Genomic DNA, 213,915 nt, shown 5'->3' with positions numbered 1-213,915 from the left:
TCTGATTGGGGTCGTCTTCACTATTGATCCCATCTTTCTGTCTTTCTCCCCCCCAGCCTTCAGTCTTCTTCCCCTCTCTATCTTCACCATAGCGTACGCCCCACACGTCAAAATCTAACTTTGTCCAAATTACTTCTCGCTCACATTTTGGCCTCTCAGAGTTCAAGCGCTCTCCCCATGCAATCGATTATTAAATAATCACTATATTTATTTTTATTTATTTTTATTTTTATTTATTTATTATGTATATATATTGATTAATTAATTTATTTTTATTTTTATTTTTTTACTTTTTTTTCATTTTTTTTTCAAGGTCCTACCCACTGAAATCTCAGGAAATTAGGTGGCAGGACCTGCCAGAGTAAATACAAACTATTAGGTACCTGGTCTGCCTCCACGCGGCGAAGTGCGGGCAACGTCGGGCCTCAGTAGAGGTCTGGCGGCTAAATGGCCAGAAGAACAAAGGTACATGACAATACACATTCCAAGATCCACACGCTTTTAAATCTCTGGCTTTTACAGCGAACTGTATCACACCACAATGTAAACTACGCGGAGATGGGGCCGTCTGACCCTAAATACACTTTACACTTTACATACCGAAATATGTCGGTACATCAGACAGACCGAAATAATATGCAGCGCGACTTGTCGCTCCACGGTTCTGATGAGCCACATTGTTTCCTGTGATCATTAACGGCTCCAACTTAGATTTTCTAGGTCTTCATTATCAGATATTCTGTAGGCGAGATTGCATTAAGAATTTCCTCAGGAACAGGTGAAAGTGATTCCTGCACGGCTTCTATTGGAACGATCAGCAGGCTGTAAAGCATGGTGTTGAGGAATTCAAGGCCTGCTGAGGTTCTCAAGGAACATGCAAATACATGGACTGTGTTAGGGTAACTAAGAGTAAGAACAGGAGCATGTATACTAAGTTCTCGTGGGTAGCACATTTGATAGAATCGCCGTCCTCCCCACACAGGATCGAAAAAAAGACTTAAGTACAAGTCCCGCCGATGGCGTGAGTAATTTTTATGAGGCTTTTTCACAACCTGGCTGATTTAGTCGGTTCCATGCGACGGTAACATGGTTTTTTTCTCCCGGAAACTCGGGTGTTTCGTCCTGAAAACAGAAAATCGACCACACAACACACGCAATATGACCTTAGTTGCTGATGCTCCTAAAATCCTACTATTGCAACAACGACAACAGCAACTAATCTATTCAATTAAAGAAATACAAACAAAAATAAATAAATAATATTGAGAATTTTTTTTGTTGCCACTACAATACTCCATCTAGCGGTAACAGAATAGTTAATAGTTGAGAGTTCTGGAAAGTATTTTCAACGTGTTCTTTTATATTTTTCCAACCATGGGTCGAATGCATGCGCCTGGGTAGGTATATTAAAAGTATTTTATTTTTCAGTTGAAGCTTCAATTTTAAGTAGCATTGTGGAACTGTTTTGCGCCGAAATATATTTTGATATGTTGGTTCATTTTCTAGCTTGTGTTGCTTAATGCAGTTTAGCTTACTCAAAAGACTTCCTTAATTTAGGCTTAAGTGCATAGCATGTTCCATGTTTCAGTCTGATTTTATTTACATTATCTGTTCAGTGATTTATTTTAATTGTTTGTAATTAATGTTTTCTTTTATTTTAAAAGTCGTTGTGTTATTTTTTCCCCTCAGAAATTCCTTTCAGTGTCATTTCAAGGCTGGGTTTAGAAAGCCGAATGTTGGCTTCGACGTAGAGCACATAATGGAAAGTGCCACAATTGGAATTTAGAAGTTTTGTCGAAATCGTTCCACATTACTAATTTGTTACTAAGTTATATAAATATTTCATTAAATACCGTACAGTGAGATTAAAATTCTCTCTCAATATTCATCTAATTCCTAAAGGGTATCAAGTTAAATTATAATCCGTATTTCCTTTTATTTCCCAATGTGTTTAAAAAATGCTAAGGTTCGCGATAATAAAAAGTTGAAATTTTAAGTAGGTAAGAAAAGTACCAGTTTATATATATATAAACTGGTGTATATATATATATATATGTGTGTGTGTGTGTATATATATATACACACACAATTAAATCTTGTTAATACAAAGTTGAAAGGAACTAAATTTTCCCGTTTTGTAATAACGAGGTTTTTTTTTTTTTTTTATGTAAACCCCAAACACGAGAGGTATTAGAACCTATAGTACTTGGTACCATGCTTGGGTTGAGAGGACGAAAGAAGATGTTTGTTGACATTGGACTTGAACTTCTGTAGACTGTAATTTTCAGGAAAGAAGTATGAAGGAAGGTTGTTCCAGAAAACGGCACTGGAATGAATAAATGAGGAAGATGAACAGTTGGTTCTGTGAGTTTGACGTTGGACAGTAAATGGATGTTGGCGGCACGTGTTCGGACTGTTTTGAAAGAGAGAGCGGGAATTATAGAAGCCAATTCAGAAGAACAGTGCCCATGGAAGTATCTGTAGAAGAGGCATGCAGCAGAAACAGTAAGCCTATGAGACAGCGAGTGGAGAGACTGTTAGAGATGGATCATTAATTAACCTAACTGCCCTCTTCTGAATGGAATCAAGAAGCCTGAGAGAGGTTTTGGGGGCACCACCCCAGATGTGGGAACAATATTACATGGCAGGGCGGATTTGCGATTTATACAGAGTGAGAAGCTGTATGGAAGAAAAGTAACGTCGAAAGAGAAAATCAAGTTTTTTAGATGCAGAAGAAGAAATATTTGTAATGTGCTTGTGCCAAGAGAGATTAGAGGTCAGGGTAATCCCTAAAAGAGATATATCATTTTGCCTAGAAATCGGAGTGTCACCAAAGATAAGCATAGGAGCAGAAGAATCCTTTTTGCGAGATATAAGACAGACTGAGTTTGTCCTGTAAAAGTGTCAGAATTTTTTTTTTTTTTTTGATACATGTTATATATCTAAGAATAATATCAAAAATAAATGAAAAATAAATTTAATTTGAATTAATAATAAAATTTAAAAAATAAAAACAAAATACTAGTAATAGGAATAACATTTTTTTAAAGATGAAAATATTGTACAGTATATATTTTGTTATATTCAATATTTTAGTATTGCAGAAAAAGAATTACAATCTTAATATAAAAGAAGACATTCAAACCATTGCCTTTTTAATTAATGTAATTTAAAGATGTTTGCACAGTTTTTGCCCAATATGCTTTTTAAATACAGCACAAGTTAAAGATTTAGAGATAGGTGCACACCCTCCAAAATGGCAGCCAGAAGAGGGGAAAAACGGTGATTGGCAGGTTGTGACTGCCCACTCACTACATTTCCCCTGTTCTTGATTGCATGGCGGATGTCACATGACATCACAATATGTCGAGTGCTGAAATGAAGAAAAAGAAATGGCCAACTGGAATTTTTTTAGAAACAAATAATAAAAATTAACACCATATGCAACCACTGATTCTTCTCGCCCTTACATTACTAGACGATTTCTCAATCATTAACGAGAATTGCTGTTGCATGCCAATAATAGAAATGTTTTTTTTTTTTTTTTTTTTTTCCTTTCCATTCAGGGCTGCTGTTTTTGTGGCTGTACATTACTAGATGAATTCACATGAAAAAAGTAAATAAATAAAATAAGAGTTCAGAAAAGCACTCACCTAGCCAGTGCGATGTCCTCAATCAATCAATCTTCTGAACTGCCCACTTTTATATCTCTGATGTACCTTTGAGGAATGGAAAAAAGTCACAGCAACAAAACATGAAGGCATTCACATACACACAACAAAGACATACAAAAACACTGTAGAAAATTATGCATTCCTGATCCAGCCAATCAGAAACAAAGAAATAGGAACACCATCAGTGTTCTCCCCAGAAAATTTTGCCAGTTGGGTAGAATGATGAAGTAGCTGGGTGGGAAAGTGTAATACTTTGCAATATTATAAAATGTGACTAATATTTAATTTTATAAAATATTTTATAAAATAAAATATTATAAAAAGTGATCCACAGCAAAAATTAATTGTGTAATTTAACAGTATATGCCCCTGTCGCATTGACATCGATCGCATAGTATGTTTTAATTAATGTTGATTGAGATCAGTACCATACAGTAGTGCAAGAATTGCTTAAATTTTAGCTGGGCGGTCAGTTAAATACACCAGGTGGTGAATTTAATTTGCCTTTTGATAGATCCTGGTGAGAACACTGACTGTGTGACATTAGCAAGGGCCAATGATGCAAGAAAGCAAGTTTATATAGCATCAGCCAAAAAAAAAAAAAAAAACACACACCCCCTTCTCATTTCACCCATTCACTCGCTGCAGATGTTTCTCCAGTTCTGCCTTGAATCTGTTTAAGCCGTCAACTTCTATAACAGATGGAAGTTTGTTCCAACAATCAACCAACCGCTGGCTAAAGGCAAACTTCCACACATCTATCCTACAACTGTCTTTCCTCAATTTCAATTTATGCCCTCTCAGGTGATTATGCTGAGCAAGAGGAAGGATCCCATCTGCATTGAGCATGCTCAAACCATTTAAGGCTTTATACACCTCAATCAGATCACCTTGCAGTTGCCTAGTCTCCAGACTGTAATTTGCAAAATTTAAGCCTTTCTTTGTAAGAGCAACCCTTTGTTCCATTCACTAATCTTGTTGCCCTTCTCTGTACTCATTCCAGTAGCTCTACATCCTTCTTAAAATGAGACCTCCAGACCTGTATGCAGTACTCAAGGTGTGGCCTGACCATTGCATTATACAAGGGGATAATCACGTCCTTATCAATGCTAGAAAAAATTCCTGTATTTCATTGACAAGACACCATGAGCTACTCTTGCAGACTGTCTGCACTGCTCAGAAAACTTCATATCTGCCTGCACAATTGCCTCCAGGTCCTTTTCATTCTCTACCACTGTCTTGTGGTACCATGGAGTTGATACATTACTCTGGGATTATCGCTTCCCATATGTAGTACTTTACATTTGTCAATATTAAGCTTCAGTTGCTACCTCTTAACCCATCTGCTCAACTTTTCTAGATCCTGTTGCAGCAGTGTACTGTCATTATCACTAACAACCCGTAGTGACATCATCTGCAAACTTGGTCATTAAGCCTGATATACCATCATCAATATCATTAATGAGTACAGAAAATAACAGTGGACACAACACTGAACCCTGGGCAACTCCATTAATAACATAGTCCATGAAGAGCAGTATCCATAGATTATCACTCTCTCTTCTCCCACTCAACCATCCCTTTATCCATAGCAGCAATTTGCCTCCAATGCCACACGCCTCCAATTTGGGCAGCAGTCTTCCATGTGCAACGGTATCAAATGCCTTTCTAAGATCCAAATATGTGATACCAAAATTATTCTTTACATCCAGTTCCTTTGTGACTACATCATAGTATCCAATCAAATTGGTTAGACAAGATTTCCCCTTAAGAAACCCATGCTGTGACCGAGCTATAAATGGAGTCTTATCTAGATGATCCTGTAATGCTTCTTTAACGAGTGCCTCCATTAATTTCCCTGGAACAGAAGTTCCAGCGAAATTAATGGAGACACATGTAATTACAGGTCTGTAATTCCTGTCTCCCCCTTTGATCCTCCTTTGTGAATTGGGGTTACATTTGCATATTTCTAGTCTGGGTCTAGAAATATGCAAATTCCCTGAGTCCAAGGAAGCTCTCATAATTATGGCTAAGGGTTTGCTCACTTCCTTTGCTGCCTCCTTTAATATAACTGGATAGATTCCATCCACCCCAGGTGCCTTTCTTATGTTTATCTTCAACAATTTTACTCTGTTATTACAAGATTATCTAGCTTACTGCCAGAGTTTAATACACCACTGGCATTTCCCTCCCTGAATAACTCTTCATGTGTGAATGCAGATGCAAAATATTCATTTAGTTTGTTAGCTACATGAGCAGGATCAAGTGGACCAATCTGATTCATCCACCTTCTTTCTAGAGTTTACATAAGTAAAGAACTCTGCTGTTTTTCTTTGCGTCCTTTGCCAAAGATTTCTCGTAATCTGGCTTTGCCTGCCTAACCTCCTTTGTGACTTGGTTACAGACCAGCTTATATCTACTATAGGCTTCTGTGTCATCTGTTAATTTATATGTATCCCATGCATTTTTCTTCTCTGCCACATGTTTAATTAGTTCATCTGACATCCATTTAGGCCTACATCTTGAACAATATTTCTTAGTTGGTATGAAAATTATAGTAGCTTTCAAGATTATTTCTTTGAATTCTTTCCATTTTAAATTTGCTGTTGGTAACAACATCATTTGGTCCCACTGTATAGAATTTAAATACTGTCTCATCTGCATCATGTGACATTCCGAATATCGAAGTTCATAACCTATGCCTTTTCCTCATGTTCTGGAGATCATGTGACCCTTCCCTGGAATGTATGGCGAGAAGAGGGTGGGAAACTGCGCTGAGTCTCCTGTCAGTCACTGTCGTTTTGCCGACAGTCGGTACACAGTCTGGATGGGACACCCGCACTCATCCAGGGCAAACCAAAAAATACGTCACAAGCAATCGAAAATGCAAATGGTGAAATGATCTCCAGACCATTCCCTGGAATGTATGATGAGAATGGGGGGGAAACAGTGGGCAGTCTCGCCCTGTCAATCACTGCCGTACTGCTAAGAGTGAATGCAGTTGGAATGCTGTACCCTTAACTGAATATAGACTGCAACTTCATCATCCACCTTCACAAACTTCAAATTTGCCAACAAAATCTGTACGCTCCTTCAAATTCCTACATTCCTCGATGTTGCTATCACATTTTTCTGCTGGACTATGTTTTTCGATGATATTCTCTCCAAAGCCACTCGTTCTGAAGCAGTTGATTATTATACTTGAAGCAATACTGTCCCAAGCAGTATTACGGATAGCATCCCAGACATTCCAATTTGGCTGCAATTGTTCCCTCCTGTGTTGAAGATCAAGTACCTCATCAGGCAGGTTTTATATGCTCTCTTAAGGTTATAAATAATGCCTTGATCCAGTGGCTGCATAGGGAGATAATAACAACAACAACAGCTGTATATTTCTAAATCATCAAAATGTTCCTTTTTTTCTGAAGCCATTCTTCTATCAACTTTTGATAACCAAGACTGAAAAATTTAGACCATAAGCCAAACACTTCTATTGGCATCATAATCACGGTGAAGTTGGTTCTTTAAAACATCTTGGCTTGGAAAACATACCAATCACAAGTGGGTGTAGTTTTGTACTGCCATCTGAATTGCAGCGTAACAGAACAGTGACTCTTTGTTTACTTAATTTTCCACAATGACAAGACTCCTTGAACAGCAAATGTTTTGTTTGGCAGCAAATTATAAAATAAGTTTCATCAAGATTAAAAATATCCTTTGCCTCATAATTTTCAGGAATGGACTATACAGAACACAACCAGTCTGTAGTCTTTTCTTTGTCAACTTTGTCCAAACCCACTACAAACATTTTGGCCCCTCCAATTGGCAGGAGCAGCAGTGCGTAGCACACGCTTCTTGATTAGACCAGGGTTCGAACCTGTGACCAACAAATACAGAGGGTGCGGAAAGGTCAGGGAATGACCACCGCATATCCCCAGAGCAATAGGACCTTAGTTGCTAATGCTCCTAAAAACCAAATAACAAACTACAAACATTTTGTAAAACTAAGTTATTCCTGTGTTAAATCTTTGGAGCCAGTAAATGCTGCATTTGAAGTCGCTATTTCCTTTTCTTGCAAAGTTGGACCTGATTGTTGGCAAATTAGATGCACACATTGTTGGTACCACCCAACGTTCTGTTTCAAGCTCCTGTTTTGCATCACAAATTCATTTCCTGTTTTTATCGCTGCTCCGGTATCAAACACTTGTTTTTTTTTTTTTTTAGTATTGTAGATAAAGGGATGTATTCCTTTGGATATTCGTTTTACTTTGATCTATCCTATTGGCTTCTTGTATAAGTTTCAGTTTAATTTACAGGCTTAATTCTGGTGATGGTGAGAAATCACAAATTACTGGAGAGAAACTGTCCGTTTCTCTCCAGTAATTTGTGTAGTTCTTCCTTGAATTTATTCAGACTACCCATTTACACAGCAACCTGCCTTAGAGCCATCCTTTTTTGTTTTATAGCCCTGTTAAGATTATCAAGTGTTTGTCAGGATACTTATTTGTAGTTTGACCTTTCTTTTTAAAAAAAAGTCATGTAATAGTATTTCCCATATAGTGCAATGAAGCCACAGGCTTTTGCTGCACTGGCAAAAAAAACCCAACCAAGTAGATAAGGAAAACAAATTATATGCTTCCCTCCTCACACAGGTAAATATCAAATTATGTGCGGTTGCATTGCCCAGGAACATGGTTATTCCATGAATTCTTTCCTTTCAGTGTATTTGTGAAGTTCTGGGCTCAGAAAAAGTACCAATTGCCAGTAAACTATCATTATGGCAATTATCATAGTGAATGTGAAATGATGAAAACCAGCCCAGAAATAGCCAAATACATTAAAAATAATACAACAAACTCACTAACCTTGTAATTCCTATGTGCTTATATGAGTACTTACCTTTGAAATGCTGGTATCCATGATTATATTCTCTGCTGAGCTTGAAATTTGGTACAGACATTCACCAAGGCACCTTCCTCTATCTACTAATCAAGTGGACCTCTGCAGCATGTCTTTCCTGCTTGATGTCTCGTGCAAACTCCCCATCTTGAAAGTAACAGCGGAACACAGAGGGTCGGCACTCCTCTGCACATTGCATTTTGTCAGACTGCATTTAATCATGTTGTGTGATTTGCAATGGTGCCTTGCAGAGAATCTATTAACATGCATAACTCTTGATTATTTAGAATTGGACCCATGTTTATATGAACTTTTTGTACTCAAAATTGCTGCAGAAATCACATGCTGAAATTATGCCGTATCTTTGGGAAACACCCAGTATTTGGTTGATTTATTTATTTTTTTATGTAAACCCCAAACACGAGAGGTATTAGAACCTATAGTACTTAGTACCGTGCTTGGGTTAGAGGTTAAGAAGACGAAAAAAGATATTTATTTGTTGACATTGGACTTGAACTTCTGTAGACTGTAATTTTCAGGAAATATGTATGAAGGAAGATTATTCCAGGAAAAGCTGTTGAATGAATAAATGAGGAAGATGAAAAGTTGGTTCTGTGAGTTTGAAGTTGGGCAGTAAATGGATGTAGATGGCATGTGTTCATACTGTTTTGAAAGAGAGATCGGGAATTATAGAAGCCAATTCAGAAGAACAGTGCCCATGGAAGTATCTGTAGAAGAGGCATGCAGCAGAAACAGTGTCTATGAGAAAGCGAGTGGAGAGACTCTGTTAGAGATGAATCGTTAATTAACCTAACTGCCCTCTTCTGAATGGAATCAAGAAGCCTGAGAGAGGTTTTGGGGGCACCACCCCAGATGTGGGAACAATATTCCATGGCAGGGTGGATTTGTGATTTATACAGAGTGAGCAGCTGTTTGGAAGAAAAGTAACACTGAGAGCGAAAGAGAAAATCAAGTTTTTTAGATGCAGAGGAAGCAATATTTGTACTGTGCTTGTGCCAAGAGAGATTAGAAGTCAGGGTAATCCCCAAAAGAGATATATCATTTTGCCTAGAAATTGGAGTGTCACCAAAGATAATCCTAGGAGCAGAACAATACTTTTTGCGAGATATAAGACAAGACTGAGTTTTAGTAGGGTTGAAATCAACTAAGTTGTCTTGGACCCACTGGATAATTACCTAAAGATCGGCATTTAAGGAATTGGTAGCAGACTTTCGAGAAGTTGAAGCTGATTGAGCAGGGCAAGGCTTCTCAAAATGGAAAGTGGAATGCAATGTGCCATCATCGGCAAAACCATGGATAAGATTTCCAGTCAATGGAAGAAGGTCATTAATATACAAGAGGAAAAGAGTAGGGGAAAGAACTGAACCTTGGGGGACACCGGCATTAGTGGAGAAGTTAGAAGACAGAGAGAGAGCCATCTACCATCACCCTCAGTGAGCGATTAGAGAGAAAACTGGATAACCAATTACAAAAAACAGTTGGCAAACCATAAGATGGAAGCTTGTTTAGAAGACCTTTATGCCAAACACGATCGAAAGCCTTTGAGATGTGAAGGGCAACTACTTGTGTTTCACCGAACCTTTCCATTGAATTAGTCCACAAATGGGTGGATCGACACTGACGGAATCCATACTGGCGATCATTGATCAGATGGAAGGTTTCTAGGTAGTTTAAGAGTTGGCAGTTAACTGATTTCTCCATTACTTTAGAAAGAGTAGAAGTAATTGCAATGGGACGATATTTCTGTGGGAGGGATTTGTCACCCTTTTTAGGAACTGGCTGCATAGATTTTTGTTATAAAATTAATCTTAATTCTGTTTATAACCTATATTAGGTAGTATCTTTTCTTAAATTATATCATTCTGTGCTCAATTAAAAAAAAAAATTAAATTAAAGCTGTGCAATCAGACTTAGTTTTTTCCTCCCATTTCAGAAAGGGTATTTCCCAGTCAGCACTACCATACAGGCGAAGTGTACCAAATGTAAGTATTTATTTGTTTTCTTTGTGGAATTTTAAAGCTCTTTAAAAATAAATGTATTCTTGTTTTAAATACTAATTTATTCTTATTTTAACTTGATTGGCAGCAGAGTGAATTATTGTCTAAATTCAAATCACGATTCTTTAAAAAAAAAAAAAAAAAACACATTGCTTTTTTGGTACATGTCCTTCACATTTGTTTATTTATTAGGAGTGGAAAATGATGCAAGGAAGCAAGTTTATACAGTATCAGCCAAACAAAAATATACCCACACAGTCACCTCATTTGTTCATACTCTTATCTAATCCTTCCTTAGTAAGCCTCTTTAATAAGTGCTCAGAGATGAGTATCCTTTAGTTCTCCTGACTATCATGTTGCTTTTCACCCATTCCAGTAGCTCTGCATCCTTCCTAAAATGAGGCCTTTAGACTTGTATGCAGTACAGAACCTCATGAGCTATGTATCACTTTTACCACTTAATTTAATTTTATCAACTTGTAGATCAGAAATCTTGGAATCAGTTTTGGTTATGTAAGCTGGAATTGGACATTTGAACATAAGTGGTGCAAACTTTTCCAATTTTAAATGCTGTTTTCTTATTGTTGTGTACAGTAAACCCCCGCTATTCGCGGGGGTTACGTTACTGAGAAATGTCGCAAATACTGAAAACGCGAATACGGAGTTATGTCTCCCATAGTAATAAAGGGGTTCCGTTCCAAAGTATAAAATATATAAGAAAAACTAGTCTAAAATTTTGTCTATGTATGTATTATATGTACCTTCATAATATGACTATGTACATAGTGAAATGCAAGCATATGGCATTGAAATGAAAATAAGAAACAATTTAATATTAAATGTAATATTTATTAGAAATTTCAAACAAATCTTTCAAACCAGCGCCTTTGCTAGCAAAAAAACTTATCCTGCCAGTGTTATCACCAGTTTCGCTAAAGTGTTGATAAAGGAGGTTTGCCTTTTCACGAATGATGAGTGAACTTAACGGAATTTTATTTTGAGTTCGGTCTTCTATCCACAGATTTAAAGCTTTTTCCATTTTTTCTAATTTAACATCACGAGTTAGAGCAAATTTTTGAAGCAATTGGCATGTTTTCACGGACACTACGGCGGATTTTTTCTTCCGTTTTTTTGATTGATCGTACCGTTGACTCATTGATTTTATAATGTTTTGCCACTGAGGAGACACTTCCACCATTAGAAATTTTGTCTAATAACTCAATTTTATTCGCTAATGTCATCACCTTCTTTGATCTTTTCACATTTCCCTTGTTATTTGTAGCCATATTTTTAGCATTAGCATTAGTAGAGGCATTTGATGCAAGAAAGCAAGCTTATGCAGTATCAGCCAAAAAAAAAAAAATATAAATAAATAAATAAAAATAAATAAATAAAAAATAACCACTTCCATTTCACCCCTCTGTTCGTTCGAAATACCTGTCCAGCTGAGCCTTAAACTTATTTAGGCTATCAACTTCCACGACAAGGGATGGAAGTCTATTCCAGCAACCAACCACCCGCTGGCTAAAGGTAAATTTCCTCACGTCTATCCTACATCTGTCTTTCCTCAGTTTGAATTTATGCCCTCTCAGGTGATTATTCTGAGCAAGAGGAAGAATCCCATCAGCATTGAGCATGCTCAAACCATTCAAGGCTTTATACACCTCTATCAGATCACCTCGCCGGTGCCTAGTCTCCAGACACTGTAATTTGCAAAACGTAAGCATTTCTTCGTAAGAGCACCCCTTTGTTCCATTCACTAATCTTGTTGCCCTTCTCTGTACTCGTTCCAGCATCTCTACATCCTTCTTGAAATGAGGCCTCCAGACCTGTATACAGTACTCTAGGTGCGGTCTGACCCTTGCCTTATACAAGGGAATAATCACCTCCTTATCCCTGCTAGAAAAATTCCTATATATCATTGACAATACACCATGAGCTACTCTTGCTGCCCGTCTGCACTGCTCAGAAAACTTCATATCTGCCTGCACAACCACCCCCAGGTCCCTTTCATTCTCTACCACTGTCAGTGTAGTACCACAGAGTTGATACGTTGCTCTGGGGTTGCTGTTTCCCATATGTAGTACTTTACATTTGTCAATGTTAAACTTCATTTGCCACCTCTCAGCCCATCTGCTCAACCTTTCCGGATCCTGTTGCAGTAGCATAGTGTCAGTAGTGTCCTTGACAACCCTGCCAACCTTCGTATCATCTGCAATACGAATATTGTAGGGGTTAGAAAGAACTTGTCCGCAATAAAGTTTCTTTCTTCCGTTAACACACTCGAAAAAGTCTGTTTTACACTGCAAAACTGTAGATTTATCATTTTTGTAAGCATATAAATTTATAAACTTATAAATTAAAAGCAAACGACGAAACCTTCCATGACAAATGCATAACACATACTGAACAAGGATTAGCGAGAAAAATCCACGCTCGCGAGTTTGTCACCCCTCTCTCCTCACCCACTGAGCGCTGTTTTGACCGGGAAAGATAATTTTAGCCACGCCCATGTTTTTTATGGCGGAAAATATTCACGGTGCGTTAAAATTCACATTTTTTTTTAGGTTTCATTTTATATTAAATCGGCGACCGCGAATAGCGGGAGTTTACTGTATTATAAATCTTCAATTACTTGTAGATTTCTAGACAGTTCATAAATAAATGGACACATTATTTGAAATGATTTTTAAAACATATGTACAGGCAACCTCTGTATATCACGGTACTTCTACAACACAGTTTCGCTCTAACGCAGATTGAGAGTTGCGACAATCCTCGCAAAACACGATACTTATATAATATGGTTTTGCTCTAACATGGTTTGAGAATTGTGAGAAATCTTGCATAACACGGTATTTTTGTGCTGAGAAAACCCTGCTATTATGTTAGATGTCATTTTCTACATTTCCATTCCTTTTTGTGAATCCCTGCTGTTGACTTGCTAGTCGTTATCACGTTCGTGATATTTTTCTCAAGCACATTTCCGGATGTCACTAGCATAAAACAATAAAAACAGTTTACAGTTTATTGTAATCAATTATAAAGGTAGTCAACTCAATCTTCTTGTATTTGCTATAGTACTGATAGCTGGAATTCTGTTGGTTTTCACATTATTATGGTGAAATGTGATTCCCCTACCATGAAATATTCAATCATGTAAAAAACAAATTTTCAGAAACCCATTACTCCTCATCTCACTTGCACATATTGTGTTTGTTACAACTTGTGCAAGCCATGTTCTTTGTTATTTAATTGCTTATTGTTTTTACTGTTTTAAAGTTTACAACAACAACAAAAAAAAAAAATCAGTGAACAGAAATATGAATTAGTATGTACATATTACAGTATGTATTAATTAAGCTATATACATAAGCGTAAATTTATTTTGCTAACTGGAAAATATTCTTCCGATTTTCAGATATCATTTAACTTTGTTAATTGGTAAGGTAATAAGGTTAAATTTCTGCTTTATATCTTTAAAGTGGGGGTCCACTGTATTTTGTTAGGAGATCCCTGGATTAGGTATTGTGCTATTGAACTTGTGCTTATTTGAGACCATGAAAAATTGACTTTGAAGTGTGTAGATCGTGACTTAAAGAGAGCAGGTGGTACACGAAATCTAGATGCTGCAGAAGAGATTGTGCTTAGCAGCGATTAAGAGGAAGAAAACTAAATGAACATACATTATCTCTGACCTATAAGTATCACAGTTTGTAAGGTAAGACGTTTGTTTAGTTATTATTATTTAAGTTACTCCTATTATAAAAATAAAGTTAAAATATTAAGTTATTACTACTATAAAAATTAAGTTTCTGATAGTTATAAAAAAAAAAATGGTATATTTTTGTTAGCTTTTGGAACGTAACATCCCTTTTTGTTCTGGTTCTAAGGCTGTATAACACAATTTCACATTATGCGAGATTTTGTAGGAACCAAACTACCGTGTTATACGAGGATTACTTGTATATGTATATTACATCAGGAGCCCACGCATAATTGTATCCTGTCTAAATGCCTTATCTATCTTTCTCTCTTAAGGTCACATTTTTGGGGCTGCAGAATATTATATTATCTGTATAGTAGTATGAAAACTAGTTTGTTTGTCTGATTTGTGTAAGGTTAAGTTATGTTAATTTTTATTGAGTTCGTTTTTTATACATATTAATCAAAAGAAATAAGCCAATTCATAATTAGCAAAATGTACTCAGCCATCTTTTATATAAGTGCATATTTGAAACATCTGGCTATGCACACATTCTGAGTGACATATAAGTTGTTTTTAGGCAGTATCTATAGTTCTACTGCTATGATGGTGAACCGAAGGCCACCAAAGGTGCAGTCTATGAGGTGATTAGAGCACTTTGATTTTTAGATTAATTTTAAACAAGGGTAATCATATAAATGTATATAATCAATTTCCATCTTGTCTAAAATATATAGTTCACTAATTACTCCATATCTTAATAGGCTACTGTAGTTCACTAATTCCTCCATTTCTTAATAGACTGTAGTAGGAGTGTGTGTGTTCCACAGAGTCCACACATGAAAAACACATATATACACGTGTGTTAATAATTATATATTATACTATTAACTGTAATTTTTAAAAATACTTAATTTTATTATTTATACTTAATGCTAAGCAGTCTTTTTTTAAAGCAAACTTTGATTGGAATTTTTGATACCCAGAAATCAATTTCATTTGCACTTTTACTCTGTTGCTTCATCATGTGAGAGTTCCTCTTCACTTATTTGTAACTAGATGACAGCATGGGTTTAAGGGGAAGTCTTGCCTGACCAATTTGATTGGTTACTATGATGTGGTTGCAAAGGAACTGGATGCAAAAAATTTTGATATCATATACTTGGATCTTGGGAAGGCTTTTGATACTGTTACACATGGAAGACTGCTGTACAAATTGCAGCAGTGTGGCATTGGGAGCAAATTGCTGCTGTGGATAAAGGGATGGTTGAGTGGGAGAAAACAGAGTGGTAATCAAAGGACACTGCTCTTTGTGGACTAATGTTATTAGTGGAGTCCCTCAGGGTTCAATGTTGGATCGATTGTTGTTTTCTGTATTTATTAATATTGATGATGGTATATCAGGCTTAATGTTTGCAGACGATTCGAAGGTTGGCAGGGTTGTTAATGGCACTAATGACAGTACACTGCTGCACCAGGATCTAGAAAAGTTGAGCAGATGGGCTGAGAGGTGGCAAATGAAGTTTAACATTGACAAATGTAAAGTACTACATATGAGAAGCAGTAATCCCAGAGTAATGTATCAACTTTGTGGTACCACACTGACAATGGTAGAGGATGAAAAGGACCTGGGGGTAATTGTGCAGGCAGATATGAAGTTTTCTGAGCAGTGCAGACAGTCTGCAAGAGTAGCTCATGGTGTCTTGTCAATGATATACAGGAATTTTTCTAGCAGGGATAAGGATGTAGTTATCCCCTTGTATAAGGAGAGTGGCCAGGCCCCACCTTGAGTACTGTGTACAGGTCTGGAGGCTTCATTTTAGGAAGGATGTAGAGCTGCTGGAATGAGTACAGAGAAGGGCAACAAGATTAGTGAATGGAACAAAGGGTTAGTCTTACGAAAAGGCGCCTCCGTAGCCAGGTGGGAAGGAGCAGCAGTGCATAGTACGCGCTTCTTGATTAGACTGGGATTCGAGCCCGTCACCACCAAATACGGAGGATGCGGAAAGGTCAAGGAATGACCACCACATTTCCCGGAGCAATATGGCCTTAGTTGCTAATGCTCTTTAAAAAAAAAAAAAAAAACCAAATAACAAAATAACTCTTACGAAAAAAGGCTTAAGTTATGCAAATTAGTGTTGAGAGACTAGGCACCTGCAAGGTGATCTTATTGAGTTATATAAGGCCTTGAATGGTTTGAGCAAGCTCAATGCAGATGGGATTCTTCCTCTTGCCCAGATTAATGGCCTGAGGGAGACAGTTGTAGAATGGATGTGCGAAATTTGCATTTAGCCAGCGTGTGATTGATTTCTGGAACAAACTTCCATCTGTCATTGTAGTAGACAGCTTAAATAAATTCAAAGCAGACTAGACAAACATTTGGAGAAAATAGATGGTGAAATGGGAAGGGTTTTTTTTTTTTTTTTTTTTTTGGCTGATGCTGTATCAGACTCATTCCGAGAACTGTAAATTTACTGCCTATGTATAGTTAAACTTTGCATTAAATGTATTTGTTTGTATCTGAAATATATTGTTTGTGTCTATCAATTTTACAGTTTAATCAAATATTAAAAATGATTGTTTGGTTATTGAACTTTACTGTGAGTGTTGAAATATTGTTACACTGAAATGTTTGCTTCCACATTTCATGTATGTAATATTGTGATATACACTGATGAGCCAAAGCATAACCAGCAAGTTGTTATGCAAATTGAAGCAACTGCAGGTGAAGTACGGCACGTGCGCTGTTTGGGACACACTATAAAAAAACACCTGATACTGAGCTCTGTTAATCAGTATTACTCTTGTTCTTCAGATGGGAAAGGCAGCAGACTTAAGCGTGTTTTTGACAAAGGCCAAATTGTAATTGCCAGACAACTGGGTCAGAGCATATCCGAAATGGCATGGCTGGTGGGATGCTCACGGTCAGCCGTGGTTATAGACCTACTGAAAGTGGTCCAGGGAGGGGTCACCCACGGACTGCCTGTGAAGTGTTGGATGACCATGGCTCATCGATGATCGAGGTGAGCGAAGGCTCTCCTTGAGCATCCAAGGATGGTACATGGCAACAGAAGGGTGACAGTGGCGCAACTTGCCAATAATTGGAATGCTGGTGATGGGAGTATTTGTGTCACAACACACACACAGTACATCGAACCCTGCTGAAAATGGAGCTGCGTAGCAGCAGGCCAGTCCGAGTGCCCCTGCTAACCACGGTTCACTGGCGACAGCACCTACAATGGGCACTCGAGCATCGAAACTGGACCTTGAATGATTGGGAAAAGGTCGTCTGGTTCGATGAATCATGTGGACAGCCAGGTGTGTGTGCGTCGTTTACTACCTCGGGAAGTGATGATGCCTGGATGCACTGTGGGTCGAAAACAAGCCTACTGCAGCAGTGTCATGCTTTGGGCAATGTTCTGCTGGGATACCCTGGGTCCAGTCATTCATGTGCCATGTAGTCTGATGTCTACCACCTACTTAAACATCATTGCTCACCAGGTACGCCCTCTCATGGCAACGGTCTTCCCCTCTGGTGGTGCTGTCTTTCAGCAGGATAATGCCCCATGCCACAATGCCCGGATTGTTTGAGACTGGTTCGCAGAACATGAGGAAGACTTCCAGGTATTGCTCGACCACCAAATTCCCCAGACATCAGTCCGATTGAGCATCTCTGGTTTGTGTTGGAACAGCAACTCTGAACTGTGGCATCCCGACCACGGATCCTATAGGAGTTAAAGGATCTGCTGGTTATGTGTTGGTACCACTAGATCAGATACCACAAGACACGTTTAGAAATCTTGTAGCGTCCTTGCCTCAGGGCGTCTCTGTAGCCAGGTGGGAAGGAGCAGCAGTGCGTAGCACACGCTTCTTGATTAGACCGGTGTTCGAGCCCGTCACCACCAAATACGGAGTATGTGGAAAGGTCAGGAAATGACCACCGCATATCCCAGAGCAATATGGCCTTAGTTGCTAATGCTCCTAAAACAACCAAATAACAACAGCATCCATGCCTCGCAGGGTGGTCCTTGCACGTGGAGGACCAACATCATATTAGGTAGGTGGTCATAATGTTTTGGCTAATCGGTGTGCATGCGAGAGAGAGAGAGAGAGAGAGAGAGAGAGAGAGAGAGAGAGAGAGAGAGAGAGAGAGAGAGAGAGAGAGCGACTATGTGTAGGGGTTTTTGAGAGAGAAGTTTTAGAATATGAATATTGTAATTTTATTGTTAAGGAAAGGAAAATTTGCACAGAATAATTTTGGTATATTTTTATATCTGCAACTGATGTTAAACATTTTAAGCAGGAACAAAGAAATTTCTCAGCTTAAGACATGGATATCTTCCAGGCTTGTCAGTTATTTATTATTTATTTGCAAATTAATTTGTAATACATTCGAAATGAACTGCCATTCTTTTTCTTCGTCAGACGACATTTAAAATGGCCCAGAGATTATTAAAATTCTCTTTCAAGTCAACTTAATTTGAAGCTAGTTATCAGATATTAACAGAAGAAATTATATGTAGGGAGGATGTTAATATTTTTAATCTAAAAAAAAATTGCCAGAACAGATTGGAACAAAGTGCAAAGAGCAATGGCCTTTAAAAGAGATAAAGGTGAAGACTGTTAATGCCCCTTCCTTTAGTTACTTGATTTATTCAAGCTGTGTAATGCTTGTAGGATTAAGAATGCTTTGAATGCAAATATAGTCGGACCTCTCCTTAACAAACTTCCATATAGCGAAATTTTCTATGTAGCGCACTTTTTTGATTTCCCCTTGGTCATTACATTGAAAATATTTTCCTTTAACAAAGAATTTCCATATAACGAACTAATTTCGAGAGACCTGGGTATGCATTGTTCGCACCTCTGGCTTTTAGGCAATAATGCTGATATTGTAGAAAGCACGAATTAAGAGCTAAAAGGATTAAGCATTATTCTCTTTAGCTTTTAATAGCTAAAGGCTTTAATTCCATGAATTAAGAACTAAAACATTTTATGATTTAATGGTGCCCGCAAAACCCTGCAGGTATAAACTGGCCAACCACGTGTGGGATGGAAAAAGATGGAAGTTTGGGAGAGCCTTTGCCCAGCAGTGAGTCAGCAATGGCTAAAAATGAGTAAAACCCATAAAGCTTATACACCGAGAAGTCCCGCTCGCTAGTCAGCTCTCCACAGCCATTGGAAAAGATTAAGGCATATTCCTGACACGGGCGTTGGCTCTGGTCAACCTATATTTTCCCGTAAGCATCCTATTAGAGAATTAGGAGAGAGATTTTTCTTTATCTCGGAAATTCATCTGTTGTTTCGAAGAAATTAGTTATCCACACTTTCACTAAATTTCATCTGTTTCTGTTTACATGGTAGCTACAAGCGGTCCCTAATTTCAGCTTTGTTTTAACTGCTGCACAAGTAACCTTACAGTGTCTTAAGAGGAAATCCTTGAGTGTAGTGTGAAAAGGTAGAAGTGCTTAATAGTGTAGATCGTGGCGTTAAAAAAAAAACTCTTTAAAATTTGATGTTCCTGCCAGTAGTTTATCAACCATTCTGAAAAATCCTGTTTCGATTCTCTAACTGTTTGAGGAAACGGGACCCAGTCAGAAGTGTGAAATTATTATGCCTTTGGCAAGGTATAGATGAAGCAGTTTTTAAGTAGATGAAGTTGATTCGAGATCAAAACATACCAATAAAAAAATAAATAATAAGAGAGAAGGATATGGACAACCTATGCGTTTCCATCCACCTGCAGGTAGTTACCCAGCTGACCTTTGAATTTCAACTGTCAGCCTCTACCACCCATGTAGGTGACTTATTCCAGTAATTTATAACTCACTGGTTAAAATAAAACTTCCTGCAATTCAGTCTAAACATCTCCCTCCCATAACTTGAAATTATGTGCCCTAGTTCTAGAATCATTTATAACCGTGAAAATTTCGTCCTCATTCGTTTTACTTATGACTCTCAGAGCCTTAAATGTTTCAATGAAGTCTCCTCTAAGGTGCCTAGTTTCCAACCCACACATTCGGTGCCTAGTTTGCAACCCACACATTCGAAATCTTTCCTTATATGGATGCCCTTTTGCCGATCTCGCCAGGCAAGTCACTCATTTGGACCCTTTAAAGAAGCAAAATGTTTCTTTATGTGTGGTCTGCATACTTGAACACAGTATTCCAAGTGTGGTCTAACAATAGCCTTATATTGGAATTATGGTGTCCTTATCTCTACTAGCAATTGTTTGATAAATCATTGATAGGACACCATGGGCCTTTCCTTTGAACAATCCTTGGAGGACTTCCTGTCTGACTTTATCATAACACCCCAAGTCCCTTTCCTCCACTACCTGCTTTAGTTAAGAATGGAATTTCCACCAAATGTATTAAGTTATTTTGGGGTTACTTTCCACAGGTGTAATACTTACACTTTGCTGTGATCATTAACTACTCTACCAATCTCATATTTAACCTCAATGAAGTATGATAGTTATAGCATAATTATAGTAAAAATATTGTCTGTTATAAGTACCATTATTGATGTACCAGCAGACCATAATGTTTAATTGTAGGGAAATTTTCGATTCCAACGAGTTTACATATGAATTTTTCGCTATAATGCTTTAAGCCATTATACGCATACACTGGCCAAAAAAATAAGAACCTTTATCCAGTATCGGGTTGTCTTTATTTCAAATAAAGCAAGTGCACGGCGCATCATGGATTCTGTAAGTTGTTATAGTGTATTTTTTCCAGTTATAATCATTCTTTCACCAAAATATCACATAGCTGTGACAGGGTTGAAGGAAGAGGACTTCATTTCCAAATAGCTCTTTCTCTCTCTCTCTCTTTCTGGCATATTCCACACATTCTGAATAGGATTAAGGTCAGATGAATTTGGTGGAGGGGAGAGAGGGAAGACGTTAGAAATCCGTGTCATATTCTCCGAACCATTCTAGCACAATGCGCTGTTGAGTTGTCATTGATAAAGGGGACATTATTTTGGGATAAAGGTTGCAAGGTGCAGTGGATCTGATACCAAATTCAGGTACTCCCTGGATGACACTTGTATCAAAGTAGCCCATGCAAACAAAACATTCTCCATACAATGATACCAGCAAATGCTTGAGTTATCTTAACAAGCAGCAGGGTCCATCGCTTGGTGAGTTTCTCGCCACACTCTCTGCATACCATCAGTTTGAAATGAAGTATATCGTGATTCGTATGACCACATGACTTTCTTCCAGTGTTTCACTGTCCAATCACGATGTTCTCGGAACCACAGCAAGTGCAGTTTTCTGCGTTTCTCTGAAACAAGTATCTTCCTAACAGGTAGGTGACTGCTAATACCCAATTTCGTAAAATTCCATGCGCATGTTTGGTTAAACCTGTATAGTATTTAACCTGTATATGTAAGGCGGCTCTCAAACACTACTTCAACTCTGCTGTGGTACACTGGATGTTACAAAACGTCTGCAGAAAGGCCAGAAATGTGTGTAATGCTATATTTGTGCCATGTATGTGCTTGTTATGTTGTTTAGTTGTTTCTGGCCACTTTGCTATCAGGAAGCAACAAGCACCAGGGTGGTGCATCCTGATAACCACTCCCTTAAGATTACATGGTATTAAGGGAGCCGTACTGGCCTGTAGCCTCAAGTGTTTTTTCATTAAATAAACGTGTGATTTCAACATCATTAATTACATTTTTTCAACTTCACTCCCATAAATTCTCATTTACGTAAAGGGTTTTTCTTCTGTAATTATCGATGCAAAATAACTGTTGAGTTCATCTGCAACTTCAGCTGGGGTATCTAATACAATCCCATGCCAAATACATAATGGTCCGATCTGGTTTTGTCCTTCTCTTCTTTGCATTTTTATATATGAAGAATTCCTTATCCCCACTCTTTGCCAGCAATTTCTCATAATATGCCTTTGTCAGCCTAACCTTTTCTGTGGCATTGTTACAGATCAATTTGTAGCTTATATAGGCTTCAGCACTTTTTATTGCTCTGTAACTTTTCCATGCTGTCTTTTTCTGCTCAAGTAATCTAGCAACTTCCTTCTTCATCCAACTTGGAATATTCCTTGTGTAGTATTTTTTTTAATGGTGTATAAGCATTCAAGGCTTGTGTAATTAATGTTTTAAAGGTATACCATAATTCAATTGTATCACTCTCCTCCCAGTTAATAGAGGCCATGTAGCATTCTAAGGCATTGTAATTTCATTTCCTGGAAAAAAAAAAAAAAAAAAACATTTCTTTGTCTTTAATTACTGCTACCTCTCTTTATTGTCCAGTGTAGAACTCTGTGAACGCTGGTTTCTGTACTGTCAGCCCTATTATGTCATCTAGTTCGTGTGTGATGATGTCTAGAATATTCTTTTCCCTAGTAATTTCCCTGACACGTTGATACAAATAACAACTATCTAGTTGATTTAAAAATTTTGTCCCCCATGTCGAGTTTCCTTCCCATTTGCTCCAACCAATTAGAGGGAAATTAGTATCACCCATAATAAGACATTATGATGCTTACTTGCCCATTCCATTTGCATGTAGAGGCTCTCATCATAATCTTCACAATTAACTGGCCTGTAGATTACTCCCACTCTCTCATTATACCTTTGCTTCCAACTATACAGATTCTGTACTTGGGTGTGAAACATCTGAATCCAGGAAAACTTTTGTTGCACTCAGGCTGCTTTTGATGATTAGCATGATCCCACCACCCCTTCTATCTTCCCTATCCTTGCTAAATACATTATATATACCCTGAAACTCATTATCCCCTATCTTCTGATGGCCCCACGTTTCCATAAGCCCTATTATGTCAGCATTACTTGTCCTAACCAGCAGTTCGAATTCACTCATTTTATTAATGGCATTTCTGACATTACTGTATAAATCTTAAGACTTAGTGTTCTTGTTTAGTTAGCTACCCCCTCATTTGAAACGTTTTTGCCCTCGGAACATCTTGCTAATATGTTCTGTTGTGGTAACAAACAAGAACTCTTGAGGTATGTGCAAGCATTACTTTTACTAGTACAGTGGATTCTGCTTATTTGGGCCACCAGTTAATTGGGGCAAATCTTAAAAAAACAGAAACCAATCGAGAAAATAGCCAGGGTTTACTTCGCTTAATTGGGACAGCATGCCGTTTAATCGGGGCAGGAGACCGCAGCACTGGAGATTACCCTACGATTGTCTCAGATGGTACCACGTGGTTTGGTCGAAATTCTGGAGGTCACAACCATAAAACAATAACAATTAGCAGTCACCTGTTTATTGGGCTGTTCTGTTAGTAAAATCTATCATAAACCGACAGTAAACTCGATCTTACTGAATTTGCTTATCTGTTTGCTGTTTTAAATTTTACCCCCCCCCCACTCACAAATGTCAGTGAACAGAAATGTCAACTAGTTCGTATGTAAATATTACAGTACGTATTAATTATTCCGATTATCATGTATATTCTTCCGAATTTCACGTATCATTTAATTTTTTGATTGGTAAGGTAATAAAGGGTAAATTTGTACTTAATATATCTTTACTTTTATAGCTTATGGATAACATTCCTCATGTTTTTTGCTAATTAGAATCACTGTGTTTAATAGAATTAAAATTCAATTCACAAACGTGATCACAATGACCAGCGCTTATTACACATCATATAGTGAATGGTACTTTACAATGGTGACTTCATCGTAACGTGATTTGATTGAACAGTGAACCAATTGTAAAGGGGGGTGGGAGTACATTGTATTTTTAACTATTTACGTGAAACTTCAGATAATTGGGGCAGCCGCTTAATCGGGCCAAAATGCACTAGTCCCGATGTGTCCCAAATAACTGGAATCGATTGTATTTTATGTGGGCTGATGAAGTGCTGTATTTCTCATTTAATATCATTTAATTTTTTAATTGATAAGGTGATAAAGGGTAAATTTTTGCTTAATATACTTTGCTTTTATAGCCTGTGGGTAATATTCCTCATATTTTTGCTAATTAGAATTGCTGTTTAATAGAATTAAAATTCAATTCGCAAACGTAGTCACAATGACCGGCACTTACTGCACATCGTATAGTGAATGGTACTTTACTACGTTGAGTTCGTCGTAGGGTGATTTGATTGTACAGTGAACCAATTGTAAAGGGGGGTGCATTGTATTTTTAACTATTTACGCGAAACTTCGGATAATTGGGGCAGCTGCTTAATCGGGCCAAAATGCACTAGTCCCGATGTGTCCCAAATAACCGGAATCGCCTGTATTATCAGATAAACGTGTATCTATATTACCCTTGTCCTTCCAAACTAACAGTTTCTCTTAACCTTTAAGATATCCTCAATAATACTGGCAAAAAACTCTTGCACCACCTTTGTTTAAATGTATCCAGTCTCCACAAAACAGATTCCTTCTGCCTACAAGTGCGGGCCAAGCTGATAGAAATTTCACCCCAAAACCCTTTCAGAATTCTTCAAGTTAATTAACAAGGCTTACAGCATATATCCCTCCTGTTGTGCCTGGGCAAAATTGCAGACACATAGACATTGTGACCTAACTTAATCAACAAGGCTTTCAGCATATAATCCCTCCTGTTGTGCCTGGGCAGAGCGCCTCCATAGCCAGGTGGGAAGGAGCAGCAGTGCATAGCACACGCTTCTTGATTAGACCAGGGTTCGAGCCCGTCACCACCAAATATGGAGGATGCGGAAAGGTCAGGGAATGACCACCGCATGTCCGGGAGCAATATGGCCTTAGTTGCTAATGCTCCTAAAAACCAAACAAACAACAGCAGCCTGGGCAGAATTGCAGACACAGACATTGTGACCTAACTTGTGGCATTTCTTCAGCATGGTACTATATTTGTCTAACAAATCATCAGATCATGTATGCTTAATGTCATTAGTCCCCACATGAATAATAATATTCTCTTTACCCCCCTTAAAATCTGACAGTCCGTTGGTGACATCATTAATAGTAATAGCACTAATGTAATATTACAAGACATTTCCTTCACGTCAGTTTTTGTCTGCAAATCTTGTCTATTTCGTCTGCAATAAAACATCAGGTTATCTATCTTTAACTTATTTTTGGAATAATTTGTATCCTTTTGAAAGTTAGAAAAAGAATGTACTTGTCATTCCATAAATTTTGTACTGAAGTTAATGTTTATAAATTAGACTAAAAGTAATATTTAAGTTAAAATAAGACATTTTCTTACAGTGGCTTAAACTCACTCCTGATGATGTGAAGGAACAAATATACAAATTAGCAAAGAAGGGTCTTACACCATCTCAGATAGGTAAGTGGTATAATTTATTCGTTTTTTTATTTTTATTTTTTTTATTTGATCACCTCTGTGTATATTTGAATATTATGGCAATATATAAAAATCTGTTGACTAGTAAATAAATATGAGAATTAGTTGACACTGCAGAATTCATTTCCAGTTACTTGAGTAAACCTGTAACAGAGGAAGTGTGAAGAAATAATTTCTCAATAATCCTTAATTTAGTAATCTTAATTTAATTAAACTAAGTAAATTAAAATAAAAACTAAATAAAAAATAATACAAATAAAAATTAAATTAAATTAAATTAATTTAATTTAATAATCCTTAATTAGTTTGATTTTTATTTCTCATTAATATAAAACATGTGAGACTGCATTTGGTTCTGTCTTTTCAGAGATCATTTTCATGATCTTTCAAGCTGCTGGGCATAAGGAGTCATAATATGTACGATGTGTAAGAAACATGATATACCAGAACTTCACTGTTTGCATTTGGTGTCCCTGTAGCCAGGTGGGCAGGAGTAGCAGTGCGTAGCACACGCTTTTTGATTAGACCGGGGTGCGAGCCCATAACCACCAAATACGGAGGATGCGGAAAGGTCAGGGAATGACCACCGCATATGTCCGGAGCAATATGGCCTTATTTGCTAATGCTCCTAAAAACCAAAACAACAACAACTGTTTGTACTTAGTTTTTTTTTTTTTTTTCTTTTTTCAAAAGAAACTTTGAGATAATACCTGGCATGTTATGAAATAGGTGCTTTGATCATGTATGAATGATAACACACTATGGAAAAGCAAAATAAGCTGCTAATTGTTCTTCAGGGTTTTAGTCCTTATAGCTAGCTTTTAACTTGAATATGCATTTAAAGAAGAGTCATCATATTCAATATCTCTTAACTTTTCACTACCCCTTTTCCCATTCTGTTGTCAAGCATTTTCACATTCCCTTGGTGATAGTGGTATAGAATAAGAATCTAATCAATCAGAAGTAGGTCTCTGGTTAAAGGATATAAGTAGAGTCACTCCTCAATTTACGACGGAGTTCCGTTCCAACCGACTTCTTTGTAAGTCTGATGCAAGTCCATTTTATGTATATAAACACATTTATTATTTCTTTTTATTATTATTATTTAATTGTTTATTTATTAAACTATTTTATAGTTTATTAGTTTAGTCATAAATCTCTAAAATCCATTTCTTTACAGCACGTATAATTTCCAACCTCACTGCAAATTAGATGTGTCAGTGTTGTCATCTGATCAATTATTTCATGTTATATGCATTAAATAAGTTGCTAGAAGTCTCCTTGATATTAATACACTTGTAATTTGTATTTTGTCTCGTCTGTCTTTTAGGCTTCAAAGTGGAATGATGTTTCTCTGGAGTTCCCCCCCCCCCCCTCTGTAGGCATGATTTATGTACATAGATAGATGGGTTTTTGAATGCAGATACATAGAATTAACTGTTAGGGGAAAAAATGCATCTTACTCAAAATTGATGATTTTGGGCAATTTCATGGGCTTTATCTGCACAGGTAGCTGAGGTAGTCATGTTAGCATCACAGCTATATAAAATATTTTAAATTTTGTTCTGGGAACAGTCATCAGAAGTCCTGATTGTTGTTGTAATTTGTATTAGACTGTATTACATAATAATTCTAATTGTTTTGTTAAGTTTGAATGAATAAACCATGTGGCATATGTATCAAGAAACTTGGTATAGGATATATTACAGGGCAGATCACATGGATAACAACCAATATGTTATAATAAAGGTAAGTTATTACTTAATAAAAATCCAGGGCAAAAACATCAGACTGCGGGAAAATTTACAAGGAAATGTATCATGTCTGTGTGCAGTAAATTGACCGAAGTTGTAGTGGCATCACTTTGTTACATCTCATATTGTGAATGTTTGCCTTCGCGAGTTGCCTGTTTGGTTATACGTTGTGAATAAGTAAAGCTTCCCTAGTACAGAAGATTGCTGTTTACATATTCTCAGTGGATACCACCACCACCACCACCAACCAGATGAGTGTTTCAGTACAATTTAGCTCTTCATCGGTGGATAGATACCCTGATTGTATAACAGCTGACAACCAAGTTGTGAAATGAAGTTCACAGTATGAGAGATGCCAAATGGTGTTTAGTAGTTTAATGTTTAATAAAAATTCAGGCCAAAAGCCTCAAACTGTGGGAAAATTAACAGGCATACAAGTTAGTTTATTGCGTATGGACTGATCATGCAGGTTGTTAAGAAATGTTTCCTTATAGCAAAATACAGTTTATTCTTGATATTGGACAATTTAAAATATGTATTTTGAAGTTTCTACAGCTCTCTGACCACATTGGACTGTTTTATATGCATTTTATTATGGATTTTTTATAATACATCTACAATGAAATTCTAAATTTGAATTGGATCAAGCAACTTGTGAATAGCTTTTATAATTTTAAAGCACTGTAGAATCTACAGGCACACATCATTAAAATGAAAATTTACTAGTGTCTTGCTAAATTTTGTATCATTATATTGGTACCCTTTATATTTTTATTTACTTTTCTAAGTACTGTACACGAAATCATGGAGAATTTACATATCTGTAACTCACATTACAGGGGCACATGTAATCTAGTGTGTGAATGTACTTCAGATTAAAAAGAAAAAACAGACCTATCTTTTTAAATGCCATTGGAAGCATTTAAAAAGATAGGTCTGATGAGGTTTTTATTTTTTTATGAAAACCCCAAACGAGAGGTATTAGAACCTATAGTATTTAGTACTGTGCTTGAGTTGGAGGTTGAGAAGATGAAAGAAGATATTTATTGACATTGGACTTGAACTTCTGTAGACTGCATTTTCAGGAAATATGTATGAAGGAAGGTTGTTCCAGAAAACGACAGTTGAATGAATAAACGAGGAAGATGAAAAGTTAGTTCTGTGAGTTTGAAGTTGGACAGCAAATGGATGTTGGCAGCAAGTTTTCTGACTGTTTTGAAAGACAGCAGGAATTACAGAAGCCAATTCAGAAGAACAGTGCTCATGGAAGTATCTGTAGAAAAGGCATGCAGCAGAAACAATACATCTATGAGACACTGAGTGGAGAGACTCTGTTACAGATGAGTCATTAATTAACATAACTGCCCTCTTCTGAATGGAATCTAGAAGCCTGAGAGAGACTTTGGGGGCACCATCCCAGATGTGGGAACAATATTCCATGGCAGGGCAGATTTGTGATTTGTACAGAGTTGTACACTCTGTACAAATCGTATTTGTGCAGAGCTGTTTGGAAGAAAAGTAATGCCGAGAGCGAAAGAGGAAACCAAGTTTTTAGATGCACAGGAAGCAATATTTGTAATGTGCTTGTGCCAAGAGAAATTAGAAGTCAGGATAATCCCCAAAAGAGATATATCATCTTGCCTAGAAATCGGAGTGTGACCAAAGATAAGCATTGGAGCAGAAGAATCCAAGGCACCTCCGTAGCCAGGTGGGAAGGAGCAGCAGTGCGTTGCACACGCTTCTTGATTAGACTGGGGTTCGAGCCCGTCACCACCAAATACGGAGGATGCGGAAAGGTCAGGGAATGACCACCGCATATCCCGGAGCAATATGGCCTTAGTTGCTAATGCTCCTGAAAACCAAACAAAACAAAACAGCAGAAGAATCCTTTTTGCGAGATATAAGACAAGACTGAGTTTTAGAACGATTGAAATCAACTAAGTTGTCTTTGCCACACTGGAGAATTACCTGGAGATCGGCATTTCAGGAATTGGTAGCAGATGTTCGAGAAGTTGAAGCTGATTGAGCACGGCAAGGTTTCTCAAACTGGAAAGGTGGAATGCAATGTGCTATCATTGGCAAAACTATGGATAGGATTTCCAATCAATAGAAGGTCATTAATATACAATAGGAAAAGAGTGGGGGGAAAGAACTGAACCTTGGGGGACACCAGAATTTGTGGAGAAGTTAGAAGACAGAGTGCCATCTACCAATACCCTCAGTGAGCGATCAGAGAGAAAATTGGATAATCAGTTACAAAAAACAGTTAGCAAACCATAAGATGGAAGCTTGTTTAGAAGACCTTAATGCCAAATACGATCGAAAGCCTTTGAGGCGTCAAGAGCAAATGCTTGTGTTTCAGCGAACTTTTCCATTTATCACCAGTGGATCAACACTGCTGGAATCCATACAGGTGATTGTTGATCAGACAGAAGGTTTCTAGGTAGTTTAAGAGTTGACGGTTAATTGATTTCTCCATTACTTTAGAAAGTGTAGAAGTAATTTGTAATGGAACGATAATTGAATGAGAGGGATTTGTCACCCTTTTTAGGAACTGGCTGGATATGAACAAATTTCCAAGCAGAAGGAAAAACACCTTTGGAATAAGAAAGTGAAAAAAGGCAGCACAGGTTTTGAGAACAAGTGGAGAGATACCATCAGGACCTGGAGCTTTCTTACCATCAAGATTCGTCAAAATCCTTCTGACGTCCTTTTGACGGAAGACCACAGGAGGCATTGAATGGAGCATGGTGGAGGTGTTTTTCCAAGATCATTAATACATGAGTTGGAAGAAAAATGGGATGCTAGCAGGTCAGCTTTATCCTTGGCTGAAGTGACAACAGAACCATCTGGTTTTGACAGAGGTGGTAGCAGAGATGGGCAAAAGTTGTGGCCAGTAGCTTTGCAAGAGACCAGAATGCTCGGCTACAATTAGGGCAAGAAGCAAGTTTTCTACTCTTAGCCTGTTCAAACTCTAGTTTGGACTGATAAATAACTGCCTTACAATTGTTGCGAGCTTTGGTGTAGGCAGAAAATGAAACTGAAGAATTAGAAACATGCCAATTACGATATGCAACGTTCTTCTCTTGAACAGCCTGAACACATTTATTGGAAAACCAAGGTTTAGATAAAGGACAAGATTTTAAAGTGCAGTGTGGTATAAAGGATTCCATTCCTACAAGAATAATTTTACTGATACGATCAGAGCAAACGTTGACATCAGAAGTTTTGAAACAGTAATCCGACCAAGGAAAAGAAGAAAAGAAATCTCGCAGGTCATCCCATTTTGCATTCTTGTAATGCCAAACAATACGAGGTTGGGAATAGCCATGAGATAAAGGTTCCATTAGAGAAGAGACAATCACCAAGTTGTGATCTGAGGTGCCTAAAGGACCTCTCACTTCGACCGCGTACTTAGAAAGGTTGTTTGTAAGAAAAAGATTGTGTGTTGGCTGTATCGTTAGGATTATCCGGTATTCTGGAAGGCAAAATGAACAATCAGTGCGAGTTCATTAGTAATTGCAAAAGCCGCAGCATCTCGTCCAGCTGAGTCGGTGTGACTAGAAAACAGAACCCTGCTGGAGTTGTGAACATTAAAATCACCAAGGAAAATTACCTTACTGTTAGGAAAGTTAGACCTGAGAATGTGGCGCCTCCGTGGGCAGGAGCAGCAGTGCATAGCACCTGTTTCTTGATTAGACCGGGTTCGAGCCCATGACCACCGCATATCTCTGGAGCAATATGGCCTTAGTTGCTAACGCTCCTAAAAACCAAATAACTGGAGAAGGTCAAGTTGCAAAAAGAGGAAGTCAAAGAGCTCCAAGTGATTAGTGGAGTTGGGAGAACGGTAGCGACAACAGATGAATTTGACAGAATGAGGTAGAGAGACTTTAAGCTAGAGAAGTTCGAAAAGAGGAGATTCCAAATTACCAAGTGTCTGACAGGGAATATCGGAATGGACATATGCACAAGTATGACCTTTGAGGCGAAGAGAATCATACAGTGAATAATTTGGGCAATTGAGATGAACAGTAGTTGAATCAACCGATAACTGAGATTCTGTCAGAAAAAGTACATGGGGTTTGGCAGACTGCAAGTGGAAATGGACATTGTTGATATTAGAACTGAGACCATTTGTGAAATGAACTAGGAAGTGTATCGTCTTTTCGGAGATAAGCTTACTCTATTAGTTTGACAATTCGTGGTGTATTCAATAGTAAGAAAATGTGGGGGGGGGACAAGATGTATGAAGTAAAGAAATTTTTGGATATGGTGTACACGTAGTAAGAATATACCCAGATTCTTGACTTAACGTGGCCTCGACAGTCTCCCCCCCCCGAAGACACTACTCAGACTCCCTCCAGTCACTATCTGGCAGAGTAGACATAGCAAGATTATACACTAGCTGATCCGGAAGCCTTCTAAAGAGTTACCAATAGGTTCGGTCCGGTGTACTAACTAGTGGGTGGTCTGTAAACACCATTTTAGAGCTGTACCCTTGAAATGTAAGGAAGATTGGATCTCGCCATGATGTCCATCACAACCTCAAAAGTCATCAGTCATACTGCATGATGGAAGTGATGGGGAAGGGTTGACCGGAAACTTAGCTCTAGAGAAGAAACATGGGTTCCACCACTTCAAACCTCCAATAAGCAAAGTGGTGGTATTGTACTGGTTGATGAGTCATCTACATCACGTCCCTCTGTGTTACCACTTGCGTATGGGGATTCCACCCGGGATTACTAACAATAGCACCATCATGAAGATGCAAGCAGAGGATTTGGTTGTCACAGACCGTTCGGACTTTGCCGAAATTGGGTCCACTTGACTTGGGTGTCACCCAAATATCAGTTCAATCAGCGTTTTAGACTCCCGGGTAGCAAATACAGCTTGTCTGACATATCTGAGAGAATGTCTGCAACAACCTTAAGGACCAAATGTATCAGTGTCCTTGTTTTTTTATGCACTAGATCGGATTTGAAAATACGATTTATAGTTTTAGTTATTCCTATGTAATTATTTATTTTTTGCTCAATATCTTTTTCATAGTATAAGTTTGTATCCTAGGTGTTTGAAAAATACAATAGTATTATCAATGTAGATCTTGCTTCTTATTCCTTTAGATGATCTTTCTTTAAATGTCATCACTTTTGTGTTTGAAGTTTCAATTTTCATATTAATGATTTTGTTATTTTGTTTAATGAGAAAATGGTTCTCTGCAATGAGTTCTCATTTTCTTCTATTAGAACCTGGTCATCGGCAGCATGTCCATTCGTGGTTTTAGATTTAACTTGCAGCACTTAAATCGATTTTGTGTGTGTGAAAATTAAGTTGCTATAAACTTCCATGTTCGGATTTGAAGTGTTTATTGTCCTGAAAATTAGTTTTTTTTTTTCTGTTAATGCATTATTTGTTTTAGTATATAGTTGCATGTAATACCGTATTTCCCCATGTATAAGACGCACCTTAATTTTGGGGCCCGAAATTTCAAAAAAAATGTATTACATAAAGTTATTGAACTCAAGTTTTATTCGTCATAAAATTCATACAACTCATCACTGTCAAAACTCCCATCCATTAGCTTGTCCTCATCTGTGTCTGATGACGAATCACTGTCTTCATATATTGCCTCGTCCTTTGTTCCATCTATGGCATTTGAAATGCCACACTTCTTAAATGACTTGACAATGATCTCAACCTTGATATTATCCCAGGATCTTTTCACCCAAGTACAAACCTTTCCTATAGTTGGTTTCTTCACTCTTCCTGCTGGTGTCAAATTGTCCCCAGAAGACTTCATCCATTGGTTCCATTCGTCTCTCATGGCAGCTTTGAAGGGTTTGTTAATGCTGACATCAAGTGGTTGGAGCTGGGATGGCAAGTTTTGTTTTTTGCTCTGCAGCAATCTTCTTTGTATTTTTTGTTATGTGTGCCCTGAACTGATCAAGCACTAATAGGGCAGGTTTGCATAAGAGCCCACCTGGTCTCTTGCTCCAAACTTTCTCAAACCAGATCTTCATCCCATCCTGATCCATCCAACCCTTGTCATGAATGTGGACAATCACTCCTCGAGGAATGTCTTCTTTTGGCATTGTTTTGCTTTTGAAAATCAGCATAGGAGGCAGCTTGGTTCCATCGGCACAAGCTAGAACAACTGTTTAATGGCTCTTTTTGCCCACTTGTCTTCACAGTTACAGTTTTTACCCCCTTCTTATCAACAGTTCTGTTACTTGGGACATAAAATTGAAGGGAGGCTTCATCCATATTTTGCAATCTGTCCTAACTCAAACTGATGTGTCTTCTGACATTGAATGACAAAACGATGAAATTCGAGGACCTTCTGCTCATAGCTTTCAGTCATCTTTTGGGCAAGTCTGGTGCGTGTACGCATGCTTAGTCCATTCCGTTTCATGAACCTGAAGTACCAATTGTGTCTTCCTTTGAAATCAGTAACTTCTTTTTCATCAGCAGTTCTTTTTGCCTCATGCTGAACCATCTTTGTGGACACAGGAATTCCAATTGCCCTTTGCTCCTCAATCCATATGTTCAGTTCCCTCTCTAAATCAGGCCATTTTGCTGACTTGCCTCTAATGGCCTTCTTCTGCCGTGGCATTTTCAGTAGGGTTTCTTCTTCCCATAGCCAGTCTCGGATTGTTTTCTCAGTTGGAGGAGGACCAAACTTACGTTCAGTAGCACGATTTCCATTTACTTTTGCAAACTGGATCACTTTTAACTTGAATTCAGCACTGTATGAAAATCTTTTCTGAGCCATTTCTGGCCAGAACATGGCAAAACGTAACCTAATATACCAGTAATAAGTGTGAAACAATGAGCGCAAAGACAACAAGCGCGAAAAAGCAGGAAATGCAAGTAAAAAAAATCTACAACCATAAGATGCACCCAGTTTTTAGACCCAAAAATTTTCAAAAAACGGTGCGTCTTATACATGGGGAAATACGGTATTTTTCTTTCATGTAGCTTTCTTGGGTAATTTTTATTTATTTATTATTTATTATTTATTTTTTGGTAAAAGATTAAGACATTTATTGTAGAGAGAGTGAGAGAGAGTGTATTGGAAATGTATGTTGTGATGAATTGGAATTGGAATTTGATCTTGAATAAATACCATTGATGAACTTGCACATATAAAAAGTCTTGAAGATTGGATCCTGATGCATATATTCTATTAGTAATAGTGGCACCTCCGTAGCCAGGTGGGAAGGAGCAGCAGCAGCAGTGCGTAGCACACGCTTCTTGATTAGACCAGGGTTCGAGCCCGTCACCACCAAATACAGAGGATGCAGAAAGGTCAGGAATGACCACCGCATATTCCCGGAGCAATATGGCCTTAGTTGCTAATGCTCCTAAAAACCAAATAACAATCTATTAGTAATAGAATATATGCATCAGGAACAGGCATTCTGTGTGTTATCAGACACTTAGTGTAAAACACTGATGGATCCAATATCTTTCAATTTCAGAAGATTTAGGAAAAGTCCGGTTGGCCCCGGTGCTAGGCGGGCAGGAGCAGCAGTGTGTAGCACACGCTTCTTGATTAGGCCGGGGTTCGAGTGCGTGATCACCAAATACTGAGAGTGCAGAAAGGTCAGGGAATGACCACCGCATTATCAACGGAGCAATATGGCCTTAGTTGCTAATGCTCCTAAAAACCAAATGACAAACAACAGGTTGGCCCACCTCCCTAAAATCCACTCATGCACACCTCAATGGTAAGCCCTGTTGTGTCACTTAGGTGGCAACGAATGTGTAGATTGGTTCTCTTCAAGACGCATGAAGAGGAAAAGACCAAACCCTCCAGTACAATGAAACAAATGGCCCTCGGTCCCCAGCGGCTTCCACTCCCCCTCTTACATCAGCGAGAGGATCAAAGTGAAAGCAGAGTGTGATAAGAATCTCTAGGTACGACCAGGCTGCCATGCACAGAAACTGAACTTGGCCTGTTACAATGCAAGATCACTTATTTGTGAAGACAGGATATTAGAGCTGGAAAAGGGATAATAGAGCTGGATTAGATCTAGAAAATGTGAATTGGAATATCATTGATAGAAGAAATGAATCACTTATAAGTTTATCAAGTGGAAATTTGCTGTACACCAATGGAAACAGTGAAAAGAGCAAAGGTGGAGTTGGCTTTCTGGTTCATAAAGATAAAAAAAAACATTTTGAAATTCAAAAGTACATCACCAAGGGTGTCAAGACTGCTTCTGAGGATTTCTAAGAGATACAAGCTAATGGTTATAATGATTTATACACCAGCTTAGCCATGATGATGAAGAGGTTGAAGAAATGTACAACGAAATTGTCTTCTAGATGAGCAGAAACCCATTACACCATCATTATGGGAGACTTCAATGCTAAGTTTGGGAAGAGACAAAACAGTGCAGAAAGGGGAACTCTAGGAAATATTGGAATTGTTGAAAGAAATGAAAGAGGTGGAAAATTTTTGGAATTTGCAGAAGCTCGAGCAATGTCAGTAGTGAACACATTTTTTCAAGAAAACTGTGAGCAGAAAGTGGACATGGAAGAGCCCAAATGGATTAACAACTAATGAAATCGACTTCATCCTCAATAACAGAAGATAACATATCATGAATGATGTTGTCGTCCTGAACAAGGTAAATGCTGGAAATAATCACAGAGCGGTAAGATGCACATTTGATATAGATGTACGTAAAGAAAGGAAAAAACTGACTCGAGTAAAAAATGCAAAGGTCTTTTTTTTTTTTTTTTCAGAAGAGGAGAAAAAACAGTATGTACTGGAACTTAAGAACAAGTTTGAGCTTCTGCAGACTGCTCAGGACCAAGGTATCGACGAGGAATATTACAACTTTCTGAAAATGATAAAGCCCAGGAAACCTATAGGGAAAAAGAAATCCAAAGTAGAAAAAAATTAGTTAAACACTTGTCATGATGAATGACAAGGAGAAAATTGAGTATACTGAGTTATGCAAAGCCATTAGAAAGATATTCAGGACATAAGAAGATTTAACACAAGAAAAGTAGAACAAGCATTAAGGGAAAACAAAGGATTTAAATCAGCAGCCATGAGCAGTAATACAGAAAGACAAATGATACTGAAACTGAAGAATAGTGGTGGGGTACTTATAAATAGCAGAGAAGGCATGATTCAAATAGTAGAAGACAACTATAGAGAATTATACAACGAGCGGGGGAATGGTGCCACCAGTGGGGAAGATGGATCTTAAATTAGTAACACATACGACATGCCTGATATCCTTCCTGATGAGGTAGAACATGCGTTGAAGAATCGGTAATTCCCGAGGGAAGATGAAGTTACTGTAGAGTTGTTAAAATTGGGAGGAAAAGACATGACACAAAAACTGGCAAGACTTCACAAAAATGGGCGCCTCCGTAGCCAGGTGGGAAGGAGCAGCAGTACGTAGCACACGCTTCTTGATTAGACCGGGGTTCGAGCCCGTCACCACCAAATACGGAGGATGCGGGGAGGTCAGGGAATGACCACCACATATCCTGGAGCAATATGGCCTTAGTTGCTAATGCTCCTAAAAACCAAATAACAACAAAAACTTCACAAAATGCATTAGAAAAGTTGTGCTGCCTAAGGAGTGGAATAATGCATTCATAGTTTTGCTGCATAAGAAAGGAGATAAATCAGAAATTGGAAATTATAGACCAATTAGCTTGTTAAGACACCTCTACAAGTTGTTCACAAGGGTCATTACTAACAGATTAAAAAGAATACTTGATGAAAATCAACCGAAAGAGCAAGCTGGGTTTAGGACAGGATTCTCAACTGTGGATCAGCTTCGCGTAATATCACAGCTAATGGAGAAAGCAAATGAATATAAAACACCATTCTGCCTCGCATTTGTGGATTATGAAAAGGCTTTGACTCCATACAGCATAAGGCAATGTTTCGGGCAGTGGAAAGACAAGGCATAGATACCCCCATATATTATGATTTTGAAGAAAAAATATGACAACGGTACCTCCTTTATTAGAATAGACAAAGACAGTAATAAATTTAAAATTGAGAAAGGAGTTTGACAAAGAGACACAATATCTCCGAAGCTGTTTTCTGCTGCCCTTGAGGAAGCTTTCAGAAGATTAGGCTGGTCATAGAAAGGAATCAATGTGAATGGAGAGTACCTGAAGTATTTACAATATGCAGATGACATTGTGGTCATAAGTTATGATCCCAAAGAATTAAAGGAAAATCTTAATCAGTTATGCAGAGTTAGTAAGGATTTTGGACTTAAAATGAATATGGCTAAAATAAAAGTAATGATGAACAAGTATGCCACAGAAAGGGATATAATGATTGACGGAGCAGTAATTGAAAAGGTGGAGTCATATACTCATTTGGGACAAATCATTAGCTGTAATAATGATAAATGGCTGGAAGTCATCAGAAGGATAAATTTTGGATGGATAGCATTCAGGAAATATAGTCACATAACGAGGAGCAATATCCCAATTTGTCTGAAACTTAAAATAATGAACCAGTGTATACCCCCACCATCATTTATGGAAGTTAAACTCGGGTACTCACTAAAAGAATGGAAGAGAAGCTGAGTACTACACAGCAAAGGATGGATCGAATTATATTGGGAATCAGGCTGTTAGATAAGAAGAGAAATGCATGGATTAGGCAGCAAACTCAAGTAATGGACATTTCATATCAAAACTAAAGATAGTTTTGAATAAATGGCTGGAAGTCATCAGAAGGATAAATTTTGGATGGATAGCATTCAGGAAATATAGTCACATAACGAGGAGCAATATCCCAATTTGTCTGAAACTTAAAATAATGAACCAGTGTATACCCCCACCATCATTTATGGAAGTTAAACTCGGGTACTCACTAAAAGAATGGAAGAGAAGCTGAGTACTACACAGCAAAGGATGGATCGAATTATATTGGGAATCAGGCTGTTAGATAAGAAGAGAAATGCATGGATTAGGCAGCAAACTCAAGTAATGGACATTTCATATCAAAACTAAAGAACTAAAATGGTCTTGTGCAGAACATATAGCTTGAAGACATGATGACAGGTGTACTAAGAAAATAACAGAATGGTACCCAAGAGGAGCCAGAAGAAAACCTGGAAGACAACGACGGAGATGGACAGATGAAATTCAAGAGTTTGTGGTGGGCAGTAAATGGATGGCTATTTCACAAAACAGAAGGAACTGGAAAGTTGCTGGAGAGGCCTTCATCCTGCCGTGGATTGAAAATGGCTAATTATGATATACTTCAGTAGAATAACTTGCTCCAAGGATAACTGACTTGTTTTAACTGCATTCTGTAAAATTTTGTTGTGTAATATGTGTGTAAAGATAGCATTTACAGTATGGCTGTTCTGCATTCTGATCAGCAAGACTATTGGATGCTTATTTATTTTTATTTTGTGCCAGGTGTTATTCTGAGGGACTCCCATGGTGTGGCTCAAGTACGATGGGTAACAGGTAATAAAATCCTTAGGATTCTTAAGGCTAAGGGTCTTGCTCCAACTCTCCCTGAAGATTTGTATCATCTTATTAAGAAGGCAGTGGCCATACGTAAACATCTGGAGAGAAATCGTAAGGTCAGTATTTATTTTAATGATGTGATTGAAATAAATTGATAATTGAAGTTAAATTGAATAGTAAAGTTTAATGCATAAATCTTGTTTTCTTTTCGACTTAACTGAGTGAACATATTTAACCCTTTCTGAAGTGAATTCTCTGAGTAGTGCCTTGAGTAGTGAAATATTTCACTAGGGATATGCCCTGGGAGTGAATTTCCTCATGACATCTTGTTTGTATAAATTCTTTTAAACATTCATTTGTTCTTGTTTTGACTTGGTTGCCTAACGTTATGAAATTAAATTTTAAAAAACGAAATTTACGTCTTTGGAAGAGCAAAAACAACAGGCATTGCTAGTGCAAATACATGCATAGTAAAAGAAGAGGTGGTGACAGCCGTGCAAAATGGGCCATTTTCGATGCTACATATGGCAGTAATCAAAGTGATTCCAAGCTATATCCCATTGTAATCACCTTTTGTTTAAAAAAAAGGAAAAAATTCAATTCAAAAGCAGCTTGCTCTTGGTGCCAGAAGTGGAGGATGACTCCACTTCTGTGGAGTCATCTGGGGGTGTCATGAAAATTTAGAGAAACTGTCAAAATTAGAAATACAGTAAATCCCCACTATTCGCGGGGGTTACGTTCCTGAGAAATGCCGCGAATACCGAAAACATGAATACTGATTTATGGCACCCATAGTAATAAAGGGGTTCTGTTCCAAAGTATGAAATATATAAGAAAAACTAGTCTAAAATTTTGTCTTTGTATATATTATATGTATCTTCATAATATGACTATGTACATAGATAGTACATAGTGAAATACAAGCATATGGCATCGAAATGAAAATAAGAAACAATTTAATATTAAATGTAATATTTATCAGAACTTTCAAACAAATCTTTCAAACCAGCGTAAAAAACTTATCCCGCCAGTGCTATCACCAGATTCGCTAAAGTGTTGATAAAGAAGTTTTGCTTTTTCACGAATGATGAGTGAATTTAACGGAATTTTATTTTGAGTTCAGTCTTCTATCCACAGATTTAAAGCTTTTTTCCATTTTTTCTAATTTAACATCACGAGTTACAGGGCAAATTTTTGAAGCAATTAGCGCGTTTTCACGGAAACTATGGCAGATTTTTTCTTCCGATTTCTTGATTGATCGTACCATTGACTCATTGATTTTATAATGTTTTGCCACTGAGAAGACACTTTCATTGTTAGAAATTTTTTCTAATAACTCAGGTTTTATTCGCTAATGTCATCACCTTCTTTGATCTTTTCACATTTCCCTTGTTATTCATAGCCATATTTTTGTACGGGTTAGAAAGAACTTGCCCACAATAAAGTCACTTTCTTCCGTTAACACACTCGAAAAAGTCTGTTTTACGCTGCAAAACGGTAGATTTATCACTTTTGTAAGCATATCAGTTTATAAATTTAAACAGTTTATAAGCATATAAATTAAAAGCAAATGACGAAACCTTCCATGACAAGCGCATAACACATACTGAACAAGGATTTGCGAGAAACATCCACGCTCGCGATTTTGTCACCCCTCTCTTCCCCACCTACTGAGCACTGTTTTGACCGGGAAAGATAATTTTAGCCACGCCCATGTTTTTTATGGCGGAAAATGTTCACGGCACTTTAAAATTCACATTTTTTCAGGTTTCATTTTATATTAAATCAGCAACCGCGAATAGCGGGTGGTTTACTGTAATTGAAATACAGAAGATATGAAAGTGTTTTTTATGGCTACTCATGAGTCTGTTTTGGGGGCAATGATAGCAGGTAAATTTGTAGGACTGAAATCCATGCATGTTCCAGGGAGGCATAAAAGAAAGGTATTATATGATGGGTGGCCTTTTAGCATGTCAGTAGCATGATCTTTGATCTCTCGAAAAAAATTGTTGCTTTGAGGACTGGATTTTCATTCATTTCTCACACAACTGTTTTCAAACCCTTCTTTTTCTCTTATTTTGCATTTGCGATGTACATTATCTGCATGTGTTATAATTATTGCCATCTCCACACCTGATGGAAAAAGCCTACATAAAAATCCTGGAATGATGCAAGGAACTTTAATGGGTTTTTTTTCTTTTTTTCTCTCTCTTTGTGGCTGAGATAATCAGTCTTGGGCATGGATAGCAAGGTTTTTCACTCAGAAACTAAGTTTTTCATTTGACAAAACAGGCAAGTTGACCAGAGAACAAACAAGCACACACACAATTTATGGACATATTATGCATGGGTAAATGAGTTGGTTCTTGGGTGGCCTTAATACAACACTTTACTTCTGTGACAGAACAAGATGAGGTTGTGGGCATCAGTTTCAATGCATCCACCATTGCAAAAACATCACACAAGTCATCTCAGTCTTTTGCTGTTTGTTAAGCTTAAGGATGAGTAATTCTAAAATGCATATGCACAGAGAGACCCAATATCAAGCACAAGGACACTGCTTCTGTCATGGTTTGCCATATTTCAGCATTCTTTGTTGAGCAGGAACAAAAACATTTTGGAATTCAAAAGTACATCACCAAGGGTGTCAAGACTGCTTCTCAGGATTTCTAAGAGGTGCAAACTAAGGGTTATAATGATTTATGCACCAACATCGAGTCATGGTGATGGAGAGGTTGAAGAAATATACACTGAAATTGAGACTTCTAGATGAACAGAAAACTCGCTACACCATTATTATGGGGGATGTCAATGCTAAGGTTGGAAAGAGACAAAACGGCGCAAAGGGAACCTATAGGAAATTTTGGAATTGGTGAAAGAGGTGAAAAACTTGTGGAATTTGCAGAAGCTCGAGGAATGTCAGTAATGAACACTTTTTTTTTTCTTTCAAGAAAACAGTGATCAGAAAGTGGATATGGAAGAGCCCAAATGGATTAACAACTAATGAAATAGACTTCATCCTCACTAACATAAGATATATGGCAAATTATGTTATTGTCCTGAAGAAGGTAAATGTTGGAAGTGATCACAGAATGGTATGATGTAGATGTAAGGAAAGAACTGACTCGTAAATAATACGAAGGGCATTGAGATAACAGAAGAGGAGAAAAGGCAGTATGTACTGGAACTTAAGAACAAGCTTGAGCTTCTGCAGACCTTTCAGGACCACGATATCAACAAGGAATACAAGTTTCTGAAAGTGCCTGAGAAACCTATAGTTAAAAAGAAATCCAAAGAAGAAAAAATTAGTCATACACTTCTCATGATGAACCGAAGACGACACGTGAAGAGCAAGATAAACACTGACAAGGGGAAAATAGAGTATACTGAGTTATGCAAAGCCATTAGAAAGAGACTCTGGGCTCTGGGAATAATTGAAATCGTCGACTATTCACGTGTACATAATTCTGCTTTACCGACACCAGACTCGTGATGCATGATCATGCCCAGCTGACTTGTGCTATTGTAACCATCAATATATACTGAAGTAGACCATTCAGACTAGCTGATGAAGAGGCACTTTGCTTCGAAAGCTACTATGTATTTTAATGCTTTTATCTTATTTTATTTCTGTTTTATCTTATGTATATATCATTTTTATTTTAATAAATTTATTTTAACCAGTTAGTCGGTTGTCCCCAGAAACTTTGATATAATGGAACCCGACGCACAAGGCCTGTTTTCTGAAGATTTTTCTGCTTATTTCAGCGATGACATTTGGTGCTCAAAACTAGCACTTCTGGCCAGTGTATTCAAACAGATGAATTACTAACTTAAATTTGAGCATGCAAGGTGAACAAGAAAATATTTTGAATTCATCTGATAAGTTGTGTATGTTTAAGGACAATTAATATGTGGAAAATATGAATTATTGAAAACAGTTTAGATGTGTCCCCTTTAACTGCAAAAACAAATAGCTATAGGATTAATAACTGATACAGTGAAATTTTTTTGTTTTAAAGGGGCTAGCGATCTTTTTCTAAAAGTCAGAAACATCATTTGTATTTTGAAAAGGAGGAAGAGCTTATGGAATTGAGGGATGAACTGACTCTTCAAATTAAGTTCAGTAGTAAGGTTGAATTGAGCAATTTTTGGATAACTATACCTAAAGTGTTTGTAGCTTTGCCAAAAAAAATAGAGAAGTAATAGTGCCTTTTCCCACAATTTATCTTTACGAGTTGGCATTTTCAGAGAAAGGGTTTCTTTCTTTAGAAGAGGAGCTGAAGGTGGTTCTGTCATATTTCCCCACAAATTATGAAGTCATGCAGCCAATACCAGGCTCAAATTTAATTGTTTTTTAAATGCTGGTTTGATAGACTTATCTTTCATTTAGCTTATTTTGTTAAGTAATTATGTATACATACATGTATACATTTCATTTCACTTACTCTGAAATGACTTCAGTCATACCTGTTCTAATTTGATGTTAATGAACAATTTTTTTTAAAAAATGTTTTGCCATACTTATTGATGTATTATTGTTAAATAAAGAATTTTTGGACAACTTCTGAACAACTTGAAAGCATGTGGGATTCATTCAAAACCTAGAACATAGTATTAGTAATGTGTCTGTTATGGTAGGTCTAAAAACTGGAGTAGCAAGGGTATTAAAAGAGGAGTTTGAGCACTCAGTAGCAGTAGGCTGGCCTTTTCATTTATGAAAGATTATGATTACCTGGTGGGAGTTTACTATCTAGAGAGAAGTGCTAAAAAATGTTTAAAAAATTTCAATTTTATGCATGCTGCTTAAAGTAAAAAGAGAATTTGAAGCATGTGTGTACATGACTATCTGAATGTGTAACTAGAGTAGTAGAACAGTGGCAATCTTTGGCAGGTTGCCACTATTCTACCATTGAATAGAAGCTGCTAGGCTTTTCATACCAACTAAGAGATACTGTTCAAGGCAGACCTAAATGGATGTCATATTAACTGACAAGACTGTGGCAGAGAAGAAAAATGCATTTAATGCATATAAATTGGAGATGCCTGTAGTTGATATAAACTAGTCTGCAGTCAAGTCACAAAGGAGGTTAGGGAAGCTGAGGCAGATTACGAAAAGCCTCTGGCAGAGAAAAGCAACAGAGACTTCTTTAATTATGTAAAGAGTAGATAGGTGGGGGGGGGGAATCGCAATTGTCCACTAGGTGACTTAACAATGATCCTTTTCGAGTTGCTGATTTTACCTCTACACACACAATTTTCAAAAAAATAAAACATATTTTTAAAGATAAGGATACCGGAAGTGTGTTAAGGACCAAACGATTTTGTAGTGACTGAGAGGAAACTAGAAGAAAAAATTGTTGAGGTTAAACATTAAAAATGCACCTGGGGTGGATGGGATATATCCAGTTATGTTAAAGGAGGAAAACAAACTTTTAGCTGTGATTATGAGAGCATCTTTGGATTAAGGGAGGCTTCTGTGGACTGGAGATGTGCGAATGTATCTCCAATTCGCAAAGGGTTATATAAGTTATTGCAAACCTTTTAGTTTGACTTTCCAGGGAAAATAATGGAGTCGCTAATTTAAGAAGTAATGATGAATCATCTGGACAGTAACCTAGATATATATCGGTCGGGGGCACCTCCGTAGCCAGGTGGGAAGGAGCAGCAGTGCATAGCACACGCTTCTTGATTAGACCAGGGTTCGAGCCTTTCACCACCAAATACGTAGGATGCGGAAAGGTCAGGGAATGACCACCACATATCCCGGAGCAATATGGCCTTAGTTGCTAATGCTCCTAAAAACCAAATAACAAACAAACAACAAACATATATCAGTCACAGAATGGATTTGTTAAGACCAGACCAATCTGATTGGACACTATGCACAATAACAAAGGAACTGGATTCAAAAAAAATAATTTTGACATATACATAGCTTTCAGAAAAGCTTTTGATACTGTTGATAAAGGGATGATTGAGTGGAAGAAGACAGTTATCAGTGGGCACTGTTGTACTAATGCAGTGGTTTTCAACCTTTTTTTTAATAACGGCACTCCTCAGTAATTTATTTTATTTTGCAGCACCCCTACTCAATTTTTTGCTTGTTAGATCCAATTGTGTGTGTGTGTGTGTGTGTGTGTGTGTGTGTGTGTGTGTGTGTGTGTGTGTGTGTGTGTGTGTGTGTGTGTGTGTGTGTGTGTGTAAAATATTAAAAAATATATATGTTATGAGTTATTACAATAATATAATTATAAAAATTACATTTCATAATACAAATTATATATATACAGTATATAATAATTTTATTCTTTATATAGAGGTACTAAGTAAACATCAATTATAGATCACCACAAAGTACACCTTTTTATAATGAAATAAACATATAAATTTTAAAAAATAATAAGTTTAAGTAACTTACATCCAAATTATGTGGCACCCCTGGAATGTTGTTGCAGCACCCAGGTTGGAAACCACTGTACTAATGTTATTAGTACAATCTCCCAGGTCCCATTATTGCTTTTAGTATTTATTAATGAAGGCATATCAGGGTTATTTCTAATTTTACAGATGAAAAAGTGACTGACAGAGTGGTTAATGATGAAAATCAGGGTAAGCAACAGAAATAAGGCCAATGGGCTGAAAAGTGATAATTGAAGTTTGACATTGACAAACACATTGTACTGCATATGGGTAGCAGTAATTTATGAATAACATACCACCTGTATAGCAAAAAACTGAAGTGGAGAATGAAAAAACACCTGGGACAGCTCATGGGGTTTTGTTAATGATATACAGGAATTATGTTAGCAGGGATAAATGATGTGATGCCATTGTATAAAGCAGTGATTAGGCCACATCTTGAGTACTGCATACAAGTCTGGAAGCCTGATTTTAGAAGAATGTTAAATGTGGATGCAGAGAAGAGCACTGAAATGATAGGGCAGAAAGGGGTATTCTTACCAAGAAAGGCTGCAATTTTGCAGATAGCAGCATTTGGATCCTCGCTCTGATTGAGATGAGATAGATGTGCAGAAATTTCCTTTCTGTGAGCAAGTAGTTGATTGTTGGAGCAAACAGATCAGATGCTGTGGAAGCAGGTAGTTGCTTTTGACTTTCAGATGTTTTGATGTGTAGGTAACTATCCAGCTGAGACTTTTAAATATCCTAAAACTGTCAGTCTCAACTATCCATGGAAGCAACTTATTCCAGTAACCAACAACTTGTAAGCTAAAGAAAGCATCCTACAGCCCAGCCTAAATGTCTTTCCCTGTAATTTGGATATATAGGGCTCTTAGTTCTGCTCTTCTCTTTTGATTTCACTATCCTATTTAGATCTAAAGGGCTACTATTCTAACCTTTTAGAGACCTCCTCTGAGGTGCTTGGTTTCCAAGCACTGTAGCTCACGTATTTGAAGTCTCTCCTTTTATGGGCACCCTTCTGCAGATCTTGCCTAGTGCGTTTGCCTGTCTTTTGACACTGTTAAGAATCTTTTTTAATTGTGGTTTCAGTATTCCAAGTGTGGTCTTACAAAAAGTTTTATATATGAGAGATGTAGTAATATAAAGTTCCTGGACTGATATAATAAAAAGAATAAAAAAAGGTTTTATTTTTATTCAAAGTAATCACAACCTGGCTGAATGTACTTATTACATGCAGTCAAATCTTGTTAATAAAGTTCAAGGGACTTAAATTTTCCGCATTTTGTAATAATAGGCTTTGTAGTAACGAGGTCCCCCAAAAGTGTCAACATTTTACCTTTTTTTTTTTTTTTTTGTCACATACCTAAGAATAATAATTATATCAAAAATAAATATAATAATAAAAACAAAGCCTTGTTAAACAATACAGTAATAGGAATAACACACCTTTTAAAGATTTTATTTGTAAGATAAACTAGGAGAAAAGCGATTAATGTAAATGAATATACAATATTTTAGTATCATAGTAAAAATAATTAATTTTAATATAAAAGGAGACATACAAACTTTTTTTTTTTTTTGATAATTTAATTTAATTAAAGAAAGAATCCAATGTTCTTTGCCCGGTTTTGTCCTATATGCCTTTTTAACTACAGCACATTGTCAAATGCAAGACATTGTTTATCAATGCTACTGCAGGCCAACACGTTCTGTATTATGCTCAATGCATTTTGGGCATATTTTTGAGATGGCTGTGTGTGCGTACATGCGTGCTTCTTCACTGTCGCTGGTAAAAAAAATCATTTTGCTTGGTGCTCAGGCTCTTCTGGTGTTGCATTGCTGTGGTAAAAATTACATCATATACCTTCAAAAACTCTTCAAATTTGCCGATAAAATCCATATGTCCCTTCAAATTCCTCAATGTTGCTATCACATTTGTCTACTGGACCATGTTTTTCAATGATAAAAACATGCCACTCTTTCTGAAGCAGTTGATTATGACACTTGGTGCAATACTGTCCCAAGCAATAAGATTACGGATAGCATCCAAGACATTCCAGTTTGGCTGCAAATTGTTCCCTCTCTCCTATGTTGAGGATCAAGTACCTTATCAAGCAGGCTATATGCTCTTTTGTGGTTATAAATAATGTCTTGATTCAGTGGCTGCTGATAATGGGAGGTAAAAACAACAGCCATATACAGTCGAACTTCCCTATAATGAATTCGATAAATCCAGCAAAAAAATTCGTTATACAGAGAATATATTTTTTATTAGAAATTGTTATTTAATTAGAAAATGAAAATGAATCTACATTTATTTTTAATGTATTTTATTTCAAAAACACTTATTTAAATTACGTTTACACAATTTTAGCCGGTAAGTATCACAAATTTAAAAAAAAAATAATAATAATTTTTGTTTGTACAGTACAATTAAAAAAATGTCTGATTCTCAAAAAAAAAAACTCACATTGTTCAGAGCATTAAAAACATTATCAGGAACATTTTCACAAAACTAGACCCATGCGAACTGTTTTAAAAGCGTTAATCATTTCTTCACAAGTTGGCTTTTCTACGGGTTGTTCTGATGTGTCTTCAGTGTCATCGTTAATTTCTTCATGATCATGGTCGCATCTAACACTGTTCAGCAGTATTTCATCTTCATTTGGATGTTCTGTTGTAGTCAGATCTTGATCTACATAAACATAACTATCCAGTGTTATTTCATTTTCAATGTTTCCGGACGATTCTAATAATGTCCAAAAGTTTTTCAGTTGTGAAAGGGGCAGTTCATCTTGTTGATCCATGTTCGACTTCTGTATTCAATGCAAATCCTGCTTTCGAAAAACATTATCTTTCGATAATGAAATTTAAAATTTTTAATAATGCCCTGGTCCATTGGCTGGAGTTTTGACGTTACGTTTGGTGGTAAAAACAATAACTTCACACTTAAGTTTGGCAGGATGTGCTGGACAGTTGTCAGTTACCAACATGATTTTCCTTTTTTCTTTTGTTATACACTTGTCTAGTTTTAATATCCAATCTTCAAAGATATCACTGGTCATCAATGCTTTTTTTTTTTATTAAAGGTGTAGTCGACTTAAAGATTTTGTGCCTCTAAAACATCTTGCGTTTTTTGATTTTCCGATGACTAAAAGTCTTAATTTTTCACTTCCTGTCATATTTGCTCCAACTAGCACAGTGATTCTTTGCTTTATTTTCCACCAAAACATTTATCATCCTTAAAAGCAAGTGTTCTATTCGGTAAACATTTAAAGAATAAACCCATTTCGTTAGCATTAAAAACATCCTTAGGTTCATATTCTTCCAAAATCTTTAAGGTATTGTTCCTCCAACTGTTGCAATCTTCTTCACTTACATTAACACTTTCTCCACAATTCTGTGGCGCTTCTTAAATTTATCTAGCCTCCCAGTGCTCGCATTAAATTCTGTATGTCCTAGGGACTGCAAATTTCAGAACTTGTTGCTTAATTATCGGACCCGATATTGGTATATTCTTTTCACGTATCATTTGCACCCATTTTAGAACGGCTTTATCAACATCTTCGTATATACACAACTTAATTTGCTTCTTGTCTGCTCCTCCTTCAATTGCATTTAAAATTGATTCTCGATTTTTTTAAAATCGTAGATAAGCTGCTTGCAGGTATGCCATATTTCTCCACAATATCTTTTTTCTTAAAACCCTGGTCAATATCATGAAGAATCTTTACTTTATCATTAATACTTAAACATTTTCTCTTCGACATTGTTTCCGCAAATGTAAAAATTACTGGACTGCATCTCTTGCTCATACAGTTGAGGTGAGAAGCGAATGTCACTCGGTAGGCATTACCAAAAACCGACTATGGTAGCATTCTATGTATTGCTGCCGCAGCACGCTAAATACATACACCGCAAACTTTGCTGTGCTAGCCATATAGTGAATTGTTAGTACTGCCTGCTCAGTGACGTTCGCTTGCCAATTCAACAGTATCACGTGGCTTTTCCTATCAATCACTTTGAAGAAATATATGACTTTCATTCATATATACACGAAAGAAAATTTACGGTTAATGTATGCCGTATGTTACTTTTCAGAAAAAATAAAATACAAGAGCATATAGCCTATGTGATTGATGACAAATTGTTCTAAAAGAACAAAATTAATATATATATATATATATATATATATATTCATGAAACCATCTACTGGGATTCCAGTTAGATGAGGATGGACATATCATATAATGATTGACAGGAAGGTCACGTGGTACAGTTGAGGTGAGAAGCGAATGTCACTCGGTAGGCATTACCAAAAACCGACTATGGTAGCATTCTATGTATTGCTGCCGCAGCACGCTAAAGGCTTACTGCAGCGAATTTCGTTTTCCCCTGAGCCAACATCAATTTACAAATCTATCAATCACTTTGAATTCCTATTTATTGTAAAGTTTATGACCACTTTTAAGAAAACCCATTTGGTTTTATAACTAACAAAAATGAAACAAAGACCCTCCTACGGGCGTCAATGGCCACAAGTATTCACTAAAAGGATATAATTCCAGATGCTAATGCATAATTTTGGAGGGAAGGATGTTGTATATTTGAGTGGCTGTTTAGCAGTAAATTCTTGAAAATCTTCAAAAATGCTTGTACTAATTTTTTTAAAAATTCGTTATAGAGAGACTAACACTTCGCTATATGGGGTTAATTTTACATGTAATTTCGTTTCAAGGTGCAATGTTTTGCGAAAAAATTCGTAATACAGTCTGTCCTCGTATAGCACGATAGTTGTGTTCCTAGAAACCCTCGTGCAATGCAAAATCGTGCAATATAAACAACAGGCCCTATGGGAAAAGTAGGGTTAGGTGCCGACCACCCAAGATTGAACACACATTTGGAACCAAAACATTACCAAACACAATAAATAATCGGGTAATTTTAATCGTTATAAAATACGTAAGTATTTTATAACGATTAAAATACGTAATAAAAATAATATTATATTATAATAAAGTATTTTTAGTATTGTTTAATACTAAAAAAGTATTTTTTACGGATAAAATACGTATTTTATTCGTAAAAAATTTATTATATTAAATAAAATAGTCATAATAAAATACTTAACATATTTTATAATACGTAAGTATAAATTATAATACGTAAGTTGTAATAAAATATTGCTAATGCTTTTGCTTCTATCGTAAGCAAACTTGCTTTTTGTTTGATTTTCTATCCAAAGAGATGACAGCCGTTCCATCTCTTCCAATTTTTGTGTCTTAATCTAATGGATTTTAATTACACTTTGAGTTGTTCCCGCTATGAAAGTTGTTTTTATTTTCTCTGCATTCTTTGTAATTCTCCGCGTTGCCTCATTTAGGTCTGTAGCACGTGCAATATCACATGGTCTTTCATAATCACAATTTCATATTTTTTCTCTATCGACAGAAGAGGACTGGCCATTAGCCTTACGGGGGAAACCACGGTGGGCCGGAGGCCGGTGTGATTTTGGCCATAAACCGTAGTATGAGGCCACTACAAATTTTCCCGGGTAAGAATTTTTGAACCAGTCCGCCTCTGTTTATCGATATTGCTTCTTTTTTTTTCTCTCTGAATCTGCAGTGTCTTAGCCAGGACGCTTCCTTTTCACACCTTTTAAGTATTTTACTAATTTTTAGGGAATAAAGCACAATTACAAACGAGGTGGCACGCTTGATACACAGAAACAAAGCTGCGCGCGTGTAGCAACTGAATAAACAACACCGTAAAGGCCGAGATACACTATTAACACCTCACATTTTACTCAAGCACATTTCTGGGGGTTACTACCATAAAACAATAAAAACAATTTCCAGTTGCGTTTCTGCTAGTGGAATCTGTTATAAACTGGTAGTAAACTCCATCTAATTGCATTTGCGATTATATCGATAGCTGGAATTGTTGGTTTTTACGTTATTATGGTGAAATGTGTTTCCCCTTCACTGATATAAAACACATAAATACATTTTCAGAATCTTCTTTGTTCCTATCGTGTTGCGTTCAGTTGGGGTGATTCCGCATTCGAATGCCATTTCTTGTAAACACAAAGGCAAATCGTGTATAAGCGAATTCGGTTCGTGTTATATAAGATATCGTTCCCCTATTTATAAATCGTGTATGATCGAATTCGTGTAATGCAAACACGTGTTATACGAGGACCGACTGTATAGAGAAATTCGTTAAATAGAAGTTCGTAATACAGAAGTTCCACTGTATTTGTAAACTTAAATGTCTCGGCAGAATGTGCTATACAATCTAGAATCATCAAAATGTTAATTTTTTTTCTAAAGCCATTCTTCTGTCTACTTTTGATAACTAAGACTGAAAAATTTTGACTGTAAGCCAAACACTTCCATTGGCCACATAATCACAGGGAAGTTGGTTAACTTCTTTAAAACATCTTGGCTTGGAAAAGTTACCAATCACAAGTGGGTATAGTTTTGTATTGTCATCTGAATTGCAGCATAACATAATTTTCCACCATGACAAGACTCTCCTCAAACAGCAAATACATTGGCAACAAATTATAAAATAGACCTCAAACCCCAAATAAACTTCAAGATTAAAAATAACCTTTTCCTCATAATTTTCAAGAATGACTGTACAGAACGCAACCAATCTGTAGCCTTTTATTTGTTGACTAATCCAGACTCACCGCAAACATTTTGCAAAACCATTTATTCCTGTGTTTAAATCTTTGGAGCCATTGGCGCACTATAGCCTTAGATGCTGATGCGTCATAAAAATCCTAATAACTAACCAACCAACCTTTGGAGCCAACCACTGCTGCATTGAAGTTGCTAATTCCATGTTGATGAACTAGGTAATTTGCCTTTTCTTGCGAATCACATTTCTTGCAAAAGGCTAATGTCTTTTTCCCCCCTTTAAATGCAAGTTTTTAATTGATCCTTAAAGATTTTTCAGTTTAAAAAGTTTATACTATTATTTTTTTTGGGTTCAAGTGTCTATGATGAATGTCATCAGGGTAATGAATGAATAACTTAACTGTACAGGGGTTGAGGATATTACTTCTGTAGATGCCAAATATATTTCAGATAAAGAAGTTGAAATTCCCAATCCCATTGGAAGTCAATATATATTTGTTTATAGATATATGAATTGTCTGGCTTCGATGAGGAAAGACGTGAGTGTAACAGTGTTGCTATGGAGAGTCATGCATTGCTTAAAGCTAATATCACACGTTAGCCATTCTTTAAGGCAGCATTTCCCGAACTTTTTTAGTCATGGAACACTTCATCTGGCAATATATTTATGCAACGCTCATGAAACACAAGTTTAGTGGGAGCCAAAGAACTGTTTGCTAATATTTTATTTCATACAACGCACTGTGAATCAATAGCATTATTATTTCCAACACACGTAAATCCAAAATTCAAATAAATGTCATGCTTTTGTTTTGGTCTTTTATTAGTTGGTTCTTGTTTTTTCACTTCAAATTTTTGGGGAACAAAAGGCTGCGATTGTTCATCCTCACCTTGAAGTGTGATAATATTGTGTTCGTTTTCGTCAACCACAGTTGTACTACTAGGAGTACTTGCTTCTCGTTTTAAGGTTACTTTTTTCAACCACATATCTATGGTCATTTATTTTAATAGTATATTTCGAAATGCTGATAATTATCAAAAAAAATTATACAAGGAAGTGAGTTATATTATATAGGTTTGCTTCCCCCCCCCTCCCTCAATCCGTGTACTCCAGGCTAAATTGCATATGAATGGCATATTGGACCACTACATTGCTACTTTTTCGTAATGTCGTTACCTCTATGCCTACTTCTATATGCAAAAAACTGCCAAAATAAAGTGTTCCCTGGTCTTGATTATTAGTCGATGCCGGTATATTAATAACCAAAAAAAATAATAATAATAATAAATAATGAAAAAAATTATTATGATAGAAAAGTGGGATATGCTACGAATATGCAAAATTTATTTATTTATTTTATTTTATTTTTTTAATTAATAATTAGGATTTTTTATGGAACACAGTTTGGGAAGTGCTGCTTTTAAATTTTAGAATGGCAGGGGTTTTGGTTCCTTTATCAAAAATATATTTGGTTTCTATTCTACAGTAAAGTTATTCATTTGTTATGCTGATGACATTTAGATAATCAATTGTGTTACAAAAGCTATTTGGAATGCACAGCACAGTTACTCTGTTTGTGCAATGCCGTTTGGCAAGATGCCAATGAAAAATGACAGTGTTTACAAATGCATGTTTTCTGATAGTGTTTTCCATATATTAAAATTTTTGGAAAGGGTAAATGTCACCTTTTTTGTTGATGTCTGAAGAATTGTCTTCTGCACTCTGTGAGAACAGAAAAATACAGTTATTGTAATTGGAAAAAAATCTTATTTTTGGAATCAAAATGCTAATAAAAGGATTATTTAAATTTTAGGACAAGGATTCTAAGTTTAGGCTGATTTTGGTTGAAAGTCGCATTCATCGTTTGGCTCGTTACTACAAGACTAGGAGGATCCTTGCTCCAAACTGGAAGTAGTAAGTACACTTAATTGAGCTCTTTTTCAATAGGCAGTAGCATCTTAAGTGGAAACATTTTGCCCTTCATGGCAAGGTGCTAGGGATTTTACATACCATTATACAACTGTAATAATTAAATCACATAACCAGACAAGAATTAAAAAGAAAACTTGGAGGACTGGGGTTCCTGGTTTATATTTCTAGTAGGAAATCCAGATCATAGCAGAATCTCACTGTATTACAGCAGGGGTCAAACTGTGATAAGAATCTTGATACATGACAGGTTGAAGGCTCACAAAGAACATTTTGAGACATTCAAGCAGTCCATCACTGACTACAACAGCTAATGGGAAAGTGTGAACAGGGAATAGCTGTAGACTTAAGTGATCAGCAAGAGAGAGTGAGGGAGTTAGTTAGCCTCCTGTACTTGTGTTGCAAAGTTGCGTTCCCATTGCTGAATCCTAAATCAGATGTGCCAGCAGAAATCTGCCAAAAAATCATAAGTCTGTTGTTTTGTGCCAAAAGTATTGGTGCAGATCATATGCATGGTTGGGGAATAAGCCAGGTGCAGAGGTCCTGTATATTGGGGTTGTTGATATGGCTACTTAAAGCATATTTTGCATGAATGCTAATTGTTCTTCTTCACTGATCTTTTTATCCCTGATGGTAGCTTAATTTTAGCTAATTCCCTAATAGATCCTCTTTAGGGTAGTTAGGGCTGCTGATGCTGCCCCATACGGTATAGGTGTATAAATGTTAATGCGTATGTAGTTTTGTGCAGGTTTGCTGTTGACACGGAGTTGGTTTTTTGCAAGCCACCTGCAGTTACAACTCCATCAATAAATTGATTCCTTTGTTGGAAGGAATCAATTTATTGATGGAGTTGTAATATTGTGTCGAAGCTGTTTCCAAGGTCATTACATTTCTGTTAGCACATCTTTCAATAAAAATTGAAGATGGTAGGGTGCTGCTTCAAGGAGAACATAATTTGAGCTGATTTTGCAGGATATTTAGGCAGAATTAAATGTAGTTATTGAAACATTAGAGCATGGTTCAGAACTACTGATGATATGTTAAGACTCTTTGTCATTGAGATTTATGGTAGCAAAAATTTAGCAAAAATTTAAGTTGTCAGTGTGAGTTACCTCAGGACAGCCTGTTACAAATGGAATTATTGCTGCTGACAGTAAGGCACCAGGCAGAAGATCACCTTGTGGGAGCCTGGGATTGCAGTTAGGTTGGACTGGATGGTTTTGCTCTTGGTCTTTGTTATAATTGTCATCTTCATAAGATGGCTTGTCGGGAATCACAATAGGTCACCATGAAAACTCTGGTAAGCATGTATGGTATGCTTATGGCATTGAAGACAGTCTGAATGTCACAGTAACTAATAATGAGCTTGCATCTTTGAAATGCCTCCAGTACAGCATTGGTAGTTGAAACCAATTCGGTAGTGTCCAACCAACTATCTTTTGGGGAAAGTTTGTTGATGAAGTTAAATGACACGTTTAAACCTGGTTGAATGAAAATGAAACTAAATTTTATGATAGAGGTGGGTAACTGCATTTCTGACGTGGTGGAAAGTGTTGGACTAATCTGCTTTCATTTATGTATTCTTTAATTCTCCTGGATTTTCAAAGGAGCCACTCCTTTCAAACTTTAAACAGTAAAAAAAATATTAAAGTTGGAAGAACTTCAGCATTTTTATCTAATCTAATCATTTGTGTAGTTAGTAACAACATAATTACAGTAACATTGATGGGCCCAGTAGAACTGTGCAGTTTTGTTGGGTTTATTGTGGGTGTATGATTGTTCAGCTCCTTTATGGTTAAACTGGATGTTCCTCGACTCTACTACATTTTATGGTGCCTCTGTAGCCAGGTGGGCAGGAGCAGCAGTGCATAGCACACGCTTCTTGAATAGACCGGGGTTTGAGCCAGTCACCACCAAATACGGAGGATGCGGAAAGGTCAGGGAATGACCACCGCATATCCCCGGAGCAATATGGCCTTAGTTGCTAATGCTCCTAAAAAAAAAAAAAAAAAATCTACTACATTTTATGAAACAGAGTCTAGGAACATCCAGTTTAACCATAAAGGAGCTGAACATGGTGAGAACTGATTTGGGCAAATCTTGACCTGAGCTTGTTGGGGCTATGGGGAAGGCATATAATTCTGAAAAATGATATAGTTGTAACAGCATTAAATTTAATGCCAGTGAAATACTGTAAATAATTGGATGTGAATGCATTTAACATATTCACTGCCTTTATGCATGTATATGTTAAAAGGCAGTTGGAGTGATTTGCTGTAATGCACACAAAGTCATTCTTAAGTGGTCAACCAACCAGTGCCATAAATGTAGAGGCAGATGAAATTTTAACAACTACTCAGTATTAGTACTTATTGAATACTTTGCAGTAATCCTTGGCTTTTGTTTATAGACTTGCCACATGGACAGGTTTATAGAATTCATTTCATTTGTTCTTTGCTTTTGCTATGTATATGAATAAACTTTTTATAAAATTTTAAGATGTGTTCTAATTTCAGCTCAGCATGAGTGTTCACATTTAGCAATAAATTCCAAACTTTTAATTTTCAACCATTTTGTACAAATTTTTGGGATGATGAAATGTTGATTGAATGAGCTCTCTCACATTTAGATGGCAGCAAATGTATTGACCAGATATTAGATATTTTCAAGTATCCCATGCTGTGAATTATATACCAGTCAGGTGTCAGTCATTGCTTTTCCATGTCATTTTACAAGTTTTGGTTGCAGCGCTTGTAAATGAATAAAATTTTCTGTTTTTGCTGTGGAATGTGATTACATGGGATCAGAGGAGTTTGCAGAAACAATTTAAGTACTCTGGTATTTTGTGGCATTACATGAATTTGAACATGGCAGGTGTAACCATTTCAATGCTGACTACTTAGTTATGGCTATTTCAGAAGCTCTGCTAAAGCAGTTTCATGGAATGTAAATTAAATAATGATTTTTATCATTGGTCATACCTTTAACTATTCAAAGAACAAAGTTTGAAATACAGAAATAGCACTCACTTTCAGAATTTGGGAAGTGGTGGTGGCTGAGGCATTTTGAGAATCAATGAATTAACACCAGCAGTGTAGTGAATTCATTTCAGCTTTGTACCATATTTTCCAGCTTCAAAATTATTTTTTAAAAGTGTATTTTAGTGAAAAAAGTTTCAGGGTTTACCTTAACTGTGTCTCCTTAACTATTTTGTTAAGGTGGAAGCAAATGTGATAACTTTTTTTTAATGTTTTTCTAATCAAAGTTGGGCAAGTACAGTGGGGCCCAACATATGATGGTAATTTGTTCCACAAAACCTATTGTGTTGAAAGTATAAGTTGAAACCAATAATACATTGATGTCCTGTAATTTGATCTAAACTCTTGACTGGCGACCCCAACGGGTTTAAAGGTATTTCTAAATTAGTCTTTTATAAAGATTATTTAATAAATAGTTCTAAAAAAACAGCTTAGAATTAAAAAAAAAAAAAAAAATTGGAAATTATCTTAGACTTGAAGTGTAGGGCTGATTAAATCAATGCTGGCTTAATTGGTGGTGGAACTAGATTAGGCATCAGGTGTCTTTTCAGTCTCGTCTTTTGCTGTTACTGGAAAAGAAACTGTCCATAATGGACTGTTTTTGACAACTTTTTTGTAGCTTTCTGAAGTGAGAAATGACTTCGTCTTGCATTTTGCACATCACGAGTTCAGTGTTTTTTACCACTTCTCTTAAATGCTCCAACAAGAAATGACAGGCTTCAGCTGAAACTTTTTTGGTCTTGTGTCACATGCCATAATTTTCTCCAAATCCTGTAGCTCCTCTGTTGTTAGTTCACACCCATGAATGGCATCTCCATGGGCAGGAACGGCAGTGCATAGCACATGCTCCTTGATTAGACCAGGGTTCAAGCCTGTGAACACCAAATATGGGGGATGCGGAAAGGTCAGGGAATGACCACCACATATCCCCGGAGCAATATGGCCTTAGTTGCTAACGCTCCTAAAAACCAAATAACAACAATAACACCCATGAATGTCAGTGAGGTCCTCTTCATCAACCTCCAGACCCATTGATTCACCAAGAGTCACAATATTTGTCAAGGCACCATCATCTTCAAATACGTTAGAGTTATGGATGATTAAAGGCCAGATGCTTTCCAGGCTGAATTTAAGCACCTGGTGGAAACATCATTCCAAGAACTTATGATCAGCCTCATACAGTCCAGGATGTTGAACTTTGACCTCCAAAAAATCTTTGAGGATGACAGCATTTTCACTAGAGGTTGCTGCAAAGAAACTTGTGAACATTTTCTTGGTATAGATTTTCTTTAAGTTTGCAATCACTTGCTGGTCCATTGGTTGAAGAAGAGGTGTGGTGTTGGGTGTCAAAAATTTGACTTGAACAAAGTCAAATTGTACCCCTAGTTTGAACAGGGTTGGATCATGGCTTGGTTCATTATCCAGCAGGAGCAGCGCCTTCACAGGAAGCTTATTTTTCTCAAGATAATTCTTCACTGGAGGACAGAAAACTTCAAGTGGTCATTCATTGAATACATATCTTGTAACCCAGGCAGTGTTACTTCACCAAAACACTCACAGCATGCCTTTGTTGACTTTTTGTTTGAATCCTCTGGAGGTGTTAGTGACACACAAATACACAAAGGCTTCAGCTTAAAATCTCTAGAGGCATTGGCACTCAACAATGCCAGGAGAGTGAGCCCATCTTTTGTAGGCTTATGCTCAGGTAAACTAGCCTCATCCTTAGTGATGTATGTTCTCCTGGGCATTTGCTTCCAGAAGAGGCTGGTTTTGTTAACATTAAGAACCTTCTGGGGAAGATAACTCTCCTGATCAATAGACTCTTGGAATTCAATTTTAATGGCCTCAGCTGCTTCTTTATCAGCACTGGATGACTCCAACGCCTTTCAACGCTTTTCATGTTTGTCCTGTTTTTGAAGTGCTCGAACCAGCCTCTGCTGGCTTTAAAGTGTTCAAAGTGCACAGTACTGCAACTAAGTTTCAAATCGTCATAGATCTGCTTAGCACAATTGCAGATAAATTGTGTAGACACTGTCACCATCAGCTTTTCCCTTATGCACCGATGTGGAATTGTCACTAACTTTAACACTCTTTAGAATATCCTTTTGTTTAACTATTGTATAATAAACGGTCGATTGAGGAGAACCATGCTCACATACTAATACACAAATTTTTACTCCATGTTTTTTTATGCTTTAATGGAAATTTATTCTTAACTTATGCTTTAGGAGTCGTGGTTATTTAATTAATAAATTCAAAAATAGGCACAATTAAATTACTGTAATTAACAAAAATATATTCTGCTTACACACTGAACAAGCGCATCAAAAAGTAGATAAAGAATAACATGAGGGAATTTTGTGTTGGACAATAACAAAGATGATACTTGGTTGAGAACAATTGTATGAGTGATGTTCCGCTTGCCATGCATCTGAAAATGTCCACCCAGCTACAGTGGATCCCTGCTTTAAGATTGGTTCACTGTATGATCAAATAACTTTACAATGCACTCTCAATAATAAAATACTGTTCACTATGCGATATTTGGTATGTGCCAGTCATTGTGATCATGTTTGCGAATTGAATTTTAATTCTAATAAGAGAAAATAGGAGGAATATTATCCACAGGCTATTAAAGTAAAGATCATGAATTTACACTTTGTTGTTGTTATTTGGTTTTTAGAAGCATTAGCAACTAAGGCCATATTGCTCCGGTGTGGTGGTCATTCCTTGACCTTTCCGCATACTCCGTATTTGGTGGTGACGGGCTCGAACCCCGGTCTAATCAAGAAGCGTGTGCTACGCACTGCTGCTCCTTCCCACCTGGCTACAGAGGCGCCTTACACTTTATTACATTACCAATTAACAAAAATAAATGATACCTGAAAATCAAAAGAATATTTTCCACTGGTTAGCAAAATTAAAATAAATTTGCACTTGTGTATTATAACTTAATTAATATTGTAATATGTACATACTAACTGATATTTCTGTTTCTTCAATCAGGCCTATGGGGGCTGGGAAATTCCATACTATAATAATTAATGATAAACACCAGCCAAGAAATTAAACTTAAAATTTAAAATAAAATAATATAATATACAGTAAAATGTAAATAAAATAAAATACAATAAAGATTAAAATATAGTTACAATATAGTTAAAAGCAGTAAAATTATCTAAAATAAACTGGGTTAAAAGCGATAAAACAATGAAACCTGGAGCTTTCGGAGACTGCCGTCTCCTTCTACAGCATACTACTAGTGCTAAGACACATCCTTAAGTAGCAGGTCCATGGCACTCATGCACGTAGTCATCAGACATATGATCTACATTCTCCATGCGTGTATCGGAAATGGAAGTGGCTCGGGAGCGTGTCAAACAGAACTGGTCATCCCCTTCTGAGGACAAGTCTCAAACAGCGGGTGTAAACGGGTCCCCCTGTCCCTATTAATAGTATTGTGGCTGGATGAACCGATTCGCAAGCTCTCGAGCCACTTGCGTTCCCAAAATCCATGGGCGTGGTCAGTAATGACCGCATCTTCAGGGGAGATCCGGTGCTGCTTTTCCCAGAAATGCTCTGCCACAGCAGACCTCGCATAGTTAGCAGTCTTGATAGCGGTCGTGTGTTCCCCCAGACGGTTCTTTAAACATCGCCCCGTTTCCCCCACATAACACTCCTCACAATCCGGGCACTTAATCTCGTAGACCACATTGCTAGTATGGTCCTGGGCTACGGGATCTTTAACTTGAGATATCACTGTGTGCAACCTCTGACCCGGAAGTTGCACACAGCGGGTCTGGCACTCCCGCAGTGCCTGTACAATGTGTTCTGAAAGGCCCGGATAGTAAGGAATGTATGCAGTAGCCACAGGGGCACGGACTCCCTACGATTGGACTCAGCCCTATAAATATATTTGTCCAAGACCCTCTGGGGGAGTTCGGGAGCGTGTCAAACAGAACCGGTCATCCCTTCCGAGGACAGCTGCCTCAAACAGGGGGTGTAAACGGGTCCCCCTGTCATTACTTTGTACATGTGAACATGGGGTGCATTGTGCAAGATTGGCCTTGGAACGGGACGACTGCTTTAGTGCTAGATCTTCACTAAGCATTGATGATATTTGTAAAGCCGTTTAATTTTGCCTCGCAAGCACTACCATGGTTTTTCAAAAAGTTATGTATAAGCAGGTCCATGGGTTCCCCCATCAGTGCCAATTTGGCAATGGAGGAACTGGAAACTAGGGTTTTTCATCAGTTGGATTTCCCCATGCACGAGTGGAGGAGATATGTGGACGATACGTTCACCATTTTAAAAAAGGGAAAGGAAGATGAGGTGCTCAATTTACTCAACAGCTTCTCCACATTTATACAATTTACCTCGGAGGTGGAAGAAGCTGGGTCCCTCCCGTTTCTGGATGTCTTGGTTAGCAGAGATGGGTCTAGATTAAAAACAACGATCTATAGAAAGCCTATGTGCCGTGGCCAATTTGTTCATTACAGCTCAGCACAGGCTTATCATCATAAGAACAGTGTAGCCAGGGCATTGTTGAATAGGGTGGGGACCCACTGTAGTACCCCTGAAAAAAAGGAAATTTGCAGAGTCACAGCAGACCTCAGGAAATGTGGATACCCCCAAGAGAGTCTTGGACAAATATATTTATAGGGCTGAGTCCAATCGTAGGGAGTCGCCTGCCCCTGTGGCTACTGCATACATTCCTTACTATCCGGGCCTTTCAGAACGCATTGTACGGCCACTGCGGGAGTGCCAGACCCACTGTGTGCAACTTCCGAGTCGGTGGTTGCACACAGTGATATCTCAAGTTAAAGATCCTGTGGCCCAGGACCATGCTAGCAATGTGGTCTACGAGATTAAGTGCCCGGATTGCGAGGAGTGTTATGTGGGGGAAACGGGGCGACGTTTAAAGGACCGTCTGGGGGAACACACGACCGCTATCAAGACTGCTAACTATGCGAGGTCTGCTGTGGCAGAACATTTCTGGGAAAAGCAGCACCGGATCTCCCCTGAAGACGCGGTCATTATTGACCGCGCCCATGGATTTTGGGAACGCAAGTGGCTCGAGAACTTGCGAATCGGTTCATCCAGTCACAATACTATTAATAGGGACAGGGGGACCCGTTTGAGGCAGTTGTCCTCAGAAGGGATGACCGGCTCTGTTTGACACGCTCCCGAGCCACTTCCGTTTCCGATACGCGCATGGAGAATGTAGATCACGTGTCTGATGACTACGTGCATGAGTGCCATGGACCTGCTCTGCTACTTAAGGATGTCTTAGCACTAGTAGTATGCTGTTGAAGAAGGAGATGGCAGTCTCCGAAAGCTCCAGGTTTCATTGTTTTATCGCTTTTAACCCAGTTTATTTTAGATAATTTTACTGCTTTTAACTATATTTTAATCTTTATTGTATTTTATTTTATATTAAATTTTCAGTTTAATTTCTTGGCTGGTGTTTATCATTAATTATTATAGTATATTTCTGTTCACTTACTTGGGGATATAAAATTTTAAACAGTAAAAAAGCAATCAATATCAAAGAACAGTGCATGCACAAATTGCAACTAACATGATATGCATAAGTGAGATGTGGAGTAAGAAGTTTATGAAGCTTAAGTAGGAATGAAGAGAAGATTCTGAACATTTGTTTTTTTTATGATTGAAGAGGAAGGGGAAATACACATTTCACCATAATAACAAAAATCCACAGAAATCCAGCTGTTGGTATTATTGCAAATGTAATAAAATCAAGTTTTACTATCTGTTTATATTAGTTTTCAACTGGGGTGCCGCAACAACATTCCAGGGGTGCCACGTAATTTGGGTTTAAGTTACTTAAACTTATATGTTTATTTCATTATAAAAAGGTGTACAGTATCTTTATAATTTTTTGGTAAACTATAATTGATGTTTTCTTAGTACCTCTATATAAAGAATAAAATTATATACTGTATATATATATAATTTGTATTATGAAATGTACTTTTTATAATTATATTATTGTAATAAATATCATATAACATATATATTTTTTAATATTATATAATATATAGGCAGAAATAATAAGATCGGATCTAATAGGCAGAAAATTGAGTAGGGTGCCGTTATTATAAAAAGGTTGAAAACCACTGCACTAACAGAAAAGCCCAATAAAAAGGAAACTGCATATTGTTTTATGGCAGTGACCTCCAGAAATGTGCTTTAGAAAAATTTCACATATAATGGAACATATGATAATGATGAAAGTATAAGTGTAGTGCATTTTAATGATTTGAATTGGTATTTTTCAGCTGATTCCACTTTACGATGGGATATGGGCTTATGATTGTCTCCAATCAGATCCTTTCTCTCAGCCAATTGTGCAGCATTTGTAAAAGTTTTGGCCGTGTTTTGTTTCTGCATCCTTTAGTTGAAATGATTTTTTTTGTGTTATGCTTTAATCAATATGTACAATTTCCATCATAGAGAGATAAATAGCTCAGTTAAATAGTGAAAAGTTCAGCTTCCAAGGTTTTTGGACGAATTACTAAAAAACAATGTGTTATTGGGTTCACATTACAATATTTTCACAACATGATACGATAGTGTCTCTGGAATGGATTAATATAAAGTGGGGGTTTCACAGTATATCAGAAAGTCTTGGTCCGTATAATAAAAGACCTCATGGAAGATAAATCGGTTCCTGAGAATATCAGATGTGAGGCCCCATTGTACATCATTGAATTTTGATTTTAAAAGCAATACTTGCAATCAAATTTAATATCAATGCACTGTAACAAAAAATATTTCTTACATTTTGTTCATTGTAAGCAAGCAAAATTCTGTATGCAAGCTTTATTTTTAGAAGGGCTATTCTCCGCTTTTCTTTTTTAAATCTGTAATATTTAAAATATAGCGGTGCTATACAATGCATTATTCTTTGTATAAAAATCCTCTTTAAGAAATGTTGCATAATTGAGGGAGCAATGAAACCATTCCTCCTATTGTAATGTTTTTTTATTTATATATTTTTTACACTTGTTTATAATTTCAGCAGTCTTTTGTTCCAATTCAGTTAGAACTGGTTAATAGCCACCTAAAATAATTTTATTTTATTTTTCAGTGAATCATCCACAGCATCTGCTTTGGTTGCCTGATGAAAACTTTAATGTAATGTGAAATCTGCACAAAAATAAAGCATTAGACTTTTCACTCAGTATGTATTTTATTTTTCACATATAAAAAAAAAAAAAAAAAAAGAATTGCATAATTTATTCAAAAAAATGTTATATAACAAAACAATTGTATATATCTTAAGTAACATTTCATGTTTATATGCCCACATCTAAAACAGGAACTTCTGTACAGTTTACAGTAAACATTTAAAAAATCAGCCATTAAACTAGGCCGTGTATTCAGTCTATTGCACAATTCCTACCACAAAAAGGTAATGTACCACATCTATATAAAAACCAAACCAACATAACAGCCTTGCAGATTTTCATAATGATCAACATTTAATTACTGTACATTAAAATAATTTTTAGGGTATCAAAAATACATGCCTATTTACATCTTGTACCATTTTAATTAAATTATATAGATCAGCAAATGCCTTACATATAAGTGTTGGGGGGCTCAGCACCCATGTTGTTGATAACAGTTGCATGGGTGCCTCCCAGTTTCCCTTTGAAATGATCCCATTACTCATCAGCCAGCTTGTCCATGCGGTTAATATTTAATAGGTTCTAAATAAGGTTCCCTTTAATATCATAATAAGAATGAATTATAAGCAAAAACTGGGTGCAGCTAGGTTCGAGTCTAGAAATGCAGAGATGCTTTGCTTTCACAATGTGTGCAGTTCACCAAACTGAACCTTGTTAAGTAATTGTCAGTTATATGCACCCACAGTAAACTTGCTGTAGCTAATCATTCATGTGGAAGTGTCTGTCAATCACATTAGTGTGGTCTAAATTTATTTGTTGTTACTAAGATAGTTTGAAGCTTATGACCTGAAGGGATTTTTGCTAATGAATATTTATTACTAAAGCAAATATGAATTTTATTTTGTGCCAAAAATTTGTCTGCAAGTGGCCATATGATCATTTCTGCCAACAGAAATGTTATGCACAGCTTAAATTTTGATGACAATGGTCCAAAAAGAGGATACTCTGCATAAACAATGAAAAGGCTTTTAGATTTCTTTACTACTTTTTTCCTGTATAACTTGATTTTAATATAAAATAGAATATTTGATGTAAATGTTTGTAGGGGAAATTACAGGAAATAAAATGCTCTGGTTTTATTGCAACTAAAGCCTTATTTTATTTATAAACAAAAAATATATGTATATATATACAGGTGACCCCCGCTTAACGCTGATAATTCATCCCGGAAAAACAGAGCGCTAAGTGAATCCGCGCTAAGCGAGTGCCACATTCCCATAAGATAACATATGTATTTGTAAGTTGCATCGGGGCCATAGGATATTTCCTAATCAATAATAAACGGTAGTGAAAAGATGCACAAATGTTGGTCAAAATATTTAATATTCAAATATTTGTACATATAAAATATTCTGCATTACATACATATATAACGTATGTAATACGTATATGTGGTAACTACTTACGTATCAAAATTAAACTTAAAATTCCAATTAAAATCAATCACGAATTTAATCATGAAAAATGTGTCGATTTTGGGTTGGCCCTCTTCAAAATAAACTAAAAGGGGTATTAATTTTAAATCCCCCGCAGTGTTACCACCCAATTCTTCGCCGCTTTGAAACCTGGCATGTTTTTTTTCTTCTTTCAATATGAAACTTCTTTTAGACATTCGTTTCCACAAAAGTCCTGCTTCATCTATGTTATAAACTTGTTGAGAAGTATAACACACGATACCCTCTTCAATAATTTTAAGTTCTTTTTTGAAAGTTTCGGTTCCTTGATCTGCACTTGCGGCTTCTCCCTAGATTTTAAGTCTCTATTGAACCAGCCCTTACCAGTTTTAAATGGTTCCACTTTTTTTTTTTTTTTTGTAATATTATCTTCAATAAAATTAGTTAACGTCTTTCCATTTCAATCCTAATAGTCGGCCTAGCCCTAGTTGCTTGCAGTGGAACAATTATAAAAAAATAAAGGATTAATTCTTTATTTTTTTATAATTGTTCTTACAGTTAAACTTGCAAGTCCTAAATTATGGCACACATCCGCTTGTCGTTGACTAGAATCGATTCGCTTCAAAACGTCTAATTTAATTTTCAAATTCAGTATTTTTCTTACATTTATAGTCTTCGTACTGCCCCCAGATGTTATTGCTCTTTCATTCTTATTGGACATTATTAACTCTTCGAAAATGTAACTGCGTTGGTTGCATTAATTATGATACAATGTTCAAGTAAATTGGCCGTTTCGCACGACGTCCAATACTGTACTAAGTGATGACTAGACTTCAGATAAATGCATATAATGCAAATATTACAAGCAATATACTTGATAATTTTTTAAAATGTTGATCTCGGAACTATGTAACAAGTCACTGCACTGCAATTAAATTAGCGTGTTGAGCATGGGAAAATTTCTCAAGTCTGCGTGGGAAACATTTTAATGCTGTTTTGCTATTCATTTTCAAGCTATCGACTCCATCAAATGAAATGATTTCGTTAAATATGCCAAAAAATGCAATCTGTAAAAGAGCTTTATAGTGATCTATGACAGCGTTATAGTCAGATACGGGTTATAATATAAGAACTGCATTATAACTGGGGGGGGGGGTATGCTGGTATTGATTCATGTGCCTTTCTAAACCAAGCGTGTCCTTGCTTTAAATTCATGTTTAGGATATTTTATGCAACTTGTAAGTAAACCTTCCAGGCAACTTTTCTGTTTCTTGAAATATGCACTTTATTTGTTAAAAAAAAAACTTGCGTCAATATTTATTGATGCAAACTGTTGCTGCACCTAATGCAGTTGGTTCAAAAAAATCTGGTATAGTGCATGTAAAAGTCGTTCTACTGAGTGCAAAATCAGTCAGTTAAATGATTTTTTTTTTTTTAAGCAACTATTATTTTGTAATAATACAACTATTATTATTATATTTAGTTAGAGTATGTTTATTGGTATGACTCCAAGAATGCAGATTGCTTTACCAATCGCAAATAAAATTAGGATTTTGCAAGATTGGATAATGATTTCGTAGATAATGGTTCTATGACTGACATTGCCAAATGGTTTGGCATCCCTACGAGTACCCTGTTCACTATTCTGAAAGATTGAAAGTTTAGAGAAATCTGCTGCACCAGGTAGGATTTGAGCACGAAAGGCAAAGTAACTGGATCTTGAAAAGATACTTTTGAAATGGGTAATGATGGTGTGTGCAGAAAATGTTCCTGTAGATGCTAATATTTTAAAAGCTAAGCCTGAATCGTCTGGATATTGAAGAATTTAAAAGTTCAGATAGATAGTTTCAGGAATTTAAAACTCTGCCTGTCTTTCAGAACAGTGTGGCAAATATGCAGCCATGGACATTGACATTATAAACAAATGGAAGGGAAATTGTTTAAGAAAAACTACTGAAGAATGCTATAGCAAGACATAGCACAATTAAATAAAATTGTGCTGTCTTGAAAGCAGGCAATCTATTCATGTGTTTCAGCATGAGATGAAGCTGATGAAAACTGCTTCAAAAATGCTAGATTTACTGCCTTGAATGATACAATGTTTGCATACTTTTTCCTCTATTAATTGCGAAGAATAGTCTGATAATGGAAGAAATATTTGAGCACCTTCTGAAATTTGTAGTGATGAAGATGAGGAATCTACTGTGGTTGAACGAGAGGATATAATGTCCTTCCTATGTAGCAACTGTTTTTCTCATTCCCCCAATGGGGTTGTTATATAGAGCTTCGACTGTAATTAATAGCCTGGGCAAAAAAAAAAAAAGTAGGAAATACTTGATTGTCAGTACTTCTGTGATTGGATCCATGTGCAAAAATAATTTTGTAAACAGTACCATTACAAAATCTTCTGTTTTAATTTGCCACATAAGTTGGATAGTGCAGCACTATACACATCAATTTCCATGTGAAAATTAGTCTAATTTGAATGCAAATCATTATTAGAATTTATAAAATTTATAAAACACTGGACTTACATTCCCACTTTGGGGAAGTGGGAATGTAAGTCCAGTGCTTTCTAGAGTTTATCCAGACCTAGATGAATTACTTTACAACACTAATCTGTTAATTATGTAAAAACTGAAGGTAAATTTTAGTTAAAAAAATAATAATAAATAGCCAGAAAAGGTCAAAACATTCATAAATGTTTGTACTATACAATCTAATTTTGTCAGTAATTTTGGGCACCTATTAGGCCCCCAGGCAACTGCTAATTGGGTTAACGAACATATAAGGCACATTCAGAGATGTTTTAAAGCATGGTCTGTTATAGCTTTAATTTATAAAGCTGGTACTGCACGCACATTCTGTGACATCCAATTATTAAATGTTTCGCTGCAGTAATCCAAATTACTTTTAAGCTACAAAAATAAATTAAATTACATTGGCAAAAAAAAGAACAAATTAATAATACAGTAGAACCTCAAAAATCAGCACTTAATTTTGCCTCAAACACAAAGATATTACTCTAAATTTCTGCAAGTAACTGTTGCAGCTTCCTGATGTTACTCACATTATGCAATGGGTTTTTTTTTTTTTTTAATTCTAAAACTTGCTGCTTGCTCCTAACTGAGATTTTATTGTTATTCAAACTATCAAATAGGAACATATAGAATCTCTGTGGGTCACAGCCAAAATTTGGAAGTGAAAATGCTACAATAGAGAAATGAATATACACAGTTGCAAAAATAATTACAAAAAAAAAAAAAAAAAAAAAAAAAGGACAAACAAAACACATGCTTTTTAAGTTTATATCCAATACACTTTTTATCGGGTGTCACATTTTGTTAGAACTAATCAAAAAGACTCTTGGTGGAATTTGATTAACAGTGGACCTTTCTCGAATGTTTATATGACCTTGACAAGTACCAGAAATCAATTCAACTTCACTGTGGATGAGTTTCCTGAGTGGGAATTAATAATTATAGCATATGCTTCACCTTAGGAAACTCAGGTATCATGGCACATTTTTGAATGTGCAGAAGGAAAACATGCTTCTTTGAAGCTACAGCAGTTTCTCATATACAATTTATAGTTACTGGCGATTTTTTTTGATTTGATGCTTGCAAAATTTGTGAAGTGAGCTAGAATTCATATAACATTTCATTTCTTTCTACAGTTCACTACCAAGACTACAATACAAGGTTTCAAAAATCCAGCAAGTATGGCTCTGGATTAGTTGAATTGAGGTTCTATTGTAACATAGGCAAAGGAATCTAAAGTAAAATCCAATTTCCCTCATACATAAATGTTCTCAGGAAAGTACCACCTTCCTTAATTAACAGTTTGAATAAGAACTACTTCTATGTTACATATATACACATAGTTAAGAAACGGAGGAATTACCTCTATGATGTCTTGTAGAACACTTCAGTGCTGATACTCTCCACTGTTGGTTAACTACAACTAGTTTACACGTATTCCACACCCTCGTAAACAAAATCAATGATCCAATGCACCATGGCATTGGAGGCTCAGGGACCTCAAAATACATCGAATCACCAATCCTAATAATCTTTGAGTGAGAGGATACAATATGTCCATATTTTAAAAACAATTTAAATGATTTGAAACCAAATAAATAATGAAACCATACTTTTAACACTTTAAAAACTAATATTGACTCCTGAAACATTAAGAAACTAAAGAATTGTGCTTCTTCCCTGAAGTGGACGGAGCTAACAAAATTCTTTAGTTTCTTAATTTTTCAGAGGAGTCAATGTTTATTTTAATATTTAATATTAGTTTTTAAAGTGTTAAGGTATGAATTCATTCTTTATTTGGTTTCAAAGCATTTAAATTGTTTTTAAAATATGGACATATTGTATTCTCTCACTCAAAGATCAAGGTTGGTGATTGTATTTTGGAGTCTGCGAGCCTCCAATTCCATGGTGCATTGGTTACATTAATTTTGTCTACAAGGGTGTAGAATACATGCGAACTATTTGTATAGTTATCCAACAATGGAGAGTATCAGCACTGAAGTATGTTCTGCAAGACATTAGAGGCAATTCCTCCATTTGATTTATAAGGTGAATGTATTGAGCCTTTGCTGCTGTGTTGTCTAATTAATTAAAATACATCTATAAAGCAGTGGCATGGGAACGGAGGAAATGCACGAAGAATTTTTTATGATTAGGAATGAATAAATTGCACGAAGATGTTTATTTACATTAAACAAGTTGAATTTCTCTTAAACTGTCCCAGTTTAAGAAAAATTCAATGGCACCTCATCTAAATGCATTCTTTGAAATGAACTAGCGTGGTGTACTTGACTAAGCATTATTTATATATCTATTTAGACTAGTACAGTGCTTCTCTTAAAACATACCTATGTACTTACCATCTTTATTAAAAGATTTTTAAGTACGTATCGGTTTTCGAAAAAAAAAGGGGGGGGGGATGAATTAGTGGAATAGCAAATCGTGTAACCACTCTTGTAGAAATTTGGTGTTGTCAGTCCAATTAGCCTTATTTCCTTCATTAGGTTGGCTCAGTCCAGCATGTAGATTTAACTGTCTATTCAATCATCACAATCAGTCTCAGATGAAATTGGACTTCTATAGCAATATGAAACCGAGATTGAAATAATTTTATCACACTGACTATCCTGAAGATTGATGAAAGCTTTGAATTCTTACGAAATTATCTTTGGAAACTGCTAAACTCAATTTGCATCTCACAAGTTAATGCAAAGGTATACAAAAATGAATCATCAAATAAGTTTTTAAAAAATAAAGTATCTTTAAAACATTGCAAATTTATTGGCAGACAGAATCCTTATCATTTCAGAGTGCTCTTTTAACTTCATATGCATTTGGAATGGTAATAACTTAAGTCACTTTTGGCTGAGATGGGGGAACCCCCTGGTGCCGTTTGACACTAAACACTCTTGCCTGTATCATTATGGTTGGGAAGATGAAGTATGGCACAATAATTTAGCATAATCTAGAAGTGTAATGGTGCTAGCATGAGGAGAACATTACACCCATGGGCCACCTCCTCTTAATCTGTCATAACTCCAGTGAAGTAAGATTTTGCTGGAGTACCAACATTCTTCGAAACTTCAAGCTGTAGCACAGGAGCCAGTTCCCTACTATATTGAAGTTGTCACCTTAAAAGTTTCTTTGCCAAAGAGCAGTCACCATATGAACTCTTGAAAGAGTGAAATCTTTAATGTAATCACTGCTGATGACATGTTTTGCAATTGATGAAAGATAATTTTCCCATTTCTCTCATATGTAACCTTATCAAAGATGAGTCTTTTCAGAAGGCTTGAATCTTTATAACCACTTCTGAAAACTGCAGAAGAAACTTTGACTGGAAATTCAGCCTTAGTATAGTAATGTGAAATATGCATATCTGCTACCTCTTTTGATATCTGAAAGTAGCTTCTGGTTTTTAATATTTTTCAAACATGCAGATAGTTTTTTTTTTTTTTCAATTGCAGATCTTACTAAATTTAACAAGCATTCAAATAGCCCTGCTTTTTTTTAGCCTATTTATAGTGACAATATGCATTTACAGCCCTAAATGAAAAACAATATATGGACTTTTCTATGACATGTTTTTTGGCACATATAGCATGGCTTGTCCACTACAGCACACTTTTTTTTTTTCATTTAGTGCACGTCTTTAAAGGTGAATTCTTTTTTGATTTCACTACTAAAAATTGACTTTTAACAAATGCTGTGAAATGGCTGAATTTTCAGCTAAACTGAAAATGCTGTAAAGCATTTCTTATTTATGGAAAAGAATTTTGATAGTGTCTGTTATTAATCAAGTTATTTTTTGCCCATGAGTAATTTACATCTGTTAATCTTCTGTAGCTGTTTGTACTGACACAAGTTTCCTGTGTCCACAGCTGTGAAACACTGCAGTCATTACAAAAATTCAATGGACCCCTGCTTTATGATGGACTTTTGTGATTCAAATCAAAATGACCTTTGAAGCAAAGGTCATTGTGATTATGTTTGTGAACTGAATTTTAATTCTATTAAACAATGATTCTAATAAGCAAAAATAGGAGAAATTTACAGGCTATAAAAGTAAAGATATAAAGCACAAATTTACACTTTATGTTGCCAATTAACAAAATTACATGACACGTGAAAATTGGAATAATATGTTCCACTAGCTAACCAAAATAAACTTATGCTTATATGTACAGGGTGTTTCAAAACTAATGATAAATAATTTAAAGGTGAACTGTACAGACTACAATATGCAAAAAAAAAAAAAAGCCTAGTCCTTAAGTGAATTGTTTTCTAGATATTGCACATTTCTAGTTGGGATCCACCACTGATCAAGGTGACTTGTATAGAGTTTGGGATCCATCACTGACTTGTTTGTTTAGGTTAGGTTATGCTCATTCTTTCCTCCGTTTTCCCCTCTCTCAATGCTCTGAGATGTCGCAGGCATACTAGTACTTGTCAAAGGACAGTCAACATGGAAAGAAGGTTGTTATTTGGAGAATTAGCAACTAAGGCCATGTTGCGTCGGGGATATGTGGTGGTCATTCCCTGACCTTTCCGCATCCTCCATATTTGGTGGTCCACAGGCTCGAACCCCGGTCTAATCAAGAAGCGTGTGCTATGCACTGCTGCTCCTGCCCACCTGGCTACGGAGGCACCTACATGGAAAGAGGTTACAGCAATGAAGAGTACACAGATATGCACTTCATGTATGGTAAAGCCAACACTCATGTTTAGTCTCCAGAGTTCCAGTTAACCCTTCCCCATCCCTTACAACATGCAGTATGACTGATGAGGATATGATGAACATCATGGCAAGATCCAATCTTCCTTACATTTCAATGGTAGAGCTCTAAAACGGTGTTTGCAGGTCGGCTGCTAGTTAGTACACTGGTCTGAACCTATTGGTAACTTTAGGAGGCATCCGGATCAGCTAGTGTATAATCTTGCTACCTCTACTCTGCCAGATAGTGAATGGAGGGAATCCAAGTAGTGTGTATGCTGGGTGCATTGTCGAGACCACATGTTGTCAAGGATCGGGCTATTCTTACGATGCATACGCCATATCCAAAAATTTCATTACTTCATACAGCATGTCCCCCCCACTTTTCTTTCTTACTATTGAATACACCATGAATTATCAAACTAATACAGTAACCTCTCAAACACTTCCTAGCTCGTTTCATTCACAAATATACGTGGTCTCATTTCTAATCTCAATGATGTCCACTTGCAGTCTGCCAAACCCCATGTAATTTTTCTGACAGAATCCGAGTTATCACTTGATTCAACTACTGCTAATCGCAGTTGCCCAAATTATTCGCTGTATGATTCCTTTCACCTCAAAGGTGGTACTTGTGCATATGTCCATTCCGATATTCCCCGTCAGAGACTTAGTAATTTGGAATCTGCTCTTTTCGATCTCTAGCTTAAAATCTCTCTACCTCATTCTGTTGTTTCTCCCAACTCCACTAATCACTTGGAGCTCTTTGATTTCCTCTATTTGCGACTCGAATTTCTCCAGTGAGGTAATTTTCCTTGGTGATTTTAATGTTCACAACTCCAGCTGGCTTCCGTTTTCTAGTCACACTGACCCAGCTGGTCGAGATGCTGCAGCTTTTGCTAATGACCTTGCACACATTGTTCATTTACCTACAAGAAAACCGAACAATCCTAACCATACAGCCAACATGCTTGATTTTTTTCTCATAAATAACCCTTCTAAGTACACGGCTGAAGTGAGAGGTCCTTTAGGACCTCTCACTTCAGCCGTGTACTTAGAAGGGTTGTGATCTGAAGTGAGAGGTCCTTTAGGACCTCTCACTTCAGATCACAACTTGATGAAGCTTCTCACTTCAGATCACAACTTGATGATTGTCTCTTCTCCAATGGAGCCTTTATCACATGGCTATTCCCAAACTCGTATTGTTTAGCATTACAAGAATGCAAAATGGGATGACCTGCGAGACTTCTTTTCCTTGATCGGATTACTGTTTCAAAACTTCTGATGCCGTTTGCTCAGACCGTGTCAGTGAAATTATTCTTGCAGGAATGGAATCCTTTATCCCACACTCCACTTTAAAATCTCATCCTTTATCTAAACCTTGGTTTTCCAATAAATGTGCTAAGGTTGTTCAAGAGGAGAGCGTTGCATATTGTAATTGGCTTCTTTCCAATTCTACAGTTTCATTTTCTGCCTACAGCAACACTTACAAAGCAGTTATTAATCAGACCAAACTAGATTTTGAACAGGCTAAGTAGAAAACTTGCTTCTTGCACTAATGGTAGCCGAGCATTCTGGTCTCTTGGCAAAGCTATTGGCTGAAACTTTTGCACATCTTTGCTCCACCCCCTCTGTCAAAACCAGATGGTTCTGTTCTCACTTCAGCCAAGGATAAAAGCTGACCTGCTAGCATAACATTTTTCTTCCAACTCTTGTATTAATGATCTTGGTAAAACACCTCCCCCCCCATTCCCAGCATGCTCCATTCAATGCCTTCTGCGCCCTTCTGTTAGGATTTTGACGAATCTTGATGCTAAGAAAGCTCCAGGTCCTGATGGTATTTCTCTACTTGTTCTCAAAACCTGTGCTCCTGAACTTACTCCTGTTCCTTGTGGCTTTTTTCATTTTCTTATTCCAAAGGTATTTTTCATTCTGCTTGGAAATTTGCTCATATCCAGCCAGTTTCTAAAAAGGGTGACAAATCCCTCCCATCCAATTATTGTCCCATTGCAATTACTTCCACTCTTTCTAAAGTAATGGAGAAATCAATTAGCCACCAACTCTTAAACTACCTAGAAACCTTCCGTCTGATCAACGATCACCAATATGGATTGCATCAGTGTCGATCCACTGGTGATATTCTGGCTTATGTTACCCATTTATGGACAAATTCAACTGAAAAGTTCAGTGAAACAAGCAGTTGCTCTTGACATCGCAAAGGCTTTCGATAGTGTTTGGCATAAAGGTCTTCTAAACAAACTTCCATCTTATGGTTTGCCAACTGTTTTTTGTAATTGGTTATCCAGTTTTCTCAACTGAGGGTGATGTTAGATGGCTCTCTGACTTCTAAAACGATGCTGGCTTCTCCACTGATGCTGGCGTCTCCCAAGGTTCACTTCTTTCCCTCACTCTTTTCCCTCTTGTTTATTAATGACCTTCCATTGACTGGAAATCCTATCCAGTTTTGCCGATTATAGCATATTGCATTCCACTTTCCATTTTGAGAAACCCTGCCCTGCTCAATCAGCTTCAACTTGTAGAATATCCGCTTCCAATTCCTTAAATGCCGATTTCCAGGTAAGTCTCCAGTGGGGCAACGGCAACTTAGTTGATTTCAATCCTTCTGAAACTCAGTCTTGTCTTATATCTCACAAAAAAAAGAATTCTTCTGCTTCTATGCTCATCTTTGGTGACGCTCTGATTTCTAGGCAAAATGATATATCTTTTTTGGGATCACCCTGACTTCTAATCTCTCTTGGCACAAGCACATTACAAATATTGCTTCCTCTGCATCTAAAAAACTTGGTTTTCTCTTTCGCTCTCAGCATTACTTTTCTTCCAAACAGCTGATCACTTTGTACAAATCACAAATCTGCCCTACCATGGAATATTGTTCCCATGTCTGGGGCAGTGCCCCCAAAACCTCTGAGGTTTCTAGATTCCATTCAGAAGAGGGCAGTTGGGTTAATTAATGACTTATCTCTAACAGTCCACTCTCTGTCTCATAGACGTGCTGTTTCTGCTACATGTTTTTTCTACAGATACTTCTATGGGCACTGTTCTTCTGAATTGGCTTCTATAATTCCCCTCTCTCTTTTAAAACAGTCCGAACACATGCCGCCAAATCCATTTACTGCCCAACTTCAAACTCACAGAACCAACTTTTCATCTTCCTTGTTTATTCATTCAACTGCCGTTTTCTGGAACAACCTTCCTTCATACGTATTTCCTGAAAATTATAGTCTACAGAAGTTCAAGTCTAATGTCACAAATATCTTCTTTCGTCTTCTTAACCTCCAACCCAAGCATGGTACTAAGTAGTACTATAGGTTCTAATACCTCTCGTGTTTGGGGTTTTCGTAAAAAAAAAAAAAAAAAAAAGTTCACTCAAGGCTGCACACGTTTGTACCAAGAAGCATTTCCCTGCCGAAAGCAACCCAGTAGGCGTACATTCATCAGGGTACATCAACACCTTAGGGAACATGGGTGCTTCGGACATGGAGTACAAGCAGTAGGCCCAGAAGCATAACACCTGATGTTGAGGAAAGGGTGTTAGAAAGAACATCATGTAACATCTGTAAAATCCTGTGGTGTTGAAACCAAAAATTAAAAATGCATTATCTTATATTTAATAAAACCACCCTTAGCGTAGGATTCACAGCTTTTTGCTAAACCAGTGCTCTCATAGTTAGATCAGCCACTAAACTAGTGGCTGATTATCTCGAAAACGGTACATTTGCGGCCCAATGTTCACTGGGACTTTTTTGCTTATTTTAGTTTGTACTTTTCATCTTTAAATTATTGACCATTTTTGAAACACCCTGTATACATAGCTTAATTAATACTATAATATGTACATACTAATTGATATTTCTGTTCACTGACTTTTTTTAGAGGGGAGGGGTTGTAAAGTAAAAAATAGGAATGAGAAGAAGATTCTGACATTTTGTTTATTTGATTGAAGATTTCATAAAAGGGGAAATATTTCACCATAAAAACCCACAGCATTCCAGCTATTGGTATTATTGCAATAAGATCGAGTTTACTACCCATTTATGCACTAACAGAAAAGCTCATTAAGCCGGAAACTGCAAATTGTTTTGTTTTATGGTAGTGTCCTTCAGAAATGTGCTTTAGAAAAATATTACAAAGTCGTTCAAAACTGATTCTTATAATAGAACATATAATGAAAGTGTAGTGCATTTTAGTGATTTGAATTGGTTTTTTGAAATTTGATTCTATAAAGTGGTTGATTCTACTAACAAGTGCCTAATTATTTCAATTTATGGTTGTCTGACTGGACCACTTGGTCCTTCCTCTTAGCTAATCACAGCATTTGTAAACATGGCTACATGTTTTGTTTCTGCATTCTTTTTTTTGCGTTGTGCTTTAATCAGTATATTAGTTTTAATCATTTTTTTTTAATCAATATGTACAATTTCCATTATAAAAATTGCCATTTAGAGAGATGTAGCTTAGTTATATATAAAGAAAATTTAAACTGATTAATATTGTAAAGTGGGGGGCCCACTCTATACACTTATAAATCGTCCTGCCCTGTCTACGTTATGGGAAAGGAAGAGCTCACTTGGGTTTCTAATTAATCCAAGTTTATTGAACTGCTGTTTATAAAACTTCTCTTTAGGAAATGTCATTTCTGACAGAGTTTGCTTGCACAGGGAGTTGTTTAGCTCCCACCACACAGTAGCACCACTTGGCAATGCTGTTTTCAGTGTAATTTTGGTTTCCAGTCAACTGCTATGCATGTTTATATGCCTTTTGCATCTGCATGATTAATTTTAGTTTACCGTGTGGGTGGTTTCAATTTCTCATTTATAAAATGCCCTCAAAGAGATGAAGTCAGTCAAAGTCACTCAAAGAGGCTAGTGATAATATGCAAATGTGAAAAGCTAACAGAATTATCAGTGGAAACTAGACTGGATTCGGGAGGACACTAGATTTTCACCACAGTTAATGGTTTTGAGCAATCTGAAAATTGTATCACAAGCTGTTAATAAATACAGTATACATAAAAGGTTCTGTAAAATAAGCTGTCTTGCATTTTCTTAAACATATTCTGTATTTATGTTTTATTGCATAATATATGTATTTAAAATTTAAATGTTTGCTGCATTCAATATTGTTATATAGAGAAATGGTGCCTTAAAATAATTTTAACTGGTTAACACCTGAGGATAAATCTTTACTTAAGATGCAGATTCATTTAGCACTCTGTTCTTACGGCCCCAATTAGAAGTTCAAAGTGGGGGATGCTTGTATCTGTATTTTGTAATAAAGATTTTTAACTTTTAAATTCAATGCCCCCCCCCCCCCTCTTTTGGTAAGTTGCATTAGCAGTCAGGTAGTTTGCCATACAATTTTTGATAGTTTGCCACACAATTTTTGATAGTTTGTGTTGTATACCATAAAAAGTTTTGTTAAAAAGTCAGGTTAGTTTAATCTTTTCAAGAGCTTTCAGCACTGGGCCCCGAGGAGTTAGCTCATATCAAAAATTTTCAAAAGGTGTGAAAACTCATAAAAATCAAAACTGTATATAAAAATCTTTTAAAGTTACTAAAATTTGTTCTTTTTTTGTCTTGGCTGCCCAATGTTAGAATGAATTATTTCAAAAAATCAAATCAGAATTTAAAAAAAAAAAAAATTCTTAAAAAACTTATTTTTTTGATGTGATACTTCCTCCTACATCTATTTATATATCACTTGATTCAGTTCATAAATTTCTGGATCAGAATTCCAGTTTTTGTAAAAACCGAAAGTTCAGTTATAATTGAGAACCACTTATTAAACAAAAGGTGTTAATTTTATTTTGTAATAAGATAAAACATTTTTCTCCTGATGACCACTTTGCAACAGATTGTGAACTACTATTTTATAACATGTATAAATGTTTTTCTTTTATTTGAGTAAAACGCACTGTACAGTAGAGTAGATCTTTTGTAGGAAAGCACATTTTCTGTTGGTATTAGGTAAGAAACACCATCAAAAAACAAAGTTGGGAAGTGGGTAAAAGAGACTTTTCTCTTAACTTGTGTATACGTTAACCATTTCTACTGGGAAAAAAAAATTCAAAATTAACATTTTATATATTAACATTTTTTTATATTAATCCTGTGGGCGTAAGTTTGATTCCCACCATTGTGAGTGATTATGCTATTTTTAAATATTGTAATTCAAGGCTTTTAATTATAAAGTAAACTGATGGCTAAGAATTTGGAATATCTAAAAAAGTTTTGCCAGGGTCATATTTTTTTTTTAAACTATAAAGTGTGCACAGACAAATACAATAAAATAAAAAATTAAAAGGATGGTACAGTTAATAGTATTTGAATACTTTTTTTAGGTATTAATGTCTAAATTTCATATGACAACAAAGTGAATGCCAAAAATTCAAATTAAACTTGATGTATTGCAGAAGTAGACTTCTACATATTTTTTTTTTTTGGAAAGGTGATAATGAGTAACTATATAATGTAATCTGTTTTAAACACCATCACTGTTGGTAACCCTTTTAAAAATTGTAATTGTAATTTGCAATCATATATAAATCTGGAATATATAGTTTTTTTCAATGTCCTCTAATTTCCAAATAAGATATATCCTAAGTTTTCATTTTATAAAATGTGCTAGCTCTCTGATTTATGACAAATCATTGGTAGAATTAATTTTTAGTGACCACTGCATTATACTGCTTGGGGGGGGGATTAATATACCAACAAGGTTCTTCTGTTAAGTCTTTTATGTGTGGAATAGTAGAATGATTTGATTAATTCTTGATCCTTCAATTAAGAAATAAAAAGGATAATTTTCCCATTATTTAAAATATAATCTCTCCAAACTAAAATATTGTTAGATATTTTAAATTTACCCCATTGCCTACTTTCTGCAGAACTACAGTTCTTCAGTCTTCTGATGTAGTCGATGGCGCAACTTTGTGATCCTATTCTCTTCACTAACAGTAGAAAGATTTTTTTTCTGTGTAATATCACTATTGTTTATGTCCTTGTTTTCATTTTTGCATAGCCAATTGCTGTCAACCCTTCCACGAAGAAAAAAATTCTTAAGTGTCCAGCATGCAAGTCCAAGAATTCCAAATACCCAGAGATAAGTGATGTGAACAGGAAGTGGCTTTGTAATGGTTTGCCAGTCAAATTTAGCAATCACAAGAAATTCTGTAATTACTATAGCCAAAATTAACCAAGATTGTCTGCCAAACTTTTTACATTCCCTAAGGAAGATGGGGAAAAATGCTATATTAGGATCAGGTGTTTATTCGATGAAATAGAAAAAAAATCAAAACAGTTTAAACTTGGCTGTAAACAGCATCTTGCCCACAATACCAAACCTCAACATAAGAAATGCATTACTTTGCTTTGGTTATCATAATATATGCTAAAAACTATTGTGCTAGTTAGTTTTATCTATATTGTCAGAGATGGGGCTGGTTCTTTGCTTTCAGACCCAAGGAGTATTAACACAGCTATGAATGAATATTTCTAACCGTTTTTTTAATTTTAGTTCAAATATAAATAGTAGCAATGGGCTTGGTGTACTGGGGTCCATGGTTAAGAAAAATATATACATACAATGATAATCCAGTTTAATATAATAAAATATATAATAAGTAGCAGTAGCTTTCAAGACTAACGAGTCTCTTTTTCAACTGATTTAAATACAACAGATAAGTGCAATGAGCTGAGAGTGAGGCACGTTATTCATTTTCTATTGTTGTTGCATGGACGTGTGCTGTTTTACTCCAGTGTTTATCCAGCATTAAAATGGTTGTCTCCAGGATGGGGTAGACTCAAGTGTTTATCCAGCATTAAAATGGTTGTCTCCAGGATGGGGTAGACGTATGCCTTTGTGGCGGTTATCACCTTTGGATTGTTTAATATGTTAAGTGACTCTAGCCATAGGCGGTGGCGAAAGTGTCGTGAGTGGTCTACTATTTCAAAGTCACGTTTGGGATAGAAATTGTGGTTGGTGGCCCAAAAATGTTCTGCGACTGCGGACTGGTGAGTTTCGGCAAGCCGGATTGCTCTGTCATGCTCTGTAAGGCGATCTTGGAGAAACATCAAGAGAAACCTTCAAATATCAATCAATTTCAATGGGTGCATTATTTTCTTTGTACAAGAAGTTGAGCTGAGAAATGGCAGTTGAGGTTTAACATTAACAAATGCAAAGTACTACACATGGGTAGCAGTAATTCCAGATTAAAGTACCAACTCAAGGTAGTGGAAAATGAAAAGAACCTTAGAGTAATTGTGCATTCATATATGAAGTTCTCTGAGCAGTGCAGACAGGCTGCCAAGACAGCACATGATGTTTTATCAATAATATACAGGAATTTTCAAAGGATAGGGAATAGGAAAGTGATTGTACAAGGCAATGGTGGTCTTGTATAACACATGTTTACACTACACGAATTCGATCATACACGATTTATAAATAGGGGAACGATATCTTATATAACACGAACCGAATTTGCTTATGCACGATTCGCCTTTGTGTTTACAAGAAATGACAGAATCACCCCAACCGAATGCAGCACGATAGGAATGAAGAGAAGATTCTGAAAATGTATTTATGTTTTTTATATCACTGAAGGGGAAACACATTTCACCATAATAACGTAAAAACCCACACAATTCCAGCTATCAGTATAATCGCAAATGCAATTAGATCGAGTTTACTACCAGTTTATAACAGATTCCACCAGCAGAAACGCAACTGGAAATTGTTTTTATTGTTTTATGGTAGTAACCCCTAGAAATGTGCTTTAGTAAAATGTGAGGTGTTAATAGTGTATCTCTGCCTTTACGGTGTTGTTTATTCAGTTGCTACACACGTGCAGCTTTGTTTATGTGTATCAAGCCCGCCTGCTCGTTTTTTAATTGTGCTTTATTCCCTAAAAATGAGTAAAATACTTAAAAGGTGTGAAAAGGAAGCGTCCTGGTGAAGATACTGCAGATTCAGAGAGAAAAAGAAAAGCAATATCGATAAACAGAGGTGGACTGGGTCAAAAATTCTTACCCAGAAAAATTTATAGTGGCCTCACACTATGGTTTATGGCCAAAATCACACTGGCCTCCGGCCCACTGGGATTTCCCCGGTAAGGCTTATGGCCAGTCTGCCTCTATCGACAGAGAAAAAAATATAAAATTGTGAAACGCTTTGAGCGAAATGAAAGACCATGTGATATTGCACATGCTACAGACCTAAATGAGGCAATGCCGAGAATTACAAAGAATGCAGAGAAAATAAAAACAACTTTCATAGCAGGAACAACTCAAAGTGTAATTAAAATCCATTAGATTAAGACACAAAGAATTGGAAGAAATGGAACGGCTGTCATCTGTTTGGACAGAAAACCAAACAAAAAACAAGTTTGCTTACGATAGAAGCAAAAGCATTAGCAATATTTTATTACGTAATAGTCGTAATAAAATACGTAAGTATTTTATTACGATTATTTATTGTGTTTGGTAATGTTTTGGTTACAAATGTGTGTTCAATCTTGGGTGGTCGGCACATAACCCTATTTTTCCCACAGGGCCTGTTGTTTATATTGCACGATTTTGCATTGCATGAGGGTTTCTAGGAACACAACTATCGTGCTATACGAGGACTGACTGTATAAGGAAATTGAAGCATGCTACCCTGCATAGAGTAAAAATCTTTTCTTGTTAGGAATAACTACAGATGTTTCATGATGCAGTGCCAAACACTGATATAGTCCACTCTTTGTGACAGTGAATTGAAATAACTTTTTTTAAAACTCAAAATTTACTCACAAACTTTACTAACAAAATATCTCATTTTGGTTCACTTTTTTTTTTGAAATTCTATGGAGCTTCATCTATAGCAAGTAATATGAAAACAATTTTCCAAATTTTCAGTAATCTCAAAAATAAAATGGAATTTGCAGTTTAAACTTGACCAGAATTGAGATGCTTAGACAGAGAGAGCAATATGCTCTATCACAGTTTATTTTCCTTTTGTTTCTAAAAACTGCTGTATCAGACATTATTAAAGACACACTTGTCTTTGACAAATGGTGCTATATGGAGGGTTCCTCAGAGTTAATATAATAGTTCACAAGCTAACACCAGTGCTAAGTGAAGATAGTGTTATGTTGGGACTTGAATCAGTCAGTCCAACTCTTTTGATTGGGCTTTATAATGTTACCTCATCAGTGGGCAGCTGCAACAGCAGCCTGATGTATACACACACCTGCAAAATTTTAGAAATCAAAAATTGGAAGGTTTTTAAGATCTTCCTTAACCCCTTCCTGGAATATTTTTTTCTTCCTGAAAATGCGCCATAACGGATAGACTTTTTTTCACAGATTAAAAGTATTCATCATGCAAATTACTCATTGTATAGTTTGTGTTTTTTATAAATTTTTTAGTAGAAAATACATGAGAGTAATTAACCCATTTGGGCTATCCAGAGTTATCTCGTGTATGCCAAAAAGTATGCAAATTATACAGATTTTTTTTAATAAATTTGCACTTGAGCTAAAATAAAGGAACAGAAAAACACTCTACACTACTCATTATTATATTAATAAATTTAAAAAATCATGTGGAATGCACAAGCAGTATCCTCCTGCCACAAGCGATAATCGTGAACTAACTACATTCTGACACACAGGTGCCGAAATATTTTTTGATGTTGTTTTCTAATTGGTTAATGCTTTCAGCATTTAGGATGGCAAATTTTATTTTGCTTACTGGCGGCACATAGGAATGCATGCTACTGTTCTGACATTGCTGTACAATAAGTAGAATGAAAGCTAGTCGTCTGCTGCCAGCCTTAAGAAAATGTCAAAATTGTCTAATGCAAAATTAGCCAGATAATTTCCTTGAAAATACATTTCAATCGTAATTTTGGATGCATTATTGTGATTATTGTATCCCGAGATATTTCATGTAGTTCCAAATAACTTTTAAAACTAAAAACAAGATATCTCAGGATAATCCATGATGGGGTTAAACATAGTTTAGTACTGTTTGCAAACAGAGTACTAAACTATGTTCTGGCACTGTCCAAATAGCAGTCCCAGCTAAAAAATGAAATGCCTGTATATTTATATTACCGTAACATTCTTTTAACAATAATCACAACTTACAATGTACAACACACAGCAGACTACCAGTAACAATGATGGTGCACTAAACCATAGCTGAGTTATTAATGCAGCGTATACAAAACTGGCAGAGGCCTCCACAGCTGAGTGGTCAGGAGCAGGAGTGCAACAACACGCGCTCTTTGAGTAGACCGGGATTCAAGCCCCTGAATGCCATATACAGTCAATCTGCCAAATGACAATAGACCAGCGTGGCAGATTATGGTCCATTCCCTTAACATGACTTGTTGAGGAGGCCTCCATCCTGCAGTGAATTGACAATGGCTGCAGATTTATTTTTTTTATACAAAACAAAAATTGAAATTAAAGTATTAAAAGTTACATCTTTATTACAGAAACATTATTAGTTATTGGCAAAATGACAAAGGAATTACACAGCATTCGCCATTGAAAAAAAAAAGTTTAACAGTTTTAATAAGTTTTAACAGATGTTTGCATACCTGTTAAAACTTATATTACTCAAATGCCACCTATTATTCAGGTAACACTTGAGTCATACACACTGAATTTTGGCAGTAAAGTCTGGTGATTCTGCGACACAAATCCTCCATTTGTACCTTCACGATGGTGGCATTAGTACAACCATGGGTATATCCCCCCCCCCCCCCGTGTGCAAATCCTGAATACAGCACCTAGTATGCTGAAGGTGTGAACTGACATAAGCAGAGGTCGAAGTGGGGTGTCCACACCACACGTGTCACTCCTCTGTGTTACCAATTAATACTAGGTGTTGATTAATAACACAGAGGAGTATGGCAATAATGACAACCTAGTGATACTAGGTTGTCATGATTGCCATTTGCATGATTTCTCATATTTCCAATAATTATGCATTTCATCCTTTGGGAAGATATTTATGGCAAGCTATTTTTGCCCAAGGATGGACAACTCAACATGAGTTGTCCACCATCCTTGGGCCCTTTCAAGAAAGTCTTTTTTCAGATGAGGTCTCCATACTTGAACACAGTATTCCAAATGTGGTCTTACATTTGCATTATACAATGGGATTATGATCCCTCCCCCATCTCTATAGGATAATGTTCGATAAATCATCGATGGGACACTACGGGCTTTCCTGTTTGCCTGCTCTCTAAACTTCTTATCTGCCCATATTGTAACTGCCAGATACCTTTCTTTTTCTATTGTTTTTAATTCAATCCCATCAAGCGAATAATTTATTTTGGGGTTTGCTATTGCCCAGTTTTAAAACCTTGCATTTTTCTGCATTCAAACACAGCTAACACTTTTCTGACCATTTTTGATGTCTATGAAGTCATCCTGAAAGTGCTGCTTGGCACTGACCATTAATGACTCTACCAATCTTTATGTTGTCTTCAAATCATGTCTTCTAACCCTTCTTCAATATCGTTTATGAAAATCAAAAACTACAGTAGTCCAAGAACCGATCCTTGGGGGGACCTCACTCCTGATGCTACACCAATCTGAAGAATATCCATTAATCACAACCCTCTGCCTTCTGCCCTGCATCCATCCAGCAGTTGATCTTAAAATCTTTCCAGTAATCCCGACATGTTCAAAGCTTATACAATAACCTCTCATGGGGGGACTGAGTCAAATCTTTGCTAAAATCTGAATAAACTATGTCAAAATATTCCTTACAACCAGCTCACGAGTAACTGTGTGAAAATAGCCTTCTAAGTTAGTTAAAGATGATTTTCCCTTACCAAAACTGTAATGCGTCATTCAGAATATTTATCTAAATGTCCCTAGATTGGGCTCTTAATCATTGCTTTGAAGATTTTCCCTACTAATTTAGTCAGCCTGACTGGTCTGTAGTTACCAACTTCACTCTTAGAACCATCTTTATGTATTGGCACTTCTCCGATCCAAAGGAATCTCTCCTGAGTCCAAAGATGCCTTCATAATTAACCTCAATGATTAAATACACACCCTGCAGCTTCCGTCAAAATTACTGGGTATATGCTATCAATACTGGGAGCCTTACTTGACTTTATGCTTGAAAGTTATTCTAATAAACAGTCATCTGTAATTTTGAATTCACTCAAAATGGATGAGCCTCATTCGTATAGCCTCTTCTCGGTATGAAGAGTCTTTCATCAGTAAAGACAAATGCAAAGTACTTATTCAATTCGTCCACATCAGTTCCAGTACACAAGGGTCCAATTTGATTCTCTTTCTTCTTTATTGTATTTGCATACACAAAAAAATTCCTTATCCTAATTCTTTGCTCTCTTAACCAATGCTTTCTCATATGCAGCCTTGGCCTCCTTAACCTTATTTAGTGGACACTGTTTTTGTCATGCGGTTCCTGTGGTTCCCCACAAATCCAGATTGAGTACTCTGTGATGTATGCACAACGTTGCAAAGCCAGTCAGTGTGAGTAGGATGTTGTTTGACTGGCCTGTTAGTTACTAGGAGGCCCAATCACCATGGAAATCACCACTACTGTTACGAGGAGCCGGGCAAGGAAGGTAGAAGAAACACCTGATGGGCTCTCTCTTCCCACTTGCACAAAAGAAGAGAAAGTGCTAAAGTGTGAAAGAAGACCATCTTGAAGGACAACTGCATTGTGAGTTGCAGCGTGCATAGAGCTGTGAACAGATGAAGAATGTCGTTTTAACTAAGCAACTGTCAGAGATAAGTGGAGGCATTAGATCATCAAGATAGCATATTATTGAGAGGAGAAAGGTGGAGTTGAATATTTTACAGAGCAGGAGGTAACTTTGTAGCTTGGGTATCCACCTGATGAAGCAGCAGGTCTTCCAGAATAAAGTACAGAATCAGAAAGAATCCTGCCCAGGAAGAGTCCTGAGCCAGCAAAAGGCCGAATGGCCAGGTGATGCCACACCAGTCAGTTGACTAGCGTCAGCAGAACCCCTTCGATGAGGAGTCATCGAGGATGGTTAAAATCCTGTCTGGGGAGTGTCCCAGGCTAGCAGAAGAGTCCAAAAGCATTTAATCCCACGCAGGTGGAGAGCCATTGTCAGCAAAGGAACTTCAAGGAGAAGAGGTGAAGGCAGGAATCCCACCCGAGGAAAATGCTTAGGTGCACAAGTGGTTTATCCCCTGCAGAGAGAAGTGTCGACGTCAGCAAGATTCTCTGATAGAAGCTTTGTCAATAGAAGTTGAATATCACCCAGTGAACTCTTCTAGGAGCAGCAGGGAACACGTTGAAGCACTGCTGGAGAGATGAAGTCATGGTGGATGGGCAGGACAAAGATAGAGATGGCCCTCAACTGGCCACATAGTAGAGACTGGTGATGTAATTGCAACAGTGGTAATGATTCTGTGGAGCACAGAATCATTACTGAGGTTAGTGACAAGTTATTTTGGCTGACAAGTTATTTAATTTCTGCTGTGACTGGCAGTGGGGGAACTATGTGACAGAATGAGCTGCAGTAGTCATAGGTGTGCCAGTTGGCAGTTGTGTGTGATAGCTGCATAGAGTCTGTTGAAGACCGTGGTGGCATAAGTCGATAATGCTTTGTAAGCTTCTTCTGATTCCAATATCCTAGCCTAGATGGATTGTCAGTGCATTGAGGGCCAGAAGAAGTTGGTTGCAGAGGTAAAGATAGAGAGGAGTGCATCACATGGTTCCAGTCCTCTGGCTCTCCAGAGATGCAAAAGGAATCATCTGCCAGACCAAAAGTCGAGAAAACAGGGCGGTACCCAATAACCTCTCTCAGGCTTCTAAGACTCAATTTAAAAAGAGAGCAGTTAATTAATCTCCCTTGATGGTATCTTTACCTTGTCGTGGTGAGGGAGCTTGCATGCTCTGACAACCCTGGCAGCTATGCCAGATAGCCTAGCTATCAGAAGGAACACCCAAGCTGGAAAGGTCCTCGTGGATAGGAGCCAGACCAAGAGGATATCTAGAAGGAAAACTCTGATACAAACCATAGAGGTGGGCAGCAGCACTCACTATTACCAACCTGAGGCAGTTAATATTAACAACAAGGCTCAAGACTGGCTGAAGACTTAGGCAAGCTTATAGATATAGCACAATGATGTGGAAAGCAAGGGGAACCTACCACATTAATCATCTCAAGAATAAAATATACCAGTTCATAAGGCTAGAGACAGAGTTGGTTGGAAAACATTGGTCTCTGAAGAAGTTAATTAATGCAAGTGACCCATCTCTTATAAAGTCTCTCCATTCTGTCTCAAAACATTTGTTTCTGCTGCATGCCTTTACTATACATACTTCCATAGGTGCAGTTCTTCTGAACTGTCCTGTATAATTCCCCCCCCCCTCTCTCTCTCTCTCTTCCAAACCAGTCCAAACACATGCTGCAACCAGTCAATATCCTTTTACTGTCTGACTTCAAACTCATAGTACCAACTTTTTTTCTTCCTCATTTATTCCTTTAGCTTCTGTTTTCTGGAAAAATCTCCCTTCATACCCTTTCCTGAAAGTTACAATCTATAGAAATTAAAGTCTAATGTTAACAAGTTTCTTCCTTCATCTTCTCAACCAACCATCTGTGTAAAAGTAACAAAAACTTGTCTGAAAACCAGAAGAGACAAACTAATTAGAAAACCAGATTATCAAAAAGAGTTCATCTAAATTGAAGAAGTTGGGAGGTTAGGTTATATGTTGCAATAAAGATTTATGTTTGACATGTGGACTCCTGTGAATACATACTTAGATCTACATTAATACAAGCTCACTTCAAGTATATTTCAAATATGCTTTTAGAGGAATTGTTCTCAGATTTGACAGTACATGCCTCCATCTCTTATCTATGGGTATGCTATGGATAAAGGGGTGGTTGAAGGGGAGAAGACAGAGAGTGGTAATCAATGGACACTGCTCATTGTGGACTAATGTTATTAGTGGAGTCCCTCAGGGTTCAGTGTTGAGTCCATTATTGTTTTCTGTATTTATAAATAATATTGATGATGGTATATCAAGCTTAATGTCCAAGTTTGCAGACGATACAAAGGTTTGCAGGGTTGTTAAGGACACTACTGACACTATGCTGCTGCAACAGGATCTGGAAAGGTTGAGCAGATGGGCTGAGAGGTGGCAAATGAAGTTTAACATTGACAAATGTAAAGTACTACATATGGGAAACAGCAACCCCAGAGCAACGTATCAACTCTGTGGTACTACACTGACAGTGGTAGAGAATGAAAAGGACCTGGGGGTAATTGTGCAGGCAGATATGAAGTTCTCTGAGCAGTTCAGACGGGCTGCAAGAGTAACTCATGGTGTCTTGTCAATGATATACAGGAATTTTTCTAGCAGGGATAAGGAGGTGATTATTCCCTTGTATAAGGCAATGGTCAGGCCACACCTAGAGTACTGTATACAGGTCTGGAGGCCTCATTTCAAGAAGGATGTAGAGCTGCTGGAACAAGTACAGAGAAGGGCAACAAGATTAGTGAATGGAACAAAGGGTTGCTCGTACGAAGAAAGGCTTAAGTTTTGCAAATTACAGTGTCTGGAGACTAGGCACCGGCGAGGTGATCTGATAGAGGTGTATAAAGCCTTGAATGGTTTGAGCATGCTCAATGCTGATGGGATTCTTCCTCTTGCTCAGAATAATCACTTGAGAGGACATAAATTCAAATTGAGGAAGGATAAATGTGCAGAAATTTGCCTTTAGCCAGCGGGTAGTTGGTTGGTGGAACAGATTCCATCCCTTGTTGTGGAAGTTGATATTCTAAATAAATTTAAGGCTCAGCTGGAAAGGTATTTTGAACGAAGGAGGGGTGAAGTGCAAGGTGTTTTTTTTTTTTTTTTTTTGGCTGATGCTGCATAAGCTTGCTTTCTGCTAATGCCTCTGCTAATGCTAATCTGTGTTTCAAGCTTATAGAAGACAGTTTTAATATAAAGCACTACAAAAACAGCTTTGAAAATTTGAGGAGGCCACTCACTGCAGCTAGCAACCAGTTTTGTCTATTTTTTTCTTCAATTTTAGCTTATAAAAGCCGAAACTGAATCAAATGATGCAGCAACAGCTGTAGGGGATATTTGTGCTTAAAAAAAAAATAATAATAAATAATAATAATAAAAAAAAAGTAACAATAATAAAATAAACAAAAATAATCAGTTTATATTTTTAATTAAATTTTTTTTGAATTCTAATTTCATTTTTGAAATAATTTTATTCTGATGTTGGGAAATCAAATAAAAATAATTAATATTTAAAAACATTTATATACAAAGTTTTAATTTAAAAAAAAAAAAACTTCAGAATTTCAAGAAATAACTAGAAGGAGCTCTCTCCCTACCCCCACACACAGAGCCCACCCCTATGTAAAACTGACTACAGGGAGCCCATACAGATCCAAGGAAACTCACCTGTGAAAGAATTCCAATATACCACTTCATCAGTGACTGGGATGATGTCTCTACAATAATATTAACTGAAATATACTGCACTTCAAATAATCTGATATCGTGTAGGTTAGTGCAAATGCAACATAGAGGGTAGATAGCTATGTTGTGCCTTCACGAGTTTCCATGGTATTGTACTACCTCAAATAAATAACACTTCACCAGTGGAGAAGACTATCGTTATTTATTCTCGGCAGATACCACCACCCAGACGGCACTGTTTTGAAATATGGTATGGGATAAAGTTCTCGGTTATCCTCATACTATCCCTATTAGACTTAGAAAAGTGATAAAGATGTAGGAGAGGTAGAGGAAGGAAATGCCGTAGAAGGAAGAAAGGGACAGTTGCTCCTTCGACTCACACTCAAAGCTCATATATTCCTTGAATAGGCAACGCTTCCCCAGTAGAGAAGATTGTTGTTACCTATTCGAGGAAACTCAGTGGCCATCAGGGCCCCCCAGACGGCACCGTTTCAAAGCTTGTTGGCTTCTCTTCGGTGGGCGGGCAGGTACCCTGGTGTTGCAATAGTGACAACCCAGTTATCAATGGACACTGCTCATCGTGGACTAATGTTATTAGTGGAGTCCCTCAGGGCTCAGTGTTGGGTCCATTATTGTTTTCTGTATTTATAAATGATATTGATGATGGTATATCAAGCTTAATGTCCAAGTTTGCAGACGATACAAAGGTTGGCAGGGTTGTCATCTACTGACACTATGCTGCTGCAACAGGATCTGGAAAGGTTGAGCAGATGGGCTGAGAGGTGGCAAATGAAGTTTAACATTGACAAATGTAAAGTACTACACATGGGAAACAGCAACCCCAGAGCAACGTATCAACTCTGTGGTACTACACTGACAGTGGTAGAGAATGAAAGGGACTTGGGGGTGGTTGTGCAGGCAGATATGAAGTTCTCTGAGCAGGGCAGATGGGCTGCAAGAGTAGCTCATGGAGTATTGTCAATGATATACAGGAATTTTTCCAGCAGGGATAAGGAGGTGATTATTCCATTGTATAAGGCAATGGTCAGGCCACACCTAGAGTACTGTATACAGGTCTGGAGGCCTCATTTCAAGAAGGATGTAGAGCTGCTGGAACGAGTACAGAGAAGGGCAACAAGATTAGTGAATGGAACAAAGGGGTGCTATTACGAAGAAAGGCTTAAGTTTTGCAAATTAGTGTCTGGAGACTAGGCACCAGCGAGGTGATCTGATAGAGGTGTATAAAGCCTTGAATGGTTTAAGCATGCTCAATGCTGATGGGATTCTTCCTCTAGCTCAGAAAAATCACCTGAGAGGGCATAAATTGAAATTGAGGAAAGACAGATGTAGGATAGACGTGCGGAAATTTGCCTTTAGCCAGCGGGTGGTTGGTTGGTGGAACAGACTTCCATCCTTTGTGGTGGAGGTTGATAGCCTAAATAAGTTTAAGGCTAAGCTGGACAGGTATTTTGAACGAACAGAGGGGTGAAGTGGAAGTGGGTTTTTTTTTTTTTTTTTTTTGGCTGATGCTGCATAAGCTTGCTTTCTTGCATCAAATGCCTCTACTAATGAAGTATAACTTCACAAAATGAGAGATGCCTGATGGTGTGTAGTGATATAGACTATAAAGTGTTTAAGGGCAAAGGCCTTATGCTACGAGGTAGAATGACTATCATGTAGGTTAGTGTAAATGCATCATTTTAACATAGCTATCTACCAAAGTAGTTGAATTAATTAATTACATTGGCATCGTTTTGGTTATATATCATATTGTGAATGCCTTCACGAGTTGCCATGGTAGAATATAGAATGAATGATAGTCATTCTACCTTGTAGCATGAGGCCCTTAAACACTTTATAGTCTATATCACTATACACCATCAGGCATCTCTCATATTGTGAAGTTATACTTCATAACTGGGTTGTCACTATTGCAACACCAGGGTACCTGCTCACCCACCGAAGAGAAGCCAACAAGCTTTGAAACGGTGCTGTGTGGGTGGTGGTATCTGCCGAGAATAAATAACAATAGTCTTCTCCACTGGTGAAGTGTGTGTGTGTGTGTGTGTGTGTGTTATGGGGGTTTATCGGCACATAAGCTGCTGTGGCTATAATGCGCCTATTCACATGAAAATGCTAAACAGAAAATTTAAGCATAGCTAAAAACATAATTTAGGCATAACAGTTTGGTTGCGTTTACAGAGATATTTTAGAATTTATCATAAAGTCCAATTATTTTCAGATAAGAGAAAAACTCGTTGATGTTTGCATCATCTCCAATAATATGTTGTAATGTCATTGGTTCTAGTAGATTTCTCAGGGAACACAGCACGGATGTTCTGTCCTGTTGATAGTGAAGGCAGCCAATCAGAATATGTTTCACTGTTAAATTTTCTGAACAGTATGGACATTGAGGAGGATCTTCGCCTTGGAGCAGATGGAGGTGGGTCAGATATGTGTGTCCGATACGTGCCCGTGCAAGAACCACTTCTTCTCTTCGCACTGTTTTGGCGCTAGAGTGCCAATGCTTTGGATCGTGTTTCAACTGGTAGAGTTTATTATTTGTTTGGGTGTGCCATAGCTCTTTCCACTTCGCGAAACCTGCTGTTTGTATGATGTGACAGTAGTCAGAGGCTGGAACCGGAATGGAGGTTAAATCAAAGGTTGACGGATTTTTAGCATTTTCATCAGCAAGTTCGTTACCCTTTATCCCTGAATGTGCTGGGATCCAGCAAAAGGTCACTGATTGATGGCATTCTTCAATTTGTAATAAGAGTCTTCCGATTTGATTTAACACAGGATGAGCCTTGTAGGAGGAGTTTTGCATTGCAGTTATTGAGCTGAGAGAGTCTGTGTATAGAACATATTTTACAGATGGGTTGAGATTCAGGTTTTCTAAAGCTAATTTTATTGCATGAAGTTCTGCGGAGAAGCTGCTGTACTTAGGTGGAAGGGCAGCTGAGATGATAGTAGAGGGAAATACTGCCGCTGCTCCAACGGCTGAATGTGATTTGGAGCCATCAGTATATATGGGCAAAAAATCAACGTATTTCTGAATATGGCTTGCATGGAGTTGTTTCATATTGAGTGTTGGTAGACGATTCTTTCCCCATTTGTCAAGATAAGTATCAAAATATAACTGAGGAGGCGGAATCCATGGCGGTTGGGAGTAATTCATTAAATGTTGCCTGTTGAAAATTTGAACATTCCAACTCTACATTAACTCAATGAGGCGTAAGCCTGCCGGTCTTATTTTACTGGGTTTATTTCTATAGAGGTTTTGAAGTGGTGGATTAAAGAGGTATGGCTGAACAGGATGATGACCGCAATTTTGTATTTGGGCTGCATACTTTAGAAGCAGCGTTTTTCTGCGGAGGTGAAGGGGGGGAGCTCATCAGCTTTAATGTACAAACTATGAGTAGGAGATGTCCTGAAAGTACCAAGTGCAATCCGCAATGCGCTATGCTGTATAGGATCCAGCCATCTCAGTGTACTCTTATGGGCGGAATCATAAAGAGGAGCACCATAATCCAATTGGGATCTGATCAATGCTCTAAAGAGCAACAAAGATGTACGATCTGCTCCGCAAGACAAGGCAGATACAGCTCTTAGTATGTTCAGCTTTTTGAGGCAGGATATACGCACAGATTTAATGTGCTCAAGGAAATTCAGTTTCCTGTCAAGGATTAATCCCAAGAATTTGATGTTGTTAGTCACTGGAACGGTAAAGTTTTGCATCTGAAGTTCGCACTGGTGAAGTGTTATCAAGGTAATACAATACCATGGCAACTCACTGTGAAGGCATTCACAATATGAGATATAACCAAAACGATGCCAATGTAATTAATTAATTGATTCAACTACTTTGGTATGTTAAAATGATGCATTTGCACTAACTTACATGATAGTCATTCTACCTCCTTGCATGAGGCCTTTGCCCTTAAACACTTTATAATCTGATATATAATTAAAAGGGATATAGTGTAAATGAAAGCAACAGCTCTTTCAAAGATTTTGTGAGTTTCACTGAAACAACATGCAACTTCTCAATGCAGAAGGTGAAATGGGAGGTTGACATTTATATCCGTAGTGAATGACCAAGATATAAACTGAAAAAACTGTGTGCAAGTAATGAAATCCTTGATTGTCAGGGTCTGCTGCATAGACAAAACTCAAGGGGATCAAGTTTAATTACATAAAATGTTATTTAAAAACATAAGTTATGTTTAATTTTTTAAAATCTTTTTTTAGGTATGGCTGTTTGTTAATATACCAATTCACTCACTAGATGCCAAGTTGGGTTAAAAAACTGAAATATGAAAATGAATTGCTAACTCAAAAAATTATACTCACGGATCATCCAGATACTGAAACACTTCTCTGATAGCTACAGCTCCACTCAGCACTATGAGTGCTAGTCGAGAAAGGTTAAGAACATGAGGAGGCTCCAGCCAAAGAACAAATTTCAAATAGAATGTATTCAGCTCGGTCAAAAGACTCTAGTAAATAAATGAATAAATAAAAAGTTTTATGACTTCATGGCAAAGTTCTTTGCAAACCATTCCCAAAAACCAAGAATATTTCACAAATTATAAGCCATGCATGAAATTTCTTCACTTAATATTTACACCATTTATATGACCAAAATAATATCATACACATTATATCATGCTGTGAAGGATGAGACTGCATTTAACCCTGGTGTGGCCACAAGGGACCTGACAGGTAACTCACAAAAAAGTTCTTCTTGCAAAACCTGGACTGAAACCTTTTCTACCTTCCTAACTATAAAAGCCAGTTTTACTAGCGTAGCTTCTGAAGTGAAATTTTAATTTTCATAGGGTAATTGCATGAAAGCACCTATCAGTGCTGTTCCTGTAACTATTTCTGTTTAGACTATGTATATAAAGTGCTTAGCATCATAATACACAGCCATTTCTGAATAAACAGAAAATTTTTAAGGTGGCATCGTTTTAGGTTATATCTCATATTGTGAATATGAGATATAACTTAGGTTATATCTCATATTGTGAATATGAGATATGTGAATAAATATGTTCGCAGCTTGAGGCTCTAGCCCTAAATGCGCCTTAGTCTATTTCTGTTTAGTAATGCCACTTGCAGAAATAACAAACAGAAATAGTTAGTTTAGTGTTGCTTCCCAAAAAAAAAAATAAATAAAGTAATAAAAATATACAGGGAGTTTATAAATTATTCACTGATTATGAAGCTTGATTAAAGTTTTATTGTAATAGGTACTGTAAAACAGTTTGCTGCACTTCAGTAAACCTCCATATAGGCACCTTGTAGAATGGTGACTTCTACAATTCCTACCAAGTAGTAGGAATTGTAGAAGTTTTTGCTATTGTCATGTAATCCTGTTCGTTCTTGGGTTGATAAACAATATCAGCCAATAAAAATCACCTGGGAAAGTGATTCATTGACAGGTGCTTCTGGAGCAATGAATGAATAATGGTGGTCAAGTTTCCTGTGGGTGCATAATACCAACAACTGCCAAACAAGGTAAGGTTGAGTGAATGATCAATTGCCTGACCTGTGAAGGTCGCAACTGCCAGCAATCAGCAACATGGAATGTTGGTAATATGTACCCACAGGAAACTTTACCATCGCTATTCATCCACTTCCCCAGAAGCACCTGTCAATGAATCATTTTCCCAGGTAATTTTTATTGGCTGATATTATTTATCAACTCAAGAACAAACAGGATTAGTGTATAATAGTTGGGCCACTATTTTACAGTGTCAGTTTGTGATTTTAATTAAAAACTGTTGATTAAATTAATAAAATAAGAGCCACTATGTCTAGTAAGAGAAGTGCAGCGAAGCAAATGTCACTAAAAGTCACATTGGGAAAAAAGATGGAGTTATTTGTAGGAATGAAAATTGCCTCTATCGACTGTGACCACCATAATGAAAGATGCGAATAAAAAAAAAAAAAAATGCAACATGCTACGATAGTAAGCGCTAATGAAAGTGAGTTATAGCAGAAGTAACCTTTTAGAAAAAATGGAGAAATTATTGTAATTGTGGGTGGATGACTTAAATAAAAAAAAAATTTCAGTTGACTCAAGCTATTATTACTGATAAGGCAAAGTCAATTTTTGAAGATCTTAAGATAAAAAAGGGTGGTAATGAAACATTTTCAGTTATCAAGGGATAGTTTATGCAATTTAAATCTCGAAGTGCCGCTGTGTGAAATTAAGTGGAAAGTGCAGATGATGAGGCAGATGCAGCATTTGCCACAGAGTTTAAAGCCATTGTACAGGAGGGTAATTATCCTCCTGATCTCATTTTTAACATTGATGAGACCAAGCTTTATTGGTCTCATCCATTACAAATTTGCCATTACAAATCTTCACTGCCCATGAAGAACAGCCTGCACCAGGTTTCAAGGCTGAAAAAGACAGGCTAATGCTTCTGCTGGTTGCACATGTCTTTGGTACTTTAAAATTAAAACCAATGTTGGTGTACCATTCACAGACACCATGTGCTCCCAAGGGCCTAAACAAAGCCATGTTGCCAGTCCAGTGGAAATGGAACAGGAGGGCTTAGGTGACCCAAGAAATCTTCTTGGATTAGAGAATGGTAACTCATTCAAGAGAATGAGTTACCAGCCAAGACTCTTCTTCTCTTAGACAATGCCCCTGCCATCCTACAAACCTTGCTGAAGTTGGAAAATCTCTGGTTGTCAGTGTTGTTTACATGCCATCAAACACCACTTGTTTTGTAACAAATTGACCAGGGGGTAATAGCAACCTTTAAAGCCTCTGCCAGACCTTCATGGAAATGGTGAGTTTTGGACAGGTCAGACAAAACTATCAACTTGGCTAAAGGATTATTTGCACTCATTCGATAACATCAATGCAGCTTGGGAAGAAGTGTCAGTGAACTGTTTGAATGGAGTATGGTGCAAACTTCTCCCACAATTTATGCACAACTTCGCAGGATTAGAGCCAGTGGAGAACATTGTTGAAGATGTTAGTTAGCAGACTGTCACAAGAGGTGGAACTGGATGAGGTTACAGCTGAAATTATAACAAAGCTGTTGGATAACCATAGACAGCAGTTTTCCAATGAAGACTTGGCTAAAGAACTAAGCCAACAGGAGGAGGAGAAAAAGTCAACACTGCATGCTTTTTTCAAAAAAAGAGAAGATCCTCAACCAGGGACTTCATCAGAGAAGTAAAATCTCTGCATTACACCACTGTCAAAAAAGATCATTGCAGGGGCCTTACAGTGGTACTTACAAAAACTTTCAGTCTGGGCTTCTAACATATCAAAGTAAAGTACAAATTTTATTTTTTTAAAATTTAATTCTATTTAGTTTGGTTATTTTAAACTGTATTACATTTAATTGATTTACATTCATAAAAGTATTGTTTTTTCATTCATTTCAGAGCTTTAAATATAATAATATTGTATTACTTATGTCAATTTTGAGAAGGGCCATGTAACTTACTGACTTAGGCTCATTTTACAGTTTTTTTTTTTTTTTTTTGCAACGGTCCCTTCAGGAACGGAACCCTGTCATAAACCAAGGGTTACTGTATGATTATTCATTCTGGATCACACTGATAAACCAAATTACAATTCTCAAGAAAAAGTTGAAAGAAATTTACATTAAAAATGGATACTGTAACACTTACAATAAAAATAATTCCAAGTACTGCAAACCACCTTGTTAGGGATGATGTTGGTTTCCAGTCAAATTCTATCCAACTGTGTGGTCCAAACTGAGCTGCAATTCTCTTCAACTTGCCTCTGTAGGTGGGTATATTCCACAGACCTCTCCAGTGATATGGCTTCATTGAGAGATACTGCAAGGTCTTCATACCCAAAAAAATACCAGCCCCATTGCAAATTAGCGCATCCATTATCCACTAATAAAAATAATACCATTTATTCACACACACAAAATATGGTATAACTATAAATAGATACATATAAAATAGAAGTCAGATGAAAATGTTAACAAAAACTGAGTAAGAATAAATTATAAAGATTAAAATTATAAAGAGTGAACCAAAGATCCCATGCACCTGCAAGCTAATGACATGGTCACATCATTCCTAAGTAATATGAGCTTTAAAGCATCTGCTGGAAATGGCCTATTTGACTTGAGAAAGTGTATAAATGGCAGGTTTGTTTGTTATTTGGTTTTTAAGAGCATTAGCAACTAAGGCTCCAGTGATTATTCCCTGACCTTTCCGCATCCTCCGTATTTGGTGGTCACTAGCTCGAACCCTGGTCTAATCAAGAAGCTTGTGCTATGCACTGCTGCTCCTGCCCACCTGGCTACGGAGGAACCTAAATGGCAGGTGAAGTATATAAGTACACCTCCCTCTCCTCCACAGAGCTAAGTGGTGACACTGAAAACTGCCATAACAAACATTACTTCAGATGCAAATACACGCTCACTTACGTTTATCACTGTAATATTGGTAAAAAAAAAAAGAAAAAGATTCCTGTGGGTCTCGAGTAAATAAGTAAACATTTTATGCAATTCGAATTCACGTTGAATTTATGCCAATAATTATAAAAATAAACATTATTAATTTTTTAAATTTTATAATGCATAAGCTGGTTATTTTACATAAAATGAATCTTTTGTTATGCATAGTAGTGTAAGTATATCTACTTCATATATTCTTCAAATATATCGTTATAATTCCAAGAAAAAAAAAAAAAAAAAAAATTAAATCAGAATCATCTTTGAGTCTGCTTGGCTTTTTAGGTTCATTTTATGTTAAAGAATATGCTTTCTGTGATGCTACAGAAAAGTTGCACTGCTCAAACAGGAAATAAACTGTAACTATGTAATATTGGTGTAAATACACCATAGGAAACTCTTAAACGAAAAAAAAACTATGTTTCTAGTTTGAAGGGGCATCATTTTATCTGTATCTCGTATTGTGCTCCTCCTTCACGAGTTGCCAGGTATTGCACTGCCTCGAATAAGTAACGCTTCACCAAAAGAGAAGACTATTGTTACTTGTTCTCGGTGGGCACCACCACCCAGACGACACTGTTTCAAGGCTTATTGGCCCTTCATCGGTGGGTGAGCAGGCACCCTGGTATTGCAGACAAGACAATCCAGTTGTGAAGATAATCACACAATATGAGAGATGCCACAAGGTGTACCTGATAAGAGCAAACTTCCGCACATCTATCGTACAACTGTCATTCTTGAATTTGAATTTCTGCCCTCTCAGGTGTTTATTCTGACCAAGAGGAAGAATGCCACCAGCATTGAGCATGCTCAAACCATTCAAGGCTTTATACACCTCAATCAGATCACCTTGCAGGTGCCTAGTCTCCAAACACTAATCTGCAAAACTTAAGCCTTTCTTCGTAAGAGCAACCCTTTGTTCCATTCACTAATCTTGTTGCCCTTCTCTGTACTCGTTCCAGTAGCTCTACATCCTTCCTAAAACGAGGCCTCCAGACCTGTATACAGTAATCAAGGTGTGGCCTGACCATCGCCTTATACAAGGGGATAATCACCTCCTTATCCCTGCTAGAAAAATTCCTGTTTATCATTGACAAGACACCATGAGCTACTCTTGCAGACGGTCTGCACTGGTCAGAAAACTGCATATCTGCCTACACAATTACCCCCAGGTCCATTTCATTATCTATCACTGTCAGTGTAGTATCACAGAGTTGATATGTTACTCTGGGGTTACTACTTCCCATATGCAGTATTTTACATTTGTCAATGTTAAACTTCATTTGCCACCTCTCAGCCCATCTGCTCAACTTTTCTAGATCCTGTGACAGCAGCATACTGTCATTAGTGTCATTAACAACCCTGCCAACCTGCGTATCATCTGCAAACTTGGACATTATGCCTGATATACCATCATCAATATCATTTATAAATACAGAAAACAACCAGGGACCCAACACTAAACCCTGAGGGACTCCACTAATAACATTAGTCCACAAAGAGCAGTTTCCATTGATTACCACTCTATCTTCTCCCACTCAACCATCCTTTTATCTATAGCAGCAATTTGCCTCCAATGCCGCACTGCTCCAATTTGTGCAGCAGTCTTCCATGTGCAACAGTATCAAAAGCGTTTCTAAGATCCAAATATATAATATCAAAGTTATTCCCTGTATCCAGTTGCTTTGTGACCACATCATAGTGTCCAATCAAACTGGTCAGACAAGACTTCCCCTTAACAAAAGCCTTTGATCCTCCTTTGTGAATTGGGATCACATTTGCATATCTCCAGTCTATGGGTACCTCCCCTGAGTCCAAGGAAGCTCTCATAATTATGGCTAAGGGTTTGCTTACTTCCTTTGCTGCCTCCATTAATATAACTGGATAGATCCCATCCACCCCAGGTGCCTTCCTTGTGTTTATCTTCAACAATTTCTGCTCCACTTTACTCTCAGTTATTACAAGATTATCTAGCTTACTGCCAGAGTTGAATACACCTCTGGCATTCCCCTCGCTGAATAACTTCTCATGTGTGAATGTAGATGCAAAATACTCATTTAGTTTGTAAGCTACTTGAGCAGGATCATCAACAGTTGAACCATCGATATCAAGTGGACCAATCTAATTCATCCCCCTCCTTCTAGAGTTTACATAAGTAAAGAACTCTTTGCTGTTTTTCTTTGCATCCCTTGCCAAAGATTTCTCGTAATCTGCCTTTGCCTGCCTAACTTCCTTTGTAACTTGGTTACAGATCAACTTATATCTATCATAGGCTTCTGTGTCACGTATTAATTTATATGTATCCCATGCATTTTTCTTCTCTGCCATATGTCTCATTAGTTCATCTGACATCCATTTTGGCCTAAACCTTGAACAATATTTCTTAGTTGGTATGTAAAGCCTAGTAGATTCCAAGATAAGTTCTTTGAATGCTTCCCATTTTGAATTTGCTATTGGTAACATCATCAGTTGTTCCCACTGTATAGAATTTAAATACTGTCTCAGACCATCATAGTCTCCTTTAAGAAAGCAATAACCCTTCCCTTTACCCCTGATGGTAGTTACCTCTTTGAGTAAATCCCACTTCAGCACTCTGTGATCACTGCCACCTAGTGGTTCTTCTATCTGCAGATTCTTAATGCATGAAGAATCACTACTGATAATCAAATCAAGAGTATTACTCCCTCTAGTTGCCTCTCGAACATGCTAATGTAGAAAACAATCATCCAATATATCCACAAAAGCCTTGCTAGTGTGTGAGTGACCAACCCACAAATTCCAGTCAATATCTGGGAATTTAAAATCCCCTATTATAAGACTCTCTGATTTACTGGCCCACTCTATTTCCCTGTACAGTTTCTTATTATACTCATCAGAGTCATTAGGCCTACAGCACACTCCTACTCTCAATTTTAATCTCCCAATGCTTATGTCACACCAAACTGATTCGACACTGCACTGTCCAGCGATGTCGACTGGCTTCACTTCCTTGGATTTTATGTGTTTCTTAACTAATAGCATAACCCCTCCACCCTTCCTATCCTGTCTATCCTTTCTGTAGACGTTGTACTCCCCAAATTACAGTTCTGCACTCCTTATATCTGTGTGACACCATGTCTCTGATATCCCAACAATATCCGCCTTTGATGCTTTGAGCAATAACTCAAGGGGATATATATACAAGGGGATAATTACAATTATATAAGGGGATAATCACCTCCTTATCCCTGCTAGAAAAATTCCTGTATATCATTGACAAGACACTATGAGCTACTCTTGCAGACCATCTGCACTGCTCAGAAAACTTCATATCTGCCTGTACAATTATCCCTAGGTACTTTTCACTCTCTACCACTGTCAGTGTAGTACCACACAGTTGATACATTACTCTGGGGTTACTGCTTAGTACTTTACATTTGTCAATGTTAAAATTCTTTGCTCCCTTTGCGGTGATTTCTCCTAACCTGACTTTGTCAGCCTAACCTTTTCTGTGGCACTATTACAGATCAATTTGTAGCTGTTATAGGCTTTAGCACTTTTTATTGTTCTGTAACTTTTCCATGCTGTGTTTTTCTGCTCAAGTAATCTAGCAACTTCCTTATTCATCCAACTTGGAATCTTCCTCGTGGAGTATTTTTTTAATGGTATATAAGCATTCAAGGGTTTTGTGATTAATGTTTTAAAGGTATACCATAATTCAATTATATTCGCTCTATGAGAGATATCTACCCAGTTAATAGAGGCCATGTAGCACCTTAAGTCATCTTAATTTCCTTTCCTGAAATTATAACCCATTCCTTTGCCTTTAACTACTGCTACCTCTCTCTCTCTCTCTCCCTTCATCAACCGTAGAACTCCGTGATCACTGCCTGCTACTGGTTCCTGTACTGTTAGCCCTATTATATCATCTGGTACAAGGATGGTGATGAAGTCTAGAATATTCTTTTCTCTAGTACTTTCCCTGATATGTTGATACAAATAACAATCATGTAGTTGATTTAAAAATTTTGTCCCCAATGTGGAGTTTCCTTCCCATTTGCTCCAATGAATTAGAGGTAAATTAAAATCACCTATAATAAGACACTTATGCTTACTTGGCCATTCCATTTGCATCTAGAGGTTCATTATCTTCACAATCACTTGGCCTGTAGATTACTGCTACTCTCATTATACCTTTGCTTCCAACTATCTCACACCATTCAGATTCTATACTAGGATGCAAAACATCTGAACTCAGGATACCTTTCATCGTGCTCAAGCTGCTTTTGATAAGAAGTACAACCCCACCACCCCTTCTGTCTTACCTATCCTTTCTAAATACATTATACATATCGTACTGAAACTCATCATCCCCTATCTCCGAGTGGCACCATGTTTTCGTAAGCCCTATTATGCCAGCATTCCTTATCCTAACCAGCAGTTCGAATTCACTCATTTTATTGACGACACGTCTGATATTAGTGTATAAACAATTAAGATTTAGTGTTCTTGTATAGTTAACTACCCTGACACACCCCTTAAAGTTATTTAAGCTTGCTTCCCTAGCATTAGCTACCCGCTCATTTGAAACGTTTCTGCCCTCTGAACATCTTGCTAATATGTTCTGTTGTGGTAACAAACAGAACACATTAGCTCTTGTTTGCAAATGTTACTCTGACCAATATTATCAGAATATTGGTCACATTATATAGACATTTAGTAGTTTTTGTTAAATGGCTGAGGCTACATAAGTTTTACTTCTTTGCATCAATTTATCTTTATTAATAATAAATTCACATCTTTTTATTTGCACATGGCTCACCTTAGTTTATAGTTTCATAGGTGTTTGTTGTTCTTTTGTATGGATATGTTAATAACCACACCAAACTTGTATATATATATATACAGAAACTGCTGATATTATATGTCATACTTGTACTACAATACAGCTATTTTAATGAGCACTAAAATATATATCATGTAATAACCTTTATGACATTTTGTACTCGCACACAATATCGAAGGCTTGTTGACAGAGCAGTGCCGAGCCATTTTAATAACTGAGGCAAGAATGAAAAATTGCACCCTACTGTTAATGATGGCAACTATTTAATCTTTCTTTTGGTGCCCCTTTCAGCCCCTTTAACCCGAGGCAAGTGCCTCACCCTTAGCACGGCTCTGCTTGTTGACACAAAAGTGTTTACACTTGAGTTACGGTTAAAATTTACTCTAATTCACATTAATTAAAACAAAATTTAATTTGGAATAAAAACTACATATGAATTCAAGTTAGTTTTTAATTCATAAATGTTTAGTAAAAATATTACATTAAAATTAACACATTTATTAATATTAAGTAAAAACGTTATCTTAAAAATATTAATTAGAAAACAGTAAATAATAATAGTTACTGAGCTCCATTATAATGTCAGTGAATACTCACATGATCCCACCAACATTCACTAAAATTAGGCAACTGGTGCTCTAATGTATATTCCAAAACCTCAAACATAATACTAGTTACCATGCATAACCACCAGTCTCTCATCATGAGTGTCTGAGGAAACAAAAGAATATTAACAATGAATATGAATAATGAAAAAAAAAAAAAAAAAAAAAATACATATACTGAATATGTCTTATGAAATAACAGTTATTAGACAAATGCAGACTTTTTTTTTTTATATAGTAACATGCGAGGATAATAATACAGTGGTAATAGAAGTCAACACATCATACTAAAAATACTGAAAAGGAACATCAATTTTATTTTAATATCCATTTCATTTTGACAACAATGAAATAAAATAACCAATTAAGGCCATTAATGCAGTGGGTTATTAAAAAATGGCCAAAGCCTAAATTTACTTCTGAGGCATGCCAAAATATTAGTATTAATAATGACCATATGGTGCAAGGAAGCCTAACACTTATGCTGCACCAGCCATTTAATTTTTCTTTTATTATAATAATAATATATTAAATTAAATAAATAATTAAAAAATAATACAAGAAAAGGAAATAGACAACTTATGAATTTCCCTCCTCCTGTAGGTAACTTTTATACCTTTGCTTCCAAAGACCTGAATTTCCAGCTGACCTCTGAATTTCCCCAAACTGTCACGCCTCTACCACCCACATAGGTTACTTAATCCGGTAATTTGTAACTCTCTGGCTAAAATAAAACTTCCTGTAATCCAGTCTAAACTTCTCCATCTGTAACTTGAATTTGTGGCCCCTAGTTCTAGAATCAATTATAACCATGAAAATTTTGTCCTCATTCATTTTCCTTTTGCTTTTCAGAGCCTTAAACACCTCAGTCAAATCTCCTCTAAAGTTTCCTCGTATGGATGCCTTTTTGCTGATCTCACCAGGCGCGTCACCCGTCTTTGGATCCTTTCAAGAAGCTTGATGTCTTTTTTTTAGGTTCAGTCTTCATACTTGAACACAGTATTCCAAGTGTGATCTAAAAATAGCCTTGTATAATGGGATTTATGACATCTTTATCTCTACTAGCAAATGTTTGATAAATCACTGATAGGACAACATGGACATTCCTTGAAACCTGTCTAATGCTCAGAGAACTTCATGTCTGACTGTATCATAACTCCCAAGTCCCTTTCTTCCACTACTGACTTTAGTTCAACTCCACCAAGTGTATAAGTTATTTTGAGGTTACTGTTCCCCAGGTTTAAGACCTTGCACTGTGCTAGATTAAAGCAAAGCTGCCACTTTTCTGACCATCCCTGAAGTCTATCTAGGTCACTCTGAAGAAGCTCTGCTTAGTGATGATCATTGACTACTACTATACCAATCTTTACATCATCCACAAATTTAGACATCACGTCCTCTATCCTTCATCAATGTCATTTAAGAAAATCAAAAACAAGAGTGATCCCTGAGGAACCCCACTTCTTACATTAACCCAATCTGTGGAATAACTATTTATCACAAATGGTTATTTATGGTATATTTGTTATGCAAATGGCTAGTTATAGTATATTATGACATTCATAAATTTTAAAAGAGTAATTAATCTTTATAAAGACTTGCCTCTTCAATGTACTGCACATGTGGCAAGCTAATGTTTCTATCAAAGAATAGTGAATGGGTGAGATATCTATATCTATGAAGAGCATAAAGGTGAACAGACAGAGGCAGACTGGCCATAAGACTTACTGGAGAAACCCTGATGGGCAGGAGATGGAGGCTGGTGTGATTTTGAATATTGCACTCTGACCTCCGATACATTCTATTTGTCGACTAATATATGAAAACTAAATGCACAAAAATCATAATAAGAAAAATATGGATCTTCTTTATCCACAGTAATATACGAGTCAAGTCGTTTGGAAATGTTTTATTTGCCAGTATAGTTCAGTAGAGTTTGTTTGATAAAAGCAGCATCACCAGGTTGCCATTGCGGCTAGTGGCTACCAGACAGATTGATATAAGGCAGTGTGAATGTGGCGTGGTTATGACAAGCAAAACTTACAGTATGTTTTTTTATGTGAATCCCAAACACGAGAGGTATTAGAACCTATAGTACTTAGTACCGTGCTTGGGTTGGAGGTTGAGAAGACGAAAGAAGATATTTGTTGACATTGGACTTGAACTTCTGTAGATTGTAACTTTCAGGAAATACATATGAAGGAAAGTTGTTCCAGAAAACGGCAGTTGAATGAATAAATGAGGAAGATGAAAAGTTGGTTCTGTGGGTTTGAAGTTGGACAGTATATCCAGAGGGAATATCAGAACGGACATATGCACAAGTACCACCTTTGAGGGGAAAGGAGTCATACAGCGAATAATTTGGACATCTGAGATGAGCAGTAGTTGAATCAACCGATAACTGAGATTCTGTCAGAAAAAGTATGTGGGGTTTGGAAGACTGCAAGTGGAAATGGACATCGTTGAGATTAGAATTGAGACCACGTATATTTGTGAAATGAATTAGAAAGTCCTTGGGAGGTTTAGATCTTTTCACAGATAAGCTTGCTCTATTAGTTTGACAATTCGTGGTGTATTCAATAGTAAGAAAAAGTGGGTGGGGCATGCTGTATGAAGTAATGAAATTTTTGGATATGGCGTACATGTGGTAAGAATATACCCAGATCCTTGACATAACGTGGCCTCGACAATGCTCCCCGCATACACACTACTCGGACTCCCTCCAGTCACTGTCTGGCAGAGTAGAGGTAGCAAGATTATACACTAGCTGATCCGGAAGCCTCCTAGAGAGTTACCAATAGGTTTGGTCTGGTGTACTAAATAGCGGCCGGCCTGCGAACACCGTTTTAGAGCTGTACCCTCGAAATGTAAGGAATATTGGATCTCGCCACGACATTCATCATAACCTCAAAAGTCATCAATCATACTGCATGATGGAAGGGTTGGCCGGACCTTAGCTCTAGAGACTAAACATGGGTTCCACCACTTCAAGCCTCAGTGTGGGAGAGAGGTGGTGTATAGGTTTTACAGAAACCACTGAATTGTACAATGTTTATCCTTTTAGCTCGTAATTGGTGTGTATATTGGACCACCCATGAATTAAGAGTTAACATTCCACAGTAAAGCTTTATCTTTATGACTGTGAAGCTATCACCATTTACTTATGTTAAGTATTGTGGAATAAATGAAAAAATATTTTTTTTTTATAAAATAATTGATTTATATTTAAAATTCATTAAAAAAAATTAATGATTTATAGGTATTTGTAATCCCCCCCTCCCTCCACACAACATGGCCATAAACACTAGCATGAGGTCGCTACAAGTTTTCCTCGGTAAGAATTTTTCACTCAGTCCGCCTCTGGGGACAGATGTATTAGAAAGTTAAAAGCGTATGAAATGATGCTGGAAAGAATATGAGGATACAGAGCCAAAATAAAAGTGAATATGCTCATCAAACACTAAGGAATGTTATGTTATACCTCAATGCAGACATTGAAATAATCTCAAAATTGGATGGCTGTGCATTTTCAATTTCATCTTAGGGATGCTTTGGTCCCTCCAGTGACAAAGGCAGAATTTCAATCATCAACAGCACTTCATTTTACCTTTATACAACATAAAAACAATAAGGTTGACTATACACTAAGGAAAAAATGACAAAAACAAGGCGATGGAACAAGATAAAGGTCATTCAAATGCAAACTGCAAAAGTTAAATAAAAGTTATATTTCACAAACAACGAAACTATACATGTCATTCTTCAATACACAGTCCACATCATGTTCAGCATACTTCATGTGATGCTACACTAATACCTGATTCCTTGAGAAGTTTTTGGTTGGTGCTGAAGTCATTTGTGAATTTGCTGTATTGACCACTTCATCTGCATCTTTTAGCAGCCAAAAAAGGAGCTAGGTCTGATAAATATGGAGGATGGGGTAACACCTCAAACTTCATCTCTTGTATCCAATTGACTGTAACAACTGTCCTCATAATGGGCATAGTGGTAATACAAGTCAGCCCATCACACTAAGCATAACAAAAAGGAACATCACAACTTTATTCTAATATCCATCTCATTTTGACAACAATGAAGACAACAACCATTAATGTGGTGGCATTAATAAATTGTTATAAGTTAATGCCATTAACAGATAACAAGTGTGAAGATAGGTATTATCATGCTGCAGGAACATGCATCTCAGGGCAGAAAGCCACAAAGTTTTTTCCAAATTGCTAGCTTTAATTGGTTCAGCAGCACTCACACAGTATTTGTCACTCATCATTGTTTCTTCTCTCTCCAGAAAATTTCCAGAATTTCTCCTTTATGATCCCAGAAAAGTAACACTTCTTGGCTAATGCTATGATACAGAGAGTCTTTAATCACAGTGAACTAAAGAAATAGGCCACTGTTGACTTACACATTTACTTTCTACTATGTAACAATGCACCTAGGATCCAGCTCCAGTCACTGTGTGTTCTGAGAAGGCATCTTATTTGCATGAATGTCAAAAAAAAAGCATAGAACAGACATTAAATTTGTTCCTACAATTTTGGTTTTAAATGCCAAGGAATCCTAGGAGCACACGCTTTCCAGTTACTTACCAGTCTAATATATTCATTACATTTATGACAATAAGATTAATCATTTGATATACTATATTAAATTATTCGTTTCCTAAAAATTATTATGCTTGTAGCTTTATTTGCATCTCAATTCCAAATAAATATGAATGTTACTGACTGATTTTCCATCCGAAGGATAAAACATATTTCTTCATGTATTACCTAATATATTCAATGTATTTACATCACAGAATTGATTCAGATTATTTTTTTGTGTTAAATAAAATCATATGTTTATTTGATTTTTAATATAATTTATTCCCACTCTACTTTGATTAAATTTTTCTGGTTGGTGTGCAAAACAGGGTTATGATATATACAGCATCCATAAATCTTGTTTATGTGAAATAGGTCAGATCCTGAACATTTTGGATAAATGGTTTATGGTATCAATATAATTTTATGTATCAAATAATGACCTGTAATTAAATAAAAACCAAAGTCACAGAATTTCAAAGTTAACTGTGTTACCTTAAATAATATAACTGGATTATAATCCTGTTAACTTCAACTTTTTTTTCTATATGTACTGGTATATGCGTGTTTATATAATTATGAAGGTACTTCAATACTATACCTCCTTTATATGTAAATGTCTTACCTTAACCCACCATCCAAAGAAATGTGTTGGTACAAATATATCCATTTTATCCTAAAATGTGCGAAATACAACAAAAATATTTTAAAGCATTTACAATTGCAGTTTATTATATATATACAAAAATATTTACAAAAAATAATAAAAAAACAAAACAAAATTACAAATGAAAGCAAAATTTGAACTTCTCAAAAAAAAAAAAAAAAAAAAGAGAGAGAGTCTATATGATGATCATTTCAATTATAAAATACAGTAACAAAATAAAAAGTATGTTTTTAAACAAAAAATAAATCATGAAAAAAATATAAAAAGATTGCCATACTTTAAAAACAAAAAGTGATGTCACAAAATAAGTTTTATCAATGCAATACTTAGCAAGAATTACATTAAAATAGTTCAATCACAAAAAAGTAAGATTGATAGGTTTATTTTGACACAATTTTCAAACCTTTTTTTTTTTTTTTTAAATTAAGTTCAGCTTTACTTTGCTCTACTGTTAAGTGTTACATTATTGAACTCATCATTATAAAGAAAAATAGAAGAAAACTATTTTTAATGTAACATATAATGAGTCCAATATTCTAGTAACTATTTCAGTTACTGAGAGTCAAAGCATATATATCTGAACAAGAATGCTGAGGACCGAATTGATAAGTGTAAGTGGGCCAGCAGCCAAGAAAGGGCTCGCTCTCTCTTTCTCTCTCTGTCCCTCTGTTTATGGTAGGAAGAGAAGAGACAAATATTATAAAATAACTTTACTTTTACTCTACTTAAGTACTATCAGCTTTCTAGTGGAAATAACGACACAATCATTATCTGAAAATTGGTTTGCTGCCTAAGAATTGATTTTTTTTTTCTATCTGATTTGAAAAGATTTAATACAGCATGTTCTACCTACTATGCAGTAAAACTCTGATTTTATAATTTTTAATTTTATTTATATTCTTGTTATCAGCCCTGACAAAAATTATGAAACAAAAAAGAAATTTATTTTTGAGCTAGAACTGCCAAAATTTACTTGTACATTCAGGCAATCTAAGACCACAAAACTCTTAGGGACCAGCTATAGACTCTGAGTGGGTCCTATATTTCTATTACTTTTATCTTCAAGTTCTCATTCAAGTGTCATGTTTTCTCTTCATAGGAATAAAAACTGATGATAAAACTGATTCCACCATTATTTAGCATCATTGAGCAGTTTACTAACGGCACCTTATCAAAACTGCTATGGTACCTGCAGCAAATGGTACATTTCACAAAGGCCAAAACAGAAAAATGTCTGTTGTATCAACAGAATGCATGTATAACTAATTATTTGGGAACATCCAGAAAACTTCTGGTAGTAGTAGTAATGGAGGCATGTAATGCAAGAAAGCAAGTGCATGAGCTTAAGAAGCATCAGCCAAAAAAAAAAAAAAAAAAAAAATCCAATTTCATACATCCTTTAAAAGCTTATCCAGTCCCTCCTTTAATTTATTTAAGCTATCAACTTCCACAACGACGGATGGAAGTTTGTTCCAGCAATTAACCACCCACTGGCTAAAGGCAAATTTCCACATCTATTCTACAACTGTCTTTTCCTTAATTTGAATTTATGCCCCCTCAGGTTCATAATCTGAGCAAGCTGAAGACTCCCATCAGAATTCAGCGTGCCCATTCAAGGCCTTATACACTTCAATCATATCACCTCGCAGGTGCCTAGTCTCCAGCCGCTGCAATTTGCAGAACTTAATCTTTCTTCGTAAGAGGACCCCTTCGTTCCTCTCACCAATCTTGTTGCCCTTCTCTGTACATGTTCAAGCAACTCTACATCCTTCCTAAAATGAGGCCTCCAGACCTGTACGCAGTACTCAAGACATGGCCTGACCATTGCCTTATACAAAGGGATATATTTATTCAAAATTAATGTGTGCTGATTAAACTTTCCATTATTCTTTTCCTTGGTCTTTATTCTTTATTCCTTATTCTTGTCCATTATTATGGTCCTTGAGGTTGTCACAGACATTCTCTCAGATATGCCAGACAAGCTGTACATGCTACCTGGGAGTCTAAAACGCTGATGGAACTGATATTCGGGTGACACTCAAGTCAAGTGAACCCAATTTCGGCGAAGTCCAGACGGTCTGTAACAGTCAAATCCTCTGCTTGTACCTTCATGATGGTGGGACTGTTAGTAATCCTGGGTATAACATCCATGCACAAGTACATGGTGGGTGACCACCCAGGTGTGAACCAACGTAAGCAGGGGTCGAGGTGTGGCGCCCACACCACATGGAGGAAATACCACCACTTTGCTTATTGGAGGCTTGAAGTGGTGGAACCCATGTTTAGTCTCTAGAGCTAAGTTCCGGCCAACACTTCCCTATCTCTTCCATCATGCAGTACAATTGATGACTTTTGAGGTTATGATGAACATCGTGGCGAGATCCAATATTCCTTATATTTTGAGGGTACAGCTCTAAAACGGTGTTCGCAGGGCGGCCGCTAGTTAGTACACCGGACCGAACCTATTGGTAACTCTCTAGGAGGCTTCCGGATCAGCTAGTGTATAATCTTGCTACCTCTACTCTAACAGATAGTGACTGGAGGGAGTCCGAGTAGTGAGTGTGTATGCAGGGAGCATTGTCGAGGCCACGTTATGTCGAGGATCTGGGTATATTCTTACCACGTGTACGCCATATCCAAAAATTTCATTACTTCATACAGCATGTCCCACCCACATTTTCTTACTATTGAATACGCCATGAATTGTCAAACTAATAGAGCAAACTTATCTGCGAAAAGATCTAAACCTCCCAAGCACTTCCTTATTCATTTCACAAATATACGTGGTCTCAATTCTAATCTCAACGATGTCCATTTCCACTTGCAGTCTGCCAAACCCCATGTACGTTTTCTGACAGAATCTCAGTTATCGGTTGATTCAATTACTGCTCATCTCAGATGCCCAAATTATTCGCTGTATGACTCCTTTTGCCTCAAAGGTACTTGTGCATATGTCCGTTCTGATATTCCCTGTCAGAGACTTGGCAATTTGGAATCTCCTCTCTTTGATCTTCTCTGTCTTAAAATCTCTCTACCGCATTGTGTCAAATTCATCTGTTGTCTCTACCGTTCTCCCAACTCCAATAATCACTTGGAGCTCTTTGACTTCCTCTCTTTGCAACTTGACTTTCTCCAGTCCAACTTTCCTAACAGTGAGGTAATTTTCCTTGGTGATTTTAATGTTCACAACTCCAGATGGCTTCCGTTTTCTAGTCACACCGACCCAGCAGGTCGAGATGCTGAGGCTTTTGCAATTACTAATGACCTAGCACAGATTGTTCATTTATCTACAAGAATACCGGACAATCCTAATCATACAGCCAATATGCTTGATCTTTTTCTCACAAACAACCCTTCTAAGTACACGGTCGAAGTGAGAGGTCCTTTAGGCACTTCAGTTCACAACTTGGTGATTGTCTCTTCTCCAATGGAACCATGGCTATTCCCAACCTCGTGTTGTTTGGCATTACAAGAATGCAAAATGGGATGACCTGCGAGACTTCTTTTCTTTGGTCGGATTACTGTTTCAAAACTTCTGATGTCAACGTTTTCTCAGATCGTGAGAGTGAAATTATTCTTGCAGGAATGGAATCCTTTATCCCACACTCCACTTTAAAATCTCGTCCCTTATCTAAACCTTGGTTTTCCAATAAATGTGCTAAGGCTGTTCAAGGGAAGAATTTTGCATATCGTAATTGGCTTGTTTCTAATTCTTCAGTTTCATTTTCTGCCTACACCAAAGCTCGCAACAATTGTAAAGCAGTTATTAATCAGTCCAAACTACAGTTTGAACAGGCTACGAGTAGAAAACTTGCTTCTTGCCCTAATGGTAGCCGAGCATTCTGGTCTCTTGCCAAAGCTATTGGCCGCAACTTTTGCCCATCTCTGCTCCCACCTCTGTCCAAACCAGATGGTTCTGTTGTCACTTCAGCTAAGGATAAAGCTGATCGGCTAGCATCCCATTTTTCTTCAAACTCATGTATTAATGATCTTGGTAAAACACCTCCCACCATTCCCAACACGCTCCATTCAATGCCTCCTGTGGTCTTCTGTCAAAAGGATATCAGAAGGATTTTGATGAATCTTGATGTTAAGAAAGCTCCAGGTCCTGATGGTATTTCTCCCCTTGTTCTCAAAACCTGTGCTCCTGAACTTACTCCTATTCTTTGTCGCCTTTTTTTACTTTCTTATTCCAAAGGTGTTTTTCCTTCTGCTTGGAAATTTGCTCATATCCAGCCAGTTCCTAAAATGGGTGACAAATCCCTCCCATCCAATTACCGTCCCATTGCAATTACTTCTACTCTTTCTAAAGTAATGGAGAAATCAATTAACCGCCAACTCTTAAACTCAATGGAAAGGTTCGGTGAATCACAAGTAGTTGCTCTTGACATCTCAAAGGTGTTTGATCGTGTTTGGCATAAAGGTCTTCTAAACAAGCTTTCCATCTTATGGTTTGCCAACTGTTTTTAGTAATTGGTTATCTGGTTTTCTCTCTGATCGCTCACTGAGGTAAATGGCTCTCTGTCTTCTAACTTCTCCACTAATGCCGGTGTCCCCCAAGGTTCAGTTCTTTCCCCAACTCTATTCCTTTTGTATATCAATGACCTTCTTCCATTGTCTGGAAATCCTATCCATAGTTTTGCCGATGATAGCACATTGCATTCAACTTTCCATTTTGCGAAACCTTGTCCTGCTCAATCAGCTTCAACTTCTCGAAAATCTGCTACCAATTCCTTAAATGCTGATCTTCAGGTAATTCTCCAGTGGGGCAAAGACAACTTAGTTGATTTCAACCCTTCTAAAACTCAGTCTTGTCTTATATCTCTCAAAAAGGATTCTTCTGCTCCTATGCTTATCTTTAGTGACACTCCGATTTCTAGGCAAAATGATATATCTCTTTTGGGGATTACCCTGACTTCTAATCTCTCTTGGCACAAGTACATTACAAATATTGCTTCCTCTGCATCTAAAAAACTTGGTTTTCTCTTTCGCTCTCGGCGTTACTTTTCTTCCAAACAGCTACTCACTCTGTACAAATCGCAAATCCGCCCTGCTATGGAATATTGTTCCCACATCTGGGGTGGTGCCCCCAAAACCTCTCTCAGGCTTCTTGATTCCATTCAGAAGAGGGCAGTTAGGTTAATTAACGATTCATCTCTAACAGAGTCTCTCCACTCGATTTCTCATAGACGTACTGTTTCTGCTGCATGCTTCTTCTACAGATACTTCCATGGGCACTGTTCTTTTGAATTGGCTTCTATAATTCCCGCTCTCTCTTTCAAAACAGTCCGAACATGTGCCGCCACCAGCCAACATCCATTTACTGTCCAACTTCAAACCCACAGAACCAACTTTTCATCTTCCTCATTTATTCATTCAACTGCCGTTTTCTGGAACAACCTTCCTTCATACGTATTTCCTGAAAATTACAATCTACAGAAGTTCAAGTCCAATGTCAACAAATATCTTCTTTCATCTTCTCAACCTCCAACCCAAGCACGGTACTACGTACTATAGGTTCTAATATCTCTCGTGTTTGGGATTCACATAAAAAAAAAAAAAAAATTCTGGTAAACTCTAGTTTCTTTTTCATTAACAAAAAAGTGAAAATATTCATTTCCCACCATATTTCAATCATATATCTCAGCATTTCCCAAAGTGTGGTCCACGGCATGGTATCATCCCTCAGAAAAAATACTGGTCCTATTATTATTGTGCAATGTTTATAAATGCAGAAAGTCATGACATAAGTGAAAAACTAGTTTCTCTTCTTATAAAAGTGAACACATAACACTGATTTATTGCCAATAAGATTATGGGAAGAGAAAAATTCGCTTTTTACTGTATTTTTATGCATTTATATTTTGCAACTGAAAAAAAAAAAAAAAAAAAAAAAAAAAAAAAAGAGGTACTAAAAAAACCCTCAGCTATACGAACTCTTAGTTAGTTATTTAGTTATTTGGTTTTTAGGAGCATTAGCAACTAAGGCCATATTGCTACAGGATATGGGGTGGTCATTCCCTGACCTTTCCGCATCCTCCGTATTTGGTGGTGACAGGCTCGAACCCCGGTCTAATCAAGAAGCGTGTGCTACTCACTGCTGCTCCTTCCCACCTGGCTACGAAGGCGGCATACGAACTCTTGGCTACACAAACTGGTCCACAGCTGCATAAAGTTTGGGAGATCCTGTCATAACTTTTTTTGAAGAACATAATGCAGAATTTTAAAACAAAGCTGATTATATATGTAATTTATTAAATTTTTTATTTATTTATTATTATTATTTTGGAACAAAGCTGCTATTTCCTCAAGGCTTTTTGGTCTCCTCAAAATGTACAGTTAAAGTTTGACTGAGTTATTCTGTAACGTCAAATTAATATTAATCTATGGTAGTGGCAGGTCACCAGACAGGTAATCCACAAAATGAGCATTAAAGTTCCTGCTTTAATGGTTAATCAATGATTAAAAATTTGAAAATTTTTCTACCTTCCTAAAGATAGTCAATTTTTTACTGCAATTGTTTCTGAAGTGTTTTTGTTTTTTTTTTTTTTTACAGTTTTAATACAGAAATTGCGTGCAAGAAAGAGTCAGATCCATTACAGTCTTTGCAACTATTTAGCTTTTTGCTTGAAGAGTAGTGCAATATTGGATAAGCACTTACGCACTGACAATTGTGTTTGTTTAGTTTCAAGGTTACTTGTTTTTTCTTCTCTCATTAGTTAAAGAATCACCAACAGTCATACCATAGTTGTTTTTGAAAGATTTATTACTGTTTTAACAGAGTAACAATGGAGAAAATGAAACCCAATATTCTCTCCAAATGGCTGCTACACTGTAGAAAGCAAGATTTGTGAGACATGCAAAATTTGAAATAAACCTGAAAATGGAAGTATATAATAGTAATAATATGATATATTTTTTTTATTTTTTAGTACCATTCATATACATAACAAGCCGAAATATGTGCATTTTTGTACACTTAATGGTCTTTGAAACTGGAAAATGGAAGAGCCTAAGAGTGCTGTTTCCATTTTATGTCTAAAATGTATTTTATTTTATTTATTTATTTTTTTTCAATTTTCAGCAGAATTAATGTTTTTTTTTTGGAAAATGTGTAAAACATATACAATGTTTTAAAATTTTAAAATTTTTATTAAAAGTTAAAATACATCCAAGAAGTACTGAAATTTATTAAGAAAATAGGAAATATTAGTACTGTTTAAGCAGAATTTAAAAAATTCAAAACATTTTCTAAAATTAAAAAGGAAAGCTCGGCATCTGTCGGGTCACCCATCACCATATTTATGACATTTTGGTTGTTGTTGTTGTTGTTGTTGTTTTGGTTTTTAGGAGCATTAGCAGCTTAGGCCATATTGCTCCGGGATATGCGGTGGTCATTCCCTGACCTTTCTGCATCATCTGTATTTGGTGGTGACGGGCTCGAACCCCGGTCTAATCAAGAAGCGTGTGCTACGCACTGCTGCTCCTTCCCACCTGGCTACGGAGGCGCCCATGATGATGACATTTTGGGTTTGCCACAACTTATGCACTGGCACAAGTTGTGGCAAACAGATTTTGTGTTTGTCAATGTTTTTTCTTTCTTTGTTAAAAAATATATAGTAGTTATGGCTACATTTTAGTATTATTTGAATGGCAAGACGAAATATTTTAATTTTCTGTAACACTGTAACACATAGCTGTTGTAATGGCATTCCAGTGTGTTTTTTTTTTTATAAAGAATTAAGAACTTATCTAAACAAAATACAAAATGACACAAGAATGGCCATGGTAACCAGATGTGTTATTCAATTCAAATTGCTGAAAAACCTGTTTATCACAACTTAAGGAGAATAAATACGCACACGCACACACAGTATATATCTATATAAACAACGTGTGGTTTTTAACATAAATATAGTGTCTGCAAAGATGGCAATATACTTTGGTCCTCTATTCTTAACAAACACAATAACCTACTTCCTTTTCACAACTGTTATAAATTTTATATACATCACTGTTCCAATTATGAACCTCCATTAGGTTTAAAAATTTGCAACTACAAACAACTTGCCACTAATTTAGGTAATATTTCACTTAATGATCTCCCTTGTCATTGCAATAATCCAGTTTATGCTCCTTTTGTTGATCAATATCATGGACATATCATTACTGGAAATCTCAACATCATAAATGACAATAATATAAAAACAGCTATGAGTAAAGGGTTAAAAAATTCAGACCCATTAACTAAGTTAATCTTAACATCAACAAAAAACTATATCTAAACCTTATACATTTAGCCAACAAGCTTGCTTATAAATATACCATTCCACACGAAGCTTTTTAAAACTGGATAACCATTATCTATCAAGATTTCAAAAAAGCTATTGCCAAGTCCTACAAACTATACAATAACCACTGCACTCCATTCTGCAATCTGAAAAAAACATATACAATTTCATTATCACCCAAGTTGACAAAGCATCTAACAACTTTGCTATCTTTTGCAAACAATTCTACTTCAAACAACTAAAAACTGAAATTGAGAATAGTTCCACCATGCAGTCTTAATCCTACTTCTACAATAAAAAAGGTTATTGCTTTACATAAAAAACTGCATACCAAAATACAAAACTCTACCCTTCCCTTCCTTTATATAATTGCCAAATTCCACAAACAACCAGTAGGTTTCATATTCATCACCAGTTCCAAAAATAGTGGCTGCTACCTATCTTGCAAGCAATTCTTCACACTACTCGAAACCATTTTTAACAACCTTACTACTACCTGGATTATTAACAATAACCTAGCTGTTTTAAACACTTTCGGATCCAATCTCTCTATAACCAGTATTGAAACTTTTGATTTCACCAACCTGTTCACTTCCATCCCACATAACCTACTGGTGTCTGTGCTAAAACAATTGTTTCACAAATACCATGAGAAACTTAATATCAACGAGTACTTGGGACAAACTCGCCAAGCTTGGCATACTCAATAACTTCATTGTCGATGGTAAACATGCATACAAACAAATTATTGGAGTTCCCGTGGGTTCACAAATTTCCAACCTTGTTTCTAACCTGTTTTTACACTACTATGAGGAATTATTTTTTACAAGCAATCCCAATCATAAACTTTTAGCTTTCATGTATGTTAATGACATCTTAGTTTTAAATACCGACTTTGAATGCTTAGCTGCAGATATTTACCCCTCTGAACTTAAACTTGATAAAGAAAATAATGATAATTGCACAGCCAACTTCCTTGATCTCAATATTACACTCTGCAACGGTGCAGTTTCTCATCTAATTAACATATATGACAAAAGAAACTATTTTAACTTTGATGTCATTTACATCATATATTCTTTAGACACTTCAATGTATGATGCTACAGGATGAGTTGAGTGTCTTATGGTTCCTCAGATGAAGGAGGTGGACAAAATAATGGAAATATCTGTGATAAGAGTTACAAGTATGCACTAATATAGTGTGCATACTTGTTTTGCTTTTAAAACAGCTTGTATTCTACGTGGAATATAACTAGGTCATGATTAATGCGAGTTCAAATAATGCGATATTCTATTTAGTGCAAATTGCATAACGATACCAGATCACGTTTAATGTGAACCAAAATTCAGTTAATGCGAGGCCAGTGCAGCTAGCCTCGCATTAGATGATTAACCTTGATTATTTTCGCATTAGACTTGTTTATCTTTGCATGTGCTACTGCCTGTCGTAATATACATTAGGTTTCATGATTTGTTTTTATCGTTTTAAGAAGTGCCCATAACAAAATGAAGATTCCTTCAGATAAAAACAATATGAGTGCAAAAAAGAAGAGGCTCGTTATTAGATTAGAGCAAAAAATTTATGTGACTGAATGACATGAACGTGGTCATAGCAACTCTAAAATAGGACGAGATGTTGGAATGCCTGAATCTATGGTATGGGAATATTATAAAACATGCAGGGGAAATAAAAGAAAAATGTTAAGTTGCATCAGCTTTTTGTGGTTTGCAAACATCTACAAGGAATAGAAGGATTACTATGATAGAAATAGAGCACCTTTTAACTGTATGGATTGAGGATTGCAATCAAAAACGCATTCCCCTTAGCAGTGCAGCCATTCAGACAAAAGCTTTAAATTTGTTTAAGAGAGTGAAAGAAAAAAATAATGAAGTAGAAGAAACATTTAATGTGAGTGTTGGTTGGTTTGATTGATTTAAAAATAGAGTTCAGGCTGCATAATGTTAAAATTACTGGCGAGGCTGCCAGTGCAGATGAGGACACAGCATCTAAATATCCTGATGTTTTTAAAAAAAATAATTGAAGATGGTGGATACACTTGATCAACAAATATTTAACGTGGATGAAACTGGTTTATTCTTGAAAAGAATGCCTTCCAGAACTTACATTTCTAAGAAAGAAAAAAACTCAACCTGGACTTAAAGTGTCTAAAGATCACCAACACTTTTATTGGGAGGCAATGCTCAAGGCGATTTTAAATTGAAACCAATGTTTGTTTATCGGTCTCCAAATCCTCGCTCTCTAAAAGGCTACAACCATAGATCGCTTCCGATTATTTGGAGATCAAATAACAGCTGGGGGACCAAGCTGTATTCACTGACTGGTTTTTCAAGCTATTTTTGCCCAGCTGTAAAAAATATTGCAAGGAAAGCAACATCGCATTTAAAGTACTACTAATTTTAGATAATGCTCCAGGTCATCCAACTACACTTGGTTCATTATGTGAAAGTGTAAAAATCATTTTTTTGCTGTCAAACACAACATCTCTGTTGCAGCCCATGGATCAAGGGACCATTGCAACATTTAAGGCCTACTACATAAGAAAAACATTTGAACAGGCAACTGCTAAAACTACAGGAGACGATGCAATTTCTTAACAGAGTTCTGTAAAAATTATAATATCAGACATGCAATAGAAAATATTCATCATGCTTGGCAACAAATAACAAATTACTGCAAACAACATGTTTGGAAGCGCATTTTGCCTCATTGTGCAAATAGTAGTGGTTTCGAAGAAAAAAACTGTGTTAGAAATAATAGCAAATACTGGAAAAGAACTTGGATTTGATGAACTAGAAAATGACAATGTTCGGGAACTGCTCAATTCACACTGATGATGATCTCCTACTTTTAGATCAACAAAGAGCACTAGAATAAGACGAAAATGATGCTGAAGAATGAGATAATGTGCAAGTGAAGGAATTCGAAGATACCTTTCAAGCTGTAGAAGTCACAAAGCAAAAAATTATGGATGCTGACCCTAACCTCAATCAAAGTATGCAAATTTTCCGAGATGTGGATAAAGCACTCTGCATCTACCAGCATATGTATGAAGATTTAAAGAAGGAGAAAACAGTTCAGTCTATGCTGCTAAAATATTTCGAAAGTCAATAAAGATGTTTTTGTCAGTGTAAGCTTACCTTTAGGAATGATATTAAGAATTTTTTTGTTTTTATTTTGCTTTCTATAATTACAGTACTCTTATGACTTTGTTAATAATAAATTTAAATTATAAGTATATTCTTTTTATCCTTTACTGTAATATTTTGTTAATAAACATATAAAAACTTATGTTTAAATTTTTTCATTACCTATTTCCATCGAGCTGGAACCAATTACCATATTTTACACATAATTATAACTTTGAATAATGCGACTACTTCATGGGATTCATTAGTCAATCTAATTGCTACCTAGCTGTATATTCAAATAAATCTTGAACTGTCTTAAGAGGAATATTGCACCATTCTTCGTGGAGAAACATTTCAAGCTCCTTGAATGATGAAGGCAAAGGAAATCTCCTTCTCTCTCCTCTCCAAATATGCCTACACAAATGTGGCTTAAAATGTTTAAGTCTGGTGATTATGAAAGTCATGGGAGATGCTTATCCTCAGTTTCATGTTCCTCAAACCAGGATTGAACACATCTGGCTGTGTGTATTTGGAGCATTATCATCTTGAAACATGGCATCATTTGTGAGAAACAATGTTTGCACCATGGGATGAATCTGGTCGCTCGGAATATCAAGGTAATCATTGGCATAATTTGCTCATTCAGGGCGATGACAGAATAATATCGTGATATTGCTGCCAAAACCATTGTTAATCCTCCTCCTCCACATCTGAGGGCTGGCACAACTCAGGATGGTGGGCTTCCTTTGGCATTCATCAAATGTAAACTCTTCCTGATGTTGGAATGCGAATAATGATTTATCTTAAAATTTCTGAATCTGAAATATCTGAAAAATATTTCCAATCATCAAATGCTCACTTATTGTGCTCCTTAAACCACTGCATCCTCTTTCAAGCATTGCCATCAGTAATGATTGACTCGGCAATAATAGCTCTGCCATAAATTTCAGCCTTATGAAGTTTTTGCCAAACTGTTTTGCTAGAAACTTGATTGCTGAGACACACATTAAGTTCTATAGTTATTTTTGAGGCAGTAGTTTTATGTTTACAGGCTACAATCTTTTTCAGTTTCCTGCAGTCTCTTTCAGTCAGCTTTAATTTTCTGTCACAATTTGTCCTATCAGATTTTGTTTTTTCACATTGATGAAGGAAAATGTCACTTTTGATACAGTTGCTCTGGATACATTAATCAAATTCAGCCGTTTTAGTCACCAATGCGTTTTTGTTAAGTGTAAATCAACAATCTGACCTCTCTGGAATTCAAGGAGAGCAGTCATTTTCTTTATATACTTTTCCATATAAACTCTTAAATAAACATCAGCGTTTATCATATTTCCTTCACAATATTACCTGCAAGAAACAAAAAATAATCATTGCATGTTCATAAATACTTCATGCAACCATTATAAAAACTGCTTTCATATCAGGTGTTTCCAACTTTTTGTCGGTTCCTGCATATATACAAGAATATATATGATAAGATTAAGCATCTATGTGTCAATTCTTAAATTGATTTAAAAAAAAAATAGTTTTAAAATATGACTAAAAATTAAGTTTCGTTATACTTACCCAAACATTATGCCATGGGTTGTCTGCTCTTTCTGCATCATATATATGGCAGTTACCCCCATAGTTTCTTTCTGCCAATGGTTTTCCAAGATCCTTGTCAATATGCTTTAGAATTTGTCGGGCATCATCTGGTGTCTAAAACAATAACTTAATAAAGTTGCCATTCCTGTACACATTTCTGCACATCTGCAAAATTACTCAATTAATAGTGATATAAACTTGCTCAAAACTGTGAAGAATCATATTATCATTTTCTTTCCCTTCTCATATGAAGGGGAAGTTTGTAAAGAAAAATTTAAATGAGGAGCAGGATATATCAATGGTAAAAGTGCTTCAAAGATGGATGCAATATCATTGAGGATGATGCAAGGTATGGGGAGACCTTGCACAGTCTCCCACATTAGGAGCATTATTCAGACTGATTCTCAAATACATATTGAAGACAAAGCCTCTCAAGTCTGAATATCATAAGGTAGGTGCCAAGCCGTCATATCCGATCTTTTAAACAAAAAATTCCACAACCACTTTGTTTTGAAAATTTTTAACAGATCAGAAGAAAACGAGTTGAATGTTGAAAAAACCCGGAAGAAATTTGTGATCCAGAGCGTCTAAAAACAGTAGCAGCAGGCAAAGAAACATGGTGTTGTCTTTAGGACCTGCAGAAAAACAGTCCTGGGGGGGGAAGAAAGGGCTGACAGATCTAAAGGTGAGGTTAAGCAAGAATTATTTCTTGAATATAAAGGAATAATTGATTATGAATTTATACTAGGTGTTCATACTGTTAATAAGACCATACCTAGAAATTACTAAGCACTACAGAGATCCTTTTGGCATGCAGAAGAGGATTGCTCAGTTTGCTTTCCAACATTATGCACCCAGGATTTTTCCATCTTGGGTCATCTGTTAGACAACATCAACTGATTATCACTGCTTCAAGGAAGACACGATAGCAGATATTGCTCTTCGGAAATACTGAGCTTAAGTTTTTCCTTCATAATAATGGTTCCACTATCTAGAATTGGTTGTCAGGAGCATTTCCAAAGTTTCATCATAAAGGGACCAGAACTGAGTTTTTTTTCAACTGGCTAAATGTCCTCTCACACTGAATGTGAGAGGATATTTACTACTACAGTCAATTCCAGTGCATTTTGGCCCGATTAAGCAGATGCCCCAATTATCTGAAGTTTCACGTAAATAGTTAAAAATACAACGGACCCCTGTTTTATAATTGGTTCACTGTTACGTATTAAAATTCAATTCACGTTTGTGAATTGAATTTTACCCTTTATTACCAGGTACAATTAAAAAATTAAATGATACGTGAAAATCGAAAGAATATACGTGATAATCGAAAGAATTAATACACACTGTAATATGTACATACAGTCAGTCCTCGTATAGCACGATAGTTGTGTTCCTAGAAACCCTCGTGCAATGCAAAATCGTGCAATATAAACAACAGGCTCTATGGGAAAAATAAGATTAGGTGCCGACCACCCAAGATTGAACACACATTTGTAACCAAAACATTACCAAACACAATATATTACCGTAATAAAATACGTAAGTATTTTATTACGACTATTACGTAATAAAATATTGCTAATGCTTTTGCTTCTATCGTAAGCAAACTTGTTTTTTGTTTGATTTTCTATCCAAGCAGATGACAGCCGTTCTGTCTCTTCCAATTCTTTGTGTCTTAATCTAATGGATTTTAATTACACTTTGAGTTGTTCCTGCTATGAAAGTTGTTTTTATTTTCTTTGCATTCTTTGTAATTCTCGGTGTTGCCTCATTTAGGGCTGTAGCACGTGCAATATCACATGGTCTTTCATATCGCTCAAAGCGTTTCACAATTTCATATTTTTTCTCTATCGACAGAGGCGAACTGGCCATAAGCCTTACCGGGGAAACCCCGGTGGGCCGGAGGCTGGTGTGATTTTGGCCATAAACCATAGTATGAGGCCACTATAAATTTTCCCGGGTAAGAATTTTTGACCCAGTCCGCCTCTGTTTATCGATATTGCTTTTCTTTTTCTCTATCTGAATCTGCAGTGTCTTCACCAGGATGCTTACTTTTCACGCCTTTTAAGTATTTTACTCATTTTTAGGGAATAAAGCACAATTACAAAATGAGGAGGCACTCTTGATATACATAAAAAAAGCTGCGCACGTGTAGCAACTGAATAAACAACACCGTAAAGGCAGAGATACACTATTAACACCTCACATTTTACTAAAGCACGTTTCTAGGGGTTACTGCCATAAAACAATAAAAACAATTTCCAGTTGCATTTCTGCTAGTGGAATCTGTTATAAACTCGATCTAATTGCATTTGCGATTATACCGATAGGCGGAATTGTGTTGGGTTTTACGTTATTATGGCGAAATGTGTTTCCCCTTCACTGAAATAAAAAACATAAAACATTTTCGAATCTTCTCTTCATTGCTATCGTGTTGCGTTCGGTTGGGGTGATTCTGTGTTCGATTGTCATTTCTTGTAAACACAAAAGCGAATCGTACATAAGCGAATTCGGTTCGTGTTATATAAGATATCATTCCCCTATTTATAAATCATATATGATCAAATTCGTGTAGTGTAAACACATGTTATACGAGGACTGACTGTACTAAGTAGCTGACATTTCTGTTCACTAACATTTGTGGGTGGGGGTTAAACTTTAAAACAGTAAAAAGATAAGCAATCAATAACAAAGAACACGGCACGCACAAATTGCAAGTAACACGATACGAGCAAGTGAAAACTGAGTAACAAGTTACGAAGCTTTAAAAATAGGAATGAAGAGAAGATTCTGAAAATTAATTTTTTTTATATGATTGAAGATTCCATGTTAGTATAAACACATTTCACATAATAACCCACAGAATTCAGGCTGTCAATATTATTGCAAATTCAATACGATCGAGTATACTATCCATTTATGATAAATTGCACTAACAGAAAAGCCCAATAAACAGGTGACTGCTAATTGTTTTTATTGTTTTATGGTTGTGACCTCCAGAAAACCGACCGAACCACATGGTATGGTCGCAGACAATCGTAGGGTAATCTCCAGTGCTACAGTCTCCTGCCCCGATTAAACGGCACGTTGTCCCAATTAAGCAAAGTAAAACCTGGCTATTTTCTCTATTGGTTTCTGTTCTTAGCATTAGCAAAGGCACATGATGCAAGAAAGTAAGCATGCTTATATAGTATCAGCCAAAAAAAAAAAAAAAAAAACACCACCCTTATTTCACCCATCCACTCGCTCCAAATGTTTGTCAAGTTCTGCCTTGAATCTATTTAAGCTATCAACTTCTACAACGATAGATGGAAGTTTGTTCCAGCAGTCAACCACCCGCTGACTAAAGGCAAACTTCCGCACATCTATCCTACAACCGTCTTTCCTCAATTTGAATTTATGCCCTCTCAGGCGACTATTCTAAGCAAGAGGAAGGATCCCATCAGCATTGAGCACGCTCAAACCATTCAAGGCTTTATACACCTCTATCAGATCACCTCGCCGGTGCCTAGTCTCCAGACACTGTAATTTACGAAACTTAAGCCTTTCTTCGTAAGAGCAACCCTTTGTTCCATTCACTAATCTTGCTACCCTTCTATGTACTCGTTCCAGCAGCTCTACATCCTTCTTGAAATGAGGCCTCCAGACCTGTATACAGTACTCAAGGTGTGGCCTGACCATTGCCTTATACAAGGGGATAATCACCTCCTTATCCCTGCTAGAAAAATTCCTGTATATCATTGACAAGACACCATGAGCTACTCTTGTAGACCGTCTGCACTGCTCAGAAAACTTCATATATCTGAATGCACAATTACCCCCAGGTCCTTTTCATTCTCTAATACTGTCACTGTGGTACCAAAGAATTGATACGTTACTCTGGGATTACTGCTTCCCATATGTAGTACTTTACATTTGTCAATGTTAAATTTCATTTGCCACCTCTCAGCCCATCTGCTCAACTTTTTTAGATCTTGTTGCAGCAGTTTACTGTCATTAGTGCCATTAACAACCCTGCCAACCTTCATATCATCTGCAAACTTAGACATTACGCCTGATATACCATCATCAATATCATTTATAAATACAGAAAACAACAATGGACCCAACACTGAACTCTGAGGGACTCCACTAATAACATTAGTCCACAAAGAGCAGTTTCCATTGATTACCATCTCCGTCTTCTCCCACTCAACCATCCCTTTATCCATAGCAGCAATTTGCCTCCAATGCCACACTGCTCCAATTTGTGTAGCAGTCTTCCGTGTGCAACAGTATCAAAGGCTTTTCTAAGATCCAAATATATGATATCAGCCCGTCTGCACTGCTCAGAAAACTTCACATCTCCTTGCACAATTACCCCAGGTCATTTTCATTTTCTACCATTGTCAGTATAGTACCACACAGTCGATACGTTAATCTGTGGTTACTGCTTCTCATATGCAGTACTTTACATTTTTCAATGTTAAACTTCATTTCCCACTTCTCAGCCCATCTGATCAACTTTTCTAGATCCTGTTGCAACAGCGCACTGTCATTAGTGTCATTGACAACTCTGCTGACCTTCGTATGGTCTGCAAACTTGGACATCAATCCTGATATACCATCATCAGTATCATTAATAAATACAGAAAACAACAATGGACCCAACACTGAACCCTGGGGGAATCCACTAATAACAGTAGTCCACAAAGAGCAGTGTACATTGATTACCAGCAATTCTCAGCAATTTGCCTCCAATGCCACACTGCTCCAATTTGTGCAGCAGTCTTCCATGTGCAACAGTATCAAAAGCCTTTCTCAGATCCAAGTATATAATATCAAAGTTATTTCCTGCATCCAGTTCTTTTGTGACTGCATCATAGTATCCAATCAAATTGGTCAGGCAAGACTTCCCCTCAACAAAACCATGTTGTGTCTGAGCTATAACTGAAGTCTTGTCTAGATGATCCTGCAGTGCTTCTTTAAATCATGCAGCGAATAACTTGGGCAACAGAGATGAGCAGTAGTTGAATCAACCGATAACTGAGATTATGTCAGAAAAAGTACACAGGGTTTGGCTGATTGCAAGTGGAAATGGACATCATTGAGATTAGAATTGAGACCACGTATATTTTTGAAATGAACTAGGAAGTGTTTGGGAGGTTTAGATCTTTTCGCAGATAAGCTTACTCTATTAGTTTGACAATTCATGGTGTATTCAATAGTAAGAAAAAGAGGGTGGGACATGCTGTATGAAGTAATGAAATTTCTGGATATGGCATACACATGGTAAGAATATTCCCAGATCCTTGACATAACGTGGCCTCGACAATGCCCCCCACATACACACTACTCGGACTCCCTCCAGTCACTTATCTGGCAGGGTAGAGGTAGCAAGATTATACACTAGCTGATCCGAAAGCCACCTAGAGAGTTACCAATAGGTTCGGTCCGGTGTACTAACTAGAGGCCGGCCTACGAATACCATTTTAGAGCTGTACCCTCGAAATGTAAAGAAGATTGGATCTCATCACGATGTTCATCGTAACCTCAAAAGTCATCAATCATACTGCATGATGGAAGAGATGGGGAAAGGTTGACCGGAACTTAGCTCTGGAGACTAAACATGGGTTCCACCACTTCAAGCCTCCAAGCAGCGGTATTGGACTGGTTGATAAGAATCATCTACCACCTTTATTATAATAATAATAAATGCAGAAAAACAAGTGGGAATGGCTTTCCAGTGTTTACGAGTTCGTGCCAACAGCTGATGCTGAAACCAACGCCACCAAAACAGTAGCGGCAGGTCCTTGCGGCAACCCGGGAAATTTAAATTACGCTCATGGAAATTATGTTCGAATTAGCAGTGGAATCAGATTAGTGATAGTCGACCTGTATCATTGACAAAACTCCATGACCTGCTCTGGCAGCCCGTCTGCACTGCTCAGAGAACATCATATCTGACTGCACAATTACCCCCAGGTCTTTTCACTCTTCTCCTCCATGAGTGTAGTACCACAGAGTTGGTACGTTTCTCTTAGGTTACTGCTACCCATATGCAGTACTTTGCATTTGTCAATGTTAAACTTCAGTTGCCACTTCTCAGCCCTTCTGCCAAACTCTTCTAGATCCTGTTGCAGTAGCATACTGTCTTTGGTGTCATTAACAACCCTGCCAACCTTTGTATCACCTGCAAACTTGGACATTAAGCCCGATATATACCTTCATCAATATCATTGATAAACACAGAAAACAACAATGGGCCCAGCACCGAACCCTGGGGGGACTCCACTAATAACATTAGTCCACGTAGTGCAGTACCCATTGATTACACTCTGTCTTCTTCCACTCAACAATCTTTTCATCCATTGTACAACTTGCCCTTAATGCCATACTGCTCCAATTTGTACAGTAGTCTTCCATGTGCAACAGTATCAAAAGCTTTCGTGAAATCCAAGTATATGATTTCAAAATTATTTTTTGCTTCCAGTTCCTTTGTAACCACATCGTAGAATCTAATCAAATTGGTCAGACAAGACTTCCCCCCCCCAAACAAACTCATGCTGTGTCTGAATTACTGCTGTCTTGTATAGATTATCCTGCAATGCTTCTTTAACCAGTGACTCCATTATTTTCCACAAAATAGAAGTTAAACTAACAGGTCTATAATTATTTGTGTCACCATTTGCTTCCCCATTTGTGAATTGGGGATATATTTGCACATCTCAAGTCCATCGGGACCTCTCCGACTCTAACGATGATCTCATAATTACGGCTAAGGGTTTGCTTACTTCCCCTACTGCCTCTTTCAATATAACTGGATAGATTCCATCTGCCCCAGGTGCCTTTTTTATGTTTAATTTGAACAATTTCTCCTCCGCTTTGCTCTCAGTTATTACAAAATCATTTAGCTCCCTGTCAGAGTTTGATAAACTTCTGGCATTCCCCCTCCTTGAATAACTCCTTGTGTGAATGTAAATGCAAAATACTCATTCAGTTTATGAGCTACTTGAGCAGGATCATCAATAGTCGAACCATCTATGTTAAGTGGACCAATCTGATTCATCCCCTTCCTTCTAGAGTTTACACACAAAGATTTCTTTACTGTTTTTCTTTGCATCCTTTGCCAGGGCAGGAAGATATTTCTCGTAATCTGCCTTTGCTGGCCTAACCTGCTTTGTGACTTGATTATAGACTAGCTTATATCTGCCGTAGGCTTCTGTGTCACCTAATAATTTATATGCATCCCATACATTTTTCTTCTCTGCAAGAGCATCATTAATTCATCTGACATCCATTTAGACTTGAAGGCTTCCCATTTACAATTCACTGTTGGTAACATCATTAGTTGATCCCAATGTACAGAATTTAAAAACTGTCTGAGACCTCTGTTGTCACCTTTATAAAAACAAAAACCCTTCCCTTTACCCTTGATCGTAGTTATATCTTCAAGTAAATCCCACATCAGTACACTGTGATCACTGTCACCTAGTGGTTACTTTATCTGCAAATTCCTAATGCATGAATAATCAGTGATGATAATCAGATCCAGAGTGTTACTCCCTCTAGTTGCCCCTCAAACATGCTCAGACAGAGAGTGGTAATCAATGGACACTGCTCATCGTGGACTGATGTTATTAGTGGAGTCCCTCAGGGCTCAGTGTTGGGTCCATTATTGTTTTCTGTATTTATAAATGATATTGATGATGGTATATCAGGCTTAATGTCCAAGTTTGCAGACGATACAAAGGTTGGCAGGGTTGTCAAGGACACTACTGACACTATGCTGCTGCAACAGGATCTGGAAAGGTTGAGCAGATGGGCTGAGAGGTGGCAAATGAAGTTTAACATTGACAAATGTAAAGTACTACACATGGGAAACAGCAACCAAAGAGCAACGTATCAACTCTGTGGTACTACACTGACAGTGGTAGAGAATGAAAGGGACTTGGGGGTGGTTGTGCAGGCAGATATGAAGTTCTCTGAGCAGTGCAGATGGGCTGCAAGAGTAGCTCATGGAGTACTGTCAATGATATACAGGAATTTTTCCAGCAGGGATAAGGAGGTGATTATTCCATTGTATAAGGCGATGGTCAGGCCACACCTAGAGTACTGTATACAGGTCTGGAGGCCTCATTTCAAGAAGGATGTAGAGCTGCTGGAACGAGTACAGAGAAGGGCAACAAGATTAGTGAATGGAACAAAGGGTGCTCTTACGAAGAAAGGCTTAAGTTTTGCAAATTACAGTGTCTGGAGACTAGGCACCAGCGAGGCGATCTGATAGAGGTGTATAAAGCCTTGAATGGTTTAAGCATGCTCAATGCTGATGGGATTCTTCCTCTAGCTCAGAAAAATCACCTGAGAGGGCATAAATTCAAATTGAGGAAAGAGAGATGTAGGATAGACGTGCGGAAATTTGCCTTTAGCCAGCGGGTGGTTGGTTGGTGGAACAGACTTCCATCCCTTGTGGTGGAGGTTGATAGCCTAAATAAGTTTAAGGCTCAGCTGGACAGGTATTTTGAACGAACAGAGGGGTGAAGTGGAAGTGGGTTTTTTTTTTTTTTTTTTTGGCTGATGCTGCATAAGCTTGCTTTCTTGCATCAAATGCCTCTACTAATGCTAATGCTAAAATGCTGCTGTAGAAAACAATCCTCTAACTAACCCACAAGTTCCAGTCAATATCGGGAAAGTTCAAATTCCCCATTACAAGACATTCTGATTTATTGGTCCACTATTTCTCTCTACAACTGCAAATTATACTCATCAGAGTCATTAGGCCTATAATACACTCCTACTCTCATTTTCCCTTTCCCAGTGTTTGTCACACCAAACACTCAACATTGCACTGTCAATCCATGTGAATTGGATGCACTTCCTTAGATTTTGTGTTTCTTAACTAACAGCATAACCCCTCCTCCCTTCCTGCCCTGTCTATCCTTTCTGTACACATTGTACTGCCCACATTCAAATTCTGCACTGCTTATATCTGTGTGATACCATGTCTCTGATATCCCAATAATAGCTGCCTTTGATGTCATAATCAGCACTTCAAATTCATCAAATTTATTTATTATACTCCTAGCATAGTATTTACTTGTTCCATGATGACTCCCAGCAGTGCTTGAAATTCCCAGCAACTTGCTCATTACAATAGAAGCAGTGCAAGAATTATTTTCGCCTGCCTGCAGCTACTATTAATCTTTAAGTCCATGAATCCCCACAAGCTTACAGTTTTCCGACCCACTTAACACGATAGTATCAGCAAATATTCTTGCACCCTTTCTTTTTAAATGTATCCGATCCCTGTAGAAGCAGTCTCTCCTGTTATCAATCACAGACCATGATGATAAAAATTTTACCCCACAAGCCTTGCACAATCTCTCCAGGGCCGAATTGATTGCCAAAGCTCTCATCATATACTCCCTCCTATCGTGTCTGTGCAAAATTGCAGCTACTTAAAATTTAACCCTAACGCGTGACTTTTTTTCAGCATTGTTCTGTACTTGTTAAGTAAATCTGCAGATCTCTTACTCTTTTTTTTTTTATGAGAACCCCAAACACGAAAGGTATCAAAACCTATAGTACTTAGTACTGTGCATGGGTTGAAGGAGAAGTATGGGGGGAGGGGGATGACGGAAACTTTGCTCTAGAGACTAAACATGGGTTTCACCACTTCAAGCCTCCAATAAGCAAAGTGGTGGTATTTCACTGGTTGATGAAAGTCATCTACCACCTCATTTGTGTCAACGTGTACAATAATATCACCTTTTGTGTCCTTAAAAGATGATATGTGCTCTAAAACGTCATCAACTTTTGTCCCTGGCAGACGTACCCTGGTCCCATTCCACCTATCCTTTTTGCACAATATATTTCCCATTTCCCTGAGTCACCAATTCAATTGTGACCTGATTTTCGATTTAGTCACCAACAATAACTAGCTTCTGTGGGACCAGCGCATTCTGTCCTGAAGGTTGCCACTGTTTTGCCTGGTGCACAGGAGTGAGCACTGGCATTGAGTTGGGCAGCTGAGAGCTTGATGGGCCTCTCCATATTAATTTCTTTGAGGGCATCTACCATACACCTCAAACTCTCACAGACGCCCATCAGAACCCTGAGTTGGCTAGATCATGCCTTGTTCTAGAAAGGTCTGGAAACATTTCACATTTCACACATTTTTTTAAACTGTGATGTGTCAGAGAATCATCCCCTTCGGTTTTCCCTTGAGCCACAGCACTCCTGTTACTTTGTGCCTGTTGCTTTGCTGCTCAAGTCTGGGTCATGATTCTGTTTAAGTATATTTAAGTGACAATGAAATTTAATAAGATTAATAAATTTTACTGATTAATTGATAATACTATACTAATCCAACAGATTTCTAATACAGTGCTACGTATTTCACTATACAGTTTTACGTTAAACGTTACATTACATTATTCCATCAATATCCCAGAAAACAGCAACCATGATTTTCTCTACACCTGCAACACAATATGGAAGTTTTTGTTGGGTAGCAGTGAATCAGTGTGCTTTCACTGGACATACTGACATTGTTTCCAGAACCCTCCAAGCTGACACCTTGCTCACTCTGAGATCATGGAGTATCATACATGGATCCAAGAGAAATGGCTGCAGCTGATGCGATTTCATCCACTGTTGATCTTCTGTCAACCAAAATATTGGTTGACCTCAGAATGGCTGGTTTGATGTCTTGGTCCACGTGCTTCATTCTTGGACTTCTGTCCTTCATGAAACTTACATTTTTCACATCAATAAGGTCTACTGGCACTCCTCTCATTTCCTAATGGATTTCAACTGGATTTTTCCTCATGAGATGCAAATATCAGATAACAATACATTCTTCTCGATGAGTGAAGAATGCCATTTTGAGTAATAAGATTATATTCAACCCCTAGGGTCCTGAGCTGGATACCATCATTCTTCTCTTTCTTAGTGATTCCCTTCTACTTTTGACTCTCTCTCTCTCTCTCTGTCTGTCAGGTTAACTCAGGGAATTTTTTTTTTTGGCTGGTGCAGCATAAGCTTCGGTCTTCCTTGCACCATGTAGCTAATAATAATAGTATACTGCATAAGGTGCTGCAACCAATGTGACACTGCACTGTTCTGCCGTCTTCTGAAAACATCCAGAATTGGCAGTTAGACTAAAAGCAGTCCAACATATATACTTCGATTATTTTGTGATAAATAAATTTGGAGACCTTATAACTTGAATGCACCTCATATAATAGCTTATATCTCTCTTAGCTAATTACAAATATTACTCCTTTATTTGGAACATACATATATCCTCTATATATATATATATATAGATATACACACAGTAAACCCCCGCTATTCGCGGTATCTGTATTTGCGGTCGCTGATTTAATATAAAATGAAATCTAAAAAAATGCGAATTTTAAAGTGTGGTGAACATTTTCCGCCATAAAAAAACATGGGCGTGGCTAAAATTATCTTTCCCGGTCAAAACAGCGCTCAGTGGGGGGGGAGAGGGGTGACAAAATCGCAAGCGTGGATGTTTCTCGCTAATCCTTGTTCAGTATGTGTTATGCGCTTGTCATGGAAGGTTTCGTCTTTTGCTTTTAATTTATATGCTTATAAATTGAATAAATTTATAAATTGATATGCTTACAAAAGTGATAAATCTACTGTTTTGCAGTGTAAAACAGACTTTTTCGAGTGTGTTAACGGAAGAAAGTGACTTTATTGTGGACAAGTTCTTTTTAACCCGTACAAAAATATGGCTACGAATAACAATGGAAATGTGAAAAGATCAAAGAAGGCGATGACATTGGCGAATAAAATTGAGTTATTAGACAAAATTTCTAACGGTGAAAGTGTCTGCTCAGTGGCAAAATATTATAAAATCAATGAGTCAATGGTACGATCAATCAAAAAATCGGGAAAAAAATCCGCCGTAGTGTCTGTGAAAATGCGCTAATTGCTTCAAAAATTTGCTCTGTAACTCGTGATGTTAAATTAGAAAAAATGGAAAAGCTTTAAATCTGTGGATAGAAGACAACTCAAAATAAACTTCCGTTAAGTTCAGTCATCATTCGTGAAAAGGCAAAACTCCTTTATCAACACTTCAGCAAAACTGGTGATAGCACTGGCGGGATAAGTTTTTTAGTTAGCAAAGGCGCTGGTTTGAAAGATTTGTTTGAAATTTCTAATAAATATTACATTTAATATTAAATTTTTTCTTATTTTCATTTCGATGCCTTATGCTTACATTTCACTATAAGCCAATGTTTGTTTGTTTGTTTTTTTTTTTAGGAGCATTAGCAACTAAGGCCATATTGCTCAGGGGATATGCGGTGGTCATTCCCTGACCTTTCCGCATCCTCCATATTTGGTGGCTCATGGGCTCGAACCCCGGTCTAATCAAGAAGCGTGTGCTACGCACTGCTGCTCCTGCCCACCTGGCTACGGAGGCGCCTGCATTTCACTATGTACTGTCTATGTACGTATAATACAGACAAAATTTTAGACTAGTTTTTCTTATATATTTCATACTTTGGAATGGAACCCCTTTATTACTATGGGAGCCATAACTCAGTATTCGCATTTTCGGTATTCGTGGCATTTCTCAGGAACGTAACCCCCGCAAATAGCAGGGGTTTACTGTGTGTGTGTGTATATATATATATATATATATATAAGGTCAAGGTTCTGATAGATTTCGGTTTGCAAGTGGTGGTGATTTTTTTTTTTTTTTTTTTTTTTTTCTTGGCAGGAAGCATTACCGGTAATTAAGGCCTAACTAAATATAGTTCCCAGGTTTATGAGCTAAGTATCAAGTATCAACAAAATTGAAAATATGAACATTAATTGCAAAAAATGAATGTTAAACATTCATAAATATGCATTCCAAACCACGTGTGTGGTTTGGAATGCATATTTATACAATAGTGTGCCTTGCTTTACGATATGAATCAGTTCCAGAGACACCATTGTATCTTTAAAATATCATAATGTGAACCCAATAACACGTTTTTTGGTAATTCGTTTATAGATCTCGGAAGTTGAAATTTTTACTGTATAACTAAGGTATTTATCTCTCTAAAATATCATTTTTAAGGTCACGAGCGTGACCTTAAGGCCATATAAAAGGTCGTGAGCTTAGTTTGTAAACTGTATTAGTTACCAATTCAAATCATTAAAATGCACTACACTTTCATGATTATCATATGTTCCGTTATGAGAATCAATTTTAAATGCCATCGTGATATTTTTCCAAATCATATTTCTGGAGGTCACGACTATAAAACGAAAAAAAAAACAATTTGCACTTTCTGGTTTACTGGGATTTTCTGTTACTGCAATTATAATTTGTGTGTACCGTTAAAAAATGCTTATGCATGCAGTCGTGAAATTTATAATTAAAAGAGAAGATTATCTTGGAAACAAATGCCTCTTGAAACATTTCTGAAGACGACGACTTCTGTGCAACAACAAACCAACGAGTGCCGAGCCAATAATGAGTGATCAACAAGTGTATTTAGTTGATGATGATTTAGTTAACATTCTTTAACATTTGTTAAGTCGTAAATAATTTCTCTATTATTATAATTTGCTTGATTTTACAGGCTATGTCTGTATTTCTTTCGATAAATCAATCATTGTTTAACCTAAACTAATAAGCTAACTAATTTCATTGTTGAGAACGTATTAACTCGTAAAGTCGAGAACTACCTGTGTGTGTGTGTTTGTGTAAACACACACACAGAGGTAGTTCTCTTATTACATATATACAGTGTGATTCACTACCAGTGCGACAAACTTGCAGGAAGCGTAGGGGGCACAAAGACGAATCGGAATCACATAGCATTGCAGGGTCCGAAATGCCTTCATCATGCAGTAGAGGACGTTGAACGGGAGGTCGCGGGAACAGCGATCCCGCTGGAAGTCAGCATTTGCAAACCATTTCTGTTGAAGAAACCAGGTAGCAAAAGTCCTCCGGAGTAGATAATCTGCAGGCCCCAATGATTGGACGCATTGCAGATGGTATGAACTCATTTGGTTTGTTGACAGTATCCTCAATACAGTGGATTGGGAAATACCCAATCGTTGGCCTATCGCTCGAGTACTAGTACTCGGATTGCTTTCTGCAAGACGTAGGAAATTCTCCTCATTGTCTGGCGTCCTTGTCGTTCGCTCTGTGCACACGTGCGAAAATCGTATGATGAGGAGCCCGCCCAACACACGATTTTCGCATGTGCGAAAATCGTATGATGAAGAGCTCGCCTGTGCAGGAAATGTTCCTGGTACAAGCGCAGAGCGGCGCGCCCCTTACAGTCCGCAGCTCCATATGCGAGGTACATGTCAGCCAGTTCAATGTTTGAATACTCGTCCATCCTACTGCCTCGGGAACCAGTTCACAAGTGCTGACTTCCAGCGGGATCGCTGTTCACGCGACCTCCCATTCAACGTCCTCTACCACATGACGAATGCATTTCGGACCCTGCAATGCTATGCGATTCCGATTTGTCTTTGTGCCCCCTACGCCTCCTGCAAGTTTGTCGCACTGGTAGTGAATCACCCTGTATATATATATATATATATATATCCAATATTTTAAATTAAATAAAATAAAATATAGGCCAGTAGTATGGCAAAAACTGCAGAGCGAAAATTAACGTAAAAATAACCCAATTTAATTTAAAATATTGGATGTATTTCAGCTTCATATGGAGGAATTGCATGTCGCTGCCTCTAATGAATGCTTAATTATTTATTTATTTATTCACTTTATTATAATTTAACTTATGTTAATATTTAAGATAATTCAATGATAGTATAGTGTATATATATATATATATATATATATAAGAAAATATGAAGGATAATATTTTAAGAAAAAATAATGTACTGCAACTGCCCATCCCATAAGGTTGAGTCCTAATGTTATAGTAAGGCACATAGCAGTCACAGAATATGACTGCTATATGCTTTACTGTAATACCTTATTCTATAACGAATCATCAATAATTATAAGAATCATATCCAGGGGCCAATTCTTTCTTTCAGGTGTTAACATAATAGAATTTCTTAACCATTCTTTGCATTGCATTCTTAGCCAAAGACAGCTTGCTCAGCTGAAACATAACCCGACTTTGCTTGCCTAACGCCTTAGTGACTTGATTACAAACTAATTTCTGAGTCCCCTTATAATTTATAATCAATCCATAACCTAACCCTTAACATATCTCTTAGTGAAAACTTCTCATTTAGAATAGGAAGTGTTCACCAAAAGCTCTGCAAGAATCAATTTCCCCACTGCTTGTGGTCATTCACCTAGTACTGCCTCAATAGCATCAGAAAATGCTCCTGCACTCCTTCTATTTAAGTACATTCCATTCCTGTAAAAACTGTGTTCCCAGTTAACTAGTATAGAGTACTCTACTCCACAAACCTTGCCCAATCTCTCCAGGGCTGAATCGACTGATAATGCTCTCATAACCCCAGGGGCTCACATCTGGTGAGTATGGGCTTGGCACACCCAGGGTCCTGAGCTGGATATCATCATTCTCTTTCTTGGTGATTTTTTTGACTCTGACTCTCTCTCTCTCTCTCTCTCTCTCTCTCTCTCTCTCTCTCTCTCTCTCTCTCTCTTTTAGGGTAACTCAGAATTTTTTTTTAGCTGGTGCAGCATAAGCCTCAGGCTTCCTTACACCATATAGCTAATAATAATATAATTATGTACTCCCTCCTATCATATCTGAAAAAAATTCTGGACACTTTCCAATTTAATCCCAATATAGCAACTCTTCATATCATGGTTTAATATAGGGAACCACTATACTCTGGTATAGCATGGAAATTAAAATCATGGTTGTATTGCCAAAACAAGCTAAGTGTCATGTGCTGCAGAAGTACCATCTGAATTGTTGCCACTGTTACCTAACCAAACTGTCAATCAAACTGCACTGGAAAGTTTGATATACAATGGGAAAACAATAATACTGTGTTCTGTTCATTTTATAAACAGCATATAATCAAATTAAATAACTGAAAAATTACATCAATTGGTGAAGGGTGGGTGGAGCTTTTTATTTAATGCAATATGAAAAAATAAATAAATAAAAAGTAAGAATGTTGAGAATTTTTGAATTTTTTTAATGTGCTGCACTTACGATATTTTATTGTATAAAGAAAACAAAAAAAGAATAAACATAAAGATAAATGTACTTCAAAGAAATAAGAACAACACAGAAAACCGACAAAATAAAGAACATAAAAAGAGAAAATTTCACTCACACACACTAAAACTGCTTACCTGAAAAAGTATGAAGATCAATGCTAACTCATAAACAATGCTTACACAGAAGACGAAGCGCCAAAAAGCTATAATTGCCAAAAACTAATTAAAAAATTATAACAAAAGTTTGAGAGTGTATTTAATTATAAATTCGATTATAGGTTTACTGTTCTAAGATATAAAATCTAATTTGAAATTCTCACCGCCTAAATATCAAAACAATTATTTCTAGATAACAGGAAGCAATAAACAACAAAGCACAATTGGACAATTTTTCTGATAGTCACAAAAAAAAAAAAAGTTTAGTCCAGTCTAACTCCAAGATTGGTGATTTTGATTCATTTAAATTATGGAGTATATACATATACTGAGTATTTGAGTTTTTTTTTATTTAATTTTTTTTTAAGCACAACTGACAGGCATTTATTATAGCAGACTATTTACATCTTCAAATCTTTCTTTATGCAAAAGGAACCATATAAGGAAAGAATGAATATGTGCACTACACTGCATTTTTCTGATAGTCACAAAAAAAAAAAAAGTTTAGTCCAGTCTAACTCCAAGATTGGTGATTTTGATTCATTTAAATTATGGAGTATATACATATACTGAGTATTTGAGTTTTTTTTTATTTAATTTTTTTTTAAGCACAACTGACAGGCATTTATTATAGCAGACTATTTACATCTTCAAATCTTTCTTTATGCAAAAGGAACCATATAAGGAAAGAATGAATATGTGCACTACAGAGCAGCTTGGTGTTAAAACTGCATCATGTGGTTAATACTAATTACTGTCTAAAATAAAAAAAAAATAAAAATAACTCCGATACAGCAAAACCTTTATCTGGCCACTTGTGGTTCAACTCAAAAGCAGCCAATTTAAAAACAGCCCTAAAAATAGCCCATTCCCATTTTTATGTCAAAATTATTAATCATGATCAATCTAAAATATAAATACAGTATGTTGAACTGAATAACAAAAAAAATGCAGCATTTACAGCACTTAACTAAACAGTATGATATAAAAACTATGTATAAAAATAGCAACGTCCTTCAGACTTCTTATAGCAAAGTAGTAACTATTTTAGTCTGCTTTGTAAACCTGTTCACATTGATCTCAGTTACTGTATAAATGGGGGGAAAAATATCATCAGCGAATTGAGGCTGGGTTGAATACAATTAACTGTTACACACAGTGGAGCAACTTTGTGGGTTGAAGGTAGACCAACATATCCACTATGCATTATGCTGATTGGCTAGGGAGTAGCCTTCAGTTCCTTTTAAATATTTATTTCAAAAATGTATTCAGCTGTGGTAGGCATGTGCAGCATTAGCATTTTCTGTTTTGTAGACAAAGATCCCTCCACCCCGAATATTCAGTGGAACAGAGTAAATCACTTCTTTTAGATCCATTTAATGTTGGAAACTTGTATGTCAAAAACATCACAGTTTCTTGCAAAATTTCCTCCTGGGAATGGCTTAACCATCAAAATGAACGAAGTACTTCAGATGTTGCCAGATGATGCTAATTCCTTTTGTTAAATTCTGATTTTGTACTGCATTTTTCTGCAACTGTTATAAGATATTGTAGCAATTCTTAAGAGGAGTTGGTTTTAACAGCTCATATGAAAAATGGCAACTGATGCATAACATTGACAGGTGTGGGGTGCAACACATGAGTAGCAGTAGCCTTAGATTAACATACCAACTGTGTGGATGGAGGAAAATGAAATGGACCTGGGAATGATACAAGCAAATATGAAGTTCTCTAAACAGTGCAGACAGGCTGGTGGGACAGGTCATGGAATTTTGTCAATATACAAGAATTTTGCTAGCAGTGATAAGGAAGTGATAGTCCCTTGGTATAAGGCAATGTTTGGGCAATATCTTGGGTACTGCATGCAGGTGTGGAGGCCTCATTTTTGGTGCAGAGAGAGGCAGTGAGATTGGTCAGGGGAATGAAACAATGCTCCTGGCAAGAAGCGCTTCACTTTGCAGATTACAGTGTTTAGAGAATATAAAATAAAATAAAATAAATTTTCTGTTTATACTCCAGGATGACCACATGGTCAGAGGGGTTCACGAGGTAGAGAGAATACAAGAAACAGCACCGTATTCAGCAGTCACAGGCTTGAACCCGGGTCACTCAAGGCACATGTACTTATGCACTCGCGCGCCTGACCACTGGGCTACGGCGGCCCTTATGCACCTGCGAGGAGATCTGATTGACTCCTCACAGGTACATATTCTCTAAACACTGTGTTTGTTTGGGAGGCAACTAGAGGGAGTAATACTCTTGATCTGATTATCAGTAGTGATTCTTCATGCATTAAGAATCTGCAGAAAAAGGAACCACTAGGTGGCAGTGATCACAGTGTGCTGAAGTGGGATTTACTCAAAGAGTAAATTACTACCACGGGTAAAAGGAAGGGTTTTTGCTTTCGTAAAGGCGACTACGATTGTCTGAGACAGTATTTAAATTCTATACAGTGGGACCAACTGATGATGTTACCAACAGCAAATTCAAAATGGGAAGCATTCAAAGAACTTATCTTCGAAGCTACTAGGCTTTACATACCAACTAGGAAATATTGTTCAAGGTTTAGGCCTAAATGAATGTCAGACGAACTAATGAGACATATGGCAGAGAAGAAAAATGCATGGGATACATATAAATTAACTACTGTTTACATAAGTTAATTTATGTAGTTTATGAACTACTGTTTACATAAGAATGCACATCGAGAGTTTGAAAGGAGATTTATGTAAAACGATTTTTTGTTTTGTATGCTATATTTGCATTTATCTATGGTTCAAAAACAACACAAAGAAACCAGCTGCTTTGCCATTGATATGCACTGCATTTCACGAAGTCAACAGGATCCCTGTGTATAATAGCTGTAGAAGATCACTCAAGAACACCATTCCAGAGCTATTTAAAGTCGGAAGGCTTTGCTTAGCCAGAAATTCTGTTGCATTTACCAAAGTTGGATTTAGTGACAGAGAGAGAAAGAGAGGCTCATTTCTTCTCGCTTACTGTTCATGTAGATAAGGCAACTGAGACATGCATATGGACAATACGGCATTCTGGGACAAGTGATCAATGTGCCCGTTTCATTCAACACGATGGTCCATCGCTTACCAAGGGTGATTGATGACGATCATTGTATAAATGTGCATATAAAACACAGGAAAATACACAAGTCAGCTATTTTATCAGGTTAGTAAGAAAATGGTCATACATTAACAAGTATCTAGCAGAATTCAGATTTGTCACAAGTGAAGACGCTAATAAAAGACAAAGACATAATATGAGAAGGGATTGGCACCAATGAAGTCAACTATAATAACCAAGGCTACAAAATACATATCAGTTTTTAAAGTAAAATAACATGCATTTTTTCTTCCTTTTATGTTTTCTTTCCTTATGTGTCACTCTGGCTACTTCACCGCTGTCCCCAGATAAAGTTTTTAATTGAAGTAATTAAAAATATACAACTATTTTTCTATATATAAAGAAAAATAGTTGTATTTTTCTTATAACTAATTAATTGAAAAATATAACTACAGTATTTTTCTTTATTCTTCTTGGGATATTATGTGGTTTTTGTAATTTTGGCATATCAAGGATATAGTAGCAATATATCATTAGTCATTCCCGAGTTACGTAAAACTCTACTTACGTAAGAAGTCCTGGAACTTATTTCTTACGTTTGTTGGGGACTTACTGTACTTGAAAAACTAAATGAAAACCTATTTGGTTAGTAGTAGTAATAATCTCCACTGCCAAAGATCAACATAAGAATCTATTATATAACCTATATCTATTATATAAGAACCTTAATCTTTTAAGGGCACTAAAGGTGATATTGTTGTACACGTTGGCACTAATGATATTAAGAGTAGGAGACCGGTGGAATTACTTAACAAGTACAGGTCACTGTTGAAAAAAAGCCGTGAATTAGGGTTGAATTTGAAAGTGTTTGCAATTCTGCCCAGCCACGATAGGAGGGATTATATGATGAGAGCCTTGTCGATCAATTTGGCCCTGGAAAGAATGTGCAAGGCTCAAGGGGTAGAATTTTTTTCTGCTTGGTCTATACTTGTTAACAGGAGAGACTGCTTCTACAGGAATGGGATATATTTAAATAGAAAGGGTGCAAGAATATTTACTGATGCTATTGAGGCAGTGTTAGGTGGGTCGGAAAACTGCTAGCTCGGGAGGGGGGGATACAAGGTCTAATAGATTAACAGTAGCCACTGGCAGAGGTGAAAGTGATTCTTGCATTGCTTCTATTGGAATGAGCAGCAGCCTGGAAAACAAGATGCAGGGTATTTCAGAGACTGCTGGGAGTCATTGCAGTGCAAGTAAACACATGGGTTGTGTTAGGGTAGCTAAGAATAGGAACAGGTGCATGTATACAGTAATACCCAGACTTACGCGAGCTCAGAGTTACGCGGTTCTTGATTTTTTCGTTTGGTGTATATCTAAAATTAGCTTACCGGTGATGTGGAATTCAAATCATAAAGCTTGGGTGACAGCTTCTGTTTCTGAGGACTGGTTTGGTCACCACTTCATACCCGAAGTCAAACGTTATTGCAAGTCTAAACAGATTCCATTTAAAGTGATGCTTCTTATTGACAATGCACCCGGTCACCCTAATTAATTTCGACCCACGTGTGAAAGTTGTGTTTTTGCCTCCAAACACAACTAGCTTGCTTCAACCGATGGACCAGCGAGTCATCAAAACATTCAAGGCTTACTACGCGAGGTGTTTGTTTGCACGTCTGAATGAAGCTACGAGACAAAATAGTGAGATATCTGTTAAAGACTTTTGGAAACAATTCAATGTTTTAGATGCCGTAAGAATCATTGAAGAATCTTGGGATGAAATTCACAAAAAAACATTGAATGATGTCTGGAAGTAACTTTGTTCATTTTTTTTCAAAACCGAGACGAAAACAATGCCAGAAACTGATCATGTCACTCATGTGATAGAAGAAGTTGTTAATCTTGCCAGGCAATTAGATTTGAAAGTCAATGGTGATGATGTGAATGAGCTGTTGGATTCACATAGTCGGAAGCTAACAATGAATGAGCTCATAGAGATGCGTGAGCAAAACGTCACTGAACTATCCTACATTTCAGACCCAGTTCCACCAGAAAAACACATGACAATTGCAAGCTTGACAGAAGGTCTCAGCTCAATTGAAAAGGGCTTAAAAATTTTAGAAAACATAGACCAAAGAATGCTTTATAGCTACAAAGCAATGAATAAAAAAATTATTAGCTTGCTATGAAGAAATTCTGCGTGAAAAAAAGAAGGCACTGTGTCGTCAGACCAATTTGTTAGATTTTAAGAAGCCATCGACATTGAAATAACTTTTTTACGTAACCCATTTATTTTAATACATATTTTGTATTAATATGTATAAATAACTGCAATTTTATTAAATATTTTTCTTCTAAACTAGTGTTTTTGTTAGTCCTTGGTCCCAATTAAACAAAATTTATATGTATTTATATGCAAAGTTGTACCTCGACTAATGCGAATTCGACTTAAGCGATTTTTGTCGGACCCACCTATTGCGTAACTTTGGGGTATTACTGTACTTACAAGTACACCAATGCTAGGAGTTTGGTAAATAAATTTGATGAATTTCAGGTATTGCTCAAAACATCAAAGGCAGATATTGTTGGGATTTCAGAGATGTGGTGTCACACAGATATAAGGAACGCAGAACAGGAATTTGGGGAGTACAATGTGTACAAAAAGGAAGGCGCCTTCGTAACCAGGTGAGCAGGAGCGGCAGTGCGTAGCACACGCTTCTTGATTAGACCGGGATTCGAGCTTGTGAACACCAAATATGGAGGATGCGGAAAGGTCAGGGAATGACTAACGCATATCTCCAGAGCAATATGGCCTTGGTTTTTTTTTTTTTTTTTTTATGAGAACCCCAAACACAAGAGGTATTAGAACCTATAGTACTTAGTACCGTGCTTGGGTTGGAGGTTGAGAAGACGAAAGAAGATATTTGTTGACACTGGACTTGAACTTCTGTAGATTGTAAATTTCAGGAAATACGTATGAAGGAAGGTTGTTCCAGAAAACGGCAGTTGAATGAATAAATGAGGAAGATGAAAAGTTGGTTCTGTGGGTTTGAAGTTTGACAGTAAATGGATGTTGGCTGGTGGCGGCACGTGTTCGGACTGTTTTGAAAGAGAGAGCGGGAATTATAGAAGCCAATTCAGAAGAACAGTGCCCATGGAAGTATCTGTAGAAGAGGCATGCAGCAGAAACAGTATGTCTATGAGAAAGCGAGTGGAGAGACTCTGTTAGAGATGAATCATTAATTAACCTAACTGCCCTCTTCTGAATGGAATCAAGAAGCCTGAGAGAGGTTTCGAGGGCACCACCCCAGTTGTGGGAACAATATTCCATGGTAGGGCGGATTTGAGATTTATACAGAGTGAGCAGCTGTTTGGAAGAAAAGTAATGCCGAGAGCAAAAGAGAAAACCAAGTTTTTTAGATGCAGAGGAAGCAATATTTGTAATGTGCTTGTGCCAAGAGAGATTAGAAGTCAGGGTAATCCCCAAAAGAGATATATCATTTTGCCTAGAAATCGGAGTGTCACTAAAGATAAGCATAGGAGCAGAAGAATCCTTTTTGCGAGATATAAGACAAGACTTTGGTTGTCTTTGCCCCACTGGAGAATTACCTGAAGATCGGCATTTAAGGAATTGGCAGCAGATTTTCGAGAACTTGAAGCTGATTGAGCTGGACAAGGTTTCTCAAAATGGAAAGTTGAATGCAATGTGCTATCATCGGCAAAACTATGGATAGGATTTCCAGTCAATGGAAGAAGGTCATTGCTATACAAGAGGAAAAGAGTGGGGGAAAGAACTGAACCTTGGGGGACACCGGCATTAGTGGAGAAGTTAGAAGACAGAGAGCCATCTACCATCACCCTCAGTGAGCGATCAGAGAGAAAACTGGATAACCAATTACTAAAAACAGTTGGCAAACCATAAGATGGAAGCTTGTTTAGAAGATCTTTATGACAAACACGATCAAAAGCTTTTGAGATGTCAAGACCAACTACTTGTTGTTGTTGTTATTTGGTTTTTAGGAGCATTAGCAACTAAGGCCATATTGCTCCGGGGATGTGCGGTGGTCATTCCCTGACCTTTCCGCATCCTCCGTATTTGGTGGTGACTGGCTCGAACCCCGGTCTAATCAAGAAGCGTGTGCTACACACTGGTGCTCCTTCCCACCTGGCTATGGAGGCGCCCCAACTACTTGTGTTTCACCGAACCTTTCCATTGAATTAGTATATGAATGGGTAACATAAGCCAGTATATTACCAGTGGATCGACACTGACGGAATCCATACTGGCGATCGTTGATGAGGCAGAAGGTTTCTAGGTAGTTTAAGAGTTGCCGGTTAATTGATTTCTCCATTACTTTAGAAACAGTAGAAGTAATTGCAATGGGACGATAATTGGATGGGAGGGATTTGTCACCCTTTTTAGGGACTGGCTGGATATGAGCAAATTTCCAAACAGAAGGAAAAACACCTTTGGAATAAGAAAGTGAAAAAAGGCGACAAAGAATAGGAGTAAATTCAGTAGCACAGGTTTTGAGAACAAGGGGAGAAATACCATCAGGACCTGGAGCTTTCTTAGCATCAAGATTCATCAAAATCCTTCTGATATCCTTTTGACGGAAAACCACAGAAGGCATTGAATGGAGCGTGTTAGGAATGGTGGGAGGTGTTTTACCAAGATCATTAATACATGAGCTGGAAGAAAAATGGGATGCTAGCAGGTCAGCTTTATTCTTGGCTGAAGTGACAACAGAACCATCTGGTTTGGACAGAGGTGGGAGCAGAGATGGGCAAAAGTTGCGGCCAATAGCTTTGGCAAGAGACCAGAATGCTCGGCTACCATTAGGGCAAGAAGCAAGTTTTCTACTCTTAGCCTGTTCAAACTCTAGTTTGGACTGATTAATAACTGCTTTACAATTGTTGCGAGCTTTGGTGTAGGCAGAAAATGAAACTGAAGAATTAGAAACAAGCCAATTACGATATGCAACATTCTTCTCTTGGACAGCCTTAGCGCATTTGTTGGAGAACCAAGGTTTAGATAAAGGACAAGATTTTAAAGTGGAGTGTGGGATAAAGGATTCCATTCCTGCAAGAATAATTTCACTGACACGATCTGAGCAAACGTTGACATCAGAACTTTTGAAACAGTAATCCGATCAAGGAAAAGAAGAAAAGAAGTCTCGCAGGTCATCCCATTTTGCATTCTTGTAATGCCAAACAACCTCATTGCCATGAGATAAAGGTTCCATTGGAGAAGAGACGATCACCAAGTTGTGATCTGAAGTGCCTAAAGGACCTCTCACTTCGACCGTGTACTTAGAAGGGTTGTTTGTGATAAAAAGATCAAGCATATTGGCTGTATGATTAGGATTGTCCGGTATTCTTGTAGGTAAATGAACAATCTGTGCTAGGGCATTAGTAATTGCAAAAGCCTCAGCATCTCGACCTGCTGGGTCGGTGTAACTAGAAAACGGAAGCCAGCTGGAGTTGTGAACGTTAAAATCACCAAGGAAAATTATCTCACTGTTAGGAAAGTTGGACTGGAGAAAGTCAATTTGCAAAGAGAGGAAGTCAAAGAGCTCCAAGTGATTAGTGGAGTTGGGAGAACGGTAGAGACAACAGATGAATTTGACACAATGAGGTAGAGAGATTTTAAGCCAGAGAAGATCAAAGAGAGGAGATTCCAAATTGCCAAGTCTCTGACAGGGAATATTAGAACGGACATATGCACAAGTACCACCTTTGAGGTGAAAGGAATCATACAGCAAATGATTTGGACATCCGAGATGAGCAGTAGTTGAATCAACTGATAACTGAGATTCAGTCAGAAAACGTGCATGGGGTTTCACAGGCTGCAAGTGGAAATGGATGCCATTGAGATTAGAATCAAAACCACGTAGATTTGTGAAATGAATTAGGAAATGTTTGGGAGGTTGATCTTTTCACAGATAAGCTTACTCTATTAGTTTGCAGTTCATGGTGTATTCAACAGTAAGAAAAGGTGGGTGGCACATGCTGTAAGAAGTAATATGTTGTTGTTGTTTTTGGTTTTTTTTTAGGAGCATTAGCAACTAAGGCCATATTGCTCCAGAGATATGAGGTGGTCATTCCTCGACCCTTCCGCATCCTCCGTATTTGGTGTTCACGGGCTCGAACCCCAGTCTAATCAAGAAGCGTGTGCTATGCACTGTTGCCCCTGCCCACCTAGCTACGGAGGCGCCGTACGAAGTAATGAAATTTTTGGATATGGCATACTTAAGGATAAGAATATACCCAGATCCTAGACATAACGTGGCCTCGACAATGCCCCCCCCCATACACACTACTCGGACTCCCTCCAGTCACTATCTGGCAGAGTAGAGGTATCAAGATTATACACTAGCTGTCTGGAAGACTCCTAGAGAGTTACCAATAGGTTCGGTCTGGGGTAGTAACTAGGGCCGGCCTGTGAACACCATTTTAGAGCTGTACCCTTGAAATGTAGGGAAGATTGATTCTCACCACGATGTTCATCCTAACCTCAAAAGTCATCACTCATACTGCATGATGGAAGAGATGGGGAAGGGTTGACTTAGCTCCGGAGACTAAACATGGGTTCCACCACTTCAAGCCTCCAATAAGCAAAGTGGTGGTATTGCACTGGTTGATGAGAGTCACTACCACCTAGTATTGCTTGGTAACATGGAGGAGCGGCATTCACCCATGTGGTGTGGGCTCGACACCTAGACCCCTGCTTACGTTGGTTCACACCTGGGTGGTCACCCACAGTGCTTGTACATGGAGGTTATACCCAGGATTACTAACAGTCCCACCATCGTGTAGGTGCAAGCAGAGGATGTGGCTGTCACAGACCGTCCAGACTTCGCTGAAATTGGGTCCACTTGACTTGAATGTCAGCCGAATATCAGTTCCATCAGCGTTTTAGACTCCCTGGTACCAAGTACAGCTTGTCTAACATATCTCAGAAAATGTCTGTGACAGCCTCAAGAACTAATGGTGATGTAATATTACATCAGCTGTTACTTTCAGTTATATAAGCATGCTCTGCAAGTGTTGCAGTCATTCCTTGCTTGTGTTAGGATGGCAAGTTAAGTGTAGTTGATACCACGGTGAAAGAGTGCTATAATTGCTTTACGTGAGGAAGGATGTTCTTCCCGTCATATGGCTTATAGAGTGTCTTGTAATCAGTCGACAGCGAGTAGATTTCTTTCCAAACTGAAGAATACTGGTTCTGCTGATAAGAAAAAAGGAACCGGATGCAAATGAGTCTACGCCAAAACAGGACCGCATTTTGAAGTGCTTATGCCTTAAAAACCGTAAAGCTTCTCGTCTGAGCTGAAAAGAGAATTGGAAGAACAAACAGGAGTGGTACCAAGTGCAGTAACAGTCAGAAGACCCCTCTTCAAAAATGGACTTGTAGCCCGTCGTCCTAAAAAGAAGCCCCTCCTGACTCAAAAAATGAAAACGGCCCGATTAATTTGGTGCAAGGAGCATGCCAAATGGACCTCCACATTGGAAGTCAGTTATTTTCTCAGATGAAAAGAAATTCAACCTGCATGGCTCTGATGGGAGACAACCAATTCGCCGTAGACGTGGTGAAGAATACCATCCAGCCTGTATGGTGTCTACAGTGAAATTCCCTACCAGCCAAATGATATGGGGGTGCATTTCATATCGCGGAGTAGGTCACCTGCAGTTTATAAAAGGCTCCATAAATGCCAATGGATACCTGGCTATATTGGAAGGCAAATTGCTGCCAACCATTAGAGACCATTTCAACCTGTCAAGTTACTGCATCTTCAGGACGATTCTGCTCCTTGTCATCGGGTGAAAAGTGTAAGTAGGCACTTCTGTAGTTACTTTAGCTTCATTTCTGCATTAGAGGTTCGACAGTAACAAATGTAAACAGTAATGTGTTTACATTTGTTACAGGTGAAAAAATGGTTGGAAGAACAGTCCATTACAACTCTTAGCTGGCTAGGAAACAGCCCGGATCTGAATCCTACAGAGAACTGTTGACATCGTGTGGAATCTGCAGTTGCCAGAAAGAAACCCTTCCTGAACTTCAGGAAGCTATAATTCGTGTTTGGAACCACGAACTATCAGTTGATTATCTTCAGAAATTGATCTTGTCAGTGCCTCAACAGTGAGCTGCTGCCATCAGGACCAGAGGCGGTTCCAACTAAATATCAGTTTGCACCTGGTGAACTTTTCATTTTGTTTTCCATTTAAAATGATAAACTGAAGCAAACTGAGGGCTTTTGGTAACATTTCAGTCACATTTGTCGTTTTTACCAAAACTGTTGTATAAAGGTTGCAAATGCTCATTGTGGAATATTTTGAGCAGACCTATCAAATATTACTTTGCTTTGCCTTAACTATTAATAAATATCTTTTGTTTATGTTTCTATTTGTGATGCTAGTCATTAATGTAACATACCATCATGAAAAAGGGTTAGAAATGTGAAATTCCTAGGTGATGCACTTTCTTTGAACACCAGTGTATATACCATCCACTCGTGGAGCCTTACTTTGCTCATTTTCAGTAGGTTTTTTTTTTTTTTTTTTTATGTACTCTATCCCAAGGTTGAAACATATATACACGTATTCCTCAAGGCATACACACAAATATCACATATACATGAGTACTTTGGAAAAAGTTAATATCTGATACAAGATCAAAATTCAAGCAGTACAACTGGGACCTAGACTTTACAGTTTGATCCTGTTTGTCAATGATTCAAATATTTCTGTTTGCAGAAAATGATAAAAAAAATCAGCTACATTTTGTGTGTGGAGATCCAGGCCTGGCCCAAGATATTTTGGCGGCCCAAGCGCGGAGCCTTTTTGGCACCGTTGCTGGTAAAATTTTCTCGCGAGCCATGCCAAAGGGGTGAAGAGACACTCTTATTTAATTCACAAAAAATAATAAACAGTTTTACAGAAATGGAATAAATAATTTTTTTTACATGGAGAAATGCTTTACTGAAATTATAAAAAAGTAAAAACCATTTTGAAAAATATATTTAAATAACCAGATGAATACAGAATTGAGATAATGAATCAAATCCAAAAGGTTTTCGGTTAGGCGGTTATATATTCTTCTTAATATAGTTATTTTAAAGTTAGGTTAACGTTTTGAAGTTGGATTTACAAAGGGGAAAACATTCGCTTAACCTCACCTTAACTTAAGGGTGGATTGATTAAATGATTATTTATCTTATTATACATAATTTTATAATAATTTTACTAAAAATACACGCAAAAGTAAAAGAGCAAATATATTTACAGAAAATTTAATATGAAGTTTACATAAATTTTCATACATTTTTATTGATGTAAACTTTTTTTCAAATTTGTATTGACTTTTTATGTAAGTAATAATTAAAAGGCTTGATATAATCATTTTCTAATACACAGAATAATAAGATTAAATGTCACAAATGATAAAAAGTTCAGCAAAAATTTAAATATATTTACATTAAATTTAATGTAAAAGTCACACGAATGTTTACAAGAATTTCTGTTTTCGAGCTTTTACAGAGGCAAAATCATGAAATAGGTCTTCAAATTTTATCTTTTTTAAAACATTGTGCTCTACAGAGATAGTTGCCAGTCCAGTCAATCGTTCTTGAGAAATCTCAAATAATTTTTTTTTAAATTTTCAATTTACAGAAGCTTCTTTCACAAGATGCTACAGTTATTGGGAAAGTTGACATAATTCTCAATGTAATGCCCATATTGGGAGCAAAATCTTTGGTAAAATAAATCGCAACACATCTAATAGTGTCCATTATGATTTTATTAAAGGAGAAAGTGCTGTTATTTCCTGAAACATTTCCTAGTCATTCAAGTCACTCTCACTGATGTCTTTGAGTTTGTCAGTGTTTCTTGTAGATCCAAGCATTTTTTTAAAAGTTCATCTTTGGAAAGGTTTTTAATGTTATTCACATTGTATAGAAAATTGAATAGGTTATTGTGGTTATGCAATTGCATAACTCTTTCCTCTGTTGGACATGATCACTAAATCATAGATATAGAAAAAAAAAAATCTACCTTAAATTATATCTTCAAATCTATTAGGGATTCATTAGCAACAGAGTTGAAAGTTATTAGGGGACAAATAAGGTTCTTTATGGGAAAAAATGGCTGGACTTCCAAATCCACAGCAATTTTTTTGGCCACTTCTAAAATTTCATCAAATACAATGTCAGACCGACATTTCTTGAGGCTTTCTAGGGCTGATTTTAATATATCAACAACTTGCGAAATCGAAATTTTTTCTTCCTGTGAATACTTACTAGCTATGTTTTATCATCTTTAAAATTTTGTACCAGACAACGATACAGCAAATAAAATGGAAATCTTTCGTTTGATTTGCTAATGTTTCCGCTTCATGGCGGGCAAATGGATCAAAGGCCGAATCTCGACTTATTTCATAAAGGGAATTATAGCTTTTGCCAGAATGAAACCTGAAAGGTTTTATCTTATCTTGTATTTTCCCCCATCTAGTTTCACTCAATGGTTTTACTGTTAATTTAGTAACATTTTTGATTAGAATAGACCAACGTTTTGTAGATCCACTCATGAAAACATAGATAGCCGGTATTACTCTAAAAAATGATACAGCAATGTGAGATGATTTAGCAGCATCATTGATGACAAGATTCAAAGAGTGCGCATGGCAAGGAACAAAAAATACTCGATTATTTACCTCGCACAGTGGTAGGATTCAGTGGATTCGCACGAAACTGTTCCTAGAATTTCCTGAGTTCGCCGAACCAGTCCCTAAAGGCTGTTTCACACAGAACGGCATGCGAGCTACGCTACTTTTGGTCTATGTTTGGTTTTTCTTTTTTATCTTGAAAAGAGGGAATAAGGTGATAGAGAATCGGATTTTAAAATTGATTCCCACCTCAAATATCCTTTTTTAAACACCTGAATGTGTGCCTTTCATGTTTGAAGCATTGTCATATCCTTGACCGTGAATATTACTGAAAAGTCTGGAAATACCAGACTTTTCAAGTTCCGTAAAAATAGCCTCGGTAAGTTCTGAAGCAGTTGTTTTCTGCTCCTTGATTGATATTGATAAAATGTATTAATATTGACATCTGTTCAACTTTGCTTACGTCTGAAGTACAATCAACAACTATCGAATAATATGTTGCCTGCTTTAAATTTTCTATTATCTGATTTTGCACTGCCAGGGACATTAGCTGTATTAGTTCTTTTTGAACAGTTTTCCCTAAATAATGGTTATGGAGTTCATTGGATTTTACTCTTTGAAAATGCTCTACCATGACAGAATCCAATTTTGCCAGCAGCTCTACTAACTGCAGATAATTCCCATTATTGCTTTTATACAATCTGTCCGATGAACCCCTAATTGCAAGACCATGATGTCCAAGAAATTCGACTAATGCAAATAGTCTTTCTAGTACTCTTTGCCAATGACGAGTTTCAGCATTCATGTTTTGAAAATGTAAATCTAATGTTTCATTATTAGAAGCCCCCTTTTCTTGAGTTCTATCCATTTCTTATGCGATTCAAAATGAACTGGTAAGATTTCATGCTCTTTAAGGGCTTTACTCAAATTTCTCCAGTGATTTAATCATCCTCAGCAAGAGAAATTTTTTTTGAGCTAAAGAGTTTACAAAAAAAGCAAAACACTGCATTTTTAATTGGTGAATACACAAGCCATCTTTTGGTAATCTCCTCTCCATTTCTCAATTTCCTGTTGACATTTGCAATGGTAAATCAGCACTTGGCTTTTCTGGTCCTTTTAAAAATGCTTTTAATCTAAGTGAATCTGTCATAACAGATGACCAGGTTGTTGTTGTTTGTTTGTTATTTGGAGCATTAGCAATTAAGGCCATATTGCTCCGGGATATGCGGTGGTCATTCCCTGACCTTTCTACATCCTCCATATTTGGTGGTAACGGGCTCGAAGCGCGGTCTAATCAAGAAGCATGTGCTACGCACTGACCTGGCTACGGAGGCGCCTGATCACCAGGTTACAGGATCTGAAATATTATTAAAAATTCCTTCAACACGTTCTTCTCTAAGATCTGAATTTATCACACTATCTGCTGCTTCCGCAGACATGCAAAGAAGGCTCATCTTTCCTGTCTTCGAGAACCACAGTTTTACTTATTATGGATTCTCTCAAAGCTGGCTCTTCTTTTAAAAAATTTTTCAATGACCCTGATTGCTTTTTAATTTCTTAGCCTTTCTCTTGCAATGTTCAGCACCCAATAATTTTTAATGCCCAAGCATCGTTCATTTAACCGCAAAATAAGAAGGAATAGTGTTTCAATTTTTATAATTATGAAATAGAAAATAATAAATAATACTAACAACTGTTGTAAAATTATTTGCTGTTGATCTGCTCTTATTAAATTTATATTCGAGTTTTCGTAACTTTCACAAAATTTCTAGGATTACTTGTATCGTTGGACCTAGGTAATTTCATTGCGGTGGTATTAAGTGTTACATTAAAAATAAGATTAAATCTTTCCTGAAAAAGAACGAAGTTATGAATTAAATGCAAATAAATCGGATGCTACTTATATCTTTATTACAAATAAGACGGAAAACCTATTTTTGTCTCTCTTATTTCAACGCTGTACCTCAGATAATTTAATCTCCAGTAATTTTCATTCCTCTAAGTTTATTTTTTATCGAGTCGTGCAGTTTATTCGTTTAAAAACCAAATATAAATTCCTTATAAATTGTATTCATCAAATTATAGAGGATGCACAGGGGAAAATCAAGTAATTTATAATGTTATTTATAACAAAAAGCTGAATTATAGGTCTTAAACGTATAAAACGATATATAAATTGGCTAAAATAATAAAACGTTTCCATTAAACCAATCTAAATGTAATTGGCACCTGTTCGGAATGAATATACAGTGAGCAACGAGGGAGTGGGTTGTTGTTATTGTTGTTGTTATTTTTGGTTTTTAGGAGCATTAGCAACTAAGGACATATTGCTCCGGGGATTTGTGGTTGTCATTTCCTAACCTTTCCGCATCCTCCGTATTTGGTGGTCACGGGCTCGAACCCCGGTCTGATCAAGAAGCGTGTGCTACGCACTGCTGCTCCTGCCCACCTGGCTACGGAGGCACCGAGGGAGTGGGTGGCCATCATCTGCGAACGGGGAACATCCTCCTATTAAGTCAATTAATATATACTGAAAGAACTCAATATCTTTTTAGTAAGCCTATATTTCCAAACGATATGCCAAACATCTTTGCCCGTTACCATCTGAATGTCTTTGCTGATTTTTGGTAGCTTCAAATACAGCAGAATTAAGTTCATTTTCAGAACTTTGTGATTTTGATTCAGCACCCTCAAAATTTTTCTGCCCCCAGTGATCACTTGGTTTGCTTATACTGTCGGGCCAACTCTGTGGAGATCATTGCTTCAGTAATGACATCAACAGTGCCCTTAGGACATGAGCACAATGAAAACATTCCCAATTGTTCAAAGATTCATCAAAACTCACTTTAAAAGCTGTTCCCTTACAAAATAATATTTACTCATCACTGTGGTCATAGTCTATATGACTCTTTCCCATTGGGCTCGTGTCATATAGACTATTTACTCATCACTGTGATCGTGGTCTATATGACACGAGCCCAATGGGAAAGATCAGCTTTACTCTGGCATTCCAGGGAGGCATAGACTACACTAGTTTTAATACCTGCCCAGGCTGTTACACAGAATGTGTGTGTGTGTGTGTGTGTGTGTGTGTGTGTGTGTGTGTGTGTGTGTGTGTGTGTGTGTGTGTGTGTGTGTTGTCAATACTGCTGTCACCCCAAAGTAGCACTGGAACTCCCTGTAATTCTCTCTCTCACACACCAGCACATCTTCCTTTCATAATTTAAATTTATTATTTTTATTATTATTATTTTTTCTATTTATTTATCTATTATTATATTTCTTTCAGATATTGACCTCTGTAACGCCAGAGAACAGTCGGCGACCGGGCTAGCTGTGTGGGTAAAGTGCCTGCCTGGAAACCCAAAGGTCGCATGTTCGAATCCTGTCTCGGGCTTGGATCGGAGTAGAAAATGCAAAAAACCGTGGGAGGTGCAATATGGCCACAGAAGCTGATGCGCCAACAACTAACAAAAAAAAAAAAAAAAAAAAGAGAGACCAGTCCAGTACAGAATATCAAAGAATGGTGCAAATGGCCTGCCTCCTCATGGCAAAATATGGCAACTAGAAAGTGAATTGCTAGGTGACCAATTATAAACAATAATACAACACTAAATACACAAATCTACACAACACATGACTGGTTGTGTAGAGATGCTACAACACAGATGACACTGGAGGATTGTAGGGTGATCCCAGGAAAATGCCCAGAGAGAAATACATATACACAGTTCACACAAAAGTAGCATGCATGTGCTGTCAAACAGCTGGTGCTACAGTACAGCATACAATACTCCAGTGCTGCAATTCTCTCCCTTTGCTTTCCTACTTGTGTCTACTAAGCAGAAGCTGTTGCACAGCATGTGTAGGTTGTAAAACAATATGAAATGGCAGTATTGGCTAACCCAATCCCGCATACCCTCTCAAGGGTTGCCTTTTTTATCTCAATCCTGATCTAATCCAAAAACTCTAGAGCAAAGTTTCCGGCATTCCGCTCCTCCCCCCCATACTTCTCCTTCAACTCATGCACGGTACTAAGTACTACAGGTTTTGATACCTTTCGTGTTTGGGGTTTTCATAAAAAAAAAAAAAAAACTCCCCCCTCTCCTCCTATTAACCAATCTTCTTTTCATACAGTTTTTTTTTTTTTTTTAGGGTTCACCCTTTGGAATCCCAGAATTCAAGAAGCAGCCCGGTACAGAGTTTCAAGGTGCAAATGACTTGCTTCTTCATGACAAGGGGTGGGAACTAGAAAGCAAATTTCCAGGTGATTTTTTGCTTGCTGATTGCAAAGTGGCAATTCACATAACACAACATAATGGAAAACAACATACTGGAAAACCCCAATGTTGTGTGGGTTTGCCCTGAAAACCTATACAACATGAAATACTGCAACAAGGGGTGTTGCAGTATTTCTGTGTTAACAGTAGGGTGATCCTTGGGGGTGAGCTTGAGTAAACTTAGACAGAAGTATATACATACAAGGAGCTACCCAAAAGTTCCCAAAATCTATTTATAAAATAAATTACACTCACCCTAAGTCTTATTTGCCACCTTCGACCTTTGAAGTAGTTCCCTTGAGAGTGTAAAAGCCTATCCCAGAGCTTCACTCGTGATTTGAATGCGTCGTGAAAGTACTTCTTCTTCGTAGTGTTCAGCATCGCCTGCAATTTGGTTAGGATATTCTCTACACTGTCAAACCTTCGACTCTTCGGCTTAATTTTCATTTTTTGGAAGAGGAAGAAGTCGCAGGAGGCTAAGTCTGACGAATAAGGGGGATCATCGTGTTGTCGGATGCCAAAAACCGCACCACAGAAAGAGATGTGTGGGTCGGCACATTGTCATGACGAAGAACCCAGTTCTTTGTGCACTACTTTTCTGGACGTTTCCTCCTGACAGCTTCCCTTAACTGCTTCAGGATGTTGCAGTAGAACTATGCATTGACAGTCTAGCCAGGAGGAGAGAATTCCTTTAGATAAGCCCATTAATGTCCGAAAAACAGATCGGTATGGACTTCACATTGCTCCTCACTTGTTAGACTTTCTTCGGTCAGGCCAAGTTGGGCTCTTTCACTGGGATGATTGTTGCTTCTTTTCTGGATCATACCCATATACCCAACTCTCATCACCAGTGACAACTATAGAAAGGAAGTTTTGATCGCTCCTGGCCCATTCTTGAAGATCTCTGCTAACTTCCATGCGATGCTGCTTTTGGTCTTCACTCAGTAACCGTGGCACAAATTAGTCACAATCCTTCTCATGTTCAACTCATCTGACAAAATCCACTGACACATGCCATATAACAGACCTACAATGACAAAAATGTCGCGGATGGTCTGCCTTTAGTCTTTATGGATCGTCGCCCAAACTTTGGTGACATTTTCCGGGATGGTGCTTAATAATTGACGCCCAGAGCAATCGTAGTCATCAATCGACATTCGACCTTTTTTAAAACGCAGACTTACTGGTTTGAGTCTGGCCTACAGCATTGTCACCAAAAGCTTGTTTCAACTTCTTATGGGTTTCTGCTGCTGTATCGTTAAGAAGGAAACAAAACTTGATGTAAGCACGTTGCTCTCTCACATTAGACATCGCAACAATCACAAACTATGCTAAACAAACCGCCAAGGAACTGCACATAAATTTTCAACGAATTTATTCGGCTCAACACTGATATTAACAGAAGGAGACCGGCAAAATTACTTAACAAGTACAAGACAATGCTGAAAAAAGCCGTGAGTTAGGGTTGAATTTGAAAGTGTCTGCAATTCTGCCCAGACACGATAGGAGGGAGTATATGATGAGAGCCTTGTCAATCAATTCTGCCCTGGAGAGATTGTGCAAGGCTCAAGGGGTAGAATTTTTCTCAGCTTGGTCTGTGCTTGTTAACAGAAGAGACTGCTTCTACGGGGATGGGACACACTTAAACAGAAAGGGTGCAAGAATATTTGCTGATGTTATCGAGGCAGAGTCAGGTGGGTTGGAAAACTGTTAGTTTGGGGGATACACGGACTAACAGATTAAAGTTGCCGCTGGCAGAGGTAAAAGTGATCCTTGTACTACTTCTATTGAAATGCAATTAAGCAGCAGCCTGGAAAGCAAGGAAATGGGAATTTCCAGGACTGCTGGGAGTCAAGAGTGGAACAAGTAAATACATAGGCTTGGGTTAGGGTAACTGAGAGTAGAAACAGGTGCATGTATACTTGCATGTACACCAATGCTAGGAGATAGTTTATAAATTTGATGAGTTGAAGTGCTAGTCAAGACTTCAAAGGCAGATATTGTTGGGATATCAGAGACATGGTGTCACACAGACATAAACAGTGAAGAACTGGAATTGGGGAGTACAATGTGTACAGAAAAGATAGACAGGACAGGAAGGGTTATGCTGTTAGTTAAGAAACACAAAATCTAAGGAAGTGCATCCAATTGATATGGGTGGACAATGCAATGTTGAGTCTGTTTGGTGTGACATAAGCACTGGGAAAGGAAAAATGAGAGTAGGTGTGTGTTATAGGCCTAACGAATCTGATGAGTACAATGAGCAATTGTGCAGAGAAATATAGTGGACCAGTAAATTAGAGTGTCTTATAATGGGGGATTTTAATTTCCCGGATATTGACTGGAATTTGTGGGTTGGTCACACATACACTAGCAAGGCTTTTGTGGATTTATTGGATGATTATTTTCTACAGCAGCATGTTTGGGAGGCAATTAGAGGGAGTAATACTCTTGATCTGATTATCAGTAGTGATTCTTCATGCATCAAGAATCTGCAGATAAAGGAACTACGTGGCAGTGATCAGTGTGCTGAAGTGGGATTTACTCAAAGAGGTAACTACCATCAATGGTAAAGGGAAAGCTTTTGCTTTCGTAAAGGTGACTAGGATGGTCTGAGAGAGTATTTAAATTCTATATGGTGGAACCAACTGATGATGTTACCAACAGCAAATTCAAAATGGGAAGCATTCAAAGAATTAATCTTGGAAGCTACTAGGCTTTTCATACCAACAAAGAAATATTGTTCAAGGTTTAGGCCTAAATGGATGTCAGACGAATTAATTAGACATGTTGAATATTGATATTTGGTTTTTAGGAGCATTAGCAAGTAAGGCCATATTGCTGTGGTGATATGTGGTGGTTATTCCTTGACCTTTCCGCATCCTCCATATTTGGTGGCCACGGGTTCGAACCCCGGTCTAATCAAGAAGCGTGTTCTACGCACTGCCGCTCCTGCCTCTCTGGCTATGGAGGTGCCTTAATTAGACATGTGACAGAGAAGAAAAATGCATTGGATACATATAAATTAACACGTGACACAGAAACCTATGATAGATATAAGTTGGCCTGTAACCAAGTTACAAAGGAGGTTAGGCAGGCGAAGGCAGATTACGAGAAACTTTTTTTTTTTGTTTTTTTTTTTAGTTTTTGGCACATCAACTTCTGTGGCCATATTGCACCTCCCGATGTTTTTGCATTTTCTACTCTGATCCAAGCCCGAGGTGGGATTCGAACCCGCAACCTTTGGTCTGCCAGGCAGGCACTTTTTTTTTTTTTTTTTTTTTTTTTTTTTTTTTGTATGAAAACCCCAAACACGAAAGATATCAAAACCTATAGTAATTAGTACCGTGCATGGGTTGAAGAAGAAGTATGGGGGAGTGGGATGCCAGAAACTTTGCTCTAGAGACTAAACATGGGTTTCACCACTTCAAGCCTCCAATAAGCAAAGTGGTGGTATTTCACCGGTTGATGAAAGTCATCTACCACCTGAACCCACCCGGCTAGCCCGGTCACCACAAGAAATCTTTGTCAAAGGATGCAAAGAAAATCAGCAAAGAATTCTTACGTAACCTCTAGAAGGAAGGGGATGAACCAGATTGGTCCACTTGATATCGATTGTTCAACTGTTGATGATCCTGCTCAGGTAGCTAAAAAACTAAATTAATATTTTGCATCGACATTCACACATGAGGAGTTATTCAGGGAGAGGAATGCCAGAGGTCTATTTAACTCTGGCAGTAATCTAGATAATCTTGTAATAACTGAGAGTAAAGTGGAGGAGAAATTGTTGAAGATAAACACAAGAAAGGCACCTGGGGTGGACTGAATCTATCTAGATATATTAAAGGATGCAGCAAAGGAAGTAAGCAAACCCTTAGCCATAATTATGAGAGCTTCCCTGGACTCAGATGAGGTACCCATGGACTGGAAATGGGCAAATGTGACCCTATTCCACAAAGGAGGAACAAAGGGATACAGGTAATTACAGACTTGTTAGTTTAACTTCTGTTCCAGAGAAAGTAAGGGAGGCACTGGTTAAAGAAGCATTGCAGGATCATCTAGACAAGACTTCAGTTATAGCTCGGACACAGCATGGGTTTGTTAAGGGGAAGTTTTGTCTGACTAATTTGATTGAATACTATGATGTAGTCACAAAGGAACTGGATGCAAAGAATAACTCTGATATCATATATTTGGATCTTAGAAAAGCCTTTGATACTGTTGCACATGGAAGACTGCTGCACAAATTGGAGCTGTGTGGCATTGGAGGCAAATTGCTGCTATGGATAAAGGGATGGCTGTGTGGTAATGTTATTATTGGAGTCACTCGGGGTTCAGTGTTGGGTCCATTGTTGTTTTCTGTATTTATAAATGATATTGACGATGGTATATCAGGCTTATTGTCCAAGTTTGCAGACAATACGAAGGTTGGCAGGGTTGTTAATGACACTAATGACAGTACACTGCTGCAACAGGATCTAGAAAAGTTGAGCAGATGGGCTGAGAGGTGGCAAATGAAGTTTAACATTGACAAATGTAATGTACTACATAAGGGAAGCAGTAATCCCAGAGTAACATATCAACTCTGTGGTACCATATTGACAGTGGTAGAGAATAAAAAGGACCTGGGGGTAATTGTGCAGGCAGATATATGAAGTTTTCTGAGCAGTGCAGACGGTCTACAAGAGTAGCTCAAGAGTAGTCAATGATATACAGGAATTTTTCTAGCAGGGATAAGGAGGTGATTATCCCCTTATATAAGGCAATGGTCAGGCTACACCTTGAGTACTGTATACAGGTCTGGAGGCCTCATTTTAAGAAGGATATAGAGCTGTTGGAACGAGTACAGAGAAGGGCAACAAGATTAGTGAATGGAACAAAGGGTTGCTCTTATGAAGAAAAGCTTAAGTTCTGCAAATTAGTGTCTGGAGTCTAGGCACCTGCGAGGTGATTTGATTGAGGTGTATAAAGCCTTGAATGGTTTGAGCATTCTCAATGCGTATGGGACTCTTCCTCTTGCTCAGAATAATCACCTTTGAGGGCATAAATTCAAATTGAGGAAAGACGGTTGTAGGATAGATGTGCAGAAGTTTGCCTTTAGCCAGCAGGTGGTTGATTGGTGGAACAAACTTCCATCTGTCGTTGTAGAAGTTGATAGCTTAAATAGCTTCAAGGTAGAACTTCACAAACATTTGGAGCAAGTGGATGGGTAAAACAAGGAGGGTTTTTTTTTTTTTTTTTTTTTTTTGGCTGATGCTATATAAGCTTGCTTTCTTGCATCATGTGCCTTTGCTAATGCTAACACCAAATGGCACACTGATTCACAAAGGATGCATGCAGTGCTACCTAGTGCCACGCACCTCCGTAACTAGGTGGGAAGGTGCAGCAGTGCGTTGTACACGCTTCTTGATTAGACCAGTGTTCGAGCCCGTCACCACCAAATACAGAGGATGTGGAAAGGTCAGGGAATGACCACCACATATTCCCAGAGCAATATGGCCTTAGTTGCTAAAGCTCCTAAAAACCAAATAACAACAACCTAGTGCCATGAGTCCGTACTAGACGTAGTTTCCACAACATTCAAATTTCAGGAACATTTGGGTAGTACATCGTTACATACAGCCAACATGAAGGAAAACGAAGCAAACAAAACTTCTTTGCAAAATCAGATATGCAAAATATTATTGGTAAATCTGAAAGATATGAAGGTAACTGTACTATTGCAATCTGCATACATAGATTACTGCTATTTTCTTTTTGAGTGGAATAATTGAGCTAAGTAGTCTCATTACAAACCTTAAGGAATGGCCATGATACTTAACTGTAACTCCTGCACAAAAAAAAATGCAGTGTAATACAACAATATCTAGTTTACCCTCCAAAAAAAAAAATGACTTACTACCTCTTCACATCAAATTAGAACCAAAACTTTGGTTCTAATTTGATGTGAAGAACTTTGTAAAAGTTCCTCAGAAAATGAAATGATATGGCCTTTGACGAAGCTCAACACAGAGAATAGACTGCTTTCAAAGCCAGTAACTCAGAACTTTTCAGGTACACTGCTACCACCAAACTACACTGAATTTGTTGAACTCCTTGAAGCTTACAAAATACTGGACCACAATATGTCTCTTAAACTAGAGATTTTGCATGCAAATACAGATTTCTTCTGACCCAAAACAGTAATAAACAGAAAGCAATTAATTAATATGCAAAATATTATTGGTACAACTGTAAAGATACGAAGGTAACTGCATTATTACAATCTGCATATACAAATTTCTGCTATTTTCTTTTTGAGTGGAATAACTTAGCTAAATAGTTTCATTAGAGACTACTTAGCTCAGTTACTAAGATACTTAACAGTAATTCCTGCAAAAAAAAAAAAAATGCAGTGTAATGCAACAATATCTAGATTACCCTCCAAAAAAAATTAACTTACTACCTCTTCACAACAAATTAGAATCAAAGTTTTGGTTCTAATTTGATGTGAAGAACTTCGTAAAAGTTCCTCAGAAAATTAAATGATAGGGCCTTCAACGAATCTCAACACAGAGAATGGACTGCTTTAAAAGCAATTAACTCAGTACTTCCTCAGGTATGCAAACTACCCTGAATTTGTATTTTGATGAACTTCTTGAAGCTTACAAAATACTGGACCACAATGTCTCTTGAACTAGAGATTTTGCATGCAATACTGATTTCTTCTGACCCAAATCAGCAATAAATAGAAAGCAATTCCATCAAGGCAAACAGAATTCAAGTTTGATTGCAAATTAATGTTGGATGCTCATCAGAGAAGGCAAACATATATAAAGCCACAAATCATTGACTGAAAAAATGATTGCAGTTTCAAAAATGTGGACTAAAAATATAAAAATATCACTATTATTTTTGCAAGCAGCTTATAAAAGTTTGTAAGAATATCCAATGCTACCATAGGAATATAGTCTTTGTTGGACAGTACTACAGGAACAAATGGCAGCCAAAGTCACTATTTTGCCTGCTCTTGTTTGGCAGATGGGAAATAATTTAAAGTTTAAAATATCATTTCCCATAATGAAATTAGCACTAGCATTAGTAGAGACACACGATGCTGTATAAGCTTGCTTTCTTGCATCATGTGCCTCTACTAATGCTAATTTCATGATGGGAATTGAAACCATTGGTCTGTGGTAGATTTGAATTTAAATTGAGAGAATATGTGTAGTGTCGATTAGATCACAGTGAGTTTAGTATTTTGCACTTTTCAACCATACTAACCAGAAGTCGGAAAGGACCATCAGGATGATCAATCTACTTTCAAAGGAAATGTTTTCTTTAATTTCTCTAATGAAAATTCTGGAAATCTCTGTTGGCATTAGTAGAGGCATATGATGCAAGAAAGCAAGCTTAGATAGCATCAGCCAAAAAAAAAAAAAAAAAAAAAACCTTCCCATTTCACCCGTTCTTGTACTCCAAATGTTTGTCTAGTTCTGCCTTGTTAATTGCAAAACAAGAAGGAAATATGCAGCAATGAAATGCTAATTAGCTTAACTCTTACTATGGAAGTAACTTGACTTTTGGCTGAAAACTGTCCACTCACTGCAAAACAGTTTCATATAACTCTTTTTTTTTTTAATTGTGATACTTGAGCACAGTTTTTACTAAGAAAGCATTAATGTTTTAAAACATTTAAAAAAGCTAAAATAATAATTATTGTAAATCCCAAGACTGCACTTATTACTGCAAAAGTTAATAAAAAACATAGAATTTAAGCTTCATGTAGTGAATAAGCTTCATATATGGTGTATAAAAAAAAATCAGTAAATGATTAAAATGACTTCTGATAAAAGCTTTTAAAATCAATCAGTCACTCATACGCTACACAACTTTCACGGCCTACATGGGAGTTTGAGGATTCATTAGGAAATCACTATTATGTGTGAAATTTATGAAATTTATTAAAATTAGTTCTAAGATGGTACTGATGATTATAGTGTAAAATGACCATTATAAAATTTTAAAATATTCAAAGGTAATATTTTATTAACAAATTTAAAATTTTTGCATAATTTTGAACACCTGGTTTCTTATTTCATATCTTATTTAATCTATATAATATCGGTATAAATACACCATAGATAACTCTTAAACGAAAAAACTATGATAGTAATGTAATAAGGGCATCATTTTATCTTTTATCTGTATCTCATATTGTGCACCTCCTTCACAATGAGTTGCCATGTATTGCACTACCTCGAATAAGTAATGCTTCACTAAAAGATAAGACTATTGTTGCTTATTCTCAGTGGGCACTACCACCCAGACGGCACGTTTCAAGGCTGGTTGGCCTCTCATCAGTGAGTGGGCAGGTACCCTGTTATTGTAAACAAGATAATCCAGTTGTGAAGGGTGCCTCTGTAGCCAGGTGGGCAGGAGCAGTGCGTAGCACACGCTTCTTGATTAGACCAGGGAATGACCACCGCATATCCCCGGAGCAATATGGCCTTAGTTGCTAATGCTCCTAAAAACCAAATAACAAACAAACAACAGTTGTGAAGATGATCACACAATACGAGAGATGCCAAAAGGTGTACATGATAATGTTTAAGTCAAACTAAATGCAGCAAGGCATCATATGTTCAAGAGTATAAATTATCTGTATAATATCGGTGTAAATAGACCATAGATAACTCTTAAATGAAAAACTACAGATAAAATTATGCCCTTTTTACACTACTTCATAGTTTTTTCGTTTAAGAGTTATCTATGGTGTATTTACACCGATATTATATAGATAATTTATACTCTTGAACACATGATGCCTTGTTGAATTTTAATGTATTCACTATATAATATCAGTGTATATACACCATAGTTTACCCATAAATTTAAACTACATATGTAGTATGAAAGGCATCATTTTAATTGTATCTCATATTGTGGCTGCTTTCACAACAAGATACCAACTATTGCACTGCTTTTAATAAGTAACGCTTCTCTAGTAGAGAAGACTACTGTTATTTATTCTCAGTGGATTCCACCACCCAGACGGCACCGTTTCAAAGCTGTTGGCCTATCATTGGTGAGTGGACAGGTGCCCTGGTAATGCTACATGCCATCACAGTTGAGAAGTGATTCCACAATATGAGAGATGCCAAATGACATACAGATAATGTATTTAAAGATGAAATGCACAAGGCATAAAAGTAGTAGATTTCATACTACATAAAGGTATGTAGTCTGAAATTCACTGAGAATAAATAACAATACTTCTCTGCTAGAGAAGCATTACTTATTCAAAGTAGTGCAATACTTAGTATCTCGTTGTGAAGACAGCCACAATATGAGATACAATTAAAACAATGCCTTTCAAAGTACATACGTAATTTAAATTTATGGATAAACTATGGTGTATATGCACCGATATTATATAGTTGATTATTTAAAACCCATATATAATTATGCCTTGTGCATTTCATCTTTAAATACTTATTTAATATATAAAATATGCATATTTAATATTTTTAAATAAGAATATTTAAAGTTTAAAAAACTAGTAGAAACAATGAAAACATTTTCTTGTTTTAAGGAGCATTTGAAGCAAATGCAAAGTTAATTCCATTAGAACTTTGCAAGTTAATACAACAAAGATTTACAGTAATTCTTTTAAAAACAATTTGAAGTGAAACATTAATTGTTGCTAACATCTAACCAATTTAATTTTCATCTTACCAGGATGCGGTCGTCGGAAAGGGCCATCAGGTATCTGAGTGACACCAAGAAGAAGAAAAACTAACACACATGCAACCAGTCCTCTGAAATCAAATTTTAATTTTATATTAAAGATCAAAAATAACACAACAACAATAACGAGAGTAAATGGCCTGTTGTACTGGAATCCACTGTACATAAGAAATAATAATAACGTATATATCCAGTAAAATATAACTTTAATTATATAGTTTGGAGCTTTCAAGGCTGAACGTGCCTCTTTGTCAACAAATTCTAACAGAATGGAAACTTTAGAGATAAAAAAAAAAAAAACATAAGACATAATAACTACTTTTATTATTTCTTATGAACAATAATAACAGCAGTAGTAACCAGACACAATCAACCACATCATGCACTTTGTACCAATACCTTTCACAGGTTGGGAAAAAATCATATAAAAGGGGAAAAAGTTTATAATAATAACAAGAGCAAGACTATCCAGCCCATTAACGGGAAGTGCTTCCTGCATAACTGCTCTAGTGACCACCAGGAAGGAAGAAAATGCTAACAAATAAAGTGGAGCATCGAAATACGTACATCATGCGAGCATACTACAAAATAACCAAGCTAAACACCAATATGGCAATGTACAGGTCGAGATACATACAAAGTGGTTGGAATGATTCCCAGATATTCAGGTCACAGAATAGCGAATAACCAACCAGAGAAGGACCATCACCACAAAGAACCTAATAGCTCCTCCAATCTTGTAATCTTGGAAAAAATAAACCAGGACATGAGCGATCAATTACAAAGAACAAAGAATATGGAAAACACAGAACTAGAGAAGGAAGAGCAAGAAGAAATACAACCCAGAGCAGTTCAAGTGGAAAAAGATGAGGTCATGATATCCAGAATAGCGGATGAGTGGAAGAAGGCCCTAACAGAATTCAAAGGAATGAACCCCACAAAGACCGTTGTGACACCAAAGCAGAGGCCCAATAGAATCCTGTGGAGAGTCACAGACCATCTTAATCAGCAAATAATACCACATTACCTTTGACAACCATGTTGCAACACTGGAGGCCATCCACATAGCCGTATACTATGCTGCTATTGCAGAAACTGGGATTAGCATTAGTAGAGGGACACGATGCAATAAAGCAAGCTTATACAGCATCAGCAAAAAAAAATAAAAAAAGCTCTGATTTCACCCTTCCATTCGTTCCAAATACCTGTCGAGCTCAGCCTTAAATTTATTTAGGCTATCAACTTCCACAACAAAAGATGGAAGTCTGTTCCACCAATCAACTACCCACTGGCTAAAGGCAAACTTCCGCACATCTATCTTACAACTGTCTTTCCTCAATTTGAATTCATGTCCTCTCAGGTGATTATTCTGAGCAAGAGGAATAATCCCATAAGCAGTGGGCATGCTCACACCATTCAAGGCTTTCTATACCTCAATCAGATCACCTCGCAGCTGCCTAGTCTCCAAACACTGTAATCTGCAAAACTTAAGCCTTTCTTCGTAAGAGCAACCCTTTGTTCCATTCACTAATCTTGTTGCCCTTCTCTGTACTCGTTCCAAGAGCTCTACATTCTTCTTAAAATGAGGCCTCCAGACCTGTATATACAGTACTCAAGGTGTGGCCTGACCATCGCCTTATACAAGGGGATAATCACCTCCTTAAACCTGATAGAAAAATTCCTGCATATCATTGACAAGACACCATGAACTACTCTTGTAGACAATCTGCACTGCTCAGGAAACAGAAAACAGAATACTCATAGATGTACTTTTTCTGCTGCATGCCTTTTCTACAGATACTTCCATGGGCACTGTTCTTCTAAATTGGCTTCTATAATTCCCACTCTCTCTTTCAAAACAGTCCAAACCCGTGCCACCACCAGCCAACATCCATTTACTGTCCAACTTTAAACTCTCAGAACCAAATTTTCATCTTCCTGTTTATTCATTCAACTGCTGTTTTCTGGAACAACCTTCTTTCATACGTATTTCCTAAATATTACAGTCTAGAGAAGTTCAAGTCTAATGTCAACAAATATCTTCTTTTGTCTTCTCTATCTCCAATCCGTGCAGGGTGCTAAGTACTATAAGTTCTAATACCTCTCGTGTTTGGGGTTTCCATAGAAAAAAAAAATCCAATCAAACTGGTCAGAAAAGACTTCCCCTTAACAAACCCATGCTATTTCCGAACTAGAGCTGAAATCTTGTCTAGAGAAGTGGTCTCCAAAGTGGGGTGCGTGAGATGATCCATGGGGTGAGTGATATAATCAGCAATAAATCAATATTTATTAATTATGAAAACTTTAGTTTTTCGAAATGTAATTGAAAATAAAAATAAATGTTTTTATTTTTAATACTTCAATAAGTTTTTATATTATTTGGCTTTGTTTGATCGTGCAGCTTTATTTGATCATGCATGTATATGCATTTTGTTCTTGAACTTCAATTTAATTTGACTTTTTATTTTTTTATTTGTAATTTTTTAAATTCATACTTGATTTTATACACATAATTTTGGATATAATGCCTTCCATGTAAATGATTCATAAAATATATATATATATTAAACATATATTTATTTTTTTTTATTCCCGAGTACTTTTAAGTAAAATCAGGGTGCGTGACCAAAAAAGTTTAGAGACCACTGGTCAAGATGATCTTGAAGTGCTTCTTTAACTAGTGCCTCCATTAATTTCCCCGCAACAGAACTAAAATTAACAGGTCTGTAATTACCTGTATCACCCTTTGAAATTTCTTTGTGCACTGAGGTCACATTTGCACTTCTTCAGTCCACAGGGACCTCTCTGAATCCAAGGAAGCTCTCATAATTATGGCTAAGGGTTTACTTACTTCATTTGCTGTCTCCTTTAATATAACTGGATAAATGCCATCCACCCCAGGTGCCTTTCTTGTATTTATCTTCAACAATTTCTCCTCCACTTTGATCTCAGTTATTACAAAATCATTTAGCTCACTGCCAGAGTTTAATAAACCCCTGGCACTCACATGCATGCATAACTTCTCATGTGTGAATGTAGATGCAAAATACTCATTCAATTTATCAGCTACCTGAGCATAATTATCAACAGTTGAACCATTGATATTAAGTGGACCAATCTGATTCATCCCCTTCCTTCTAGAGTTTACATAAGTAAAGAACACTTTGCTGTTTTTCTTTGCATCCTTTGCCAAAGATTTCTTGTAATCTGCCTTTGCCTACTTAACCTTCTTTGTGACTTGATTACAGACCAGCTTATATCTAACATAGGCTTCTGTGTCACCTGATTATTTATATGTATCCCATGCATTTTTCTTCTCTGCCATGTGTCTCATTACTTCATCTGAAATCCATTTAAGTCTAAACCTTGAACAATATTTCTTAGTTGGTTTAAAAAGCCTAGTAGCCTCCAAGATTAATTCCTTGAATGCTTCCCATTTAGAATTTGCTTTTGGCAACATCATCAGTTGGTTCCACTCTATAGAATTTAAAAGTTGTCTGAGACAACTCTAGTCACCTCTACAAAAGCAAAAACCCTTCCCTTTACCCGTGATGGCAGTTACTCCTTTGAGTAAATCCCACTTCAGCACACTGAGATCACTGCCACCTTTATTTCCTGTTGTTGTTATTTGGTTTTCAGGAGCATTAACAACTAAGGCCATATTGCTCCGGGGATATGTGGTGGTCATTGCCTGACCTTTCTACATCCTCCGTATTTGGTGGTGACGGGCTCAACCCCCAGTCTAATCAACAAGCATATGCTACACACTGCTGCTCCTGCCCACCTGGCTACAGAGGTGCCATCCTCTATCTGCAGATTCTTAATGCATGAAGAATCACTACTGATAATCAGATCAAGAGTATTTACTTCCTCTGGTTGCCTCTTGAACATGCTGCTGTAGAAAACAATCATCCAATAAATCCACAAAAGCCTTGCTAGTGTTCGAGTGATCAATCTACAATTATCAGTCAATATCTGGGAAGCTAAAATCCCCCATAAGACAATCTGATTTACTGGCCCACTATTTCTCTCTACAGTTGTTCGTTTGTTTGTTTGTTTGTTTTTTGGTTTTTAGGAGCATTAGCAACTAGGGCCATATTGCTCCGAATTATGTGGTGGTCATTCCCTGACCTTTCCGCATCCTCCGTATTTGGTGGTGACGGGCTCGAACCCCGGTCTAATCAAGAAGCGTGTGCTACGCACTGCTGCTCCTTCCCACCTGGCTACGGAGGCGCCTGTACAGTTGTTCATTATACTCATCAGAGTCATTAGGCCTATAACACTGTGAAGAAATTAGGCACCAAGTCAGCTTTCTGACAGGGGCGTCTATGAGAGTTTGAGGTGTAAGGTAAATGCCCTCAAAGAAATTAATATGAGAGACCCATCAAGCTCTCAGCTGCCCAACTCAATGCCAGAGCTCACTCCTGTGTATGAGGCAACTCAGCGGCAATCTCCAAGGCAGAATGTGCTGGTCGGACAGGAACTAGTTATTGTTGGTGACTCTATTGTCAGGGAGACGGGGAATGTAATATGCAAAAAGAATAGGTGTAACAGGAACAGGATATGTCTCCCAGGGGCATAAGTTGATGAAATTGTAGAGTAGATAGCACAAAAGGTGATATTGTTGTACACAATGGCACTAATGACCACCTTAAGAGTAAGAGATGTGCAGATTTATTAACAAGTACATGTCAATGCTAAAATAAAGTCGGGAGTTAGTGTTAAATTTGAAAGTGTCTTCAATTCTGGCCAGACACGATAGAAGGGAGTATATAATGAGAGCCTTGCAATCGAATCGGCCCTAGAGAGATCATGCAACGCTCATGGAGTAGAATTTTTTTCAGCGTGGTCTGCGATTGCTAACAGGAGAGACTGCTTCTGCAGGGATGGGATACACTTTAATAGAAAGGGTGAAAGAATGTTTGCTGATGCTATCGAGGCAGTGTTTGGCAGTTCGGAAATCTGCTAGTTTGGGGGGGAGGTATTCACAGACTAAAAGATTAACTGCAGCCGCAGGCAGTAGCAAAAATGATTCTTTCACTGCTTCTATTGTAATGAGCAGCAGCCTAGAGAGCAAGTTGCTGGGGATTTCAAGAGCTGCTGGGAGTCATCATGGAACAAGTAAATACATTAGCTGTGTTATGGTAACTAAGAATAAGAACAAGTGCATGCACACCAGTGCTAGAATTATTTTTATTTTTTTTTTTTTATGAGAACCCCAAACACGAGAGGTATTAGAACCTATAGTACTTAGTACCGTGCTTGGGTTGGAGGCTGAGAAGACGAAAGAAGATATTTGTTGATATTGGACTTGAACTTCTGTAGATTATAGTTTTCAGGAAATACGTATGAAGGAAGGTTGTTCCAGAAAACGGCAGTTGAATGAATAAATGAGGAAGATGAAAAGTTGGTTCTGTGGGTTTGAAGTTGGACAGTAAATGGATGTTGGCTGGTGGCAGCACGTGTTCGGACTGTTTTGAAAGAGAGAGCGGGAATTATAGAAGCCAATTCAGAAGAACAGTGGCCATGGAAGTATCTGTAGAATAGGCATGCAGCAGAAACAGTGTGTCTATGAGAAAGCGAGTGGAGAGACTCTGTTAGAGATGAATCATTAATTAACCTAACTGCCCTCTTCTGAATGGAATCAAGAAGCCTGAGAGAGGTTTTGGGGGCACCACCCCAGATGTGGGAACAATATTCCATGGCAGGGCGGATTTGCGTTTTTTACAGAGTGAGCAGCTGTTTGGAAGAAAAGTAACGCCGAGAGCGAAAGAGAAAACCAAGTTTTTTAGATGCAGAGGAAGCAATATTTGTAATGTGCTTGTGCCAAGAGAGATTAGAAGTCAGGGTAATCCCCAAAAGAGATATATCATTTTGCCTAGAAATCGGAGTGTCACTAAAGATAAGCATAGGAGCAGAAGAATCCTTTTTGCGAGATATAAGACAAGATTGAGTTTTAGAAGGGTTGAAATCAACTAAGTTGTCTTTGCCCCACTGGAGAATTACCTGAAGATTGGCATTTAAGGAATTGGTAGCAGATTTTCGAGAAGTTGAAGCTGATTGAGCTGGACAAGGTTTCTCAAAATGGAAAGTTGAATGCAATGTGCTATCATCGGCAAAACTATGGATAGGATTTCCAGTCAATGGAAGAAGGTCATTGATATACAAGAGGAAAAGAGTGGGGGAAAGAACTGAACCTTGGGGGACACCAGCATTAGTGGAGAAGTTAGAAGACAGAGAGCCATCTACCATCACCCTCAGTGAGCGATCAGAGAGGAAACTGGATAACCAATTACTAAAAACAGTTGGCAAACCATAAGATGGAAGCTTGTTTAGAAGACCTTTATGCCAAACACGATCAAAAGCCTTTGAGATGTCAAGAGCAACTACTTGTTTTTCACTGAACCTTTCCATTGAATTAGTCCATAAATGGGTAACATAAGCCAGAATATCACCAGTGGATCGACACTGACGGAATCCATACTGGCGATCGTTGATCAGATGGAAGGTTTCTAGGTAGTTTAAAAGTTGGCGGTTAATTGATTTCTCCATTACTTTAGAAAGAGTAGAAGTAATTGCAATGGGACGGTAATTGGATGGGAGGGATTTGTCACCCTTTTTAGGAACTGGCTGAATATGAGCAAATTTCCAAGCAGAAGGAAAAACGCCTTTGGAATATGAAAGTGAAAAAAGGCGGCAAAGAATAGGAGTAAGTTCAGGAGCACAGGTTTTGAGAACAAGTGGAGAAATACCATCAGGACCTGGAGCTTTCGTAGCATCAAGATTCATCAAAATCCTTCTGATATCCTTTTGACGGAAGACCACAGGAGGCATTGAATGGAGCGTGTTAGGAATGGTGGGAGGTGTTTTACCAAGGTCATTAATACATGAGCTGGAAGAAAAATGGGATGCTAGCAGGTCAGCTTTATCCTTGGCTGAAGTGACAGCAGAACCATCTGGTTTGGACAGAGGTGGGAGCAGAGATGGGCAAAAGTTGCGGCCAATAGCTTTGGCAAGAGACCAGAATGCTCGGCTACCATTAGGGCAAGAAGCAAGTTTTCTACTCTTAGCCTGTTCAAACTCTAGTTTGGACTGATTAATAACTGCTTTACAATTGTTGCGAGCTTTGGTGTAGGCAGAAAATGAAACTGAAGAATTAGAAACAAGCCAATTACGATATGCAACGTTCTTCTCTTGGACAGCCTTAGCACATTTATTTGAAAACCAAGGTTTAGATAAAGGACGAGATTTTAAAGTGGAGTGTGGGATAAAGGATTCCATTCCTGCAAGAATAATTTCACTGACACGATCTGAGCAAACGTTGACATCAGAAGTTTTGAAACAGTAATCAGACCAAGGAAAAGAAGAAAAGAAGTCTCGCAGGTCATCCCATTTTGCATTCTTGTAATGCCAAACAATACGAGGTTGGGAATAGCCATGAGATAAAGGTTCCATTGGAGAAGAGACAATCACCAAGTTGTGATCTGAAGTGCCTAAAGGACCTCTCACTTCAACCTTGTACTTAGAAGGGTTGTTTGTGAGAAAAAGATCAAGCGTATTGGCTGTATGATTAGGATTGTCTGGTATTCTTGTAGGTAAATGAACAATCTGTGCTAGGTCATTAGTAATTGCAAAAGCCTCAGCATCTCGACCTGCTGGGTCGGTGTGACTAGAAAACGGAAGCCAGCTGGAGTTGTGAACGTTAAAATCACCAAGGAAAATTATCTCACTGTTAGGAAAGTTGGACTGGAGAAAGTCAAGTTGCAAAGAGAGGAAGTCAAAGAGCTCCAAGTGATTAGTGGAGTTGGGAGAACGGTAGAGACAACAGATGAATTTTACACAATGAGGTAGAGAGATTTTAAGCCAGAGAAGATCAAAGAGAAGAGATTCCAAATTGCCAAGTCTCAACAGGGAATATCAGAACGGACATATGCACAAGTACCACCGTTGAGGCGAAAGGAATCATACAGCAAATAATTTGGACATCTGAGATGAGCAGTAGTTGAATCAACTGATAACTGAGATTCAGTCAGAAAAAGTACATGGGGTTTGGAAGACTGCAAGTGGAAATGGACATCGTTGAGATTGGAATTGAGACCACGTATATTTGTGAAATGAATTAGGAAGTCCTTGGGAGGTTTAGATCTTTTCGCAGATAAGCTTGCTCTATTATTTTGACAATTCATGGTGTATTCAATAGTAAGAAAAAGTGGGTGGGACATGCTGTATGAAGTAATGAAATTTTTGGATATGGCGTACATGTGGTAAGAATATACTCAGATCCTTGACATGAAGTGGCCTCGACAATGCTTCCCGCATACACACTACTCGGACTCCCTCCAGTCACTATCTGGCAGAGTAGAGGTAGCAAGATTATACACTAGCTGATCCGGAAGCCTCCTAGAGAGTTACCAATAGGTTTGGTCCGGTGTACTATCTAGCGGCCGTCCTGCGAACACCGTTTTAGAGCTGTACCCTCGAAATGTAAGGAATATTGGATCTCGCCACGACATTCATCATAACCTCAAAAATCATCAATCATACTGCATGATGGAAGAGATAGGGAAGGGTTGGCCGGAACTTAGCTCTAGAGACTAAACATGGGTTCCACCACTTCAAGCCTCCAATAAGCAAAGTGGTGGTATTTCACCGGTTGATGAGAGTCATCTACCACCTAGTACTGCCTGGTAACATAGAGGGGCGGCGTTCCTCCATGTGGTGTGGGCGCCACACCTCGACCCCTGCTTACGTTGGTTCACACCTGGGTGGTCACCCACCATGTACTTGTGCATGAAGGTTATACCCAGGATTACTAACAGTCCCACCATCGTGAAGGTGCAAGCAGAGGATTTGGCTGTCATAGACCGTCCGGACTTCACCGAAATTGGGTCCACTTGACTTGAGTGTCACCCTAATATCAGTTCCATCAGCGTTTTAGACTCCCAGGTAGCAAGAACAGCTTGTCTGGCATATCTGAGAGAATGTCTGTGACAACCTCAAGGACCTCAAGGACTGTAGTAAATAAAATTGATGAATTTCAAGTGCTGATCAAGACATCAAAGGCAGATATTGTTGGGATATCAGAGACATGGTGTCACACAGATATAAGCAGTACAGAATTGGAATATGGAGAGTACAATGTGTACCGAAAGGACAGACAGGGTAGGAAGGGAGAAGGGGTTATGCTGTTAGATAAGCCACACACAAAATCTAAGGAAGTGCAACCAGTTGACATGGGCGGACAGTGCAATATTGAGTACGTTTGGTGTGACATAAACACTGGGAAAGGAAAAATGAGAGTAGCAGTATATTATAGGCCTAATGACCCTGATGAGTACAATGAACAGTTGTGCAGAGAAATAGAATACCTGTAAATCAGAATGTATTGCAATGGGGGAATTTTAACTTTTCAGCAGTGATGACGCATGCATTAGGAATTTGCAGAAAAGGAGACACTGGGTGATAGTGATCACAATGTACGGATGTTGGATTTACTTAAAGATGCAACTACGATCAAGGATAAAGGGAAGGTTTTTGTTTTCGTAAAGGTGACTACAGAGGTCTCAGACAGTTTTTAAATTCTATAAAGTGGAATCAACTGATGATGTTACCAATGGTGAATTCTAAATGGGAAGTTCAGGGATTTAACCTTGGAGGCTACTAGGCTTTTCATACCAACTAAGAAATACTGTTCAAGGTACAGGCCTAAATGGATGTTGGATGAATTAATGAAGCTCGTGGCGGAGAAGAAAAATGCATGGGATACATATAAATTATGAGGCGACACAGAGGCCTACAACAGATATAAGCTAGCGTATAATCAAGTCACAAATGAGGTTATGCAGGCGAAGGCTGATTACAAGAAATTTTTGGTAAAGGACACAAAGAAAAACATCTGAGTTCTTTACTTATGTAAACTCTAGAAGGAAGGGGATAAATCAGATTGGTCCACTTAACGTAGATGGTTCAACTATTGATGATCCTTCGCAAGTAGCTGATAAACTGAATGAGTATATTGCATCTACATTCACACATGGAGTTATTTAAGGAGGGGAATGCCAAAAGTTTATCAAACTCTAATAGAGAGCTAAGTGATTTTTGTGATAACTGAGAGCAAAGTGGAGAAGAAATTGTTGAAGTTAAACATAAAAAAGACATCTGGTGCAGATGGAATCTATGCAATTATAATGAAGGAGGCAGCAAGGGAAGTAAGCAAACCTTTAGCCATAATTATGAGAGCATCCCTAGAGTCAGGGGGGAGGTCCCCATGGACTGAAGATGTGCAAATGAATCCCCAATTCACAAAGGGGGTTCATAGGTTTACACAAATAATTATAGACCTGTTAATTTATCTTCTGTTCCGGGGAAAATATTGGAGTCACTGGTTAAAGAGGTGATACGATACAGGATCACCTAGACAAGACAGCAGGAATAGTTCAGACATGGTTTTGTTAAGGGGAAGTCATGTCTGACCAATTTGACTGAATACTACGATGTGGTCACAAAGGAACTGGATCTGAAAAATAATTTTGATGTCATATACTTGGATTTCAGGAAAGCTTTTGATACTGTTGTACATAGAAGACTAGTGTACAAATTGGAGCACTTTGGCATTAAGAGCAAGTTAATGCAATGGATAAATGGATGATTGAGTAGGAGATGGCAAAGAGTGGTAATAAGTGGACACTGGTCTATGTGGATTAATGTTATTAGTGGAGTACCCCCAGGGTTCGGTGCTGGGCCCATTGTTGTTTTGTGTTATCAATGAAGGTATATCAGCTTAATGTCCAAGTTTGCAGATGATACAAAGGCTGGCAGGGTTATTAATGATACCAAATACAGTATGCTACTGCAACAGGATCTAGAAAAGTTAGGTAGATGGGCTGAGAAGTTGCAACTGAAGTTTAACATTGACAAATGCAAAGTACTGCATATGGGTAGCAGTAACCCAAAAGAAATGTACCAGCTCTGTGGTACTGCACTCAGGAAAGCAGAAAGTGAAAAGACCCAGGGGTAATTGTGCAGTCAGATATGAAGTTCTCTGAGCAGTGCAGACAGGCTGCCAGAGTAGGTCATGGAGTTTTGTCAATGATATATAGCAGGGGTGGCCAACGAGTCGATCGCGGATTTAATTTCGGTGGATCACAATGAATTTTAAATATACAGTCATCCCTCGATTTGTGCACCTTGAACAATGTAACTTTTGAGAGGGTAGATAGCGGCACATTTTGAAGGAAAAAAGTAATCACATCACAAATTAAGTAGGCCACTCCTGACAGAGACAAGGAGGTGATTATACCTTTGTATAAGGCATTGGTCAGGCCACACCTTGAGTACTGTATACAGGTCTGGAGGCCTCATTTTAGGAAGGATGTAGAGTTGCTAGAACGAGTACAGAGAAGAGCAACATTGGTGAGAGGAACAAAGGGGTGTGTTTATGAAGCATCTGGAGACTAGGAACTTGCGAGGTGATCTGATTGAGGTGTATAAGGCCTTGAATGGTTTGAGCAGGCTCAGTGCTGACAGGATACTTCCACTTGCTCAGAACCTGAGGGTGCACAGATTAAAACTGAGGAAAGATAGTTGTAGGGTAGATGTGCAGAAGTTTGCCTTTAGCCAATGGGTATTTCATTGCTAGAACAGGCTTTCATCTGTTGTTGTGGAAGTTGATAGCTTAAATAAATTTAAGACTAAATTTATTTAAGAAATGGGTGAAATGGGTGAAATTCGAAGGGATATTTTTTTTTGGCTGATGCTGTATAAGCTTCTTGCATCATATGCCTCTACTAATTCTAATGCTAACAGACTCCTACTTTCAATTTTGCATAACCAGTGTCGCACAAAACTGTCTCAACATTGCACCGTCCACCCATGTCAATTGGATGAAATTCTTTAGGTTTTATGTGTTTTTTAACTAATAGCATAACCCCTCCTCCCTTCCTATCCTTTCTGTACACATTGTACTCCCCAAATTCTAATTCTGCATTCCTTATATTTGTGTGGAACCATGTATCTGATAATCCCAACAATATCTGGCTTTAATATTTTGACCAGCACCTCAAATTCATCAAATTTATTTACTAAACTCCTATCATTGGTGTGCACGCAAGAATACATGCATCTTTTCTTGTTCTTAGCTACCTTAAACACAGCCCAAGTATCCCCAGCAGCTTGTTTTCCAGACTGTTGCTCATTCCAATAGAAGCAGTGCAAGAATCACTTTCACCTCTGCCAGTGGCTGCTGCTGATCTATTATTCCATGTATCCCTAAATTTTACGCCATGATCCTTGCACAATCTCTCCAGGGCCAAATTGATTGACAAGATTCTCATCATATGCTCCCTCCTATCGTGTCTGGGCAGAATTGCAGACACTTTCAAATTCAACCCTAACTCACAGCTCTCCCTAACTCATAAAAAACATTTACAAGGAACTCCAAAAAATCATGTTTCTGAACACCTCTAGGTTAGTTAGAGGATTCTTCGACCAACTGTAATAACAGCCAGACATAACACCCACCCTGTGAACTTGGTACGACTACCAGTCAAAGGGTGGAAAAAACATCATTAGCATTAGTAGAGGCATATGATGCAAGAAAGCAAGCTTATGCAGCATCAGCCAAAAAAAAAAAAAAAAAAACTTCCACTTCACCCCTCCTTTCATTCAAAATACCTGTCCAGCTGAGCCTTAAACTTATTTAGGCTATCAACTTCCACAACAAAGGATGGAGGTCTGTTCCATCAACCAACTACCTGCTGGTTAAAGGCAAATTTCCGCATATCTATCCTACATCTGTCTTTCCTCAATTTGAATTTATGCCCTCTCAGGTGACTATTCTGAGCAAGAGGCAGAATCCCATCAACATTGAGCATGCTCAAACCATTCAAGGCTTTATACACCTATATCAGATAACCTCGCCGGTGCCTCGTCTCCAGATACTAATTTGCAAAACTTAAGCCTTTCTTCGTAAGAGAAACCCTTTGTTCCATTCACTAATATTGTTGCCCTTCTCTGTATTTGTTCCAGCAGCTCTACATCCTTCTTGAAATGAGGCCTCCAGACCTATATCCAGTACTCAAGGTGTGGCCTGACCATTGCCTTATACAAGGGAATAATCACCTCCTTATCCCTGCTAGAAAAATTCCTGTATATCATTGATAAGACACCATGAGCTACTCTTGCAGCCCGTCTGCACTGCTCAGAGAACTTCATATCTGCCTGCACAATTACCCCCAGGTCCTTTTCATTCTCTACCACTGTAAGTGGAGTACCATAGAGTTGATACGTTGCTGTTTCCCATATGTAGTACTTTACATTTGTCAATGTTATACTTCATTTGCCACCTCTCAGCCTATCTGCTCAACCTTTCCAGACCCTGTTGCAGCAGAATAGCGTCAGTAGTGTCCCTAACAACCCTGCCAACCTTTGTATCGTCTGCAAACTTGGACATTAAGCTTGATATACCATCATTAATATTATTTATAATACAGAAACCAATAATGGACCCAACACTGAACCCTGAAGAACTCCACTAATAACATTAGTCCACGATGAGCAGTGTCCATCGATTACACTCTCTGTCTTCTCCCCCTCAACCACCCCTTTATCCATAGCAGCAATTTGCCTCCAATGCCACACTGCTCCAATTTGTGCAGCAGCCTTCCATGTGCAACAGTATCAAAAGCCTTTCTAAGATCCAAGTATATAATATCAAAGTTATTCCGTGCATCCAGTTCTTTTGTGACTGCATCATAGTATCCAATCAAATTGGTCAGGCAAGATTACCCCTTAACAAAACCATGCTGTGTCCGAGCTATAACTGAAGTCTTGTCTAGATGATCCTGCAGTGCTTCTTTAACCAGTGACTCCATTAATTTTCCTGGAACAGAAGTTAAACTCACAGATCTTTAATTACTTGTGTCAGCCTTTGATTCTCCTTTGTGAATTGGAGTCACATTTGCACATCTCCAGTCTATGGGCACCTCCCCTGAATTCAAGGAGGTTCTCATGATTATGGCTAAAGATTTGCTTACTTCCTTTTCTGTCTCCTTTAATATAAGTGGATAGATCCCATCCACCCCAGCTGCCTTTCTTGTGTTTATCTTCAACAATTTCTCCTCCATTTTACTCTCAGTTATTACAAGATTATCTAGCTTACTGGCAGAGTTGAATACACCTCTGGCATTCCCCTCACTGAATAACTACTCATGTGTGAATGTCGATGCAAAATATTCATTTAGTTTGTTAGCTACCCGAGCAGGATCATCAACAGTTGAACCATTGATATCATGTGGACCAATCTGATTCATCCCCTTCCTTCTAGAGTTTACATAAGAAAAGAACTCTTTGCTGTTTTCCTTTGCACTCCTTGCCAAAGATTTCTCGTAATCTGCCTTCACCTGCTTAACCTCCTTTATAAGTTTGTTACAGATAAACTTATATCTATCATAGGCTTCTGTGTCGTGTTAATTTATATGTATCCCATGCATTTTTCTCCTGTTATATGCCTCATTAGTTCATCTAACATCCATTTAGGCCTAAACCTTGAACAATATTATTTAGTTGGTATGTAAAGCCTAGTAGCATCCAAGATAAGTTCTTTGAATGCTTCCCATTTTGAATTTTCTGTTGGTAACATCATCAGTTGGTCCCACTGTATAGAATTTAAATACTGTCTCAGACCATCGTAGTCGCCTTTATGAAAGTAATAACCCTTTCCTTTACCCCTGATGATAGTTACCTCTTTGAGTAAATCCCACTTCAGCACACTGTGATCACTACCACCTAGTGGTTCCTCCATCTGCAGATTCTTAATGCATTAAGAATCACTACCGATAATCAAATCAAGAGTATTACTCTCTCTAATTGCCTCCCGAACATGCTGATGTAGAAAACAATCATCCAATAAATCCACAAAAGCCTTGATAGTGTGTGAGTGACCAACCCACAAATTCCAGTCAATATCTGGGAAATTAAAATCCTCCATTATAAGTTACTCTGATTTACTGGCCCACTCTATTACCCTGTATAGTTTCTTATTATACTCATCAGAGTCATTAGGCCTATAGCACACTCCTACTCTCAATTTTGCTCTCCCAATGCTTATGTCACACCAAACTGACTCGACACTGCACTGTCCAGCGACGTCGACTGGCTTCACTTCCTTGGATTTTATGTGTTTAACTAATACCATAACCCCTCCTCCCTTCCTATCCTGTCTATCCTTTCTGTACACATTGTAGTCCCCAAATTCCAGTTCTGCATTCCTTATATCTGTGTGACGCCATGTCTCTGATATCACAACAATATCCGCCTTTGATACTTTGAGCAATACCTCAAAGTCATCAAATTTATTTACCAAACTTCTAGCATTGGTATACATGCAAGTATACATGTATCTGTTCTTTTTCTTAGCTACTCTAACACAACCCATGTGTTTACTTGTACCGCAATGACTCCCAGCAGTCTCTGAAATATCCTGCATCTTGTTTTCCCGGCTTCTGCTCATTCTAATAGAAGCAGTGCAAGAGTCACTTTCACCTCTGCCAGTGGCTACTGTTAATCTATTAGTCCTTGTATCCTCCCAAGCTAGCAGTTTTCCGACCCACCTAAAACTGCCTCGATAGCTTCAGCAAATATTCTTGCACCCTTTCTATTTAAGTGTATTCCATCCCTGTAGAAGCAGTCCCTTCTGTTAACAAGTACAGACTAGGCTGAAAAAAATTCTACCCCTTGAGCCTTGCACAATCTTTCCAGGGCCGAATTGATTGACAAGGCTCTCATCATATACTCCCTCCTATCGTGTCTGGGCAGAATTGCAGACACTTTCAAATTCAACCCTAATTCACGGCTTTTTTTCAACAGTGACCTGTACTTGTTAAGTAATTCTGCCGGTCTCCTACTCTTAATATCATTAGTGCACACATGTACAACTATATCACCTTTTGTGCCCTTAAAAGATGATATCCTTTACAACGTCTACAACGTCATCAACCTTTGCCCCCTGGCAGACATACTCTGGTCCTGTTCCACCTATCCTTTTTACAAAGCATGTTCCCCGTTTTCCTGACAATAGAGTCACCAAGAACTACTAGTTCCTGTGGGACCAGTGCATTCTGCCTTGGGGGTTGCCGCTGTGTTGCGTGATGACCAAGTGCAAGCTCTTGCATTGATGTGGGCAGCTGAGAGCTTGATGGGTGCCTCAATTTAGTTCCTTCGAGGGCATCCACCCTGTCCTTCAAGCTCTCATATAGGCCCATAACAACGCTGAGTTGTCGCCTGATTTCGTTACACTCCTTGCATCGCGCACACACAAAGATATCCCCCATGGCAATATCATGTCCTGTACCCGATTGCTCCACAAAAAAGAGAAAAGTTTTTATAGTGATAGCAGTAGTAGTAGTCGTAATAAATATTTTATAGCCAAAACTAGTGAAACCTGCATTGTACCGATTAGTTTTTAAAATATATAATACCATATGTTCCTGCATATTAGGATGCTAGCTTCTATTGTGTTGTCTTGAAATTTGTTTAATCACACTCATTTTATAAGTCAACTCCCTTTCTTAAATCAACTTTTGCACTTAGTATAATGGTGTGTTATTTTAAAATCTCCATTTAAGAACTGTCCTTCTTTGTAATTCAATTATTTATGCCCTTCTTTTAAAAGTTATATGGTGCTATTTTTTTTAAATTGCACAGTAAACTGTAAAAGAAGTGATAGGAACCTATATAATAGTGACCTATATAGGTCACAAAACCTACAGACACAGGTGACAACATGGCACTGCTTTAATTGATGCTACATGCGTACATGAGGGACTTTACATAACTAAGCCAGTCTCCTTGTTGCCTGTTTAGTACTATACTGCAAATTGGTTTCTCTGTAAACAATGTTACAATATGGGAGCATGTTTGCTTTAAAAAATTGTCTATCTTGAAGGAAAAGTTTACATTTAGTAAACAGTATTTTGTTGAAACCTATGATTCTTTTTAGAAGACAAAAAGGATGCCAAAATAAGATTTCCAATAGGAGATCATGGTAATGAGAAAGACTGGATGGATCAAAGAGTAGATCCTAAACTTTTTGATAATGTCATGTGCTTGACAGATTAACTTATACACTGGAACTTATGGTATATAATATTTCATTATATACATATGAATTTAAGATCTAAGTTTGGTTTTAGACATCATTTCAGAACCTTCAAAAGTCAGTTTATGTGCCAGAATATACAGTATTTTAAAAATTACATCATAACAACTTCTATAAGGATATCAAGTGTTTCATAATTAGTGGCACAAATTGATAGTTTACAATGGCTATTTGTTATTGTTATTTTCTGGTTTTTAGGAGCATTAGCAACTAAGGCCATATTGCTCCGGGGATATGCGGTGGTCATTCCCTGACCTTTCTGCATCCTTTGTATTTGGCAGGCACGGGCTTGAACCCCGGTCTAATCAAGAAGCGTGTGCTACGCACTGCTGCTCCTGCCCACCTGGCTACGGAGGCGCCCTGTTTACAATGGCGTATAATAAATGTGAAGAACTTGAGGATTTGTTGTTCATTGATTTGTTTACTCTTAAAAAGTTTTTCAAACCTTCTGTATTGTGAGCAGCTACTGTGACTTGGCTTATTTGTCATACCTAATCCATCATAGCACAGGCATTCAATCAGCCACCAAATAAAATAAATTTTCTCTTTATACAGAAAATAATTTGACCAATAGATAATTTATAATCATCCCATATATTTTTCTTCTATGTTACTAGTTTCAACAGTTCATCTGACACCTATTTAAGCTGTAAACTATATTTCTTTGTTGGTATAAAAAGCTTAGTAGGTTCTATGATTACTTCCCCAAATGCCTCTCCATTTAGAATTTGCATTTCTATATATATATATATATATATATTTTTTTTTTTATTAGAATTTGGTAACATATCAGTTGATATGTTACCAATATTCCACATTGCCAGAGTGCATCAAAGGTTTGCCTTCCCAACATCAAAACAGATCACGACTATATTGACTCATTTCTGAGGAAGGAATCTCATCTGTTTGTTTCTGCTTTGATGATCAAGTCTAGAACAGACCTGTTTTTTTTTTCAAAAAAACATAAATAATAAATAAATAATAATAAAAATCTGGGCCAAATTTATATTTTGAGCATCAAGAAGTCAAAATAACTGAATTTCTCTTTTTTCTAATATGATTTGGATCTGTAGGGTCCTTGTTTGGTTTCAAGAAAGCAAAGACAATTGCATGGTGCCATTTCTCTGGATATGCATGTTCAAATATATTCTATTGTATAGGTAAAAGTGTATTCAGTAGGTAGTCACCGAGTTGCTTAATAAATAAATAATGAATTCGATCAGGACCTGCAGCACAATTAGGCCCAAGTAAAATCCTATATAGTTGCATCATTGTGAAGAGCCTACTACAGGAGCTTGATCATTTGTATCAGCAGATTCATATATTCCCACTTGGACTTTGAAGAAGTGGGTATATATGAGTCTGCTGATGAAATCTTCATGATGGTTTCACCTAGGGCATCTGCAACAGCATTCTGTGATGTCCTGTCCATTCCAGCTCAATACTTGGTTCATAGGTGGAGGAAGCTTGTCATACATTTTGACAAGAAAATATCTATGGCAGGACTAGAGTAAAATCAATTGGTAACAAAGAAAGCTGACCGTTTAGATTTTAAATGACATCACTTACTAAATGCTGCTAACGATGCTAACTCAGTCACTAACTTTGACTCGGTAGGGTAAGTAGTTGATTCAGTTGAGTAAGTTCATACTAAGATATGGAAATGACATTACTTCCTAAAGGCCGCTAACTCAGTCACTAATGTTGATTCAGTAGAGTAAGCAGTGGGTAGTAATATTATGCAAGAATAAAAGCTTCGAAGCCTTTTGTGTTGAAAAGGAACGAGTTCAAAAGCATGGAGAATGAAAAAAAATGCAGACTTTAATAAAATCTGCAGATTTCATTAAAGAATATTCTTCCTAGAATATTCTTTCCCACAAGACCATTTCATTGCTTAAAATTTAAATGGCTTTGATTAAAGAATGCAACAATGAAACAACCACTTCAACAAACAATAATTTCTTGCAGTAATTTTTGGTTATGACATCATACCAGTCTACAAATGGATTTCGCTAACGACTGAATTGTAAATACAGTGAAACTTCTCCTAACGGACACCTCTCGTTAACGGACATCTCTCTACAACGGACATTTTCAAATTCCCCAACTCACCTCCATTGGTTTTAACGTGTTTGCAGCTTCTGTCTAGCGGACATTCTCTGTAACGGACGCGGACAGGCAATCTGCACTGTTTCGTTTAGATTTGCACATAATTTGATCTCCCCATAACGGACAGCGGGCGAGCTCACGGCCCTTTTTCTAGGAACGTTTCTTCCACGTATTGCCTCAATCGTGTGTTTATTTTCTATTTCCGATTCTCTGAATTTTATCAAGGTTTACGTCGCGGTTCTAAACCCTTTTTCAAGAATTTTAAGGCACGTGTAAAACTTCTGATGAATTCGGTGTGTGCAGGGAGGGGGGGGAATATAGTCGGCCTTTCGTCGTTTCAGTTTTCAGTTTTGTTCAGTGTCGTGTGAAGTGCACAATGTCTTCTCGTAAACATTTAACTTTAAAAGATAGTCGAACTCATTAATGCGTATGATCGGCAATAAAATAGTGTTTGCAATCTCGCTGTAAAATTCAAAATCGGGAAGACGCAGGTAAGCGACATCCTAAAGAAAAAAAATGAACTGCTCAAACAATTTTGGCAACACGTAAATAATCAGGTTCAAAAACCATTCCCGAAAACTGTTGAACTTCAAATTTGTTGCGCACGTGCTAAAAAAGTTCCCATTAATGGGCCTATTACTAGGGAAAAGGCTGTGGAGGTTGCGAAATCTATGGGAGTAAATGAGTTCAAAACTTCTGTGGGATATCTAGATAAGTTCAAAACTCGGCATAAAATTTCTTGGAAAACCGTAAGTGGTGAAGGTGGATCTGTTGATACTGGGGTTGTAACAGAGTGGACCGTCAAATTGGAAGATTTATGTCGTGATTTTGAAGCTAAGGATATTTACAACTGTGACGAAACAGGGTTGCTTTTTTAAAGCTCTTCCTGAAAACACAATGAGTCTAAAAAACGAAAATGCCAGGGCGGAAAAATTTCTAAGGAACGCTTGACTGTACTATTGTGTACAAATATGCTGGGAGACTTTGAACAACCTCTTGTTATAGGAAACCCGCAAAATCCTCGTTGTTTCAAGGGCATAAAGTTGAATCTTTTGGATGTTGACTGGAAGTCTAACCAAAACACGGAAGTCTAATCTAACCACTTTAACCAAAACATGATTCATCAAAACAGAAAAATTATTCTTTTCATGGATAATGCTGCATCTCACCCGCACATTGAATTTTCCAACATTCAAATCATTTTTCTGCCACCAAACACATCTGCAGAGTGTCAGCCTTTGGATTAAGGGATAATAAAAAATTTTAAACTTCACTACAGAAAACGTGTTTTAAGACATCTCATTGCAAACATGAACGATGTAACATGTGCGAGTGACCTTGCAAAGAAAATCAGCATCCTAGATGCGATTCAATGGATTTCCTCTTCAGTAAACGCAATTAGAAAACAAACTGTCGTGAACTGTTTTGTAAAGTCTGGCTTCTCAAATGCAAAATTGAAGTTGTGAACAGCAATGTGGAGCACCAAGAAGAACAAGTACTTCAACATCTATTGATAATGTACGATACTTCAGCTACAAGTGACCCTGGCTACAAAGATATAGACTCAAACCTCAGTACAGAAGATGGTGCTCTAAATATCAACGACATTATCATCGATATTTTTCAAGAAGTTCCTCATGAGGATGAAGAAATGGAAGGAAGTCATTCTGTCGAAGAACATATTAATGACGAACCACCGACGAAAATAGAAGAAGCACTCATACAAATCAATCGTTTAAAAATGTTTTTCGCCGCTGAAGAAGATACTGAAGGACTTTCGTTGGTTTCTTCACTCCAAACAAATGTTGAAAACAAAATTATCAGCCAGAAGAAGGTGCAGAAGAAAATAAGTGATCACTGTATGTATTTTTCTTAAGATAAAGTCATAATATGCATAGCACAATTGTATGTATATTATTTACAAAAATATTGTGCAAAATCTGTATATAATTTAATTTAATTTTACATTAAACGTTTAACGATTTTTCTTTCTTTCTTTTTTTTTCTTCCTCAGACGTCTTGTTAGCGGACATTTCTCTCTAACGGACACATTTTCGTTCCCCGTGGCTGTCCGTTAAAGGGAAGTTTCACTGTATACCTATAAAAGTATTGTGAAGATGGCTAAAATTCCAGCTGAGGGAAATTGAGAGAATTATGCAAGAATAAAAGCTTCAAAGCCACCGAAGAAGCTTTGCAAGTTGACAAAAGAATGAGTTCAAAAACATAGAGAATGAAAAAAATGCAGAGTTTAATAAAATCTGCTTCTCAAGATTTTGATCAACATCACTTCTTGTCAAGAAGATGCTTCAAAGCCATACAGGCTTTGAAGGATCATCTGCTGTGGGTCGACTTGCTAGAACGAGGGCTCATTGGTTTGCTATGGCTAGAGAAATCGATTTAGAAGCCATACTGATCGCAAAAAGTATGAGTGTTTCGTTGAATAATAACAGAACGATCTCGGCTACACAAAGTCATTTTACACTAATACCGGCTTGTGCTATACCATCCATAAATCTCAGGGAGATACTTTCGATGCCGTAGTTTATGAAAACGAGAAATGTCACAAACAACAACTAGTTTATGTTGCATTATCTCGAGTTACCAATATCAATGATCTTTACATTATTACTGCAAATGCAGAAAATAAATTTTATCATGGACTGAGAAATGCTACATCCACTCTTGCACTTCAAGCTGAAATTACTAGGTTGTCGAATAATCCTCTATTTACCATGCAAAATACTTTATATGAGTTCATCAGTAAATGGCAAGCTCTTTCCATTCTAATGTTAAATTTTCAAAGTTTAAGTGATCACAGTGACAATCTCACTGATGCAGTCACACAACAATCCAATTTTCTTCTACTTTCTGAAATGTGGCTAAATAACAAAGAAGTAAGCATATCTAACTTCAACTATCTAACTGTGTTGTTCAATTCAAGCGAGAAGATCAACAAGCTAGTGGTGTAGCAGTTTATCATAAGAGAGAAAAATCGTATTCATGTTGTTACTTCTCATATGGAAGTGATTTATCAACAAACCATTGGCAAATCCGTGAATGATAGACCTGTTGGAGACGTTTGTGCAGCTGAATGCATTGTTTCTTGTGGTAAAACAATACTGTCAGTAGTCATTTACATTTCACCTAACCAAAAGGTCGAACACATCACGGAATCCATCCATTTTGTTTTACTTCCTTACACAATTGAAGGAACTGCACTGCTACAAAAATTTCTCACAAGAAATGTGACCGAATATACCAATAATACTTAGTGGAGATTTCAACTTTAATTTTACAGATATTCAATCCAAACCTTTGACTGATTTCTTAGAAAATAAATGTAGACTAATGTTAAATACTTCTAGATTTGTATCGATTACTAATCATGGAACTATAGTTGATGCTGTGTTTCAAAGACATTTACACTCTTTGTGATCTCAAGTGTATGTAACATATTTTAGCTATCACAAACCCATTGTAAGTAAATTACCTGTTGAACATATACTGCAACCTCAAATTCATGAAACTGTAGAAAAAAAAAAAAAAAAAAGCTTTAAAATGTTAAATGTGTTCAGATTCTTTTCATACTAAACCCCTTTAACTTTGTCCAAGCCAAGGATGTTTTCACATAAAATAAAACATCTTTTGTGCGTACAGGTACACAATGTTTTTTTCATATTCTTTTCCATTATCACCCAAGTATCAGTGGATCTCACATTGTGGAGGCAAATTTTTGCCATGATTCTCTTTTGCTTTCTCATATTATGCTTCCCACATTTGCCCTGGCTTTTTTTTTTGTATTGCATTAACTGGTGGCGGAGAATTTATGGAACAGGTTCCAAGGTTTATTATTTTCACATTAGCTTTATCACAGGTTTGCATTCTACCAGAGTTTCGGGTTTAATGGATATTTGTTAGATGTTTTTTGGAATCAAAGATTCTGTCACACTGAGTATCTGTTCAGTGATGCAACTAACTGCACTGTCTACTGAAAGAATACTGCTTGTTGAAATCAGTGAATATTTTGTATCTAACCCAGTTACCTTAGTGAAATTTCCATTTGGTTGCATTTTTGGCATAGTTTGAGGTGTCTATTAGAAAGTTACAGATAGCTGGGTAGTGATCACTACTTGATGAGTTATCATGATTTGTTCAAACTACTATTTACATGCAGAGAACTAGAGAGTATACTCATAAATAAATTGCCAAACTTGTCCCTGTGGGCAGATGTATATAGGTATATACATCTCCCCACATTTAGGAGGGAGAGGTCCTCCCTGCTAGTAACTTTTCAATGAGTTGTCCTCGTGTGTCCATTATGTGGATTGCATAATCTTGTCTAGATTATGCAATCCACATAATGGGTTATGCCCATTAAGTTTCCCAAATACAGAGATTATTATTTTTATTATTATTATTATTAGCCATATGGTGCAAGGAAGCCTGAGGCTTATGCTGCACCAGCCAAAAAAAAAAAAAAAAAAAATCTGAATTACCCCAAAATAGAAAACAAGAGTCAGAAGTAGAAGGGAATCACTAAGAAAGAGAAGAATGATTACATCCAGCTCATGACCCTGGGTGTGCCAAGCCCATACTCACCAGATGTGAGCCCCCTGGGGTTATTAGGTGTACAAGTTGGTTTACTCTGTCTTCTAGCTCTTCATATGCATAAGTGTGGTTTGGCTGAAGATAATGTGAGAACTGTTAAAGCAATGCCAAATATAATATGTACTGCAATTGCTTATAGTGGCATTTGCAATGGAATTTGTTTGGTTGGTATTTGAGTGTATTATGATAGCTATGCCTCAATGAAGTGTAGTTGGGGTGACCCTAAATTTTTTGTAAATTTTATAGTGTTTAATTGTAACTGATTTGAGGTGTTTAATTAGTTTCCTGTAAATATATTCCAATAGGATTGTATTTAACAAAGAGATCACTTCATCCACATTACTGCTAAACCCTCTACGACTCCACTGTAATAACAAATTCATTATTCAGAGTATGAGTGTCTTTCTGCTTGTCCGAATGTTGTCGGCTTGTATTTTTTGGTTTTAGTTTGGTTTTACTTTTGGTTTTGGTTTTACTTTTTAGTTTTGCAGCATACATTGCTTTCTCTACATATACAGTGGATTCTGGTTATTTGGGCCACCGGTTAATCAGGGCAGCCATTTATTTGGGACAAATCTTAAAGAACACAACCCAATCAAGAAAATAGCCAGGGCTTACTTCCCTTAATTGGGACTACATGCTGTTTAATCGGGGCAGGAGACCGCAGCACTCAAGGTTACCCTACGATTATCTCCAACCATACCACGTGGTTCAGTCGGATTTCTGGAGGTCACAACCATAAAACAATTAGTAGGCCCCTTTTTAATAGGTTTTTTCTGTTAGTGCTTCAATCATATAAAAAATTAATTTTCAGAATCTGCTCTTCATTCCTATTTTTTAAGCTTCATAACTTGTTACTCCGTTCTAACTTGCACGTATCGTGTTACTTGTGATTTGTAGGTGCAGTGTTCTTTGTTATTGATTGCTTATCTTTTTTACTGTTTTAAATTTTAACCCCCACCCACAAATGTCAGTGAACAGAAATGTCAAATAGTTAGTATGTACAGATTACAGTAGGTATTAATTAAGCTATGCACGTAAGCGTAAATTTATTTTTATTTTGCTAAACCTGTGGAAAATATTCTTTGGATTTTCATGTATCATTTAATTTTTTAATTGGCAACGTAATAAAGTGTAAATTTGTACTTAATACAGTATATCTTTACTTTTATAGCCTGTAGATAATATTTCTCCTATTTTCACTAATTACAATCGCTGTTTAATAGAATTAAACTTTAATTCACAAACGTGATCACATATCGCATAGTGAACGGTACTTTACTATGGTGAGTCCATCATAACGTGATTTGATCGCACAGAAAATCAATCATAAAGCTGTATTTTTAACTATTTATGTGAAACTTCGCATAATTGCGGCAGCTGCTTAATCGGGCCAAAATGCACTAGTCCCGATATGTCCCAAATAACCGGAATCAACTGTATTTCTAAAACGGAATAAGTTCAAATCTGGACCATCGTTTGTGTTCATGCTACCTGTATTCATGTTTCAGTTTATTTAGATTTTGGCTTACTTTGCAAGGTATGGTCTGAGTCTTGAGAAACTGATAGTGGCATGTTTACTGCTTGCATTTTGTTTTGCTACATACTGAGTTTTAATGCAGAAAGAAGGAAGAAAGCCCAATCCGTTATCGAGAGCTTTGGAGAGACTACAACATCAGTTTGAGATAATATAGTTTTTTCGTCTGTGAGTAATTTGAGAATATGTGGGTTTAGCTAAGAGTGGAGGGTATATATTTTTTGGTTTCTTGATAGGTAACTTTATATGTGATTTTAATTGCTGTATTTTATTCTCTCTTTTCCCAATCCTGTGAACAGGCAGAGTGTTCACTTTGGCTATTTGGACATTTCACTAGATGAATGGTACAGTTAACATGTGTATGCTCTTTGGAACTGCATACTGCACAAATGTTTATTCTGCTGCAGACAGTCAGCCCATATTTTTGCCACTCAAAGTTTGCAGATGATACAAAGGTCGGCAGGGTGGTTAAGAACAGCCATCAGGGTGAGCTACTGCAACAAGATCTAGAAAAACTGGGTCATTGGGTTGAGAAACAGCAGCAGAATTTTAACATTGACAAATGCAAGGTAATGCATTTGTCAACGTTAAAATTTCGCTAGAGACTAGGCACCTGCAGGTGATCTGATTGAGGTGTATAAGGCCTTGAATGGATTTAGTAAGCTGAATGGCTGAGACTACACACGAGGGGGTATAAATTCAAGTTGAGGAAGGATGGTTGCAGGATAGATGTGTGGAAGTTTGCCCTCAGCCAGATGGTGGTTGATTGTTCCAACAGGCTTCCATCTGTTGTTGTGGGAGTGGAGAGGTTGAATACATTGAAGGAAGAACCAGACCAATTCTTGGAGATGGATGAACTGTGAAGGTATTTTTTTTTTTTTTTTTTTTTTGGCTGATACTATATAGGCTTCAGTTCTTGCATCATTTCCCATTACTACTACCACCTAATGGTTTTCAGATGAATGGCTCGACTTTCCAGTTTAAATAGCCAGCTTTTAACTTGTTGGCAGATTAAGTGAGTTAAATGTGAGAATAACATTCCATGTAGCAAGGAGTTTTTAATCTCATTTGGAGTCTATTCTTTTTTGCATCTATTACCTCTTGGGCATGGAGTAAAAGTTTTATTTCCCCATCTGGAACATCAAGCAAGTCCCACTCTAAAATTACACTTTTTGAGATATTAAGTGTGACATGAGGAGAGACCTTTATGGGTTTTCCTCCAAGAATAGAGATTGAGTATTTTTTCAGCGTGATGATGGTTTATCACTTCTGCAAGAATCTCTCTCTCTCTCTCTCTCTCTCTCTCTCTCTCTCTCTCTCTCTCAATTTAAGATGTTTCACCATTTTGGGAGAGCTGAAGCAATTTTCTACACATTTTTGCATAAGAAAGGGAGAGAGTTTGTTCAGGCTTATTGCTTTCAAAGCGTATTTTCTGATGCTTGAGAGAGGTGTGGGTGCAGTCACTGATTGTTTACTGGACTGGTTGGGGCAAGCTACCCCACATGAGTGAATCCTTGGGTTGTCCATTCTTGTGCCTTTTTGCCCTGGGAGCAAGGAGTTTTCACCCAGGTTTCTGGCCCAAGCATATGGAGGCAGGAGTGGTGCCACCTAGTGAGCAAGCAACTGGAAATTAGTGTGTTATAGTTAATCTTGTAATATAATAAACTAAAAATTAAGTGGATTTTCTTCTGGGCCTTCAGCTTTCCCTTTACTTTTTATCTGAGAGAGAGAGAGATTTGATTTTAAATTATCTTATTCAGAAATACAAAACACTGTTCTGTAACGAGCTTAATATAGATTGCACTGAGAATTACTTGGTCACCAGACTCACTTGCCACTGTTTTTTACAAATCCTCCAGAAAAATGCTAATACTAGTTTTTACTGTACTTAATATTTAAATTATATAATAATAAAATAATGTGTCCTAGAATTTTTTACACATACATTTAAACATTGTAATCTTATTTTATATAAACACTGAAATTTCAGCATCTAGGTATATAAATATAATTTAATGATAACAGCACAAAAATTTATAGACAACATAAAGAACAGCTGCAAACAAAAAAATATAAAATAAATATATAAATAACTGAGACATTTTTCATCACTCTAAACTGGGATGTTCACAGAAGTTTATCAATATGGTTTTTCACATTTCTGAAATAATCAAATATAATAATTATTATAATCTGAAAATGTACAAGTTTCAGCTTAAATAATTTTTAAAATTTTTATTTTGGTGAATTACATATATTAATACCATTATGAAATCATACCTTTTGGTATTATACTCTGAATCCCTGCTGACAGGCTCAAAGAGGGCTACATAGATAAGTACACATATCAACAAAAAGAGTGCAGTGAGAGTATGTGCTCTCCTATTTAAAAAAATGTGATATGTAAATATATGTATAAACTTTCAAGTATGATTATAGCTTAAAACTATTGAAAATCAATTAGCATTACCTACAATATTTTAGAAAAGGAATCAACATTTTGAAATCTGTAAATATTATGAAAGCATTCTAGCATTTGCATAAATGATCACATTTAGTTTTAAGAATACAAGCAAAAAAGTGACACCTCTCTTTATAAGACTTGCAGGACTATCTTATCCTTTAAACTACTTTTGCAGCTAACAAGATTTAAATTACACAGATAACACAATTCTCAAAAATTGAACAAACTTGCCTTTGCAAAAGTCACCATGGTATTGCCCAATGCACTACTTTAACAGATTACCTCTCCCAAAGGTTAATTAGTCATTTGTTTAAAAGACTACTGTGACAGCCTATCTGAGGACTAAGTGGTTCCTCATCAAACAAAACAATTGTAAATAAGTTGTTTGATGTGAGCTGCTATGCAGTATATCATCAGAGTTTTCAAAGCTATAATACAGCTGAAGCTATCTGTTTTGTCTGAGTGTTGTCACTAAAGACCACCTACTAACTGCCATAGCTGTCTCATGTTTTAAACTGGGCAATTAACTTTTTGGCAAGTCTGCCTGTTTAAGTAGTGCAATAAGAGGGCAACTTGTTACAAACACGTTTATTCTGATGTGAGAATTAAGATTACTGCATTATCTATGCAGTTTAAATCCTGCTGGCTGCAAAAACATATGAAAGGACAAGGTAGCCCTATACACATCTTATAATTTCTCTGAGGGGGCTCTATAGCTGTAACTACATTATAAATTTGAATTTCTCTCTTTTGGTGCTATCCCTCATTCAGTAAACTTCATAACTTAGTGCAAACTGCTCTTGAAAATTACAGGTGTGGCTGATTATATAGAACTTGCATAAATTAGCAACTAGTTTGATGCCACTTAAGGACAGCCCAGAGCAAAGAGAGAGTGAAATGCCCAATGTACAGCTGGGAAAAAGTATGCTTCATTAAATCTGTGGTTAATCCATAAACAGTAACTGATGAACACAAACAATAGATTTAATTCTGCACAACCAAGGTGTTTTTTGCAACCATCATACCTTGCCATATAGCTTGTCAAGTGAATGACTAAAGCACGGAGAAAAACAACATGCAGCTCAAAGTTTATGTCAGCAAATTAGAAACAGTGATGTTTGTGATTATGTGCAAGAAATCCATTGAATTTCTCCACAGTACATTATTAAAACAAAAAAAAAAAAAACCAAACAAACATGTAAACTGATATAGATTGCCATATTAGGCTGAACTCCATTATTTGGATACCACTTGTCTTGCACAGTTGGCGTAGAACGGAGTGATTGTATGGTTGAGTTCTGTGATTGGGTGATTACTGTGAAGGTGTCTTCTTTCTGATTGTTTTGTATCGTTGAGGAAGGGGGTGCTTAGCTTACGTACGATGTTTATCCCTCCCCATCCCAATTTTAAAAAAAACAGCGGCAATGTGGGGGACACCATAGGCATATCAACCTAGGAGGACATTGGGGGGAAGCAGTGTTCCTGCCGTTTGTCGAAATATGGACTAGTACCCAAGATCTGGAGTTTTACCCCCATATTATAATAATTATTCCTTCAGAAGCATAGTTGATTTATTTCTTACTCTCCATAAGAAAGTACTTTTTCTATGAAGCACATTTACTGATATTCTGAAAACATTTGCTGTGACTGTTTATCATCATTTGTTCACACTTAATTAATTGAACTGCTATTTAGATTAACCATTAGTACTATCTTTGAGTCCATGTAATTTACAGCGTAAATAAGTTTAGTACTTAGGGTTTAATATTCATTGAAATGTGCTTCACCAAAACTGCTCAACCACTAGGTATACCTCTCTAAAACCTGGAAAACTCTGAAAACTGGCACCTCTTAATTCTTGAGACACTGGAATTTACAGAGTTTACTGTAACTTTGCATAAAGCTGAACAATTAATCTTCAGTTATATTTAATCATCACAAAGCTTGGGGCATGGTAGTCAGTGACCAAGTATGATGGTAAGTCATCATTCTTGATATGTGAGGTGACATTTATTTCAATATGTGAAATAAATGTCACCTCACAAATATTCCAGGCATTTTCTGAAAGGCACAAAGTTAAAATATTTAAACATTCTAACTAATCTTTACAAAGAGATAACTAAACCAGAATTTATGCAACATCCAAAGCTAAAACACAGACTATAAATAGGAAGTCATACCTACTTCTTGCATGGGGAAATCAGGATTTTCAATATTTGAATAATAGCAACCCTCATAGTAAACAATGAAAATAAAGTGAAAGTAGTCCAAGCACTTTGCATTGACTTACACTATATGATCAGCAGTATTCAGACACCCTCCACAAATATAATGTACAATGCCATAAATCTCCTACATGTGCATAGTGGTTCAGACATAACAATACAAATACACAAAGACTTTCAACATGGGAAGGTGGCTGAGTGCCACACATCAGTAACCATTTTGCTGCACTGGACTGTGAATCATCTGAACCCTGCAAATTAAATTGTGACAGATACTCTTCAAAGATAGAAGACTGTAGGTGATACTTCAATGAAAAAACAAACAAACAAAAAAAAAAAGGTCTGAATGCCCTCAAAGCTCATGGAACATGTTGGTGAACCATAAAAAGTGGTTTATACCACATGTCAATGTCATGGGAAATATCAAAGAAGAGGACCAAGAAGTCACAAGAACATCTGCTAATACATGAAGCTGCATGGCTTTAGGTTAAATGATAGAGTAGCTGTACATAAGCCAAATATCCCAATCACCAATGTTAAACAGAATTTGGTGTGGCAATCATGTATGAAAGACATGGCACGGGTAGACAATTAACTTATAGACAATTAAGTAATAAAAACACTTACCTCCATACAATGAAAAGCTGTTCATTGCATGGAGTTGTTTCCTAAATGTTGGATTTAAGTCAAACTTATCTGGAATTTACTAATGTTGTGCCAACATTCACAGACTATGAAATGCCAGTCACTCCAGCAAAATATGCTATGGAGTGAAAAATCTTGCTGCACAATATTTCATTCTGACAGATGTGTTTGTGGGTGGAGATTACCCGGTGAGTTTTTGCTGCTGAAGTGTTTTGTCTTGACAATAAAGGTTGGTGAAAGCAACATCATAATACAGTAGTAGTGACAAATGATGCAAGAAAGCAAGCTCATATGGCATTAGCCAAACACACACACAGAGAGAGAGAGAGAGAGAGAGAGAGAGAGAGAGAGAGAGAGAGAGAGAGAGAGAGAGAGAGAGAGAGACCTATTCCAACAACGAACCACTCTCTGGCCGAAGATAAACTTCCACATATCTCTTCTGCAACCATCCTCAACTTAAATTTATGCCCCCTCATATGCATAGTCTAAGCAAGAGGAAGAATGCATTCACATCAGACTTTACTCAATCCATTCAAGACCTTAACCGCCTCAATTAGATCATCCCATGGGTGCCTGGTCTCCAGACACTGCAATTTGCAGAAATGAAGCCTTTCTAGGTAAGAGCACCCTTTTGTTCCCTTCACCAATCTGGTTGCCCTTCTCTGCAACTGTTCCAGCAGATCTACAGAGTGAGCATAAAGTCTTTCCCTGATTAAGAAAAATTATAACTTAAAAACTATGCTAGATAGAAACTTGCACCTTGTGTCATAACAAAGGCCAATGCTTAGAGTTTTTGCACTGTACAGTTGCACAATCTGTGGATGGTACAGTTGCACAATCTGTGGATGGTACAGTTGCACAATCTCTGGTAGTGCTGCAATCACTACAACGGATACATCGCAATTGATACATCTCTGCAATCACCAGTATCAAAATGGCATCATGTGTTTTGTAGTTTCATGAAACAAAATCGTCAGTTACAGTTCAGCGAAACTTTAGAAGAGAGTAAGGAGTATGGAGAGATGTTAAAAACCTCTGATGTTTTTAACATCTGCCAGATGTTAAAAACATCAGAGGTTGGTATGCAAAGTTTAAAGAGACTGGCAATGTTGGGAACCTTAAAAGAACTGGTAGGCCTAGTGTGAGTGAAGAGACTGTTGATGCTTTTGAATGCAATCCTCAGAAGTCAACTCATCGAGCATCAAGGGAACTTGGCATACCTCAGAGGACAGTGGTTAAAATTTTGCACAAATGGCTTCGTTTGTATGCATATAAAGCGCAAATTGTTCAAGCCTTGGAGCAAGATGATTGTCCGCTACATGCTGCTTTTTCTACAGAGATTCTGCAGCAAGTTTATGAAAACAATGATTACCTTAAGCGTGTCTGTTTTTCTGATGAGGCTTCCTTCCACAACTCGGGGAAGTAAATCACCACAATGTCCGTATTTAGGGGTCAGAGAACCCACGTGTTGTTTTTGAGAAAGAGAGGGGACAGCCCAAAAGTGAATATTTGGTGCGGCCTAATGCACAACAAGGTTATTGGACCATATTTTTTTTCTTAAGCCCACCATTTCAGTGAATGTTTACTTGGACATGCTGGAGCAATACGTTGTGCCTCAGTTAGAAGAGTTTCAGTCATGGCTAATTTTCCAACAAGATGGTGCACTGCCACTCTGGAGTTTAGTTGTTCGTGAGTTCCTGGATGCTATGTTTCCTAACCGATGGATTGGGAGGGAGGGTCCAACACCAGGGCCAACCTGTTCACTGGACATTACCCCTCTGGAATTTTTTTATGAGGGTATATTAAGGACAAAGTGTATTCGATACAGTTCGTGATACTGATATTTAAACAGAGAGGATAACGGATGCTTTCGCGACGGTTACCAAAGAGATGTTGGAGAAAACACGGAGAGAAATTGAGTATCGACTAGACATTCTCCAGGCGACTAATGGAGCATATGTAGAAGTGTACTGAAGTGGTAAAAAAAAACTTTTTGAGTTGAGGTAAAATTTGCAAAAAGCTGTATGTTTTTTATATGTATGTTATTCTTGTGTAATAAATGTTTGAAATCAGAAAAAGACTTTATGCTCATCCTGTACAACACTTCTAAATTGAGGCCTCCAAAATTGCATACAATACTGTAGATGTGGCCTAATCATGGCCTTGTACAAAGGGATAATCACCTCCTTATCTTTACTAAAAAACTTTCTATGTATCATTGACAAAACCCGTGAGCTGGCCATCTCCACTGCTCAGAGAATTCCATATCTGACCTTTTACCCCCAAGTCTTTTACATTTTCTAGTACTCTGAGTGAAGTTCCATACAGTTAATCATTTACTCTATTATTACTGCTACCCATAGGCAGTACCTTGCATTTGTCAATGTTAAACTTAAACTAGGCTTTTCATACCAACTAAGAAATACTGTTCAAGGTTTAGGCCTAAGTGGATGTCAGATAAACTAATGATGCTCGTGAGAGAAGAAAAATGCATGGGATGCATATAAATTATCAGGCAACACAGAAGCCTATGGTAGATATAAACTAGTTTGTAATCAAATCACAAAGGAGGATAAGCAAATGAACGTGAATTATGAGACCTCCTTGGCAAAGGATGCAGAGAAAAACAGCAGAGGATTCCTTTACTTATGTAAACATTAGCAGGAAGGGGATGAATCAAACTGATCAAATTTATATCAATGGTTCAAATGTTGATGATTCAACTATTGATAGGATTTCCAGTCAATGGAAGAAGGTCATTAATATACAAGAGGAAAAGAGTAGGGAAAGAATTGAACCTTGGGGGACACCAGCATTAGTGGAGAAGTTCGAAGACAAAGAGCCATCTATCATCACCCTCAGTGAGTGATCAGAGAGAAAACTGGATAACCAATTACAAAAAAAAAAACAGTTGGCAAACCATAAGATGGAAGCTGGTTTAGAAGACCTTTATGCCAAACATGATCAAAAGCCTCTGAGATGTCAAGAACAACTGCTTGTGTTTCACCGACCTTTTCCATTGAATTTGTCCATAAATGGGTAACATAAGCCAGAATATCACCAGTGGATTGACACTGACGGAATCCATACTGGCGATCGTTGATCAGACGAAATGTTTCTAGGTTGTTTAAGAGTTGGTGGTTAATTGATTTCTCCATTACTTTAGAAAGAGTAGAAGTAACTGCAATGGGACGATAATTGGATGGGAGGGATTTGTCACCCTTTTTAAGGAACTGGCTGGATATGAGCAAATTTCCAAGCAGAAGGAAAAACACCTTTGGAATAAGAAAGTGAAAAAAGGTGGCAAAGAACAGAAGTAAGCTCAGGAGCACAGAGTTTGAGAACAAGTAGAGAAATACCATCAGGACCTGGAGCTTTCTTAGCATCAAGATTTGCCAAATTCCTTCTGACATCCTTTTGACTTAAGACCACAGGAGTCATTGAAAGGAGTGTCATGGGAATGGTGGCAGGTGTTTTACCAAGATCATTAATACATGAGTTGGAAGAAAAATGGGATGCTAGCAGGTCAGCTTTACCCTTGGCTGAAGTGACAAGAAAACCATCTGGTTTTGACAGAGATGGGCAAACGTTGGGGCCAATAGATTTAGCAAGAGACCAGAATGCTTGGCTACCATTAGGGCAAGAAGCAAGTTTTCTACTCTTAACCTGTTCAAAATCTAGTTTGGAATGACTAATAACCGCTTTACAATTGTTGCGAGCTTTGGTGTAGGCAGATATTGTACCTGAAGAACTGGAAACAAGCCAATTACGATATGCAACATTCTTCTCTTGAACAGCCTTAGCACATTTATTGGTTGTTGTTGTTGTTGTTGTATGTTTTACGGCGCAACGGCAGCTATAGGCCATTATGCGCCAAACAATGGTAGGAGGTAACAGACACATTTATTGGAAAACGAAGGTTTAGATAAAGGATGAGATTTTAAAATGGAGTGTGGAATAAAGGATTCCATTCCTACAAGAATAATTTCACTCACACGATATGAGCAAATGTTGACATTAGAAGTTTTGAAACAGTAATCCAATCAAGGAAAAGAAGAAAAGAAATCTAGCAGGTCCTCTCATTTTGCATTCTTGTAATGCCAAACAACACGAGGTTGGGAATAGCCATGAGATAAAGGCTCCATTGGAGAAGAGACAATCATCAAGTTCTGATCTGAGTTGCCTAAAGGACCACTCACTTCAACTGTGTACTTAGAAAGGTCATTTGTGAGAAAAAGATTAAGTGTGTTGGCTGTATGGTTAGGATTGTCCGGTATTCTTGTAGGTAAATGAACAATCTGTGCATGGTCATCAGTAATTGCAAAAGCCTCAGCATCTCGACCAGCTGGGTCGGTGTGACTAGAAAATTGAAGCTAGCTGGAGTTGCGAACATTAAAATCACCAAGAAAAATTACCTCACTGTTAGGAAAGTTGGACTGGAGAAAGTCAAGTTGCAAAGAGAGGAATTCAAAGCGCTCCAAGTGATTAGTGGAGTTGGGAGAACAGTACAAACAACAGATAAATTTGACACAATGAGGTAGAGAGATTTTAAGCCAGAGAAGATTGAAGAGAGGAGATTCCAAATTACTGAGTCTCTGACAGGGAATATCGGAATGGACATATGCACAAGTACCACCTTTGAGGCGATAGGAATCATACAGCAAATAATTTGGGCAACTGAGATGAGCAGTAGGTGAATCAACCGATAAGAATAAAGTACATGGGATTTGGCAGACTGCAAGTGGAAATGGACATCGCTGAGATTAGAAGTGAGACCATGTATATTTGTAAAATGAACTAGGAAGTGTTTGAGAAGTTTAGATCTTTTCGCAGATAAGTTTACTCTATTAGTTTGACAATTCATGGTGTATTCAATAGTAAGAAAAAGTGGAGGGGGACATGCTGTATGAAGTAACATATAGCACACACATGGTGTACAGTCATAATGCATGATAAGAATATACCCACATCTTTCACATAATGTGGCCTCGACAATGCCCTCCACATATACACTACTCGGACTCCCTCCAGTCACTATGTGGCAGAGTAGAGGTATCAAGATTATACACTAGCTGATCCTAATCGGTCTGGTGTACTAATCTGCCGGCCCTTGAACACCGTTTTAGAGCCGTACCCTCGAAATGTAAGGAAGATTGGATCTCGCCTTGATGTTCATCGTAACCTCAAAATTCATCAGTCATACTGCACGATGGAAGAGATAGGGAAGGGTTGATAGGAACTTAGCTCTGGAGACTAAACATAGGTTCCACCACTTCAAGCCTCCAATAAGTAAAGTGATGGTATTGCACCGGTTGATGAGATTCATCTACCACCTAGTATTGCTTGGTAACACAGAGGGGCAACATTCCCCCATGTGGTGTGGGCTCCACACCTAGACCCCTGCTTACGTTTGTTCACACCTGGGTGGTCACCCACAGTGCTTGTACATGGAGGTTATACCCAGGATTACTAACAGTCCAACCATCACGAAGGTGCAAGCAGAGGATTTGGCTGTGATAGACAGTCCGGACTTTGCCGAAATTGAGTCCACTTCACTCGAATATCAGTTCCACCAACACTTTAGACTCCCAGGTAGCAAGTACAGCTTGTCTGGCATATTTGAGAGAATGTCTGTGACAAGCTCAAGAACCATATGTTGGACCCATTGTTGTTCTCTATACTTTGTATTTATCAATGGTATGGATGAAAGCATGTCAGGCTTAATGTCCAAATTTGCAGACAATACAAAGGTTGGCAGGGTTGTTAATGACAGTAATGATAGTATGCAACTCCAACAGGATCTATAAAAGTTGGGCAGATGGGCTGAGAAGTGGCAACCTAAATTTAACATTGACAAAAGCAAAACACTGCATATGGGTAACAACCCATATGCAGTATTTTGGTCATGCTGGTCATGAAGTCTTGTCAATGATATATAGGAACTTTGCCAGCAGGGACAGGAATGTGATTATCCCGTTATACAAGGCAATGGTCAGGCCACACCTAGAGTACTGTATACAGGTCTGGAGGCCTCATTTTAGGAAGGATGTAGAGTTGCTAGAACAAGTACAAAGAAGGGAAACAAGACTGGTGAGGAGAACAAAGAGGTGCTCTTATGAAGAAAGGTTAAGTTCTACAAATTGCAGGGCCTGGAGAGTAAGCACCTGCAAGGTGATCTGATTGAGGTGTATAAGGCCTTGAATGGATTGCATAAGCTGAATGCTGATGGGATTCTTCCTCTTGCTCAGATTAAGAACCAGAGGGGGCACAGATTCAAATTGAGGAAAGACAGTTGTAGAATAGACGTGCAGAAATTTGCCTTTAGCTAGTGAAAAGTTGATTGGAAGTTAATAGTCTAAATAAATTAAAGGCTGAGCTAGACAAGTTCTTTCTAACCCCCTACAATATTCGTATTGCAGATGATACGAAGGTTGGCAGGGTTGTCAAGGACACTACTGACACTATGCTACTGCAACAGGATCTGGAGAGGTTGAGCAGATGGGCTGAGAATTGGCAAACGAAGTTTAACATTGACAAATGTAAAGTACTACATATGAGAAGCAGTAATCCCAGAGTAATGTATCAACTTTGTGGTACCACAAAGTTGATACATTACTCTGGGATTACTGCAATACAATACTTACAATGGTAGAGGATGAAAAGGACCTGGGGGTAATTGTGCAGGCAGATATGAAGTTTTCTGAGCAGTGCAGACAGTCTGCAAGAGTAGCTCATGGTGTCTTGTCAATGACATACAGGAATTTTGCTAGCATGGATAAGGAGATGATTATCCCCTTGTATAAGGCAGTGATCAGGCCACACATTGAGTACAACATAAAAGTCTGGAGGCCTCATTTTATGTACTGTTGGAACGAGTACAGAGAAGAGCAACAAGATTGGTGAGGGGAACAAAGGGGTCCTCATATAACAAAGTCTTAAGTTCTGAAAACTGATGTATCTTGCGACTAGACAGCTGCGTGGTGAACTGCGTGGTGTATAAGGCCTTAAATGATTCGAGTAAGTTCAATGCTGATGGGATTCTTCCTCTCACTCAGATTTTGCACTTAAGGGGACATAAATTCAAATTGAGGAAAGATAGTTGTAGAATAAATGTACAGAATAACGCCCTGCTCTTGTACATTTTCCACTACCGTGAGTGTAGTACCACAAGGTTGGCATGTTACTCTGAGGTTACTGCTACCCAAATGCAGTACTTTGCATTCAGCAATGTTAAAACTTCAACTGCCATTTCTCAGCCCATCTGCCTAACTTTTCTAAATCCTGTTGCAGTAGCATACTGTCGTTAATCACCCTACAAAACTTTGTATCATCTGCAAACCTGAACATCCCTATAATCCCTATATGCCTTCATCAATATCATTGTTAAACATAGAAAACAAAAATCGGCCCAAGACCAAATCCTGAGGGACTCCACTAATAAGCTTAGTCTGCAAAGAGCAGTATTCATTGATTACCACTCTCTGTCTTATCCCATTCAGATACCCTTTTATCCATTGTAGAAACTTGCCCTTAATGCCACACTGCTCCAATTTGTACAAAAGTATCCAAGTATATGATATAAAAAATTATTTTTTGAATTGAGTTCCTTCGTAACCACATCACAGTATCCAACCAAATTGGTCCAACAAGATTTCCCTTTAACAAACTCATGCTATATCTGAAGTATAATTGTAGCCTTGTCTAGATGATCCTGCATTACTTGGTGGAACAGACTTCCATCCCTTGTCGTGGAAGTTGATAGCCTAAATAAGTTTAAGGCTCAACTGGACAGGTATTTCGAACAAACAGAGGGGTGAAGTGGAAGTGGTTATTTTTTATTTATTTATGTTTTTTTTTTTTTTTTTTTTGGCTGATGCTGCATAAGTTTGCTTTTTTGCATCAAATGCCTCTACTAATGCTAATACTTCTTTTACCAGCAACTCCATTATTTTCCGTGGAACAGAGGTTAAACTAACAGGTTTGTAATTATGTGTCATCCTTTGATGACCCCTTTGTAAACTGAGGATACATTTGCACATCTCCAGTCCATGGGGACCTTCCCTGAATCCAAGGATGCTCTCATAATTAAGGCTAATGGTTGCCTTACTTCCATTACTGCCTCCCTTAATATAACTGGATGGATCCCACCACCCAAAAGTATGTTTCTTTATGTTTAACTTCAACAATTACGATTATCATAGTATTCATGATCACCACAAATTCTAATTCAACACTGTATTGAGCCTTCTAGGCACTGGAAAGCAAAACTCTCATTTTTCTATAACTGTTTGTTTTATTTAATCTATTCTATTGTATTTTACTTATTATTTGTCATTATCTGTCCTTGATTTGTACACACACAGGCATAGAAATGCCGTTTGTGGATGCATAATCAGGTGTAGTTCCCTGATGAATTACATGCTTAATGTATCAATTATTTGTAGACTGCATCAAATAATTTTTATTTTCCTAGTTTTTACTTTCTCACATCTTTAGATTTCTCGTTTTAAAAATAAAAAAATTTTTTACGTTTTAATTTTTATTTTCGTTTAATTTTGCATTTATTTACAATGTTCGATTCGTTTGGATTTAATTTGAATTATATATATATATAATTTTATACGTAATTTCAGTAATATATATATATATATACACACACACACACACACACACACCGATGAGCCAAATATATATATACACACACACACATATATATATATACACACAGATACACTGATGAGACAAAACATTATGACAACCTATTTAATATGATGTTGGTCCTCCACATGCAGCCAAAACAGTTCTTACCCAGCAAGGCATGGATGCTACAAGATTTCTAAATGTATCTTGTGGTATCTGGTACCAACACGTAACCAGCAGATGCTTTAATGCTTGTAAGGTGGTTGAGATGCCAGAGATCGGAGTTGCTGTTCTAACACAAACCACAGATGCTAGATGGGTTTAATTTCTTGGGAATTTGGAGGCCGGGGCATTACCTTCCTCATGTTCCGTGAACCAGTCTCAAACAATCTGGGTGGTGTGGCATGGTACATTATCCTGCTAAAAGACAGCACTGCCAGAGGGGAAGACCGCTGCCATGAAAGGGTGTACCTGGTCAGCAATGATGTTTAGGTAGAGTGTAGAGTGTGTTTAGTGTCAAGCGGCACCAAGGGTTTCCCCCATCTCCACGTTGCTTTCATTGTAGGTGTGCCAGTTCACTGGAAAGGCCAGAGATTTAAAAGTGTGTGGATATTGTATACGTATAGTGTTATGTACCGTTGTTCTTCTGGCCATTTAGCCGCTGGACCCTGCTGAGGCCCAACGTTTTCCACACTCAGCCCCATGGAGGCAGGCCAGGTATACCAGCATTATAATTATTTACTCTGGCAGGTCCTGCCACCTAATTTCCTCAGATTTCAGTGGCTAGGACCTTAAAAAAAAAAAAAAAATTTTTTTTGATCTTTCGTGTAGGGGGGATAAGAGTGCTAGGATTTGAAAGGCCGAAACTATTGGCTAACAGTAATTTGGACATGATTAAATTTGGACATGTAGGGCAATTGTGTGTACAGATAGAGTAGGGAAGGGAGACTAAAGACTGGGGGGGGGGGGAAGAGACAGAAATATGGAGTCAATATGGAAGGCGACCCCAATAGGTGTCAGTGGGGCATGCCCATACCCCACCAGAAGGAAAAATGGGGGTGGCGAGGAAGGGAGGAGACAAGAGGACAGGCACCTCCCCCCCCCGCCAGGGAAGTGAAGTGGAAAGAAAGCCAGGAAAGAGTGCCCAGCTAGGTCGCCAATTGGCGTACTGGCAGCAAATCTGCTGTTCAAGGTGGGGAAAAAGATATTATTATTATTATTATTAGCCAGATGGTGCAAGGAAGCCTGAGGCTTATGCTGCACCAGCCAAAAAAAAATTTGAACCACCCTGAGAGAGAGAGAGAAGTAGAAGGGAATCACCAAGAAAGAGAAGAATGATGATATCCAGCTCAGGACCCTGGGTGTGCCAAGCCCATACTCACCAGATGTGAGCCCCTGGGTTTAATGCTTCATTGGACCCATAATATATGGGTCCAATGAAGCAGTTGGAACCAGTGCCCCGATGTCATTCATGGGCTATGTGTCCATCCAGGTAGGTTGAGGTCAGTCACGTTTATGGGTTATATACCCGACCAGGGTAGTGTCTCATGGAGTGTCTCTTTTGCATCCCCGATGGGTCTCGTCCGTTGATCCTGTTTCCATCATCAGGGAGGGCGGTCCAGTGCCTTTTCGATCCAGTGAGCCCATCGTTTCTGTGGCGTGTGTCCTATTCAAGTAGGTTGGTAGGGTCAGACAATTTGGGTTTCAGTGCTGGTGTATTTACTCATAGTCTGGTGTTGTTGAAGTTTAATGTCTGCTACAAAACATACTGTGCCCTTAGTTCCTGATCGCAGAACAGGCAGAACAGATTTGCACAGGAACTCTTCTGGCAAAGAGTTCCTGTGCAAATCTGGTGAGGTTCTTATATTCTTTGCTTGTGTCCAAGAGATGATGCTCCTGGCCTCATGGCACGTAGGTCAATCTTGTTATTAGATTTCCACATAGGTCCTCGTAGTTTGTATATTTGTGCATGAGGTGGGTCCAGCTTTCCGGTTCGCCACCACATGAACAGTTGGGGTCTTGGAGGAGGCCCAGAGATGTTAGTTTCTCGTTGAAGGGGCCGTGACCCGTCAATAAGTAGGTGGCATATAGGCCTGGGTGGAACCATACAAGTAGTTTTGGGAAAACCCTGTCTACATCAGGTATGAAGCATCGTGTCACCTCCCCTTTGGTTGAGTCTGTCCACCTGTTTTGCCATTCCTGTTTTAAGTGTGCCAAGAGCCGAGCCTTTTCCATTTTTATATTGTTTGTGGGTTCAATCATAAAGCACGATTAGGTCACAGAGATTCCTTTTGATACGTAGTATGCTAATCCACATCTGGCCACTTCGAGATCCAGTAAGAACCTGGAGCGCCTCCGTGCTCACAGTATTGCAGGCTCGGGTGGTTTTGAGCAATATTGTTCGTTGTTTCGAGTCCAGTATTCTTTTGTTGGTGGTCAGTCTGGTTCTATGGTACCATATTGGTGCACCGTATGTGATCGCCGGGAGAAAAGTAGTCTTGTAGTATAGCAACATGGTTTGTTTACTCAGCCCCCAGTCCCTGCGTGAGACTCGCGCAACAGGCCCGAGTAGTTCCTAATCTTGGTCCTGAGTTGCCTGAGATGCAGTTGGAATGTGAGCTTGCTATCAAAAATTATCCCGATGTATTTTATTTGTTGGGCGAATTTGATTGTAGCGCGAGTTATTTTAATTTGCGGTGGCCTCCTTATGTCCAATGTTCCTTTAAGCAAGATGGAACTTGTTTTGGCAGGCGAGATCTGTAGAAAGTTCTCTGAAGCCACCGCTGTAGAGTATACAGAGCTTGATTTGCTCTAGTCTCAAGTTGTGCCCTATTATTTGCCGTCACAGTGAGAATTAAATCATCCACAAATGCTTGGGTCTAGGTAGGTGGTAGATGACAGAGCACCCGGAACATGGATGACTGGACCCAGGGTATCCCAGAAGAACATTTCCCAAAGCATGACACTGCTGCCACCAGCTTGTTTTCGTCCCACGGTGCACCCAGGCTCCATCACTTCCCCATGTAAACAACGCACACGTACCCGGCCACCCACATGGTACAACAGGAAATGTGATTCATCAGACCAGATGACCTTCTTCCAATCACTCAAGGTCCAGATTCTATGCCCACGTGCCCATTGTAGGCACTGACGCCAGTGAACCGTGACTAGCATGCATAGCTGCAGGCACTAGGAGTGGCCTGTGGCTACACAGCCCCATTTTCAGAGTTCGATACACTGAGTGTTGTGACACATTACTCCCATCATCAGCATTCCGATTACTGGTGAATTGTGCCACAGTCGCCCTTATGTTGCCAAGTACCATCCGGTACGTGGCAACATAAGGGTGACAGAAAAAATAAATATAAATAAATAATTAAATTTAAGTTAACGCAAAGAGAAACATGCAGATAGTAAGAAGAAAAACTTAATTATTTATTTATATTTATTTTTACCGTATCCATCACATAGGGGGCACCACATATTATTTTGACGACTATTACATTATGTCCTAGATACGGTAAATATGTAGTATGTATTATATAGTATGAAACAGAGCTGTAATACTCAATATGTTCTACGTTGATAATAATATTTGTAAATTAATAAGAGGAGTTTACCTCAATATAGTGCGTGGAACACTTCCATATGATACCCTCCAGAAATTAAAACGGAAAAACGAAAAAAATCGACAACTTACCGGTACATTAAACTCCTCTTATTAATAATTTACTAGTAGTATGTATTATATATTTAATCTTAGTATAATCATTAAATTACGTTCTCTGTCGGGTCAACGATTATTAATACATGCTTACATTTATATTTTACTTATATTTCTTACATTTGATTCTAATAATTCTAAAATTTATTTGATTTATATTTGATTTATATTTGGCCTATACTGGTTTATATTTAAATTACTTAGCATATATTGATCATTACCGAAACAGAGAACCTCTTGTCATTTTTTGCCTTCAGTCTGGGTGGTTGGCCCCAGTTGAAGTCATCTAGATTGTCGGTAAAAAGCGATAATAACTTTTTTTTTTTTTTTTTTTTTTTGCATTTTCTTAAGTCCCTGATAGTATTATTATTTGATTGATCCTTAATATTTTATCCTTAATATTTTATATATATATATATATATATATATATATATATATATATATACAGTGCTTTTTTTGTGACGGTATGCAATGGTATGGCGTACTGGCACCTTTATTAACAGTGACTTGTGACATTTGGATGCACTGCACTTCGAAATTTATAATATTCCATAAATTTTTTCACATGTTTACCTACTATTCAAATAAGCTTAAAATGATTTAACTAAATTTGCATTTTTTACTGTCTAGTGTTAAGATATTTTCTATATAAAACTGTATAACCATTTTTATAATTCTAAATTACTCAGTCGTACCTCAGTTTAATTCTTTTGAATTCCTCTTGGAAGTTACATTTAAAATAGTTTCGGTTGAGGGAAGAAAATTTTCACATTTTTCATATTATGTGAAAAATTTTCATATTATTATTATTAGTCATATGGTGCAAGGAAGCCTGAGGTTTATGCTGCACCAGCCAAAAAAAATTCCCCAAGTTACCCTACCCTGTGAGTGAGTGAGTGAGTGAGTGAGTGAGAGTGAGAGAGAGAGAGAGAGAGAGAGAGAGAGAGAGAGAGAGAGGGAATCACCAAGAAAGCAAGAGAGAGAAGAATGATGATATCCAGCTCAAGACCCTGGGTTTGCCAAGCCCATACTCACCTAGCGAACTGTTCGCATTTCTGGCCTTCAGGCAATTAGTGCTGCTGCACGAATTAAGAGAGCTAAAGTGATTAGTATTGTATAACTTAGCAGTGCCTGGTAAAACCTATCCAACCACTTGTCCCACATACGGAGAAGTCACGCTGGTCAAGAGTGAGCAGATCAAGGGGTATTCCCAATGGGCTCTAGCCCACCTTCTACTGCAGTGGTGTCCAACCTTTTCCAGTACCAGGGCCATATTCAAAAAAAATTCAAAGTTTCTTTAGTGTGTTACATTTTCGATATCTTGTTGCATGTAAAAGTAAAATTGAAAATATTCAAAAATTTAATTAAGTACAATACAAAATTACATTTACTGAACAAAACATTTAATGAGAAAAATGTTTTGATAATAAAATTTAAAATGCTGTTTTAGTTCACTTTCCTCATGGGTCATAGGTTGGACACCTCTGTGAATCAACTGTAAGTGCCCTGTTCGAGAATTAGAAAAGTGATTTTCTTTTACCCCATAAATAATCATCTGTTATTTCGCGGAAGTGCGTTATCCACATTTTTCTGAAATTTTTCCCTATCTCTGTTTACACTTTACTTTACCTGAATATCCGAATGATACCGATATTTTGGACAGTTTCAAAAAAAGAAAAGAAAAAAAATTTTAATTTAAGAACTAGTGACAATACCGATGACAAGAGAAGGAAAACGAGGACAACGAACGTATTAAACCTTCTAAACTTGAATTGTTGGCATTTGGTGAAAATGAAGTTAGAAAATTGTCAATTAGAGTTAAATGCAATTTGTGGATACTTAATTGATAAGAAGGTTTCCGAAGAATTGAAGCATTTGATGAACGCTCTGAGTATGATAACAATTTCACCGAGTGAATATGAACGAGAATTTTCAGAAATAAATCTGATCGCCAACCAGAGCTTCGTTGATAAAAAAAACAGTTTCTTCACTACTGTTTCTTAAAATTGCGGGCTGTCCATCCGCTGACTTGATGCGATCCAGCAAACCATGTCGATTCGTGGCTACTTCGGAAACGTCATTCAGCAACCGATACAAAGAGCAGGAAAAGAAGTCAGCATAGGGTGTCGGATGAGAACTTAATAAAAATTTGGAATATTCTACAAAAACTTTATTATGAAATTATTTTTACTTATTTTACTCACATTTTACTTATTTTTTTTATATACTTGAATAATAAATTTATGCGTAACTATATGGGGGGGGGAATTCGAATACTTTTCATATCCTTTTAATTTAAAATTTTTTCCGATAGCAAAGAATGAGTACCGGGACCTATTTTTTTTTACAAAAAAATGCACTGTATATATATATATATCTTCTTTAAGAAACAATAATAAGAATTACAGTGGTAATCAGACATCGATATAGAATTACATACAAAAGTAAAAAAAAAATCAATACTGAATTATAAAGCTAATAAAATAAATATATACCATATATTTTATTACAGAAGGAGGTCAATGAATCAAAATCTATTTACATTTATTTTTAATATAGAAAGGTTGTAGAAAAGATATTTATTTTTAATAAGAGTAATTTCAAAAAAGAGGTTTATTTTCAGACCAAACAAAAATTAAAAACTTACCAGAAGAATGTCATAGTTCCATCATCGAAAACATCCTTTTGTTTATAACCTTCCCAGTCATGTACAGTGGGAATGTGGATTTTATCCACATACTCATTTAAAATAGTGTTTTGAATATTTTGAAGTTTGGACTTCTTACTACTTTCTCTAAAGACAGTATCCATTTTAAGTTAATATCCAAAAATCTTCTTAATGTGTACAGTCTTATAAATATGCCTAAAAAAAAAAATACATTGTTTAGAAAAACTGTGATGAAGTTTTTCTAGATGTAATTACTTGCACATAAACATCTACATAATGAGTGATCATAATAATTGGAGCAACCTCTTATGATTATAAAGGTTCTCCAAGGTCCACAGCTATATCTCTATAGTTACTTGTTACAGATAACTAAGATTTTATAAACTTTTCAATCAGATACACATGATTTCTACATTCAGAGTTTCTGTAAAGGTGTAATTCCATCCCCTGCCATTAGATACACTAACTAAACTAACACATTATATGAATTCATTTTAATTATAACATTATCCATGTTCAATGTAACAGAAATTCAATCCTTTCATCACCTACATTCCCAAGTCACTGCATACAGTTGGTAACAGACATAAATGCCGACTTTTGACTTTCGAAAAGCTGGAAATCAGATATTTGTAAGCAGGAAGAAAACAGTTCCTGAGCCAAAGCATACAAAAAAAAGCAAGTTTTTTTTCGCAAAAAGGAGGCGTGGATCCCAAAAAAATAGGAGATTTTATGGAAGAAGCAGGTTTCTTTAAAGTTCACAATGCATTAGAAATTAAATTAAACTAGAAATATACATATATCATATAAAAATAGCTACAGAATTGTTTACCAGTATCATATGCTTTAAAACATTAGTTTACTTATCATTTTTCTATCTGTGGATTTCTGTCAGACATCAATTAGTATTAGTAATGGTCATATGGTACAAGGAAACCTAAGGCTTATGCTGCACTAACCAAAAAAAAAAGAGTAAAATAATAATAAAATTAATTAATAAATAATAAAAGAAAAGGAAATAGACAACCTATGCATTTCCCTCCTCCAATAGGTAGCTATCCAGCTGACCTGTGAATTTCTCCAAACTGTCAGCCTCAAACTACCTGTACAGGTAACTTATTCCAGTAATTTATAACTCATTGGCTAAAATAAAACTTCTGCAATCCAGTCTAAACTTCCAAAATGTACAACCGACATATTCAAAGTCTTTCCTCATATGGATGCCCTTTTGCTGATCTCACCAGGAGAGTTACCAGCCTTTGGACCCTTTCAAGAAGCTCAATGTCTTTTGATTATGATTCAATGATCAGTGTCAATGATTATGACTACTTCAAAAAATACTGTTGTAGACTTATCCCTCTTCAGAAAATTTAGTCAAAGTTTTGTTCATAACAATGGCTCTGCTGTCTAGGTTATGTCAAGTGCACAAAAGAGCAAAGAGATTGGTAAGGAGAAAAAAACATGGATCTTACCAGGAAAGCATCACTTCTGTAAATTGGAGCATCCAAGGACTAGGCACCTGTGAGGACATCTGATTAAGGTGTTTAAGTTTTGAATGGATCGAATAAACTCAATGGTGATAGAATCCTTCCTCTTGTCCAGACTACATACATGAGAGAACATAAACTGAAAAAAAAAGATGGAAGCAAACACAAATATCTGCATGATAG

At 37.3% G+C, this 213,915-nt stretch overlaps 2 protein-coding genes across 2 annotated transcripts; one reads left to right on the top strand and one right to left on the bottom strand.

Annotated features, from left to right (window-relative positions):
- The first annotated feature begins 1,301 nt into the window (after positions 1-1,301).
- RpS13 (ribosomal protein S13) lies at positions 1,302-64,079 on the top strand. The gene is made up of 6 exons (XM_090386843.1): positions 1,302-1,397; positions 10,528-10,576; positions 25,509-25,587; positions 38,781-38,950; positions 53,719-53,819; positions 63,987-64,079. Exons 1-6 carry the CDS (start codon positions 1,375-1,377, stop codon positions 64,018-64,020), a joined length of 456 nt encoding a protein of 151 aa, XP_090242969.1. The 5' UTR covers positions 1,302-1,374; the 3' UTR covers positions 64,021-64,079.
- Positions 64,080-79,646: 15,567 nt separating this feature from the next.
- On the bottom strand, positions 79,647-212,388 carry LOC150077405 (phosphatidylserine synthase 2-like). Its single transcript, XM_090385888.1, has 10 exons — positions 212,225-212,388; positions 194,159-194,260; positions 166,458-166,540; positions 138,702-138,769; positions 122,399-122,533; positions 109,345-109,395; positions 104,108-104,221; positions 97,883-98,116; positions 94,571-94,716; positions 79,647-79,983 (listed from the first exon to the last, which is right to left on the bottom strand). The coding sequence occupies exons 1-10, from the start codon at positions 212,386-212,388 to the stop codon at positions 79,647-79,649; spliced, it is 1,434 nt and encodes a 477-aa protein (XP_090242014.1).
- Positions 212,389-213,915: the final 1,527 nt, after the last annotated feature.

Source organism: Mastigoproctus giganteus, chromosome 12 (assembly GCF_048544385.1).
Source record: "Mastigoproctus giganteus isolate SK-2022 chromosome 12, ASM4854438v1, whole genome shotgun sequence".
NCBI classification, from domain to species: Eukaryota; Metazoa; Arthropoda; class Arachnida; order Uropygi; family Thelyphonidae; genus Mastigoproctus; species Mastigoproctus giganteus.
This window is presented reverse-complemented; position numbering and strand designations above follow the sequence as displayed.

Excerpts from the sequence above, each read along its gene's own strand:
- RpS13 (XM_090386843.1), top strand. The coding sequence starts at position 1,375 with ATGGGTCGAATGCATGCGCCTGG. Across the intron at positions 10,577-25,508 it reads ACAGGCGAAGTGTACCAAAT|TGGCTTAAACTCACTCCTGA; the intron begins GTAAGTATTTAT and ends ATTTTCTTACAG. Across the intron at positions 53,820-63,986 it reads CTTGCTCCAAACTGGAAGTA|TGAATCATCCACAGCATCTG; the intron begins GTAAGTACACTT and ends TTTATTTTTCAG.
- LOC150077405 (XM_090385888.1), bottom strand. The coding sequence starts at position 212,388 with ATGGATACTGTCTTTAGAGAAAGTAGTAAGAAGTCCAAACTTCAAAAT. Across the intron at positions 98,117-104,107 it reads GTGAATGTTGGTGGGATCAT|TGGATAATGGATGCGCTAAT; the intron begins GTGAGTATTCAC and ends TATTTTTATTAG. Across the intron at positions 94,717-97,882 it reads TACTTGGAATTATTTTTATT|AGTCTTTTGACCGAGCTGAA; the intron begins GTAAGTGTTACA and ends TTTATTTACTAG.